General features: G+C 36.3%; 24 protein-coding genes, 2 long non-coding RNA genes and 2 pseudogenes across 34 annotated transcripts; 14 read left to right on the top strand and 14 right to left on the bottom strand.

Annotated features, from left to right (window-relative positions):
• Positions 1-14,515: 14,515 nt before the first annotated feature.
• LOC130748048 (protein EMSY-LIKE 3-like) lies at positions 14,516-20,960 on the bottom strand. 2 transcript variants are annotated; one of them, XR_009022576.1, is made up of 10 exons: positions 20,681-20,960; positions 19,381-19,589; positions 19,178-19,287; positions 18,808-19,057; positions 18,180-18,401; positions 18,020-18,088; positions 15,836-16,078; positions 15,677-15,745; positions 14,994-15,565; positions 14,516-14,888 (listed from the first exon to the last, which is right to left on the bottom strand). XR_009022576.1 is itself a non-coding variant. In XM_057601133.1 (10 exons), exons 1-10 carry the CDS (start codon positions 20,706-20,708, stop codon positions 14,839-14,841), a joined length of 1,314 nt encoding a protein of 437 aa, XP_057457116.1. In that variant the 5' UTR covers positions 20,709-20,960; the 3' UTR covers positions 14,516-14,838. The 2 variants fall into 2 exon arrangements, 1 of the variants encoding a protein (XP_057457116.1); XM_057601133.1 differs by having other exon boundaries at positions 15,502-15,565.
• A 28,437-nt stretch (positions 20,961-49,397) lies between these two features.
• LOC130748291 (uncharacterized) lies at positions 49,398-53,140 on the bottom strand (annotated as a pseudogene).
• A 2,251-nt stretch (positions 53,141-55,391) lies between these two features.
• LOC130748181 (protein EMSY-LIKE 3-like) lies at positions 55,392-60,470 on the bottom strand. The gene is made up of 10 exons (XM_057601345.1): positions 60,175-60,470; positions 58,958-59,166; positions 58,758-58,867; positions 58,383-58,632; positions 58,024-58,236; positions 57,876-57,944; positions 56,304-56,546; positions 56,144-56,212; positions 55,959-56,022; positions 55,392-55,818 (listed from the first exon to the last, which is right to left on the bottom strand). The coding sequence occupies exons 1-10, from the start codon at positions 60,200-60,202 to the stop codon at positions 55,769-55,771; spliced, it is 1,305 nt and encodes a 434-aa protein (XP_057457328.1). The 5' UTR covers positions 60,203-60,470; the 3' UTR covers positions 55,392-55,768.
• A 6,397-nt stretch (positions 60,471-66,867) lies between these two features.
• Positions 66,868-69,567, top strand: LOC130745756 (protein SRG1-like). The gene is made up of 4 exons (XM_057598126.1): positions 66,868-67,203; positions 67,435-67,682; positions 68,179-68,503; positions 69,062-69,567. The coding sequence occupies exons 1-4, from the start codon at positions 66,952-66,954 to the stop codon at positions 69,299-69,301; spliced, it is 1,065 nt and encodes a 354-aa protein (XP_057454109.1). The 5' UTR covers positions 66,868-66,951; the 3' UTR covers positions 69,302-69,567.
• Positions 69,568-70,534: 967 nt separating this feature from the next.
• LOC130745753 (uncharacterized) lies at positions 70,535-75,498 on the bottom strand. Its single transcript, XM_057598123.1, has 9 exons — positions 75,339-75,498; positions 75,137-75,225; positions 73,817-74,306; positions 72,903-73,068; positions 72,616-72,666; positions 72,332-72,514; positions 72,105-72,198; positions 71,183-71,937; positions 70,535-71,086 (listed from the first exon to the last, which is right to left on the bottom strand). Exons 3-9 carry the CDS (start codon positions 74,278-74,280, stop codon positions 70,736-70,738), a joined length of 2,064 nt encoding a protein of 687 aa, XP_057454106.1. The 5' UTR covers positions 74,281-74,306; positions 75,137-75,225; positions 75,339-75,498; the 3' UTR covers positions 70,535-70,735.
• A 2,658-nt stretch (positions 75,499-78,156) lies between these two features.
• LOC130745754 (vicianin hydrolase-like) lies at positions 78,157-98,316 on the top strand. 2 transcript variants are annotated; one of them, XM_057598125.1, is made up of 13 exons: positions 78,157-78,356; positions 78,876-78,945; positions 79,187-79,245; positions 79,330-79,405; positions 79,510-79,581; positions 79,737-79,824; positions 80,612-80,864; positions 81,398-81,513; positions 81,798-82,012; positions 82,105-82,136; positions 97,451-97,553; positions 97,769-97,877; positions 97,979-98,316. In XM_057598125.1, the coding sequence occupies exons 1-13, from the start codon at positions 78,183-78,185 to the stop codon at positions 98,145-98,147; spliced, it is 1,536 nt and encodes a 511-aa protein (XP_057454108.1). In that variant the 5' UTR covers positions 78,157-78,182; the 3' UTR covers positions 98,148-98,316. The 2 variants fall into 2 exon arrangements, with proteins under 2 accessions (XP_057454108.1, XP_057454107.1); XM_057598124.1 differs by having other exon boundaries at positions 79,492-79,581.
• A 6,499-nt stretch (positions 98,317-104,815) lies between these two features.
• On the top strand, positions 104,816-106,584 carry LOC130748980 (uncharacterized). The gene is made up of 3 exons (XR_009022814.1): positions 104,816-105,284; positions 105,427-105,516; positions 105,912-106,584. It is a non-coding gene; the product is annotated as an uncharacterized LOC130748980 (long non-coding RNA).
• An 859-nt stretch (positions 106,585-107,443) lies between these two features.
• On the top strand, positions 107,444-120,862 carry LOC130748979 (vicianin hydrolase-like; annotated as a pseudogene).
• Positions 120,863-134,563: 13,701 nt separating this feature from the next.
• On the top strand, positions 134,564-138,080 carry LOC130748973 (O-fucosyltransferase 20). The gene is made up of 6 exons (XM_057602227.1): positions 134,564-135,509; positions 135,725-135,890; positions 136,066-136,155; positions 136,491-136,774; positions 137,048-137,306; positions 137,490-138,080. Exons 1-6 carry the CDS (start codon positions 134,860-134,862, stop codon positions 137,721-137,723), a joined length of 1,683 nt encoding a protein of 560 aa, XP_057458210.1. The 5' UTR covers positions 134,564-134,859; the 3' UTR covers positions 137,724-138,080.
• A 3,551-nt stretch (positions 138,081-141,631) lies between these two features.
• Positions 141,632-145,276, bottom strand: LOC130748974 (S-adenosyl-L-methionine-dependent uroporphyrinogen III methyltransferase, chloroplastic). Its single transcript, XM_057602228.1, has 5 exons — positions 144,677-145,276; positions 144,355-144,432; positions 144,023-144,092; positions 143,107-143,384; positions 141,632-142,352 (listed from the first exon to the last, which is right to left on the bottom strand). Exons 1-5 carry the CDS (start codon positions 145,202-145,204, stop codon positions 142,209-142,211), a joined length of 1,098 nt encoding a protein of 365 aa, XP_057458211.1. The 5' UTR covers positions 145,205-145,276; the 3' UTR covers positions 141,632-142,208.
• A 2,113-nt stretch (positions 145,277-147,389) lies between these two features.
• Positions 147,390-148,783, top strand: LOC130743665 (putative F-box protein At1g67390). The gene is made up of 3 exons (XM_057595898.1): positions 147,390-147,581; positions 148,032-148,223; positions 148,406-148,783. Exons 1-3 carry the CDS (start codon positions 147,390-147,392, stop codon positions 148,781-148,783), a joined length of 762 nt encoding a protein of 253 aa, XP_057451881.1.
• Positions 148,784-155,170: 6,387 nt separating this feature from the next.
• On the top strand, positions 155,171-156,730 carry LOC130743664 (protein MAIN-LIKE 1-like). The gene is made up of 3 exons (XM_057595897.1): positions 155,171-155,534; positions 155,616-156,376; positions 156,458-156,730. Exons 1-3 carry the CDS (start codon positions 155,171-155,173, stop codon positions 156,728-156,730), a joined length of 1,398 nt encoding a protein of 465 aa, XP_057451880.1.
• Positions 156,731-157,035: 305 nt separating this feature from the next.
• Positions 157,036-157,881, bottom strand: LOC130743207 (uncharacterized). The gene is made up of 4 exons (XM_057595343.1): positions 157,522-157,881; positions 157,336-157,437; positions 157,188-157,253; positions 157,036-157,095 (listed from the first exon to the last, which is right to left on the bottom strand). The coding sequence occupies exons 1-4, from the start codon at positions 157,879-157,881 to the stop codon at positions 157,036-157,038; spliced, it is 588 nt and encodes a 195-aa protein (XP_057451326.1).
• Positions 157,882-159,187: 1,306 nt separating this feature from the next.
• LOC130743663 (protein FAR-RED ELONGATED HYPOCOTYL 3-like) lies at positions 159,188-161,574 on the bottom strand. Its single transcript, XM_057595896.1, has 3 exons — positions 161,515-161,574; positions 160,168-161,345; positions 159,188-160,073 (listed from the first exon to the last, which is right to left on the bottom strand). Exons 1-3 carry the CDS (start codon positions 161,572-161,574, stop codon positions 159,188-159,190), a joined length of 2,124 nt encoding a protein of 707 aa, XP_057451879.1.
• A 3,678-nt stretch (positions 161,575-165,252) lies between these two features.
• Positions 165,253-166,898, top strand: LOC130749248 (thioredoxin-like protein Clot). Its single transcript, XM_057602578.1, has 2 exons — positions 165,253-165,504; positions 166,497-166,898. The coding sequence occupies exons 1-2, from the start codon at positions 165,360-165,362 to the stop codon at positions 166,748-166,750; spliced, it is 399 nt and encodes a 132-aa protein (XP_057458561.1). The 5' UTR covers positions 165,253-165,359; the 3' UTR covers positions 166,751-166,898.
• Positions 166,899-168,223: 1,325 nt separating this feature from the next.
• Positions 168,224-175,094, bottom strand: LOC130749514 (sister chromatid cohesion 1 protein 3-like). The gene is made up of 14 exons (XM_057602877.1): positions 174,796-175,094; positions 173,960-174,221; positions 173,832-173,878; positions 173,686-173,735; positions 173,505-173,572; positions 172,769-173,412; positions 172,565-172,688; positions 172,326-172,462; positions 171,648-172,234; positions 171,091-171,130; positions 170,881-170,929; positions 170,257-170,392; positions 169,682-169,820; positions 168,224-168,564 (listed from the first exon to the last, which is right to left on the bottom strand). The coding sequence occupies exons 1-13, from the start codon at positions 174,917-174,919 to the stop codon at positions 169,722-169,724; spliced, it is 2,367 nt and encodes a 788-aa protein (XP_057458860.1). The 5' UTR covers positions 174,920-175,094; the 3' UTR covers positions 168,224-168,564; positions 169,682-169,721.
• Positions 175,095-176,841: 1,747 nt separating this feature from the next.
• On the bottom strand, positions 176,842-180,155 carry LOC130748881 (30S ribosomal protein 2, chloroplastic). Its single transcript, XM_057602126.1, has 4 exons — positions 179,802-180,155; positions 178,461-178,562; positions 178,055-178,354; positions 176,842-177,353 (listed from the first exon to the last, which is right to left on the bottom strand). Exons 1-4 carry the CDS (start codon positions 180,081-180,083, stop codon positions 177,315-177,317), a joined length of 723 nt encoding a protein of 240 aa, XP_057458109.1. The 5' UTR covers positions 180,084-180,155; the 3' UTR covers positions 176,842-177,314.
• A 2,932-nt stretch (positions 180,156-183,087) lies between these two features.
• Positions 183,088-186,030, top strand: LOC130748620 (FT-interacting protein 3-like). Its single transcript, XM_057601852.1, has one exon. The coding sequence runs from the start codon at positions 183,231-183,233 to the stop codon at positions 185,904-185,906; it is 2,676 nt and encodes an 891-aa protein (XP_057457835.1). The 5' UTR covers positions 183,088-183,230; the 3' UTR covers positions 185,907-186,030.
• Positions 186,031-192,406: 6,376 nt separating this feature from the next.
• LOC130749302 (60S ribosomal protein L6-1-like) lies at positions 192,407-194,607 on the top strand. The gene is made up of 4 exons (XM_057602637.1): positions 192,407-192,755; positions 193,140-193,246; positions 193,941-194,122; positions 194,219-194,607. The coding sequence occupies exons 1-4, from the start codon at positions 192,502-192,504 to the stop codon at positions 194,372-194,374; spliced, it is 699 nt and encodes a 232-aa protein (XP_057458620.1). The 5' UTR covers positions 192,407-192,501; the 3' UTR covers positions 194,375-194,607.
• A 549-nt stretch (positions 194,608-195,156) lies between these two features.
• LOC130749569 (FT-interacting protein 1-like) lies at positions 195,157-198,467 on the bottom strand. The gene has a single exon (XM_057602947.1). It carries the CDS (start codon positions 198,160-198,162, stop codon positions 195,715-195,717), a length of 2,448 nt encoding a protein of 815 aa, XP_057458930.1. The 5' UTR covers positions 198,163-198,467; the 3' UTR covers positions 195,157-195,714.
• Positions 198,468-200,862: 2,395 nt separating this feature from the next.
• LOC130748904 (chaperone protein dnaJ GFA2, mitochondrial-like) lies at positions 200,863-212,845 on the top strand. Its single transcript, XM_057602155.1, has 18 exons — positions 200,863-201,115; positions 201,215-201,305; positions 201,518-201,604; positions 201,788-201,870; positions 202,557-202,640; positions 202,746-202,784; positions 203,548-203,607; positions 204,374-204,424; positions 204,507-204,594; positions 204,717-204,781; positions 204,874-204,948; positions 205,243-205,315; positions 205,951-206,042; positions 206,150-206,221; positions 211,852-211,908; positions 211,994-212,042; positions 212,207-212,273; positions 212,402-212,845. The coding sequence occupies exons 1-18, from the start codon at positions 201,038-201,040 to the stop codon at positions 212,496-212,498; spliced, it is 1,308 nt and encodes a 435-aa protein (XP_057458138.1). The 5' UTR covers positions 200,863-201,037; the 3' UTR covers positions 212,499-212,845.
• Positions 212,846-216,024: 3,179 nt separating this feature from the next.
• On the top strand, positions 216,025-217,391 carry LOC130749262 (glucan endo-1,3-beta-glucosidase-like). Its single transcript, XM_057602590.1, has 2 exons — positions 216,025-216,082; positions 216,451-217,391. The coding sequence occupies exons 1-2, from the start codon at positions 216,028-216,030 to the stop codon at positions 217,389-217,391; spliced, it is 996 nt and encodes a 331-aa protein (XP_057458573.1). The 5' UTR covers positions 216,025-216,027.
• Positions 217,392-221,456: 4,065 nt separating this feature from the next.
• On the bottom strand, positions 221,457-224,877 carry LOC130748489 (uncharacterized). Of its 6 annotated transcripts, none has more exons than XR_009022707.1 (5): positions 224,731-224,877; positions 224,397-224,586; positions 223,978-224,235; positions 222,556-223,864; positions 221,457-221,686 (listed from the first exon to the last, which is right to left on the bottom strand). It is a non-coding gene; the product is annotated as an uncharacterized LOC130748489 (long non-coding RNA). The 6 variants fall into 6 exon arrangements; XR_009022709.1 differs by having other exon boundaries at positions 224,397-224,563; positions 224,731-224,871; XR_009022711.1 differs by having other exon boundaries at positions 222,556-223,536; positions 223,731-223,864; positions 224,397-224,870.
• A 2,206-nt stretch (positions 224,878-227,083) lies between these two features.
• On the bottom strand, positions 227,084-230,494 carry LOC130743662 (putative lipid-transfer protein DIR1). Its single transcript, XM_057595895.1, has 2 exons — positions 230,338-230,494; positions 227,084-227,403 (listed from the first exon to the last, which is right to left on the bottom strand). The coding sequence occupies exons 1-2, from the start codon at positions 230,492-230,494 to the stop codon at positions 227,084-227,086; spliced, it is 477 nt and encodes a 158-aa protein (XP_057451878.1).
• A 1,462-nt stretch (positions 230,495-231,956) lies between these two features.
• Positions 231,957-250,987, top strand: LOC130749667 (clustered mitochondria protein). The gene is made up of 29 exons (XM_057603040.1): positions 231,957-232,117; positions 232,597-232,939; positions 235,011-235,072; positions 235,262-235,451; positions 235,527-235,667; positions 235,779-235,935; positions 236,028-236,221; positions 236,317-236,418; positions 237,887-238,022; positions 238,153-238,281; positions 238,666-239,056; positions 239,791-239,895; positions 240,154-240,272; positions 240,640-240,748; positions 240,832-240,930; positions 242,171-242,305; positions 242,512-242,682; positions 242,813-242,899; positions 243,169-243,303; positions 243,498-243,653; positions 243,944-244,012; positions 245,091-245,249; positions 245,717-245,773; positions 245,852-245,892; positions 246,176-246,295; positions 246,899-247,208; positions 247,282-247,389; positions 249,831-249,902; positions 250,081-250,987. The coding sequence occupies exons 2-29, from the start codon at positions 232,606-232,608 to the stop codon at positions 250,546-250,548; spliced, it is 4,356 nt and encodes a 1,451-aa protein (XP_057459023.1). The 5' UTR covers positions 231,957-232,117; positions 232,597-232,605; the 3' UTR covers positions 250,549-250,987.
• Positions 250,988-259,887: 8,900 nt separating this feature from the next.
• LOC130743661 (uncharacterized) lies at positions 259,888-261,765 on the bottom strand. The gene has a single exon (XM_057595894.1). The coding sequence runs from the start codon at positions 261,763-261,765 to the stop codon at positions 259,888-259,890; it is 1,878 nt and encodes a 625-aa protein (XP_057451877.1).
• Positions 261,766-272,473: 10,708 nt separating this feature from the next.
• Positions 272,474-275,229, bottom strand: LOC130749072 (transcription factor bHLH130-like). Of its 2 annotated transcripts, XM_057602360.1 has the most exons (7): positions 275,070-275,229; positions 274,259-274,820; positions 273,614-273,888; positions 273,354-273,524; positions 273,067-273,132; positions 272,908-272,976; positions 272,474-272,817 (listed from the first exon to the last, which is right to left on the bottom strand). In XM_057602360.1, the coding sequence occupies exons 2-7, from the start codon at positions 274,770-274,772 to the stop codon at positions 272,746-272,748; spliced, it is 1,167 nt and encodes a 388-aa protein (XP_057458343.1). In that variant the 5' UTR covers positions 274,773-274,820; positions 275,070-275,229; the 3' UTR covers positions 272,474-272,745. The 2 variants fall into 2 exon arrangements, with proteins under 2 accessions (XP_057458343.1, XP_057458342.1); XM_057602359.1 differs by having other exon boundaries at positions 274,259-275,228.
• Positions 275,230-280,974: 5,745 nt separating this feature from the next.
• LOC130743660 (AT-hook motif nuclear-localized protein 1-like) lies at positions 280,975-285,591 on the top strand. The gene is made up of 5 exons (XM_057595893.1): positions 280,975-281,158; positions 283,497-283,549; positions 283,646-283,774; positions 284,484-284,648; positions 285,373-285,591. Exons 1-5 carry the CDS (start codon positions 280,975-280,977, stop codon positions 285,589-285,591), a joined length of 750 nt encoding a protein of 249 aa, XP_057451876.1.
• The last annotated feature ends 2,162 nt before the right edge of the window (positions 285,592-287,753 follow it).

The following is a 287,753-nucleotide window of genomic DNA, read 5'->3' as shown; positions in this document are numbered from 1 at the left end:
ATTTGTTAAAGTACGTGAATTTTGATAGGTTTAGTTTGCAATGTAGTGAATGATAACAAGTAAAAAGTTCTTCCTTTATTTCTTTTATGGGGATTGGGGTGTTATTGTGGGTGCCTTTTACTCATGAATTATGATAGAAGGAAAATAATTTTTTGAGGAATAGGGCCACTGTATATGTGTGTGCGTGTGTGTGTGTTTATGTGAATTTGGAAAATTCTGATTTCTTGCTAAAGGGATTTATAAACATGAATTAGTATGCAAGTTTTTCCTTTTGAAGAGATGTTGTTTCTGCCTCTTATTGGGCAGTATAGAGAACAAGCAGAATTATTTGTTCTTATTGAACCATAAAGTTCCTTTTTGTTTTTGATTTCAACCTCATTTGAAAAATTCTTGCTAGTTGTTCATGATGGAGCTGAAGCCAACTTTCATATCTGAAGATAACTTTAACAAGAACATCAATGTTGCTTTCTACAACATTCTACGTTTCAAGCGGTATTTGCATTTCCATTCCATTTGTTTTCTCACTATATTAATTTTGATATATTTAATTTCAATAGGAAATCCAAGCTTTGGAGTTTCAACTGACTATCAATTTGTTGACCATTGAATTTACACATGCAGGTTAAGGGATTTGGCTACATCAGAAATCGGTAGGCTTGTATTGGTGACTGAAGTGATAACAAGGACAAGTGAGGTTCAACTTGAGCTTCTCCAAGGGACTTTCAAGTGCCTGGAATGTGGTGGTGTTATAAAGAATTTCAAACAACAATTCAGGCATTATGAGGTGGTTAAATGATAATTATTATTATTGTTTGTTCAATTCATATCATATATATTTGCATCATGTTATCTTCTTGGTTTATAATTCATTGTCATTATCTAACTGGGAATTTTGATTTCTATTTGACTATTCTGGTTCTGATGTCATGCCACTCACAACAACCTACTATATGTGTAAATGCGACTTGTAACAACATCTAGGGAGCCAAGACTGTCTCTAGGGTGAGCCCACAGTTTTTTGAAAATTTCACTTGGTTTAATGTTTATGTTTTTATATATCTTTGAATTTGAGATTTCTTCACATACTATTAGCTGCATAATGTATTATGGTAAAAAGTATCATGATCTTTGAACCTCAGCTGAGCATTTATGTTTATTGTTTTGGTTTCCTTTGCAACAAAAGCATCAGGATTACAGAAAGTGGATTAACTATTTCCTTTTTATTCTGTGTTGAAATAAATACAAGCTGATTTGATGAAACTCAATTTAAGCATAGTAGTAATCAGACTTCACATCAGACATGGTTTCCATATTTATTAAACACAATATTTTGTTATGATAGTTTTCATTAAAATTGGTTTACCTTTGAATTAAGTACATGATGTCCTTTTTTGTTTGAATAGATGTTGAACAACATGAAAGGCATCTTGTTAAGTAGGTTCAAGTTGTTTTCATATATCATTCTAAGAATATTTTAAATGGCTTTCTAATAACATGGGCTTCATATTTAAGTACGAGGAGCATTTTCTTGTAGCTAGTCTCATGTACAAGACAAAATTTTAGTCTTCTTAAAGTGGAATGTGATCTAGAGAAAATTTAGAATGTTATTCATTTAGAAACATTAATACTTCCCATTTGCAGAATTGTTGATGCCTTTAGCAAGTTCTAGTGGAGCTTAATGACTTATTAGGTTCTGCTTTAATCTCATACAAAAGGAAAATAAAATGTATGAGTTCTATCTCCCTTCCTGGTGCTTGAAAACACCACATTATGGTTTGAAACAAGTTGTTACAGAGTGTGACATTTTGATAAATTTATAGATCACAAGCATATCCTCTCTAATACTGGCATAAATTGTTGCAATTATTTTGCTTGTTCCTCGTATCATTTCCTGCTGCATAGATCATATATTTTAAGCTTTTACTATTTATATGGAATTAATTTCAATAGGGTTTGTTTGATTGCTTTGTTTATGAATGTTTATTTAAGAATTTTAGTTTTTCAACTTATCCAAGAGGGTAGCAAAGCAGGCTAAAGATCATTAATAAGTATTGACAGATGTTTCTGTATTTTCAAATAACTATAACTATTTCAGTTTTCAATTCATATTATGTAAAAAATATCTATTTGCGAGAATCCAAATTCTGTGTTTTGATTTATTGCAAGTTTTGAAATTGGTTATTAGCTCCATAGCTAGTTGTTCAGTTTTGTGATTCAATTTCTTTCCTTGTGTCAATGTAGTTGACTCCTTTATCACTCTAAAGCGTTGGGATCATTTGAAAAATATTGGAAAATGAATTCAGCTGGAGGTATAAAATGGAAGACTCGCTCAAACTTATCACTTGGAGTGCCTCAGTCTTAAAGTAAGCTTGCTTACATGTTGTCTTGTATTTAGGGTAATCTTTTTTTTTCTTTATTTGATATTAAGGTATTCTTAAACTTTTTTGTTTTGACATGAAGTTTTTCCCGTAAAAGAACGATCATGCCCAAAGTGCTTCAGTTATGATTATCTTTCAATGCCCGTAAAATATTTGGAGAGCTCCTCTAGAAAAGACATTTCTCGCTACCCAGGATTGAAGAATAAGAAGTGATCAATTAAAGGAATCCCTGGTCATTAGGTACGTTTAACAATTTCAAGCAACTTTATTTCAACATTGGATAAAAATATATGCTATTCATGACTAAATTGAACCCTGGTCATTTTTTGATCACCGGTCTGGTTTTTACAACCATGATAAATAGCATAGAAAATAGGGTTTATCTAGCATGGACCGTTAAAAATGAGGTCCAAATTTACACACTCCGTTTGATCAGCGATTATTTGCAATATTTTATTTAAATTTTTTTAATCTTAAATTCATTAATTTACATTAAAGATTTAATTAATGAACAATTTTCTAATTTCACCAAATTTACATTTTCCTTTTCTCAATCCCTAAATCTGAAGAGATTCTCCCTGCAAACCCCTACCTTCGAATCTTTAACCCCTTCTTCCAAGCTTTCCTTCTCCCATCATGCTCCTTCAACAGCAACCAAAATCCAAGCATTTCCCTCATCAAGACCCAATCGAACCAAATGCAAACACCACTTCGTGACCTCATTCGCTTGCAATCAAACCAACCCTTCACTTACCTCCTCCTTATAGAGACAAGGATTGAGGGAGGAGGAAGATATCGAGACAAAAATGATGTAGAGGAGCAACGCAGTGGGGAGGCAAAAACAAAGGTAAGGGCTTTTCTAGATCTGTTCGATTTCTATGGTGAGGAGGCAAAAACAATGGGTTGTCTAACATTCTTTAACATTCTGATCTGAACAGATCTGGAATCGAAAAGAAATCAAACCGATTTAGAATCCAAACCCATCAAACAGATCAAACCCTACACCACCGAAATAGAACAAATCTGGAAAAACCCTCCCCTTTGCTTTTGCCTCCTCACTACCTTGCTCGTCATCATTTTTGTCTCCATCTCGTTCTCTTCTCTCAATCCTTGTCTCTAGGGGGTGAATGAGGGGTGGGTTCAATTGCAGGGGAATGAGGTCACAAAGTGAGGTTTGCATCTGGGTTCGATTTGGTCTCGGTGGGGGTAGTGCTTGGATTTTGGTTGCGGGGGAAGGAGCACATTGGGAGGCGGAAAACTTGGAAGAAGGGTTATGGATTCGAGGTAGGGAAGAAGAATAAGGGTTTGCAGTTGGGGATTGAGAAGATGTAAATTAGGTTAATTTAGAATTTGTTCATTAATTAAGCTTTAATGTAAATCAAGGATTGGGATAAAAAAAATAAAAATAAAAATTATAGTTAATCACCACTCAAATAGAGAGGAGGTCCAAATTCGGACCTCTTTTTTACGGGTCCATGTAAGAGAAACTCTTGGAAGAAATCATCTGAATGGTAATTTTTCTCTAAGGTAAGGAAGACTAGAAAGAGTAAAAGAAACTAAACTTTGAATTGTTTGATTTTTTGTGTTGTACATTTGCCTTGAAGTTTTGTAATTATCACCGGTCCGGTTTTAAAACCATGATAAATAGCATAGAAAATAAGGTTTACCTAGCGTGGACCGTTAAAATTGAGGTCCAAATTTACACCCTCTGTTTGATCAGTGATTATCTGTAATATTTTATTTAAATTTTTTTAATCTTAAATTCATTAATTTACATTATAGATTTAATTAATGAACAACTTTCTAATTTCACCTAATTTACATTTTCCTCTTCTCAATCCCTAAATCTGAAGAGATTCTCCCTGCAAACCCATACCTTCGAATCTTTAACCCCTCTTCCAAGCTTTCCTTCTCCCATCATGCTCCTTCAACAGCAACCAAAATACAAGCATTTCCCTCATCGAGACCCAATCGAACCAAATGCAAACACCACTTCGTGACCTCATTCGCCTGCAATCAAACCAACCTTCACTTTCCTCCCTCCTCATAGAGACAAGGATTGAGGGAGGAGGAAGATATCGAGACAAAAATGATGTAGAGGAGCAACGTTGTGGGGAGGCAAAAACAAAGGTAAAGGCTTTTCCAGATTTGTTCGATTTCTATGGTGAGGAGGCTGGGTTGTCTAACATTCTTTAACATTCTGATCTGAACAGATCTGGAATCGAAAAGAAATCAAACCGATTTAGAATCCAAACCCATCAAACAGATCCTACCCCACACCACCGAAATCGAACAAATTTGGAAAAGTCCTCCCCTTTGCTTTTGCCTCCTCACTACCTTGCTTGTAATCATTTTTGTCTCCATTTCGTTTTCTTCTCTCAATCCTTGTCTCTAGGGGGTGAGTGAGGTGTGAGTTAAATTGCAGGGGAATGGGGTCACAAAGTGAGGTTTGCACCTGGGTTCGATTTGGTCTCGGTGGGGGTAGTGCTTGGATTTTGGTTGCGGGGGAAGGAGCACATTGGGAGGTGGAAAACTTGGAAGAAGGGTTATGGATTCGAAGGTAGGGATGAAGAATAAGGGTTTGCAGTGGGAATCTTTTCAGATTTGGGGATTGAGAAGATGTAAATTAGGTTAAATTAGAATTTGTTCATTAATTAAGTCTTAATGTAAATTAATGATTGGGATAAAAAAAAAAATTAGAGTTGATCACCACTCAAATAAAGAGGAGTCCAAATTTGGACATTTTTTTAGGGGTCCATATTAGAGAAACTCTTGGAAGAAATCATCTGAATGGTAATTTTTCGGCTTAATTGCACTTTTCATCCCTTATGTTAGGCCTTTGTGCAATTTCAATCCCCTTTGTTTAAAAGGAGCAATTTTGGTACACAGAAGATTAATTTGTGACAATTGGGTCCTTCTGTCATATTCCAGTTAGTTTCAAATGGATTTTACATAGGTGTCACTCATTAATGACGTGGCCTGACACATTTTACCACTTAGATGCCACTGGACTCCACGTAATTAAAAATAAAATAAGTTTTTTTTACGGTAAAAATAAAATAAGTTAAAATTTTAAAAGTAAAAAAATTATAATTTATTTAACTTCATTGCTAGTCAAATCATTTATCTCTATCTGGAAATAAAATACAGAAGCAACAAAAACTTCAGAAACAATAAGAAGCTAAATAAATTCCAGAAACAAAAATCAACTTTTCTCTTTCCTTCACCCAAATCCAAAACAACAAAAAAGCATAATCCAGAAAGAACAACAAATCTAATATCAATCATGATCTTCATCTTCATCCCCAAAACACCAAAAACCTCTTCCCTTTACCCAGACACCAACCTGATATACCGCTGCCCTTTACTCAGATGGCAACAACCCAAACAAAACAAGCATAGATGTCCAGTAAGGCAAAGAGGAAAAGAAAAAGAAAAAATGCACACGCAGGTGCTTAGGGGAGACCAGAAGAACAAATACAGTTCTACCATTAGGAGAATCATCAAGTTGGAGCCATAAATTACCGCTCCACTCCGCCGTCACACGACCTCCGCAGCCATGTTCGCATCAATCGCTCTGCATCCAGACCCTTTCCCCTCTTCTTGTTATCTTTCTTCGATCTAGCTTTCTCTCAATCTGAAGATGCGCCACCGTTCCAGAGACAACACGGATCTGCCTTTCTCTCGATCTGGAGGCGCATCATCGTTCCAAAGATAACCTCGATCTAAAATTCTCTCAATCTAGATTCCTCTCTTCCTGTGTGAAGATGAAGGGGAGGAAGATGACGATGCTCAAAGGAAAATATCAGTGTGGATTATGGAGAGCATGAGAGGTCATGTCCGGTGTGGCTTGATGTGTTGGGTTGAGGATTCAGGAGAGTTTGGACGGATGGTGGTTGTAGCCTGTAGGCTGCCATGAAGGTTCAGATGTGAGATGTTAAAAATTTGGGATTAGGGTTCAATTGGTTTTAATTTCATTTTTTAATTAAATTGTTTTATTTTTCTTTTTTCTTTTATTTATTTATTTACTGATGTGTCATCCATGGTGGTGTAATTAGTAAAAAAGAATCTAAATAAGAATATTTTGTTTGAAATTTAACGGCAACTGACGGAAGGACCTAATTGCCACAAATTGATCTTTTATGTACCAAAATTGCTCCTTTTAAACAAAGGGGATTCAAATTGCATAAGGACCTAACATCAGGGATGAAAAGTGCAATTAAGCCTAATTTTTCTCTAAGGTAAGGAAGACTAGAAAGAGTAAAAGAAACTAAACTACGATTTGTTTGATTTTTTGTGTGGTACATTTGCCTTGAAGTTATGTAATTAGCATCGGTCCGGTTTTACAACCATGATAAATAGCATAGAAAATAGGGTTTACCTAGCATGGTCGTTAAAATTGAGTTCCAAATTTACACCCTATGTTTGATCAGTGATTATATGTAATATTATATTTTAATTTTTTTAATATTAAATTCATTAATTTACATTAAAGATTTAATTAATGAACAACTTTCTAATTTCACCTAATTTACATTTTCCTCTTCTCAATCTCTAAATCTGAAGAGATTCTCCCTGCAAACCCCTACCTTTGAATCCTTACCTTCGAATCTTTAACCCATTCTTCCAAGCTTTCCTTCTCCCACGGTGCTCCTTCCCCAGCAACCAAAATCCAAGCATTGCCCCCATCTAGACACAATCGAACCAAATGCGAACACCACTTCATGACCTCATTCGCCGCAATCAAACCAACCCTTCACTTACCTCCCCCTCATAGAGACAAGGATTGAGGGAAAAGGAAGATATCGAGACCAAAATGATGTCGAGGAGCAACGTAGTGGGGAGGCAAAAACAAAGGTGAAGGCTTTTCCAGATCTGTTCGATTTCTATGGTGGGGAGGCAAATACAATGAGTTGTCTAACATTCTGATCTAAATAGATCTGGAATCGAAAAGAAATCAAACCGATTTAGAATCCAAACCCATCAAACAGATCCCACACCACCGAAATCAAACAAATCTGGAAAAGCCCTCCCCTTCGCTTTTACATCCTCACTACCTTGCTCTTCACCATTTTTGTCTCCATCTCGTTCTCTTCTTTCAATCCTTGTCTCTAGGGGGTGAGTGAGGGGTGGGTTCAATTGCATGGGAATAGGGTCACAGAGTGAGGTTTGCATCTGGGTTTGATTTGCTCTCGGTGTGGGTAGTGCTTGGATTTTGGTTGCGGGGGAAGGAGCACATTTGGAAGCGGAAAACTTGGAAGAAGGGTTATGGATTCGAAGGTAGGGAAGAAGAATAAGGGTTTGCAGTTGGGGATTGAGAAGATGTAAATTAGGTTAATTTAGAATTTGTTCATTAATTAAGTCTTAATGTAAATTAATGATTGGGATAAAAAAATAAAAATAAAACTTACAGTTGAACACCACTCAAATAGAGAGGAGGTTCAAATTTGGACCTCTTTTTTACGGGTCCATGTTAGAGAAACTCTTGGAAGAAATCATCTGAATGTTAATTTTTCTCTAAGGTAAGGAAGACTAGAAAGAGTAAAAGAAACTAAACTTTGAATTGTTTGATTTTTTGTGTTGTACATTTGCCTTGAAGTTTTGTCATTATCACCGGTCTGGTTTTACAACCATGATAAATTGCACAGAAAATAGGGTTTACCTAGAATGGACCGTTAAAATTGAGGTCCAAATTTACACCCTCTGTTTGATCAGTGATTTTCTGTAATATTTTATTTTAATTTTTTTAATCTTAAATTCATTAATTTACATTAAAGATTTAATTAATGAACAACTTTCTAATTTCACCTAATTTACATTTTCCTCTTCTCAATCCTTAAATCTAAAGAGACTCTCCCTACAAACCCCTACCTTCGAATCCTTACCTTCGAATCTTTAACAACTTCTTCCAAGCTTTCCTTCTCCAACTGTGCTCCTTCCCCAGCTACCAAAATCCAAGCATTGCCCCCATCTAGACCCAATCGAACCAAATGCGAACACCACCTCATGACCTCAATCGCCACAATCAAACCAACCCTTCACTTACCTCCCTCCTCATAGAGACAAGGATTAAGGGAAGAGGAAGATATCGAGACAAAAATGATGTAGAGGAGCAACGTAGTGGGGAGGAAAAAACAAAGGTGAGGGCTTTTCCAGATCTGTTCGATTTCAATGGTGAGGAGCCAAAACAAAGGGTTGTCTAACATTCATTAACATTCTGATCTGAACAGATCAGGAATCGAAAAGAAATCAAACCGATTTAGAATCCAAACCCATCAAACAGATCAAACCCCACACCACTGAAATCGAACAAATCTGGAAAAGCCCTCCCCTTTGCTTTTGCCTCCTCACTACCTTGCTCGTAATCATTTTTATCTCCATCTCGTTGTCTTCTCTCAATCCTTGTCTCTAGGGGGTGAGTGAGGGGTGGGTTCAATTGCAGGGGAATGGGTTCACAAAGTGAGGTTTGCACCTGGGTTCGATTTGGTCTCGATGGGAGTAGTGCTTGGATTTTGGTTGCGGGGGAAAGAGCACATTGGGAGGCGGAAAACTTGGAAGAAGGGTTATGGATTCGAAGGTAGGGAAGAAGAATAAGGGTTTGCAGTGGGAATATTTTCAGATTTGGGGATTGAGAAGATGTAAATTAGGTTAAATTAGAATTTGTTCATTAATTAAGTCTTAATGTAAATTTATGATTTGGATAAAAAAAATAAAAATTACAGTTGATCACCACTCAAATAGAGAGGAGTCCAAATTTGGACCTTTTTTTAGGGGTCCATGTTAGAGAAACTCTTGGAAGAAATCATGTGAATGGTAATTTGTCTCTAAGGTAAGGAAGACTAGAAAGAGTAAAAGAAACTAAACTATGATTTGTTTGATTTTTTGTGTGGTACATTTGCCTTGAAGTTTTGTAATTATCACCGGTCCGGTTTTACAACCATAATAAATAGCATAGAAAATAGGGTTTACCCAGCATGGTCGTTAAAATTGAGTTCCAAATTTACACCCTATGTTTGATCAGTGATTATATGTAATATTATATTTTAATTTTTTTAATATTAAATTCATTAATTTACATTAAAGATTTAATTAATGAACAACTTTCTAATTTCACCTAATTTGCATTTTACTCTTCTCAATCCCTAAATCTGAAGAGATTCTCTCTGCAATCCCCTACCTTCAAATCCTTACCCTCGAATCTTTAACTCATTCTTCCAAGCTTTCCTTCTCCCATCGTGCTCCTTCCCCAGCAACCAAAATCCAAGCATTGCCCTCATCGAGATCCAATTGAAACATGCAAACACCACTTCGTGACCTCATTCGCATGCAATCAAACCAACCCTTCACTTACCTCCCCCCTCATAGAGACAAGGATTGAGGGAAGAGGAAGATATCTAGACAAAAATGATGTGGAGGAGCAACGTAGTGGGGAGGCAAAAACAAAGGTGAGAGATTTTCCAGATCTGTTCGATCTCTATGGTGAGGAGGCAAAATCAATGGGTTGTCAAACATTCTTTAACATTCTGATCTGAATAGATCTGGAATCGAAAAGAAATCAAACTGATTTAGAATCCAAACCCATCAAACAGATCAAACCCCACACCACCGAAATCGAACAAATCTGGAAAAGCCCTCCCCTTTGCTTTTGCCTCCTCACTACCTTGCTCGTAATCATTTTTGTCTCCATCTCGTTCTCTTATCTCAATCCTTGTCTCTAGGGGGTGAGTGAGTGGTGGGTTCAATTGCAGGGGAATGAGGTCACAAAGTGAGATTTGCACCTGGGTTCGATTTGGTCTCGGTGGGGGTAGTGCTTGGATTTTGGTTGCGGGGGAAGGAGCACATTGAGAGGCGGAAAACTTGAAAGAAGGGTTATGGATTCGAAGGTAGGGAAGAAGAATAAGGGTTTGCAATGGGGATTGAGAAGATGTAGATTTGGTTAAATTAGAATTTGTTCATTAATTAAGTCTTAATGTAAATTAATGATTGGGATAAAAAAAATTACAGTTGATCACCACTCAAATAGAGAGGAGTTCCAAATTTGGACCTCTTTTTTAGGGGTCCGTTTTAGAGAAACTCTTGGAAGAAATCATCTGAATGGTAATTTTTCTCTAAGGTAAGGAGGACTAGAAAGAGTAAAAGAAACTAAACTATGAATTGTTTGAATTTTTGTGTAAGTACATTTGCCTTGAAGTTTTGTAATTATCACCGGTCCGGTTTTACAACCATGATAAATAGCATAGAAAATAGGATTTACCTAGAATGGACCGTTAAACTTGAGGTCCAAATTTACACCCTCTATTTGATCAGTGGATTATCTGTTATATTTTTTTATTTTTTTTAATCTTAATGAAGCTAAGAAATAGAACAAAGGTGAGGGAACCACTAACCACTGTACCCCAAAGTACCAATGCGGCAATGCCACTACTACATCCAGGGTTTGAATTTTCAATTGCCTTTTGTGATGGATGTGGTGGAGCTAACCCAGATGTCAGTGATGAAATAGATTGAGAATCAGGAGGACTTACCCTAGGAGGAGGTGCTGCTCTGCTTATAGGTGTAGAAGATGTTAGAAGGAGGTGCTTTGCTTTGGGAAGGTCTAACAAGTATGGATTTGTAGCTTGTTCTTTGTCATAACATGTGCATTATAGGAGTTGAATTCCAGGACATAGTTAACGGACTGAAGAAGTGACGATGAGACGGTGTTGTCCCATGCGATTGTCCCGCCTTGATAGGCGTTTTGACCAGTTTTTGGTAGTTCACATATAGTTGCATTAGGAACTAACTCTTACTGTTATGATTAATCTTTGCTTATATTTGTTATTCACTTGTGAAATATAATGTGCTATGGCTTATTTCTTATCTTTGATTGTTCAAGTTAACTCTTTCCGCTTGTTGTATGATTTTTTGGGCTCTTAAGTCATTAAGCGAGCAAGATGGCATACCAAATAGTTTACGATATTTCTTGCCAAGATTCACCTGACGTGTGGGAGATTGACCATGACATGTGAAAGGCTACATGTCGTGGTTCGTTTGCAATAGTTGTTAAGAATTCTAACAGTCACAAATCTCATGATTACCGCTTTGGAGAAGTGACATTTAGTCTACCACCACTAGAGATACCTTAAAAAGAAGAGCCTGATGTGAAAATGGTGGACACTTTTGAGGAGGAAGATCCGGAAGAGGAGTCTGTGCCGGAGATGGTGGAGATGATGATCGACGAGAAGCTGTTGGCGCTTAAGTAGGAGTAATGCAACTTTTTCCTTGAAGCTATGGCTTCACGACAACATTAGACCTTTCTTTTCATCGTTGCCTAGTAACTGTCTTTTAAATTAGTTTTTGATTAAAGGTTCAAGCACATGTTTACATGACGAATAATTAGTATTATTTTGGATGGCGTTCGGTTATTATTATGATTCTATTGGGTATTTAATTATTAGTTTATAGTTGATATTGATTTGAGTTTTTTTTAAACGATTTTGAAAATGTGGCTTCAGATACCAATGTTGATTTTGTGATGGTGTTTCAAGTTCATTTTGGTTAGAAAAGACTTGGTATTTAAGCACATCCTTTGAGAGAACACCTCTCTTTCTTGGGAACCTCTCGGATACTCTGTTGCATTTGATAGCATGATGTTTCTAAGTGATTTTTGAAATTGGTCCCTTGTTTTTGAAAGGTTCCTAGCTAATGTGACCCCTGATCCAAAGTTTGGGGTGTTACAACCAATAAATCTCCTTTTGCAGTCATAGAAAGTGATTCATCAATCGCGGTTGGATTCTTTAATTCAAAAGCAAATAGATCTTGGACACTAATCAATGATTGAATCAGATTGACTACATGGTTGGCCAACAAAATTGCTTAAGTGTGTACCATATATATCGGGAGGCTAATACTATGCCTGACCATTATGCTAAGAATGGTTGCAGCAGAAAACAACTCATTTGGTCTTGCCCTGACAACTCGGTTTGACAACCTTTTCCTTAGCATTCAACTTCTATTTTCTTTTTTCTGGGCTGCTTTCGGGACTAGTTGTGAGCTTCCTTGTTGTTGTTGGTTTAGTGTGGTTTTATAGCTATGTTATGCAATCTTATTTTGCACTGGCTATTAAATCTTTGTTTTTGGCTTCTCTTATGGGTTTTCACAATCTGCTTCTGCTGTGTATGGTCATCAGTAACACTCTGGACGGCTGTGTGCAACTTGTTACTTTTTTAAGTCTGTTTTCCATTTTTTTTGTATTTGATATTGCTTCTTACTTGGAACCAGTTTTTATTTGGGTCGGAGTCCCTACATCTTACTCCTTATTTATATAGTATAATTTGGTTTTTCCAAAAAAGGAAAAAATTAGTAATGTTAACAAATTTCAGTTTGTAAAAAAAGGAAATTATGAACATTTATAATTTTTTATGTTATGTTATTTATTCAGAATTTAGTTTTTCTTAGTTGGCATGTGGACTGACTCGTTAGCTCACAAGTTTAAGTGGGGAGGACGCGAGTCACTCAAAATATAGGTTCGTTTAAATGCGGATCTACATGTATTGCCTCGTTTATTCGCGGGTTAAGTGATTGAGCCTAAACTGACCAGGCTGGCCCACGTGCATATCCAATCAAAACTAGGTATGCGGGTCATTGCAATCCGCTTAACCCACGGATAAACGGGCTCACATGGGCTCCCTTTGTCCGCCCCACCTAAACCCACTGGCTAACAAATTGGCCTGTGACATGTAAGAAAAAAAATCTGAATAAGTAGCATAAAAAAATATAAATCTGACAATGAGATAATCCCTCCTCATTCGAAGTAATTATTGTTATTCCCTTTGCATTTACCACCGGGGGCGATAGAGAAACGCTTCATTGTTTTACTCTCAGCACTATATTATGAATTGAACCTTCGTTCTCACCAAAATGATAATGTATGTTCATATCGTTTGGTAGTCATAAAAACAAAAGAAGGAAAGGAAAATTGTGTGATAAAATTTGAGATCAATCATTACATGTTATAGTAGGGAGGCAGAGTAAATGAATAGAGGAAGGGGATATAAGTAAGCTTCATACTTAAGTTTTTAGATGTCCCAGAATTAGTTCCGTGTTATTTTTTTTCAAAAATTATCTTCACAGCCTGAGGGCAATGAATTGGATGCACTTGATGATTCTCCTAATGGTAGAACTGGATGCACTTGAAGTTGGAGAGCAGAAAGTTTTGCAAATGTTTGTTAAGAATTGGATGCACTTGAAGTTGCTGAGCAGAAAAAATTGGTCGTCCATATAACTAGAGGCTCAACAAATATGGGATATGCATCAAAAGCTTCTGCAATTGGAAGATATGGAAATCTTTAATTTAGGTAACCATCCTATCAAGATCAATGCATGGAGAAGCCATTTAAGATGGTCCAAACATAGAAAGCCAAAGGTGTAGTATTTATTTTAACCCAAAATAGATAATTATGTTACTACCAATTCACACCTGAAATAGGAAAGAGATGGTCAATCCCTCGCTTACACAGTTGCAGTTCATGCATGTGGAGTTTAAGGCAAGTGCTTTATTCATCTGGTAATATGGGCTTCACAGTGTGTCTTGTCTTGTCCAGGTAGGTGTAATGATTTCAACCATTAATGGTTCGGCTGGATGTGGGGAAGTCTTCACCTGTTGAGCCCAATCTGGTTGTCTTGTGCAGGATCAACACACGAGTAATGATTTCAACGCAGCAGCAGCAGGAGGAGGAGGAGGGCCCGAACCTCAGCACACAAGATCACCCCCATGCTGCCGAGCATAGAAACCACGACCCAAGCTCCGGTTTAATAGGTAGAAATATGATCTTATTATAATAATTTAGTGTAAAATATTATAATTATATTTTTTATGATATAAAATGTATATTGAAACAATAATTTGATGGGTAAAATAGTAATTATGTCTTGCACTCATTTCCATTACCTTTTCTTTCATTCTCCCACCATTTTCTCTCAATCGAAACAACTTGAAAAACACCCCATTTTCCTTTTATAATCTCTTCCCTTATGTTCCTTCCTCTCATTTTCAACTCTGCATCCAAACATAGCATAAATGTAAAAAGATAAGGGATAAAAAATCACACATTTATGCTGGTTAACCCCAAACCACTTAATATTTGCTGTGTTAAAACTTAAAAAAACAAAAATCTGTTGCTACCATTATTCTGATTTCTTAGTAGAAGAGCGCAGAGCGGACCCATAATTTGACACAAAAAAGTACAAGAACTTATACACATAATAGCATCACCTGATCCTAAGTCAATTATTAATCTCAATAAATAACTAATACGAAACTACATAATTTTCATCCTACTTAAATGACTAATGCACATGACCCAAGACTAGAGCTATCATCTGTCAGGGAAATTTTGTTGTGACATAATACAAGTTCAATCTTCTCCATGAGTTAGCAGCCATAATGCCTCCTTTGCCATTGTACAAAGTTGCTGTTCCATCATTCTCGATCCATTGATTGAGCATGTGATAGATGGTGACCAGCCTCATCTGTATAGACAATAAGAACATCAAGAAGTGTACAAAGAAACGAGTAGGGAACATTGAATAGCACAATGGACCAGAAACATCATCTATAAATTTATTAATACTCACATTGTAATTACGGGAAATGTATTTTTATCATTTCATGCTTTGATGACGACATGCTTCTAAAAATAGAGTGATTAGCATCACTAGACACTTAGGCTGTGATTGTTTGAAATTAAATAGCTTAAAAAGGGAAGTGAAAAATATGGAATCGAAACAACTTCACACATGCAACACATAATAATCAGTGGATCAAATCCTTTCATCCCAAAACATTGTACTTCTCTCCTATTTACACTCAAATTTGCAGATTACCAGGCATATGGTGAAATGCTAGCTTTCAGAAGTGAACTTTACAAACCGACCAAACTAATCTAGTGCTGAACAAAATTCCTTATAGACACCGAAATTCCTATAACGTGTAATTCAATTCAAATCGCATATACAAAAATCTAGAACTGAACCGATGCAAATTCCTATACTCAGCACGTAAATAACGTCCACAATATTCTAATATTTTAGACGAAAGAAATGTCAGATAGTACTGCAATCTGGTATGAATATTGAGAAGTACCACTTTCACCATCAGAAAGATCTGCAATTCTTTCAAGTGCATCAATAAGAGACTGCTCATGATCCTGCATTTAATTCATTAATGATTATTTGTACACACCATTTGCTAGAGAATAAAAAAAATCAGTAGCTGGAAGTGTAAGAAATGGCAGACCGCATTCAAAATACACCCTTACCTTCAATACTTTCTTGGCTTTCTCAATTTCAAGTGCATCAGGATGATTTGCACTGAATACCCTTTCCACCTAGCAAGTTCACTGGGAATTTAAATATGTGCCATAAAAAGATCAAACAATCGCAGATCAAAGAGTATTTTGATTGAACTATTCAGTCACCTCTTTGACCAGTGTCTCAGTGTGAAGTATTTGTATATCATCTGGGGCCTTCTTTCCTATTCCATTCTGTGATGGCAAAAAGTTTTTTCTGGATTGGCCCTTCGTGGCTCCTCTACCCCTTCCAGCTCCTGGAACACTATCACGTCCTGTAGACCCATTCATCCCACGACCAGATGCACCAAAACCCCCATGATTATTGATACCGGGATCCTCACCTACCCACTGAAAATCTTCAGGAGAGATCTGCATTTACAAAACAATGTATATAAGGAGCTAGAATAATATAGTGCCAAGAAGTGCTAAGCATATCAAGCAGATGGCAAATCCACATTCTAAATATTATTGAGCATTCAAGATAAATAAGGAGCAATGCTTCAATCCCATGAAAATCAAACAAGCACCAGAATTCAGGGTATATAGGGAAAGTTTTAAAAAGTCAAAATTCTGTTTATCTGAGTATATATTTCTTTTCATATGGTACCAGTAGCTGCAGCCATTAATGCAGACATGATACCACATTATATACTGATTCCTAGATTAGCCCAGTTTGAAATCTCAATTTGGTGCTGAAAATGAAAAGGTTGTACTACGTGCCAAAAGTGATATTAAGTAAACAAAAACTGACAATATTCAACACAAGATCATTAACAATATTTTAGAGCAGTCATTTCCTTACTTGACATTTTAAGTGAAAATATATTTCATCAGTATAGTCAATTTCATTATATTAAATGCCTGCTAGTATCCTTTAAAACAATTTTAGCATTTTAAATCATGCATTTCCATTCTCCCTGTTCCCACAGTGCTCAGTTGAACATTGGTTTAGAACTGAGAAAGAGACAAAGGATCAAAAGCAGTGCATATATGATATTTTAAGGTATATGTGGAGTACCTAAGACTAAGTCCTAAAGATGTTGTGCTTCAAACCAACTAAAAGAAATCTAAGATAAAGAGCTGTTGACAGGATAGTGCTTCATTGGTCCATTTAGTAGATCCCCTCCAAAAACAATTACCATATTAAGCAGCACCTTAGAAGGATATAGCACTGGGACATGCTATTATTTATGTATGGTGACAGGTGTCATACCAGTGTCAGTATAGACATTACTAATTTAGTGCCTAGTTTTTCACGATTATTAAATCAGGACACAGTGCTAAAGCCTAAAAGTTTTTTAGTTTTATCCAACACACCCTAACTCTCATTTTTATTCCCTAGAATCTTAGTATCTCCTTACCTATTAGGTAAGACTAAGAGACTAATCTCCCATGTATGGTTAGGCGCAAATTAAATTGTTAGACATTGAGGTTTAACGATTTTAGGTTAGATACCAATTCATAAATTGGTATTGTTAACATCAGTCCTTAGCCTGATGATTAGAATCCAAAAGTAAAAAGTTTTTATTGGGAAATGAAGCATTGATTGCAATTTTGCACATCCAGTGAAACAAACTTTTCCTTTCCTAATAAAAGCTCTCAACTTTTGTATTCTTATCATCAGCCCTTAGAGCTGATATTGACAAATTGATAATAAATTAATTCAGAGGCTTCAGAATCTTTTTATGATAATAATAAACAATAAAGACCATTTGTTCTTTGTACTAACGCACAGCCAAAGGCATTAAAACCTCTACAGAACTCTAGCCAAAGATGTTAAATAACAAAGCGTTCTCAATCATTTTAGATATATCATATACCCAAAATCTGAAAAAGTAAACCATCACACAAGCATGAATTTATTTAAATTCCTAATAGACTACTTTAGCAATGTTAAAGAACTTTGTTCTAAAAATATGAAATATTCATAATTAAATATTATTTAGTTGATAAAATGAACTTTCTTCTGCAACATTCATGGTAAATCACTTTTAGGGCTCATGAGAAGACTAGAAACCAGATCATAGAAAAAAGACAACAAACTCATTTTAAAGTGACATGGAACATTATCAGAACTCAGCAATTTTTTTTCTTGAGCGGTGGCCCTGGTGGGACCATCGGGGTGAAAGAGGAAAGTCAAAAGAACATGAACTTCTCTTTGTCCTCGTACTGCTTAAATGCCACTTAAGTTTTCTTAAGAAGTCCCTAAGTTTTCTAGAACCATAGCTTTGCAATGATAAATTATTGCTAGGGGATTAATCGTAACAAAGCACACAAGAATTACACCACAGTTATCGGTAGCAGATATACCTCGGACAGATTAACCCATTCCCATGTTTCATTTGCCCTCCCCATGTCATAGACCAGATTGTGTCGACCCTGAAAAGTTAAAAATAAAAGTAAACATGTCAGCTATAAACTAATTGACATTGACAAACTAATTTTCAAATAATTGGGGGGCTGCAAGTACATCAATTGGACTGTAGTCAGAGATAACAGCTTCATAGAAGTTATTGTCATCAGGCCATCTTGTTCGTACTCTCCTACCGATCACTGAATCAAATGATGCAACTCCCTCGGCAAGCTCAGCCATAACAGTACCAGAAGTAACTCTATCTGGCACTTGATTCCTTCCACCTGATCCTAATAAAGGATATTGTTTTTTTGAAGATACACCTGTCAAGACTTGGCCCTACAAATAAAAGCCAAAATAAGAAACTTAATGTTGCTGATGTATGTATTTTTTGTTAGTGACAAATAATTTTTTCAACAGCTCAGATTGGGATAAGACCAAGCTCGGTGTAGATAAATAAAGAGCAATGTAGAGGAATTTAATGTTTAAGGTGGGTATCGAGCGGGTTTTCTCGCTTTTCGATTTCAATGGGGGTAAACACTTTAGGTTTTGGATCGGTGTTAAGCACTTTTTCGTGCTCCTTGGTTGTTTCTCGTGGGTTTTGCTATAGTGGCAGAGTTTTATCAGCTTTTTGCTGTTAGGTTACTGTACCCATGTTGAGAAGGGGTTGTTTCTCAACACTTTCTACTATATATTATATATATCTTTGAGCTTTAAAAAAATAAATATTATAACATTTACTAACAGCTTTTTGCTTCTTTCCCTTAGATCCAGGGACAGATCCACGTTTTGCAACAGAAGATGGCTGGAGGGATGCAGCAGAGGGTTGCGAGTGAAATGGAGGAGAAGGCCCACCAAAAGATTGTGATGGTACAGAGGGTGTTATCTTCGGCTTCTTACGGGATGCAGAGACTGTGGGACTCGGAATTGAATCATGAATAGCCAGTCCAGTACTCAGCACACCAGGCTGATGGCCTCCTGTCTGTCTCCACTCCCTAAAATCAACACGAAATGAAATACTGATAAAAAAAGATAGAATGTGTCTACGGAAAAAGTAAGAGTCTGACTTCTAAACAATTGACCAAAAGAAACCATGTTTTGAGAATTTATCAGACCTTATTCTATGTATGACATCATCAGCATTAACACGGCCCAGAAGTTCCCTGTGTTCTTCATTTGATAATCTTAATTCTTTTCTTAGGTCTGTAAGCAAAGTTTCCTTGTCCTGAAGAAAATGCATGCCACTTAGCAGTCATTTAAACCAGGTGAAACAAATTAAAAAATATTAGATATGTGAAAACAAAATAATAAAATGTACCCAAGTAATGGCATCAGCTTGAGCCTTAAAGGCTCGCAGAACTGAACTGTAAGCTTCCTGCTCAAGTTGGTGAATTTGAGTTTCCATATCAATTTCACCATACATCCTGGGGTATGAAATTGAACCTATAGCAGATCTTCCATTCCCAGCAAGACGTGCCCCTCTGGGAATTCTATTTTGATGTGTTGGTGGAAGGTCATCATCAGTTCCTGCAATCATCGGATCAAGTGAACGGATATGAGAATAGCAGCCAGACAGGACCATAGATCCTAAAATATGCATAACGATATCTTACTAAGGCCATAAGGAATTGTATACTAGCGTAGCATTCAAAAATGGAAACTGAGGACAACATTTCACTAGGTAAGAGATATTGCAGTTAGGGGAAAAAATATTGTCAATGCAACAAATTTTCACCATTGGACAATGCAATCAGTCTGCTACATGTCAGTGTTACACTGAATGGCACAGGGAATCACTTAGACAGTTTTGTGTCTAAAAAAAGGGGCGTAAAAGATATAGACATGAAAGAATCTTGAGTGCGTTAACATTTGATTTAGAAAAACTCAATCCTTGCTAACAGCAGGATAAACACTTCAGCACGTTTCTTCTTTCTGAGTCTGAAAGTTTCAATAAACTACTTCTCAGTCAAACTTTCAACCAGTACAGTCCAACGCCCTAGAAGCATTCAGCACCTTCCTGATTGAGGTGCAGACCTTTCAGTCAGTCTCACACTTCTGACACCTTTGGCGTGCCATTCGTGCTGAGGTGAGGCGTGCCTTTAGTGCCATATCGCCAACTAAAGCAAGAAACCAAGAGGCTTGGCAAAACAGCCTAATAATTTACAACTCTCTTCTTTTATTTCTAATGCATCTTTTGAGCTTCTCGGCGCGTCTCGAAGTTGTTTAAACCCCCTAGTGCCTCAAGGGCACCTTCCACCCCTCTCTGCTACCCAAAGTGTCCATAGGAAGAAAAGCTATTAACTTTGACAAGAAAATAACCAATCACTTAATTCCCTTGAGATATTAACAAAGTAAAACATGTATTGGTATTTTGCTCACTAATCAAACACAGCTAATTCACTCATTCTGCAAGCACAGCATGAAAAAAATTGAATTTTGATGCTAACCCATTTGTTTTGGATGAAAATATCAAAACAGTGGCAAAGAAATTCAAACAAAGCCCTAACCCTAAAATTGAAAAACAGAGAGAATGAACAGAAAAAAGAGAAAGCTTCAAATTATCGTTACAATATGGAAAAAAAAACAGAATTAAGGAAGAAATTTAGAATGAAGCTCACCGCTACTATCGTAGGGTTCGTAATCCATAGCCAGTTTGAATGGGAATGCAGAGTACCCAGATCCAAGAAAATTACGCAGAAAACAAAACCCCTTTTTCCACCGAAATTGAAGAAGTGGCAACAATGGAAGAAGAAGGAGTGTGGTTGATGAAGGAAACGATGAAGGTGGATTGGAATTGGGAAGATCGAAGCTCTGTGTAGAGTAGTGGTGTAGAATCTCAATTTGGTGAGTCGAACTCGGTTGCTGAGTTATTGTGGATGCGACTCGCTCGCGCGTTTTTTAATTCGTTACCTTTTTGTTCACGTTAGTTAAAACTAAAAAAAATTAAAATTATTGCACCTGTTGTGAATAAAGCTTAGCAAGTAAGAGAGAAAGAAGAAGAGAGATATGAGAAATAGTCTGATGGGAATGCTCTGCTAGGTGCAGACTCCCTTGTATTTATATTATTAGGTTTAGAGTGTTGAACAAGTATATATGTGGGCTTGGCCCATGGACTCTTAACTATGATGGGCATCCAAATATTCATAACACTCCCCCTTGGATGACCATCCCTTAAGAATGTGCCTCATTAAAACCTTACTAGGAAAACCCAGTGGGATAAAAACCTAGTCAAGGAAAAAGAGTACATCATTCTATAGTTCGTCTTTGTACATTGCCTCATTAAAAACCTACCATGTAAAACCCAATGGGAAAAAAACACGGGTAAGGAAAAAAAAATGCAATGCATTTTAATTGAGATCTTTGAGCCGACGAACTCTCATATTCCGCACAAGCTTTTCAAATGTTGTAGTTGGAAGAGCCTTCGTAAATAAGTTTTCCAAATTATCTCTTGAACGAACTTGTTGGATGTCTATGTCACCATTCTTTTGTAGATCATGAGTGAAGAAGAGAGCCTCGGTGATATGTGCTTTGTCCTATCTCCCTTGATGTATCATTCCTTTGTTTGAGCAATGCATGCAGTATTATCTTCATATATAGTTGTTGGCGGCATCTTTCTAGAGGACAGGTCACAAGTATCAAGTACGCATTGAATCACAAATCTCAGTCAAACGTATTCTCGTCTTGTCTCATGTAATGTTAATATTCCTGCATGGTTAGCTGAGGTGGCTGTTATAGTTTGTTTCATAGATCTCCATGAAATGGTTGTTCCTCCACATGTAAACAAGTAACCTGTTTGAGATCTCTCATTATGTGGGTTAGACAAATATCCAGCATCTACATAGCCAATTAAGTCAAGCTTGGACATATAGGGAAAAATAAATTCATATCAATTGTGCCTTTAAGATAACGAAAGACTATTTTATGTATAACTAGCAATATACATTAGTGCTCTGATTGATAATTCATGACCAAGTAAAAATTCATCCTCTTCGTACCTGTCTTGCATGAGTATGTTGGAACATAAATACCTCATCCTTTGAATACTCAATTGGTAAGGCTAGACAAAAGTTTTATTCCCAACTCTTTTATCTTCAATTCTCTTTTTAGCAAATCTACAGCTTTTGGGAGCTCTTTTGGAGTCCCAATAAATCATTGTCATAAACATTAATCATGACATAAACAATCTCATATCTCATCATAAATATGCATGAGTTTGTTGGGTCATTTTGCGACCGTCCTTAGGCAAATAATCATGATTGTCTCAATCTAGTAATTTATTCATTGTTGAGAACATGAATTGTGTGCTTTGAGCATCTTACAATCTTCAAGGAGTTTTATAGAGATATCAATCTCAAGTGAGTCATAGCAATAAGTTGTAACTCCAAGTATCCACCACGATTGTCACATGTATCTTAAATATGACAACATTATTACACTTTGCTACAAAGACTCTTTAAGCCTTATTGTCTTTATACCTTTAGGGTATAGACATGAGGTCCAAAGACCCTTAAATTAAGCAAATGAATTGCTTCTTTCTATTTATGGCCAATCACACCCATTCATTTTCGGGTTCAAGATTTTCGCACATATTTCTAATATTGAGCGCTACTTCATCATGTCGACAATTCTTCATATTCTTGGTTCCTTGTTTTAACTTGTAGAGACATAATCATATGAGATTTCTTCAATAAATAATTACAAGTACCTGAACCTCTTTAGGAGGAATAGACATTTTTGTAGTCTCTACACTTTTCAAGATAGTTTGTCTCCTCAACAAGACCATCATCCTTCTCTAGGATATATATTTTTTGAACCAAGTTTTAGGCATGCCTTAGTCTAATAATAAATTTTCCAACTGGGATATTAAGTAAGAGAAAGGTATTTGCAGCATATAAGGAATTTAATAATTCCTTTTAGGTCAGAGAATGCATCTTTTGAACTTCTAGTTCATAGTGCGAGTGTACATATGCATTCTTCACAAATTTTCAGAGCTGCTTAATTTCCTCTCCCCCTAATGCTGAGAAACAACAAGTAAGATATGAAATATCTATCGGTAATGGCTCAAATTGATTACATAATCTCAGCTTTCCTTGTGGTCCCACCTTAGTGCGTTGGGGTGGAGCAATTCAAAATATATAACGCACATATAAAATTCTTAGATGGGAGATATTAGGTTCATGACCATGAACCGATTGCAATGGGGAGGATTCTAATGAATTGTTGGCTTGATGCGTATTAATGCTGCTAATTGCAAAATCACATATCCATAAATAAGGATATTTGTTCTCATATGTAATTGTCTAGCTATAAATAGGAGGCATTTAACTAAACAACTCAGCTAGATCAATTGAATACGAACATGTGCAACTAGATATTCAAAATCAGGTCATTTACCAACTTGATCAAGGTTGGAATTTTCACTCTATCAACATTGAGAGCTGATGGCATATTTAGCCATTTAGTCGATGCATCGATAAATTTATGAAATACTTAAATGACCTATAAAAGAAGTGAATACGTGCACATGTATCGCATCAAATATACTCAAGAGTATGCGGGATTCAAACTCATATATTTTACCAACTATTAATTGGTCATGAGAACAATATATAAGAATTCATTATATTGAAGAATCTTCAGGCTCTTCGATGGGTACTCATATGAATTCATATACTTTCGCATCATCAGACTCGGGATGGTCCAACCGGTTATGCCAATCACATTCAATTTGTTCCATATATAGAAATTTCTCATTCAAAATAATACTTCAATGTTTGAAGTAAAATTTTCTTACGTTTTAAATCCTTTAAGGATTTTGATATTTTCAACCCATAGTTTATCGTTACATCAATAAAATGTAAATAAAGTCTTCAAAGACTTTCAAATTAATAAGGAATATGTATATATGACAGTTGTGTCACAAGATGAACATTGCATCTAATACTTTCCTTTAACTCATATTTAAAGCATGGAAAAGCTTAATGAGTTTGACATCTTCACATGTCTAAATTACTACTGGTCCAAGCAATATCTAACAACAATGTTTATATTGCTCATTATCTTTCTATACTTTGATACCAATTTAGGGGAATATAAATGGAGTAGAAAGCATGAGATCATGCGCCAATGTGAGACTCTAACTCACACTCCAATTCTCAACAGTCTCCCCCTAAGTGTGAGTCGCAACCATATTATTATGCTCCCGCTCAACAAGCTATTAGCAATTGCACTGCAATTCGCTTCATCACCCTGTCAATAGGACAGGTCGCATGAACACTACATTGTGTCAAGAAGACTTTCGATATGGGGAGTCATTATCATGGTCACATTAACCATTGATTCAAATATCACTTCTATGATTGCAACCGCATTTGGGTTGTTTCTTGCAAAAATATAATATTATTGATCTATGGATTTATTCAAGAGTGTCAATGATCAATTTTAAAATATTGCTTTGAAATTTCATAGGCTTCTTCTAGAGAGCCACCACAAAGTCTCATTTCATGAAACATTATCAAATATGTCATTCGATGTCCTTCAGAGACATTAACCTCTCTGGCTAAAGGATCACAACTTTTGTCATGTTTATTGAAATAATATTCACTTTAAGGAATATCTCAATATGGCTACTTCAGTAGCTTACAAGATAACAGATCACTTTCAATATTTTTCAAGATATATTTGAAAGATCGATTATTTGATCATATTTTTTTTAAACCGTTATATCTCAACAAAACTGTGACATATAAAAATAAAAAAAACATTCGTTTTTAACAAATTATTTCAACAACCGTTGAAATACATACCAAGGTTGTAAAAAAAAAAACATATCAAGGTTACTCAAAAAAGTGAGTGTTTTTAATCTATTTAATTTAGAAATAGATAACAAGATTCATCAATAAGTAATCTTTAGAGTGATTAATTCAGGAAAAGAATAGCATAACTCAAAGTTAATCGATTATCATGACTTATAACATCATAAGAGTAAAATTTAAATTGGTAGCACAGTTTCAATTTCAAAAACAATCTAATCTCATCATGATGGAACAATTTGCTTTTTCTTTTTTCGTAACCACTCTCAATCTAAAACATATCTATTTAATTTTAAAAAAATAATAAGATATCACAATTAACAAACAAAGTAGTCAATTTAATAAAGAGATCAATTTAAAAATATGGCTTAAATACTCTTTTAGTCCTTGAAATTGTAAAGAGAATCAAATCTGATCCCTGTAAAATTTTCGCATCAAATTGGGTCCCTAAAATTGTTTTTTTAATCTAATTAAGTCATTTTGCTCAATTTTGACTAGTCAACGGTCCAGTGGAAAGCCTAGTCAGCTAAGGATGGTCACATGGACTTTTTTCACATCAATTTTAGTCCCTTGAAAAATATTTTAATCAATTTTAATCATTGTTCTTCCACCTTCCTCTTCCACCTTCTTCCTCTTCCTCCATAACTCAAATCCTTAAATCTAGAAATTCAAAACCCTAAAAAAACTATATGTTCATCACATTCACCTTGTTCTTCCTTTTGAATTTATGAGATTTGAGTTATGAAGGAAGAGGAAGAAGGTGGAAGAGGAAGAAGATGAAGGTGGAAGAAACAAGGAGTAAAATTGATTAAAATACTTTTCAAGGGACTAAAATTGATGTGAAAAAGTCCACGTGGCCGTCCTTAGCTGACTAGGCTTGCCATTGGACTGTTGACTGGTCAAAATTGAACAAAAGGAGTTAATTAGATTAAAAAAACAATTTTAGGGACCTAATTTGATGCGAAAATTTTACAAGAACCAGATTTGATTCCCTTTACAATTTCAAGGACCAAAAGGTTATTTAAACCTAAAAATATAGTATATTTTATGAATCTTTTCTTGATCTCTTCCCATTATGATATATCTTATGACCTTTCTTTATCTCTTCCACTTCTGGTGGCAAGATTCAATAATATTTCATTCACATCAAGGAAGGAATGAAGAATGATCAAGTCAACTAAATCATAGAGCAATTTCTCTCTCAAACGTATCCAATAAATCGATTGAATCTTTTTGGGATTTAATATTCATATAAATTTCTAGTTCTCCAAGAATTGTTCTTTATGTATTCATGCTATGGTACTTCTGGACTCATAGCTCAAAGAGAATATATCTCAATACAATTCTTATGAATTCGTAGGATACAAATCTTCATGATTCATATTTTAAAAAAATTCGCAATGGTACTTCTGGACTCGTAGGTTATGAATCTTCAGGATTCATAGTGTAAAAAAAAATCAACTACAGTACTTCTGGACACGTAGGCTATGAATCTTCAGGATTCATAGTGTAAAAAAAATCAACTACGGTACTTCTGGACACGTAGGCTATGAATCTTCAGGATTCATAGTGTAAAAAAAATCAACTACGGTACTTCTGGACATGTAGGCTATGAATCTTCATGATTCATTCAAAATAATTCAACTACAATGCTTCTGGATTATAGGCTATGAATCTTAATGATTCTTTCAAAATAATTCAATTACAATGCTTCTGGACTGTAAGGCTATGAATCTTCAGGATTCATGCTTATTACTATGGTACTTCTGGACTCATAGATAAATGATTCGAAGAAGAATGAGAAGAAAGAAGAAGAAAAAAAATTGTAAAATTATAACCTTCCACATGGATGTGGTACTTACTCTGGAATTGTGAATACTTACTCTTTCACTTAGGAATTATGAATTATGGAGAGACTATCGTGCTGATAACGTGTTGTGAATAAAGCGTAGCAAGTAAGAGAGAAAGGAGAAGAGAGATATGAGAAATAGTTTGATGGGAATGCTCTGCTAGGTGCAGACTCCCTTGTATTTATATTATTAGGTTTAGAGTGTCGAACAAGTATACATGTGGGCTTGGCCCATGGACTCTTAACTATGATGGGCATCCAAATATTCATAACAGCACCATGATTTTTTCCTATTTTATTTTTCAAATTTCTACTTTTGGGCGCCACTTTGGAATATTACAATAGAGTGTCTCCATATGAGCACCCAAGAAGGGTAGGTCAGTTGATAATAATACATGATGAGGGTGTGTAAAGAGTTCTCAGGTTCGATCCACACACAATACTCTAGGGATAAGTAGGGTTGGCAACGGTCCCGTGGGTGCGGGTTTGGTCATTCTCACACCCAAACCCGAACTTAACACCCAAATCCAAGCCCAAACTCAAACCCAATATGGGTGCAAAAGTTAAACTCAAACTCAAACCCCTGATTTCGGGTTACCCAAACTCAAACCCATTGAACCCGCAAAAAACTCAAAAATCCGACCCGGAAACAACATGTATATAAGAGAACAACATGAACATAAGCTGATTAAAACTCATCATCTTTCCAATATAAAGGAAGAAATATAGTTCATGAACATAAGCTTATTAACAACATAATGCATGGATTTATAAACATCCCAGTTCTAAATGTCTAATTAAATAAAACACTACTTATAAGTAACTTTAATAATATATATAAGGGCTGGTAATTACATGCATAAGGCTTCGGGTTTGGGTGCGGATTTAATCAATCTCACACCCGAACCCAAATTGGTTTTAAAATTCGGGTGAAACCCAAACCCACACCCAAAAAAATTGGGTTTCGCCCAAAATTTCGGGTTGTGTTCGGGTCGGGCCCCGCGGGTGTGGTTTTCCTCCATCTTTAGAGATAAACAGCCTTAACTGTAACTAAATCTCGAATCTAACGACATCCAAAGGGTGGCCGAGTACCAACTGTCTATAAAAAAAAATTCATATGAGGCCTCTCAATAAACTAATTCAATTTATAAAATTAGTTAATCGAAAGTTATTCACCCAATAATCTCTTAATTAAGTGATGTTATCAATTAGATCCTATTTTTAATTCTTTAAACCCCAGTAATCTCAATCAATGCATTAATAATAAAAACAATCCACTCTTATAAATTAGAGTACTCACTCAGGAGAGTGGTTATTTCATGAAATCACTCTCTTTTACACTATGTCGCATCTAATTTTTTTGAATTTCTTCTCAAATATTAAACTGTGAATAATACGGCGCTGCGGTGGACTCTCCAACTACTTTGAAACTTGGCTTCCAAGACCCGATTGTGGAAACAAATAGCTTGGTGGTGTGCAATGCTTGGAGGGCATTTCGATGTCTTGTGCTTTCGCACTAATTTCGCTCTTGTGTTTTGCTCATGTTTTTCGGGAAGGCAACAAGGTGGCATATTTCCTTGCCAAGTTTACTCTCTCTAGTTATTCGTGTGTTTGGATTAAGGACTTTCCTCCTAGCTTAGCGGGTTTAATCTCGTCGGATGCTCTTTCTCATTATTAATGAATGAGTTCTTTTGCTGTCAAAAAATTAAGATGTGAGCAATACGCCATGCATGCAATTCCCCATTTTGTTCACACTTTTGATTTCTAAATGTTCATTCTCTTGAATACCGATTTTCTAATATTTCTCTCTTGAGTCTTTGAATTTAGTCTTAATTCCATTTTTTATCCTAATCTATCGCGATTGTGTGATTTGAGTTCCCGATTTTCAAAACAAGCGACCTAGGTCCCATCTATATATATATATATATATATATATATATATATATATATATATAAAGCACACTTGAGTTTTAGCATTAAATACTTAAGCAAAACTCAAGTGTTGCATTGTATTAAAAGCATTTCAAAAAAATTATAATAAATATATTAAAAATAAATAAAAAAATTGAAAGAAATTATATTTTCAAAAACTATTCAACTACTTACACTAAAAAACAACATTCATAAACTTAAAAAATTTACTTGAGTTTTATATTTCACAAATATTAAAAATTAAATTCATGAAGAAAATAATATTTATTAACAAATAATTTAGATAAAATATTTTTCAAATCAAAAATCTATTTATATTTAAAGGAGACTTGATTTTACATTAAACCATAAAATTCTCATACTTTTGTATGAAAATACATTAAGAAATAATAAATTTTCTTTGTAATAATATATTAAAAAATAATAAAAACCTGAAAAATTTTGTATTGTCAAAAAATATTCAACTACTTACATTAAATAACAACATTCATCAACTTAAAATTGACTTCCAAAAAAACACTGAAATTATCTTAAGTTTTTCATTTGCCAAATATTAAAAATTAAAATTATTTAATAATAATAATATGGATAAAATATTTAAATTGAATAATGCCCTTAAAAGGTATTCAATATTAACTATAACTTATGTGCAATATGTCCTCGAAGGATAACTCAAGTGGTATAAGAGCTAAATATATAAGGGTTGGGTGGGAAAAAGTGTGAAGGGTCCCGGGTTCGAACCCGGATAAAACTTGGGTGCATTATTGAAAAAAAAAAAGTTAAATATATTTTTTGATCTATGATATAGTAAAAATTATTCGAGTAAGCATAATAGAGAAAAATAATAATGATCGTAGTTGAATAAATATTTGTTGTGAGAGGCTTGACTTATCCCCTTAACATGATCGTAGAGCCTCAAGAGATTAGTCTCATTGCTATCGATTGTGAGAAAATGTTCGCAAACCAAATAAGTTGAAAAAAATCAAATTCACAAGATAATATTTTAGGCTATTTTCTTTTGTCAAAAGGCTATATATGTTATCACTTATTATAATTCAAAAAGTTAAACTTAATTTATTCTTCTTGGTATTGATATGTCACATCAAAAGACTTTCTAGGTAAAAAGTATAAAAAATGATATTAAAACTTATTTCATGGCATTAGACTACTTAACATTTTTTACGTAACTTAAATATTTCAAATTAAATTAATAATTTTTCATATTATTAAATAAATAAAATTTGTAATTGACAAAATTATGTCTATACTAATAATTAAATTTGAGTAATATTAATTATTTATAAAAAAAACTATAACAATATTTATCGAAATGTCTTAACACAATTTTTCTATATTTATAATTAAAAATTATTTTAATTTTTATTTACTTAAACTATAATAAATTTTATATAATGTTAAAAAATATTGTAAGTAAACCCGTGCAACATAAGGGTATAATATCTAGTATTTTAGTAAAGTGGACAATTTTGGTCCTTCATTTGACGTCTAAAAACTAGAGTGTGCTTATGAGACTTCATTAAATGATGTGGATTTCTATGTGTGATTGCCACGTAACACATAATAGATATAATTAATATTAATATTAAAAAATAAAAACTCAAAAACAAAAAATCCAAACACAAGCGCAAGGGATGACTTCGTGAGCATGACAGAGTCTCGTACCTGACAGGTCGCAGATTCAAATCCCCCACTAATTTTTTTGAAGTGAGGTAAATATAAGTCTTTTATAAATGCTATTTGAGCCCAACAACTTTTTCTACCTTGAACTGAGTCACAATCCCCTCACCTTAAATTAATAACCAAACAAAAATTCCGAACACAATCCACCAAACCCTTTTACTTTATCCCTCTTCAAACAAGCCCCCCCTTTTGCTTGATAATGCATTGCTACTCCTTCCTGATCTGCTCGTTGGCTTCTTGACGACATCTGGGTGCTGATCCAGTGATTAATGTTTATGAAATTTTTAGTTTGGTGTCGTATCAATGATTTGGTGTTCTTGCTGCAGGTTGATTCTACTTTGTGTGTTGGACCCTTGCTTTTCCCTGTACCACTGTCACGTAATGGTAGTGATATTGCCTTGTGTTCATTATTTGGTGAGATGGAAAATGTCAAAATTAAGGGTGCTCATTCGACCACTCCTCTTCTCCTTCCAGTTCAAACTTATCTTTTTTTCTGTTGATTCAGTTGGGGTTAGGGTGCTGGTTCATGCTTCAGTTTTATGGGACTGAAAATGTCAAAATTGGGGTGGTGCAGTAAAAGTTTAAGTGTTAATCAAATATTAATGGGTTAGTCCCCGAAAGGATAACTCAAGCTGTAAGAGTTAGAGACATAAGAGTTGGGTGAGATGAAGGGTGAAGAGTCTCGGGTCCGAACCTAGAGGAAGAATTAATTTACTAACATTTCTAACAACTAACATTTGCCTATAAAAAAAATTAATGGGGTTGTCTAAATGACTCATGGTAAAATTTGGGTTAAATAATCCATGATTTAGGTGGATCAATCATATCTTAATAATATATAAAGCTCATCCACCAAAGTGGGCCACATTGTTAATTAATTTCCACATGTTTTCATTTCATTGGTTGTTACTATTGAATTTCCAAATGTCCTAATCTTATTGGTCCACATTAGTTAGTTTTCATTGGTCTAAATTAATGAGTCAATAAACCAATAAATAAATCATTAAATACCACATGTTTATGCAATACGTTTTCAACACCAAATTTGAGCGTGAATCATCATTTTGCATTTATTTTTAATGTTTATAAATAGAAATTTTGACAAAATTAATTGAGCACAATCAATAAATCAACTCAAGAAAATGGCTAAGTGCACTCTTTTTCAATCTGTTGTTTCTCTCCTCTACTTATGCGGGCATCATTTTTTTCAAATGTCAAAATTGAAAGGAACTCAAATATCACAACTGATTCATCAACGTTGATATTTCTTCCCTATTTTTTCCTCCTTGGCCGCCTATTGCTTATTGACTACTTTTTGTACACATTATTATAAGGTAAAAATCTCTCACAAGGACGAACACTTTACCTGAAAAACTTTCATTATGGTAACAATATGTTGTATCGTTATTAGAAAACAACATATATACAAACTATTTTAGTTACAACTATTTATATACATCATCTATATATGTATATAATAACAAATATTTATGTTTAAATGACAAGTAAAATCTTTCATGAGGAGGAACGTTTTACACGAAAATGATTTCATGTTAAAACTAATTTAAAAATATATTTTTATATAATTTAAGTACAATTTTCATGATTTTAATATTTTTTTGGTATCAAACAATTCATTTTAATATTTTAAGAGTATCTATATATAAAGTTTTGAAATGTAACAGTGAAATTATAATATGTTGAAATTAGAAAACGTTAATTTAAATAAATATATAGTTACAATTTTTTGTTTAAACTACACGATAAAAAACATTTTTTTCTTGACACGTCTTAGGTCAAGAAAAGCATAAAAAGAATCGTTCGTCCTAGATAAAAAAAATATATATCCAAAGTTTCCGTTGTGTTTTATAAAAGAAAAAGTTCAGCTATCTGTCTTGACACATCCATCTCATTTGTTGTCCAATCTAATGACAAGGTGAATATGAGATCTAAACATCTCAGAGAAAATATTAGAGCTTACGACAGAGCATTTTCTTTTACATTAATGGTCAGTAAAGTTGAGTCCTCAATCAATGACGGTGGGGGACCTCATCAATTCATTTTGAGTGGACAAAATTTCCAAGAAATTGAATGTTTATTGTTGAAGAATGACAAGTGTCAAAATGTGTGTAGTTGTATATCTATGACACTCTTAACAAGACATTTAACAAAATGCATCATTTTAGATATGAACCATATGCTTACAGTTGTTAATCATTTATTAACTGAAATAATTTTTTTATTTTAGTTTATTTCGGTATGTACATTAATGTCAAATGACATGTTTTAGGCGGTAAGGAAAATCTTTGATTAAGGACATAACTAAGATGATTGATAAAGACAACGGGGTTGCTCATCCATTTAAAAGAGTAAGAGATTACATGACAATTGCTCCAACAATTTAGTCTTAGATTATACAAAGGAAGAAATAAAGATGCAAGACTTTACAATTTCCTAATATGAAGTGATTGCCTTGATTGTTGGGGACTTTAACAATATAGATTGCGAACAAGATGTTGTTGTTAAGGATATTAAAGGTTAATTTAACAAGTTTTAACATGATATATATCCAATTTACTTATTTATGTTTTTTCTATTATACGTGTAAAAATGAAATTAAAGTAATTTATTCATGTATAGAAAAATAACAAACTAAAATATGGTGCAACGCAATAATCATCATAACTAACATATAAGATGTATTAAAAAATATAAATGTTAATTAATTTGGTCACCATATAAAAAAACTACTATCTAAATTACCGTGCAACGCAAGATTCATCATAACTAACGTATAAGATATATTAAAAAAGTATGAATTTTTAATAAATTTATTCATATATAAAAAAAAAAATTACCGTGCAACGCACGGGTCATCACATCAACAAAACCAAATTTTCATCAAGTATATTCATTAATTTTTAATTTTAATTAATTACACTTACAATTTTTTGTAACACATGTTTTTTTCTCTTCATATTTGTAACACATGTTTTCCAATCCCATCAACAAAACCAAATTTTCATTATCACGAAATGATTAACAGCTTTTTGAAATAATAAATTTTACTAAAACTATATTTTAAAAATAGTCTTTCATTAAAAAATATTTCAAATATGAAAAATCAAACACATATTCTGAAAATCACAAAACCGAAAATATATGATACATAAAAAAATCAAATATTCTAAAATATTATATATAATTGGAGTCCTTTTATTTTAATTATTAATATATTAAGTTTTAATAAATAAAATTTGTTATAATTTTGAATAAATTACATTGGAATGAAGGTTACCTACTCTCAATTTTGAATAAAAAATTAAATACATTTGATATTTCTAAAATACTTTTGATTCAAAAAAAAATTAGTAATTTTAAGTTTATATTTAACGTACATTTTTTTTGAAAGTTTAGTTAACATACATTTTTTGAAAACATAGGCATTTTTTTAAGATTCAAACAAACTAGCCCGAGAAGCTTGCCGTCAAGGCTCACCGGTTCAAGTTTGGAAGCAGCCACCTTCCTTCGTTTATGATTCTTTGTTTTTAGATTCTCTTAGTTAGTTTTGTCGTTTTGTTTCTTTTCCTCCTGTAACCAAAAAAAAATTGAAGTCAAAAAAAGAATTATTGTTTCAAATCAGCACCAATATTTTTGAATTTTGAATTTTTCAACGATATTCAAAACAAATAAAAATTTCCTATTTTAGACATCCAAAATTAATGAATAGACTTAATTACAATTTTCAAATTCAAATACAAAATTAAAAATCAAAATTCAATATTTATTTTGAATTTTAATATTTTCAAATGAAATTAATATATATATATATGTGTGTGTTATCAATTTTTGTGCATCATTAATTATTTAATTTTAAATTTTCCGAATTTAAACAAATAAAAAATTATTTCCTAATTTAGACCCAAACCATTATTGATGAAAATAAAAATTCATTTTTCTTTGAATTAAGTCCAAAATTGTGATAAATGCCAAAAATAGAAAATTTTGCTTAAATGCTCACAATTTCTGATTGCTACATAAATGACACATATAAAATGTCAAATAAGATATCGTGTTTTATTCCAATTATTGAATCACTTGATGCAAGTAATATTCTCATTGATTAGACGCTCATAATTGATACCATTTTTTTCCAATTGGTGAAGTAAAAGTCTGATGGGTATATTAACATTCTTTTTTAAATTTAACGAAAATTGTTAGTAACTATACATGTCAATCACGGTTAAATATAAACATAACCATTGATATCGTGTTTATTTAGAGAAAAACATTATCTTTTTCATTCACATTAGTGACTTCAGAGATAACACACTATGAATTCAATATTCGAATCTATCTCCAGAATCAAAAGGTTGGAAGATAGTTATTAGATTACTACGACTATGGACGGTCTCTAACGCAAAGCAGTCTGATCAACCTGACTTCATCGAAATTCTCCTCATGAATGTTAAGGTTTGTTTGAGAAAATTCATATTTATTTTGAAAATCAATATTTTTGTAATTAGATGTGAATTTTAAACCAATATCGAGATTAAAAAAATTATTTACTAAATAGATAAAAAAAATTATTGTGCATCATTGATTTTTTTAATTTGGATTCTTCGAAATTTATACAAATTAAAAAATATTTATATTTTAGACTCAAACCCTAACTAAATTTTTTACCATTTATAATTGAAATTGATAACGGGTATGTTATTTACTACAGTTGTAAGAATATTAATGATGAATTCAATCTCAAAACCTAATGATGTTTGGGATGCATGTTGACTTCTCTTATTAGAAGGCATTCTACACCATAAAAGAAAAATATTTCATGATCCAGGTATGTAGGTTTTCAAGTTATATTATTAAGATTTGAAATGTTGCTATAATAATATGATTATTTCTTGAGATTTAATTTAAATGAAATTCAAAAATTTAGAAAATCACGTTGCGCATGATAATTATGCAAAATGTGTGAACATTATTAGTTATATTCGAAACAATTAAAATACATTAGTTAATCTTCCTTCTTGACTGTTGGACTACGAATCGCACATGCTGATTTGAAAAATTTATGTATCATTGAAATTGAGAAGTCGCTCCAAAGAAATGGTAGGTCATTAAATGATTACCCATCTCTGTCATCTCCAGAATATGATGAAGTCCTGCAATTTGATAACAGATTTATTGTCGATGAACTAAACTATGACAAAGATGCATTAAAGGTACAATATGAAGAGTTGCTTAGTATGCTTACATCAGTGTTTTCAAACTCATGAGACTTCTACTTTTTATATGGTTATGGTAGAACCGAAAAGACTTTTGTTTGGAACACTTTATCTGCGTCACTTAGATCTAGAGGACTATTTATTTTTAATGTTGCTTCCAGCGACATAACATCATTACTCTTGCCAGGAGGCAGAACAATTCATTCTAAATTTGACATTCTATTAGATGTTACATAGACCTCAATATGTAATATAAAACAGAGAAGTCTACGAGCAAAGCTTCTGCTTGAAATAAGCCTTATTATATGGGATGAAGCTCAATGTTGAAAAAGTTTTGTTTCGAAGCTCTTTGACGTTACACTTCGAGATTTAATGAGGTTGAAAAATGAAGACAACGTACATAAACCTTTTGGAGGAAAAATAGTAATACTTGGAGGTGATTTTAGACAAATACTACCCGTAATAACTAGAGGAAGCAAATAGGAAGTTGCGGAAGCTACTGTAAACTCTTCATCATTGTGGAAGCATTTTAAAGTTATGAAATTGTCTAAGAACATGCGTCTAACCGCAACTGAGACGGCTGATGAAGCAAAATAAATCAAGGAGTTTGTAGATTGGATTCTTAAAATTGGAAATGACGATCATCCTGATTCCAGAGCATGAAAGTATGATGTTCAAATCTCGCCAGATCTGTTCATCTCAATTAGTCCCGACCCATTAATGGAATTGATTAAATATACATATTCTGACCTTTCACACAAAATGAAAGACCCGCAATTCTTTCAAGATAGAGCAATATTGGCCGCTAAACTGGAGGCAGTTGAAATGATAAACACTTACATGCTTGACATGGTAGCTGCACCATAACATGAATATCTGAGCTTCGACTCTACCTTGCGATCTGATGAGGATTCTGAAATCCGGGGTGAGTCGGTTACCATAGAATTTTTGAACGACACAAAAAGTTCAGAAATCTCTAACCACAAACTATTATTGAAAGTAGGTACTCCAGTCATGCTTTTGAGAAATATAGAACGAGCAGTAGGTTTACCCAATGAAACCAGGTTAATTGTGGATGAACTTGGTGAACGTGCTATTGGTGCAACTGTTATCACGGGAACAAATGTTAATGACAAAGTACACATTTCAAGAAGGAATCAAGTCCATTCTAATTCCAAATTTTCAATTAAATTCAGAAGATGACAGTTTCCAATTGCAATATGCTTCGCGATGACCATAAACAAAAGCAAGGACAAACACTATCTCAGGTTGGACTCTTCCTTCTGAGGCCCGTCTTCACTAATGATCAGTTATATGTACCTCTCTTTACAATACGCTCAAGAAAGGGTCTTAAACTTTGTATAATGGATGCAAATATGACACCCGCGCGGGGTGGGGACATGGAGTGCCTCTCCACTCCCCATCCCTGCATCCCTTCTTTGTCCCCATCCCCAGTCTCTATCCCCGTGGCGGGGTGAACCCCACCTCCCCACAGGTCCCACGGATCCCCATAGGGATCACCAATATATCATTAAAAAAAATAAAAAATACATAAATTTATACCTGGACCACATATTTTTTTACAACAATAACATTTTTATCTTCATTAAAAATCTGTTGTTCAAACTGAAATTTTGAAGTACCTAATCAGCTACGTTTATGATCCTTTATATTTTTTTATTACCTACTTGACTTTATTATTAGAGGTATTATTGAATTTTTACCTATGCACATGGGGCGGGGAGGGTGATCCCCACCCCCATCCCCAAATTTGTCTATGGGGGGATTTCGTCCCCACCCTCACCCTCACAGGAAAAAAATTCTCCAAGATTGGGTCCCCAAATGGGGCAATCCCACAGGATCCCCACATGCAGGTGGAAATTATCATCCCTAACTGGATGAGTCGGGCAAACAATAGACCGGTACTGTAAATGTAGTGTTTAAGGATGTTTTTTTAAATTGTTTGATATATACAACACAATTTCATTTATTTATTTCATTTTTCTCTTTATATATTATTATACGGTTGACTTATACACGATTGACTTATTTATAATTTAAATTATATATATGAAAACTAATTTCTTTATTAAAAAATCTAACATAAAATTCTGTGCAACGCACGGGTTATTGCACTAGTTTAAGATAAAGTAGTTGAATTTTTTAAATTTAGTTGTTTGATTTGACTTGAAATGAAAACGTTGTACTTTCACATTTTCTTCTTTGTGTAACTTGTTTGTAGCTCATGTGATAACTTCTTTTTCCTCGAGCCACTTATCACTTTAGGGCTGACTTCTACTTCTTCAACAAACCTTATTGTTTCTTCAAATGATTGTAACAATCATTTTTATGGACGGGTCAACTTGTCTATGGACGATGTAAGCTCCATATCATACTTGTTCTCGAAGGACGATAGGATATAGAGACGTTGAGTCCTTTTTTTTCTCTTTTTCTCCGTCTTTTGGACGATATGATATGTTGTCATTGAGTTCCCTAAAAAGTCAAGACATAAGTTCTTTAGCGAGATTTGTGTATTTCATAATACGACAATTATGAACATTGTTATCATTCAAAACATGAGATTATAAATCTATGAATCTAATGTTTGAACTTTACACATGGGATTTCATAGATATCCATGGAACTTCTACAATCCATTTAAACTCCGCTTAATGAATATCCATATGGGTGTGGAGCGGGTATGAGTATGGATTTTCACCCGTGAAGCAAGTGATGGGTATATAATACCCATGTCCACCCATACCCATTGACATTCCTACTTGAGACCATTAAAGTCACTATCTTGAATGTTCTTATGAGTAATTGCATCTTGTTTGTCAATGTCTTCTGCACATGTATTTTTAGTAGCCGAATAAATATCAATTACCTTCTTATTAACAGGCACTGGGTCTTCCTTGAATAACACTTAATTCAAAATTGAATACTAAGTGGACTAAGTAGAAAATGGTTCCACCAGGTATCTATGTTGCTCTCTTTGAGCGTGATAGAAGTGACATTAATTGTTTCGCCATCTTTTGTCACAGAACCATTAATTCAAAGAACCATATATATACACTGTTTCACTACTGCTTGTATTGAATGAAAAGATGTCAAAAACTATCAAATTAGAGAGGGTTCCTCAAAGTTCTTTTTCTACTCCTAATTTGTCTGCTAACGAACCTAGACCCATGATTTCTAAGACCTCACTCCCTCTTAAACCTAGCAGCACAAACCAACATCCTGACAAATATAAGAAGGATCGCCACATCAAGGTAAATGGGAGAGAACCTCGAATTACTCTACCACCATTGTGTGCTGCTCGACTGTTCCAACTCACGCATGAGTTGGGACACAAATCTAACGGTGAGACAATTGAGTGGTTGTTACGCCAAGCTGAGCCATCGATCATAGCCGCCACTGGGGTTGGTATATCACCATCTTCCATGAGCACTTCATTCTCGGCTAATGTTGCATCTACATCAATATCATTTGTTAATGCTAATTCTCATGAACCAGCTTGAATATAGAACTTAATAAAATAAAGTTCAATCTTTGTCAATATTGAGTCTTGTTTTTATAAGTTTTTGCTAACTTTTTGAAAACATTATTAAGTTCAAAAAATGAATATTAATTTTATACAAGGTTATATATTTAATTTTAAATTCTTAAAAATGGGTTCATTTACCGTACACAAGGATTAAGGTTACACAATCCTAATTTTACATGCTATTGTAGGTTCAGCAGGTCATTCATTTATTTTACACTTTTGGCCCATATTTACTTTAAATTCTAGTTAAACCCATATCTATTATAATTTCTATAATGACCTCATAATCATATTTCAACCAGAAATTCATCCCTTCCCCTGAAATTTCCCCAGAAAATCATTCAAATTCCAAAATCATATTTCAACCAGATATTCATCTTTTTCTTATAATAGAAATGTACTACCACCATTAACAAAAAGGAAAATTCTTCCTGCTTTAATTACATTCCTAAAAATAAGCCGTCTTCTCTCTCAAATTAATGGTACCATTTATTGTATGACCATAATGACTGTGAAACAGATAGAACAAAATGAAAAGAAAAAAAAAAGGAAGTGAGAAATTAAACTCCATGTTTCAGACATATGTTAAAGGGACCAGCAACTGTACATTGAGCCTAGATCGAAATACAAACCAACAAGCGCTGCAATTCCCACAACAGTTGCAATAGGAAGTGCCCTCCCACAACCAACCATAGCAGAAACTCAAACCACAACCCAACCCTTTTTCATAAGAAAGTGGAAACTGCCATAGACCTGTCTCACTTTTGAAGCAAAATCAGAAACCAAACCCAACAATCACCAAAAAGAAATCCCCATCATGCTCAAATACATGCAAAGGAACGACAACGTCAGCAAGCAAGGCAAAGGACCAAAACCTCAAACCCACAGAACAACAGATCCGATCGATTAATGCTAGTGGTGCGAGGGAGATGGTGGCGGATGATCCAGGTCCTTGAGGTGCAGGAAATTGGCAAAGCGAAGAGCTTCGAGTGTTCCTCAGCCTCACGCGGTGGTGAGGGAAGTAGCCCGAGAAGCAGAGGGAGGATCCGAGGATCTGAGCGAACTCTTGAGAGAGTGTGGGATCCGGAGATTGGGCTTTTCTTCCACCATGAATGCAAATGCAGAAGGTTTTGGAGAGAGCGAGAGAGTGTGTGTGAGGTAAATAGATTGAGGTGAGAGGTAATGGGATGAAGGTTTGGATAATTTTTTGGATGAAGAGTCCAGATGATGTTTTAGAAAAGGGAGAGTGGAAGAACAGGGTCATAACAAAAATTAGAAACCTTCAGGATCAACTTTGAATTATCTGAAATATTGCTTGAGGTCATACTAGAATTTACAGTAGATATGGGCCAAAAGTGTAAAAAAAAGTGACCTGCTAAAAACCTACACTAGCAGGTAAAATTAGGTTTGTGCAACCTTACACAAGGACATGAACCCCTTAAAAATATTAATAATTATTCTGAAAATAAAATTTGATATTTAACAACATTGCCTCTGTATTTTTTGGTTTTCATCCCATAGGTGAAACATTAATCTTTCAGGAGTAGTGTTAGACACAAAAACAAGAGACCCCTCCCATCAATATTTCTTTTCATACACATAGGTATAGGGATCAATCCAAACTATTTGCTTAAAAGACTCAGGCCCCTTCCAACCAGCACTTTGTTGGTAATATAGTATGGTATACACTTATTTTTGGAAATTAAACCTTGAACAAAAAATAATTTTAAAAAATAGAATACATACATTTATTTTTTCCAGTATTTTTAGTAATTAATTATGATAAAAATGAAATATTAATAATTAGAGACACATTGCTACTATTTCTACCCCAATCCAATTTTTCGCACACATTAGAGGAGAAAGTTTTGGTAGCAATGGGGCCCACATATTTTAATTTTTCTAATTTACTTCATGAACCATATGATCGCACCCTACAAAAAGTTTAGGTCACAAGAAATAGGAAAATGTTAGGGTGGGTAAGTGAGATAGGTTGTGCGCCATGTGGAAGTAATTTCCAACCATTGATATATAATTAAAAATTTAGATGTTGGGACTGGAAATGAATGACTCATTCAATTACATATATAACCTCAACAAATACCTGTTCCACCTTAACCTTTGGTGAACCAAAGGGAAAAAGGGTGAAGACCCCATTCTTTTTCTCATTGTATATGTACAAAACCCTTCCCCCATTCCACCAGTCTCTCATAGTATTCATATTCTCACCTTAATACATTCATCTTCATCAATTTTCTCCTTTATCAATTCAAAACTCATACCCATACTATATTGAGTTTGCAAAAAGGATGATTGAGATATTACTCATCTCTTAGATAGTGTTATTTAGATCTCATGGATCTAAAATACACAACCTAAATATTTTAAAACTTACTTTTATGGCTTATATGAGTTGGGGTATTGTTATAGAATAGTAGAAAATCACATGGTAGATGGTAGATTTCTCATGGGTTTCTCTAAAACCCCATCTCTCATAAATTGGAGATTTTTTCTAATTTCTTTCTTGACCATTATTGATATTTAGATGTGCAGGGAGACACTTCTCTTATTCCTACGGAGGATGTGAAAATGGTTGAGCTTTCTCTCTATAGCTGTGAGTATATATTTTATATAGTAACAACATTTATATTTTAATTCTTTCATGGGAGAAGTGCAAATATTTTATATTCTTTATTTAGATCTTATCTTATATTTATGAATAAAATTTCATAATTTGATTTATATGAACTATTGAGTTATTAAATTTATTTGTAAATATTAAATTGTTAAACCATTCAAATTATGTTAAACCAACCAAATTTAAATTGTTTTTTTTTAGAAAAGAGAAATATTATTAATGAAGAGTAGATATAGATATAAAATCTAACGTCCCGCAAGATAGCTCAAGTGGTAGGAACTAGAGACATATGAGTTGGGTAGGGAGGGTCCCGTGATCGATTCCTGGTGGTTGCAATTTATCTTTCCGATGTAAAAAAGAAAATACAAACGATAAAAGGAGAAACTACCACTATTAAGAAAACCTGCTGCACGAATTGTTAAAACCATATTTTATAATAATTTTTAAATTGTATTAAAAATTTTATACTTGTTCTTATTAAATCCAAACTTTTGACTGTAGAGCATTTTTATATTGTTAACCCATACTTTTAATGATACAATTTGTGCGTCAAAATTTTAGTTTGATGATTACGTAGTTTGTACCTATATAGTGGTTATGTGGAATTCAAGAATGTGAGTTTGATAATTTTCATTGAGATTTGGAACGTTAAAGCATGATTTACTTTTAGTAATTGAGCTTGCTCTAAGATATGTCGTAGATAAATATTATATTTTAAAATTGATGATGACTTTATACTTTGAAATTGATTAGTTGCAACGAAGAGATCATGTGACATATGAGTTGTGTGCTTATAGTAATCAACTATGTTATAGTATAATAAAAATTTCGATTACTCTCCATATCTAGTGTACAATCTTCAAACTTGAAGCGTATGTGTGAGTATGTGTCAAATTTTCAAAATTGTAGAATATTTTTAAGGAAGTATTTGTTTATATATATATATATATAATTTGTAAATTCATGTTTAATATTTTAATGTTTTTAATTTAGCTTCTTCTCCCTCCCACATACTTTATTTATCATGCTTTGCTGAATCTTCGTGAATCACCTTGTTAACTTTTTTTTAGATTCACACTAGTACTTTTTACCCGTGCGATGCACGGGGATATTCATTTTTTGGCTTTGTATTTTTTTTATTAAATTGGTTCTTTTTATTAAATATCGGCTTAATTGCACTTTTGGACCCCAACTTTATCTTTTATGCCAAAATTTTCCCCCAACTAAGAAATTAGCAAAAATTAATCCCCGAAGTTACCCTCCGTTAACACATTTGGTCCCTTTAGCAAAAATTAATCCTGCGAAAATTGGGGGACCAAAAGTGTAGGTCACGATGGTGAGGAAGTTGATTTAATTGCATTTTGATCACTCGGACCGTTAGATTTTGGATGAAAAATACTAAAGGGACCAAATGTGCTAACAGAGGGTAACTTCAGGAATGCTTTTTGTTAATTTCTTAGTTGGGGGACGATTTTCGTAGAAAGGTCAAAGTTGAGGGACTAAAAGTGCAATTAAGCCTTAAATGTTTGTATTTGTTTTTTTGTGTTGTTGTTTTGTTTTTATCTTTTGTGCTGTTGTTTTAAATGGTAGATTAATATTAATTTTGTGTCTATTGATTAGTTTATTTCAGCTAGTTGAAGTAACATTGATGCGCTAGGTTTTTTTTTTTTTGCAATTGACATTATTTTATTGAGAATAAAACTGAGAGCGTATTATTTCACATTTTTTTCAGGTAGTATTGTGACCCGTGGGATGCACGGAGGATATTCATTTTTGTTTTTAGCGTAAAATTTTTTAAATGTGTTATTTTTGTTACTTTTATCTGGAAAAAGTATATGAATTAAATAATAAAACTTATTTTCGTTATAAAAAAACATAATCTGAAATGTTTTTTTTTTTTTACATAAATGTGTTTGAGTTTGTATTGTTTATATTTTTTAAATTTAGTTTTTTATATTCAAATTTAATAGTCTCATGCTACTATTATTTTTAAAATTATTAATTTAAATTGTTTTTAATCAAGATTCTTATAATTCAAAATTTACGAACACTTTATATATCTTATTTATTCTATCTTTAATCGGACCACCAATGTATCTCAAACAGGTTAAAAACTTGTCAAACAACAAAAAAAAATTAATTTTTCATAATTTGTTACATTTATTAATCATTAATTGAAACTTGAAGGATTCACATTCAATATTTTATTGAAGCCCCTTTATTTTGTAACTTATGTCCCTTTATGCAATTTGGTAAAAGAAATATTAATTTGCTATTCTTGTCTTTCTCTTTTGTACCGACGAACAATAGCATTGGGCACAAATTGTACCATACAATCTTAATGCGCATATGGAGCTCACTTTTACAAAATCTGGTGCAATATTGGGTATTCACTAAACTGTAGTATATGGTAGAGGAAAACAATTGCAAAAGGAGATGACTTCAGATTTATGTTATAAGCATAATAATGAAATCTGGTCTAAGTTTAGAAAGCATATGAATTTCGACGTAGCCTTGTAATTAAGAATGTTGGTCTCTTAAATTTGCACCCAGGAATAATTACATAGACAGTTCATGTTATAGGTCTTTGATGGCCCTGTTGGCCTAGCTTACTTGTCTAAATGACTTCTTTGGAATGCAAAATGTCTTTTCTACCTGTGATAAGGTAGCTTCAACATATTTGTAATACAAACTTCAGCACCTTTGTCTTTAAATTTACCTCTTCCTGAACCTTTGTTTTTCCCTATTTTAAGTTTATCTCTTTTTTTCTGGGAAAAAAAACATGGATCTGTTGTTCAAAAGAAAATTATACATAAAAAAGTAGCACTTAGGGAACTATTTCTTTGAAATTTAAATGGACGCAAGACTTGCTTAACTAACCTGAGGAAAGAAAGTTGAACAACCACAATGACCTTAAAAACTGGCCACTAATGCCAGTCATTCCATTTAAAAAAAAAAAAAGACAGCCTTAGAGAGCTGAATCCAAAAGTTAAAGTGACATTTAAAACGTAGGAGCTTAATACAGTAAAGCACAATGATTATCACACCGACAAAGCAATGCTACTAAAATAAGGGTATACCCAACTTGCACAATTTTTCTTCAATTTGAAGCGAAGGAAGTGGGAGAACTACAGAATTCTCCTATAAGTTGCTCCCAGGAGTAGATACCTCAGTATTGCAAACATGGCAAACCTTGTTTATTTTCAACCAATTATTAATGCACTAAGGATGGTAAAGATGTTTGCATGAAAGATCTGTCAAGGACTCACCAGTGTCATAGTCCACCCGATAAATAACACATGATTCATTGCTTCCATGTTGATCTTTCCCAGTTTTGTACTTGACTGAAGGCAAACATGTATTAGTATCAGTTGGATGGCCTCTGCTTTCAGTTTCAACTACTTCCCCCCAATGCTAGTATGAAAAGCCAAAGCAATGTAAACATAATTTTGATAAGAGGCTAACTTTGCCGGTTAACTGTGGCAATAGCAATTTTGCAGAAATTTCAAACCAAATGATGTAACTAAAAGCATATCAAGTTGAGCAAAACCATGTCCATTTAGTTTCAAAAACAATAGAGCAACTCCATAAAGATTTATGCATTAAAAATTAAGGGAGGAAATATAAACAGAAAACCAAGTCCAAATTGAGCAAAACCATATACATTGCCAGCATGAAGTTTGATAGACACAACATCCCCAAATAAACATAAACCTGAAATGCAAAGAAACACATGAGTCCAACAAAAAAAACATAAATCACTAAAACAAAAGCTATGTGAGACTGACAGTTGTATTATTCAGGTTTGTGAAAAGAGGAAGAGCAAGAAGTTATTGATGGTCTTGGAAAGAAAAAGATTGTGGCTGGTGGAGAGACGATAAAGATGAAGTGTTTGGGAAGGTGGAAGGGGATTACGAATTTAGGAAGTTTCCGGGTTATATTGAACTAAAAGGAAAGACTATAGAAACACACAGCTAAGATTGAAAGGTACACAATTAAGATTTGATCCCTGACTAATTACTCCCTCCGTCCTAATTATAAGACACCATTCAAAAAAATTTCTTCTATAAATATTTAAGATAAGATTAAGATGTTGTCCTCAATGTAATGCCATAAAGAGGGTTTATAAACTTTCTATGGCAGGTTCATATAAAAGAGGGTGATGTTAAATTTTAGTACTAATCAATCAGACCTACGAATGAGATAAATGATCTTAGACAACACATACATGGAAGGTAGATAGAGAGATCAATCTTTACCTTTCTTCAATGACTCAAGTACTTCTTTCAAAATCTAAGGAATAATTGGAATCTAATTTAATCAGGGAGGTAGTAGAAAATCAAAAGATAAGCAAGACACAATTCTGTGTGGCTGGACCAAAATAGAAGAAATGCGACAAAAAAGAGAGCAGATTGCTTAAAATACAAAATATTAAAAAAAAAGGTGTATATTTATTCAATACACTTTGTTTTGGTCAATTTTTTTAATCATTATTGTCCACTTTAAAGCCGTATTTAAATTCCTTATTAAACGGTACAAATTCTATAACTGCTATATAGCTTTTGAAGACAATTAAACTTCGTAACTCATGTTTTTTTTACTATCCACATGACATCTTTATATTTATTTAAGACACTTTATTGTGTTTAATTTAGATCATTATTGAAGACAATTTAATTTGGTAACTTATGTTTTTTATCATCCATTTCAATGTCTCACTGATATTCCACACGTTGATCATTAATAGCATTTGAGAAGCTTCCATATACATGTGCAGTATTAGCAGAGGACCCATATAAATCATTGATGTCCCTAAATGAGAGTTGAAAAAACACCAGAAACTCCACATAAAAGAATCAAATGGCCACAAAAAGCAAAACTTCTAAACTATCCCCTCACTAAAAACTGTCCAAACCATTTTTCCTACCTTCATTTCTCTCAATAGGGTATATAGAGATAAAAAATGAATAGTATCATTATATTTAGTAGATAACTTTCATGTGTAATGGCATAGCTGTAAAAAAATAAAAAACCTAACCTTGCCATCTATGTCTCCAGTATAAATTGCATTGTTTAATCAGTTCATTGTAGATAAAACTGAATCCATTTCCTGGCGCTATGATTTGAGCAAGTCCCGTGCAGCTCTCTCTACTTATATTGCAGCTCTAACTTCTTGATTATACTCCTTGCAAATGGCCTGATCAAATTATCATTCAAAATGATTATCTAACATAAGATATGGATCTTAAAATTAAAGAAAAGTATACTGATTTTGCCATTGAAATAACTCCAAAGTATACTGCACTAATTTGCTAAAGAAAACAACACATATCCCTCATATGTAAAAAACCCAACGGCTACGGTCATGACATGCTTTTCTCTTCATGTCAACACATCTATGCGAGCCCTTTCTAAGTTTCTATCCCTTCTATCACCCCTGCAAGCCCCAAAACCTGCAGCATTATCTCTCAGTATCTAGCAAAAATAAAAGGAAGAGAAAGGATTTTCTTACCTTGCCATATTTTTGGGAGAGGAGACACATTCTGTAGCGTCAAGAGCAACAACGGAGTGGCTGGAACGAATAAATAGGAGGGCCGAGACAGATGAAGGAAGCCAAAGCGATACATGGAGTGGAGAGGATGAATGAATCTAGCTAGATTTTGCATTGTTTATTTGTACTCGCTAAGAATAGTAGTTGCAAGTGCAGTGGTAGTTAGCAATAGCAAAGCTCTCACCATTTCTCAAAAGTTAGAAATAGTTAAATGAAAAATAGCATGACTTAATAGTTATATGATTTCAACTTAGAAGAAAAGAAAGAAAAGAGGTTAAAACGAAGCTCTAGAATAAGGTTAAAGGGTTCAATTTAGATATATGGAAGTAGAATAAGAGCACTAACATTTGCATGCAATTTAGTCAAAGAAAAAGGGTACAAAAAGAGGAGAAACACTTGCAGAATTGTAATATGTAAAGCAGCAAGGGCTGCAATTTCAGACACAATAGTAGTGAAGGATAATACACACAGAGGGAAGAACAACAAACACAGTGAGGGAAGAAGGACAAAACATGTACTGCAAATAAAAAAATTTTACTCACTTGATATTTGGTTGGAGATTTCTGAAAATTCCCAGAGAAGCACAAACAGAAGAATGAAGCACCTGATTTGTGAAGAACAAAAGAAAGTGATCCAATACATATGTACTACAAATGCAAACAAAGGAAAATCAAGAGAAGAAAATCATATAAATAACAAAAAATACATGGAATAGCAGACCTTGCACTTTAAACTCAGTACTTCATGCTGACCATTGCTAGCCAAGAATGATGATTTATTGATGAAAGCTTCAACATTCACTGTGTCATCATCCTCAAGGTTAATCGATCTATTTCACTTTCATCATTCAGCTTTAAAAGGTATAATATCAATCAAAACCAAAGAAAGAAGTACATAACATTGTAGGTTACCTTCAAGTTGGTCCTTCTTCCTCTATGGCCAAAGGCAAATCCATGAGCGATTAAATTTTGCAGACACCGATTTCATATCAGCAGAGAGAGGACGGGGTTGTGTTGCAGCCGTTGCTTCAACTTTGTCGCCAGGTGCGCCATCAATATCACATTCAGGACCACAGAAGAGAAAGAAATCATTTTGAGTTTGCATCCTCAAAAGGTAAAAACATAAGAACCAAAATTTAAGAAGATTGTATGAGAGAAAAAAGGAAAGAAACCACACCTATCCAAATTTCTAAGCTTCTCTGAAAAGAAAATGCTCCAAAACCTGGAAATTAGGCATGGATTCAATGCAAAGCCGGAACTGATCTCTCTGATGCAGACAATCTAACGAAAGGGGGAATGTTCAGAGCGAATGAAACGATCACCCATGACCCACCTTAATACTGGAACAAAATGAATGGGGGTTTGAAGAGGTGGTGGAATTGAAACTGAAGCCTTGATTGCAGAACAAAAACGTAAACATCAGATGGGATGATAGAATGGAAACGGAAATCTACTGGAGCGAATGCGATAGGGCAATCCACAAGGACCGTAAAGAATTAAAATCAATGGACGGCTAAGATTGAGTTGCAGTATAATTATTTGGAGATTTACTAAAATAACCATGTCAAAATTGAAGTTCATGTACATTGGCTTATTAAATTACTGATTTGCCCTCAAGGCTGCAGAAACTCTGCTTTTATATATAGTATAGATAGATAGATAGATAGATAGATAGATAGATGTGGCAGAGTAGAGTAGCTGGTTCCTGAGCTTTGCTAAATTACCAAGGAGTTATTGATTCCTTTTGTAGGCCGCCATTGTACGGTGGCTGGTATTTTATTTTTCACCGACTCCTATAGAATAAAACTATAGGGGTTGACTTGTATGACATACTAGACTTAATATGAAAGTTTTTATATAATTGTCCATCTAAGACAATATGTTGGGCATCATGTTTAATTGATATGAATTCTAGTGGGTGGATTTTGCATATATGCTTTTAATTTTTTATTTTGAATATGATGGAAATACGAAGGGGACTCTGTCAAATTTTCAGTAGCTCTTTTTATTTCTAATTATGTATCTTTAGTGTGGTTTTATTCCTTGATTTATCGGGCTAGCAAAGGATTTGGATGATGGTACTCATGTTAGTGTGTGCACCAGTGGCGGACCCAGAAATTTTGGGAAGCCTGGGCACATTTTAAAAGCGCAAATCCACATACTACAATATATAATATATAAATAGTTATAAACCACACATACAAGAAGTCAATACAAGATAAGAAAAAATGAAACATATCAATAGTATGCCAAGTAAAATCACGGGGCAAATGCATTCTCCGAGTCCTCTTTGCGGCAAATGTTCGAAGAATATCAACATCATTAAGTGACTTGAATATCTCCCGCTCGATGTAACATATCATCAAGTCATTGATCACTCATCGTTGATCTTGTTGCGCAATTTAGACTTGATAATCTTCATTGCTGAAAAAGCTCTTTCAACAGATGCTGTCGACACCGGCAATATCAAAGCCAACTCAGTAAGTTTGTAGACCAATGGAAATAATAAATGTTTCTCAGTTTGAACCATCTTCATAGCCAAACTTGCAACATTATCACAAGTAGAAAAGGAAGCATGACTTTTCACTTGAAGTACATAAGTGGCAAGTTGCTCCTTTATTGTTCCACAGTCATCATTAGAAAAGTCAGCATGATAAATATTAGCAAGATGAGCAAGCTTATCAGCATTAAACTTGGAGAAAGAGTATTTGGGATCAAGACATGAGAAGCAATCAAGCACATTATTAGTTCCTTCACTAAAGCGGTGATCCATCTCCACACATATTTTGTCAATAGCAACATAAAAAATCTTTGCACGGTAATGGTGAAGATTAGTGATAGTCCTCCCTTGTTTCCTTGAACGACCCCGAACCGGTATTTCTTCATCCATATTTGGCACCGGAATACATTCATCACCACAAAATTCTTGGACATCACCAAATAAATTATCCCAACCACTATCTCTCAATGTCTTCAACTGAGCTTTGACAATATGAACTAATTCCATGGCAAGCACAATATTAAGATCTTTTTGTTGCAAGATTTTTGAAAGCTCATTTGTGATACCAAACAACTTTAACATAAGCTTCAAAATGAAAACAAATTCAAAGCTCTCCATTTTTAATATCAAACCTGCTGCTTGAGATTGTCCACGTCCATCTTCATCAACTATATTAAGCACCGTTAACACAGAAGACCACATTTGATCCAAACGAATCAAGGTAATATGATGTGAACCCCATCTAGTATCCCCGGGTCTAGCGAGATTTGATGATTGGTGCAAGCCCCTTCCTGTAGATATGTCACCTTTCTCAAGAAGATCCAAAATATGTTGGTGTTGTGACTCCCTCAATTCATCCCTTCTCTTACAAGATGAACTTGTTGTGTTCACAATCAAGGAAATATACTCAAAGAAATCATGAATAGCTGAGCAACTACTAGCAACAGACACAACCACCAATTGCAAACGGTGAGCATAACAATGAACATAGAAAGCATAAGGGTTTTCATTTAGAATCTTTCTTTGTAAACCATTAAATTCACCTCTCATATTTGAAGCTCCATCATATCCTTGCCCTCGTATCCTTGAAATAGATAACTTGAAACGATCAAGAATACTATAAAGAGCATCCTTTAGTGCCTCAGATGTAGTATCTTTGACATGATGTAGAGTAAGAAATCGTTCCACAATTTCCCCTTTGTCGTTCACAAACCTAAAAAATACAACAAGGTTAGTTGGCGACATGGAGAACAATAGGTAATGGAAATTGGAAAATACAACTATTAACCTCAACATCACCGTCATTTGCTCTTTGACGGATATATCACGTGACTCATCAATAAGCACAGAAAAATTTCTATCACCAAGCTCTACCATAATCTTAGTGATAACTTCATGTGCACAACATGTTGCAAGCTCCTTTTGAATGTTACCGGAAGTCATTGTGCAATTTTTTCCACCACGATCATAAGCGTCTCTCACTTGGGCATATTTTGACTTTACCCAATCTACCATCTCTCTAAAATTCCCCTTATTTAGAGAAGATGAGGATTCATCATGGCCACGGAAAGCCATGCCTTGTGCCATGAGATATCTTGAACAATCTAAAGAACAAGTCAAACGGATCTTATACAATTCTTCTGATTCCTTGACTCCTCTAGCCAAACTACTTGTCACACTTTGTCTTTGATTCTTGAAAAGATCATAACGCTCGACACATGAGTTGTGGCTACTACTAAGACTACCAACATGATCTTTCAAGCCTTGACATGCATGCTTCCAATCTTTATATCCGTCTTTGGTGAATGTGTCATAACCAAAGTGCTCGGCTCTACCGGGTTGCTTAAAGAGAAAGCAATAGAAACAATAAGCTGCATCATTGAATTCACTGTATTCTAACCATGAGTACTTACTATACCATGATTTAGAAAATGCTCTTGATGCACTTCCAAATTTAGAAAGAGGAAATTTTGTCAAATTCGGTTGCATTGGACCCTTCAATATATATGCCCTTCTCACATCGTCTTGAATATTTGGAGGATACTCATTAATTTGTTTTCTACGACCTGTATCACACACAATGTCATTTGGATTAAACTCATTGGCAACATTAGGCGGTGGTTCTAATTCAACTTCCGGTTGCACAACATTCACATTCTCAATCCTTGGTTTAGCAACCAAAAACTTCCTCATCTTCCTAAATAAACAACAAAGGAAAGCACAATGAGAAATTAGAATCAAATTAAAAATGCACTAAAAGCCAACACTAATAAACAAACTCAATGAGATCAATAATGCACACATGCTTTTAATAGGGAAGAGGACCACCTCTCTCTACCCACTCACTCAATAAAGAGTAATTAAAAGCACAATTTTCATTAGCCTTCAATGCACATTTCAATTTACATAGTCTAGAAAGCACAATTTAATAGTCTCTTAAATCTCACCATTCAATACATTAGACATGTATGCACAATTTCCATAGTCTAGATATCAGTACATGAGTACAGTTCATCACAATTTACACACACACACGGCCTCATGTATTGTGTACACCTGTTTGAATACAATTTGCAATTCATGCTTTTTATTTGTAAACTGGTTTTTTCAATACATGACAGTGAACTGATTTACACACACACGGCCTCATGGTTTTTATTTGGAAATTGATTCAAACAGGTGTACCACCTGAGCGCCTCACAATTCACACACGGGACACGACCTCACTCCCTGTCCCTGCCTCTCACTTCCCCCCCTCCCCCTCACTCACCCACGCGGCCATTGAAGCTTGATTTTCTTCATTGTAGCTCGATTTTCGCCCACAATCACACACATGACACACCAGCAAAATCCCAATTTTTTACAAGCTGAGAAGTGAAATAGGAGCAAATTAGAGTCAGAGGACACATATTAAGAAATTTTACCTGCTTCTGCTTGGTGGAGGGAGCAATTGAGAACAGAGACGTTACAGAAGTGAACTGGTGAAGCCGTGCGTGAAGCGTTGAAGGAAGAGGTGAAGTCGTGCGTGAGCAAGACAAGTAAAAGACTAGGGTATCAGAATTTTTTTATGAAGTAGTCCCTGAATCTTTCCCTTACCTTTACATTTGCCCTTTTTTTTGTATTTTTTTGGGCCCAAATTATGATCTGAGCCAAAGAAATTTTTTTTTTTTGGCCAGAGCCTGGGCACAAGCCCAGGATGGCCAGGCGGTACATCCGCCTCTAGTGTGCACCGGTCACAAATCTAAAGTGGATCATGACAATAGTCCTTCGACATATAGCAATAGCGATCGAGCCATAAATTGCAGTGTGTGCAATCCATTAAGATAAATGGAACTTTTATGTATGCTCAATGGAAAAGTTTAATCGTCTTTTTTCTTCCAAAAATATGATTACTCAAAAATAAAACAAGAATTAAGGTTGGTTCAGAGTTCAATTGATTCAGAAACGCCCAAAGCCTATAGATAAAACCTCGAGGAAAAAACCAACCACCATCTAAGACCCCGAAAAACTAAGGGAACACCCAAACCCCAACCCTTTTTATCCTTATTAATAGAACAAAATAGCTATGAACGAGTAAAGGATATTAGAGAGAAACAAATAAATAACCAATAATGATATATACACACCTCATTTTTTCAAATACTTCATTTCTACCTCTTTTTATTTCTATCTCTCTCCTCTTATCATCTATCACATCTCATACTTTCTCTCTCATACTTTTTCTTTTCTTCATATCTCTCTTCTCATTCCACCTCTCTTCACATCAAAGAGAGGTGTGAATGGAACATTATTCATAAACAACATTAGATATCATAAAATATATTTTTATTTAAATAAGGGGAGTAATATATAGGTTATACAAGAAAAGAAAAAAGAGGAAAGATGTAATAGTGACTACATAAGGTCTTCACTTGAATCTTCAGATTCTTCCGAGGGAGAAGCAAAACTGTCCATTGAATCTTCGATCGTCGGAGGAGGTTCTCATCAGTTCCTTCATTCCTTAAACCATCAGAGTGTGTCAATCTTCAAAGGGTTTGATGTTGGAGCTATTGACAATCTTCATGAGAAGAAATCCATGGGGACAAGCTTCGAAGGTGGCAACAGAAGCAGAGAGGAGATGAAGGGCTCAAGGAGGGATGTCTCTTTAGAGACAAGGTCGGATGCAGAAAGAATAGACAAGAAAGGAGCATTGATCCAAGAACATCGTAGCAACGAAGTTCAATGAGAAATGAGAAATAAATGACGGCTGGAGGACACACTGAACAGAAGGACATGGGTTGGAGAAGGAAGAAGTATGCAAGGACAAGAAAGAGAACGAGACACGAAAAGGGTGTCAAAGAGGAGGATAAAAAGACTACCTGAAACAGAAGGGTATGAGATGAAGGAAAAATGGAAAGGCATGGAGGATTAAGGGAAGAGAGAGGATAAAGAAGAGACTGTGAGAAAAGATGGTCAAGAAGGGACGGAAGAAAAAACAGACAAGGGGGTCTCGCCCAAAGGCATGGGGATATGGATGTAAGAGGTGAGTGATAACTGGCAGGACAAGGAAGAGGGAAAAAGTATGGATCTAAGTCATAATCAAAGAAGCAACTGAATAGATTATAATTTAGATAATCAAGTTCAATCACTAGATGAGAGGGACATGGACATACATTATACATGGAGTGGTTTGTCCACTAAATTTTGTCAATGACAAGACCACGGATAGAAGCACAGAAGAGATGTTGGCTCTGAACAGAGTTGGAAATGAACTCGAACTCTGAACAAGATCTTGTCATCCCATCTGCAGGTTTGAGGGAGAATGAGAGTTTGGTGAGAAGGGGAAAGAAGAAGGTTTTGCCTGATGAGGGATGGAAGGAAGGGTGGTTTTCAAAAGAAGATATAATTTCACTGGATTAGCATGGGCGAGTAGGTAGAGAAAGCAGAGAGATTAGCTTCGAGAAGAGAAGTTGACAGCTAAGAACAAGAGGATGAGATGATGGACATGGAAGAGTGTGATAAAGAGTAAGTTCCCAAGAATGAGCCAACGTAGAGTAGAGTAAGGAGTTTGCAGAGATCCAAAGATTTGAATGTGTTGGGGAGGAACAAGACAAAGACGATACGATAATAAGAAAGTTCCTCAAGTAGAGAGAAAAAATTCTCACAGGAGCTGAGTAAAGTGGAATCGTGAGAGAGTATCTATGGACGAAGAGTCACAACAAACATTGCACTCTGAGGAGCAAGAGATCTCTTTGAGCTAGAGGGCTCAAGGAGTGGAACCGAAAGGATTTGGGCATGAACATCTTCTTGACTTGAGATGCACTTGAGAATAAGGGAACGAGGAGTAGTTTTAAGACGGATTTTCTAGACAAAAAGCAAAGAGAAAAAAAAAATACTAGAAAGGTTATATTTATAGTAGGAGCCAAATCCTATTGTCATGATAGGATACACAGCACATTGGACACGACAAAAGAAAATGAGAATCTAAAATGGGATGTAGCTGGGAATGGACTGGACAGACACTATAGTTACTTCATCTAGTCTATTAATTGATAGAATCATAGAGATTTTAACAAGATTGGAGACATAATACATAACCAAGATTTTATAGCAAGATCCACATTAAATTTACTGAGCTCAGTCATTGAGTTCCTATGGTTATTATTTTTTCAATGGAAGAGTGGTGTACCCATAATTTGACACAAATACATGATTTTACACACTATCATACGTTTTATACAAGCATCAGCTGATCCTAAGTCAGTTTTTAACCTCAATAAATAATTATTACCTGTCTACATAATTGCCATCCTACTTAAATGACTAATGCACAAGACCCAATCCTAGAGCTATCATCTGCCAAGGAAATTATATTTTATGGCATAATACAAGAGAAGTTCACTCTTCTCTCTGAGGTTGCTACCGCAGCGCCACCTTTGGCCATTGTACAAATTTGGTCTTCCATCAATCTCGATCCATTGATTGAGCATGTGAGAAATGGTGACCAGCCTCATCTGTATAAACAATAAGAACATCAAAAATCAAATTTGGGACCGATCACCATCACCGCATTCTTGGTATTAATGAGCACTACTAGTGACTGGACAAATCTCAGATGGTACAGCAATTTTAAGTGTGAAAATTGAGGAAGTACCACTTTCACCATCAGAAAGATCTGCAAGTTTTGCAATTGCATCCATAAGAGCTTGCTCATGATCCTGCATATAATTCATTATTGATATTGATTATCTGTACAAACACAATTTGCAAGAAAATAAAATAGATCTGTAGCTAGCTAGAAGTAAAAGAAAGACCAGGCTGACATAAATTGTCTCTTACCTTCAACACTTTCTTGGCTTTCTCAATTTCAAGAGCATCAGGATGATTTGCACTGAATACCTTTTCCACCTGTCAATTTTACCAAAAAATTAAATATGTCGCATAGAAAGATCAAACATTCTCAATCAAGGAGTATTCCAATTGAATTATTTTCAGTTACCTCCTTGATTAGTGTCTCTGTGTGAAGTATTTGTATATCATCGGGAGCCTTCTTTCCTATTCCATTCTGTGATGGCAATAAATCTTTTCTGGGTTGCCCCTTTGTGGCTCCTCTACCTCTTCCAGCTCCTGGAACACTGTCACGTCCTATAGATCTATTCATCCCAGGACCAGATGCACCAAAACCCCCACGCTGATTGATTCCAGGATCCACACCTACCCACTGAATATCTTCGGGAGAGATCTGCAGGATAATACTTTATCTAATTAGTTCAAGTAATATAGTACCACTAAGTGCTAAGCATAGCAAAAAGATAGAAAACCCATATATTCTAAATATAATTGAAGATTCGAGACAAATAAGAAGAGTAGTGTTTCCATCTGATGAAAATCAAAATTCAAATAACCACCAAAATTTAAGACTAGTAAAAACTTGGATTATTTGAATACATAATTCTTTTCACATGGTATCAATAACTGCAGTCATCAACTTGCACATACAATGCCAACTCATTCCTACATTAAAATAGCTGAAGAAGAAGAGTAAGCCGGTTTGAAATACCAATTCATTGTTGAAAATATAAGGGTTTAATAATACATGCTAAAAATGAAACCAAGTAAAAAAAAAAACTACGCCCAGCGAGTCCCTAGGAAAACTAAGCACTCATATTGGGACAGTGTCTTTCCACAATTCTTATTGCCTCTCTTGAATGTCTGCTTCTTCCCTCTTTGGACAAAGTTTCAGTAAAAGTACCAATAACAGCAAAGGAAGACCATGGGGAAGAAGCTCTAGTTTGTCTGAAATTATGCTCCACAGCCAGTTATTCTATTTTACTTGATATTGTAACATCTGATGCTCATAGTCTTCCCCTTAATTCGATGTTGGATATGGCAAGTAGTAAATGACACATCCAAGACTGATAGATGCAAAAGAAATGGCTAGGCTTTTCAGTTTTAAAAAAGGTGGATAAGATACCAATAATAATTTTCTTAACAGATTTCATAATCTTTCTATAAGAAAAGAAAAAAGATTTCCAATGTTTCCTTTAGTATCAAGAGGGCCAGAGGCATGAAAACCTCTTTGGAACCCATGTAAAGATATTAAATTGTGAACTGTTCCCATGAAAACCATTACAAAATCATGCGACTAATTTAAAACTCTTGAACAATATTATCGACAATTTTAGCAATGTTAAGTTATTCCTTTCTAAATATATAAAATATTCATTAACGTTAAATCTTATTTTGTTGCCAAAATGAACTTTTAGCTACCATGTACATTGAAAATCACTTTTAGGGCTCATAAGAAAGATCAGAAACCTTTTATTTTAAGTGATATGGAACATTATCACCCTCCATTCTTAATTTTTTTGGTGTGGAGTTGGGGGAGGGAGTGTTGGGAAAGGAAGTAAAAGAAAACATGAACATCTCTTACTTTTCTTATTGCTTCATTACCATAATACCTTTTCAAGTTTCTTAAACCAGTTCCAAATATTTACAATGGTATTATTGCCTACAGATAAACCATACCAAATTACGAAGAATATCACAAAGAAATCAGTATCAGATATACCTCTGACAGATTAACCCATTCCCATGTTTCATTTGCAGTCCCCATGTCATAGACCAGATTGTGTCGACCCTGAAAAGTTACAAGTAAACATGTCATCTACAAACTAATTGACAAAAAAATTTGAAATTACTAGGAGGGGTGCCAGTACATCAATTGGATTGTAGTCCGCAATAACTGCTTCATAGAAGTTATTGTCATCAGGCCATTTTGTTCGTACTTTCCGACCAATCAGTGAATCAACTGATGCTCCCTCAGCACCCATGACAGTACCAGAAGTCACTCTATTAGGTACTTGATTCCTAAGACCGGGTCCTGATGAAGGATGTTGTTTTATTGAAGATACTCCTGGTAATACCTGGCCCTGCAAATAAGAGAACCGAAAAATACAATAATGTTCCTGGTATATTTTTCCTTAGTGGAAAATAATCTTTCCAGAAGCTAAGGGGATAAAACTAAGTCAGTTAAGATAAAGAAGAGCAAGGTAAACGGAGTTTAACGCTTACGTACAGGTTTCTGCTTCTTGCCCTTAGATCCAGGAACAGTTCCACGTTTTGCAACAGAAGAAGATGGCTGGTGAGGTGCAGCCACGGGTTGTGGGTGAAATGGAGAAGGCCCACCAAAAGATTGTGACGGTACAGATTGCGCTATCTTCTGCTTCTTACGGGATGCAGAGACTGTGGGACTCGGAATTGAATCATGAATAGCTTGTCCAGTACTCAACACACCAGGCTGATGGCCACCTGTCTGTCTCCACTCCCTAAAATCAACTCCAAAGGAATTAACAAGATGACAATGTGTATAAGAATAACTTAATGACAATCTCACTTCTAAAGCACAGAGCCACAGACCAACAAGAAACACTGTTTTACAATTTTATCAGACCTTATCCTACGTATGACATCATCAGCGTTAACACGTCCCAGAAGTTCCCTGTGTTCCTCATTCGATAATCTTAATTCTTTCCTTAGTTCTGTAATCAAACTTTCCTTGTCCTGAAGAAAATACAAGTCATTTGGCAGTCATTCAAACCTGATCAAACAAATTAAGAAAATATGATATGGGAAAACAATAACAAAATGTACCCAAGTAATTGCATCATCTTGAGCTTTAAAGGCCCGTAGAACTGAACTGTATGCTTCCTGTTCGAGTTGGTGAATTTGAGTTTCCATATCAATTTCACCGTACATCCTGGGGTATGAAATAGAACCTACAGCAGATCTCCCATTCCCAGCAAGACGGGCCCCTCTGGGAATTCTATTTTGATGTGTTGGTGGAAGATCATCATCAGTTCCTGCAATCATTGCACCAAGTGATGGATAGAATATAAAGTCAGACCGGACCGCAAATCATCCAAATATACATTAAGCAGATTTACTACGTGCATCAGGAGTTCTAATTAGATATCTGTTAGCTAATTTTCAAATAATAAGAGCTTATAGGTAGGTGATAAGCTACTTTCATAAGCTTATCCAAACACTTCATAAGTGCTTATAATATAAGATAAGCTCAAATAAACTCTTCCAAACACAGAACAAAATATACAATACAGCATATAACATATATCTCAACATTCCCCCTCAAACTGATGCATATGGACCAACTTGGAACATATGCATTAGCTCCTTGGACCCCTCAAGGATTTAGTCAAGATATCGAAAAGTTGATCCTTGGAGCATATGCATTAGCTCCTTGGAACATATGCTTTTTGATGATGTCGGAAAGCATGTGTTTCATTCTGTCATGAAAAAACTGGATTGGGGGGGAGAGATACAAAGCTGATCTGGTCATCACCAATTAGCTCCAAACACACCCTAAAAGTAATGGAAAAGTAATGCAAAACAGCCAAAAGTTAACTGCTTTCTTCTTTCTAATGCATTTTCAAGAGGCACACAACTTTGGCTACTTCAATGCCCATAGGAAGAATCAATAGCTAACAGGTAAATTCACACTTTGACAAAAAAGACTTAAACTTTCATCATTGAATCACACAAAACAAAACAGGTCAAGTCATAAAACATGCACATTTGCAGTATACCCAATAATCAAACACACTCTTAAGCCATTCACTCATTCTACAACCATAGCATGAAACACGCTGAATTTGGTGACAATTGAAATTCACACCCTCATCAAATCATAAAAGGAACAAAAACATCGCCAAATAGGAGAAAATTGGCAAAGAAATTGAAAAGGAAAAAAAAAACCTAACCCTAGAATTGAAAGAAACAAAAACGAGAAAGTTTCAAACTTTTGCCACAGATACGAATAAAATTGAGGGGAATTTTAGAATGAAGCTCACCGCTACTATCGTAGGGTTCGTAATCCATAGCCAGTTTGAATGGGAATGCAGAGCCAGATCCAAGAAAGTTACACCCAAAAAAACCCTTTTTCGACCGAAATTGAAGGCGAATGAGGAAGGAGTTGAAGGAATGGAAGAACAAGGAGTGTGGTGGCTGAAGGAGACGACGGTGGATCGCAAGATTGCAGCGCTGTGTGAAGAAGAGTAGTGAGAGAGCGTCAATTTGTCGAGTTGGACTCGGACACTGAGTTATGGCCTATGAGTGCGACTCGTGCTGTTTTTTTCCTCCTTTCGATTCATCACATAGATTCTAATTTTTTTTTCTTTTATTTCTTTGAAAATATTTTTGTGCAATATTTCTTCTTTTTGTGTGATCTTTATTTTTATGCAATTTTTTCCACCTCATTTTTTATACAATTTATTTTTACTCATTTTTATTTCTACCTTTCTCATCTTAGACCATACACAATGGATGGTTGAATTATTTGTTGAAGTGTGTTGAATTTTGTTGAAGGGGTTTAATGGTTGTTGAATTTGGTTGAAAGGGAAGAGAGAGGGGGAAATTGTTGAAGATATTCAACAAAATTAAAGAGCCTGCGGTGTGCCACGTGGAGCGAGGCCGGTGGCCACCGCAGGCGCGTGGACCACACGCGCAGACAAGGCGCGTGAAGGAAAGAGAAAAAAAAATTTGCTCCTGCCACGTGGCTCGTTCTGATTGGTTGCTCCAGATTTCGTTTTTCCTTATCTTTTGAACTCAATTATTTCATCAAAAAAAATATTTTCTGAAAAAAAAAATTATACCAAAATTCATGATTTTTTTTCTCTATAAATAGAGACTTGGTTCGTTTGATTTGGACACAGAATAAAAAAACCAAGTTTTTTCACTCTCTTATTATCTCTCTCACCATCTTATTTATCTATCTATTAGCATTTGTATTGAAATGGATCCCAACAATCACCATTTCAACACCCAAAATTCTTCAAACAACCCATTTTACAACCAAAATACAACAACTATGAAGATCCAAATCAAATTTCTTACCAACGTCCTCAAAATCCAAACTATTATCAAGTCCCACATCAAATCTCCAACCAACGTCCTCAAAATCCAAACTATTATCAAGTCCCACATCAAATCTCCAACCAACGTCCTCGAAATCCAAACTATTATCCAGATCCAAATCAATATTCGTACCAACCTCCTCAAAACATACAAAATTTTAACCAGTCATCAATTGTTCCAAACTCTCATCCATCTTATGGATCTGTGAGATATTCATCTCAAACACCCCAGTCTAGTGGTTATATGCCAGTGGTTCCTGAAAATTTTCTGAGTGTCGATGTACCGGAATTTCCGGAATTTTCAACACAAGTCAATCTTGGTGGCGGGTCAGCTGATAATGAAGTCAATGAAATCACTCCTAAGAGCAAAAAAGCCCATTCACCCGCATGGAACACTGCACAAAATCTAGTGCTAATTAGTGGGTGGATTAATTGTGGAACAAACAGTGTTGTCGGAAGAAACCAGAAAGGAGAAACATTTTGGAGAGATATTGCTGAGTATTGTAATGAGCATTGCTCATTCGATCCTCCGCGCGATTGGGTTGCCTGCCGAAACCGTTGGAATTATATGAACACAAGACTGGGTAAATGGATTGGCGCTTATGATAGCGCTAAGCGTGAGCACCGAAGCGGTTGGTCGGAGGATGATGTTATCGCAAGAGCGCAGGAATTATACGCAAGTGGGAAGATTGGTCAATTTACTTTGATGGAAGAATGGCGCGTTCTCCGTGATCAACCACGTTTTTGTAGTCAGGTAGGAGGAAATAGTGGCTCGAGAAGTAGTGGATCTAAGAGATCACACGACAGTGATGCAAGTGGCTCAAACTCTATAGGATCAATTCCTCGTCCAATGGGTAGGGAGGCAGCTAAAAAAAAGAGTAAAAAGAAAATTAGAGAAGATGCCGACGAGGTGGTGGACAAAGAGTGGGATTCTTACATCCAATACAAGGAGAAAGAGCTTGAACGATTGGACAAGATAGCATCGGTGCAAGCAGAGACTAACGAATTGATTAAAGAGAAGACTAATGCGATGAAAGAGAAGACTAATGCTAAGAAAATTAATATGTATCTAAAGCTAACTTCGGAAGAGCATCTCAATGACCGTAAGAAAGAGTTGTTAGAGCAGTTGTCCAAAGAGCTATTTGGAAATTAATTTCAAGCGAGTCTTTGTCTGTATTCGGTCAAACTTGTCAGTGGTGTGAAGTCTGTAGTGTTTGCTTTAATGTTTGCTTTAATAATTTTCAAGTGGTGACAGCTATGTAATGTTTGCTTTAATGTATGGGTAACTGTGTTTGAATATGTATCACTCAATTCGAATCTTGTCCTTTTCCGATAATTAACTCTGGTTGATAACTTATTTCAAATCCACCAGTGGTGTCAAGTCTGTAGTGTTTGCTTTAATAATTTTCCCGTGGTGTCAAGTCAGTAGGTTTGGCTTTAATAATTCTCGGGTAACTGTGTTTGAATATGTACCACTCAATTCGAATCTTGTCCTTTTCCGATAATTAACTCTGGTTGATAACTTATTTCAGATCCGGCACTCAACCACCATTCAATGTACCTACTTATATGGACTCATAGATCCATTGATGTACCAATATCCCAAGTCTCTTCCAATCTACTTCAAATTTCACAAAAAATGGATCCATTTGATTGTCCTTTTGATCTTGCAGCATACATTCAAAATAGTCAAATTGAAGAAGCTTATGTACTCAACCGATTTAGAGAGCGTCGAAGAAAAATTCGAGAAGATACTGCACCTCGTAGTAGAAAATATCTCGGTAGAGATTATACAGCGGCAAACCAGAGGCTAATTGGCGACTACTTTGCCAATGAGCCTACATATGACGATGCAATGTTTCGTCGTCGGTACCGGATGTAAAAACATCTTTTCCTTCGAATCGTTGATGACCTTTCAAGTAGTGATAACTACTTCACCCAACGCGTTGATGCAGCCAATAAACAAGGTATATCACCCTTAGCAAAATGTACCACAACAATGCGAATGTTAGCATATGGTGTGGCAGCAGATGCGGTCGATGAGTACATCAAAATTGGAGGTACTACAGCATTGGAGTGTTTACGTAGATTCTGTAAAGGAATCATACGATTGTATGAGCAACAGTACCTGAGAGCACCAACCCAAGAAGACCTGCAAAGAATACTACATGCTAATGACATGCGGGGGTTCTCAGGCATGATCGGGAGTATTGACTGCATGCACTGGGAGTGGAAAAATTGTCCTAAAGCATGGGAAGGTCAATTTACTAGAGGGGATAAGGGAACCACAACAGTTATTCTTGAAGCAGTTGCAACTTATGACCTATGGATCTGGCATGCCTTTTTTGGATGTCCTGGAACGTTGAACGACATAAACGTTCTAGATCGGTCACCAGTGTTTGATGACGTGGAACAGGGAAAGGCTCCAGCTGTGAATTTCTTTGTGAATCAACGTCCCTATAATATGGCATACTATCTAGCCGATGGTATCTATCCTTCTTATCCAACTTTCGTCAAAACGATTAGACTTCCTCAAAGTGAACCCGATAAGTTATTTGCAAAAGTTCAGGAGGGATGTCGGAAGGACATCGAACGTGCATTTGGAGTTCTTCAAGCTCGTTTTAAAATTATCCGTGAACCAGCTCGCTTGTGGGACATAGATGACTTGAGTATCATTATGAGGTCATGCATCATATTACATAATATGATTGTCGAGGATGAACGAGATTCATATGCTCAACGTTGGACCGATTTTGAGCAATCTGGGGAAGGTGGATCTAGTACACAGCAACCATACTCGACCGAGGTTTTACCCGTTTTTGCAAATCATGTGCGTGCTAGATCCGAGTTGCGTGATTCAAATGTTCATCATGAACTGCAAGCAGATCTAGTGAAGCACATCTGGGCAAAGTTTGGAATGTCTCAGGATTGAAGATGATTTGTATCGTACTAATTACGTTATGTGTGTGTTGTGTGCTTAGTTTTTCCTTGTCTTGCATTTTAAGATATTGTGTGCTTAGTTTGTTGTCTTGCATTTTATTTTAAGAAAATAAAATAAATTCTTGTATGCTTAGTTTGTTATCTTGCATTTTAAGTTAAGAAAAAAAAATAATAGTCTATATTTAAAAAAAAATTGTTAAGTGTTTATTTTTTTAATTTAATTTAAATCGATAATTGTAATTTTATGTAATTATAAAAACAAAAATATAAAATTAAATAAAAATGTGAAATAAAAAAGTGGTGGGGTAGGGTGAGTGGTGAGTGGTGGGGTAGGGTGTTGAGAGTTAAGTAAAACCATTGGAGTGGGTAATTGTTGAGAGTTTGTTGAATTGGAGAGAGAAGATGATGTGGAGTGTTGGGAAGAGAAAAAGTGGGGTAGGAAAGGGTTAAACAAAACATTTTTTGTTTAACCATTGTATATGGTCTTATCATCTATTACATCTCATACTTTTTCTCTTTTACTTTTACTTGTCTTCCTATCTCTCTCATTATTCCACCCCAAAGAGGGGTGTGAAAGCAACATTATTCTTATTCCAATTTTTCCTATCAAAGACTATGATATCACCAATAAAAATGAGGTAATTGTTATTCTCACCACTCCCACATCTAGTTATATGGCCCTTATATTTGTAAAATCTGAATAAACCTTTAATACAATATTCGCTCGCACTTTCAAAGTGCACACTACCAACGCACTTTAAAGTGTATTAGGGTCACACTTTTAAGTGCGCTAGAAACGCACATATTACTTTATTTATTTTCATGTTTATTTTCTAGAAGAAATATGGGATAGACAATTCTTAGTTAAAGTAACAGGATTATTTTGATCTCAATTCTGCAACTTAAAGTTGCAAAATTCAGCATATGGTAAGGATTTATGCACTTCTTGAATCTCGGATCAGACAGAGTGAACTACGAAGGGTGTGTTTGGATTTCAGTTGAGATCAACTTGAAAGCACTTTCAACCCAACAGAACCTAAGAGTTACTTTCACATTCGCACATTGAAATTCGTGTTTTTCAGTTGAAACTGTCTTGGAACGCGTGTGAACTGAAAAACAAACATACACGAAATTAAAGAGAAAAGTAAAGTAATTTCACGTTTATCGCTTCACCATAAGACCTGTGTCCCGGACCCAAATTCCTTCATTAGCTTATTTTGAATTTGAGTTTTTTTTATTCCACCATAAATCTTCAAATATTCTATCTTGATATACTATTGTTGTCTCATAGTTTTTAAAATTTATCTAATATCAGTTATGTCGAAATCTGCAACTAAACGGAATCTAAACTTTAAAGTGCGTTTTGTTGCAAAAAAAACACAAATATGAAAATGATGACTGTAATAGCGACGGAGAGGACGACGACGATAAACGACGGTAGCAGAAAATGAGAGAGGAGAAGATAGAGATGGAGGTTGAGTTTGGAGATGAGTATGATGATGGGTATGAATATGGGGTATGGAGATGAATTATGAAGATGAGTGGCATTGGTGAAAGAAGAAAGAGGAGAGAGGATGCAAGGATGGGGTGGTGGAGAGTAGTTATATATTTTTTTCATTAAGGACACTTTATTATTTTCACACTTTTAATGGTCACATCATCCAAAAACAGAGTCTGGATCAGTAGATATTGTACTTTCTAGATCGAACATTGCAAAATAAGGCAAGAGGAGATCCTGGTCCAAAACATGAAACACGGTTCTAGAATCATCGCTTAGGAAGAGGAAGGAAAGAATCAGAGCTTCGTGCATGTAGCACACCGACAATTCCACTACGAAGCATAATGCGGTGGCTTTGTGCGTGTAGCATTAGTGATGAAGTCGTAGTGGTGGGTGGTGGCAGTAGAATGGTAGTGGTGGTAGTGGTAATAACGGTGGTGGAAATTGTGGTGAGGGTGGTTGTGGTGGTGGCATTGGTGGTGACGACGTGGAGGTGGCGGCAATGATGGCAACACTGGCAACAACAATGACAATGGCAATGACGGCAGCATTGGTTGTAATGGTGGAGGGTGGTGGTGGTGCTGCTGGTGGTAATGGATTGAATAATTTCAAATAGTTTATACGTCACAATCTTATCAAGCATTATCTATCATTTATATACTGGATTAAATCATTTATTTGTATAAGAGTGGATTGATGGATAAACATATATACACTACAATGTTAGCTCCAAACAATTGATAAACTCATTATATATTGTAGATGCGAGCAGAGTTGGGCATGGTGAGACTCTGTGTGCTTTGGCAGTTTGGATAAAACCGATAGAAGGAGTGCTCAAAATCAATATAGATGCGGGTTGGTCAAGTATAAATGGGCAAGGGCTTGGAAAATAATAAAACACATAATGGTCCTTTAATATTTTATCTTTTTTGGTGTGTCGGATAGAAAAATTACACCCGCAAGAATTTTTTTTTATAGACAAATGTTAGTTGTTAGTAAATTAGTCCTCCTCAAGGTTCGAACCATGGATCCTTCACCCAACTCAACCCAACCCTTATATTCCTAACTCTTAACACTTGAGTTATCTTTCGGGACTAAACTCACAAGAAGTAATCTCGGAACTTTATCTTCCTCAACTCATATGTCTCCTCGCTCATACATTTCTGCTATTATTTAGGGAGCTTTAATACTTTATCTAGTAATGGGTACAAACAAAAGCTATATTATACCAAAAAGCCTTGTTTGACATTGACTGCAAAACCGAAGGGAGTTCAGCAATGGATGCGGTATCTGGGAGCCTGGAATCATCACTTCCAGTTCCAAGTGTTCAAGAGCTGTCACGCCAGTGCCCTGAGAAAGTGCCACCAAGGTACCTAAGAGATGATGATCACATGATCATTACCACTTCCCCTTCTGATCCATCTCCTCGCGTACCTGTCATAGACATGTCCAAGTTGGTCAACACAGAGACACAACAACACGAGCTTCAAAATCTTCACCTTGCATGCAAAAATTGGGGTGTTTTTCAGGTACTTCTACTACTACATACTCAAGCACCAGTTAATTACTATGAAAATCAATGACTAACTTGTTATAAAAATCAATGTCCACCTTGTTATCTACCAAAATCGATGCTTATATAGAAATAGATCGAGATATGTATGTTCTAACATACATGAATGCCTGAAGCTCTACCTCCATGTTGATAAATAAAGAATTGGCTTACTTTTTACTTGATTATCTAATTTTATTTCGTGTAGATGGTAAATCATGGAGTTTCTGATGCATCCCTTAAGAACATGAAGAATCAAGTTCAATCATTTTTTGACCTCCCTTTTGATGAGAAAAATCGATGGGCACAGAGGCCAGGAAGTCTTGAAGGTTATGGTCAAGCATTTGTGACCTCAGAGAACCAAAAGCTGGATTGGAATGACATGATCTTCCTCAAATCTCTTCCTGTTCAGAACAGAAAGTTGGATCTGTGGCCCCAAAACCCTCCTGAGTTCAGGTATATATTAATACTAAATAGCTGAACTGAACAGCATAAAACATTTTTATCAGCTTATGTTTCAGAAACAATTTTACTTGGAATAAAATGAACTTTGTTACAAAAACTATTCCATATATGAATATGATTCCCCAAGCTGCATGTTTTAAATTGTTGTTGCGGTCGGTTGTGATTGTGGCTATGATGCGGAATTATGGACAAATGTCAGTTGATACGGTTGCAATGCCGGTGGGACTGCAATTGTGGCTAGGGACTGCAATTTAAAACCCTCTGGTAGACTATTTGGAGGCCTTAGCAATGGTATCAAAGCATTCTAGTTGTGGTGATACTATTTCTTTTCTATGAAATATTTTACCTGTTTTCTTCCGATGGTTATTCCTTTCACAACAAGTTAATTACCATCTTGTTTTTTTTTATGCAAGAGATTCCATTACAAAATTTCTATCATAGCATTTTCTTATGTTTTTAAGGGTTTCCTTTTGCAATTGGTTATCAGGGAAACATTAGAGAGATATTCTGAAGATATGAGGGAGGCAGCAATTTCAATTGTGAAGTTCATTACTTTGGCTTTGGGGATACAACAGACACAGATATCAGAAAGCTTCCGAGAAGGTCTATATGATGTAAGGATGAATTGCTACCCACCCTGTCCAGAGCCTGAAAGAGTTCTTGGGATTGTGCCCCATGCCGACAATTCCGGGATCACTCTTCTGGCTGATTGTAGTGATTTTCCAGGGTTGCAGTTCCTTAAAGATGGAAAATGGGTTGGTGTCGAACCTATAGAAGGGGCCATTGTTGCAAACATCGGCCATATTATTGAGGTTTGTATTTCTGATCCCCTAGGCTTGAAATTCAACATGAGATAGAGATTGATAACTAACTCGTGGTTAGTTTAAGTGGTACATGCTTGATTCTCTTAAGTAAAGTCTCAGGTTCGAGTCTTGTATATGAAAACAAACCCAGTGGGGAGTGCCAGGGTCGGCACCACGTTAAGTGGGCAATCGTCCCCAAGAAAAAAAAAATCCTTAATAGAAGGATATTTAAATGATGTATTTGACCCCTTAAATTTTACACTACATCATTTAGTAGTCAATACTGATTTTTGAATATATGTTAAATTCTCAACCCCTTTTTTCTGGTTTTGTCTCCGGGGAGAGCTAGTCCGACAAGGATATGATGTTCAAGGCTCACGTAGGATTCCCTCCTGTGGACTATATCTTGTTAGATAAAAAGGAGATAGCGATTGACAAAATCACTTAAATGGATAAAGCAATAGGATTATGGTATTATATTTGAACAAGAATTGCCATTGCATTTTTTGATTTGGAAAATGAGTTTAAATCTTAAAATCATCAGCATGAGTTTGGTTATGCCTTCAGGTGATGAGCAATGGGATATACAAAGCGCCAGAGCACAGAGCTGTTGTGAATAAGTTGAAGGAGAGATTGTCTATAGTGACATTCTGCTATCCATGCCCATTTATTGACATTGGACCTGCTGAAGAGCTAATTGGAGAAGGAAACCTACCTGTATACAAGAAGTTGACACACGAAGGGTACTTCAGCAGCTTTTTCCAAAGGAATCTTGATGAATCGTTCATTGATAGTCTGAAAATATGACAAATGATGTTATTTGTACATCATTTTTACTGTGCTAGTCTTCCATCATCTCCTTTTTTTAATTATCACTAAAAAGTTCCTTCACGCCCTGTTAGTTTTGATATGCAAATAACAAAATGCAAGTATGATTTATCTTATTGTTCAGTCAGGGAAAACCGAACTTGAGTGTAGGACGTTTGTTAGACTGCTGCCATGTGGGCACTAGGGAGAAATGAAGATTATGACTATTCTATCAATGGAGAATGGACCTCATGGGCCCTTACAAATGCGCTTTATCATTGTAGTTGCGAATTATTTCACTAAGTAGATAGAGGCAGAGTCGCTTGCCACCATTACCTCGACTCAAGTGCAAAAGTTTTGTATAACCAGCTTTGAAATCCCACATTTTGTGGTTACTGACATCAAAACTCAATTTTCTGATAAGGGATTCCATGAGCTGCTCAAGGGTCTCCACATCAAGAAGCATTTCTCTTCAATATGAGATGTTGGAAAGTACTGGCTACACGAGCTCCTTCACGTACTATATGCTTACCGCACCAACCCACACTCCTATAGGAGAATCTCCATCAAGTCAGTTTTAGAGTGAAAGCAATCATCCCAATAGAGGTCGGTTTTGTTGTGTTATATAATTGAGATCTCAGTTTCATGGACGTAATAGTCGAAGCGGAGTTTTAAGTCAGAGTTGAAGAGGATTCAATATTCTAGTTCTGAAGGATTCGACACAAAATGGAGATTTCACCACAAAACTGCCAGGGCATTGCCCGAGCATTGGCATTTTTGCATCAAGGGTGCTCAAAACTATTTCGGTCTGTTATGATTTTTATAGCTGAACTTGCAAGCTGTTTTAGACTCTCTAGATATTTATTTTAGGTTAAGGTGCTCACTTGAGATTCTAAAACTGAACTTACCTGTTGACTTAATAAGATGGGCATATAAATTTTTTGGATATGGCAATTATTTGGGGCAACTTGGGTATGACAATTGCTTGAGATTTTTTTCTTAACTGATTACAAGACAAAAATATTTTTTTGACCATGCAAGATAAACTAAAACATATCAAAGTCAAATTAACATTGATGCAAGCATCCACTGCCACTCATTCAGTTTGTAGGATAAAATGTTTAAATTTAGGCAATGAAAACCGAAAAGGCATGGTCTACAGTACAGGTCACTGGAGGTCCACTTAGACCCTAGCCCATTAACACAAATATGAAATTAATAAGATGACAATCATACAAAATGAAAATCAATGCTATAACCCAAAAATAGATTTGGTCCAGAAAAACATTTACTATTTCATAGCATGAACAGGAAACAAATTCAACCACATGAATCTAACATACTAGAACATATTAAGTTTTCACTCATTTTACTTCTCCATGTGGGATACAATAAATGTCTCAGATGCAAGATCCCTTACAGCTTTTCCCATAGCTAAAAGCCTGCCCATCCGGCTGGTTGAGAAGCTGACTTGCTCTCAGAGGCCTTTGGATTACCAAAAAGCTGAGCTTTACTCCCTTCACCAGGTCTTGGCATCTGAGGGCTTCCAGCACGTACAGCACTGAACTTATCTGCGCCAAAACCCCATGAATCAAAGTCAGAAGCTAGTTGAGTAGGTTGCTTGTTCTGGGGACCATTTTTTGTCCTGACAGATTTTGTAGCATTGTCAGCTGAAAGGGACTTTACTGGTCCAGGTTCCTCCGGAAAAGCTTGCCATGACTTTGGTTCTGAACTAGGAGTTTTCAATTCACTTTCTGCAGTCCCACCAATCTTCTGCCTCTGCAGCTGTAATGCAACATATATAATCAGGCATAAAAAACACAACCTAAACAAAATTAGCAGGGTAAAAAAAATGAGACGAAAATTACAAATACTCATTACCTCAGATGGAGATGAGGTAATTCCAGGAGAAGTTTTTAAACCCTCTCTACTCTGTGATGGAGTCCTTGTTGCAAGTGCTTGCTTGAGATCCTGCAATTCTTGCCTTTGGGATCTGCAAATAGCAGAAAGCTTTTCATACTTTGAAGTTATTTCAGCTTTCTCCAAGTTAGCTTCCTTCAGCTGCTCTCTGAGTTTCTCCACCTCAGCCTCTAATGCTTCTTCCCTTTCAGATTTGTTACCAAGCCCAGAGTTGAGCTTAGTGGTATCAAATTCAGCAACAAAAGTATTAAAAGCCTGGTCTTGAAAGTTAGTATTATTCTCCATATTTGACACTCGCCTCTGATTTGCATTATCTTTGTCCTGAAAAAAATTTATTTCGAAGTCCTTGGAAGATTTGGTATCTGGCTTGTGAGGTTTTCCATGTACACTGCTTTTTACAGTATGAGTTTGTGTGGTACCCCCTTTGTTAGTATTAATTTTTTTAGGTACTTGATCATTTTCCAGATGAACTCTATCATGTTTTGATGACATATGCTGGCTAGATGGTTCATCATATATAGGTTTACTCTTTTCCTCAGGAACAAGTGAATCATTTGCATGCTGAGTGGACCAGAAAGCACCAAGCGGCCCACTACTTCCCCCTCCCTTAGAAGCAAGAGATGCCTGAGGTGTAGTTTTGGGTTCTACAACTGAAGGTGGAGGAGGTGGATTCCTTCGAGGCATGGGAGATGATTTGTTTGTGGATATGGATGCACCTGCCAAAATATAGCAACAAAATGAATCTCTCCTTTTGATTATACAACTCCAGTCTTCTTTTAAGAACATTTTGCCTCTAACTTGCATCAAGGGTAAGCATTTCATGAATCAAGTATTCCAAAACCAAGAAAATAGACGTTTTATGCTAGTAAAAAACATGCATTACCTTCGTGATTGTTGGAAGAAGGCAATTCAGGTGGCCTGTCAGGTAATGACTTTTGTAAATTAGTTGGTAGCTGCTCATTAACACGAAACCAGACCTGCCACAATGGAAATGTATACAAAGTCAGTGATTGAGTGCTCTAATCCTAGTACCTAAGAATGCTATTGTTGGATGATCTATGACTAACCTAAATTGATGGAGATGAATGGCCAATCAAGCAAAGCGCTTGCCTGCGTGATATCTGGTCTGTCATCTGGTTTAGCTTGAAGCATGTCTCTGATCAAGTCCGTGACATATGAACTGTATTTAGGTACATCAGGAATGCGGTAGTTTCCATTTAAAACTTGGAGCTTTGATTCCCCATCAAATGCACTTTTGAAGTAGCATATACGAAAAAGGAGACATCCAAGTGCCTGACATATTCAACCCGTAATATGATTCATCCATTAGCAACGAAAGAGTCAGTAGAAATAGTTACAATTAAGGAGATGAGTATTAGGCATTCATGACTTACCCATATGTCCACCTTCTCATTAATTACTTCTTTCAGGAACAGATCCCACATCTGAAAAGCACAAAAAAATGGAATTTCTATCACACATAACTATTATTATCTTTTGTAGGAACAAAATTGGGATTACAAGGTAGTAAGTCATAATAAGTGTTCGAATTTATGGATCACCACAACAGCCCTACCCCAAAGGGAATGAACCTACGTTGCCAATAATTTGGCATAGGCTCCTTCAAACACAACCCTTGGTGCTGATCTTAATTTTATTATAAAAAAAATTCTTAACTTACCTCAGGGGCCCTGTAGGCAGGGGTTGTGTACTTCCTGATATTGTCTTCCTCAATCCCCATTTCTTCTGGCTTCTCAAATCGTTTGTGATTGGTGGAAGTGCTTCCAAAATCACACAACTTCCATAAACCATCTGAACCTAATAAAAGATTCTCTGCTTTCAAGTCTCTAGGAAACGAAGAGAGAAAAATTAATTTAATAATGATTAGGATATCACCTTATACTAGTTAGAACTGTCAAAACTTTTTAATGATATCTAAGAAATAGAACTTAAAATCAGACTTGAAATCGTACAGTTTAAATGAACATTTTTATCGCATATGAATAAATTAAGATCTTAAGAAAAACAGAACATAATCACAGAGAATGTATCTGCACATATATAGATTATTTCACTATCAGCACATAATATGAGGGACATGGCCATGGGCAAGTGAAATGCAAATGGAAGCCGCTAACTATCTAGCACTTGCAGTTACATATGAGAAATAAAATCAGCAAACAATGATGCTGAAGCAGTCACTTATAGGTTGTTCGGGAGGGGGGTTTTGGAGGTAAGGGGAGGGTATGGCTTCTTTTTATTTTCAAATTAAGAGAATTATATAACATTTATGATAATAAATAAATGATTACCATATAATGTTTACACTGCTTTATAATTTCATAACTTTCATTCAAAAATAGTCAACTCAAACTCTTTATTTTAAAATAAAAAGTATGTCCTCCCCTGCTCTTCCTTCCAAAAACCTCCTTCAAAACAACCTCTTAGGGAACATTTGTTTAGGGAAAATCAAATATGAATATGAAGCTCATAGTTGGTAATGATTGGCTTCACAAAACTGTTAAAGATCTTAGAAGAATACAAAGAGAATTCATAAATTTTGACACATGAAATTTTATTGGTTAGTAATATTACCGGTGAGCAATAGGCGGGGACTGGCAGTGCATAGCAAAAACTGCATTACATACATCTCTAAAGATTACAAAAACCTGCTTCTCATCAAAATAACCAGCTCCTCGGCTCTCCAACACATTAACAAGAGACTTCTCACAAAATTCCATTACAAGGAATGCCTCTTTTGTCCTGCCCATATCAAAGATTGTATGTGCAAGAAGTGTGACGACATTAGGATGTCCTACCAGTGACTTAATCACAGATATCTCCTTCTTTACCAATCCAAGTGATTCTTCATCATTGCATATTATGTGCTTCAAAGCATATTGTTTAGACATATGTACAGCATCACGAGCTAAGTATACACAGGAGAACCCTCCTTCAGCAATGGCCTTTTGGACATTTATTTTAAGATTTCCAATATCTATCGAACGGCCTTCTAGACCAGTTGGCTCTTTATGCATGAATGGCTTAAATCTCCACATATTTTCAGGAAAAATAGACTCGGATGCTGCATAGGTAATTAATATATAAGCCATAACTTTCTCATCATAAAAAACACAGATTCTCTAACTAAAGAGCAACATTGTTTTTAACACATTACATCAAATCATTCACACTAAGCATACGATAATGTCTATTCACATCACCCTAGCTGTATCATCTGATTCCATCCTCCATATCAATTGATCTATGTTATCTACTTAAAAACAAGAAAGTAAAAAACACTACAATAACAACCTCACAAAGAAAATCAAAGAAAGAAAAATGAACTCTACCCAGAAAGTCAGAAACCCATTCATTCAAAACAATGGAAACACTCAATTTCCAAGCTCTCATTCATATGTTAAAACTAAATGGTTAATGAGGGTTCCTAGCCATATAGATCATAAAGATCATCACAATACCACTGAATTTACAAAACAACCTCACAAAGAAAATCAAAGAAAGAAAAATGAACATTACCCAGAAACCCATTCATTCATTCATAACAATGGCAATACTCAATTTCCAAGCTCTCATATGTTAAAACTAAGTGGTTTATGAGGGTTCCTACTTCCTAGCCATATAGATCACAGATCATCAGAATACATTACCAAAAGGGGACCATATAGCATTTAAAAATAACAACTGAGCAATCATCAACTTAACAAAGCATTTAAAAACAATCATCATTGATAAACCAAATAAAGATCCATCCAAACCGTAACGCCAGGTCATCATTAAATTTCAATCACCGCCAGTATATCAAAAACCAAAAATAAAACATAAATGGCAAGCAACACTTCATAAAAAGAAAAATAAAAAATAAAAAATAAAAAACAAGAACACGAACCCTACCTAGAAAATTTCCACCTCTATGGCTTTTCAAGATCCTCCAATCCGAAATTCAGCTCAAATCCAATAGAACACGCACTCAATCAGTCGATCTACATCGAAATCATACATCATTCCACGTTAAAGATCGAACAACTAAAATCACATCTCTTCATAATACAAATCTTAAACAACTGAAAAAATTGCAAAAATTCACAAAACTCACGATCGAGCGATCGAGAAATTAGTCGAGAATCGGAATCGAAGCGAATCTAACAGTGCGCCATTGAAGCAAGGGATTGAGCTTGCAACTGCTGCTACTGTTGCTTCAGATTTCGCTTGCCAAGTGAAAAAAGAGAGGAAACGCGTGAAGGGTGGTATATGAATGGAGAGTGGATGAGTCAGATGATCTGGACCGTCCACGTTGGGGGGAATGTGGGCCCCGAGAATTGACAGTGGTGGATGTGGTGATTAGGTGAACTTGATTGCAGAGGATAAAATAAGAGTTCTGGTGAACCTGATTGTGGTTGTCGTTGGAGTGGGCCAGTGGGGTATACCTATTCGGGTATACGTGAACGCGACTTTCTTTCTGCCAGATTGTAAAGGCTGAAAAGCCTAACCTACCTCAAAGTCTTATTTTCTTTAAGGAAAAAATACTGTAAAATATGTTGTATGTTGAGAAACAACTCGTCTCAATATGGGTACAATGATCAAGCCATTAAATCAAGCAGATAAAAACTCAACAACTTCATGAAAAACTCATAAAGACTACATCACAAACAACGAGTGGTTGGTTCAAGAGGTACATGCTTGATTCTTTTTAAACAAGGTTTCGGGTTCGAGTCTTGTGAATGGAAAAAACCTTCGCTGGGAGAGTTAGCCTCATCATGATATAGATGTTCCTTATTCTAATATGATTGGTTCCGAAGGAGGACACCTCTCTAAAAAAAAAGACCACATCACAAACCCAAAAACATAAATGCATGATTTAACGCTAAACAAACAACCCTTAACGTCATCACTAAAACCCCAATACAAGCACCAAACAATGACGGTCATGTTAGTCCTTTGGATGTTCGGTCCTTCGTCCCGAAAAGAAGTTGCAACTTGTTTTCGGGAGCCCAACTGATAAGAACTTCATGGTTAAGTGTGCTTGCCTTGGAACAATATCGTGATGGGTGACCTCCTGTGAAGTTTTCCCGGGAAGCGCGTAAGTGAGGACAGAGCGCTCTGAAAAGACTTGTGTTGTTACCGTGAGGTCAGTCGTCAGATCAGGATGTTACAAATGATATCAGAGCCAACCTCTCCCAGTACGGTGTGGTTCGGGGACGAACCAAGCGGAAGTTGGTGGGCCTGTGACACCTGGGGTCGACGAGGGCGGGGAGTGATCGCCGGTGCAGTGAGGCACGGACAAGGAGCGGCTCCTGGCAGGCTTCTAGGCGGAGGGGCACATGAATAAACCGATCTCACACCCGAACAAGAGGTATTCTGAGACTGTATAGAGATGGACTATACAGTTGAGGAGGGCATAAAAGATTTGATTGGTACTACTCATGACAACAAGTTGCAACTTCTTTTTGGGAGCCCAACTCATAAGAACTCCATGGTTAAGTGTGCTAGCCTTGGAGCAATATCATGATGGGTGACCTCCTGGGAAGTTTTCCCGGGAAGCGCGTAAGTGAGGACAGAGCGCGCTGAAAAGACTTGTGTTGTTACCGTGATGCCAGTCGTCAGATCAGGATGTTACATAGTTGAAAGTAACTAGTCCAAAAACTTTGCTGTCACTAAATTATTAATCATCAAAACTTAGAGGGTGATCAGTTAGGATCCAACATGAATTACTACTATTGATGAGTTTGAAACATGGTGCCTAGTTCGGAGCTTCACAATCAGGCCAAATGTAAAATATAGATTAGACAATTTGTTCTTATTTAATTTTCATCTTTAGGATTAGAGTATCAATTATTTTGTAATTCTTTATAATACATACGTCTACTGTTATGAGTTATGACACATGACTGCTAAGCACTCTAAAAATACATACATCGACTGTTATGACACATAATTATATTGCTAAGCTAAGAGTCACGTGTAAATAAGGTCTCATTCCATTTTTCCTTTTTTTAATCAATATGCAGTTTGTTTCTTCAATTTTCTTCACAAGTTCTTTTTAAGTTTTTGTTCAATTTCATTTATGTCAACATCAACACTATTTGAAGTGTTGAGTCTTTTAAATTGTCACATTTTAGTAATGGTTAATTACAACATTGATCCTTCAAATTGTTACCGGAAAGCTTAGCAGTACAACACGCATATTTTCATTTCTTGTAAAGAAATAATTGGATGTAGTAAATGTATGTACATATGTACATGAGTACATCCATTAAATAAAGTTTTCGTCTTTCTTAAAAAAAATGTAACAAGAAACAAGTGATGGAGGTAGAGAGTGAGAGAGAAAAATGGTGTTCTAGTGTATATGTAGACAATCATTACTTATCACTGTTAGATTATATTATGCGTATTGTATTATTTAGGTCTAAAGGTAGTTAAGTCTCTAACCTTTTGTTTATTGTATATTTATATTCATTCTGTAGCTTTCAATTGGAACCTGAATATTCACAATGTAACCCTAGCCGTTTCACGTTTTCTCTTTCTCCCTCTCCCTTCTTTCTTTGTATTAGTATTGTTAATCATCACAAGAGACCCCATGTATATTATTGATCATAATTACATTAACTTGACAAAAACAAAAGGACAATTAGTTCCCCCTTTTTCCTATGCTGAAGCACACTCTTTTGCTCTGCTTTTCTATGACAAAATTCGCTGTCTTGTTTCATGTACTTATATCTTTATATCTCTTCTATAAACCTTTTTTCCCACTTTTCATTGTTTTTGTGTGTAAGAAACTAAATACCACATAATATCATATTGAACAAACAAATATAAAAAAGATAATGTAATTTTTTTTTTGAAAGTAAAGATAATGTAATTAAAAACATATGAGCAGTACTCAACATTTTTTGTATTTAAATACATAGCATAGCTTGAGCTTTCGACATCAAAAGCAGTCATGAGAGTTCATGATCTTTCCCTCCTCTGTATTTTATCTCTAGTCACCCTTTTGGCTAGTGGCACTGAAAGTGCATCACCAAGCGTGCACCCAAGTCATGACTTTGCCGCAGCATTTAATAGGAGCCTTTTCCCTTCTGATTTTCTATTTGGAATAGGTTCTTCTGCTTACCAGGTTCTCATTATATTCATTATAACCACATAACAATATTGCACTCCATTTGCAATATTGAGAGTTGAGAGAATTGATGATTTGTTATTCAGAAATGTGAAAAATGAATTGGTAGTTTACATCATTCTCAGCTAGCTGTTAGCTTAAATACTAATCTTTTTTTTTAAAGTTAGCCTAATGCTACTGTAACTGACTTTGCAACTAACTCTAACATCCTAACAAACTTTCTAACTGACTATTACAAACTAACTGACTATCTAACAAACTAACTAACTTTGTTATCCTGTAATATGCAACTTCCTTTTGTTTTTTCTTCTTCTTCTTCTTCTATTAAGTTTTTCTTTTTGGGTTAGTACTTAGTAGTAGTACACCATAGCAGATCAGGGTTACTGGCTTAAGATCTAAGGTTTTCACAAACTGCATGTTCAGATTTTTCGTCACTGTATGTATCTTGTGTTTGTATACAAAGTTATAAGCATGAATCATGCACTCCCATTTTTGTTTTTTTGGTTCATTATTCAGGCAGAAGGAGCTGCAAGTATTGATGGGAGGGGACCAAGTATATGGGACACCTTCACTAAACACCATTCCGGTAACTCTCTCTTTATGGCTACATTCCATGATATTTGAAAACTCGTACGAAAACTAAGATGAAGCTAAATTTTTGGTAAACAGAAGCAACTTCCCTTAACTTTGCTACTTTACGTCTACCAAGATTTTTCCTTCGCTGTGATTGTCGAACAAGTTTACAAACATGCACTCATTAATCTTTGAAGTCCTAATTATGGATAAGAGTTCAAATTTCTTTTTCTTTTTCTTGTTGGGACGAGCAGAAAAGATCTGGGATCATAGCAGCGGCAATGTAGGAGCTGACTTTTATCATCGATATAAGGTATAATTAGTTTCACTTTTAGTCAATCAAGTAAAATAGATAGTACTACAGACTAAATTTTGATAATCACTTACTTTTTGGCAGAATGACATAAAGGTAGTGAAAGAAATGGGGCTGGATTCATTCAGATTCTCCATCTCATGGTCCAGAATATTTCCAAGTATGATGAGAATCAATTCCATTCCTCACATTTCCTTTCAAATTCAACTCTACTTTATTTGTATCCAAACTGAAAATCCATGACAGATGCACTTATTGCTGCAGAGGGCAAGGGGAGAGTCAATAAATTGGGGGTTAAATTCTACAACAATCTCATTAATGAGATCCTATCCAATGGTAATTAAATTCCATCACTACTTCAATTTTCCATTCACTCATTCAATGTATGTTTCAACGAAAGTCGATTTTAAGCTGCTTTGACATTTGGTGTCTCTTAATTTGAATTCTACTGTGTCTAGTAAACTTATGTTTTAACTTATTTGATTGTATAGGCTTAACACCTTTTGTGACTCTCTTTCATTGGGATTTGCCACAAGTTCTTGAAGATGAATATGGGGGATTTCTCTCTCCTAAAGTAGTGTAAGTAATTCTCCATCTATCCCTTATTATAATTATAAGTCACTTTTACCTAATTCTTTGGAATTAAGAAAATTAGTTATTTAGAGCATCTCCAATGCTAGTTCTTAATTTTTAGTTTTTAGCACTATTCATGTGGGCCCGTGTTGCCACGTGTGCTTAAGTAACTCTTAAGCAATTTTGCTCCAACCATGAGTTCTTAGTTCTTACTACTATTCATTTGGTCACACCAATCACATTATTTATACTTTTTATTTTCATAAAGTAATATAACAAAACTCATAAAGTAATAAAGTAATTTGGATGAGAGAGAAAAAAACAATTTTTTATGTTAAGAACTCAAAAAGTAAAACTCTTTATATAAGAACTGAGTTCTTATTTTTAAGAACTAAGAACTCAATGTCAGCACCTCCAATGGTTAAGAACTCAGTTATTAGTTCTTAACTCAAAAATAAGAACTAAGAATCTTGCATTGAAGATACTCTAATAAATTTGTAAAAAGTTTTATTAACTTTCCTAGATTACCCATGAATTTCTCTATCCAGTTTGAGAATATTTCAAAATCACACTATCTCTTTCATATTAAATAATTAGAGTAAGTTTGGGAAAAAAATATTTAATGTTTCATTGGTATTAAAGTAACTTATATTATGGACAAAAAACTCTCAAAATGTGACTTATAAATAGGGACGGAGAGCGTAACACTCAATTGCAAAATTACTAAAAACTCATCAATTTCCTAATTTTTTATGTGTTTAATTTGATTTTTAATGTAATGGATAAAATGCAGGGGGGATTTTCATGACTATGCTGACGTTTGCTTTAAGACTTTTGGTGACCGTGTGAAGCATTGGGTGACACTGAATGAACCGTATTCATACACCATCAATGGTTACCATGGTGGCACCTTTGCACCGGGTAGATGTTCTAACTACGTTGGAAATTGCACCTTCGGTGACTCAGCCACCGAGCCTTACATTGTTGCCCACCATTTGATTCTTGCCCATGCTGCAGCAGCCAAGTTGTATAAGAACAAGTATCAGGTTGACTTAATAAACTTTGTTTATTAGCGTTTGTTGAAAGCTGATGCTAAATAGGCAAAAACTAACACCTATTTAGTGTTGATGTCAAGATTAATGCTAACAGATTTGATGTTTATTGTGGTCAACATGTAGTCAATGCTAAAAGTTAGCGTTGGTTTAGCCGACTATAAAATGACACTGCACATTTGATAAGATCATAGACACCAATACTATCTTCATTTCGTTAGTGTCCGTCTATAGACCGACGCTAATGTTAATGAGGAAAATTTCTAAAAGATAAATCAAATAACCATATCACAAAACTGATTAGTTGGCAAAAAGCGGATAAGACTCTTTACAATTGTCTGCATTTGCAGAAACTAACCTTGAAAACCAATATAAAAGTGTGTCTCCTAATTTGCATGACTCAGAGCACAATTTCTATCAACAATAAAAGTGTACTAAAAAAGTAGTACTATGTTAGAGTGTATATATTAGTATTTAATATTTATTATTCCTCTGTTTTTATGATGAAATTTATGGTGGCACCTTAGGCTCATCAAAAAGGAAAAATTGGAATCAGCTTAGTGACTCTCTTCTTTATACCAAAGTCTAATAATGTTGCCGATCGCGAGGCTGCAAGTCGAGCACTGGACTTTTTCCTTGGATGGTATGTATATTTTTTTATAAGCCAAATGAAATATATTGAAGTGAAGTACAAGGGTATTTCAGCCCAATACAAGTATAAAAAGAAGAGAAATGAAAACTAAAAGTAGTAACTTTTACAAAATAGCAACAAAGATCCTCTTACTAGGGTTTAGGATGGTATGTATACAATTTTCAAATAATTAATTAAAGTGAGGAAATTAAAACCATTGGAAATTGAACTTTTTGTTCAAGTTGCTTAATTTGTAGACATTGTGATTGAACAGATTCAATTTATTTTCTTTGCAGGTTTGCTCATCCCATTACATATGGTGACTATCCCAAGAGTATGAGATCTTTGGTGGGTTACAGACTCCCCAAATTCACAAAACAACAGTCCCAAAGTCTCAAAGGTTCTTCTGATTTTCTTGGTGTGAATTATTACACCACATATTTTGCTGAACATATTCCACCTACCAGCATCAACAAGACCTATTACAGGGATATGCAAGCCAAACTCAGTCGTAAGTGTTTATTGTAAAACCAGCTTTCTATTAATTAGTACATTTTAACTAATTAACAATGCAAGAAACTGAATATTTTCTTTTGATGACAGCGTTGAGGAATGGTCTGGCAATTGGCACCCCGGTATGATCTTTTTTTGCCTAAGTATTTAGTACTAGAAATATAATATAAAATTAACTACTTAAAGAAAAATATTTTTAACACACTATGTGATACTTTAAATATTATTATATTTATCATTCTTCAAATAAAACATCTCATGTTAATAATCAATTATCCTAAAATCTTAACTCACTTGGGTTTGAAGCATGAACAATGTATATACCAAAATTCAACATTTTTTTTTTGTTAAAAGAATTGAAATTGTTGAACACTTGGTCTCAAAAGACTCTATGTGAGGACCTAAAAGGTTAAGCTATTAGAGAAATGACACATGATTTTTTTTTCATCAAAAAGATAAACTACACACTCTAGGGTTAATCCCTGAACTTCTCACTTCCCAACTAATATATCTGTTTACACGGATTTTTGGTAAACAAATATCCTCTTAGTTCGACTAAAGGAAATTTAGATTTCAGGGTCCTTTTGAGAAAACGCTTTGCCAAAGTGTTGTGTGTGAATGAATGTGTTTTCGACAACAAAGGGCAACTCGGGTGAAACTAGATTTCATTAAACATGAGTCAATTACAAAATAGTCAAATAAACTAAAATAACATGAAAACTACGTGAACCGCGGATTTCGACAAAACAAACTACACAAAAGAACTAGAGATCAACAAGCTGAAATGCAAGGGAACTAAAGTGTTGGTTCTGCAACATACTCCTCCATCATCACGTTTTGCTCCTTGAGTCTCATTGACGCGGACATTTAGAGCCTTTTGGTGAATTTTTCAGAGTTTGAGTTGGGAACCCTCTTCCTGAATTGGATTCTCCTATTTATAGAGCTTCGTGCCCCGCGTGTCCTTGACGGTTTTCCTCCTCAATGGATAGGTTAGTGGGCCTGGTTTCCCCCCACGATTTGATGCTTGCTCCGGAAGTTCCATGCATGGTGGTGGAGATCGTGTGCTTCAACTGCTTCAACCGTTTCCTGGCCACGTTTTCGGCCATCGTGGGGAGAATTTGACTTTGTCAATGTGGCACGTGTTACATGTGCTTGTGTTTAGTGGTGATTGTTATTGTCGAATTTGGCTGCCCCATTAACTTGGTGCATTTTCCTTTCCCTTTCTTAAGTCCGAATTCTACTACCTTGAGTGTTTTGGGCTGAATGCATTTTTTTCTCTCTTGGGCCAAAATATTGGGCCAACAGATGCCCCCCAAAAATGTTGATTCTCGACTACTAGATCTTGGAGGGATCAAGCATTTTTTGCTCGTGCAATTCGACGGAGCTTGACGGTTGTTCGCGACTTTCCACTTTTCTGACTTCAAGTCCCATCAGAGATCCAGTCGTTTGACTTTTCCTCCAATCAAAAGCCTTGACGTCTGACTTCGTCTGCCGTGTGCCGTCTCTACTTTAGAGTAATCATGGCCCTTTTCTAGCCTTTTCATTAGGGTTTGCGGTTATATAATAAAATAACCGTTGGATTTCAAAAATTTTTATGCAACGTTCTATAATGCAGCTTCATGTCCGACTCTTCGTTTGCCTATAAATACGCCATTGTTGGCCTTCTGCAAGCTTTACCGTTTTTTCAAACACTCAAGCTTTCAAATCCTCAAGCTTTCGAACACTCAAACTTTTGCCTGATTCTGCTTGTGACCACCTTCCATCGTTTGGTTTCTGTTTTCCCGGTGTATTCTCTGAACATTTCTATGGCCTCTGGTTCTGGTTCTGACAATGTCATCCCTTTGGCTGCTGCATGTGAGATGAATGAAGCCAAACGCACTCTCATTCCAGATCCGCCGTATGACGTGGAGAAACGGGCTATCTGGAAATCCCAGGTATTTATTCCTATTTCTGTGAATGGCAATTTACGTGCCATTTTAGGCCCTTTGAAGAAGGCAAAGAAGGGCAGGCCTAACAGTCTCCCTGAGGGCTACGAGCATTTTCACCCCAGCATTCGTGGGGATGAGCTCATTCTTGCATTTCAACCTTCTTACCGCTTCCCTTTTCTGAAAGATCCCAAAAGGACTTTCAGGTCTGCGCCTCCTAACCCATCTGCTGGTGAAGGAGCCTATCTGAGATGGCTTGACAGGGTGGAGGCCAGTAAGTCTAGGCATTGGAAAGTGACTGGAATTTTCGACCTCATTCAGTTGTCGAGGTCGCCGATTACTTATAACCCTGCTATGCTTCTGAGATCTCTTTTTTTTGGGAGCGGTCCACCAATAGCTTTCATGTCCCCTTTGGGATGCTTTCTCCCACTCTTCTCGATGTTGCTGCAATTACTGGCCTCTGGGTGGTGGGTGATGATTACCATTCTTCTGCTGCTCCCACCAATCCTATTGCCATTCCAACAGATAACATTGCTTTCAGTAAGTTTATTAAAGATCACTATGTCGAGAATGGTGAAGTCTCCGATGCTGAGCATGTCGCGTTTCTACTGTATTGGCTTTCTGCTTACGTGTTCTGCACCAAGTCTTTGAGGATTCCGGCTAAACTCCTTCCTTTAGCCAATCTGTTACACGAGGGTCGAATTATCGCCATGGCCAGGCTCGTGCTCAGTAATCTCTACCAAATGATCAATGAAGCAATAGCTGACATTCGAGATCCTAAGGTTGCGTCTTTGAATGCAGCTGGTCCTTTCTGGCTTCTTCAACTTTGGATGAATGCGGTTTTCGAGCCATCTCTTCCAGCCAAGAACCCTCCTCCTACGGTGTCTAACACAAGGATCGATGCTTTCAGGCTTGAGGCTCTCACCCCTCCTTATGATGCTTCCACGTTCGAGTTTGACTTCAAGAAGTATTTTACCCTGTTTTTCGAGCTGAAGCGTTTCCGCTCGAGCTTTGCACCGTACCACAAACCTTCTTATGGCCCTCGGTGGCTAAGGAACTCTTACCCCAATCTTTCTGGCTCAGAGAACCTCTCTCAGCATCAAGTCGAGCTTTGGCAGACTATATTGTCTCCCAGGGTGTTAACCATCAACTTTGCCAGTAATGATTTTACTCTTTGCGGTTACAATCCTCAGCTTGTGTCTCAACAGTTTGGGCTGAGTCAAGACTTGCCCAATACCTTGTTCGACAAATCCCTCATCCTCTATCCTGGTACCATCACCAAACGTAGTGTTTTCGACACTACCATTGGTAACTATAACGAGGAGGAGCTACTTAGTCTTAGTCCTTTCAGTTTCACTCCATCCTTTTACGTCACCCAGGCGTTCAAGGCGTGGTGGTCTGCTTATTGGCATGATATTTCGACGCCAATTGAGGATTGCTTCAAGCGCATAACAAACATTTTTCTTTTGCAGAGGCAGGCCCCAAAGAAAACCAAAGGTATGCATACATCTGAGATCAACGCTTTTCAACAATTCTTCGGTGTAGTATACTTTCCGGGTCCTCGACTTCAGGAAACGGTTGCCAAAGCAGCCCAAGTTCTCAGGCGAATGTGGGAAGCTAAAGCCAAGAAAACTCGATTGAGCCTTCCTTCTGATGAGGATGGTCTTTCTTTTATTATTCGAAAAACCGGCTTTAGGTTCCCACCACTGCCTACTTGTAAGTATGCTTTGGCTTTTCCGGTAGTGCTTCCTAAGTGGGTTGATCATGTAAGTATCAAAAACTTTTACCACGGTGCACTGCCCCCTCAAAGCATCTGGCCCTAAGGTAAATTATTAGCTCTTACCTCGTCTCAATTCGCTTTCTTTTCTTCTTTCTCAATCATTTTCACTTTTGTTCTTCAGAGGGTTGGCATGTCTAAAATGGCTGTACCTCGAGCCACGTGGTTTTCTTCTAAACCCCCACCAGTTGTCCTGTCTAGCTCTCCGAGCAGTTTAGAGTCCTCTAACTCGAGTTTAAACTCTACTGAATCAGATCCCGTGTGGGACAAGCTAACGTTCTATTTTAACTCGAAACCAATTGCTTGGCAGCATCCTGGTTGTGAACCCTATTATACCAAAGAATGTCGAGATAACCTTTCTAATTTTCCTCCGCAGGATATGCAGAACATGCCTTCCCCTGCTCGTGAAGAAAATGTACCACATGATGAGGTGCAGGGTAGTGAAGGTCAAGAACCTCCAATCATTCAGCCTGATCAAGTGATTGGTGTGATGCCCCCTCCTAAGGCTGATGTTCTGGTCTCGACTCATTCTGAACCTTCTTCTCGACAACTTCCAACTTCTCCTCAACAACCTCAACCTTCTCTTCAGCAATCTCAACAAGGTGCCCGGATCGCTTTGTCTTCTCCTCACGCTAAGGGAGGCTCAGCTTCTTCTAAGACGGCTGCCTCTTCCCATACTTCTGGCGAGAGGCTCAGTGCTCTTTTAGTCGAAGACCCTCTTTCCATCTTTTAGAGCTTCTTCGATGGTACTCTAGATCTCGAGTCTCCACCACGCCAAGCTGAAACTATTGAGACTGCTCAGTCTGGTGGAGTAGCCGACGATAGCCAGATTGAAGAAGCTTTTGTAAAGTTAAAAGGGCTGGTTTTCGATGCGGGCTTCATCAGCGGGGTTCGAGCTAACTCTCGACTAGGCCATGAGGTTAAAGAGCTGCTTGCCTTCCTATTGAGCCAACGACTTGACCAAACTCGAGCAGATACTCTCGTCGAGCTTCAGACTCTCCTGGTCGATATCTTGGCCACGCTTGACAAGGCTATTGCGGTGGAGCAACTCATTGAGGCTAAGCAGGCACAAGTGACTTCCAACACCAATGGGCTCCTGCCTTCAAAGGATGAAATTCTGAAGCTGACTGCAAGGAAAGCTCTTATAGCAGATGAGTTGTCAAGCGTCGATGCTCGACTGGATGAGCTTCAAAGGGAGGTGGCAAGGCTATAGAAACAGAAGGCGACGTTGATTGATGAAGGTCCAGCTGTGAATTCCCGGTTGAATACTCTTGCTGCTGAGTGTACAAATGTGATGTTATCGACAACTCAACTTTCTAAAGAGGTTGCAGCGGAGCGGCGCGTAAAGCAAAGCTTGGATTCTAGGATTGCTGCTGCTGGGGTTCAGCTTGAAGCCTTCAAGTCGAGAATTTAGGCTTCATAATTGTTGTTTTATTGTAATGGCCATGGATCTATTGTGGCCTTTGTTGCCAACTTTGTAACAATCATTCCTGTAACTTTGCTGGATTTCTGATTAATGAATGAATTTGTATTGGCAATGCTCAACATGCTTTGTTTCTCGATTTGCATCTTATTGTCGATTTAGTTTTCGTTACATTACTTCCCGCATTGAATTGCTAAGTCTCACCATTTAACTTGGTGCTTAATCTAACCTTTCAACTTCCACGTTTCTTGGAAAACCACGATAATTTATAACGCTTTTATCACGTTCTTGTTCAACGACTCAAGAACTTCCTCCACTTGTGGTAGTGGTTGACGTGGCTTGCCGTGTTTGGCTGACGCTTTGGTAACTGCATGCTTGCATTAATACGTCTGTTTGTTACTTCCCCATTATAAATGGTGCCGTTTTTTACTCGTCTTCCAACAGCAACTCTTTTCTTTCCATTCTCATCGTCTTCCTGCGATTCAAAGACCTTTCATTCTTTACCATGGATAGCAGACTTATCCTTCGTCGTATCAGGGACTTGGCTTTCCAGGAGGACCTTTTCCAGAACCTGTATGACTCCTCTGCTGGCCTTGATGAGCTTCTAGGGCTCATTGATCAACTGCTTCATAGGCCAATCATCGCGCGCGTTAGAATTCCCCTTCAGGAGTTCCAGGGGTTTCTCTTGGAGGTCAAACCTTTGTTTGAAGAGTTCCGGGAGCTTTCAGTAATGGTGTTCTTTCAAGAACACCAAATCGATGAGTGGAGGGAGAAATTCGATTTTCTCCAAGCCTCTTTGGATCAACAAGATCCCGAAGGTCTCGTTCGATTAGCTGTCGAGATATCTACAGCCTCCCTTGAAGACCTGATTGCTCGTCAAAAGAAGGCTCGGCTTGAGGACCAAATGGTGGCGCTGGTGAATCGAATTGCACCCATGCAAGCTAGATATAACGGATACAGAGCTATTTTTCCTTTTTAGGTTTCTAGTTTTATTTGTATTTTGCCATACCTGTAATCTTTCCGATCAATGAATGTGATTTGGCAATTTAACGCTTATGTTTCATTCGATTTTAAGCTCGTGCAACATTGGCTTATATGCTTTTAAATACTTGCCATTTATCGTAACACATTGACGCTGGTTACTCAATTCCTTAATTACATAAGCATTATTGGGTAACGCTTTCTCGACTGTAAATGGCCCTTCCCAATTGGGGGTCCATTTCCCATAAGCTCTATCCTTTTTATCTATTGGGAGAATAACTTTCCACACGTAATCACCTGTAATAAAAGATCGACCTTTAACCTTTTTATTGTATGCTTTAGCTATGCGATCCTTCTGCCTTGTCAAAACGTCCAGTGCCAAGAGCCTCTCTTTGTCGAGGTTGACCATTTCGTCTAGCATCATATTCCAGTAAACTTCACTTGGGATTTCCTCTTGTCTTTGAATTCGACATGATTGCAAATATACTTCTGCGGGCAGCACGGCTTCTTGGCCATAGGCCAGTCGAAAAGGCGTTGTTCCGGTCGCTTCTCTTGGAGAATTCCTGTAAGCCCACAAGACTTGGCTTAAAGACTCATGCCAACTTTTTGGTTTTCGACCCACGTGCTTTTTGATTAAGCTTATTAGAGTTTTATTGGCCGCCTCTACTTGACCGTTTGCCTGAGCGTAGTAAGGGGTCGAGGTTAAGAGTTTAATCCCCCAGGATTCTGCAAAAGCTGCCACTTTGCGTCCCACAAATATTGTGCCTTGGTCCGTTGTAATTGACTCTGGTAATCCAAATCGATACACGATATGGTTTTGTATAAACTCGATTACCGTTTCCTGTGTTACGTTCTGTAGTGGAATGGCTTCGACCCATTTAGTGAAATAATCGACTGCCACAATGATATATTTGTGTTGCCTTGATGAGGCTGGGTGAATTTCGCCAATTAGGTCTATTGCCCATCCCCTAAAAGGCCATGGCTTGATAATAGAGTGCAATTCGCTAGCTGGCACATGCTGGATTCCTGAGTGTTTCTGGCAATCTTGACAACCTTTTGCGTACTCAATGCAATCTTTCATGATAGTTGGCCAATACAAGCCTTGCCTAAATAGAATCCATTTCATTTTGGCCCCTGCTTGGTGAGCACCACATAGGCCATCGTGAGCAGCTGATACTGCTATAAATGCGTCGTCTTCGCTTAAGCATTTCAACAATGTGCCGTCAACGTTCTATTTGAACAACTCGTTGCCTAAAATGGTGTAGCTTAGGGACCTATACTTGACTTTTCTGTCAGTTGACCCTACTGGGTTCTGCAGGTACTCGACAATTGGCTTTCTCCAATCGTTAGGAGTTAGATTATCAATAACCATAATGTCGAGATCTGAAGGACACAGCTTTTCTTTGATCTTAATTAACTCTGTTAACTTTAGCCTATCTATCTTATGCCCAGAAGCAATCTGCGCCAATTCATTGGCTTCTTGGTTCTCTATTCTAGGAACATGACCTATTCCAACTTCGTTGAATTTAGCCAACAAATTGTTTGCTTTTACATAATATTTGGCTAGATGCTCACTAACGCACTTGTATTCTTTGGTGAGTTGCTTCACCACCAGCTCAGAATCTCCTTTTACGACAACGTTCTTTGCCCCCAGAGCTAGCAAGATCTCGAGGCCCGATATCAATGCCTCATACTCGACTTCATTGTTTGAGCAATTGCCCTCGATCCTAAATTTGAACTTAGTGGGGGTGCCTTGCGGGGACATAATGAACATCCCGATTCCAGTTCCATTTTTATGGCTGGAACCGTCGAAATATAATTTCCAAGGTTGTATGCCTACGTAAGTTACGATTTCTTTAGGCACAGTATAATCTGCTAAGAAGTCAGCAACCGCTTGCCCCTTAATTGCTTTTAATGGGGCATAAGTTAATGAATATTCGGTTAGGGCCAAAGCCCATTTACCAATTCGACTATGCAAGATTGGTTTGGATAACATGTGCTTTATTATATCATAATGAGAAAAAACCATTACATCGATTGGCTTTATATAATATTTCAACTTTACACAAGAGAAGTACAGGCATAGACACAATTTCTCGATCATGGTGTATCGAGTTTCTGCGCCATTTAACACCCTACTCAAGTAAAATATGGCTCTTTCGTTGCCATCTTCATCCTCCTGAGCCAGCATACTCCCAATGGTTTCGTCTGTGGCGGAAATATACAACTTCATTGGCCTCCTCTTGGTGGGTGGCACCATTACAGGCGGATTGGACAAGTACCTTTTGAGTTCATCAAACGCCTTTTGGTGCTCTGCTTCCCAGCGGAACACATCTTCCTTTTTTAGTCGAAGAAGCGGGGAAAATGACTTGGTCTTTTCACTAAGGTTGGTAATGAATCTCCTTAGGAAGTTAATCTTCCCCAATAACGATTGTAGCTGCTTCTTGCTGGTTGGTGGACTTGTGTCGAGAATGGTTTTAGCTTTATTTTTGTTGATCTCGATGCCCTTTTTGTGCACCACAAAGCCCAAAAAATCACCTGCAATAACACCAAAGGCACATTTAAGGGGGTTCATCTTTAAGCCATATTTCCTCATCCTCTCAAAGGATTTCCTTAGATGGGATAAATGGTCATCCCTTGATGGGGACTTTACCACAATATCATCAATGTAAACCTGCATGAAAGTTTCAATAAAATCGTGAAAAATGGTATTCATTACCCTTTGGTAGGTCGCGCCAGCGTTTGTCAATCCAAATGGCATGACCACCCACTCGTATGTCCCTAAGGCACCAGGACATCGAAAAGCTGTTTTCGACACATCTTCTTCTGCTATGAAGATTTGGTTGTATCCTGAATAACCATCCAACAAGCTTAAGTATTCGTGACCAGCAGCGGAATCCACCATCATCTCGGCAATAGGCATGTGATACTCATCTTTTGGAGTGGCGGCATTGAGATCACGAAAGTCGATACAAACCCTCATCTTTCCATTCTTCTTGATCACTGGGACCACGTTGGCTAACCAATCCACATATCGAGCTGTTCTGATAAATTTGCACTTGAGGAGTCTTTCGATTTCTTCCTTGATTTTCACCAACACATCTGGATGGAACCTCCTGGGTAATTGCTTGACTGGTTTCATGACTTCTTTAATGGGTAACTTCAATTCCACCAATTCTCGACTAAGGCCGGGCAATTGCTTGACTGGTTTCCTGTCTTCAATTCCACCAATTTTCACCAACACATCTGGATGGAACCTCCTGGGTAATTGCTTGACTGGTTTCCTGTCTTCTTTAATGGGTAACTTCAATTCCACCAATCCTCTAATGGGATCCAATGTCACTGAATATTCCGAGTAAGGATTGAAATATTGATTAGCCACTGTGTCTAGAGGAGCAATTGTGGCTAAACTCTTCTCGAAATTCTTTTTGCCGACATAACCTGTCTCTGCTAAGTAGTAGCTTTGATCTGCTTGCACATTCTCGACGACCTCATCTGATTTCCAAATGGAGATACGTTGGTGCAAAGTTGAAGGCACTGCTCCCACACCATGAATCCATTCTCTTCCCAGCAGCAAATTGTAGTTGGCCTTTGAAGGGACCACTATGAACAATGTGGAACGGGCTACTGTTCCTATGGTTATGTTCAACATAATTGCTCCTAAGGAAGAACCTGTTTTCCCTTCATAATTGGAAAGTACCATGTCGTGAGGGATTAGGCCTGCTTCAGTTTTGCCCAGCTTCTTGAGCATAAACTTAGGCATTAAATTGATTGTGGCCCCTCTGTCGACCAGGACTTTATTGACTCATTTTTCGTCGACTTTGGCCCAAACGAATAGCGGCTTCAAGTGGCTTTTCATCTGCTCCGTTGGCCTCTGGAAAATAGCTCTTTCGTCTTCGACGGATCCTTTTTGCATCACGTAGTAGCACAAGGGGTTATCATCTGGCTCTTATTCGTCGTAGTAGTCTTCTTCACTTTCGGTGACCTCTGAGATTCTGTCGAATTCAGCGGGTAAGATAGACACTATGCAGATGATGTTAAGGTCTTCCCCATCGCTGTCATCGAAATCCTCGAGCATGTCTTCATCCTCATCTTCGACAACATCCTTCCCTTTCTCCTTAGCTAGATTTGGCGGCACAGTTGTTCCTTATTTGATGGCATGATCCAGTTGATTAATAATCGACGCCACACTAGGTTCGTTGCGAGGGTTGTCTTCTGGCTTTATGTCCCATAGTGAACGGAACTTGCCACCTCTTTCTCTTTCAGCCTTTCTTTTCCTCAGGAAACGTCTAAACTGAGTTCTGGTCATTTGTTCAGGAGCGTAGTAGTTCCCATAACCATAGGAGTAGCTTCGCGACACGCGGGAATTGTTGATGTAAGAAGATCCTTGGCCCAGGTCGATTTTCTGCCATTTCTGGTGTTGTTTTGGCCTTGGAGGTGCTGGTCTGAACCATTGGTTTTTTGGCAACCCAGCATCAGGAACGTAAGTTTTGTCTTTATTCCTCGACTTCTGGCCTTTATGGCCATCGAGCTCCTGGCCTCTCTCAACCCACTCCTCATGGGGGTATTTCAACCTTCTAGACACAGGCATTTTGTCTTGATAATGCCTTTTCATTTCTGAATCTTGGTAGGCTTTTGCTGCAGACTTGTCGAACACAGCGCTGCATCGAGGGCACAACATGACCTCTTTCTCGCCATCTTTGCTCCGGGATAGAAACTCGACGAGAGTTTCTCCAGCCTTAGGGTAAACCTCTTCTAAGCTCACCTCTTTCTCGACCTCTGGCTCCTCGACGGCCATGTTTTCTTCTCTTGCTTCTCCAAGTGTCAAGCCCAGACCTAGCTTTTCAGAAATATCGACCATGCCAATGTAGAAAGGCTCTACATAGTTGGCCTCAGCTATCTGCAATGGATCAGAGTCGATCTTCATTTGACCTTTGGCTTTTTCATCATACTTGAGTCTTCCTGAATCCAATGCCCCCTGCACAAGATCCCTGAAACGAACACATTGTGAGGTCCAATGACCAAAAAAGTTATGATATTTACAATACTTCTTCCCCTTCCTTTGTTCAGGAGAAGGAAGCTTTTGGTCTTTAGGGACCACAAGTAAACCATTAGTCACAAGTATATCATAAATTGCATCACATTTGGTCACATCAAAAGTATAAGTCTTCACAGCAGGAACCGTGTTTTTGGGGTTTTCCTCCCCAAGTTTGTTTTCACGTGGTTTTAACGCTTTACAAACATAAGGATCACCTTGCTGGAGTTCAGCCAGATTGACATCATTTATGTCAACATCCGTAGGGATTTCTCGATAGACACAAGGACTTTGACACACTGGATCAGCGTCTATTTACGCTACTTTTTCCTTCTTTGGCCACTTAGTAGTTTTGGCCTTTTCTTCAGATTTCTCGGCCCTAAGAAACTCGATGTGCCTCACTCTGTCTGCGAGTAGAGACATATCTCGAATATACTGAGTATCGATTTTCTTTCTGATAGAATATTCTAGACCTCCAGCGGCTAAGACAACTAGCTCATGTTCAGGGACATGAGTGAAACATCGAGATTTAAGCATCCTAAACCTGTTTAAGTAGTCATCAATGGATTCTGCTGGCTTTCTTTTGACACTAGCTAAATCCTTCAAACTCACTTTGCACTCTCCCCTAAAGAACTGCTCATGGAAAATTCTTTCCAACTGGGCCCATGTATGGACTGACCTAGGAGCGAGGGTGGTGAACCAGGTAAAAGCATTCTTAGTTAAGGAACTCGGGAAGTACTTCATTTTTAAATTTTCATTGATGGCTAAGTCCCCTGCTTCGATTTGGTACCTGGCTATGTGCTCTACAGTAGACTCTCCTGAATCCCCAGAGAACTTAGTGAATTTGGGGACCTTCCAGCCTCGAGGAAGCTCTGATTCGAGAACTTCCTCTGTAAAAGCTGACACGAAATGGGGTCTATTCGCGAAACCCACGTTGAAGCCATGTTGGTTCAACAACTGTTCCACTACAGCAGCAACATTTTGTTGCCCCCCAGCGTTCTGGTGTCGAATTCTTTCTAGCACACCATCAGCGTGTTCTTCCCTGTTTACCATGTACACATTTTGCAACGGTGGTTGCATTGCCTCGTTTCCCCCAAACAAAGGGTTTGCCCCCATGTTTTGGTGTTGTGGCGCTTGATAGCGCACAGGAGCGGGTACATGGTTAGGCACTGGAATCTGGTTAACCCCTGGTGCTGGTTGGATTTCGACTGGTGCCCCCAGGGCTGTCACCAAACGATCCATCTGACGTGCCAAATGCTGATTATTGGCATTATTATTTTGGAGCACGGGGTTAATTATCTCACCTATCTGACGAGACAACATGTTAACCATTTCATGGTTACTATAGTCGACTTGCTGCCTAATGGCTTGAAGTGAACCAGTGTTCATACCTGTGGACAAATAAATCTGTGAACTAGACCCAGGGATAGTGCCAGGAGGGCTAACTTGACTCCCTAAGTTCAACATTGTTCCATTTGCCCCAAAGGGGGGTATGCTAAAAGGAGGGACATTCTCGGGGAATGTCGAATATGTGCCCTGTATGCCTTGCATTATAGACATGGGCATACCATAAGGCATATCTCCTCTCGTAATAGTTGGAACAATTTGTGTCTGCACTGATGTAGATACAGACATTTCTGCCATTGCAGAGACTGCCACATTCTGGGTTGGCATAGTGATGCCAGGTCCCATCCCAGTAGACACTTCTTCATTGTTATTACCACTACTCCCCCCGGGGCTACCCTGATTGCCCACGTTAGACCCTTGGGGGGAAGTTCTTCCTCGATTGCTTGCCATACTTATAGTCTTACCACTTCTCAGGTGCATATAAATCACAATCAAGGCAAGTAGCAAATACCAAATAGCATGCAATAAACTAAACACACAAAACGCTTCTATAAAACTTAGTTTTCACAAAAACGGTCCCACCGGGCGTACCAATTTGTTTACACGGATTTTTGGTAAACAAATATCCTCTTAGTTCGACTAAAGGAAGTTTAGATTTCAGGGTCCTTTTGAGAAAACGCTTTGCCAAAGTGTTGTGTGTGAATGAATGTGTTTTCGACAACAAAGGGCAACTCGGGTGAAACTAGATTTCATTAAACATGAGTCAATTACAAAATAGTCAAATAAACTAAAATAACATGAAAACTACGCGAACCGCAGATTTCGACAAAATAAACTACACAAAAGAACTGGAGATCAACAAGCTGAAATGCAAGGGAACTAAAGTGTTGGTTCTGCAACATACTCCTCCATCATCACGTTTTGCTCCTTGAGTCTCATTGACGCGGACATTTAGAGCCTTTTGGTGAATTTTTCAGAGTTTGAGTTGGGAACCCTCTTCCTGAATTGGATTCTCCTATTTATAGAGCTTCGTGCCCCGCGTGTCCTTGACGGTTTTCCTCCTCAATGGATAGGTTAGTGGGCCTGGTTTCCCCCCACGATTTGATGCTTGCTCCGGAAGTTCCATGCATGGTGGTGGAGATCGTGTGCTTCAACTGCTTCAACCGTTTCCTGGCCACGTTTTCGACCATCGTGGGGAGAATTTGACTTGGTCAATGTGGCACGTGTTACATGTGCTTGTGTTTAGTGGTGATTGTTATTGTCGAATTTGGCTGCCCCATTAACTTGGTGCATTTTCCTTTCCCTTTCTTAAGTCCGAATTCTACTACCTTGAGTGTTTTGGGCTGAATGCGTTTTTTTCTCTCTTGGGCCAAAATATTGGGCCAACAATATCTATCAACTCTTATCACTTGAGTTATCATTTGGGGACAAATAAATGACACATGAATGATTATATTTTTAACAATATCAATTTTTAATTAAAATTTGTGCAAAACTTATTAGAAATTAGGAGGCCTATACTCAACCACAAAAGCTAGCTCAAGAGTTGAGGTTTGCACAACCCTTATAAACACTTGATTGGCCTTATCTCTAGCCAATGTGGGACTTCTAGCACACCCCCTCACGTCCAGGATTGAACAGACTGGAACGTGGAAACAACAACGGGTGGCCCAAATATGGGAGGTCTCCACACAACAAATGGATCTAGGATAGGCTCTGATACCATATTAGAAATTAGGAGGCCTATACTCAACCACAAAAGCTAGCTCAAGAGTTGAGGTTTGCACAACCCTTTCTTTGATGGTATCAGAGCCCTAACCAGGGCTCTGCCATCACCAGCTTCCGCAACCATGGTCCGTCAAGGTCAAGCTAACAACAACAATGGCAATCCACAACAGCATGTGGTCTTGGAGCCAGCGCAAAATCCGATTTCACCGTACTACATCCATTCCGGTGAAAATCCCTCTGCAACAATGGTAACACCGCCTCTCAGTGGCAAGAATTACAACGCTTGGGCGAGGTCGATGAAGCGAGCCCTAGTAGCGAAGAACAAGTTCAAGTTCATCAATGGCGAAATTCCAGTCGCAGTACCTGGCGATGCAAACTATGAAGCGTGGGAACGTTGCAACAGCCTAATCCACTCTTGGATTCTCAATTCGGTAACATCCTCAATTTCTAATAGCATAGTTTTTGTGGAAAATGCATGTGATGCTTGGAAAGATTTGCGTGATAGATTCTCTCAAGGAGATTTGGTTCGAATTGCTGAGTTACAAAATGAGATAAGCACTTTGAAGCAGAACACTCTTTCAGTGAATGATTATTACACTGAAATCAAAACTCTTTGGGAAGAGTTGGAGAATTATAGGCCTGTTCCACAGTGCAGGTGTGCAGTGCCTTGTAGGTGTGAGGCCATAGAACAAGTCAAATTGTTCCGAGAACAAGATAATGCTATAAGATTTCTTCTAGGTCAACATCTTTCGCTCTTCAGCTTGAGGGAGGGTGTAAAAGATCAAGGACTTGAACTGGAATAAAGTAGAAACTACAAGGACTGTTCTGTAATAATTAGTTAGTTAGTTTCTAGTTTGTTAGTCAGTTATCTTAGCTGGCATACAGCTGGCAAGTTTGTTAGAGTCTAATCATAGTTTGTTAGACACTAAGCATAGTATAAATAAGAAACTCAGTGTATTATGATGATTGATTGAATACAATTGAACAATCCAGTTTTATCATCATCTTCTTCTTCTTCTCTAAAGCTCTCTGAAGCTCTAAGGAGTTTTCAATTCTTTGAAAACTTATTACACTTTAAACATATAAAGAATGTGTTAAGAAATAAAATATTGGTTATTGATGAATAATGAAATTTTTTGTGCTGTAAATAGCTATTAGAATCCGAATCTGGTGTTGCCTGTATACTGAAATTATTGAAGAAAAAATGTATGGTTGTGCAGACAGCTTTGAACTGGCTATTCGTATATCCAAAGGGAATTCATCAGCTTTTGAGGCACATAAAGGACAATTATAAGAATCCTCCATTGTACATCACTGAAAATGGCAAGTACCGTCCTTTCTATTTTGTTTTATTACTGTTTTTTTGTTAATAAAATACAGGCGCCAAACAACCACTGCAGAGATTCCCAATATTAATTATTATGTAGTGAGGAGCACTATATTCCTTGTTTGTTTTTTCCATGATCGATAGATTGATGTTATAAGTGATCTGAAGAATTTTTCAAATAATATATATGTTTTATCCTTTGTATCTTTAGGCATTGCTGAAGTAAGGAATGATTCAATACCAATCAATGAAGCCCGAAAGGACAGTATCAGGATTAGATACCATGACAGCCATCTCAAATCCCTTCTGGAAGCAATTAAGTATGTTGAGTTAATCAATTTCTTTCAAGTTTAGTTGAGAAATTAATCAATTTCTAACATGAATTTTTAAATGCGGTCTTTGTTTTTCTTTTACTATACAGAGATGGTGTTAACTTGAAGGGCTACTATGCATGGTCATTTTCTGATAGCTATGAATGGGATGCTGGTTATACAGTTCGATTTGGCCTCATATATGTGGATTACAAGAACAATTTGAGAAGATACCCCAAGTACTCTGCTTTTTGGCTGAAAAAGTTCCTTCTCAAGTGACTCAGTTTTATTGTTAATTAAGTATCCTTTGATGTCAAATAAAGTCATTAGTGGCTAATGGCATGTTGATCGAAGTGACTAAACTCAGGTATTCTGGTGTTGTAATATGACCTCTTGTCAAGTGTCCCAATTTATCGTACTATTAATAAAAGATGATGTTGTGTGTTAATTTACTAATTATATTTTATTTAAGTGGTTTAAAAGAAGTTCAAAAAAAAAGTGGTTTAAAAGGTTGAGACATTGGACGGAAAAGACAGCTAAAGGTTTTTGAATGGATTGAAACATCCTCACGGATTAAAAAAAAGGATAATTATTTGTCCACACCTTATCTTTGAGGTGGAAAGAGGTGGAAGATGAGAGAGATAGGAAAAAAGAAAAAGTAAGAGAGAAAAAGTATAAGATATGATAGATAATAAGAGGAGAGAGATAGAAATAAAAATAGGTGAAAATGAAGTGTATAACATATGAGGTGTGTATATATCATTACTCTAAAAAAAATGGTTATTTGTGATTGAAAAATGAGTTTGTTATTTCAAACATCTGTCTAGTATATTAGTATAGGATTTTTTATTTGTTCATATTTAGTGAGACAATAACAGAGACTAAGCTATGTCAATCGTGAGTTAGAGCTATTAGAGCCTAGCCGTCGTGTTTTGGTATTCCAGTGAGTATGTCAATTACAAGAGATTCATCTCCTTTTATAAGAATAAAAATGCAAACTTAATTCAAAATCTCTCTAAGGTTTAGGTTCAAGTCATTTTGGGCCAAAAGCATAATAAATAGTCAACATGGCATGAGGAATACATAAATAACGTGAGACTCTCCATATATGAAAGGCATTGGCTACATGATGAAGTAGATATGACTAATTGATCACCGTATGTAAGATGACTCGCTATATAGGTACTCGCTCGCCATGTAGTGGGGTCGCTCGCCTGGTACAAGAGGCGACAAAGAGTGGTCAGGTCAATCCCGTCTAGTCCACAAGTTCAAAAGACATTGAGCCTGTAGCATGACGACGTAGTGTGTCTTCAAACTAGATCGCCTCGTCCTCAGGATCAGCTTGTGGTCTTTCAATTCACAAAATACCGAGTCAGGTGCATGAAGGCAGAGTGTGTCTTCGCTCCACGAGCCTCAAGGGACTCAATTTTAATTTGAAATTATCCATTATATTGAGTTATTGGCTAATGACATGCTGATTGAAGTGACTGAACTCACTATAAATAAAATATATCATTGTATTGTCAATATTGTTGTTAGCCAAGTGTCCTAATCGCGCAGCTTCTTATTTTACTTTTGGTTCGTTCCATAATTTATTAACCATCAATCAATTGCACACTAAACAAAGCACGAGATTCAGGTTCCACAATAATGGATTCATAATCCATTACCTATCTTCTTCCTTGCTGCTCTTCCTTTGCAATCTCGTCTCTCTTCCTCAGCAACCTTCCTTCATCGCTCTTCTCCAATCCCGTCGCTTGAACTGCTATGATTTTCCTTGACGTTCATTGTGGCTCGTCGCTCTTCATTTTCTCTTCGATGTACACGACACTCCTATTTAATTCTGCATGTTCTAATTGTGTTTGAGGATTTAGTTGTATATTGAGATTTTACTTGGATTTAATTTGGTTTGAGTTTATGTTAATTAGTGGGTTGGTGTTGAGCTGCGATGGAAAAATTGAATCCATAATATATAGAAATAGGAATTGTTCAAGGTCCCACTATTCCAAGTGGCATTTCAATAGCTATTCTTCCCCCCTAATCCACGTGGCAGATCTTCAACATTTCTTCTTTCAATCTCTCATTCACTTAAACTACGTCGTTTCTACTCTCAACTACTTTCCCTTTCTATGCGTTACTCACTCTGTATTCTCTCTCCCTAAACCCTCACACCGTTCAACTCCTTTCTTCCCTCACCGATGCCGTTCCTGCGTTCCGCGATCGACCTCCTCTCAGGCTGCGCCGCGACCTCACCGACGCCATTCCGCTGTTTCTTCCCTACTCGAAGCCGTTTTCCATCTTTCTCAGGCAAGGTAACATCAACAACCTAATCTATTGTGTATTCCGTTTGGTTTATTGTCCTTCAAAGGAGTTGATGACTTGATTTTTCACCTTTTTCATTCCTTTACTTTGCTGAGTTTGGTTGGTTAGTTTGGGTTTTGTAAGGGTTCCGTTTCAAGGGCAGAGAGGAAAAGATGAAATAATAAGGTATTATACAGCTGGAAAATGTTTGTTTTTTCTCTACATTGTCCTCTTTAAGAGGATAGGGACCCTGGGAGTAGAGAGAGATTAGATTTCAAGTTTAGAACAAAAAATTCATCAAATGGATTTCCAAGCAAGTAATTTAGTGGACATGTTTCCATTATATGATTTGATGATTTGTGACTGAATATTTCCTTTCTTGCTGGTACTGATAAATTGTATGTGAGAGGTTTTAACCAAACACTTCAACTTGTGCAGGTACTGATAAATTGTAGAAATAACAACAAGCTTTTTCACCGTGGTTTGATTTCTTCTCTCTTCTCTCACTGCTTCGATGCTTTTTTTTCTCTCTCTATGAGCACTCTAAACCCCCTTTTGTTATATTTTGATTTTTCAGATGCTTGCTTCAATTTTAGTCTTCACACCAATGCACGGCTGGATTCAAGTGTCACTTTTTTGGACAATTTACAGCATGAACTATCAATAATGATGTTAGTGGCAAGGTAGTTATTTAACCTTTCAATTTAGAATTTTTCATAGCTTTGGATCCTTTGATTTTTCCACATCTGAATGTTTATAGGTTAGTTTTAGTTTGGATTTGCTGAAAAAATTTCTGTCTATGGATCCTTGGATTTTTCCACATTTGAATGTTTATAGGTCTGTTTTCCAATACACAATTTGGTCGAATAATGGAAGGATATGTGGAAAAATTTCTGTCTCTGGATCCATCTTGGTTTTCTTATTCTGCATATCAACTTGGTTTTCCTTATTATATGGACTTTTCTCATCCAGCATATCAAATTGGTTCTTATAATGTTGAAGATGAATGTGATTATTGAAGGTTTAATCAATGATTCTTCTTTACTGAGTGGTGTGGTACAAATTTTTACCCTTTAGAGAATAGATTTAAATTGGCATTAGTCCCATACATATCAATTGCTGATTTTTATGAGTCTTCTAGGAAACTTGCAATTTTAAGTAGTTTTGCTGTTTGACTTATGTCTATACTCAATGACCTGATCACTGTACGGAGAAGAAATTTTCTCCATTTTTGTATTCACCAAAGTCCTTGAATACAACTAATCAAGGTTTTTTCTTCTTAACTCCTATCAACGTAGGGTAAGACATAAAAATGAGTATATATTTGTCCATATCTATCAAGCTGCTTTGTATTATCAAAATATAATTGCTATCTTTCTATCTTGGTTTGTACTTCTGTCCAAATCAGTTAAATGATGGACTGTTACTTACTTACTTATCTTATTTATTTGTGTGTTGATCAAATACAGATTGATTTAGCAATGCTTAATGGATAGATTTTGTGCCAGGTATAATTAATTTGTTTATAACTGTTTTCTTCTCTTTTTTTTTTTGGGTCCTTTGGACTGTTTTCTTTTGTAACATGAGGGCCAGAATACATATATAACTTTGCTTTGAATTTTCTGTAGCCATATGCATTTCTTTGCTCTGTCAGTGACATGAAAGCCAGCAACACAGGGAGACAAAGGGGGCAAAATGTTATTGCTGGTCCTGAGGTGAGATATTTCGAATTATAGCACATGATTTCTATGTTTCTGATTTTTTCCTTATGATTCTACACAAAATCACTGTAAATTTTGTTATAACCACTTCCCTATCAAAATTTGAATTTCAAAACTCCTTCAAATTAGGAATTTCAAACCTTGCCTATTTTAACCACTTCCCTGCTCCATCTCAGCCTCAGGAATCTTATTTGATAAACTATCTGAGTTAATTGTCACTTATTATTTTGATAAAATTACGTTTGACTAAATCACTAATAATTTAAATTTCCCTCTAATTCCTACGAAAATCAAACCTTGCCTATTTTAAGTGAGAAATTTAAATTTAAATTTCGAGATATTAGTATCAATTAGTAAATTACAGTAACTAATTGTTCAGAAAAATAAGTCCGGAATTTCAAACCTTGCCTATTTTAACCACTTCCCTGCTCCATCTCAAGAATCTTATTTGATAAACTATCTGAGTTAATTGTCATTTATTATTTTGATAAAATTACGTTTGACTAAATCACTAATAATTTAAATTTCCCTCTAATTCCTACGAAAATCAAACCTTGCCTATTTTAATCAAACATTTGACTACTGTACTTGATACAATAAAATTTCTTGCACTCTATACAGGTTTGATTTCATCTTCTCCTTCTTATGATTGCTGGAAATTTGGTCCACGTGGTTCTCTCCTGCATTGCAATGACGTATTTAATTTACATTACAGGTGGGGCATTTAGCATGAGCATGATGAAAAACAATGGACTTGGATGGCTGCAGCTTAAATTGATTGGTAACAACAAAGATCTTCATGTGCCTACTCTTCTGTCATACTACATGTTGTGAGTTCTTTATCTTTTACATGGGTTCTAATTATTAGAACATTCTAATTTCATTGTTACTTTCTTACCACCCGTGCATTTAGTGATAATTACGCAGCAAGCCATCTTATTGTTATCTAGCATTATAATTGTTCAGATCAGAGCATAGCCTAAATAGAATTCATAAATTAAATCATGATTCCAAATAGGTGATGATAGACTTCAAGCTCGCTCTAGCAATACCATAGTGGACTTATTTAAATGCATTTAGTGATTATTGAGATTAAAAGGGTCTTTTTACAAGACATTTGTGGTTCTATTTTCTTAGCAGAAAAATAAAACAAAAGAATGATTAAGTTATGGGATATTCACAACTCTTCAGCAATTTAATGTTTATAGAATATCCTTTATCATTGATTAAGTTCTGGGATATTCATAGCTCTTCAGCAATTGGCATATAAGATATGGCATTGCAAGCAAAAATCATACTCTTAAAATATTAATTGCCTATTTTGTTTCATCTTCATGTCATAGTGGTGTCAACTTAGTGAAGTCAACTTAGTGAAGAATGAACTTTGCAAGTGCATGGCTGAGGATATCCAAGATTAATAATACACATGGAAACATGATATTTCTCATTTATCAGTCCAAGAACAAGAGTTTTAATTGGGGGGACAAAATTAACCATGTAGTCATAAATTAAAAACACAAATGATCACCTCAAGTTTGGCAAAACCATTAAACAACGAGAAGAACTAAACAAATAACACTGCATATATTATTTTAAATTAAGTGTAATGTGAGTTATATATTGAAAAGAAATGCAAGAGGAATTCATAATGTCCTAATTAGAACAGCCATCTTCCATCATCAGATGCGTTCTAGACAGAAGAAATGCTTATTTAAAAACTTCAATCAGATCCATTCCAATAACTTAACCAGTTTAATATGCATTTTCTGGTTTTTTAACTTACCTCAAGTATTCAGTAACCTCATCCTAGGTGAACTGATAGGTTTATGATATGTATTGTTAATTGAGCATCTTGGATCATTGTTTGTACTTCATACTCAACCTGGAATATGATCTTTTTGTAAATATAGATAAAGTCACAATGAAGTTTTGTTGTCCCGAGCTGTGGTTGAGCTTGGTTGCCCCGACTCTATGACACGGGCAGGTCATCATGTTATTTTGTGATGAAATTGATGGTTCTGAAATTTTCAGGGAGAAGAAGTTGCCTGCCGTAGCTATTGACGCTAAATTATTAATCTTATACTACATAATAAAGACACAACATGGAAACTCTCTCTTACACAATCATTCTCTTATATATTTTTTCTTTATTTTCAGGGATTTCCAATCTATTATAGAGCTTTGTAGCAAGGATGAACCGGCCACTGTCGAGTGATCATGTCAAACAATGTGAAATTCACAATGATGATACTTTTGAAACATGTAGCAGAATGACCATTTTTCTTTTAATTCATTATCAGACTATGAAAGCAAACATGGTTTTTTTTCTTGCTTATAAATGTGCATTGGTTTCAATATGATGACATATTTGGAATTAAACTTTGGAACGTGACAATGTGCTTAAATGGACCTATTATGGTGTCTTCTAATTTCAAGATCTTTAGATAATCCACGTGTCACATTTTGTAGTATGTTTACAAAACAAGTCTTTCAAAGAGGATACTCATGTTTTAATGTACAAGAAATAGTCCATTAACCTTAACTTTTAATTTTAAAGACAAAATGTCTGATTAATACTAAAAGCTTAGATGTTGATAAGTGTATAATAACGTTTCCACTATTTCAGTTAAACTTGCATTGTTTTTTTTTTTTTTAAATAGTCATTGTTATCTACACTTAACTCCATTTACTTTATAATTTTTAAACCATATAAAAATAATACTAATATATATCAAATTTCACCCGTGAATGCACGGGTATAAAACTAGTTTAAAGAGAAATGAAAAAAAAACTTCACGTAAGCTTCATTAAACACGTGACAATTACACGTAGGACTGATGGAGCCATGTGGTAAGGTCACTAGACCACTACCTTCAAAAGGACCAAAACTAGTGGTTTGCTTCGAAGAAGATGAACCATTTTCAAACCTAGCTTATCATATATGGACCAAATTTTATATAACCCTTAAATATTTTCGGTAACTATTTTGAAGCAATTGTTCCGCGCCTTCCCTTCCACTCTCCTGAAATGTGACCTCTCATTGTCTCAAATTCTTTTTTCCCCTAATGGAAATGTACCTTAGTTTGGCTAAACCCTCATGAAAAAGCTTTATGACCTCATTTGGCTAAACTCTTAATTAGTTCCAGCATCACACTATAGAAACAAAGAAAAACGGAGCCGAGAGAGGTGAGAGCGGTGATTCTCTGTGGTGGAGAAGCGCCTCAAGTAAGCCACCAATGGGGCAAAGAACCACCAACACCGGCGCGGCGCGGAAATTGTAAGGTTTGATTCTACTTGGTTGATCAATGAATGGAGCATGTGAGCGTCAAATGGAGCTCTTGTGACTTGATTATTGTGCTGGAGTGCCCCCGCGCCGCAATTGGCAATCGAACAGGTTTGATTCTACTGATGCATTTGCCAATCTGTTACATGATGTTATTTTCTGAAATTCTGACTACACTTTGCTAAGATTATCTGACTTTAGATTCTGGTGTTTTGATGTTTTACCTCACTGTTGCATTTTGATATTCAATTAGGATATATGTAAGAGCTGTATGTCAATTAGAGCTCATTAGGAATGGAAAAGAGAGGAAGCTATAGAGTTTGCACCAAAGGGAGAGGGAAATGTAAGTTTCAGCTTCCAGAATTTGTTTTATCTCCACTTTTCCATGTAATATAATTTTTAGTACAAGTATTTTTGGTATTATTCCCACTTTTGTTTGCACTGTATGATTATTACTTTGATTTGCTATTGTATGGAAAGTGGAAACAATGAAACATGTAAGGTAGCTTCTTGGCATTTTTTTTGATTGGCAAATGTTAGTTGTTAGTAATGTTTGTAAATTAGTCCTCCTTAGGGTTCGAACCCTGGACCCTTCACCCTTCATCCCTCCCAACCCTTATATCCCTAGCTCTTACCACTTAAGCTATCCTTCGGGGACAGGTAGCTTCTTGGCATGAAAACTCTTATATATGAATTAGTTATTAGAATTTCGTTCTAAAACATGACCCAAAATTCCAGTAAAGCATTTTAGAAGATTTGGAGAAGACTGACACTTCTTTCCTTTGAAGATGTCTCCAACTGTCCTGTTGGAGAGGTTATTGACATATCACAGTGTTTAAAGATGCCAAAGTGAAGTGAATGCTGCCATACTTACAAGTTAGCATCATGACAAAGGTCTGTATTATTGCAACTTTTTGTTTACTTAAAGGTGCATTTGGAAATCTATGTTTTCCAAAATTACGGTTGAAAGAAGCAACATCCCTTAGCTTTTGTGTAGTCCACCGTGATTTTGGTGATACTGTGGTTTTCTACTGTGTATTCGAACACAATATATTATTACTCATATGGCAAATTCAGACTCCAGACGCACTGTGTTGGGAGCTTCTTAAAAGGACCCTATTACTAGTTATGTTCATTTCACAGGTTTTCTGTCTAACACCTTCAAGCAAGTACTAAGCCCCACTTTCTTTTATGATTTGATTTGATTCCATTCCATTATTAAATTTCAGCATGTATAGTGTGTTGTTATCCGAGCAGGTTTACTGGTCCCTTGGTCTCAAGGAACTTTGAGTTTCATTTCTTAAAGCTCCAAAGTGCATTTTAGATTAAGCATTGAGACAGAATATTTAATGGCCAGATGATAGATATAAAAAATATTAGACAAGAGAATAACTAATTTTTTGCTTCTGATCTCCAGCTGATGACTCCTTGCATCTGGTCTAAGTCCGAAGGTAATTTGGTTTGTTTAAAAATTTCAGGTAGGGTTAATTGTTTGCTAGTGGTTGTATCTTTAATGAAGCAGTTGATTTCATCATCTTAAATTTCTATGCAGTACGGTTGTTACTGAGTTTCCTTTAGATGGTGCTAAGAGAGCTCTTGAGGCATTGTGCATCCCAGTCATATCTCCTTTACAGGTTAGTGCCGGTCTTCTAGCTTTTTTAGTTAATACTTTTTATTTTTTTGATTTTGCATTCTAAATTTTGTTCCATGAGAAAGCTTAAATCAAGGTCCAGAAATATTAAACAAAAAACCTTCGTGTCATTTCTATTGTCATGCTGAACAACAATCATAATACCGTAAAATACTAATCACTCTATGTAGAAGCTTTGCAGCACATGTTCATGTGCATGACATTCTCGCAACTGTGATTGGGAAAATAGGAACTCCAACTTGTTAAAACCCTCCCTATATATATTGGTAACCTCTTTTACATTGTTAGTCTAGTGAGTCACATATGCTTAATTGCACTTTTGGTCTCTAATATAATTGATGCGAGTGTGATTTTGCAGTTTGGACTCCCAATAATTTTTTGAGCAAAATTAGTCCCTCGACTTCTATATAAAGGAAAAAAAAGAAATATAACAACATAGGCAGCATTTTATTTATTAAACCTGAAATAAGATCATAAATGGAAATTCCTAATTTCACAACTTAGTCTGATCAAAAGAGAAGAGTACAAGACAGACAATTAGAGATCACAAAAATCTTTAAAACCATTTCTGGCTCTATTGGCTCCCTATATATCACTAATTTTTCTCAATTACCTTTTGTTTCCATGTTTCCTTCTCCACAAAATAACTAGCCCTTACGAGCTTCCTTTGCCTTATTATTAGGATCAATTGCCACATGTCTTGCTCTTGGCAAAATTCTGTTATGTTTCTTGCACCCCCCTACACACATTTTTCCCGCTTCCATTACGTTGGTATGCAGGAAGCTTTATCCAAACATAATATCACATTGAATAAAACAGATCTAAAGGAATTAACATGCAAAAACTCCAATTCTCCATACTTAAAAACATTGCACCACTGGATCTTTCGATATCAAATGCAGTCATGAGATCTCAAGGATTTTTTCTCCTCTGTATTTTATCTCTGGTTACCCTTGTTGCTGGTGGCACTAAAAGTGTATCTCTAAGTGTCGTGCAACGAGGTGGCAACGCTGCTGCATTTAATAGGAGCCTTTTCCCCTCTGATTTTGTATTTGGAATAGGTTCTTCAGCTTACCAGGTTCTTGTTCATCACCACATAACAATAATGATTTCCATTTGCAACTTCCTTTGCTTCTTTTTTATTGGCTTAAGAATTAAGATATCTTAAGTTAATCACAAACTGTTTAAATTTGTGGTCACTGTCTGTGTTTTTTAATACAAAGTTATAAGCATAAACCATGCACCTCCCATTCCTGTTGTTTGGTTAATTATTCAGGCAAAAGGAGCTGCAAGTATAGATGGGAGAGGACCAAGTATATGGGACACTTACACTAAACAGCACCCGGGTAACTCTTTATGTCTCTCAGTACTTTTTATGACACAATCTTTGCAGTCCTAACTATTAACAAGAGTTTAATCTTTGTGTTTTTTCCCCTATTCCTCATTGGAATGAACAGGAAAGATTTGGGATCATAGCAACGGTGATGTAGCAGCTGATTTTTATCATCAATATAAGGTACACTACTTAGTTTCTGTTATACTATAACACAATATATATATATATATATATATATGTATATATATATGAGAATGGTAGGAATAAATTATGACTGTTAGATCTAATAGTGAATGGTCAAGATCAAAACATTAAGTCATGCGACTTCTTTTGACATTTTTAAGTGGTCATGTAACCATTAATTATCTTTTAATCATGACCATTCATGTTTAGATCAAGCAGTCATGATTTTTTCCTACCATTTTCGTATAAAAATATGTTTCTCATAAGATACATCCCCTATTATATAGTCATACATATGTATGCACTAATTTTGATAAATATACTGCGTATACTATTTTGGCAGAGTGACATAAAGCTGGTAAAAGAAATGGGGCTGGATTCATTCAGATTCTCCATCTCATGGTCCAGAATATTCCCAAGTATTATAATCCATTCTAGTATTGATTGACATTCCCTTTCAAATTCAATTCTACATAATTTGTGCCCAAAGAGAAAAATCCCAGACATTTTACATAATGTGTTAACAGTGTTAAATGGTTTTTAACCATGCCATTATGCACCTGCAGAGGGCAAGGGGGCAGTCAATAACTTGGGGGTTAAATTCTACAACGATCTCATTAATGAGGTCCTATCAAATGGTAATTAACATCTGTTACTGGTTTGATTTTCTTTTCACTCATTCTCCAACTTTGTCTTGTTAACTTATATTTTGGCATATTTGGTGGCAGGCTTAATACCTTTTGTGACTATCTTTCATTGGGATCTCCCACAAGCTCTTGAAGATGAATATGGGGGATTTCTCAGTCCTAAAGTAGTGTAAGTAATAACACTGAATTGCAAATTGTTAATTATGCATCAATTTCCCAATAACTCCCTTTCCTAATTAAGTAGCATATAACTAAGTGTTTTTATTTTTATTAAATTATTGGAAAAGATAGGGCAGATTTTCATGGCTATGCTGACTTTTGCTTCAAGACTTTTGGCGACCGGGTGAAGCATTGGGTCACACTGAATGAACCATTTTCGTACGCTATCAATGGTTACCATGGTGGCACCTTTGCACCTGGTAGATGTTCTATGTATGTTGGAAATTGCACCGCCGGTGACTCCGCCACCGAGCCTGCATTGTTGGTCACAATTTGATTCTTGCCCATGCCGACACATCCAAGTTGTATAAGAACATGTATCAGGTTGGTTTAATAAACATTTGGTACATCTATCTATATACATCACCAAAACAGAGGGGGGAAATATATAATATGTTTGTTTCTATTTTTTTTTTTGTTTTCAGTGAATTGTATCCTTATTTTTAATTTTTTGGGGTTGAGTAGGCTTAACCCGAATTTTAAGGTGGTTGTATAGTCTATTCTAAATCCGTTTATTGAGCCACTTGTAGATATCAAGTCCTCCAAACTTCACACTCCACATATCCAACTCTAAGTGTTAGGGAATGTGATCCCACATTGAGTAGAGATATAAAGCTCAATATAGGAGCGATCCTCCTTTTGTGTACAGTTAGACGTAATCTGAATTTTAAGAAGTTGCAAATTTCATCAACAATAAAAGTGTATTAAAAACTAAAAAGTACACTTGTTAGGACTTAGAAGAGTGTATTCCTAGGGTGGTATTATAGTCTATTCTAAATCCTTTTATTGAGCCGCTTACTTGCAGATGTCAAGTCCAGCAAATTTCAAACTCTAGATATCCAACCCTAAGGTGGGAGGGAGTGTGATCCCACATCGAGTAGAGATATGACTAGATAAAGCTCTATGTAGGGTAAAGCGATCCTCCTTCTGTGGTAGAGTTAGACGTAATCCGAATTTTAATACAAATTTCATGACAATAGAATTGTATTGAAAAATACACGTTAGAAGAGAGTATTCTTACATCATTCTCTATTTTGTCATACACTTGATGAAATTTATGGTTGGTACCTAGGGTCGTCAAAAAGGAAAAATTGGAATCACCTTAGTGACTCAATACTTGGAACCAAAATCAAACAATGTTCACGATCGGGAGGCTGCAAGTCGAGGTCTAGATTTTTTCTTTGGATGGTATGTGTTTAGATGATGACAAAAAGCCAGGAATTAGAGCATTGAACTCTAATCTACATGCTTATCTAAGAAGCTTTATTATGTAGACATTTGTGATTGAACAAATTCAGTTTTGCAGGTTTGCTCATCCCATCACTTATAGTGACTATCCCCAGAGTATGAGATCTTCCGTGCGTGACAGACTCCCCAAATTCACAAAAGAGCAGTCTCAAAATCTCAAAGGTTCTTATGATTTTATTGGTGTGAATTATTACACCTCATATTATGCTGAAAGTGCTGCACCTACCAGCATCAACAAGACATATTACACAGATATGCAAGCCCATCTCAGTCGTAAGTATTATAGAAAACTCTTGTAAAATCAGCCATGATCAATGTTTTTCTATTACATTTTTACAATGAACTTATGACAATACATGCTAATAATTTTCTCTTGATCACAGCGTTCAGGAATTTTAAACCTATTGGCCCACCGGTATGATCTTTTCTCTCTGTGTATTCTGTATACTTCTCCTTCATTTTTTGTTTTGTTTCCAGTCTAGTTTTTTTTCCCACGCCATGTTAGTTTTTTATGACCAGGTTGTCTTGTCCTCATTAGGATCCTTTCATATCATATGACAATGTCAAGTGAAACATTGTGTGTATAGCTCTTCATAAACAGCCAAAGAGTCATCGATTTAATACATATTAGAAGGGAGATAGACACAATGTCAACATGAGGGAACATGTGAAGTGAAAGTTTCCATATGTGAGAGGATCCTTGTCCGGTGTTCGCAACCCCTTTTTTGAGAGAGAAAAGACTGATCTCGTTTAGGAATTTGGATTAATCTCTCACAAGTCACAACAAATGACTTTTTCGGAGTTTGAACTTATATCCTCATTCTTACAGGATCTAACTTGTCTAACTTATATCCCCATTCTTACATGATCTAAAATTAAATTCAGAAATAATTATAGTAAACTTATATTAAGCTATCATCTCAGTTGAAAAACTTTAAAAGAAACCTATGGAGAACTAAATCAAATTATTAAATATTCAAACTTTATAAAAAAAAATTATTTGTAATTGTCTTATTATAAAGATGTCATATCAATCAATGAAATTGAATACAAGACCACTTTCTCTCATATCTTTGAATTCTGGTTGATTAGTTGTGTAAAATCTCTTTACACTATCTGTCTATGCAAATTTTTTTCATAAAATATAAACAAACCCATTGAACAACTAGTATAATATCTAGTACAGTGTAAAGCAATGTTCTGGAACAAAATAAAAAGGAAGCAATGTTAGTTCATTAAAACATGCAACAAGTGGAAATCCTTGTTGCCTTTCTAGTAAAACTCATGAAGCAAAATTTTACCATTGTGCAGACTTCTTTGAACTGGCTCTACATATATCCGGAGGGAATTCATCGACTCCTGAAACACATAAAGGATGGATACATGAATCCACAAATATATATTACAGAAAATGGTAAATACCTTTTTATTTTATTTTATTAGTTAGTTAATAGAGAGGCAGTTATTTTTCAATAATCCTTGCATGAAATTTCCAATATTAATTAACTAAGTAGGCAGAAATTGATTTTAATTCTCTATAGTTCTTGTTTGTCGTTCCATGATAAATTGATGTCATCAGCGATCTGAAGCATTTTTCACCGTGGTTTGCTTTAAGGGATATTTTTTTGATAAGGAAATTTTGTATTATCACTTCAAAGTTCAAACTGGTGTTTGAGCTTATAAATAGGCTCTCAGTGTGTTAACTAGACTTATATTATTTATTTTTATTTTTTGGTCAATATATATATATATATATATATAATTTTTATTATAATACATTCAGTTTTGTTAACACTAGTTACTAGGGCTGAGCATTTTATTTTTTGGAAAGAAAAATGACATCATTGATCACACAACTTGAGATCAAAAGTTCTCAATAGTGAAAACTGATAGAATATGATTTAGTCTTCAATTATATTAATTGTATTTCTGTAATTAAGTTAGACATAATAGGAAATAGTTTGACTTTTGTACATTCAGTTTTGTATTTATACCCTATTACTATCAATGAGAATGACACCCATTCAAATCATACAACTCTCTTACATGGTATCACGACCTATCTGATCCATACTGCTTCCGCTTCTCTTCTTCCCTGCCGGCCTCCCTCTTCCTTCCTTGGGTCATACCGCTGCCGGCCAAGCACACCCGTGCTTCCTTTTCTTTTTAAACCGCTCCACGCCGCGCCGTGCCGTGCCGCGCCGTTACTGTGCGCTGCCTCTACGCTGCTTTCCATCTCCCACGCTCGTTCTCCTCAACCAGCGTGTGCCACCACAGCAGCCTTGCACCACCGTCTGTGCTCGCCTCTGTTTTGGACCAGCCGCTCATCTTCTCTTTACACAGGTGCGTCTCTGCCTTCCAGCCCGCCCCAGCGCTGTCGCCTCCTCCTCTGGCCACCGCCCACATCGCCAGGAGCCGCTCAACCAAGCCAGACCCGTTTCTCCCTCATTCGGGTCTTCCCTCCTGCCAAGTTTTCAAACCCGTCACAGACCAGTCACGCGGGATACATCTTCACGGTCCAGCAAGCACTCATTGGTTCACCCAGACCGGTTATTTCCTTCCGGTTCACTCGGTTTTTCCTCTTCTTTAATTGTTTTTTCAAGTTTTGCAGCCATGTCTTCCACTGGATCGGATCCTGCGACTCCCCCGGCTTCCGTGGCTGCTGCCCCAACTCCCCCCTCAGGCAAACCGGAGTTCCATCCTGCTCTTGCTGTCACTAATATAAAAAATAGCATCCCTTTTATCCTGGAGTTAGAAAAGGACCATTATGCTATGTGGGTTGAATTGTTTTTGAATTGTTTGCGACCCATGCTAGGGCCACCCGGGTTATTCACCACATCATTCCCCAACCTGGGAAGGACCGTCCTGCCTTGACTGATTCGACTCATGAACAGTGGCAAACTCTTGACTCTACTGTCCTCAGTGGATCTACTCCACCATTTCCTTTGATCTCCTTGCTACAATCATGGAGAAGGGCTCCATTGCTATGGAAACATGGAACCGCTTGGCTTCTATTTTTGAGGATAATCAGAACTCCCGTGCTGTCGCTCTTGAGCAGGATTTCTCCTCTACTCGCATGGATGATTTTTCGAATGTTTCTGCCTATTGTCAGCGCCTGAAACACCTATCTGATCAGTTGAGGAATGTTGGTGCTCCTGTCACCAATCATCGCTTGGTTCTCCAGTTGGTTTCTGGTTTGACTGAGCCCTTTCGCGGTGTTGCCACACTGATTCGTCAGAGCAACCCTTTGCCCACATTCTCTCATGCTCGCTCCATGCTCACTCTTGAGGAGGCTGGTCTGGCGAAAATGCAGAGCCCTGCCACTCACACTGCTATGCATACTTCATCCCCGAGGGACTCTGATGACTCCTCCCAGCCGCGCTCCAACCGTTTTGGGCCTAGTCGCTCGAAAAATCGTTCTGGATCTGGTCGCAATCGCGGCAATCAGGGTCGCTCTAGTGGACGTGATCAGCGTGGGGGATCCCGGTCCAATGGCTCATCTGGCTCCTCTGTTGCAGCTCTCACCCCACCATGGCAGCCACCTCAGTTTCCATCTTGGAATCCATGGAGTTGGGCTCCTCCTCCTTGGGCTATGCCGCCATGTCCTTATCCCACCTCTCAGTGGACTCGCCCCACCGGTCCTGCGCGCCAGCCTGGCATCCTCGGTGCTCGTCCTCAAGCGTACACTGCTAGTGCTTCCCCAGCACCCACTGACATTGCGGCTGCCATGCACACCATGACTCTCACTCCTCCCGACAGCACTTGGTACATGGATACTGGCGCATCGTCTCACTCAGCGGCATCACAAGGTAATCTCTCGTCTTATTCTAATTTGAGTCATTTAAATCAGAAACTGATTGTTGGTAGTGGTCAGGGTATTCCAATTGAGGGCTCCGGTCACACAACCATACCCACCTCAAACCACCACAAATCTCTTCACCTTACCCATGTCTTGCACACACCTAATATTATTAAAAATTTAATTTCTGGGCGACAACTCACTACTGACAATAACGTTTCTGTTTCCTTTGATCCTTTTGGCTTCTCGGTCGCTGATTTCAAGACGGGGATCCCTCTTCTGAGATGTCATAGTGTCGGCGATCTTTATCCTGTCACCAGTCCCACTCATTTTGCTGGTCTTGCTTCCGGTGTCTGGCACGATCGTCTTGGTCATCCTAGTGCTTCTGCTTTACAGTCTCTTCATAGAAATAAGTTCATTGCATGTGAACATTTGACTTCTAAAACTATTTGTGAGTCTTGTGTTTTTGGCAAATATGTTAAGTTGCCTTTTGTTTCATCCACAAATGCTACTTTGATGCCTTTTGATATTTTACATAGTGATCTTTGGACATCACCTGTCTTAAGTTCCTTTGGCCATCGTTATTATGTTTTATTTCTGGATGATTACTCTGATTTTCTGTGGACGTTTCCCTTAGGTAACAAATCTCAAGTTTTCGAAATGTTCACCTCTCTCACTAATCAAATTCAAACACAGTTTTCGCAAAAAGTTAAATGTTTTCAATGTGATAATGGGCGTGAATATGATAATGCGTTGTTCCATCGCTATTGTGCTGCTAATGGTCTTATTTTCCGTTTCTCTTGCCCTCACACTTCTTCTCAAAATGGCAAAGCGGAACGCAAAATACGCACTATTAACAACATGATTCGCACTCTTCTCGCGCATTCATCTGTTCCTCCCTCCTTTTGGCATCATGCACTTCAAATGGCCACTTATCTCCTTAATATCCTTCCCCGGAAAGCGTTGTCAAATCAATCTCCCACTCAACTTCTGTATCATCGTGATCCTACCTACACACACCTTCGCGTCTTCGGTTGTCTTTGTTATCCCTTGCATCCATCCGCTAGTATTAACAAACTTCAATCGCGCTCGACTCCGTGTGTCTTCTTAGGGTATCCCCTTAATCACAGAGGTTATAAGTGTTTTGATTTGTCGCATAGAAAAGTTATTATCTCTCGGCATGTCCTTTTTGATGAAACACAGTTTCCCTTCAAACGCATGCCTCCCTTATCCACCTTGGCCTATGACTGCTTCACTGATGATCCACATCCCTCCATTATTCATCAATGGACCACTCCATCTCCTACCCCTGACCCCCAGGCCATACCACCAACCAATCTGCATCCTCCTTTGATTGGTTCTTCGACCTCTACAACCTCCCACTCTCTATCTCCGCCTTCGGATCATCCCGATACCTCTCAGCCACCACCACCGGTCCAACCCGCTCCTCCTACTAGGACCATGGCCACACGTAGCATGACAGGCATTTACAAACCTCGAAAGCTCTTCAATCTTTCAGTTTCCATTGATGATCCGACCATCTCCCCCTTGCCCAAAAACCCTAAGCTTGCCTTATTCGACCCTAATTGGAAATCCGCAATGCAGTATGAATTTAATGCTCTAATTAGCAATAATACGTGGGATTTGGTTCCCCGGCCTTGTGATGTTAATATTATTCGCTGCATGTGGATTTTTAGGCATAAAAAGAAATCTAATGGTTGTTTTGAGCGTTACAAAGCTCGTCTTGTAGGTGATGGCAGGTCTCAAATTGCCGGGGTAGATCGTGATGAGACGTTCAGTCCTGTGGTGAAACCAGCAACTATTCGCACAGTTCTCACCATTGCGCTCTCCAAATCTTGGCCCATTCATCATTTGGATGTTCAGAATGCATTCCTCCATGGTGATTTGCACGAGACTGTCTACATGCACCAGCCGTTGGGTTTCCGTGATCCTATTCATCCTGATCATGTTTGTCGACTGAGGAAATCTCTATATGGTCTGAAGCGGGCGCCTCGTGCTTGGTACCAGCGCTTTGCAGACTATGTCTCTACCATTGGGTTCCAGCATAGTGCTTCAGATCACTCACTTTTCATCTACCGGCGTGGCTCTGACATGGCATACATCCTCATTTATGTTGATGACATCATTCTCACCACCTCATCCGATGACCTTCGCAAATCCATCATGGCACTCCTTGCCTCTGAATTTGCAATGAAGGATCTTGGCCCTTTGAGCTATTTTCTCGGGATAGTCGTGACCAGACATGCAGGTGGCTTATTCCTCAGTCAGAACACCTATGCTCGTGATATTATTGCACGTGCCGGCATGACTTCGTGCAACCCTTCTGCTACTCCGGTTGACACCAAGCAGAAGCTCAGTACATCCTCCGGCACTCCATATGAGGATCCTACTATGTACCGTAGTCTTGCAGGTGCTCTCCAATATCTCACTTTCACTCGCCCTAACATTTCTTATGCTGTTCAGCAGGTTTGTCTTCACATGCATGCTCCTTCCACTGAGCATATGCTGGCGCTAAAGCGCATTTTGCGCTATGTACAGGGTACCTTGCATTTTGGCTTGCACCTATATCCGACCCCTATTGCGAAACTTATTTCGTATATTGATGCTGATTGGGGTGGATGTCCTGACACCAGACGCTCCACATCTGGTTATTGTGTCTTTCTTGGTGACAACCTCATTTCCTGGTCTTCCAAGCGCCAGCCTACTCTCTCTCGTTCCAGTGCCGAGGCTGAGTATCGAGGTGTTGCTAATATTGTCTCTGAATCTTGTTGGCTCCGCAATCTACTGTTGGAGCTTCACTTTCCTCTCCCTCAGGCTACTTTGGTGTACTGTGATAATGTTAGTACTATTTATCTATCTGGAAATCCTGTGCAACATCAGCGTACCAAACATATTGAGATGGATATCCACTTTGTTCGGGAAAAGGTAGCACGCGGCCAGGCTCGAGTTCTTCATGTCCCTTCCCGCCATCAAATAGCTGATATCTTCACCAAAGGCCTCCCTTGGGTTCTTTTTGATGATTTTCGGACCAGTCTCAACGTCCGTGAACCTCCCGCTTCGACTGCGGGGGTGTGATAGAATATGATTTAGTCTTCAATTATATTAATTGTATTCCTGTAATTAAGTTAGACATAATAGGAAATAGTTTGACTTTTGTACATTCAGTTTTGTATTTATACCCTATTACTATCAATGAGAATGGCACCCATTCAAATCATACAACTCTCTTACAAAAACAACAACACATCACTGAATAACCAAGAGAGTCTTCAGCACCACTGCTTCTTAGTGCTGAACAATGAGGACTACTCCACAATTCATGTATCGCCTTACCAAACAAGATTCCCTTCTTGGCCACTTTTGTTAGGAAGACTCTCAACTCATCATGTAGGAGACTTACCCAAACTTGTATTGTCCTTCCATATCAACGGATCATGCCGCTTGGTCATCACATTGCCAATGAGTTTTTAAAGTACACTCACCCCCCTCAAGTTTTGTTAGAATAACACTCCACCCCATTCTTATCTAAAATCTACACCCCACCCCATTTTATATAGAGGCAAATTTAGTGACGAAAAATATTCTTCATAAATAATTAGTTATTATTTAAATTGTTAATCAATAATTTCAAAAAATATTTTCAATATAATCCAATAAATATAAAAATGAAAACATCACAGTCCTCCTCATTCTCTCAATCGCGTTCTTCCTCCGTAAATTCACAATGCAAATTCTGCAATAGCACACATGACTGGTTGACAAACCATATCTCAAACATAGTGAAACATGCTTGTGTTTTCATATTTGGTAATAATTCAATTTTAATCAAAATAATCTATTTATACCTCCAATTTTTAAAATTGGGTTGTAGACCCAAAAAGCAACACAAATGGGTGAAGAAAATAGAGAAATAAAATTAAGAAATATGAAGTGGATCGGAGGTTATTAGAACCCAACGATGCGGTGGAGCACCGTTTTTAACAAAATCCAACAACATCTTAAACCAACAAAGCGTTCGCTCACAACTTAAAGGGGTGAAGTTCACAACAAGTAGTTGAACAAGTGACTTTGGGGATGTGCGATTCACGTTCTGGGGTTCAGGTCGCAACAAAACTTTGAGGCATGGTGGTGCCATGGGGTTTCACATTCTGGGATGGTTGTCGTCGTGTTAAAGGGAGCAAAGGTTTGGTGGTGACCGTTTGTGGTGAGAAATATGATTTGGAGATAGATGAGACGTGGACTTAACAGACAGAGTGGATGGTTTTTTTAAATTTAATTCAGTAAAATTATTTTCATAAATTGATGTATGATAGTGTATATGCATTTAATTTATTTAAATTTTAACTAATTCGTAATTATTTTTTATTAGTGACGAATTTGTTTTCGTCACTAAATTTTGCCTTTATAAAAAATGGGGTGGAGTGTAGATTTTAAAAAACAATGGGGTGAAGTGTCATTCTTGCAAACCTTGAGGGGGGTGAGTGTATTTTACTCTTTTTTTTTTCTGACACAAAAGGATCTGCTTTGCTGTCCAACAATCGGTTCTCTTCAGCTTACAAGCAATTCACCAGGTCGGGTTCCCAAGAAAGAGAGGTCAGCCACACACACTACTTAAATACCAAGTCTTTTCTAGCCTGAACTATATTCCCCGAGACTTCAAAACCCTCTTAATGTTCATTCTCCTCCTCAAGGTATCTCCAATCACTATCATCTGTTCAAGCTCTCCCTGAAACCAATTGGCTACCAATCCAAGTCTCACTTGGATTGAGGTAACCATCCATATCGGCGAGAAGATGACGTTAATTTCTTTGTTGACCAAGCAGGCATTACACTTCATTTGCTTTCCAATTCTTCCCATAGAGATTTTCCCGTCTTCTTGTCTATCACCTCATGCACCACATTATCTTCTAGGGACAACATTATTGTATTGTGTGCTTTTGTTTCTACATTGTCAAGCCTAGCGACATCCCAATCTGTTGGCATACCTTCGGCAGTAATGGCTGATTGACAACCCTAGCTAGTAACCATATATGCAATGCCTCCACCTTAACCTTCCAAAGGTTAAAGTCATTTGCCCCGTCAAATTTATCTAGTACTTTGGAGAAGCCATCAAGATGTCTACGAGATATCAAAACAAAATGGCTATGATACCGCTTGTTGGGACCGTGACTTGATGAGGAACATAAAGGAGTCACAGATTAACGTGGTTAAGCCAATTTACCTACATCCACGAAGGAGAATCTATGTTTATTCATTTATCAACAAATGACGAAAATCTCACTCTCTATCTGACCTCACCCACACTCAGAGCTTTCTCTAACACAAGCTCTCTTAGCCTCACCACACTCTAGTACCCTCAGGCACCCTCCGATGCTCTCTCTCAGGCACCCTCTGGTGCACTTAACTTGCACTCAAAAGCCTTCACCCAAAGCTTGCCTTTTATACAACTTCATGATGGCAAGGGAACTAGAGAGTAGCTAGAGTTTGGCCACCAACTCTTGACTATTGTGGTTTGGAGTTTGGACGGTGGCCACCATTGTTGAACACCTTGGTTGGGAGGCATACTTTCCAACAAGAATTTGAGGAAGAGGAAGGAGGAGAAGACGCTTGATCAAAATTGGTGAGTTATTTTGAAGGTTGCATAACAGATGAAAAAGTGCATGTAGACACTCTTTCATCTATGATTACCACGTCGGCTGGTGATTAGAAAAAAAAGTCGCGTCAACAACATTATGACATTATTAGACTTATTTTGAATATTTTTTTAAGACAATAAATGATAAAAAATTTGCAGGTACTAATTTAGATTTCATTCTATTTTACAAGGACTAAGAACATATTTAAATATTTAAGTTATTATAATTACATTATACATTTTAAATAATTCCTAATTTATTAAGATCTAAATAAATTTTATTTTGCAGCTCACGCACTGTAGGTACTAGGTATGCATTTAGTTAATTTAGTTTTCTATATTTTTTCCAGGCATGGCTAGTAAAAGGAAGGACTTGATACCAGTCAATGTAGCCTGCAATGATAAAATCAGGATTTCGTACCATGAGAAACATCTCAAATTCCTTCTTGAAGCAATCAAGTAAAGGGTTAAACAATTTCATTTGAGTTTAATTAGCAAAGTATTTAAGAAAAAGAATGCACATCTAAGTTCATAATATGAATTGTTTAATTATGGTCTTTTTTCTTATACAATACAGAGATGGTGTTAACCTGAAGGGCTACTATGCATGGTCATTTTCTGACAGCTATGAATGGGATGCTGGCTACACAGTTCGATTCGGCTTCGTTTACATAGATTACAAGAACAATTTGACAAGATATCCCAAGTATTCTTATTCTTGGCTGAAAAAATTCCTTCTCAAGTGACCTAAATTTGGTGTCACTTTTCTTTGTTCATTGTGGAAAATGTTTCACTCACACCTCTTGGGAGGTGACTATCGATGTAATCAAGTATCTGTTGATATCAAATTAGTGTAAATAATGTATATATGATGTATGCCGAAATGGCTAAATTCAATGTAAATAGAAATATAAGTCTTATTGTAATTGTTAGACCAACCAGTTTATCCAACAAATCGTTCCTACTATATATACTATTGTATCTGTTATCATAATTTAAATTTGAGTTGTATAGGTTGTTATAGATAGTTGAGATATTTTTAGGAGATATTCATCATGATATGGTTTGTTAAAATATAGTTTGTAAAGCTTTATATTTATATTTTTATGAAATATTAGGATAAGTTAAGAATTTATTGTTAATATTTTTTTACAGCAAAAGATATATATTCCTTCCGTTCCATAAAGTTTGTTGTTTTGGACCTTCTTTAAATATTCCAAAATGTTTGTTGTTTTAGAAAGCCAATGCAGGTTTTTGCTAATTTTTTCCACCTATACCCTCATTTAGTACATTTTCTCTCACTTATCATCTTTCATATTAACCAACCACAACTCTTCTTTATTAATTACATTCTTCTCTATCTAAGTATAATTTAATAGTTGCACAACATACTGGTAAAATTAAATAAGGACAATCTAGTCAAATTACACTATCAATAATTATTTTCTTACTCTTTGTGCTACAACCTTAAACTACAAATTTTCTAGAACGGAGAGAGTAATTGAATAGGTAAATTCATGAGAACAACCCTCTCACAAATAGTACAAATCAATAAAACTCCACCAACAAAACTCACCTAGGGAACATACCTCATTAAAACCTTCATATGATAAACTCAGTGGGAGTACAACATCCCTAAGAGCATCTCCAATGCTAGTTCTTATTTCTTAGTTCTTAGCACTATTCATGTAGGTCCGTACTGTCACATGTGCTTAAGCAACTCTTTGCAGATTTTGCTTCAGCCATGAGTTATTAGTTATTACTCCCTCCGTTCCTAATTATAAGACCTACTTTTAAATTTTCCATGTTCCTAAATACAAGACCTTTAACAAAAATATATCAAAAAGTATTCTACTCTTTCATATATACCCCTCTCATTAATTGTGTGTTTTCAATTCCAAAGTTTTAATTACCACCTACCATTAATTAGTGAGAGAAAATGACAAAGGGTAAATATGGAGGAATGTATGCATTTTTAAAAAACCAATACACTAATTAGACACATTTAATGTTTTCTTAATAAGCGCAATTTTTTGTATTAGGTCTTATAATTAGGAACGGAGGGAGTAGTTCTTAGCACTATTCATCCGGTCCCACAATACCATTATATTAATATTTTTTATTTTCCTATAATTTTGATTTAAATTTAAATGCTAATTCAATACTTAAATTAAATGAATGAGAGAGAAAAATTTAAATTTTTATGCTAATAACTCAAAACGTAAAACTTCTTATATAAGAGCATCTCCAATGCTAGTTCTTAATTCTTAGTTCTTAACACTATTTATGTGGGCCCGTACTGCCACATGTGCTTAAGCAACTCTTAAGCAATTTTGCTCCAATCATGAGTTCTTAGCACTATTCATTTGGTCTAATCATCCACATTATTTATACTTTTTATTTTCATAAAGTAATAAAACAAAACTTATAAAGTAATAAAGTAATTTGGATGAGAGAGAAAAAATAATTTTTTATGCTATGAACTCAAAAAGTAAAACTCCTTATATAAGAACCTAGTTCTTATTTTTAAGAACTAAAAGCTCAACGTCATCCCCTACAATGGTTAAGAACTCAGTTCTTAGTTCTTAACTCAAAAATAAGAACTAAGAACCTTGCATTGGAGATGCTTTAAGAAGTGCTTTGAGTCACTCAAGGCAAAATAAGTAGCCAATACAATAAAACATGACACCCCATATCTAACCACAATAAGTCAACTATAAAACAACCCTAAATGCAACACCGAAACAACCAAAACGAAAAAAAAAACAACTCAAACTACAAAGAGCTAAAGCCTCAAGATGACCCGTTCTTATTGGGATGTGTACGCTTAAGATGCTGCACATACCCCTCAATGGCCTCCTCATCGGAACCTTCCCAAACAAGTCCCAACTCCTTACCAATTTTTGATGGAGATAATCATTTTCATCCTTTGAACTTTAGTTTTTTTTTCTCATCTTTCATCTTCATGTTTAGAAAAACCAACAATTGTTATTAATCTTCTTACGTACATGTGAAAATGGATGTTGAATCAAATTTCTTACAAGTTGGATGAAGTATTTGGATCTTTTGAACTGTCATTTTCATCCTTTGAACTTTGAGCTGTCAAAATGAAGTATTTGGATCTTTTGGAAGTTATAGTATGAAGTCTTTCCATTGCCGATCAATCCCACCATGACCCAAATTAAGAATCATAAGGAGAAAAATCCCAAAAAGAAAAGGAAAACTCTTGTCATTTTGCTGATGTTTCAACAACTATCTTCACTAGGATCATGACTCTCAAATCAATAAAAGCAATTCGAGATTATCCGAATGAGGTATGCTTGTGATGAAAGAATACGAAGTATGCAAGAGCTTAGTTTAATGAGTGAGTTTGAGTTGCAGAGGATGAAAGAGTTTGAGACAATCAAAGAATACTCAAGCAAATGATCGGGAATTGCCAACAAGATAAGCCTTTTAGGAATCACTTTTGCTGATTCCAAAACTGTAGAGAAAGTTCTAGTTACAGTGCAAGAGAGGTATAAAGCATCTATATCCTCATTGGAGAACACAAAAAATTTGACTAAAATTACTTCGGCAGAAGCTCGTTCAGGCTCAATGATAACGAAGGTTGATGAGAGAAGATCACGCTATTGAAGGTGTTTTTCCAAGCAAGCAACATAACGCTGGATCCAAAAGATAAAATAACCAACCAACAAGCGGTGAGTATTTTTCAAACTACCACTACAACCATAACTACCAACCTCCATGCTGCCATCATCACTGCCATCACTACCACCGCCACCATCTCCACTAACACCACTATCCACCAAATATATGATTGTACCAATTTAAATGATATGATAAGCTATACAATGTATGACTAAACGTTGTAGTATTATCAGATCTAATACTATAAGGTTAACACTATACAACATAAACCGACTCTTACGTAGGATATTATTGAAGCAGGAGATAACAAGCTAACCGATTAAAAGAATCAAACCTTGAAATATGTGAGATATTATTGAAACAAGAGAATACAAGCTAACAGATCACAACAAGTGGGACGCGAACTAAAAGAATAAGTACTTACTCAACGCCTAATGAGCAAAATTCTCCCAGCAATATTAAAGGTAGGGCTCTAAAGCAAAGATAGAATTAGCCCTATATGTGTGCTTTTTTGGGGCCTTCTTTAGGCATAACCATCAATAAAGCTCAAATCTACCGGATGTGATAACCTTAGGTTTTTTCTAGGATATGTTACATTGGTTTCCTAGGTTAGTTTGCTGATATTTATCAATCTACAGAATTGAAATCAATCTTCAGAAATTACACTTACAGTAATTTACAATGCTTATAAACTTTTCCCAGTGAATTAATTCCTCTTTACAATTAAATCCCGTCACGAGGAAAACAACATATATATATAGATTGCCTGTGTGAGTGAACATCATCCTTATAGGATTCAATAAATGCACATGGTAGAGAGACAATCCTCACATGTTAGAAACGTGGGCCTTCATTTCAGTGCTTCCTATATTCAAAGCAGTCACACATTGCATTTCTATGATGCATCCAATCACATTCTTTTCCTTATCATCTTTGCTAAGCTAATTGTCCACATCATTTCCACCCTTATCAGTAGGTCATAGCCTCAAATGGGCCACCCTTTGTAAACCCCACTTTGTATGGTTTGTTTGTTTTGTTAAAAGCAAGGACTATTCTATATCACATGGGTGACTTGGTAACTTATATACTTCGAGACGTTCGAGTGGGCTTTTCTTGCATCAAAAAGTGCTAAACTAGTGACCCATTTGGGTTTTTTTCTTAAGTTATCCATATAATACCGGCAACTCAATGATTAGTATTTACTCAAGATTACAACCTCAATTTTGACAATAAAAAATCACAACCTCAATTGTATGATATCACAAGTGTTCTTGAATTGAACACCCAAGGTAGGGGTAGTCCCCAAAGTAGAGAGAATCCTCAGAATATGTGTTGTCTAATGGCTTTGTTAAATGAACAAATGAAGAAAAGTCCTTTACAATGAATCCCCGACTCCTATTTATAGAAGTTTCGCGTGCTTTTGCATATCTTACTAATGGGCCTGTTGGGCCGCGCTATCCTAGGCCCGACTCCCTTACATAAGCTCTTTGCCTACGGCGAAGAACCTAAATGAATAAAATCCCGCTCTTCTAGAGCATGTCCCCTGGCGAGCGCCTCATGGGTATTGTGGGGCTCGCCCAGTCCACAAACTTGCAAATGATAAGTTATCTATCACACACGGCTAAGTTTTAACTTCTTTATATAATAACAAAAGTTATTTTTTTTTTGCCTTAATACATAGCAAAATCATGTTGAATGGGAAATATTTATATTTTGATGATGTAAGTTGTTTAAATGAAAATTTTAATTAAATTTTTTTTAACATAAGTAGAGACAATCTCGTTTGAATCAGAATGCCTCCACATTTTGATATAACTCCTGTAATCAAGTTATTTTTTCTATAAACAAAACCTATGACATAGAATCAACTTACCAATGAGACTAATACGGCAGATCATCCTCACATTGCTGAATATCATTGGATTCCTCTGATTCAATCCCTAGTCAAATGGCATTATTTAATGAAACATTACTTCCTAGGGAATCTCAAAGATGCAAAATCCTTGCAAGAAGATTATAATGATCAAGATCTGAACGGACTTATGACTTATCCATTCACATGGCTGACACACTTAGCTTGCTTCAAATTAGTGTAGATCTCTATGGAAAACGCTCCTGGTCCACCTATTTGAACACATACGATGTTCCATGCATAATACTCGTTGGTGGGGGTTCATAATGTTTCTAGATAACATTGAACATACATTATTTTCTTCAAATACACTCCAAGTTAAATTTATGACACAACGGTAATCAGTTGCATATATTCAAAACCGATATTATGTTATCTTGGAGAAGAGTAAATTGCCTACACTTTACACTATCCAATAACCCCATTGCTATAATCATTATGGTTCACCCACCCTTGATTATGCAATACTCCATTCCTAATAATACAAAATTAAGAACATGAGTTGTTAATAATGGCCTAATATATCTTTCCTTCCTAAGCAAACATGATCACGTAATTATTTTCAAACCTACGACGCATGATTGCTATTAATAATATGTATTTTGTTCATGAATATAATTGCTTTTTTTTTAAGTATTATTAAGGTATTTCTACTGCTGACAATCATAAAACTAATTTTATTAGGTAAATTATGTGGTACCCATAAAATATTTTGGATATGATACCCGCGTTGAGTAATTTAATAGATGATTATTATTATATTTTTGTAGGTAAATTTTATATTTTCGCATTTCATTTTACTATTCAATTAATTTCATCTCATCAAATTTATTTTTTAATGAAAAATGGTTTACTTATAGAGATGAACGATGATGGTTTAGATGCGCGCAATATGACCATGATTGACGGATGAACAAAGCCTAAAAAAACACAACCTACAAATCTCATGTCTCTAAAAATGAAACGTTGCATTACTACGATAAAATAACATCAAAATTATAACTTGTACATGCTTCTTTATTATTGAATTATCTCATTTTGGGCACCATACCTTGATTTGAGTTAAGGTACCATAACAAACATCATTTTATTAAGCTTCGAAGATGCATTAAGTTGATAAGTTTCTCACAAATCATAACAAATTATTCTTAATATATACTGTCATGAAGGACTATTAACTAAATGTTTAAAAAGTTCAATTATCTAATAACACCATATATATTTCCCTTTCGGTTGTATATATACAGACTATATAGACTATATAGTTCCCAATGAGTTGCTTTTATGATTTTGACTAGCTAACGACTTGTTTATTTAATCTATATACCTAGTATTTTAGGTATGCCAAAAAATAAAAGCCTTACCAACTAATGAAATATAGTTATTGAGATGTACACTTCCAACTTCAAAATGAAGATAACTATAATAATAATTAACTATATAGCTCTCTTCTCTGGCATTCGATAATTATTATGCAAGTTTCCAGCATATTCCTAAAGTCAGGTCCACTATGAATTTAATTTCTTCTTATATAAGCAAAAAGAAACATTTTTTTGGTATGCCTCTATTCAGCAAAAGTATAGATTAACCTTGAATCTCAATGGGGGAACCAATTAATTATCAAATGCCCGAGCTGTTTATCCACTTGGGCTTTGAGGATGAAGAGTTTTTCGCTGGAGCGCAAGTCAACATTTACTTTTAAGCCACTACGATTAGATAAATGCTAAAGAAATTGGTAAATTGTATAAGGGTCTTACATTCAATTGAAACCCCATTTTTTTTATCACGATAAAAACAAACAGCACTTACTTATGAACATGAAGATGTGTGCTTATAAAAAAAAAAATTGAACATGAAGATGTGACCCATATTTAATAGATTAAATTTTTTGAGAATATTGGTTGTTTGATATTAATATTAAAGTCTTTCATCAAGTCTCTTAGTTGCAAATGAGCGGTGCAGGTAGTATATAATGTCGGTATTGCAATGTTCGCTTAAGACTAGCCAATAGGCTACTGCACATCCCGCTCTCGTGAGTGCCGAGATTGCAGAGCACGGTGGGATGTTAAGACCCAATTATAAATTAAGTATGATACTTGAAAGTATGAGATTTTATGTATGATTTATAAGGCATTGGGCTTTGCAACTACAACCGCTAGCTTTTGTGGTGTGGTTCATCCAAGGTCCTTTTGGTCATTGACGAATTTTTAATCGGTTACGGTGGCAGTTTCTCCCAAACAAATATTTTCATAAATTTTAATCTTGTGACCTCACCCTTATGAGGATCTAGCTTGCCTACTACTACTACTAAACCAACACTTGTTGGTTCTGTTATAGGTTTATCTAATATTTTGTGGGCCGCAATCAATTGTAATTTAGTTTGTGAAAAAACAGTTTAATTCATAATTATGATAAGGGTCACTAAGATTACTACAGGTTTGGCTTGGTGTCCTCTATAATCAATGAATCAAAAAACCAACTCCTTCATAGCTTGCTCTATTGAGAGTTATGAAAGGGAGTGTGAGAAAATATAAAGAAAGATTTAGTCAATAAATATTACAGGTATTCTTAATCAAAGACAACAATCCTACTTCCCCAAAAACATGTCTTCAACAAATAAGTGTTGGGTGTTCTACGTACTTTCATAAAATTGCTTTATGAAATTTTCCGCTTACATATTCACCCCAGGTTCTAATCAAATAACTATTGTTCCAAAAACATAAATTCTTTTGTTATAGACAAATATTAATTGTTAGCAATGTTAGTAAATTATTTTATCTTTAGGATTTGAACCCTGAACTATTCATTCCACCCAACCTTTGTGTCCCGTAATTTTTACCAATTGAGCTTATTTCTAAAAATACATTAACCTCGGTCGCTAGACAGTTGTGCATTTTAGCGCCAGTTTGATTTTTCATTTTTAATATTTAGAATCGCATTATTTGAGTGTTAAATGCCATACTGCAGGGTAACTTATAACTCACGCGATTCTGTTTCGTATACGATTCGCAATTATTTTCCAAACATCCACATAAACTAATATGAGTAGTCCTCTCACTTTCGTTTGAGTATCATTGAATTGTTAAAGTTAAGTAGTTAGAGGCGATAACCAAACCAACCAAAAATCGCATAATCAAATACCTAATTTGCTATAATAATCTCTACCGCTTGAGGTCGAAATCCATTTAGTCAATCGGTGTAGTTAAGAAGTGACAATCAATTTTTTATTTCTTAAATCTTTTTTCATACATTTTGTTGATTTTAGTATATATTTAATTTGATTATTTAGAAAATTTACTAACTCCATGAAAGAAACTTGTTTGATATAATGACATCACGTGGTAGTTTAAATCTGTCAACTTTATAATTATGTTGCATACCAACGGGACAAGGGTTCTCGTAGAATAGCTCAAGTGGTAGGAGCTGGGGGACATAAGGGTTGGGTAGAAGAAGGTTCAGAGATCGATTTAATTTATCTTTCCGATGTAAAAAAAAAGGAAATAAGGGGAAGGAAAAACAAATGTGCACGGACTTGTTTTTCTTTTATTTAATAGGTAGGAGAAATATTGATTAACATTCGTTAGTATTAAAGTTAACAAATAATATAATGGATGAAAATTGTTTTTAAGGGTATTTAAGTAAATTGGAAAAGAGGATGACATGAGAATCAAGGGATGACACCAAAAATAATACCCTTAAAATAACGTATACAAATAATTTCAACATGTATGAATGAATATGAAAGAAAGAAGAAAACGAAACTATATGCAGGTCAGGCACCAAAAATATAGGCAGAGTCACATGTCAGGATCCATTTTAGCTCTCCCTCAAAGTCATAATGTATTAGAATTAGAATCTTTCCATGTTTAGATTTTATATGATCTTGTTAAAATTTTATATCTATTTCTTATTTTTATGAAGAAAAATATGAATATAAATTTAACACGATAGATGAACTATATATTTCCGCTCAAACTTCAAAGTTGTGATTTAAAATGTGAACTTTGGTGCATATATATATATATATGAGGCATGACATGCAGGTCTGATCTAGGCCATTTTTCATATCATGAGTTGACATTTTTAAAAGTTTAGTACATTTTAAATGATCTGTTAAATAGACTTTAAAAAGGGTTTTGACCCAATTTATTCAGTGGAGATAAATTAGACGTACGAAACCTGAATTTGAAGTAGATTAGCCCATAGCTCCTATCATGAAATGACACGGTATTAATTCTCTAAGCTTCTACAAATCGTATTTATTACTCCCTCCGTCCCTAATTATAAGCTAAAGTTGTAAAAATCACACTTATTAAGAAAGCCTTAATTGATGCATTGATTTTCAAAAAAAATGTACAACTTTCTATGTTTACCCCTATTTATGATAACACTTTTTCATCATTGTACTACTAATGGTGGTGCTCCACTACCAATAAATGCAAGGGTGAATATGGAAAGAAATATTAACTTTTGCAAGGTTAGCTTATATTTAGTGACACAAAAAAAGTCTCAATGTTAGCTTATAATTAGGGACGGAGGGAGTAATTAGTATGAGTACAACTGTACAAGCATGTATAATATGCCTACTAAATTAAAGCTTTACCTTCTAGAATTAGGAGAGGAGGAGGTATATGCATCTATCTTAAGCCTCAACATTCCGTGATTCTTCCTTTGCGTTCCCTTTCATAATTCAATTTGTTTCAAGAATTCAAGTTCAACTACATTACTTTCTGCCCTTCACATAATAAATCATTTTTAGAGTAAATCACACTAACCCCTCAAAGATGTGTCAAAATGACACTTTATCTCATTTTTATTTAAAATATACACTCTACTCCACTCCTTTTAAATTTTGTGAGATGAAATATCAGAATCCGTCATCTCCTTCATCTTCATCTCCCAAACATCTTCATCTTCTCCATCTTCATCCTCATCAACATTCCATTTTCCCATTATCTTCATGTAAATCAAAATTAAACTTTCTCCTCAAAAAAAGTTGTTACACAATAAATCAAAACTCCTCCAACTCAAAACAAAATCATCCCATAGAACCCCAACCAAACTTTCTCCTCCTCTATTCCTCACTCAATCACCCCACCAATATTTCCTCTCCAAAAATCATCATTTTTCAAATCCTATTTGAACTTAGTCCCTTCAACCCCCAAACCTGAGCACCATCCTCCCTAAAACACAGTTTCAGAGAGAGAAAGAAAGATAGATAAATAGAGAGAAATGTGGATGAACTTAAAAGAGGGAAACACGGCAGGTATGTTGGTTCGAACTTGGTCGTGGACCAGTGGTCTAAGGATAAAAAAACGCGACGGTGGTTTGGTTTTGACCCAAATCTTTATTAGAACCAGACTTCTCATTCTCACCAGTGACGGATGCAAGTTGACAAGCATGAGGGCAAGTGCCCACACTTGAATATGAAAAAATGCATTAGAAAAAAATTTGAGTAGTAAAAGTATGTGGTTTTTGATGATTTCTTTGATAAAAATTGCCCTCACTTATGTCTCATATTGCTAAATGCCTTCACTTGTGTCCCACATTGCTAAATATCCTCACTTGAGTAGTAAAAGTATGTGGTTTTTAGTGGCCCCTTTGGTAAAAAACGTCTTCACTTCTGTCTCCTTTGGTAAAAAATGTCATCACTTCAAATAATATATGTTAATTTTTTAATATGAATTTATATGTATATATTGCCCTCACTACATAAAATTTCTGGATCCGTCACTGATTCTCACATCTGATTGTATGAGATCTTTGCCCTCCCCATCTTAAATTTGCCTTTTCTTTTAGGACCAATGAACTCGGCAAAAGAAAATTTACCTTATTTTAAGAGTATATATCTCTCATTTAGATGAGCCGGATTGCATGTCCCATTTGTATACCTATTTACGCCAAAATTTCCTCAGATGTGGGAGGCTGATAGGCTGCAATTAATTGGCTTTTGGGTTGTACAGTTCCTTTGAGAAGGTGTGAGACCACCACCTATCAGAACCGACGAGTGTTCCACAGAGTTGCATCCCTAGAGACTGAGCGTAATTGTATGTAGTGTACTTGCTTACTTGTTAGAGTAAGGAGGATTATGTTGTCTTTTTTTCTTCTATTATGGAATTTAGACAGCAATACCAAAATTGCAAATGACAGTAAACATGGAGGACCATAATTGTGATTTATGAAGTTTTCGTTAAGCCTAGAGCAGAGGCGGACCTACATGGTGATGAGGGGGTTCACTTGAACCCCATGGAAAAAAAATAGAGCACACTTACCCCACTATATAAATTTTACCCTTTTATATAAATTCTTTTTTGAACCCCCTGAAAATTTTAAATTGTACTAATAGTTTAAATTTTGCACATATTTGCACCAAACTCAAACTCACTTATCCCACTTTCTCACACACATGTGTGTCTCAGTGTCTTTATTGCAGGAAGTGTGTTTGTAAGTACTGGGTAGTCACAACGTCAAACCCATAGCATTACAACAAAGCATCATTATTCTCTGCTTTTAATAAGGCAAATGTGTTGGAATTTGCAAGTTTTTATCAAAATGAATTCACTCCATTTAATTTAGTGGTGCTTGGTGTCTGGTGATGCACTAGATTCCTACATCATCGGTATGCGTAGGAATGATGAATTTACCTCTTTGAAAGGACTCCAACAGCTTTCGGAGTAGTTGGTTGAAAAAGGAAAACATGTTGTTTATCCACAAGTTTATCTTCTTTTGAAATTTGCGCTGATTTTGCTTGTTGCTATGAATATTGTGAAGAATAAGCTGCGTAACCGAATGAGAAATACATGGATGAACGATTGTTTAGTTACTTACATTGAGAGTTATGTATTAAATACCATTGACTTCGAGCTTATTATTCAACGATTTCAGAATATGAAATCACGTAAAGGACAATTATGACTTGTATAATTTATTAGTATAAACATATTAAAGTTGTTTTTAATTATATTTTTATTGATGTGTTCGTTTGAAAATTTTGAACCCCCTGACCTCGGGTCCTGGATCCGCCACTGGCCTAGAGTTACCAAACCATAACTATAATTTAGTGTCATAACTTGTAGCATGAGTGATTTTTATTATTTTATAGCATTTACAATAAGAATGATATTTACAAAGAAGGAAGCGTCCCAAATATTTGATATAGTAGAAGTAAATTATAGACATGCTAAAGGTACCCGTGATGATTTAAATTAATTGACTATAGTAATAGATAGATTATGATAGATGGTCATACAAATATAAACGAGCACATATTTAGATTACTTTCAATTTATATCTCATAGATACATCTTCATACAAGGAAATGAAAAAGTAATAGATGCCAGATTAGGATTGAAAAATTGATTACCATCAAATAACAGCCAAATTTGTATAGAAAACCAACTTTTGTAGTTATTTATTTATGAGTGGTTAACTAAAGGGAGGAATTAAGGATCCTTCGTGAACAAACATACCACGCCTACCCCATCCATCAAAAGTTGAGATGGATGATGTCATGAAGAATGCCAAATGCCAACGCCTAAAAGGGTTTTGATTTTTGTATATGCATATTTTTTTCCACAATCATTTTCTCTTTTCAATTATTTTTCTTTTTACATCATCATAGTTTTCATTTTTTCTTTTTAATCTTAGTATATCACTTGTAATTTAGAGGTTTGTCCAACCAATTGGAGTACACCTATTCATAGTGTGTTTAGATACACACTTCAATTTAAAAAAAAATATCTTTTTTCCTCCTCATAAACTAATTATAATATTTTTTCTATAAACATTTCCTCGGTATTTATAAAAGAGTTCAATTACTATGTACTGACAGTGTAAACAAATTTTACATAATTATTCAACTATAATTTATCAATTTGTCACACGACAATTAAATTTAAATTTAAAATAATTAAAATAGAAAAATAGAAAAATGTTATGTGATATGTAGAACTATTTACATCATCAATGCATATAAATCTAACACCTTTAAGAACCTATTAGTTTTCTAATACATATTTAGTAGAGTTTAATTTCTATGCACCGTCGGTGTAAATTTTTTTTACACCGTCAACCAATCAGATTTCAAAGATATGAGAAAATCTCTCTTTTTATTCAATTTTATCAATTGACATGACACATCCTTGAAATCTTATTGGTTGACGGTGTAAAAAAACTTTACACCGTTGATGCATCATCCTTTTTCTCTATTTAGTTTATGTTTGAAAATTCATTTATATTAAATTCTAAAGGTCAAATTAATTCTAGAAAAAAACTATTCTCATTCTCAGTGAGTGATTAATTTTAAAAAGTTCATCAAAACAAGATATATCATTAAGTGGGTAAAATTAATTATGAGTTTATTCTAGTTTAAAGTATATGTCTCGTGATTGTTCAGTAGTGGATACAACTCAATAAAACAAAAACAAAAAACACATGTTTTAGGTTCAACTTTTACATTCTCATATTCTCATAAGTCGATAGTTCAAACTCCCTTATGTCTAATATATAAAATCTTAGTTGGTTGGAGAGATTTATCCATACTTCTACCATAAGTAAGTATATGGTCTTCCCAACATATCATCGATGTTTTAGAGCATCTTCTATGCTAGTTCTTAGTTCTTAGTTTTTAACATTATTCATGTGGTCTCGTACTGCTACATGTGCTTAAGCAACTCTTTGCAGATTTTACTCTAACCATGAATTCTTAGTTCTTAGTTCTTAACACTATTCATCCGGTCCTACAATACCATTATATTAATATTCTTTATTTTCATATAATTTTGATTTAAAGTTAAATGCTAATTCAATACTTAAATTAAATGCATGAGATAAACAAATTAATTTTTTATGCTAAGAACTCAAAAAGTAAAACTTTTTATGTAAGAACCTAGTTCTTATTTTTAAGAACTGAGATCTCCACGTCATCCCCTCCAGTGGTTAAGAACTCAGTTCTTAACTCAAAAATAAAAATTAAAAACCTTACGTTGAGATGCTCTTATGTGATAGTTTGAATGTGTTTTCTCTTTTCTAATAAACACATGCTATTATCCCCTAAAGTTATCCTACTATAAAAGAACACATCTCACTTTTAAATTAAGAGTGTTCACAAGAACCAAAAACCAGCCTAAACAAACTTCAAACCTCAGTTTCCATCTTTTTCTTTTACACATTCCCGCGACCCTCTTCTCTCTGTTCTCTATACCACCACTCTAGCTTCCTCTCTCCTCTCCACAATAAACAACAAACAAACAAACACAGAACAACAACAACAACAACAAGAACTAGTCTTACAATGAAAAAAGAAGGATCCTCTCCCTTCTGAACTTCTTCTGAAGAACAAGAGTTTCACTCTCTCTGTCTCTCTGTGTCACATTTTGCAGCTCATCAATGGCAAAGTCTAAGAACAATGCCAAGAAGCTATGCTACATATCAGTTCCATCTCAGATCATCAACTCCATTTCACCATCTTCCTTACAATCTCTGCTTGAATCCCCCAAGAAATCCTCAAGAACCACCTGGTTCTTCATCTTCACAGCCACCATCTTCAGGAGCCCAAGACTCTGGTTTTCCACTCTCTTTCTCGTTGGTTTCTTTGGCATGTTCAAGTTTGGCTACAACCCCAACACCCCATTTCCTCCATACCCATGTGCCACAACAACCCAACAGCAAATCTCAATCTCAAATGGCCATTTGAAGCCAGAGCTTGGTGCTTTCTTGCAGAATGAGAGAAGGGGTAGCTGGGAACTGCCTCTGGTTCAGCTCGGTGCACAGGGTTTGGAAGAAGATGTTGAGAAGAGTGGGTTTTGGAAGCAACCAGATGGGTTGGGGTACAAACCCTGCTTGGGTTTCAGCAGAGATTATGGAATAGCAAGTCAAGGGATTCTCAAGGATAGGAGAAAGTACCTTGTGGTGGTGGTTTCTGGTGGGATGAATCAGCAGAGGAATCAGATTGTTGATGCTGTTGTCATTGCTAGGATTCTTGGTGCTGCTCTGGTTGTTCCTATTTTGCAAGTCAACGTCATCTGGGGTGATGAAAGGTACATTTCATTTTTGCCCACAATCTATATGATGATTAGTTTTTTTAGCAAATAATACAATCTATGATCAATATTGATTAATACCCATAAATTTGATTTTTCACCTTATACTTGCACAATCAATTTGTTGATGTTAATCTGAAGAGAGTTTGGTGTGATTTTGATGGTGTTTTTTTTTCTCCTTATTTGTAATGTTTTCATTACTTTGGTTGCAGTGAATTTGCTGATATATTTGATCTGGAGCACTTCAGAACAGTTCTTGCTAATGATGTGAGAGTGGTTTCAGCACTGCCATCAACACATCTAATGACAAGGCCAGTGGAGGGAAGCCCTCCCCTTCATGTCACTCCCAGTTGGATCCGAGGAAGATATCTTAGAAGAGTAAGAACTAAGAAGAGCTATTTGGTTTTGTTTCGTTTTGTTCCCGTGACACCAAAATTTAATTTTCCCTACCAATTTATTGCTGTGTATAGCTTTATCTTTTTTGGATAAAAAAGTAGTGTGTGGTTGTTGAACAAGACCATTTTCCAACTATAATCCTGATTGTACTATGCAGCTCAACAAAGAAGGTGTTTTGCTTTTACGTGGCTTAGATTCAAGGCTGGCAAAGGATCTTCCTTCTGATCTTCAGAAGCTTCGATGCAAGGTATTGCGAAACCTTTAATTCTTCCTCTGCTTCTTACCTATGGGGAAGGGGGCAAAAAAAAGGAAATATCTAAAACTCAGCCTTTAGAAACTTATTTAGAGTGCAATCGGTTTTTCGACCCCCAAATCAATTATGGTATAGTAAAATCAATTCTGGATGAAAATATTGATGCTTGCACGTCATTTTAGAGAATGTATCCAAACAAAAATGATTTCACTTTCAACTCACTTTTACTATAATCAATTTTACCACAATCAATTGTGACAAAAGCTGATACAAACACACTTACATGACAATAGATTGCAGATTCTGAAAGTTCCCATGTTATCTTTCAGGTTGCTTTTAATGCATTAAGGTTTGCCCAGCCAGTTCAGGAGCTTGGTAACAAGATTGCAGAGAGAATGAAAAGCAAGGGACCTTACCTCGCTCTTCATCTGCGAATGGAAAAAGATGTGTGGGTGAGGACTGGTTGCCTCCCTGGTCTGAGTCCTGAGTTTGATGAGATTGTAAACAATGAGAGGATACAAAAGCCAAAACTCTTGACTGCTAGATCAAACATGACTTACCATGAAAGGAAGATGGCTGGTCTTTGTCCCTTGACTGCTATAGAGGTTACCAGGTAAAATGTTTGTATAGGAGAATGTAGTATAGGGGAAATTATATCTCTACTGAGATTATGAAATGTATCTCATATATATAATATCCAATAAGATCATAGCTGCACCAATATCCCAGTAAGATGTCACAAAATCTCATCATGTATGCACCAGTATCTCAGTAATGTCAAAAAAATTCATCAATATCTCATTAGTTTGAATAGGTTTTTTATTGGTTTTAAAAAAATCTGAAGCGTAACTTGATGTCCTGATAGATGTTTTGGGTTCATTTATAGGCTCCTGAAAGCTCTAGGAGCTCCACAAAATTCAAGAATTTATTGGGCTGGAGGGAAACCATTGGGTGGAAAAGAAGCCTTGCTTCCATTGATCCAAGAGTTCCCTCATTTTTACAACAAGGAAGATCTTGCCTTGCCAGGAGAACTAGAACCATTTGCAAAGAAAGCTTCTCTAATGGCAGCCATAGATTTCATTGTGTCTGAGAAGAGTGATGTTTTCATGCCATCTCATGGGGGAAATATGGGCCATGCAATTCAGGTATATGCTTGTTAAGTAAGTTGTTGGTGATTCTTGTTAGAAATACAATATTAAACCCTTCGTGTATCTTCACTGAACCGCTTAAACTTTTGGGATAGTTACCTGAATGCAAGAAATACTCTGATGCACTTGAATCTTTATGTGACGATTTCTAATTTATGAAACTTATTAATGTCGTTTCAGGGTCACCGGGCATTTGCGGGGCACAAGAAGTATATAACTCCAAACAAAAGACACATGCTCCCATATTTTCTCAATTCTTCCCTCTCTGAAAAAGATTTCAACAGGATTATGAAGGAATTGCACCAGGACTCATTGGGGCAACCAGAACACAGAACTAGCAAGGCTGGAAGGGATGTTACCAAGTATCCTGTCCCTGAGTGCATGTGCAATAATGAGCCATATGCACAACTCTGATTCCCAAATTAACACCAAAGCTTCAAGCATGAAGAAGGTTACATGGCAACTGAACAAGGAACTGGGTGCTATTTTGGCAGAGAATGTGGGTTTTGAGGCCAACAATGGGAGTTCAGTTGAGAGCACCATTTACATATGTTTGTGGAAATGTTGATTTCCACCATCAGTCAAATGATAGATTCAAAATAATACATAACTGCAGATCATTTTTTGATTTTTTATACAGAGAGATTGTATAGGATACATGTTTTTTTCCTTTCTTTTTCTGTGTAATACTTTTTACCACATTATGAAGACTTGTGGATACTTGTACAGAATATCATTTTTAGAATCAGAGTTATTTGATCTTGAAGAAAACCTTATGCTACTACCCTTCCTACCATTTAATTCAGCAATAGGAGTGTAAGTGCATAGTTAGATATATGGTAGAAAACCACAGTGATGCCAAAATCACCGTCTATAGCCACAAACTAAGAAAAGTTGTTTCTATCCACCGTGATTTGGAGTTTGGACTCATTGTGGTCTTTCACTGTGTATCCAAACATGCAAACATGCAGTTATGAAGAAACAGAATATGCATGATTGGGTAGGTATTCAAAGTTATCAGGAAAGAAGAACAATACAAGTATTCTGATGGTAGCTTCCATAAAGCTAAGACGTTTCCTTTCATTAGAATCAGGTATAGGAAGTTTACCTTTGAGCACTCCAACTGCCAAAGCATAACATTGTATTATTGTAAGTTTGGCATCATATATTTGTTGTCACATTATTCTGGTTGAGGTTTAATGTTCATTTCAAGACATACTGACATACTCAGAACATAATTAAAACATTGTCTAACCTCTTATATGAAACTCATCCAATTACATCAAACATTGACTGGATCTCACTTGTCAGAAGCTGGCTAGTAGCCTTTCATACAGGGACAGAATTAGGTACATTAAAAAGGGGCAGTTGCTTTCAAAAGAAAAAATTTCTCAATAGTATGCATTTTTTGTATTTTCCCTCAATTTTATAGTTTCAGACAATTGATCATTGTTGATAATGCTAATTATGTTTTAATTTTTGCTCTCTTATCTATGGAAGCTTTGTTTTGATTTGTCTGACTTGTGACTTGATCGTGGAATCAGGCTAATCGTCCTGGGCCGGCTTTAATAGCTATGGGCAATGTAGTCGGAACTCGGTCAGAACACTATTTATTAGAATGGCAACACATTTTATTTATGGGGCTGGAGGATTGGGATACTATGTGCAACTATGTTCCTATGAACCAGGATATATATGAGAATGGTCTCAGATGCTGATGGCTATTAAACAACTGAAAGAAACACTTGGACCTACTGGATTTGTCATTTTTCTCGTCAACATTGTCTACCAGCATCAATTGTAACTGGAAAGTTTGAAAGCCATGGACCTGCCAGGTATAAATGGGACCTTCCTTAATGGTTCTGAATGATCTCTTTTTACAGTGTCTACAACAAACAGAGGAAGACCACTATTCACTTATTCACCAATCAGAATACATAAGAATACAATGGTAGTATCAAGTTCAAAATCATCTATCATTGATTGTAAATGGTCATGTCCTCCACGCTGGCACCTTTACTCAAAGCCCTGACAAAAGAGTCTCAGATTCCTTGATTAGAACCAACTGGTCCCCATGATAGAAGCTATCAGTACTGAGCTTGTAGCCTAGTGCATGTCTTCCTGTGGAAATGAGCATCGAACTAGTGTGTGACATGGTGTCATGGGGGCCCAAATTGATCAGAAATCTTCAACTGCCGTTCAAACATGTAAACAAAAATACTATTAACACTCTCTCTTAAAAAAATTCCAACTCTCTAACTTCTTTTAACTGTGATCCACTGAACATGTGAGTCCCACTACTAATTTAGTATAACGCACATCAAATTTAACCCCTACAATGGATAATGCTGAAAAGGAAGTGTTAGAGTGAGTGTTGGTAGTACTCCTCAACATGTAAATAGCTATTATCTAGATTTGGCACTTGCTAGAGTTATGATGGCACCCCATTTTCCACACTTATAAATAAAAGAAATTATAATTAGTAACTCTGAAATCAAAAATATCTCAAAGAGTAATTTTGAACTCTAGAAATGAAAAATAGGTCTTAGAAAAAATGTGAAAAGCGAAGAAGAAAGAGAAGAAAAAGACACAAGTTGGCAGCTCAACGGATTAAGATCATCTCAATTCACATGTAACATGACATTGTCAATTAAATCGTTGTATCTATCTTTCTTTTCATAAATATTCAATGAGTTCCAACCTATTTAATATGTGTGAAGAGTGAAAGATATACACAAAATTGCATGAGAAAAGATGAAAAAATTTATGCATGAGAAGATCTTGATCCACGACTCAACCAACCTCACCCCACTTAACGCGGGTTAAAAGTGGGTTGACCCACTTTTCATCCCTAGCTAAAATGGCCTCCGTTGGTAATGCGGGGGTAAAGCTCCACTATTGATGGGGACGAACACTTTGTTTGTAAGAATAAAAAGGCAAGGTCGTCCTGAGATGGCATGCCAAACTTAGACTGCTATGTCACCCCCATCCTTAGGTTGGGGGGCAAGAGACTCATCCATATGTTGGGAATGGAATCATTGATTGCTATGGAATGGCTCAAGGGCTAAGGGTGATAGAAATAGGGCTTACCATGAAGCCGACATGGAGCTCACTTTCAGGGCGTATGGGAAGGGTAGAGAGAAGTTGGAGAAATGGGCGACCGAGTTGAAGGGCCAATGTAGAGGGCTAAACGATGAGTTAGTACCGTTAAGGATAGAGAAAACATCCCTTTATACCCAGTTAGAAGAAATGAAGACCCATGTGAACATTGAGAAGGATGAGATGCTCATGGAGCTGGTCCCGACGAAGATAAAGAGGGACGAAGCAGTGGTAGACTCGAATGTGGACACCCTATGGATTAAAGAGTTTATTGTTCAGCTCACTGCGGTGAATAGAAATGAAAAAAACATAAGGTTTTCTCATTGAAAGAGGCTTAACTTATGGTGAAGAATAAATTGAATAAGACTCAGGCTGATGCTTCATCATGAGGGTGGAAATATAATGAAGACTTTAAGTCTTTAACCTTCGCAGTCTGCTGAAAAGCTAGATAAAGAATTCGTGATAGCTTTCAAACAAGTGAAGGAGATTCTCCCGAGGTTGGATCTTGGCGAGTTGAGAATTTCTAATATAGTAAAGGAGGTCGGCTTGTGGAATATTATGACTAGGATGGGCCAGCAAATGATGTCGTTGTTGAGCTATAGATTTAAAGGGTTGTGTTCTCTCCCACCCGGCCAACGTAAGGGACATACCCTTCTACCTACAAACTCATTAAGGGTTGCATACCATCTTACCCGGTTGGCAACAATCATGGGGACCACATACGTCAATAAAGAGAAAATAAATTCTATTTTTGATTTCCCAAGGTATCCCCACAGCCGATAACCATGAGACTAATCCTTCGAGGCTAACGTGAAGCAGAGATTCATAGGACAAAGCAAACAAATACGTACAAAGCATGGATGTGAATAAACCCGTTACCAGTGGGCTCTCATGCTCAAAAGAAGAAGAAAAAACAGCAGCACAACTAAACAACGAAACAGTTGGGCTGTCGCATGAAAGCCCAATTAATAGAATAAAAGGGGCCTAACAGAAAGGAGAAGATAACACTTTTAGATTGCATAGTGTCATATTAACAGTGATGAAAATTCCTCCTCCACTTAGCCTATTATTGTGTCATGTAGATTCTCCATGCATTATGCTATCAATGAATTTTAAATTCACAACCCAACACAATATATAATTCAAAGAATAACAGACAAGGCTATTTTCCTTTCTGGTGGACTTCATTTTTTTTTGTACGCCTACCAGGTGGTTCAAGAAAATGAAAAGGACTAAAAAAACCATTAGATATCTGATTCAGGTTTCTGAACTACATAACTACTCTGTCTCTGACAGTATAACACTAACTCACGTGTAAACGAGAACTGAGAAGTTTATATTATGAAGGCTATTTGCTAAAGTGACAAGAGCACAGAACATGAATGGCCTTAAGAACAGCATAGACAAAGTGAACAAATGCAATCACATCTTGACATTTCTCTCCATGCTTCTCCATTAAAGGATGATGCTAAATAGCTTATGGCAAAACTTTTCACCCAGTGACCATGGGATAAATAATCCAATCCAGTTATCTGTGTCCTCAGAAACCTGCTTGTTATTTTGTTTCTGTAAAGAATGAGTAACATCTGTGCATTACCTTGTTTTATTCCCCATCAGGAGCATGCCGAATCAAAACTTGCAGTAGAACTTGTTTGGAACGCCTCTGGCCGTGCTCAACCACTTCAATAGACACCCGTTATTAAGGGCATGAGTTATCCATTTCCACAAACATCAAATTACCTTGCTCCCTTTTATATGCAGAGGTAATCCATCATCTTAAGAAGCTGCATAATAACTCTACTATGCTTGCATTAAACATGATTCTTTTGTAGAAATTGGCCAGAATGGTGATAATTCGACAACTTTTCCTATTATAATCAGAGTTGGTGACACAAGTGCAGCAGATGCAATTTTCTCAGGAAGGTCCTTTAGTTCTGCAAACACCTGCATTTAAGATAATGTGTACAGTTAATTATTGGACCTAGCATCCTCAAATGATGTTATTTATAAAATCTTATTTATTGATCAGTTTCTAATGTCAAGTTGTCAACTACCATTCGGAAGCACAAAATATATGTTTCATATTCTGTCAAGCATCATGAAAAACTTTTGTTTTGGGGGGCAGGGATAGGTGATTTAAAGAAAATGAAATATGTTCTCTGTCTGCATAATTTAGTTTTGGTTGTTGAGGTGGTGAGGGTGAGTGCCAGGTTTGAACCCACAACATGTTAGAAGCATTGGATAGCCCAAGCCACTTGTGCTGCAGGGTTTGGCTGTCTGCATAATTTAGTGAATGAACTTCTAACAGTATAAGAAAACTGGGACAAATTATTCAGTGATAGCTGATTTTCACATTTTCTAACCCACTTATTAGTAAGTAGTAACTGTAGGATTGTTTTGTATTCAATGGATAGCTCATTTCATAGACGATGTCATTTATTTCATTAAATAAATGTAAAATTGAAGATCAGTAGCTCATAACTAGTCTAATTTTTAGGATAGCATTGTTTATTTGCAAATTAAATAGTTACTTTTTAGGGTTCAAATAAAAATGGTCATTTCCACAATAAACAAAGCCTCCTTAACTTTTAATGTCAAATGTCAATTTGAATGTGTGTGATTATGGATAAGAGACAAATTATTAGGAACTAGGAAGAGAACAATTATGTTGTGGAAAGGAAGATATGATCCAGCTTACTGTGCGTTGGTGAAGTGTGGTGCCTCGCTCAATGGCTGCGGCTGGGGTCTGAGGGCATAAACCATGATGCATTAATTTCTCTGCAAGTGCAGGGAAGGTTGACAAGCCCATATAAACCACCAAAGTAGAATCAGGATCAGCAGCATTTTCTGATACAAACAGAGGATCAGATCCTCCTTTCCTTGAATGACCCGTAAGGAATCTAACACTATTTGCAATGCCACGGTGAGTTAATGGAATCCCCAACTCTGCTGCTATTCCAGATGCTGCAGTTATACCTGCAAGCAAAGAGAATTGGTCAATTACAATAGTATCACCACCATTTCATCTTTTTTTTTTTTCCAGAAACCATTACATACAAAGATGTCTCTCGTAATCAACTAAATCTAAAACAACCAAAAACAGAATGCATGTGTGACCACAAAAAGAGTCCTGTTTTATACTTCCATTTGGTATTCATTTACAATAACTATAGTATCTGCTTTATGAATGATATTATTTTCAAAGATCCAAGTCCATTTTAGTGTACAAGCACCTGCTTCTATTGTTCATAATGTGACAAAATAGACCACTTTTTTTTCTCTCTCTCCCAAAAGCAATGCAGTACATGGTGCTTAGGACCAATATCTGTGCCAATTTAACAATGAAAATCTTTACTTTGCAATGGATTAACCACAGACTTGTGATAAATGGCTTCTAAAGAGACGATTATACAAATTGAAAATGCATAGGAAAACTGATATACTAACTTTAAGACATGCCTGTGATTACCATTTTTCTTTTTTCCTTTTTGTCTCTATTAACTACACACACACAAAGCAAAGCAAGAAGCATTGGTGCCAATTGACATTAATGAGGATCCAAGTTCATTATTATCAGTTTCAGCATGATAAGGATAAAGACATCAGCAGCATACCTGGAATAACTTTCACTTGGATACCTTTCTGTTGCAAAAAATCCATTTCCTCCCCACCCCTCCCAAAGACCTACAAATACCCAACAATAAGCATTACAAGACATATACTTATATTCATCATAGAAGCCATGACAAGCTATTTGGCTCATCTAAGGGTGTATTTGTATTTCTGTCATCGCACATTCCAAGGCAGATTGAATCTGCTTTGGCCAATCCATATCTCTCGTGTCATTGGAGTGGATGTGTTTCCGGTCAACTTGAACGTAAATACAAATACGCACTAAATTGCTTCAACAATATTCAACATTAGACAATCCCAAATGAAAACTCACCAATGGGTCACCCCCTTTAAGCCTCACAACAGTTGCCCCAGCTTCTGCAAAACTCAGAAGAAGCTCATGTATTTCCTCCTGCCACAAGTTAACCAATCCAAAAACAAAATGTCAAAAAGAGAAATCCCTTTCATCACCAGCATCAAGTGATCAAAATCAAAACAACTCTATGCCAACAAAATAAAGGTCACATAATCAAATCCCTATCAAAAGGGTTCAGTGTCAACATGTAAACACAAAATTTTGACTTAACCAACAACCCATAAGAAATTCCAAACAAAACCCACATGGAAAAAGCTAGAAAAATAGCAAGCATCTTTACCTGGGTTCTGCTATGGTACCCAGCAGTTTTCCCCACATAGAGAAGCTTAGCATTGGGACTAACCAAATCCAACACATCATTAGACACCAACCTATCATACAACAACAGATCAGCACTCTCCATCACCCTCACAGCCTTCAGAGTCAAAAGCTCAGGATCTCCAGGCCCTGTTCCAACCAAGAACACATCTCCAGGCTCACAATTCCCTCCACTGCAATTCCCTTCACTCTCCCTCTTCTCCCTCAGCACCTGAAGCAGCTTCTTCAGCTCCGGAAGCTGCAAAGCTATGTCATCCTCTCTGAAAGCTCCAGAATCAGAAGGAAGAGGGCATGACATCGTTTCCCTCTGGGGATTCTGGTACACCCATTGGTCCCTTTGGTAGCGCTCTGTGGAGTGCTTTTCTGTGAAGGGTGAAGCGGAGAAAGTGCAGTTGAGAGAGGAAATGCGGTGGTGGCGGTGCAGATAGTGGCGGTTTGTGATAAAGGGTGTGTGTAGAGAGGGGAAAGATGCAAGCTTGTGAAGAGCCATGAGAGGGTAGAGAGTGGCAAAGACAGAGAGGAAGAACAGCAATGAAGTGATTAATATAAGAGAGACAAAGGAAGTGTTTGAATTGGACTTTGGGGAGATTGAGGAGACACTAGTGTTAGTGTTGGATTTGCCTTTGGGCTTTGGGGAAGGACGTAAGTGCTTATGCTTATGCTTTCCCTTTTAACTTGCTTTTCTACTTTTGACTTTTGTTGTGTTGTTCTTACTTTGTAGTTTGTACTCCATATAGAGTGTTCTTGAGAAGGGTTGAGAGTTGAGACAATTATGCTTGTGTTTCATTCGACCTACAATATTGATCGGATTGGTTTTTAAACTCAAGTTCGCTAATGGACCTGAAGAAATCTAATGAGGTGCAATTTAATGGACTCGTGCCATGATGGGCTTTTGTACCCTAGTAGTATATTTTTTTTTTGGAAATTACAGCTTTGAGGTACTTTTTCTTTTATTTACCAATCTAGTATAAATCGCCACTGTCAGTGGCGATTCTATTTATTTTTTTAAAGAATCGCCAATAGCATTGGCGTTTTCATTTTTTTTTCGTTTTTTATATAAATTGCCAACCATGTTGGCATTTTCTTATTTTTTATTTTTGTTTTTTCTGACAATCACCAATTATGTTGGCTTTTTTACCTTTTTGTTTTTTTTAAATCACCCACATTTTTTTAATTTTTTTAAATTAGTAATTAAAATGGTATTTAATCAATTGATATTCACACACAATTTTGTGTCATTACTCACTTTTGCAGCACTTTAATCATAAATATTTGAACTGATATTTAAAGATAAACATATGCATTACATAGTTTAGTTGGAGATGAAGAGTATTGCCCATCTTACTCAGGTCCCAATTGCATGCCAAATCCTCAGCTTAGTGCGAGAACTTGCCGGTAGACCAAATAATTTATTATCAAAGTGCTGCAAAAGTGAGTAATAACATAAAATTGTGTGTGAGCATCAATTGATTAAATATTATTTCAATTACTAATTTAAAAAAAATTAAAAAAATGTGTGGGCGATTTAAAAAAAATAAAAAAAGGTAATAAACGCCAACTATGTTGGCGATTGTCAGAAAAAACAAAAATAAAAAAATAAAAAATAAGAAAACGCCAACATGGTTGGCGATTTATATAAAAAACGAAAGAAAAAATGAAAACGCCAATACTGTTGGCGATTCTTTAAAAAAATAAATAGAATCGCCACTGACAATGGCGATTTATACTAGATTGGTAAATAAATAAAAAAGTACCCCAAAGCTGTAATTTCTAAAAAAAACTATACTACTAGGGTACAAAAGCCGCCATGATAAGTACGTGAATTAGATTAGGTTTGTGCACCCCTTAACAAATACGAATTCCATTAGTTTGGGCAAGGAATAAAGTGGTTCTTTTATGGGACTACCCGTTGTCACAAGGTCTATTTGGTAACTTCTTCTCTTCACTTCCATGGCCTCACCGGTGGTCCTTTTTCATTTCTTCTTCTTCTTCCTCATGAACATCACCACCAGGATTAAGACCATCACCATCACCACCACCACCATGGATAAAGAGCAATGGAATCTAGAATAGCAGGCCCTTCCCCATTTTCGGAATCTACATCCCTTATACTCATGGTTTAATTACAGTTTTGATCTCCTTAGTATCATGATTGGGTGATATTAGTCCCCATATTATATTTTGGCAATTTTGATCTTCCTAGTATTTTAATTAAGGAGATTTAGTCCAACCATGAACTTATCTTCTAATTTTTAACCGTTGATGGTGATGTGCCAATTTTTTTGGAAACGTGGACCATAAAAAACACCCACAATGAGCAACAAAAAGCTTATGCTTGAAAAGTTTGGGTTTTGAAATCGTTTTCTTTAAGACACAATTCAAACTCCCTTTCTTGTGTCACTTCTATTTTTATCATTGATTACCTGTGAGAGTGTTGTTCATACATACTTATAATGAAGGTTGTGTTGGTGAAGAATACATTTATTAGTGACCACTGCAAAGGATTGAGAGCACTTAAATCTTATCAACTCTATCCTATACAACAAGAGATGAATTGTTCTTAGGATGCACTTGTATACAACTCTGAAGTTTGTATGAACAACACCTTAAATGTAAAATTCGTATATCAAAATGCCTGGAAAGGCTTGGAAAAAGAATACTTGTACTTCCTGGAGATGCATGGGAAAGAATACTTAGTTTATACCAGGAGAGACATGTATAAGAATACTCGTTATGCATGGAGAGGCATGTGCAAGAATACTTGTTTATGCCTGGAGAGGCATGTACAAAAATACTCGTTTATGCCTAAAGAGGCATGGGACAAAGAATATGTTTATGCTTGGAGAGACATGAGAAAAAGAAAACTTGTAAGAAAAAATCCTTTATACATGATAGTAGAAATCTTGGGGATTGCTAAGCATTGGATGTAGCACCCCCTATATTGGGTGAACCAGGATAAATGACTTGTGTGTATTGTATGCTGCCTAGTACTTTAAATTATTGTCTACACAACACGTCTTTGTACGAAATGCTCAATTGAAGATGTCATTACAACATCTAGAAGAATCTAGTCAATCGCAATCAAACTGCATATACAAAATTCAACCCCCTTGTTGTGTTTCTGTGATTTTCCTCAATTATAAATGCTTTACTAATTCAATATACAATAATTTTAAATACTAAGATAATCATTAATTAGATTAAATATAATATATATCATTCTATAAGAAATGTATTATATTTCTCAATGTGCACAATCAATAAAACTTTTAAATCCACTAATTATTTCATGTGAAGCTAATGGTCTTTGCATACAGAGTGTTATGGAAGGAGTAGATTTCATCAGTGGTCTTCCTGATCCTCTTCGAGTTACTATCATTTCTCTTCTGCCGATCACCGAATGTGTGAGGACAAGTGTCCTTTCTCAGCAATGGAAAACAATGTGGAAGCCGCCTTCCCATCTCAGCCTCGATCAGAGAGAAATGGAGTTCGACTACTCAATATATTTGGTGAAAGAAGTTGAATTTTAGTATAGGATAGATGAGTCTGTAAATCATCCACATTTGAACCGCAGAAGTGTTTTTTTCTTAGATGAGGTGCAAGATATAAAATAAAATAATTAGTGCACCTTCACTTCATAATATAAGCTGTGGTTGCAATTGCTGAAGCGACCAAGTTTGGTTCTTTACAGGAAGTTATGCAAGAGGAAGAAGCTGTGGTTGCAATTGCTGAAGCGACCAAGTTTATCAACTCAGTCGTGGATGCTCATTTTGCTGGCTTGAAAAGTTGTAGGATTCACCATTTTCCAGAGATATGTGTGAGTAGGAATGTAGAGGGGTGGATGAGGAAGCTTTTGGAGAAAGGGGTGAGAAAGATTTCAATGGAGATGGAACTTGGTCGTGTGGATTATCTCCAGAAATTATTTCCTTTAAAGAGTTTTATTCCATGGTCTATTTATTTAGATTTTGATGCTTTCTCAAATTTTGAGGAACTTGAGTTGAAGAACTATAATCTTATGACTTCACCTTCAGACAATCCTCCCAAGTTTTTTGAAAACCATGACCCTTAGTAATGTAAGGGTGCTACCCAGGGACGGATGCAGGTTAAGGGTGATGGGGGCAAATGACCCCACCTGAATTCCAAAAAATAGGCTAATAGTATGATAGAATATTAGGATACTAGTGTAATATTGCCCCCAGACTACATAAAATGCCCCCCCACTATCATTTCCACTAGGTAATACACTCTTTTGTTTTCTTTAATTTCCATTTGATAGTATATCCGATCCATTGTATCACTCATTCTTATTTCCATTTGATAGTATTCTTCTCTAACAATACAACACCGTGTCCATCACTTCAGCCCTCTTCCCTTTTTCTCATTCAATATTAACCCCTTCTTATTCCTTCTAAAATTTGTCTCAGTTTCTAAATGCATGCATACCAGATATTTGATAATACCAATTAATTGGTTAGGCATTTTCCCTCGAATTACATGTCCAGATCAAATGTTTTACTGTACTTTTAAGTTCCTAATTCTTGCTTTTTTTGGGCACGGAGTTCCTAACCTTGTTAATGACTATAAGTTATTAAAATAAGTTCAAAAAGAGATAAACATTCATTTAGACCAAGTGAGAGATAAGAAGAGACAAGGGAGAAATGTGATAAGAAAATAAGAGAAGTAGGAAAAAAAATTGAGTAGAAATGAAATGGAACAGAAAGTTATTTGTGAATAAATCAAAACACAACATAGAAAACAACTAAAAATTGAACAAGTTACAAATATGTTATATATATATGTGTGTATATATTGCCCCCACAATATAAAACTCCTGAATCCGTCACTGGTGCTACCAAATGATTTTCAAAACATTGTTGCTCACTGTTCATCTCTTGAAAACATAACCCTTAACAGGTGTCATATTGAGGAGGTTATGATCCAGAGTCAAAGTCTCAAGTTTTTTAAAATTTGTAACATGGTTTTGTCAAAGATTATGGTTTATGCAGCCAACATTGAGGTCATTGAGATCAATACTATTTCTTGCAATGCTAAAACACTGGATTTTAAGACCCCGAAGCTCCAAGTTCTCCGTTCTTACTGTGATTTGTGGGAGGGAGAGATTTATTTTTCTCATATTAGAAAAAAGCTTTTGAGAACAAAGGATATTCTAGAAGTTTGCAGTGGCAATCTGGTGAGTGTCTTCTCTTTTCTATACTCTTTGATGGATCCACTTGATATTTTAGTGATACAAATGTGTTACATGTGTACTATTACTTTGGTATTAATTTGGTTCTAGTACATGTTTTTAAATTGCAATTGCTCCAGGGTTAATATGATCCCATTAGACCCTATACATGCTACCATTATTTAGTTGAGATGATGTTGATGTAATTATCAATTTAAAACCTTAAGTTACACTAATTTATTTTGAAACTTTATATAAACCTTAAACCTCTATGTCATTGTGAAGTTTTGAGAAAATCACATTTTGATTCAGACCACACGATAGAGCGAGAAAGCACGAATAAACCACATAGAAAACTTTGGTCACGCAGTTCAGAAATTGTGCCTACCTCTGCAGCTATAGAGTATCTATAGGTCCCTTTATTGATTTTCAATAACCAATTGTGTTTACAATAGCAGTTTCTCTTAACTGCCCAATAGTTGTGTACCCTTGCAGACCGTCAAATTGCGATGCATTTCGCACACACCTGGTGTACACTAACACACTTTTAGGGTTAGGATCCTTATCTATTTATAGGACACTACTAACTCTAGTATTACAAGATAAGATAATATAAACTCATAAGATTTATATCTTATCTAAACTCATAAGATAAGATAGAGTTTTATATAAACCCATAAGATAAAATAGAGTTCCTCTAAACACATATCATAGTCTCCTAAATCATAGTCTCCTTTAATCAAATTAATATAACTGATAAGATAATGAGTCAATCCTAACAATCTCCACCTTGGCGAATTCTTGAACCCTCGTGAAGATCAACTACTCAGCTTCTCAATCCTAATTTCCAGGATTGTGTTCCCCACCTTCTTAACACTGCGAAACATGCAACAAATCCAAGCAATGCTTGAATTTGTCACTGATGACTGGCTTGGTCAACATGTCAGTTGCATTCTCAGAAGTTTGAACCTTCTCAAGTCGTATTTGCTCAGATGCAAGCAACTCCCTGATCTTGTGAAACCTCACATCAATCGTTCTGACATGATACACCTGATTGTTTGCCAAGAAATGACACTCTAACAATCACAATGCAGCCTAACTCGACATTTCTCAACACCTTGTCCTATGTCTGTCAGATCCATCGGTTTCTCCTCTCAATGACTTTTGAAATCCTCGTGGCCTCTATCCACAGCGGAGGATATCCAACCTTGCAATGTCGTTTGCTCCACTGTGAGAAACAGAACACCACCTTACCACACTGTCAAGGGATACTTTTGGCACACCAGCCTCGGTCCCGCGTACCTGACTCTGATACCAATTGTTGAGAAAACTACATTTTTACGATAGAGCGAGAAAGCACGAATAAATCACATAAAAACTTTGGTCACGCAGTTCGGCAAATTGTGCCTACCTCTACGGCAATAGAGTAGCTAGCTCCCTTTATTGATTCTCAATAATCAATTGTGTTTACAATAACAATTTCTCTCAAATGCCCAATTGTTGTGTACCGGGCACACCTTCGAATTGCGGCGCACTTGCACACCACCCAATTGCGGTGCACTCCGCACACACTTGGTGCACACTAGCACACTTTTAGGGTTAGAAACCTTATATATTTATAGAACATTACTAACTCTAGTATTACAAGATAAGATAATTTAAACCCATGAGATAAAATAGAATCTTATCTAAACCCAAGGTAAGATAAAGTCTCTCTAAACTCATATTACAATCTCCTTAAATCAAATTCAAATAACCGATAAGATAATGAGTCAATCCCAACAATCAGTGTCCCCTGTCTCCCCGAACATGAAGAAATCTTTTCCACATAAAAAAATTTAAACGAAACTTGTCATAATTTTTAGCATAATGAATTTAGATGTTTAGTACCTGTTAATTAGATTGATGAGTGGTTGTAATTGAAACTTCCTAGAACAGTCCTTGAATCTATGCTGTTTGTTCCTTTTATATCTCTGTTTTCTTATTATTGCAGATCTCTCAAGGTTCAAAAATTGGTGTATTTGACAATCTAGTCACTATCAGCATCGACTTAGATTTGAGCATTATAAAAAATCACATGGCTCTCTCCTGAGCCCTGGATTTGGCACCCCAGGGCTTAGAAATGCCACCCCACTTAAAAGTGGGGAAATACTATTATGTCCCTCCGTGTTTTAGTTCGGACTAACCATTTCCGAAGTATTTCGGATTGATCAATTCCGATATGCTTCGGATAATAAAGTTCCGAAGGATGTTATTATTAAATCAAAACACGGGCTCATTTCCCATTTCATTCCGAAACCATTCTTGAACTTCCATTTCCGAAGCCCTCTATCAGAGCTTTCCCTTCATCATCTTCTTCGTCAACTGGAACTGGGATTCCGCAATAGAGGTAATCTTCGTTCATCTTCATCATCATCAGAGCTCTCCCTTCATTCATCATCATCTTGTTGTTAGGGTTACGGATTCGATTCGTTGGGTGCGGTTTGGTATTAGGGTATTAGGGTTTATTGTGGAGAATCCTATACTATTTCATGTTTGATATGAAAAACGATTGAAATTCATGTACGGGCACCATGTTTTCACACCCCAGAACGAATTGAAATTCACATCCCTTTCACTGTTTGTTATCTACCCTGAGTTTTGAGTTCTGGAAGCTGCATTTTCTCACCTGTCATCTACCATGTTTGCATTTATTTTTCTTAACATTGATCCATTAGTTTTTTTTGATAGGCAAGCAGTTGAAACTGTGAAATTCCCCTCTGAACTTAAGAACTTGAGCAAAAAGATTGATTGAGCACAAAGGGAGAACTTGACTGATCTTGTTTCAGGTACACTTACTTTCAATCTCATGAATAATTGAGACAGAACCATTACTCTTTTCTAGCATAACTTTTGATTTGCATGAAATGGTAGCTGTGGAACAATAAATATAGGAAGTTGTTGCTATAGGTTGCTACTATATAGGTTGCTGCTATATAAATAACCATTACTAGGTTGCTGCTAGTTTTTGCTGCTATATAGGTTGCTGCTATATAGGTTGCTGCTATATAAATAACCATTACTCTTTTCAGGTTACATAGGTTGCTGCTATATTGATGATTGTTGTTATCTTTATGGTTTACTTTGGATTTTTTTGTACTGTAACTTGTTAGCAAGTTGTAAGCTAGGTTGGATATATATTTTTGAAATATGAGATATTTTAGAAAGAAAGTTTGTTGAAAGCCTAATTACAGGGCTGAAACTCCAGTTTTTCATTGCCCTCCAGTTTCCCCATCAACATTACATGTATATCAAATAGCAAAAAAGCAGTATCAAGGGATAGCAGTGCGGAGTTGAAAATGTGTTGTTGCAATTCTTTTGACTGTTGTTCAGAGGATGGTGATACAAGACACAGAATAAAATTCATTGTTGGTGGTGTTTTTACCTTTGTTTGAAATTGTCTCTGTAAAATTTAATACTAAAGAATGAGATCATGAAACGTAGATATTTCAAATGATAATGGAGTGGCATAGTAAGAAAAGAGTTATGCTATGGTAAACTGTTGGGATATGCAAGGAGTGAAGACTGAGTGAAAAATAGAGAGGGTGTTCAAAAGATATTTAATCAAGAAATTGATAGCCAATAGACTAAGAAACCAGTAAGAAATATTGTGGGAGGATGGGGAAAATGCAGGATGTCTATCCTACCATTGGAAAATACTGTATGAAGAAGTTAACCATTGGAAATGATTCACCCCACTATCTGATTTCATTATGCTCCCTAAAAGCCTTTTCTCCAACCACTTAGATACACAATATGTATCTCTGTCAAGGAATTTCCTTTGTATCCTCATTCTGAGATGAGGAAATTGCTCTCCAGATAGTAGATCCACAATGAAACCAAGAACCTTCACATTTACTGATTCAGAGAAGCAAGTATCTAGAGAATCAACTAGAACCAAACAGTCATCAAGATACAACTGAGAAATCTTACTAAGCTAGGTTGGATATATATTTTTGAAATATGAGATATTTTAGAAAGAAAGTTTGTTGAAATTGGAGAAATTGAAGGGCCACAGCAGGTGGTGCAAGTGTGTAACTCTTATCAGAAACCTCTGCAGGCTACTACTCCTATAGGATGTGACTTAGATTAACAATTCCATGCAAAATTTTAGGGATTTCCATGACATATTGCTTGTTAATATTATAGCATGAACAAGAAGCACAATTGAAAATTTCCATCAGAGCATGTTTCAAGACAATATGAATGTGTTTTTGAACAATTATGATCTCTTGTGCCATTCGAGTGGATGTATTTTTAGTCAATTTAAACACAAATGATGTAACCAGATTTATATAGTATGCTTGCATTGTATCAGCTTATCAACTCCAAATGATGTAACCAGATTTATATAGTATGCTTGCATTGTTCCACTTCTGTTTGTTTCTTTTACTATTGATCATGTTTAAAGAAAATTTGATCTAAACACCCTCAACATACTTGATAATCTGTCTTGGTACATATCTCTTGCTGATTGCATGAATATTCAGTTATAAAGCTCATCAATTGGTACTTTTACAATTATCTGATGAGTATTATTTTTTAATAGATGGCTAAGAGGAAGAGCCAAGGGCGCAGGAAATCACATGTTGCTGGGAGCTCCCATGATGCCACGGAGGATGTTGCGGATCGCCACACAGCCCCGGAGGATGTTGAGGATCGCCGCAGACGGCTGCATGCTTCTTATCGTAGAGTCAAAGGCAGATTTGGTGAGGACCAGGATGTTGGTGCGACATCATATGAGGAGCGTCGAGACCCTTGTGAGATGACTCCTGAGCCTTCTCGTCAGCCGACTCCCGAGCCTGCTCCGCCTTCTCCGCCTTCTCGTCAGACGACTCCCGAGCCTTCTCCGCTTTCTCGTCAGACGACTCCCGAGCCTTCTCCGCCTTCTCGTCAGATGACTCCTCAGAGTTCGACAGAGAGTGAGCATGAGGTTGATGTGGAGCATGAGGCTGATGTAGAGCTTCAGGTTGATGTGGAGCCTGAGGTTGGTGTGGAGCTTGAGGGTGATGCTGGAGCACGACGGGATGAGGTGCCAGTCCAGACAGAGGCACTGTTTCCAGGGGGCCTGATGATCTGTCACTTTTGGTCTGTTACCCACATCACGTTGCGCCGTGTCTGTGGCATCATATTATAGGCACCGACCCGCGTTACCCCGATAGAGGTGTGTTGAAGTTTGCCAGCGCTGGGATGAAGCTGGCAAAGCTGACATGTGAGGGCGAGGGAGACGATATGAGCGCTGTTCGTCAGCGTGTGGAGGGGACCGGACTCTATCCGCTCTTCAGTTGCACCTATCCGGAGATAGACACACCCCTTCTATCTGCCCTCGTCGAGAGATGGCATGAGGATACCAGCAGCTTCCACATGCCATTCGGGGAGATGACCATCACCCTGGATGACGTGTCATCTATACTTCATTTGCCGATGGGTGATAGGTTTTATACTCCCGGACAGGCCAGCAGAGAACAGGCAGCGGAGACCTGTGTTCTGCTCTTAGGAGGGGTAGCCACAGACTACATCATGGAGTTTAAGGCGGTGAAGACCATTGGCTTGCGGTTCAGGTTCTTGCAGACTCTTTACACTAGGGCTCTTACTGGTTAGTTATACTGTATATTTAATTTATTTGCAACTATTATATGTGAATTAAATGATTAATGGTTTCTTTGTTGTACTTTAGAGCATCGGCATGACCATGCAGCACAGATGTGGCTACTTCACCTCCTCGGCTCGACCTTGTTTGCGAACAAGAGTGGAGGACACTACACTTCTGTCCATTGGATCGGCATGCTGCAGCACCTTGATCGGGTGTCAGAGTATGCATGGGGCGCCATTGCACTAGCTACACTGTATGATGCACTTGGTCATGCCTCACGGAGGAAGACCAAGCAGATGAGCGGTTGTTCTTCCCTCCTGGTAGCTTGGGTGTTTGAGCACTTCCCACCCACCATTATTCAGCGGATTGAGGTCTCCGAGTACACGGAGGACCAGCCCAGAGCGTGCAGGTGGATGGAGTCACGGGCTGGGCATGCAGGACTGATGGAGAGGCGAGTTCTCTTCGATGAGATGATGACAAAGGACGTCATATGGACATCGTATGAGGAGCGTAGGAGTCACAGCGAGCTGGACGTCCGAGCTTTATACTCAGGCTACATCCGGACTCCCATCCGGGCGGCCGTGCGACCTCATCTTCCTGAGCGTGTGATGCGGCAGTTTGGGTACGTGCAGCCTATCCCGCGACACCCATCTGTTGTGATGGGCATGAGTTCTGTTGCGGAGGTCGTTGATGCAGCATACCTGGATTATGAGCCACACTTGATTCCAGAGGGGGTCCCTAGTATAGTGGATGGAGCGGCAGTAGATGATTACCTGGACTGGTACACCGGTGTATCTCACCGGTTCATCATCCCGGATGAGAGTAGGGCCGATCTCAGTGTTGTGGTAAGTGTGAACTTAATTTTCTTTATGCATTTGTGGTTTTGTGTATGCGGTTTACTAACATGTATATTGATTTATTTTCAGGCTTCTTTGCGTCGGGCCGTTGATTTGCTAGAGCAGGGACTTGAGGTCGACGATGGTCCCCCTAGAGATACACGCTCCCGCACTTTATTAGAGAAGTGCCTCACTGTCATCAGAGACTTGAGCAGGACCCAGGGCGTCGCTTTCGTTGGTGTACGAGGAGGCAGAGGTCGAGGCAGAGGACGAGGCGGAGGTGGAGGTGGAGATAGAGGAGGTGGCAGAGGCGGAGGCAGAGGTCGTAGGGGTAGGGTGGGTCGTAGGGGCAGGGGACAGTGACATTATTATTATGTGTACTTTTATCGCACTATTAGTTTATACACGCTTTATTATCGGTCTGTACTTTTATCGCATTATTGGTTTGGATTTCACATTATCACGCTTTACTTGATTTGATTACATTTTTATCTCTTTTTAAATCAAGTAAAATAACAAACAAAATCCAATGGGAATTAAAATAACACACATAATCCAATTGAAGCAAAATAACGTACATAATTCAAGGGACACAACATAGCCTACATAATCCAGGTCAAGGATTTTTTAAAGTTGCAAATAATTCAGAATTAGCCAAATAACATTAATCAATCTTCTGTAATGTCGGTGAATGTTTCTGATGGAGGTCCACAGTCACTGGAGAATACCTGTGAAAATTCACATAAATGAAAATTGAGATGTGTAAAAATCCACAGTCACTTTTATTTTAATTATATATGTGTAAAAAAGATTTTCATACCTTAACTATGTTGGGCAATGTTATGTTCAGGTAACAATTAGATTTTCTAGGAGAAAATACAGCTACCTAAAAGCAAAAAAGGAAGAAATAATGTTCAACTTGTCTAAAGAAGTAGAAAAAATAGTCAAGTCGGTTAGAAATAATAAACCTTCTGGATAAGCATAACAGATCCAACATTTATGTCCTTCGCGAATTCGCTTTCAGTGAAAACCTTGTGATGGACACTAGCACCGACGGTGCCCGTAGGATCCTGAAACTCAAACTCATATGGCAAATCAGAGGACATTTAAATACCATGACATTGATGAAAAAGAACGCGGAAGAGAGGAAATACCTTCAGGGTAACTGACACATCGCCGAATCCGTTTGGCGTGCATGATTTGATAACTGCGACGATGAGATCGACCCTTTCTAGATGGTGAGTGATGGAACCCAGAGGAGTTGCAGATCCGCCTAATTGCAGGGCTGAAAGCCAAGCATTGGAGTGAAAATCGGGATCAGTGTCGTGACCGTCTTCGACGACGCGCCTAACAAATTGTTGGGTTGGAATGAGGTGTCCGTCGGTGGTGGAGCTGCGTTGAATCATGGCGGCCTGGACAACACCAGCAGGGCCGGGAATGAGAGGACGAGAACTTGCAGAAGAGTTTCCTCGGAGTTTGCAAGGGCGGATGAAGGTGGGCAAATCTTGTTCCATTTTGATTTTGAAGGTTTCGTTGAAAGAATGAAAGGAGAGGATGAATACTAGAAAGCTTAAATCAAGCAAATTTATAGATGAAGGAGTAATGGGATTGGTTGTTGTTGGTGGTTGATAGTAATTAGGTTGGCTGTGGTTGGTTGAGAGTAATGAGGTTGGTTGTGGTTGGTTGTGGATAGTAATGAGGTTGGTTGTGGTTGGTTAATGTTCGGATCCCCATAGTCCGAAGTAGTTTGGAAAGTAAATGTCCATCGTGACAACTTATGGAAGCATGAGAAGAATTGCAACATTTCGGATCCTATAATTCCGAAATGTCTCGGAAACCTTAATGTCGAAGATGGTTTAAACTTGGGGGTGCCAAATTTAAGCATATGGCATGGAAATGGAAAGGAGACTTCCGAAACATTTCGGACTCCGTAGTTCCGAACTATTTCGGACTAGAGCCTTCCGAATGGTGAAAACAAATGGGGTGGCAAGTTACCTGACTCGAATAATACGGACATTAGCTTTCCGAAGTACTTCGGAAACCAAAGTTCCGAAATATGCTTAACCAGCTAAAATGACAGTACCATAAACAATGAAGGCAGAATCCACAAATTCTCATAACCAGCTACATTGCAGGGCAGAAACAGATAAAATGCACATGAGAAACAGTTTAATACTACATCATAATACTTTGAACTTCTAATTAGTGGTACATATGTCATAGATACAAATTAACAAACATCAATCCTAGTCTCAATCTTCTCCAAGGTCTATAAAGACATTCTCTTGAGGACCACTCGTAGCATCAATCCAAGCATTCAATTCTGCCGTAAATGTAGCCAAACGCGCCGCATACGGGATGAGCCATTGGTCGGTGGGTTCTTTGGCCAAAAACGGCCATTGGGGAGCGAGTTTTGGCATAGGATGTCTCGGCTTTAGCTTGAGCTACATTTGAGAGTATAACAATAAAGTTAGAACAGAACAAAGTGGCTGAGTACAAAGTATACTAATTTAACGTGACAAGCGAGTGTAAGGTACTTAACAAAAGATATACCTGAACAAAGTGGTTGGTGACGTGACCAACTGCTATAACGGGATGTACTTCCGGTGGGGCGCCTCCTCTCAATGGCAGATAAGTGTAACAACCGTCTAGTGAAATGGAGATGAAGACAACTTGAAACCTCGTAGCAATGAGGTATCCCATCTCCGGTAGAGACATCCACTTGTCTTCAGTTGCAATTGTACCAATCGGAAGGATGAGACGATTTTGTAGGGACTGAACCCTCTCGTAACCAAATATGTTGCTATAGTAAGCGGTATTCTATGAGAGTTCTACAAGCAACTCTTCCCTAATCAAAGGCCAACCGTCTTGACCTATGTCGGGTCTGAACAATGCAGCAATTGATCTATAACCACAATTACCATCTGGAATAACATCTATGACTTTTTCTATATATTGATGGAAGAAAGATGGCAAATCATCCAAGTATATGCTGGTGGAGGACTGGTTTCTCTTCTTAGACTTCTTGTTCCGAGGACAAGAGACTTTGTTAGGTGTTGGCTTGAGGCTATTGTTAACATGTTCCCAATAACAAGGATCACGCTGTAAGGATGGTTTTTGTTGACTAGGTGGTTTACTCTCCATAGCCTTGGACGAGCGCTTGGGCTTTATCTTCACTTGAGGAGGACACAGTGAACTACTAGAAGGACAATAGAGCTCCTTTACCTTCCTCCTTAGCATACTTTGGCCCGCAACATCCAAAGTGTTGAAATAAGCGGTCAAGCCATCAATCTCTGACTTGAGGTCTCTTTGGTTTGAGGCTTGACTCCCAATGGGTACATGGTCCCAACCAAGTATCTTCCAGAAAGTATGGATTGCCTCATACAGAATTCTATCATAACTATGAAGTGCACACGCACAAGGAAGCCCATGGGTAACTTGGAACGCGCATCCACAACCATCGCGCATCACTCTGTTCTGTTCATCTTCCATGAGTTGCATGGCCTTTCTGGACACAAATCCCCTGATATTTGTATACATGGGCGACTTGAAACGATGTTCTACTAGGTTGATACTGCGCTCAAATGATGCCTTGATTTCATTGTGTCGTACAGTGGTCAACCTATCCACTGCATCCCACGAGGCGCACAAGTCACCTCTGTCGTCTTTCAGCATCCTCTTCAAGGTTGAGTGTGCACTTTCAGCCCTGCATACAAAAGATCATACTCTATCAATTTCTGGTAATAAAGCAAGACTATGAAATGAAAAAAATATCACAAGCAATAAAGTGTGCATTGTACCTGTTACTCGTTGTTGTTCCAAAATGCAACACAGAATTGGTCCACGCACTCACAAATTTCTCCTTGTGCTTTAACCATGTAGTAGAAATGTAGGATATGAAATCTGGGAAGTCCTTACACATGACACACATTTCCTTCCATTCCTCATCAAATTGTTCCACTGTTTCAGCATATATCAGGCATTTCCAGTTCTCCATCACTGAAAGGGCAAAATCATCTGTGCCAATCAACACTTTGCACTTTGCCTCCACATTCTTGTTTATGTGGAACCGGCATAATAAATTGGTACAGTTGGGAAGACATTGCTTAACAGCACTCAGTAAAGCCAAATCTCTGTCAGTCACAATCACTTGAGGTAATCTGGCATCATCGGCAATAAGAGACTTCATGCACTCCAAGGCCCAAACATAGTCAATTGTGTGCTCCCTAACTATGTAGCAAAATGCTGTGGAGAAAGTCAACCCCGTAGAAGTGAGACCAACCATTTCAAGCAAGGGGATCTGATATCTGTTTGTCTTGTACGTGCAATCCATGATGACCACATGAGGGAATGTGTTGAAGAGTCTGACCGCATCAGGATGAGCCCAAAAGAGATCCCTAATCTCACTTGAATCAGCTTGTTGCCTTTCAAAGTGAACATACTTGGCTTCTACCAACTTCTTCATCAAATGTTGCATTTCTGTCAATGGTCCTCTCTCCTCTTTTTTAAACCTTTTGTTGCAACTGTAAACTTGAGTGATTGTAGTCAAGTTACCTGGATTGTTTTCCTTCAATGCCGCTAGTATTTGTCTCGGTGGAGTCCAAGTACTAGTCATGGTGCCCACAAGCCCCTTTTCTTCCTCTGTTAGTCGACCAACGTAGGGGTGGCCAACTAGTGATTTAGCTGGTTCATGGTTGTGTTTACCATCCATCACTTTCAGCCGCCACATTCTATCACCCTTCGCAGGTCGTCCTTTGAGATTAAACTTACAATCAGTCTTTTGTGATGCGGTCTTTTTGTACTTGAATGTATTCGGGTCCTTGTATGGCCTGTAAATACCATGCTTCGCACACTTAATAGTAACAAATACCTTTCCTCCACTTATAGCATAGTCAGACCTTGCGATCACCAGCACATAACCATTCGCCTTTCCAACATTCTTAGCCCATTGTTCAAGCTCATCACGAGTATCAAATATCTGTTCAATGATAACATATTGCTTTAGAAATAAAACATCCTACCAACCATCACTAATTATTCAATGATCATCACATCATTTTCCAAATACATAGTAGTATGTTCCAACAATAATTATTCAATGAATACCTGATCAGTTGTAAATAAATGTGTGGCGTCCACGCTTATACGAGGGGGCACCCACGGAATGATATTGCTAGGCTCAACATTCCCAGAACCGCATGCGGCATCGCATGCGGCATCAACCAGTAATTCTTCTTCATATAGGTACGGTTCAGTCATTCAGCCTGCATGTAACAAACTGCAACTGGTTAACAATTTCGGATATTTTGATTCCGAAACAATTCGGATAAAGACAATCCGAACTAGTTCGGATACAGACAATCCGTATTAAGCTCGACAGCATCAGAATACAAGCAAACAATGGTGGTGCAAAACGAACTTCCAACAAACAACAATGAAATGTAACTACAATGATAAGTAAAGCAGGATATGAAGGGGGAGAGAAATAAAACTTACCAGAAGGAACTTGGTAGCAAGGTGGAACTTGGAAGGAGATGGTGGTTGAGGGTGGAGCAAGTGGAACTTGGAAGGAGATGGTTGTGAGGGGATGAAAACAAACGTGGAGGAAGAAGAGGAAGAGTGGTGGTGGTGGAGTTTTTTGAATCTGATTGTAATGGGGGGGGTGATGGGGTTGGTGGTGGAGGAGTAATGGTGATGGAGTTGGTGGTGGAGGAGTAATGGTGCTCAAAAGGTGGCAGTGTGCGACAGGTTTTCGGACTCATAGAATCCGAACTAGTTCGGATAGTAAGGTTCCGAATTATGTATGTCATTTAAGTGTCAGATTCAACAAGGTATTATTCGGAACTTTGGATTCCGAAGTGTTACGGATACCTTGTGTCCGAAAGGGTAGTTCTGGCATTTTTTAAAAAATCTGGGGTGGCATTTCTAAGCCCTGGGGTGCCAAATCCAGGGCTCCTCTCTCCTTAGCTCTTAAATCATGTCATCGGTTGGAGAATCTTGAAATTTATAGTCAGGTGCGCTCATGATTACTTCAGTCATATTCTTGTTTAATTTTGCTTTATAGGTAAGTTCATTCCTTCACATAGTTTCCTCTCTTGTATAGGTTGATCATGGTTGTGGTGGTGTGTGTAAAAAAAATGAAGATGATAAATACTTAATAGAGCACTATCAGGGTATTTATCCCAATCTAAAGAACCTTGATATAAAGGGGTTTAGGGATACATACTTTGAAGTGAAATTTGTAAAATATATAGTACAAAATGTAGAGACAATGGAGGCGATTACAATTTGGTTAGGTTATGGTGACCATTGGGGAGAAAAATCAATTTTACTTAAAGTATCTTCTCCGAAGGCCTCTACAAAATTATCTATCACTCTCAAATCAGGGATGGAGTACATGAAAAATTTGGTAGCTTTCAGATGTGGATCTCAGCTCTAAGACACTAGAAACAGTTGTTGAATGAGAAAAATGTGTTTTCATTGCAATTTCTATGTTTTGAACTTCTCATTTTTATGAATCCATTATGGATTATTTGGCTAAGTAATAGTGTAATAGGGGAGATTCGGTTTGGGCTTATCCTTTAACTATGTAATTCTCTTTTTTATTTTATTTGTCTGCTTGAGAACGGTGTTCTCATGACCTTCAGGTTTTGAAAAAAAAGAATTGAACTCTACAGTATGTTTGTGGTGTTATATGTAGTCATATTCATATACATTTTTCCTACTATATTCATACATATTACTTATAAATATATAAAGATTTTGTGTTTGTTTGATTTTCAGTTTGAAAGTGCTATTACCCAATGGAAGTCTACAGCTTTTTTCAAGTTTGAGACATTGGAATATGGTCTCAAATTTCAATGCTTTAAACGGATTTCCAAACTGAAAACCAAACACAACCTCTAATGTTGTCATTCCTAAACATGACTTGTTAATGTTACATATATAATGGATACAAATATCCAGTGCTTTGAACTTTGGCTCCATTTAGCACCAAGAAAAAGGGGGGGTGCAATGCGGATATGACAACGTTAAGTAGCCAAAAATGTGGAACTTTATATACTCAACCAATAGGAGAAAAGAAAATAATGAATGTTTTACTCAAAGAGCGTTCTTGATTGATTCTGGATTAAGTCTAAGGTGGGAGGTTTTACCTATTCTTTGTTTAAATGGTCATCTCAACCTCTCTTGTGCTTGCAATCACTGTAGTCTCCTGGAAGTGTTGTGCTTCTCATGGTGGGGGTATCTTTGTTTGAATGTTTTTACTTTGCTCCCTGCTTGGCTTTTGTTGGTGCTATTGGCTGTCTGGTTCCGTTTGTTGGTTGTTTGTTGCTGCTCGTGAGGCTGGTACGTACTGTGGGATTGGGAAATATCTGTTGTTAGTTTGAGTGTGGTAAGCTCTAATTGTCAGGTAGCACCAAACTCGCAAGACAATATGTAGGGTCATTAGCCTCACGGGGAATATAGTGAAGTCCCAAATACGCGCAAGAAGAAGATGAATGTCTATAAAAATATTGGCGCAAGCATGAAATCTAAACCTCCCATATATAAGAATCCCCACAATATCTAAGTAACATCATTGTTTCCATGAAAATTATTGTAATTGCTGGTGTTGAAAGCAAAACAAAAGTTTATTACGGAAGAAAAATGTATCTCCGATTAAGGCAAAATAATAAAAGTTTTTCCTCATTAGTTTTCAATTTTTACCCACTCTTGACGAATGCAAGTTAGAGAGTATGAGGCAGCGGCCCCCAGTTGATTTTGAAAAAAAAAATCAGTTACAATATACAAGTATTCATATTATACTTGTTTTTTTGTGCCTCATAAAAATAGCCTTCACAATGTTTTTATGTTCTTACTCCTTACTACTTCTTATTTATAAATATGTGTATGTATATTACCCCTACAAAATAAAGTGGGTTGATGTAGTGTATATATCTCACCTTCGTCCTTAAATAAGTAATTGAAGATTTGACTCTCAACTTTTGTAAATGGTAAAAAACTCTTTGATCAGCTCATTATTGCTTATTACACTGACCGTGAAGCAATGGATTAGTCTCATCGGCTCATTATTTCTATTCAAAACACACCACTTGGAAATTGAACATTAGAGTAGATACTTATTGAGTTTAACTATCTATCGGTTGTGTTATATCTTGTTATTATTAGGGCTTCATATGATTTATAGCCAAGACACTAACTTTGATTCGCTAGTGCAAGGGAATTCACGCACGGTTCTTGAAGCAGTGTGAGTAGCGAAAAACAATTAAATGTCATATGAATGGTTAATATTAATAAAATAATTAAATGGTTACATGATCACTTAAAAATGTCATGTGACTTTTTAAAAAGTCTCATAACTTTGTGTTTTAATCTAGAATATTCATATTTAGATTTAGGAGCCTTAGATTTATTCTCATTTTTCAAAAAATACATCCCAGATTAAAATATTAGTTGTTATATGTGATACATACACAATCCACATGGTTATTTACAACATCAAAATCAAAATATTAAAAAAAATAAATTACTTCCTTTTAGAAGGTTTTGTGTTCGATTCTCACTACTAATATAAAGGTTGTGTTAGTGACCTATGGTCTCAGAAGCATGCATGTTTTTTTTTTACGTTAGAAAGATAAACTACAACCCTCCAACGTTGAATTTTGGATTTTACTCTCTCAAACTCATATATCAACCAACTCTGACCACTCGAGCTCTTATTCGAAGACATACTTTCACCTCATTGTCATGACGAGAGACGAACGCACTTAAACTTTATTTCACCCAAAAAAGAATCAAAATAAAAAATTAAAATCATAGAGAAAGAGAATATAAAAAAAACGTGTAGAGAGAAATTAACATGAATCGATCCAGGATATGGTCATGATTCATTCATCATTACCTGACCAGAAACGTATCATATTCTTTCCTTTATAATAGAATCTGCCATTGTCAAGTTTTTCTGTGCGGACAGAAAAGAGTTGAAAACAAAATGCCGTTGAAGCTTTTTGACGCGACAGTTTCCACCTTCGATGGAGTCTTCGACAAGTTCCGATCAGAAGCTTCCCAAAACAAAGCCAATCTCATCCTCTTCTTGGCTGACAAAGACCCTGCTACTTCTCTTAGCTGGTGCCCTGGTAACCCTTTTTCTCCAATTCATATTGATATTACTACTTGATTTGTATGAATTTCTTTTGAGAGAAATCTGGAAATTTTGAAAAAAATATATTGAAATTGTATCTGATTTTAATCATCATTGGCAATACCAGTGAGAATTCTTTGATTTATTTTATTTTATAGGTAAATGTTAGTAAATTGGTCTCAGGTTCGGAACTTTGGACCCTTCACCGTTTTCCTCACCTTATATCGCCTAGTTGTTACCACTTGAACTAATCATCGGGGACGAGAATTCTTTGATTACTTTATGTGTGTGTGTGGAATTGGGAAGAAGAGCTTCATACAAATTGATTGGTGCTCTATGTTTCTGGTTTTTTGGTATATAAATGCATCTTTGAATGAATGCTTTATTGAGTATCAGTTAGAGGAACAGGGTATCTCTTATGTTTATCAGAATTGTTACAAATATAGCGTGTGTTTGGAAAATACGAGTGGATAAGGATCCGCAAGACCGCAACATCAAATTGAAGCAACAAATAGTTGATTTTGGAAAGATGGATCCACGTCTAGTAGTGCTAGAATTCAAACCAAACATACCCAGAATCATTTATATATCTTCGTCTAACGCCTTAGTGTGTGTGTTGATTCCCGTTAGAAGTCAGCGTGAATTTTCTGATCCATGTTGAACTCAACGTGTTTGCATTGATGCATTGAGATATGTGAAATCACAATTGTTAAAGCCAAAACAAAAGCTAGCTCATGATATGGTATCAGTCATTGTCTTTATGAGCAAGTGGTCTCAAATTTGCTATTGCTCTTATTATTTCAGTAAAATGTTTAATTTGAACACATTGTCTATGTTAGAGCTTGAGCTATGTGTACATGAGACGAAGCTTGCACAATTGCTAATATGAAATCATTCATGTTCATCACCCATCTTGCCAAGAATCTGAGATTATCACTAGTTTTCTCCTTAATTTTTTGTTTTGATATTTACCTTTTCCTTTTGAAGATTGTGTAAGAGCGGAGCCTGTGATCTACAAGAAGCTGGAGGCTTCACCTGATGACATAGCACTTATAAGAGCCTATGTTGGAGATAGACCAACATGGAGGAACCCCCATCATCCATGGAGGGTGGATCCTAAGTTCAAGCTCACCGGGGTGCCAACTTTGATCCGTTGGGAGAATGATGAGGTCAAAGGTCGCCTTGAGGACTATGAAGCTCACCTTGAAAACAAAATTGAAGCACTTGTAGCTGACAAATGATTTCCCTATGCGTCTTATATAGACGGCTGGTATAACCTGTAGTTTAAACAGTTTATGGTGTACTCTTTTCAGTAATCCATCCCTCTCATACTGGGTTTGCAACTTTGCTGGTAAAGCATATAATAAATGTTGAATGTTTGAGTACAAATGATGTGACCAAGGAAGTCTAAAAGCAGACATCAGTTGGCTCTCTCATAGTGTTATACTTCTTTTATATGTACTTTTCACTTCTTCTTTTTTCTAAGTATGTTAGCCAGCGATGACTTTAAATTCATTAACAAACTCGCGAAGATGGGAGTTGCTAATATGTTCTTTTTAAAAAATAAGTGGGAGGGAATATATCAGTTATCACTATCAGTGTAGTTATTCTGACAGTTTGAACATCATAAATGTGATGGCTAATCCTTGGTGATATTCAGCTTGCTGTGTGTTAAACCTTAGTTAGCTTGAAAGTGAAATTATCACAATCAACAAGTTCACCAGGTGCCCATGCGATGTTGCTTGTGTCCCAAGATAATGCCCCAAACTGAAATTTTGGTCGAAATTTGATCCTTCATATTGCATAATAGAGAGCAAGAATGACATATGAGAAGCTTTTAAATCAAGCAAGTTGCTGCTTTTTTTACTGTGCATCCAGTCCCTCCTTCAGAATCATGATCTAGTTAAACTGTCTAGTTAAGCTGTCATCTGCAAGAAATTCAGTTGAAAGTTTTTCTAAAGATGATTTGTTCTTGTAATATTGTATGTCTATGTTTGTTTTGACAACGGTGCTCATACAAACATGATTTTTAATGTATAAATGAAGAAGCTCGAATTTGTCATGTTGAATTCACCGTAGATCGGATAAGCAAAATTGTGCCACGTTGAGATCAACATGAATTCAGGTCGAGTTCAGCAAAAATCCAAACACGATTTCATATTATAAACAATAAGCACTTTTTGTGGGAGGAAGTGATTGAATCACATTTTGAATATGGTATTGTCCATTCCCCCTAACTCCTCCATATATGCTCTCCTTTCCCATTTCATTTGAATATCCTGCATTTTTTAAGAATGCCAAATAGTTCCTTGCAAGGAATTCCCGAGGTTCCCCTTGATTTTTGAAGATGTGATCAACACTGGGAGCTGAGTTAGAAGACATTAAAAAAAACTTCTCTTGGTTTTGAGTTGCATGATGTTTCTTTTGAAACTTCTCTTGGCTGAGCACGCGAAAGTGTTCAAATTAAATAAACCCGTTCAAAATTGCCTATAATATTGTTCAAAATAACAATGCAATAAGGAAAAAACAAATCAGCCGTGGACACATCCAGTGAATTGGACAGATTTATTATGTCAATAATTCTTTCATATACACCAAATCCACTCATAGCAAGAAAGATGTGAATAAAAGAGATAGGAATGAAGGATGTAAGAGTTATGTAATAGAAAAAGAAAGAAATAAGGAGAGAATGAAAATTAGGTGGAAAAGAGAATGTGTCAAAATTAGATGGAAGCCTCAAAGCTATATAAACAAGTCCAAAAAAATATTTAAAAAAACTACTACTCCCTTCACATGTTTATTGGTACTAAATCAGACCAAACTACAATAAGTAAAAAATAAATTTAGTACAACATTTTGTACTTTTATTTTTCCAAAAACGAAATTTACTAATAAATATTAAATAAAAACCATCATTACAGTTTTTTATATAAATTAAGCAGGTTGCTGATAACAAAACAAGGAGTGATAAAAGCTCTGCCTCCATGTTGGACAAAATTTGCCTTGTGTCTACTATACACACCCAACTGCATTCCGTCCTCGCCGCGAAACCCAACTGCAAGCCAATAAGTAAAATTTTATTAGAGATAACTAGTGTTTTCACATGCAGATCAGCACACAAGAACATTTCAAATAGATGGGGGGAAAAGACATTTTCTGCAGAGAACTTCGCTTCATATCCTTTCATTTTACTCCCTCCCCCAGATTTCTAGGGGATGATCCTCTGTCCCCATTTGGTGTGTCCTTCCTTATCTCACTAATCAAATTTTATCAGTAGGGACGAGTATGACAATTATAACCTTTCATGGGTTGTTTTTAAATTACATGTTACAAATTGATTGGTGAGACAAATGGGATGGAGGATTTCAGTCCTTCCTCGAGATATCAAAATTGAAAAGCGAAGGCACCAGCATATATGGCAGAAAACTATCAGGAATATTGTGCAGAGTGATTACTTAAGAAGCATAGATTTCAACAAAAAGCTATAATCTTAAGATAAATGCTTTTTGGAGGGAGTAGGGCGAGCATCCTCAAGTACATGATGGTATAAAAACAGTGAAATTAAGAGCCATTTTTCCGCAAAACTTTCTGCTTGTTGTCTTGACATTCAGAAGTTAGTCTTACATTCACAAAACAATCCCATAAGTATTAAAAAGAACTGCAAATACAGCTTTTTCACCTAAATTGCACATAATCATCAAGATGCAATGAGTTAGTCAGATAATAGGTATGTTTTATAAAACACGCTAATAGGAGAGACTGAGTTCTATGCATAAATTGTAGAAGAAACAGCAAAAAACGTTGCTTGTAAACAATAGAAAGCAGAGTATTGGAAATTGGAAAAGGTTATTTACTCTGTTGTTAAATTTTCAGTAAAATACCACCTTTTCCATTGCTAGTTTAACAAAAATTACAAAACCAGCAATTTCAGTATTTTATAATTTTCAAGGCAAGAGTAAAATTGAGGTAAACTGAGGAGGGGGAAGTGGTAAGATTGTAAACTAGGAGTAAAGTTGCTCTGAAATAAATCTTCACAAGGAGGTAAACTGTAACATAAAATATATCTTTTTAATTATATCAGTACAATTTTATCACGAATAACGACACTACTTTATAGTTTATACTATTAGCATAAAAAAGGCATAAAAATCTTGTAGAGTTTAGAACCTTACCTATATACACTGAAGGATTACAAATGAATTCATGAAGATATCAAAGTTTAGCGTTTGAAAGTGAAGGCATCAACTTCAAGCTGATATCATCATAAGGCTCTTTTTGATGTACGTCAATAAGTCCATGAGTCTTCAAAACCTACAATGCAAAACATAGAACATCCACATCAATCATAAAATGTAAATTTCCATGTCGTAAATGTTAAAACGGAAATGGTGGGTGGGGAAGCACTATAACTGTTTGCAAGGATGCATATTTTCCAAGAAAGCTTAATTTCTAGGACTTTTGAGTTAAGGAATACAAATATCCCTTAATTATGGATTTATGATCAACTTAACTATGCATTTTTCCTGGCAAATATTTGAAGAACTAAATATGTCAGAGCAGAATTCAAAGCTATAAAAATGTCTATAGAATAATTCAAACTCGTGAAAAAGCAAATCACTCTATGGCCTTCACTACCATATTAACGTTATAGAAAGATTAAAATCATACACCCACAAACAACAAATATTCTAATTCTTCAGACATAATTGAGGTTCATTTCCACAGGCAGACGTGTTTCAAAACTCACCAATACTTCATAGAACATTCGAGCAGAAATCTTTCTAGATTTCCCTTCCAAGATTTTGTTCAAGCTGAGGTCTACAGCAGGGTCTTCCAAAATTGGGGAAATTGGAGAATGTGCTTTCAAATATTGAGCTGTAGCCCTGGATTAAATAAATGAAGAATATTGGCAATATCAGACACCAGAGAAGTAATATGAAGTGTGCAGTACCAAATTAACATGTGTTCAAAACTTCTGGGAAAATTACATGAAAAAAGTGCATTAGTTAAAGTATGGTTTCACTTGTTACGATTTCTGTTTGGATACCTCACCATGTCAATCCACTACTCTAAATTGTCATTTTTAAACACCCAGAAACAGACTATTAAAACCACAGAGAAATCAATTGTTCTCTGAAAAGGAAAAATAAAATACAGAATAGATGTATAAACTATAACCTATCATTATAACATGCATAAAAAACGTTATAATAATGAAAAGTTCTGGAAAATTTTGAAATACTATGTGTCAGTTCTCAATCTATGTAAAAGAATTTCAACAGCCTGAACTACAGTAATGTTATTTACGTGACATGAATACCTAGAAAAATGAACAAAGATACCCTATAGTAGTATAGATAAGAGTAAGTACCTTGTCCTCACAGATAATGTGCCAGTAGTTCTACTTGTACCTTGTGAACCTGCCATTCAAATAATACAATCTATAATGTTAATGATGCGACAATAATAACAGAAACTGGCCATCTAATATCATCTCAGCATCACATATCACATAATACAAGTAAAATCATGGCACGTCACAAAAAAATCAAATTGAAGAAGACATGGAAATAGAACATACTGGCTGGCGTATTGTTATCCATTTCCAGAAAAGAAAGCTCCTACAGATACAAGTTTGACAAGATGTTAGATTTAATGCTTCAATTCAACCATTTTAAGAGCATCAAATAAAGAGGATAAGATTACAAGCAGAAACCTAGGCAGAAAAGAGGCAACTGTGTGCGTATAAATATTGTTAATATAGACAAGCCAAAGGTAAAAACAAGGAAAATTGTATGCAAGGTAAGCAGGGTTGCATGCTACATTACCACCACTGATTTGAAATATATGGCCAGAAGAGAACTTCCACACAAGAATATTCATTAAAATGTGCATGAAGCACTCAAAAACTTAGGACTAAAGCATTTTATTGTTGGAAAGATTCAATAACATGCCCCATATATACACCATAATCTATCTTAAGGTCAAAAGATACAAATTTAAATATATCCTACTTTCACATCCTTATACTAAAAAAGATAACTAGAGTAAACTCATTGTACAGAAATAAATGGAATATGGGTAATTACTATTTATGTAGACTTATATGAAAGCATTTAAGATGAAACCTAAGCTTACTTCTGATTCAGCAGAACTGATCAACCGATGAGTATCTGAAAGACTAAAGTTCTGAAACGTATCATCCAGACGAGGCATGGGTGTTTCCATTTCTGATCCATGAGCACCAAGTGAAGTTCCTACGTCTGGGGTCTGTACTGTCTCAGATGCATTATTTGTTCTCAAAGGAGAAACTGAAACAGACCTTAATCTATGAGCCGAAACAGGAGTCATGTTATCTCTTCCAACGGGGCTCCTATGATCACCTTCAATATTAAGTTCAATGTCCACATTGTGAGCTGGGATAGTGGGAGAGGGAGTAGCAGCAACACTACGAAGTTGTTCAATTTCCAAATCAAGTGCATTGACAGGAGGTGTAGCAGCTCTCGGCTCTTCCGGGATTTGGTTAGTTGCAGGGTGTTCAATTTCCATATCAGATGCAGTGACGGGAGGAGTAGCAGCTCTTGGCTCTTCAGGTATTTGGTTAGTTGGGGGAGTTCTGGTAACCCCACACCCATTATCCGCATTATCTTCCTCAGAGATGATCAAATGAGGTCTTGAACGTATATAATCCGTTTGGGATATGTCTAAAAGATCCTGACATAACCCTGAACATGGAGTTACAAGTTTTCAGATGACAAATTCATGAAAACAACACTTTACCATAATCAAAATAACAGGTAAAAAAGACCATCCTACCAGTTATTAAGGGCTGGTCAAACATGTTTTCCTTTCTTTGGCTGTTGTTTAGTTTCCAAGCACCCAAAGAAGAGCCAGGAAGATCCCTTCTTTTCCGTATTATATTACGAGGATTATTAAGCGCATCCCTCATGAATCTACAAAGACATCCTCATATGAATAACAACCATGGAAAGAACAGAAACTCTTTAAGTCATAGGAGAAGGAAGCAGCTCAAAAAAAAAATCTTAAAGCATTACTTATTTGATAACACTATCGGTTCATCGAAGAGTTGTTTTCTCTTCCTTCCTCTCTGTTGCTGCTGCTGCGGCTGCTGCTGTATTGGTGGGCTCGAACGAAGCACCAGATTGGGAGAATTATGCTCTGAAACAGAGTAAGGAAAAAAGTTAGGTTTTGTAATTCAAGGATCCATTTGTAAGTGAAAGGGACAGATGCAGACAGACCTACAAAAACATGTGCATCTTGGGTGCCCCCTTGAGAAGTAGCCGGAGTTGATGGTCCAAAGTGTAGCGGAGGTGGTCCAGATATCCCTTCAGGACCCAAATCATCAATCATTTCAGGAATAGGATCCCTTTCATTCATAGTTTGGTCAAGATCTTTGTTTGGTTCAGTATCATTATCCCCAAGATCTTGATATACTGGAGGGTTTTCTATATTATAGTCATTGTTGGCATCACGAAGGACTTCAATTGGCATTGCTTGGGTTGCTTGTGTAGGACTGTTACCACTAGGACTAACAGGGAAGGTTTGGGTTATTTGTATAGGATCATCGCTGGCATCACGAAGGACTTCAACTGGCATGGCTTGGGTTGCTTGTGTAGGACTGTTACCACTAGGACTACCAGGGAAGGTTTGGGTTGTTTGTGTAGGATCATTGCTGGCATCACGAAGGACTTCAATTGGCATAGCTTGGGTTGCTTGTGTAGGACTGTTACCACTATGACTAACAGGGAAGGTAGCCTCAGGGTCCTGAAAGTTCTGAGGGCCGTCACCACCTGGATGCTGGATAGCTGGTGATGTTATTTGCACAGTTGGACTACGATCTTGAACACCCGCAACATTCATTGATGGAGATTGGGGGACAGTGCTGTAGCCAAAAAACAACATATTATTCCACTGGTTCACGAGAACACAAATAAAAGAAAATGCAACACAGCTTCAAAAGCAACAGAAGCTTACTCCTCCTCCATTGGTCTTTCACCAGAATCTGGCAGCACTTCAGTGCGTGAAGAATCCATTACCATATCCTAAATAAAAAGTAAAAAATAATTGATGAAACAAATTTGCAACTCCAAAATCACATTTTTCAAAACAATGACAGGAATTACATGCAAGTAACAGGAAGGAAGCAGGGCCAGACCTCATCAAAAGATATAGCCACATAATGATCCATTATAACAGGATTCCGATCTGTACAATAAGAAGTGTAAAAAGATCGTTAACTTCCATGTGTTGACAAAACTTAAATAATACAGATAACTAATAGAAATCATCCACTTAAATAACCTTCTAGAGTGATGTCTTCTTGACTCCGGCGGTGCACATCCTCAACCCTGAGACAGAATTCCAATCATCCACACGGCGTGTACAGATTTCATTACAATTAAAAAGAACATAAGGTGAAGTAATGTTACCAATTATGATCTATGTCATCACCCAAGTTGAGTGCATCAAGGTTGAAATTTTCCGGCAGAGTGATAGATTGAACCGGTGCCTGCCTTGCATCCTCCGGTAAAGTAAGCTGTATAGCGGCAAATGCTTTGCTCAAACCGGTCAAAACAACATTGCAGTCATGAAAAAGATAATCAACTTTCTTCGAATATATCCGAACAACACCCAAGAGAAGATGGCCTGACATTCTCAGCGCAATCGGAACCCCCGGATCCATGATATGTTCTAAAAGAGACATTCAGCAAGGAAGAAAACAAATTAACAATCAACAACAACAACATTGCTACCAAGTTGAAAATGAAAATTCTCCAAATGTAAAGTTGAAGGGTGCAGGGAAAACATAAGTTTTTTTATAGACAAATGTTTGTTGTTAGTAACGTTAGTAAATTAGTCCTTCCTCAGAGTTTGAACCCTTCACCCTTCATCCCACCCGGAAAACATCAAGTAACCGACGAAACAAAAACAACAACATTTAACAAACACATATTCAGGAATTTCCAGAGTTGAATTTCTCTAATAAACACCAACAAGGTTGTGGCATCTATCCACCAACACCAGTACACCACCCCAGAAGAACAAAAGCACTCAAAGTTGAAACTTTTTCATAAAATGGATAAAAGATTACTTTTTTAACCGAAAATTAAAGACCCATTTGAATGAAAAACAGTTTCCATCAATCAAAAACATGAATTTGCAAGAAAATGGCAACCAGTGAAGAAACCCCCAAATGGGAATTTGAGAAAAAATAAAAACAAAAGTTTGAAATTGAAAAGGAAAAAGGGGGTTGAAGGAGACTTACGAACAGTGGAGGGAATGTCAGTGGCAGTGTAATGAGACTTTTTGAGCCTGTGTTGGAGATGAGCGGCGATCCACACTGTAGAGAGTGGCCCTTTTCGCGCCAAAAATGTCTGTGAGTAAAACATTCTCTTCTTCTTCTGGTTCTGATTGAGAGTGAGAGTGAGAGAAGAAGAAGAAGAAGAAGAGAAAGATAAATTAGGGTTTGTGATTTGGGGGATTTGAAAAAGGAAGGTGTATAAATGTGAAATATTTGGCGCGGGAAACTATGAGTTGAAGAGTGAAGTGGCGCTTAACGTGCGAAACGGTGTGGTGTGGTGTGGTGCGGTGAATGTGGATATATATACTGTTTCGTTTCACTGTCTGGAATCGTTTCACTTTGTTTTGTTGTTTGTTGTGAGTTACAAGGAGGGACATTGATTGCTCTCAATTTTACAAAATCTGCCATCGGATTTTAGATAAATATGTTTGATTTCTGTTTTAATTCACTATATTTGAAAACAGTATTTCGGAAATAATTTTTAAAATATGATTTTTTGTTTGAGATCATCATATCTTATCTCATCATATCTCATCTCATCCTATTCTACCTTATACTATTTTCGAAACTAAAAGGTGGCAACTCGACAGGTGTCGCCACCTTATTAAATAATTTCATATCTTCGAAAATAATTAATGTATTAATATTGTATTTAATAGTTATTAATGATATTAGAATAATTAACAAAAGTCATTTGTGATTTTTTCAAAAATAACTACTGCATTAATTAAATATTTAATAATTTCTAATGACATTGGAATAATTAATAATAGTCAATTATGACTTTTCTACTAAGATGTTTTTAAAAAAATACTAAAATATATGCTGACAAAGTCTTTTTTTTAATCATTATGGTTATTTTTCATATAACAAAATAAAAATAAAAAATGAATGTAATATCTTACGTTCAAAATAATATCAAATATATCAACAAGGTGTAGTACAACTGGTAGATAGTTGGGCTCCTTAACCATCTAGTCCAAGGTTCGATTCCTGGGCGGTGCGTATGGAGAAACATTTGTTGGGAGAGGCCTACCCACTTAACGTGATCTCAGAGTCTCGAAGAATTAGTCTCATAGCTGTCAGTTGTGGGGATACCTTGGGAAACCAAAACAAAATAAAATAATTATCAAATATGTCATAAAAAATTTTAAATTATTGATTTGAAAATTAACTCAAAAATTTTGTATTTTATGTTTTCGTATATACATGTCAGATTAAAATAATTTTGGTATATTAATTCAAAGCATAACAAATTAGTTGTACCAAAAAAAAAAAGCATAACAAATTAGAAAAAAAAAGGAATTAGAATGTAACTAGGACTAGAAAATTAAACTTAAATAGGTGATATATGTATTTAAAAAAATAAAAATGAGAGAAAAATTATGAAAATGTCTGATGTATGCGGACAAAGTACTCTTATTCCATTCGTGCATGACATGAGATCAATACTAGTATCGTAGTTAAAAAAAATACTAGTACCATGGAAAAACAAGAAAATAAATCTAATCTTTAAAAAAAATTGTTTGAATTGGATGTTTTACAATATTATAGAAACTATAATTTAAAAATTAAATACAGAAACAGATTAAAAACAGGAACAGAAAACGTTCATAGATGTCCTGAGATTTTTGTTTTAAATACTAAAAATAAAAATTGTTTTTAAATAAGTTTTTAAAGAACAGCTTACGACAAACAAATATTTAAATAGATTTTTTTACCTAGTTTAATAGTTTTGCTAAAACAAATTCACATTATTAAAAATAACCTGAGAAATTGTATGACATAAATAATTAAATGATTTGATTACTTATATAAAGAGATTTTTTGATATATTGAAACTGGGAATCATTCAATGTTACCAAAATATGAAAATTTATTGAGATTGTTATGAACATTGGTACTTTTAGCATTTTGTTTATGTTGCTCTTCTTAAAATTCTACATCCGTCATCAAGTCTCAGTCAGGAAATACTTTTCCACCCTTAGTGATAATATATGTAAGAACATGTTCATTCCAAATTTGCTAAGTTGATGTTATACTCTAATAAAGATGTACAATAATCTGTCGAAATTCGTGGAGGAATCATGCTCTATGCAATGACAAACTATAGCACAAGAACTCCAACATATCAACGTGCATGTTCGTAGGAGATTAGGATTTCACATTCAAACATTAAAAGGGAATTGAATACATGCAACAAGACTTGCCAAATTGAGGAAGAGAAAAAAAAGAGCAACATAATCATGAAGTGGTGAGGGTTCAAAATCCTGGACTAGAAGAGGTACACTGCCTGCAACAGAAGCATTAAGCTCTATGATACTCTCATACATTTTCTTAGAACTTAATCATCTGAGAATGAGTAGGTTTGCTGTACAACAAACAAGGCAATTTGTATGTGATTTCAACTTTCACACAAAATTATACTCTGCTCCTGCTAGAGGACACCTGGTCAAACATGCTCTGCAACATTGCTAATTTCTCTACGCCTTATTCACACGAATTTTTTGTCCTTCCAATGGCTGCAATTGACATGTAATCAGACAAATACCAAATCACTGTCAGCATAGTATCTAGAAGCAAATTAATCAATCATTAAAGCTCCCATTATTTTCAATTTACAAAATTCAGTTCCAATAAACAACCAGATCTAAGCATCATAGAATTAAGTCATGTTCACAAATTAGGAGATTACCGATAAGAAACTTGTACAACGACAGAAGTCAAGATAAATACTTACAATCTGAGGAAAATTGGGGCAACCAAAGCAAGCATGAGCAAGAAGAGTGAGAGAGATGAGACCAGCATATGTTTATGAGGAAACTAGATAATGGAAAATAAGCAGGCTATTGTGGCTTTGCCAATGTCTTTAATTACTTATAAGATCATATTAAAAAGTAATACAGTTCATTGACAGAGTTCCTTGGGATAGATAATGTAAGGACATAAAGAACAAATTCAATTGCGTTTTGTACACTGCATGTTACTCTAGCAAGTATATATAAAAAAGTACCGTCATTATCTATAAACAAGGTTTGAATTTCTTATTTATTTGTCTATCTTAAATATCATTGGTCCACCCTCCACCTATGACTAGGGTGATTTAACCCAAACTTCGTTTAGCGTCATTTAGGCAACCCCGTTATATAATACTACCATGTATTTGAAGTATATTGGGATGTCTCAACTTGCAAATAAACAAAAAGAGAAGTAAACAGCTTACAGCATTGTTGAAGGATGAGATTGCAGCTTCTACATCCTCATCTGATGAAAAAGTAACAAAACCAAAGCCACTGGACTTTGAGGTCCCAGGAACCCGTGAAACCTTGGCACTAAGCACTTTTCCCTTCTCAGAGAAAAAGTTTTTGAGCATATCACTTGTAACTGTCTTAGCCAGATTTCCCACATATACCTTGTAGGGACTGTCAACATATTTGGATTCCTCAGCCTGGACTAGAGGAAAATCTACTGTCGTTAAAGGTTTTTCAGTTACATTTACTTTAATCTCACGTCCTCCAATTTGCTGTCATAAAAACATGAAGTTCATTAGTTCTTTAAGAAACCTAAATTGCTGAATGAACAATGGCAATCTTTAAATAGATTTTTGTAAATTATGCAATGAAACTTACTGTGCCGTTAAGTTTCTCAATTGCTGCATTTGCATCCTCAACAGTTTTCACAGTAACAAATGCAAAGCGACGGCTCCTTCCAGAGTATTTATCATACATGACCTGTGAATCATATGCAGAGAAAAGTGAATAAGTTGATCAGTCCTAATATGTGACAACAGACAAATTGTTCCCAAACCCATATATAACGAAAAGACCTACAGATGAAGTTGTTAAACTATTTTACAAGGATATAAAGTATGCTCCCTCCCCCAAAACCACATACCATTCAGTTTATTTTCAATTCCTCAGGTTCTTGCAAGACCTTTATTTGGTTCATGTTGTCAATAGAATTATATGATCACTCAATTGAGCCGTTTAGCATCATAAAGAGGTAAAACTGATTGAAGTTTCAGATTTCAATATTTTATTATAAGTCAGTCACATGTACTACTTACTACACCTCTTTATCTTTCAAGCTATTTTTGAAAATTTCAGAAGGTCCTGAGTCATGAGTACATATATTAATGCTCATGTCATCCAAATTCTGCTATCGTCGTATTAACTTGGCAATTACCAAGTAGGAAAAAGGAAAACAAGACATGTTGTGCAATTTTGGTTCCACTTAGATCTCTATCATATGCATCTTTTCCTAAAAGGGATAATCAACAATAAGAGCAATACTAGCAATACACTCTTTCTAACACGTTCTTTTATTGATTGAAACTCATATAAGTACACTAAATTATATGTATCCCACTCTCAATCCGATGGATCCCTTGTTGAGTCCACATGAATTTCAACCAATTAGAGAAAATATGTCGGAAAGGGTTTTCGAGAGTGCATTGCTAGCATTTCTCCACACAGTAAACTTAAAACAGCCAAGCTTCCTCTACTTTCCACCAAAGCAAGGTTGTCCACAAAAGCAACAGCATAATACACACACCATAAGCTCCAAATAAGCTGGCTATAAGCTACAACCAATAGCTTATTAAAAAAATCTATAAAGAGCTTATTTGAAGCTTATAAGCTATTTTGATAAGCTCCTCCAAACATGTACATAAGTGCTTATTTTACTAAATAAGACCAAATAAGCTGTTCATAAGCTCTTCCAAACGGGACCTAAATGAAGATTCAACTTGAAACACCCCATTTGAACGTTCAATTAAATAAGCAAACACACCAACTTCCTCCACTAAAAAGTACCCATTACCACAATTGGATAAAAAATCAGAACTTTGACAATAATTAGTGCATAACTTTCTTTGCAAAAAAGAATTTCAATAAAGAAAACACACCATCCATGAAATCTCACAAAAAAAAAAACACCCCATTGAAAATCAACAAATGGGTAATGTATACCTCTGCTTTCTCAACAGCAGCATGTTCTTGAACAATGTTTGCAAGCTCATCGTTGGTGAGAGTGCGAGGAATGTTGCCAACGTAGAGTCTCCGGTCAGCCTCAGATTGGGTGGCCGCAGCTTGCTCCGCCACCGCAAAGGGTCTTCGTAAACGGAGTGGGCGTGCGAGAGAAGGCGCCAACCTGAGATGACGGGGTTGCAGGTTGCTGGTTGTGGAAGAAGATGGAGTTGTGAGGGAGAGAAGATTGGGTGGTGTGAGCAGATAAGAGTGCAAAGCAGCCATTGTTGAGGGAGACAAAGAGAGAGAGAGTGAAGAAGCAAAGGCAAATGGAAATGGATGATTTTGCTGTTGGAAGCATCAGAGCTTTATCTTGTTGGTTTTTTCTTTCTTGATTATAGCTTTGGTCCTATAGTTTCAGAAATGTGTGAGTTTAGTCCTTATAATCTTTTGGTTCCAATGGCTAATCAAAGTAGATTTTCTAAATAATATGATTTCATTAAAAGATAATGATTTTTTGAAAATTTAAAAAAAATCTTAAAAAATTTCTAAACAATGATTTTTAATTGTTTAGAAAAATAGGTTATTTTTAGAGATTCTTAGAAAAACACATAAGCTAATTTTTTTGGTGACACTAACTAAATTGTTTTTTTTTTAACTCTAAATTGTAAATATCCATTTTTACCTCTTTCGAAAAAAAAATTACATAATTATTAAATTAAAATAAGAATGTTTAAAAGCTTAAAAAATAAGTAAACGCATAATTTTTTGTATGTATTTAAATATTAGTAAGAATATTAGCATGTAGAGTTTTAAGAAAGTTTAAAAATACATCTTCGTCTTTTTTTTTTCAATTGTAATGTGTTTTTTAACTAACCATGGTATTGTGTTGAGTTAAATAGAAAATTATGTGAGAATCTTTAATAGTTATCTCTGTTAAATAAAGTGGTGTAGTGTGTATATTTTCAATAAGAATAAGGCTAAGTATTTTTTGGCAAATTTAGAGGGTGGTAAATTTATTTTACTCTTAATAGATATGTCAGATTAGCAGATGTTAAAATGATAAAGGTGTTTGGTTGTTCCGAAGAAGAAGAAAAAAATTATAAAAGGTGTTTGGATGTTGAAAGTGTCTTTCTATGAGATTGAGACCATCTTTCCTTTACCAAAGCAGATACAACTCACAGTCATGTTGTTCTACCACAAAGTCAGGATGGTTCCTCATTTTTTCTTGATTTTCCTATGGAAGATTCATCCTTCATCAACACAACAAGAGAGTTCCAATTTGAGGAGATCACAGGGACAGAGAAAAGCTGCTCCAGCTCATCTTAGTGATTACCAGTTACCACTATTGATTCTACAGTTTGATATCCAACTTCTAACTTTCTTTCTTATGACAGATTATCAGCATCACAGAATCATTTTACTTTAGCTATTACCAACATGGTGGAACCAAAGAACTACAAGGAAGCCATACAACATAAATGTTGGCAGGAGGCCATAGATGCTGAGTTAGCAGCTTTGAAAATAGACTAACACCTGGAAAATTACATTTCTTCCTCCTGGCAAGAAAACTATAGGATGCAATTGGGTTTTCAAAATTGAAGTTTCATACTGATGGTTCAGTTGAGCGATGCAAAGCTCGTTTAGTGGCAAAGGTGTATACTCAGATAGAAGGAATAGACTACCTAGAGCCCTTCAGTCCTGTAGTGAAGATGAACATAATCAAGAAGCCATAAGGGTCTTGAGATATATAAAGGAGCACCAGCACTGAGATTATTTTTTCCATCTCAGGGAAGCAATCTGTAGTATCCAGGTCATTTGCCCAGGCTAGTTGTGAAGCTCAGTGGCTGCTCTATCTTCTACATGATTTGAACATTCTACATGACAAGCCTGTGATTATCTATGTTGATAATCAATCTGCTCTTCACATAGCTAGTAATCCTGTCTTCCATGAGAGGATAAAACATATAGAAATGGATTGTCACCTGGTGAGGGATACCATTCAAGCTAATGTTCTTCATCTCATGCCAATCTCAAGCAAAGAACAAATCGCAGACATTTACACCAGACCACTTGCAAAGGGACCCTTCTCATACCTTCATGCCAAATGGGAATGCCTGATATCCATTCCAGTTTGAGGGAGGGTGTTGAAGACTAGTTTAGTAGATTTGCTTTTAGTCAATTACTTAGCTTAATCGTTGAATAAGTCTAGTAGTTAGTGACTGTTGTTCAATAAATCAGCTTTAACTGATTTCTGTTATTCAGTTTTGGCTTGAGCTCACATGTTAGACCCTTGTATAAATACTTCATATCTGTATCAATTACAAAATAATAAAAACTGTGAAAAGTGATTTCAGTTATCTTCTCTCTCGACTCTTCTTCTTTTCTACGGAGAGCACTGTTTCTTTTGGATTATGCTCATGTTCCTGAAACTGTGTTTTCCCTTCCGGAGAAACCATATTGTTCTTTCCAAGGTCATTTGGACGATGTTTTGGATTTGTCTTGTTCTAAATCTCAGGTAAAATTTCTCTGCCACTTCATTCATATAATATATGAAGTTGAGGTTTTCATTGGTTTTCATTTTCAATTGTAGCTACTTCTCTCATCATCAATGGATAAAACAGTATGATTATGGACTTTGAATGAAGAACACTTTCTTAATGTACCTAAGTAATAACATTTTCACCACACTACCTTTCCATTTTTTCCCACTTGCTGATATATATATATATATATATATATATATATATATATATATATATATATATTTTTTGAAAAGCACTTGCTGATATTTAATTTGAAGCAATGGAGTTGAGGCATTTCTAATTTGTATTTTGAAGAATGAGATTCTTTCCTTTGCCATCATTCATGTGCGTATATTAGTATTTCTGTATTATTTGGATAAGGAGTTATTCATGTGACTCCATATCAACTATATAAGATATGAAATACATGTTTTTAACATGTAATAACAGTATCTTTAAAAAAAAACATGTAATATCAGTATTGAACTGTTTGGCATTTATTTGACAACTATACATGCTGATTGTGAACATCTTAACTGCTGCTTGGTCCCCCTCATGAATAGGTTTGATCTTATTTCGCTTCTCCCATGATGGAATGTTTTTGAATTGTTCCTTGATTCTAGGTGATCTTCATAACCGCTTCATCAGTTAATGGCAGCATTATCATTTACGAAAAAAACAATAATTTGATCAAGAATATATCAGAATTTAATTAGTTATTAAACTTGTAATATGCTGTTACAGATTACAGACACTGCATTGAGTGCATTTTTTTTCAAAAAAGGGAAGAAAGTTAGAAGCAGTTAACACTCTTCTTCAGAAACTGTCTACTGATTTTATCTTCCCTCACCAAAAACTGAATACTTCTGCTCCTCCATACACATTTCAAACGTTCACCACAGCAAGTATGTTTGAACTTGATCATTTTCAAGATTCACCATTTTCTCTTCTTCATTATTTGTATTCCCACTTGTCATTTTTGTGGCATGTTTGTGTTCATTGCTGTGTGCTTTTTTTCCAATGTTGCAGAGAAGCAATGGCAAAAGAAAACCAAAACCAAAACCAAAACCAGAACCAGAACCAGAACCAGAACCAGAACCAGAACCAGAACCAGAAAAAGCAACAACAACAACGAAAAGAGGATTTTTCTCTGAAGGAGACAACTCCTAACATCAGTGCTGGAAGGGTGATCAGTGGTGACAGGCTTCCCACAGCATTTGATCTTGTTGAGAAAATGCAGTTTCTGTTTGCAAGGGTTATGAGGGGAAAAGACTTACCAGAAACTGGTGATTCTGAAACTTGTGATCCTTATGTGGAAGTGAAAGTTGGAACCTTTGTGGGGAAAACAAGGTCCTTTGAGAACACAAAGAACCCAGAATGGAACCAGGTATTTGCTTTTTCCAAGGACAGGATTCAGGAGCAGGTTTTGGAGATTATAGTGAAGGACAACAAGGGTGATGCTGAGCCTGATCATCAGTTTCTCGGCCGCATAGATTTCACCATTTCTGATGTTCCTATGAGGGTTCCTCCTGACAGCCCTTTAGCACCACAATGGTACAAGCTTGAGGATCAAAAGGGGGTGAAGCTTGTTACTGGAGAGTTGATGGTGTCTGTTTGGATGGGAACTCAAGCAGATGAGGGTTTCCCTGATGCTTGGCATTCAGATGCTGCAGCTGGTGGTGAAATTGAAAACATTGCTTACACGCGTTCGAAGGTGTACCTTTCTCCTAGGCTTTGGTATCTCAGGGTTAATGTGATTCAGGCTCAGGATTTGATACTGAAAGGCAAGGGTGGCAACAACAACAACAACAACAACAACAATAACAACAACAACAACAACAACAACAATAACAGCAACAACAACAATAACAACTCAGAAATTTTCATCCAAGGTATTCTGGGGAACTTGGCTCTGAGAAGCAAGCCCATTAAAATGAACACAAACACAAACAACCCCTTATGGAATGAGGATTTGATGTTTGTTGCAGCAGAGCCCTTTGATGAACCTTTACTTATAAGCATTGAGAAGGGTCAGGGAAACTCCAACAAGCATGAAATGTTGGGATGTTGTTTGATTCCTTTGAAGAATGTGGAGAAAAGAACAGATACAACTCCACCACCTAGTGTGTGGTACAATATTGAGAAGCCCAAGGAGGAAAATGAGGAAGCTAAAGAGGAGGATAAATTTAAACTTGCTGGTAGAATCAATTTGAGAATCTCTTTGGATGGAGGCTACCATGTTCTTGATGAGGCCACACACTATGCCAGTGATCTCAGGCCATCATCTAAGCAATTGAGCACACCTAGCATTGGTGTGCTGGAATTGGGAATCCTTAACGCGGTGGGCCTCTCTCCAAATAAGAAGGACAATCGTACCGACGCATATTGTGTTGCTAAGTATGGTCCCAAATGGGTGAGGACAAGGACTATTGTTAATAGTCTTTCTCCAAAGTGGAATGAGCAGTACACTTGGGAGGTTTATGATCCTTGCACTGTCATCACAGTTGTTGTGTTTGATAATGGCCACTTACAACATGGAGGGAATAAAGCTGAAGGAAACTTACAACAACAAGGAGGGAAAAATGCTCAAGAACCAATGGATAAGAGAATTGGAAAGGTAAGGATTAGGCTCTCCACACTTGAAAGTGGTAGGATCTACACTCACTCTTACCCTCTCATAAACGTGCACAACCAAGGAGTGAGGAAAGTGGGGGAAATTCAATTGGCTGTGAGATTTTCTTGTCCATCTTTGCTGAATGTTTTGCAAACCTATGCTCAACCTTTGCTCCCAAAAATGCACTACATTTCCCCATTGTCTATTTATCAGCTTGAAAGTTTGAGGAACCAAGCTGCTGCGGTCACCATAATGAGGTTCAGGAGGGCTGAGCCACCACTCAGCAAAGAGGTTGTGGAGTACATGCTAGATGTGAGGGCAAATGTGTGGAGCATGAGAAGAGGAAGAGCTCAATTTTACAGGATTGCAAGCCTTCTAAGTGGCTTAGTCTATGTTGGTAAATTTTTTGATGAGATATGTGGTTGGAATAACAAATTTAAAACAATCACTAGTTACTTGATCTTCCTCATTGTCATTTTCTACCCGGGATTAGTCTTGCCATTTACGTTTTGTATCCTTCTGTTGCTTGGGATTTGGCGCTATAGAACAAGGCCAAGACATCCTTCTCACATGGACATGAGATTGTCTCAGGCTGACACAGTTACTAATGAGGAATTAGAAGAGGAGTTTGACCCTTTTCCTTCTAAATTCAATGGTGATAATCTGAGGAAGAGGTATGATCGGTTGCGTGGCATTCTAGGGAGGGTGCTGGAAGTGATGGGGGACTTGGCAACTCAAGGAGAGAGGTTTCAGTCCCTTCTCAGCTGGAGGGATCCAAGGGCAACTTCTCTGTTTGTGATTTTCTGTTTGGTTTCTGCCATTGTGACTTATTTCATTCCTTTTCGTGTTCTGATCTCCATCGCGGTCTCTTACTTGTTGAGGCCTCCGAGGCTCCGGTTTGGTAAGCTTCCTGCAGTTCCTCAACACTTCCTCAGGAGGATGCCTGCTAAGTCAGATGGCATGATATGAGTTGGTTTGTCTTTGCTTATTGAATTTCCTTTGGAAAATCTGTTTGGTTTCTTCTACATTTTGTTTCACTGCAGATTATATTTATCTTGTGATTTACTTTGAATTTTTCAGCAATGACATTGTATTTTCCTATTCACTTGATTATATACTGGTTACTTTCAGTTGCTTCACAGTTCTATTCTTTTACAAAACCTACTTTTTTATATAGAAGTATCCAAACATGAATTACATCATTTTAATTCATGTTTTCCATAGGCAATTTTGGTAGAAATGATTCTGTTCTGTACAGAGTCAGTATGCTTATATTGTTGATCCAAAACACACTTAATAGGATACTAATTTACCACCTTGTTTTTAGTTCCATTGAGATCAGCCAGTGTTGTATTAGTTTAAACAAGTTGAGATGACTATTGGAATCGATTTTGGGACCTAACTGTTACAGGATAGGTTCTATTGTTTAGTAGACAGACAATATGCACTGTAATCATGACTGTGTAAACCAGATTTATTGTTTTCCTGTTTGGTGTGGTTTTCACATGCGTCCTTTACCTGCTTTCCAAAATGATTACTGGTAGATTGCATCATTACACAACTGGATTATAATTGAGACTCTGGATAGAACTGGGAAACTATGATACATGACCACCATTTAAAAAAATTCACTGAGGATAAAGCTTTTCGAGTGATGCATGATCTTAAATTGGCCTATAAAGCTTGTGCTAAGTAGCTTTCTGAGAATTTTGGTCTTAAAACAGAATAATTGCAATGAAGTCAACAAAAGAAAACAACAGGAAATGAAAGATGTGAGAACTGAAGTCTTCATATCTATCACAAGAAATTGCTGGGTACAGAAGGCATCTTGCTGCGAAACTTCGGATGGCACAAGTAATACAAACCAGTTACCAGAGCCACCACTCTTGGTGGTGTACACTACAAAGATGCTGGTAGCTCTGGTGTCTCTCCAACTCACTACAGATTGGAATCTCTCTCCCTGTGTAGCAATGGCCCCAACAACCGTTTGAACTTGTTTTAACTAAAGATTAATTAAATTGACTTTGTGTTTTCCTATGGATTTATCTAGAAATGACAGTGTTTTCCTATTCACTTGATTTATCTACGGATTAATTAAATTGAGTACTTTCAAGAGTGTTTATCTAGTTCATGTATTTTCAGAAGTCAAATGTAGCAATCACGAGGTGTGGCGTGATGGTTGTTCTCCTTGTCATATCGAAGTTTACGATTAACAAGATCATTTTTTCAAACCATTAAAACCACAGCTATATTAGTCCGTTATGAATTATTCGGGTCATCGATTTCAAGCAAATTCAGGGGAATCTAGCCAATTCTTTTGCACAGTATATTCAATTAGTGTATATATTCTTAATTGTGACACTAATGTGTATATATTAGGGATTATCATTGATGAAAAGGGGAGGAAGTTTTCACTAAAACATGGTCACATAGAACATACTCAGTGACTGATATGAAGGGAGGGACAGAATTACATTAGGCATCCCCCTTCCAAGGAAAATAGGTTGAGGAGGTTGTTTTCATATCCCCAATTTTTCTTATCATTTTGATAGGAAGAAATTTCATACCCAAGCAAGAACTAAAAATTTCAAGAGTGTTTTGCATGTATTATTTGCTTTACTTGTAAAACGGTTGCTCTCTTATAATGTAGTTCAGATATTGGGATGTGTTCATGAAACCAAAGAAGGAGGGGAGGAAAATGTTGCTATTTCTTAGAACTGGTTTACATTGTGAGAAAGTTTATACTGTTAACTAGTCATGATGGATAAGAAGTTATGTCTTATTACTCTCTTGAGTGGTTTTGATAACCTTCTGTATATTTTCAGCACAAATTCCTAACAAGAGCAGAATGTCTGATTATTTGACAAGTAGTGAATGAGTGAGAAAGAGAACTCCTATGTTCCGTCTGAATTTGATTTCTAATTTGATTGTCTTGTTTATCTAGTTCATGTATTTTCATAAGTGGAATGTAGCAATTAGAAGGTGTGGTGTGGCTTAATGTTTGTTCACCTGGTCCGGTTGATTATGGATACAAAGGTCTCACAAAAGAAAACAAAATGAAAAATAAAGGAGTTTACAATTACCAACATCAATAATACTACTCCCTCCGTTCCTATATAACTGATATTTTAAGGTTGTGGCACAAATATTAAGAAGTAGCAATTAATATTCTTATTTTACTAAAATTACTATCTAACTTCCTATTATACCCTTTATCTCTCTTATCAATTCTAACTTTTCAATTTTCCTACCAACAATAAATGAAGGACACAATTGATAAAGTAGCATTAATGCTCTCTTGAAATTGTAAAAGTATCAGTTAAATAGGAACAAAAAAAGAACCAAATTAGTATCAGTTATTTAGGAACGGAGGGAGTATTAAAAGAGCAAAGGTTCAAAGAACCAAATGCTGATGTGTCGCAACCACAAGCATTCTGCTCTCTCATGCAATCTTAGACTTGGTGGAATTCCACATGGCATTCTACAAGCTCTTCTCTCCTTTTTACTGTACACATGACATTTCCTTCTTTTTTCTGTTTTTTTATCAAGCTCCACACATGATTCTCTCTCCCACTATCTTCCTTCATTATTAAGAACTCATTCTCTCTCCCAAAGAGTGCATCTTCCAATTCCTTTTTTAAATGCTTCACACATACCACAGAAGCATGCAAGCCTTCATAATTATATTTTCACCATTCCAATTAATCTCTTCCATCAATGGCCACCATTATCATATTTCTGACCAATCATATACCCTGCACCAAATCCTTATTCAAATCTCCCCAAGATGACACATTGGGAACCAAATCTGCATCTCCAAAAGTTTTCAAATTTCAAATTTACTATCTATATTTATTGTTTTATTGTTCTCATTCTCACTACCAACTCAAATTTCCCAGTCTTGCTTCACAGGTCTCATCTCCTTCGCGCTCTCCTTCCTCACCTAGGTCTCTCTACCACTCTGAGGAACTCAAGTCCTCCTTCTTCAACTTCTTCTGCTCCCAAGTCCCAACCCGAGCCAGAACTTGCGATCCGTCCCCTTCGGCTTCCTCTCTGACTGGCGTTTCAAATGCAGTGGAGTACTTACTCTCCAAGGTCGGCGATCTCATGATCTAGGCTCTTCGCAAGTAATCCCCTCTTCCCTCCCCTCCCCCCTTTATTTTCCAGAGTTTTCTTCATTTGATTCCTTTTCATCTCTCTATCTCTCTATATAACCCATAGTTTGCTGAGTTTGCTACAACTTTGTGTTCGGATAGATGTCATATCGGACGGACATTTGGGTCATTTTGGGAACAATTGGTTCTTTCTAGGTGTTTTTTTTAAGGCTGGAGAAACCTTTCCCCATTTTCTTCTTATTCATTTTGTATTTATTGGTCTTTCTTCTTTACTTTTTGTTCAATTTACCCTTTCATTCCCAGAATAATTTAAAATTAAAAAACCTAACAGATGATCTTACTTTGATTACCTATAATTTACTGAGTATTAGATTTCATTTTATTTATTCATTCTGCACTGAATTATGAAGAAGCATGAGTTACTTTTCAGCTGATTGATTTTTTGAGCTTTTGTTCTGTCTCTCATATTAGTGTTTATGGGTGTTGAATCTTTAAATATTTCTATGAAGCATGACACAAGTTGGAAACACTTCAGCAACAACTGTTATAGGTAATAAAAGTAGAAAATTTCCTCAATCCATAGATGCACTTGGTTTCAACTGTTATGTGTCTTCTTTAAACAGTGCAACTTATTTTGAATGCTAATTGCGTTGTTTTTGTTGCTTAATTTTTACTATAATGCCTTTTTTTAGAATGTGTATCTTCTGGGCTTCTGGCCACTTTTATAAAAATTTTGGCATTTGTAGGCCATTGTATGTTAGTTAGATAGTAATTAATATTAAATTGTTAGCATGGGGGAATTATATATAAAAAAGGATAGAAGTATTTATTGAGGGATTACTTGGAGATTGTCTAAGTTCCACCTGTAGCTCGGGCTAATGTAAAAAGTTAAAACAACAACCATTTTAGAACAGAGAGAGTATGTATTACTAATTTTTTTGCTTATAAAAAAAAATGTATAACTAATTTTTCTTAATTTTTTAAATAATTATAGAATTAAATATGTATAGATATTTATAATGTACGATAATTTAATGATGAAATTAGGAATCATTAATATTCAAAATATTTGTTCATGTATAAATTACTGGGACTAACATTTTACATGTAAATAATTTTATTTTATATTTAAGTCAAAGATTTTATTTAATATAATTCAGTTCCGTTCACTTTTCAAGCTAATTTTAGAAATTAATATATATAAAAATATGATAATTTGATAATGAAAAAATATCGTCCATAGATTAGAAAATGTTAATTTGTTGATATTTATTTATGTTTAAATTATATGGTTACAAACTGCACGAGAAGAAATGAACATGAAAATAATATTATGTGTAAATATGATGATTTTGGCCAATTAAATTCTTTATTTCGAAACCTTTATATTTGTTAAATGGTTGTATGAGTTTAAATTACTATAGTTGAGTGACTCAATTTATGTTTTTGAATTATCTATATTCTTATGATGATTGTACTTTCATTCTTAGCATCTCAAATTTTTATATCAATATATAGTATTGATTAATGTTCAAAGAGTTTAATTTCTATGCACTGATGGTGTAAAGTTTTTTTACAACGTTAACCAATCAGATTTCAAGAATGTGAGAAAATCTCTTTTTATTTCATTTCGTTAATTGACGTGTCACATCCTTAAAATCTGATTGGTTGACGGTGTAAAAAAAACTTTACACTGTCGGTGCATCAACCTGTTTCTCATGTTCAAATACAATAGTAAAATTTGCCGTGCAACAGCACGGGTAGAAAATTCTAGTCAATTTTTCAAACCATTAGTAGTCCGTTGTGAATTATTCGATTCTCTTGCATAGTACATTCAATTAGTGGTTTGACTTTTAACGGGTCATTTCACCAATTCCCTTGATCGATTTTTGTAACTCACTATATTCTTAATTGTGACTTAATCTGTATATTATAGGGATTGTCATTGATGAAAAGGAGAGGAAGTTTTTCACTAAAACATTTAAGGTCACATAGGCATCTAATCAGTAAACTAATATGAAGGGAGGGACAGAATTACATTAGGCATCCCCTTCCAAGGAAAATAGGTTAAGGAGGTTGTTTTCATATCCTTAAATTTTTTTATCATTTTGATAGGAAGAAATTTCATACCTAAGCAAGAACTAAAAATGAACTGCATAAGTTAAAATCAAAACAAAGAGAGCAATGTGCAACTTTTTAGATAATATTTCATAAAAGAAACCTTACGGAAGACAACCCGGACATGTGGCTTCATCCGGAACTAGCCACAACCGATCACAAAACGGCCAAAACCGATGAAAAATGGTGATAAAAAACAGGTTAAACTGGTTTTTTTTGAAATGGAATAGCAAATATATTAATCAACGGAAGACATAGAAGCCATTACATCATAATTCACGAAACGTAAAGCGTCACTCAGTACCTCTTCCAACCACACCATATCCGTAAAATTGGAAGCGATAGTTAAACTGGTTTTTTTAATTAACCCTTTATTATTTATTTTTATCACAAAATATATAAAAGATGAACAATATATTATTATTTTTAAAACTTAATTAGTCTAAATTTATTAATATCTTGTGTAAATATATTACAATGTACAGTTCTCAGCTATTTTTTTTTCATATACATGGTTCAATGATCGAACCCCTCTGCACAAAATATTTAAGGAGCTCAATTATCTCATTATGCATACATCGCATATGGCACACACTCATACATATCCAAGGATCACGACCACTATACGGTACGCTTGTCAAGGAATATTATCCTACATGACATTGTTTGATAGTCGACATCATTCTATAAATAACATATAGCACTACTCATCAGGTACACACAATATGCCATAACGTTACCCTACCAAAATTCTGACTTGGGCATCAGGATGCCTTTGCTGGTACTCCTCGAGCGCTCCAACTTGACGATAGAGGACCTCGAACATCAACAAAGGATGATAGATGACCTTCAACATGATGATGACAAAGAACCCCCGACGTGACGACGAAGGATCCCCAACATGATGATAACGGACCTTCTACGTGATAACGTACAAAACACCTAACTCTCCAGCAGAACTGAGCTAAGACAACGGTTATCCTTCTGGCCAGTTCCACCTGTTGAACAAGTCTAAACACCACCTTATTTTAGCGTGTGGTCGTCAATAATTTAACTTCTACAAACAAGAAATGCAATATTTTTATTGAGTTACATAAAACTATTCTGATTTAGAATAGCCCGTTTGGATATGAATAAAAAAGCACCTATTGGAGCTTCTCTACTAAAAAAACACTAAATAAGTTTCAATAAGTGCTTTTTGGCTTGCATCCAAACAAATGCTAAGTTAACTTTGGCAAATTCAATAGTTACTCACAAAGCCCAGCACTCATATATTATACGCGCGTTTTCACCTTCAAATTAGGGTTTTGCAGCGAGCACACAGGGCAACAATGGCGCCGAGAAAAACCCCAAGGGTGACAAGGAACCCTGATTTGATCAGGGGAATCGGCAAGTACTCAAGGTCCCAGATGTACCACAAGAAAGGCATCTGGGCCATCAAGGCCAAAAACGGCGGCGTTTTCCCCCATCACGATGCTACCCCCAAGCCCCAAACCCTAGCTTCGAAGCCCCCCAAGTTCTACCCCGCTGATGATGTCAAGAAGCCTCTCCTCAACAAGCATAAGCCCAAACCCACAAAACTCAGGTATCACATTCGTCATTTCCATCACTCCATTTTTTTTGGTTTGCTAGAAGTTTTATTTGGATTAGTATTTTTCTAGTAAATTAGGATCAATGTTTATGATTTTTTGTTTTTTGAGCTTAAATTTTGATACAAGTTATGTTCTTGTATATGTTAATTGACAAAATGAACTTTTGTAGTGTTAGAAATTGTTAGAAATTGTGAGAAATGCACACTCCAGTGAATTTTTTTTCTCACTTCTAGCTTGGGATGTGTGGAATGAGGTGTGCATTGGAACTGGGATGAGAAATGTGGATTTTTTTATGTACTGTGAAATTAGTGTGTTTTGTTTTGGTTCTGGGGGCTTTTGAAAAGTGAATCTTATACTGGGTTTGCTTTTGTCATCAGGGCTAGCATTTTGCCGGGGACGGTGCTGATTCTGCTTGCTGGGAGATTTAAGGGGAAAAGGGTTGTTTTCCTGAAGCAGCTTCCATCTGGGTTGCTTCTTGTCACAGGTATGTGATGAGATTGAGATTTATTGGTTTCTGTTCATTTGGTCAATGCATGATGGGTATTGGTGGCAAGGGTTCATTTTTTTTGGGATCATAATTTATGTCAATCAATGTTATTTCTATATCATGTGTTCTCGATTGGTTGGTTTCTGTTTATGTGTTCAATGAATGTTTGCCTGATGGGCCTTGTTGGTGGACAAGGGTTCATTTTTTGTGGGATCAGAATTCATTTGAATCAATGTTATTTCTATTTCATGTATTCTCGATTTACTTGTGAGAAATAGTTGATGCTAATACTGCATCTTATGTTCGCCTGCTGTTTTAGCATACTAAGTTCTTGTTTGTTCTAAACTTCAATTTTTAGGACATAATTGCCTACCCTCTGGGAAAAAAACACTGGCATTGTGATTATGATTTGTAAGCTATGCTGATCTCAAAAAAAAGCTAATTCAAATGAACTTAATGTCATCTCGTAAAATATTATTTTCCTTTGTGCAAATGATAGCGGTTAAGTTATTGAATGAGTTTCTGGGTGTTTTTTCATTTTAGACTTTGATACCTCTTGATGTAGATAATTTGTTACTAATTTCAAATTTTTACTAATCTGTATTTCCCCTCAAGCATTTGCGCTGCTATCTGATATGTACACCATTTATTTTTGGTCTCTCTTCTCATGTTGATCTCTTTGCCATTTAAGGTCCATTTAAGATCAATGGAGTTCCTTTGAGAAGGGTGAATCAATCTTATGTCATTGGTACGTCCACCAAAGTGGATATTTCCGGTGTTAATGTTGATAAATTCAATGACGAGTACTTTGTTAAGGAAGCCCAGAAAAAGAAACAGAAGGGAGAAGGCGAGTTCTTCGAGGCAGAGAAGGAGGTTGGTTTTTCTGTTTTAATTTGGTGTTATTATTTTTTCTTGTTATTTTCAATTGCTTCTGTGATGCTGAGCTCTATTATTTTCTTCCTAACGTAGGAGAAAAATGAGCTTCCACAAGAAAAGAGAGATGCCCAAAGTACAGTGGACTCTGCAATATTGAAAGCCATTGAGAGTGTTCCGGACCTGAAGTCTTACCTGGGTGCTAGGTTTTCTTTAAAGTCAGGAATGAAGCCACATGAGCTAGTCTTCTAGAGTGCTGAATTTATTTTTGCTTATTTAGTTTTTGTTCAGGTTGTTTCTAATAGTTGTATTGTTCTGCCTTTCTTGGTAATTAAGTCTTAGCAACGTTTTCATCTTCCAATTTTGATCTTAACAGTTATATTCCTTTACCTTAATTTTGCTCCCTCCAAACAAAAAGAAAAGATGCCATTTGTATTTTGTTGGGATACTAATATGGTGATATATTATCCGATTATTGATTGTTATATTATTTGGCAGTCGAAGTATTTGTTCTAGGTTTAAATTTCTACTTGAACTTTTCTGCCAGTGCTAAGTTGTTGTATACCCCTTTTTCTTATGTAGTTGTATATCTTAATATAATAGGATACTGATTGAGCTGGAAAAGTACCACCTTATTTTATTTGAGTTCAGCCAGTGTTGTATTTGTTTATACAAGTTGATCAATTTTTTTTTGAAAAGTCTAAAAGTTGATCATAGTAGTCGAAATCGGGATTATAGCCTTAATGTAAGAATTAGCTGATTTACTCCCGCTCTCTCTACATATAAATTGCGTATAAGATAGCTTAAATAACAAAAAAAGCAATTTAAATGACTGTAAACACTTCAATGAAACTTTGAAAACAATAAACTTGCATCAAAACAGAGTTTCTAATCTAGCAAATCAGATAACAGAGGAGTAGAAACAGAGAATGGGGCAGGGCTGAAACAAAAGGTAGAACCTGGGGTTGGAACGGATCTCAATCGCTTGCTCCCACAAAATCGCAATTTTGCTGCAACTAAGCGAGTTGGGTTGCGATTTTGCTCTGATTTATGTGAATCACGAACTTGGGTGCGATCAAAACATGCGGAGTCCTGAATCGCATAATCCCACAATTTAAATTGCGATTTTGATTACCATGGTTGCGATGACTAAGGGAATCGTTTTTGGGACCTAACTGTTACAGGCTAGGTTGTATTGTTTAGTAGAGAGACCATATGCATTGTTATCATGGACTCTGTAAACCAGATGTATTGATTTCCTTTTTGGTGTGGTTTTCACATGTGTCCTTTACCTGTATTACAAAATGATAACTGGTGGATTGCATCATTACACAACTTGTTTGTAATTGAGACTCTTGATAAATTTACAGAACTGGCAAACTATGATATACATAACCTCCATTTGAAATTTTGAATACTTTTCACTGAGGATAAAGCTTTTGGGTTATAAATATACATGATCTTAACCTGGCCTATAGAGCTTGTGCTAAGTAGCACTCGGAGAGTTTTGATCTTAAAACAGTACAATTGCAACAACAGAAGAAAAACAACAGGAAATGAATAAAGTTAGAACTGAAGTCTTAACCTATGTATCACAACATGCTATCTGTTCGAGCTGGGAGCCTCTTGAAGAAATTGCTTGGTACAGAAGGCATCTTGCTGCGAAACTTCGGATGCCGCAAATAATACAAACCAGATACCAGAGCCACCACCCTTGGCGGTGTTGCATAGAAGACCACTGCAGAACAAAAGCTGAACACTACAAAGATGCTGGTTGCTCTTGTATCTCTCCAGCTTACTAGAGATTGGAATCTCTCTCCCTGTGTAGCAATGTCCCCAACAACTGTTTGAATCCTACCTGCAACACTTCTAAGCCTGTCATACCTCATTCGAACCACATCATGCGACCTCGAAGTCGGGAATGTGTCAAACTCTTCATCAAGTTCATCCGGGTGAACTCCTTCTGCCCAAGAGAGTTTAGTATCCATGTGAGGCGGGTGTCTTGGGCGGAACCTGTAGTTCCACAGGCCAATGAAGAACATGTAGAGAAACAAAGTTGGAAGAACCAGTTCAGGGTACCAAATCAGTATCAGAAAAAAAACATGAACCAGAACTGTTGTGATGGGGTTCTTCCAATGGCAAACTTGGTTGAACCACTGCCCCATATTAATCAAGCCGGAAAATAGTGACATGACGCGGAAGAAGTTAGCTTTGCTTCTTCTCATGCTCCACATATGGGAATCAACATCCAGCATGTACTCCACTACCTCTTTTCTCAAGGGAGGTTCAGCTCTGCCAAGCCTCACAGCTACAATGTTCATAGCTTGGAACCTTAAATTGTCTACTTGGTTAACTGTGAAAGGACGCAAGTAATGCATCTTTGGTAGCAATGGTTGGCCATATATGTAAAACATGTTAGCTAGTGAGAGGTTAGTGAACCTCACTGCTAATTGAAGCACACCCATCTTCTTAACTCCATGTGGGTGCAAAACAAGAAGAGGGTAAGAATTGGTGTAAATCCTATTAGCTTCCAGTGTTGATAACCTTATCCTTACCTTTCCAATCCTTGAATCATGGACTGCACTACCACCAGTAGCTTTTGCTTTTTCCACTGCACCTAAATGGCAATTGTCAAACACCCCCAATGTTATCACAGTGCAAGGATCATAAACCTCCCATGTGTATTGCTCATTCCATTTGGGACTAAAAGTGTCAAGAATTGTTCTGGTTCTGACCCACTTCTGGCCATATTTTGCAACACAATATGCATCCGTGCTGCCGCGGTTATCATCCTTCATCTTCATTGGAAGAAGCCCTTGTGCTCCTAAAATACCTACTTCAAGCATTCCAATAGGTTGCTTCCATAGTTGTCTCGCCGTTGGTCTCTGGTCACTTGCATACAAAGTGGACTCATCTAGGACATGGTACCCACCTTCAAGGCAAACTCTAAGGTGAACCCTGCTTGAGAATTTCTGCTCATTCCTCCTATCGGGTTCCAGCACTCCAAAACCAAATTTCTCAAGATTGAACCAGCGAGAATGGACCGGCCTGTGGTCTAGATGCTTCTCAAAGAGGGTCAATGGCAAGATTATCTTCCCAAGTACCTCATCTTTTGAAGGGTGAACGCGATCCTCCACGGTAATTGTCAACTGCTCCTCAAATGGTTCAGCCGCAACAAAGACCAAATCTTCGTTCCAAAGTGGTGTGGTTGTCCTAGCTGAACATATCTTTGTCCTCAGCACTTGGTTGCCCAATTGAGCTTTGACTAACACATCTGGTTGGCGATTTCGATCATTTGGTATCACATCTTGTGCTTCAATGACATTGACTCTTAGATACCAAAGTTTTGGTGAAACATAAACCTTTGATCTGATGTTGAAAACACCCTCCCCATAAACTGTGGCAGCATCAGAATGCCAAGCTTCTGGGAAAGCTTCATCAGCTTGAGTTCCCATCCAGACTGCAAGCATGATATCACCCCTCACCTTCTCTTCTCCTCGCCGGTCCTCGAGCCGGTACCACTGAGGAGCCAGGGGGCTATCCGGCGGAACTCTGGTTGGAACCTCATTGAGGTCGAAAGCCACCCTTCCAATGTAATCATCTCTCCCCAACGTTTCTTTATCCTTCACAATGACTTCCAAAACAGAAGATTGAATTTGGTCCTTGGAGAAAGCATAGACCTGGTTCCACTCCGGGTTCAATTTCTTCTCGATGTGCTTTGTTCTTCCTTTGTAGTTCCCCAGCTTCACCTCCACGTAAGGATCACAGCTCGAGGTGAGAGTACCGGGAGGGAGACCTTTGGCTTTCACCACACGAACATACAGATAAAACATCTGCTCAACAAGGTCGTATGTGCTTGTTGATCTTTCTCCGCCACTCGCCCACCCTCTTCCACCATTAGGCCACCGCTCCCCGAGCTGCGGGGTGGTGTCCTTCACATTGTATTCTTCATCATGGCTGCTAGGATGGGCTTGGACTTGAGGGTTTATTGATTGCATTGTGATTGGAGTACCTCTTTGTCTTCTCTTAATTGAAATCATTGTTGAGTGGAAAAACTTGGTGTTTGTTCTACTCCCACAAATGAACTTATTGATCCTTCACCATTTGGGGATAAGATCATGAGCATCTATGACCTCTACTAAGAGCTTCATATCCTTTTGTTGCTACTGTTTCTGTCACAGGAAGCTAAAGCTTAAGTGGCTATCAGCAAGTAACCCAATATTCGAATCTGAAGCAACGGAATTCTACTTAAGAATGCAAAAGATAGAAGAACACATAGTATTGATGTCTCACCTTCTCACACACTAGCACCCCTTACTACTACTTACTTGGTTTTAAGAAAGGAATCGTTTAATGGAGAAGCTGCATTAGCTTTAGTAATATGTTCCTTATTATAACAACTAAGTTTGAAGTATAGCTTAGTACTTTTTATAAGAACTAGTTTAGTACTCTTATCTAGTTCAAATTCTCTTTTTTGTTTACATAAGGAAGATTTAGTTCAAATTCTCTTTATCCTCTTAAACGCTTTAATTTAATATACTATTTTTTATTTAGATTAATCATGCCAATAATTACAAAAATCAAGGGCCTAAATCTCTTTTTTTTTTCAATATATCTCAACAACTGAGATTATTCCCTTGAGACTAAGAGATCATATTAAGTAGGTAAGTCTCTTCGAACAAATTCTTCTTCATATAGATCACTTAGAGATCGAACTTTGAACTAAATGTTTAAAGAGCTCTGATATCTACCAACTATGCTAGATCTTGTTGGTAATATTTATTGCATGGGATCCAAGTTGTTTCAACGTAGTGCATTAATTTTTTTTAGCAAAATTGTCTTATTTAATTATTCAATGCTAAATGCATCATAATAATTGCACTCTCTCTTCCTTTCTATTGTCTAATTAAGTGAGTTGAGGGCAATTTTGAAAAGTTAATATAAAATTTAAGAATAAATTTAATGTTAGCATCTTGATTTTTTTATTCATATAAAAAAAAATAACATGGTAGTAAACATTATGATGGAGTTATCGTTTGCTTTTTGTCAGGTTTGTGTTCATGTTTTTTTTTTTGACAGGCAAGGTTTGTGTTCATGCGATATAGTTACTTAATAAAGGGGTTATTTTCCTAAAGGGACTATCGTAAAAAGGATCAGTTCTTTCTTCTCTATGGAGCAATGCCAAAGTGAGGAAAAAGTGAGTTAACCGAGCGTGAGAGGCAGATTTTTTTTTTTTTTTTTTTTGTTCAAAGGAGAGGCAGATTTGAAGCTGCAACAAAAGCATAGGCAAACTTAGCTTGATGGATTTTGTACCATACCCAAAGATGCTTTTCTTGTTCTTTGTTTTTCTTCTCCTTTTATGAATGTATACTGTAATTAACTAATTATCATCGATCTTTAGATTGCTAAATTTTTTTAATACTGTCTTTTTTTCAAAACTTTGTCAAATTAAAGTTATTCACATGGTGTGCTTTGGTGTCAATTATTTAGCTGGTCATCATTCATGCAACCTACAAAACAGGGCAACATGTAGTAGGATAAGCAAAGAACAAATTATGGCTGTGCAGTGATATATTTTAAATAAAGTTTGTTCTGTCTAGGACTCTAGGACACATACATGTTGATCCTTTTTGAAGCTATTACCTCCTGTGGATTAATATTTGCCAAGAGATCAGAAAATTTTTCTTTTTAAAGTTTCATTAAAAAAAAAGTATTAGATTGAGCTCAATTTTCAGAAAATGGGGAAATGGCATTAAAAATGAAAAATATAGTTCTTTGAGAATAGGCTAATGCAGACTCTTGGAGATGGAGATTGTGGTTTATGCTAGGCTCGCTACAAGTAAGCTCTATTGATTTGATGGATTTTAAGTTAGAACGTTTGGGTTAAATAGGTTTTGCGTCCCGTGAAATAGGTAAGATTAGTGGTATTTTTGATTCTGTACGTGGATGACATACTTCTTATGGAAATTCACTTCCAACCCTTTACTTTGTAATAACTTCGTAAGGAAAATATTTTTCCATGAAGGCCTTAGGCAAATCAACCTATGTACCAGGTACTACGATCTATAGTGATATATCAAAGAGGTTGTTTGGTCTCAATTAAAGTACATACATCGATAAAGGGTTGTAATGTTTCAACATAGAAGATTCCAAGAAAGGATCTTCGCCTATATCACATGACATAAATCTTTTGAAGACTCATTCTCTGTCCAATAAGGAAGAGAGAGAGAGACTGCATGAGCAAGATTCCAAATGCCTCATCAATTGGAACTATCATGTATGTCATGTTATGTACTTAACCAAATAACTCATGTGCATTAAGTATGACAGACAAATACCAGTCAAATCCTAAAGAAAGTCACTGAGTAGTGATCAAGAATATCCTTAAGTACTTAAAAATGACTAAATGATATTCTTTCTTAGTATATGAAGGTAAATGCGAGACTAGTGTGACATGTTACACTAAAATTGTTCGTTGAACATAATAGTTGAAATTAACGACTAAATTTCAGAGAGAAATTTTTTCAGTCCAAAAATTCACCACAAATTTACAAACGGACTACTTTATCAAAAATGTCAAACCGTCGCTAAATTTATCTCTATTAGCCGATAAATATAACCTTTGCTATTTTTTTTCCTGATGAATACAAATAACCTTTAGTTTAGTATAGATAGATATATAGATATATAAATTAAAAGATTATATTTGATAAATAAATTAGATTAGATATGCTTTTGAAAAAAACTTGATATTGTCTCCCTCTCTCTCACATATGAAAATTAGGGTTTTTCAGAGGGGTTTAGATTTGAGAGCCATTGCTTGCACCAAACGAAAACCCCTCAATTTCTCATTCAAAACCATCTATCTCCATTGACGCGCACTTTCACAGCGTACAGTGTAGAGCTAGCTCCCAGATGGTTCGCTCCAATGGCGTCCGCCTCCTCCGATCTCTTCCCGCCGCTAAACTCCTCCGAGACGCCGCCGCCAAATCAGTACGCAAACTCGGCTTTTTCTACGTTTTCTCTGTGAACTGCGATCAAACAATGTGAAAAAATTGTTTTTTTAATTAATTTTTTGGTTGTGAATCTCAGGTTTATAATGGAGTCTTCCAAAGGGGCTATAGGGTATTCAATTCAGGACCCTGCAAACCTTCCGGCATTGTTGAAAGTTTTTCTTCAAAGGGTACGTGACAAGTTCACTTTTTTATTGTTTTGAGTTTGGGATTTTGTGAGTTGGTAGTGCAATCTGTTGAATTAGATTGATGGTTTTTAGTCCAATTCTTGTTTCCTTGGGATGTTGTTGAATTGAGATTTTTCTGTGTTTTTAAGTATGATTTAAGGTTATACTTCTGTAGTATTGTTTTTTTAATCAGTTCGTGTCACATCGAATTGCAGTCGGAAACAATGTTAATTTGAAGAGGAGGATGCTATTTGGAGCAGCTAATACATATTGGGCAGGATGTAGATCCATTCATAGCACAGGTACAAATTATTCAATTATGTTGGGTTAAATATGTTTTTCGTCCCCGAGAATTTGGTTTTCGTCCCTGTATTAAAATTTCTTGGCTTTTCATCCTGTAACTTGCTAGTGTGTATCATACAGGTGTATTTGTTTATTGTCCCTTGCATGTCAATGACTTTTATTTCTCCTTTACTCCTTTTCAGCATCACTGGCAAGAGACTATTATGATGTTCTTGGTGTGAGTAAGAATGCAAGTTCTTCTGAACTAAAGGCAGCATACTATGGGGTACGTTTAACTTAACCAGTATCATTATACATTGGCTTCTATGCCAAAAGTATGTTGTTATTTTATTTTTGGTGAACATCTTGACTTATTTTCTGCAAAAGTTTGCAATTTATTATATCTTTTCTTGTTAAAAGGGGTCACATAGCCAAAAAATTTTAGAATTTCTATTCTTTTCCACGCGTTAAGAAAAATGTTCATTTTTCTTTTTGGTTTTAGTTTATGGATACTTGGGTCAGCTCTTGTGATCATATCCCATGCTATCAATGGGAGTGAAGTCCGCCTATCCACCAACATAAATTTTCCATGTGTTTGCTTAAAAATAATAGTTTGAATTGGACGAGGAAGAGTTTGTTTTGTATGACATTGCTCTTACATTTTGTTTAATATGCCATCACTTATTAACATTGATAACATGGAAATGTTTTTAACTATTTGTGTTTAATTTCTGCACTGGCTACCATTTGTTTGATTCTTTTTGATGGAATATATGCCCTCTTGTATTATTTTCATGTCTGCACATGTTTTATGCCTAATGATTGTGAACATATTTCTGTTCCTCTCATTTTTTATTCTTTCTTTCTTGACATGAATTATTCAAACATGTCCAGCATGCATGAGTTGTTTGAACGAAATCATTCTGTCATTTTTCTATTTCTACTGTCTCAAATTTTTTCCATGCTCTTTAGCTTGCAAAGAAGCTCCATCCAGACACAAACAAAGATGACCCTGAGGCTGAAAAGAAGTTTCAAGAAGTTTCAATTGCATATGAGGTGTACCCTTGTTCTTTTTACTACATAGAGGTCAACTTTAGATCATTGTATGATCAGTGAACTTACAGTTGTTACCTTTTAACTTTTTGGTTAATTGCACTGTAGGTTTTGAAGGATGAGGTAAAGCGTCAAGAGTATGATCAGGTCTCACATCTCTCCAGACATTTCTTTTGGATCCTCTGTTCAATATTATGCTGTTACTGTATTCGGATAATTTGTTGGATAGATAATTGATTTTATGTACAAGAGACTTTAAATAGTTGATTGGTAATAAAAATGCAACAAGGAAATAGTAGGATGATACAGACCAACCCAAACACAAGGTGAAATAGAAGAAATAGAGATTTAGAAGAAATAGAGATTATAAGTAAGGTAAATATCTGTATATTATAAGAGAAATGTGATTGCAGTAGGGAAATCTACTGTTTTAGAGGTGAAGCTCCTATAGAGAACTAGTGCTCTCCATTCTTCCTAATAGCCATATTCTTTCATACCCTACTCTCATGCTAACCAGTTCCTATATGGACTCACACGCCTCACACACCCAAAACCCCGTAACTAACTTCTCCCCTTGCATATTCTCTCACTGACAGCTCATTATTCATTGTTAACTCCCACTTTTCTGCTTCTCCTGGTGTAAACACGCCATACTCTGGGCCTATACGATCCGGGCACAGCTTGTTCGTCTCCATGGGCCCATGACTCATTTTGTGTCCTATCATAGAAACCAAGCAGATGACTTCTGTTTTGTGGAGATAAGAGAACTGAACATAAAATTTAGAGATATTGAGAAAAATAGAGGGAACTGGTTGGGGAAGAATGGCAAACTTGTTTTTGAGTTTATTAGGCTTATATCTTATTTATGTTCAACCTTTTCCATTTGATTTAGTTTAACATGCATATGTAGGTTGGCCATGATGCTTACATAAACCCACAAGCCGGTGGTTTTGAAGGCAATCCATTTGAGGTGAGCAGAGATTCCGTATTCATGTAATGATTAAAGGGGTTTCTTCCTTTTTGTTGTTGTAAGTCATGTCTGTCAGTGGATCCTTCATAACGGGGTATCATGACATCGTTTAATCTATGTAGCCAAAAGGCTCTGGTTGTTGTTGGTGGTGTCTGTTAGTAGATCTCTAATTATTTTTTCAATAGGCCAGACCCCATTATAGTGGATATTTTATTAGTATTTGTGATTCATAGTCATAGCAATAATAAATATTCATCTTTATATAATGTTTTATTTTTTTTGACAACAAAAAATATATATTGATACATAAATAGAAACATGAGAACACACCTCTCATGCTAATGCTCCACAAAAAACCACCTAAAATCATGGGAAAAGAGAATTTGGGAGTGAGCCTCATTAAAACCTTACTAGGAAAAACACATCTTTATATAATGTTTTAATGTTAAATTTATGCTTTACAGACACTAATCAAGCTGCTGCATGCATTAATTATCTGTTCAATCTAAACAATATTTTACGTTTTTATTCTGTTATACAAATGTGCATTCTTTAGCAGTCATACAAGCAGACAAGCACCTTAATTTGCATTTTATGTTTGATTAGTGATCTGTTCTTCTTTTAATTTGACTACAAACTTTAGAAATAATTTGCTTTTTATTTAAATACATGTCTCTGGAACTTGCTTAAGTTATATGTTTCATGTTCAGAGACAAAAATGATATAGATTTTTTAATTCTCTGATGATTCCCTCAATGTCAATCAGGATTTTGTCAAAGGCATGTTCAATCAGAAATTTGGTGGAGATGATGTCAAGGTTCTTTCTTTCGTTATATTTGGATGTTTTTAAGTGTGCTCTGGACATTTTCTACGGAAATACATTTTAATATATTTTTCAGACTTCCATCGAACTATCATTTATGGAAGCTGTCCAAGGATGTGCCAAAACTCTTACATATCAAACAGATGTGCGGTGTAACACTTGTGGTATGGTCATTGCTTAACTTTTATATGCTGAGCTGTTAGCTGTCACTACAATATTCAGTTTAATTTGTCTGGCCTGTGGATCTGGAAGGTCACAAATTCTTTCTCTTGCTCAACTATTCCAGGTGGCAGTGGGGTACCTCCGGGTACAAGACCTGAAACTTGTAAGCGCTGTAAAGGGTCAGGAGTGGTCAGTATTGTTATCAAGTTACAGTTTAATCTTTGATGGTTTTACAAGTTACTATTGTTTTTGTTAAATTGATGGCTTTGTTATTTGTCCAGATGTTTGTACAAGCCGGCATATTTAGGGTGGACCAAACATGTGGCACATGTAAGGGAACTGGCAAAATTGTAAAGGTATGGTGAAAACATTCAATTGTTTTTAGATCAAATTGTCTTTTTTTAGTTTATTAGTCAAGGGTTCAGATATGATGGACTTAGCTGCGGTTCATGTAACTTGTGTATTGTTGATCTTATTTCTTTTTACGTGGCAGTAATCTATTTTTGGAGGTTTTCCTCCCACTTCACCATTCATTTATATAAATACATCATTCAAATGACTATCTCTAGGTTCATCATATGAAGCATATAGCTATGCTGGTCTCTCATACCAATCATTAGTAATTTTTGTTCTTTTGTTGTTGGGATCAGAATTTCTGCAAGTCATGCAATGGTGCAAAGGTTATCAAAGGAACAAAGTCAGTCAAGTTGGATATTATGGCTGGTAACCATTATTTTTGAATTTTTGGGATGCATTATTATCATTTGAATCATCAATCATGTTTATATCTCTTACTAAGAGAAAATATCAACTGAAAAAGCGATTTCTATGTGGGCTTTCCTTTCTATTGTGTCAACCACTTCTCTCAGTCTTACTATCTACTGAAGTTGATAATAGTTTATTACTAATTAGGTACTTCTCATCCACTTGTGTGTGTCAATCTGCCCCATTTTATTTTAATTATATATATATATATATATATATATATATATATATTCCTGATTGTCAATTTATTTATGTGAACGAGAAAGAAGGATTAGAATAGAGATATATTGATTCCACTAGCTATAAGATCCTGCTTTTCAGAATGAAATTTGTATGAAAAAGAACTAGACCAAACACAATTATTTTGCCATTATATATTTTTATTTTACTAGTAATATGACAACAAAGCAAAGAGCGACAGTTAGCATTTTATTTTGCATATTTTATTTGGTAGTTTGGAACACTGATTTTTGAATAATTTGGAGTCCTGTTGAACCTATTTTTCTGTCAGTAAATTTCATTCTATCACTTTTTGTCACAGACAACAATGATTTTGAGTTTTTGAGTGATTTACATTTTTATTAAAATTGCAGGTATGGATAGCAACGAGACCATAAAGGTTTGCAGAAGTGGTGGTGCAGATCCTGATGGAGGTCACCCTGGTGATCTGTATGTTACTATCATGGTAAAAGCATTAATCTCTTCATAGATCGGACTTTGGAGGTTGTCTCCCATTTTCTTCCATATCTTCTCATAAGCCCATCATTTTCTTGTCCTTTTTCCTTCCTGCAGGTCAGGGAAGATCCTGTCTTCCGTAGAGAAGGATCTGATATCCATGTAGATGCTCCTTTAAGTATCACTCAGGTAATTTCCTTTATTTAGAAAATCTTGAGCTATGACCGATTGAGTTTTTCGTGGTTTTGATTAACTTATGTGAGTTATGTCTGCATCTTATTATTTGTGCTAGTTTATAATTCTGGGGGAAGCAAATTGGTTGCATTCCTAGATGGAAGTAATTCTGTGACCTTGTTGGACATTTGTTTTTCATCAGTTTGTTGTATTTGGATTCATGTGCAATGCTCCACGTGATCTAGCTGTGGATGGAGTTGAGTCATCTATCATTGGATTTGGGGGCTGTAGGGGATAATCTTATTGTAGCCTAGTCAGGCTCTCTCCAGTAATTTTCATATATTCGTTGTACTTGCAGCGTTAGTACTACACAACACTTGTCCTAAAATGGTGTCTATTTACATCTTTTGCAAAGATTCCTCAGGCTAGGGAATGGATATTTATCATTCTTAGCTTGCTAGTAAGGTCCTAAAAACTCAGTTCATAACTCCTTAGTTTATACATCTGCCAGCTGGTACCCTAAGGCCAAAAGGAACATATGTTTTTATCAAACCACAGACTAACTTCTCAATGTTGGTCTATCTCAATGCTTTTTGTCGTGTCAGTTGAACTGGATTATGAGTAATGATGATGGCTGATTTTTTGTCACAGCTAGTTCATAGGAATAGGATCTTCATACTTTATGTTCAAGCCATCCAATACCATTTTTTCCACTTTAGGAAGAGGGTAGGATTACCTTTACTCTTTTATATGCTAAGAATGCCATAGTCTTTGTAAACCTCCGAAACTGAGCATGTGGTGAGTGGTGACTGCTTCTCAGCCGATAGGATGCTGTTAGAACCCAGCCAAGAAGAAGATAGAAACTATGATATTGTGGAATATGAACCCTAATTCCCAAATAGGAATTAGAGAGAATGTACAAAGTTGCAGAGCATTCGAGAGGCTCTGCTCTCTCCCAAGTCCCAATTTCCTAAATGATCTCAAAAGATGTCTAAACTGTCATAGCAATCCCTTATTTATAGGCTATAAACCCACTAACACTAAGCCCACTAACAATAAGCCCACTCTAATTCTAGGTCTCTATCATCACTTCCCCCCTAAACATCCACCTTGTCCTCAAGGTGGGAAAAAAGAGAACAAAAGGACCAACAATTGTAACCAGTTGGGCCAGGCCCAATACAACACAAACCAAAAATAAAAATCAAAACAGAATGCTTTTCTCTCCTCTTGGGCTCATTCCTTCTGTAGCATTATGGGCTTTGGCCTTGTGGTCAAACTTTGACCCAATTCTGAAAAATCTAGCTGAGCCAGCCTTGCTCTGCTTCGTATGAACGCATGTGCGTGTGAAGACAACTGAAAAATCACACCCAAACAGCGATGACAGAAACTAGCGTCCACCGCCGTAACTGCAAAGTCCGGTGGCTTCGCCGGCGGCCTCAAGGCAGTTTCCGGTTGGCAAACCATCGAGCTTCCATCCTCTGTTGCGTACAAACCCATGTATGGATGAGCACTACGTGAACCCAAACACAACCAGATGACGTCGGAATCTGCTTCCGCCGCCGTAACCGCAATATCTGGTGGTTTCGCCGGTGGTCGATTGGCGTCCGATTTGCGATAATCGCTAAGGAAGAAGCGTGAACCACTGCCAACATGACCTGGCGATTCAGTCTCCGGCGGACTGGCGAACTCTGATGAGCAAGGAGTTGAGTAGAGAGGTTTATGTTCGATGATTTTGGGAAAAACGTCGTTCTCCACACGCTCTGCTTGCGAGACTGACAAGCCACCGGCCGCAAGAATCGAAACCTTCGTTGGCTTCGGTGACTCCTCCGCCACTGCTCCAATGTGCTCTGCCGCTGCGAACTCCGATTTTACCGTCATTACAGCCTCCTCTTCTCTCTGCACCGATCCCGCTGTAGGTTGCTCCTTCTCGGAATTCTCAGAATTCTACTCAATCTCTGATGGCGCTAACAACACTGAATTCGCCTCTGTTTTGGCTTCAATCAAATCTGGTTCTGGCAGGTACAGATCTGCTTCTGGTTCGAATTCTCTCAACAATGCCATCACAAAATCTCACCACCTTGCCCTCTGATTTTGTCTTTTACAGGAATACCACCAGTTGTAAGCATCTCGCCTCAAAGACCTCTTCGCCTCTGAGAATTTCTTCTCTTCTGATATTCCCCTGGCCTCACAATACTGCTCCACACTGATGAGCCACCCCCAAGCCTCTCTTCCATCGAATCTGGGGAACATCTGGCCACCACAGCACCTAGATCGGTGCTCTGATACCATTGTTAGAACGCAGCCAAGAAGAAGATAGAAACTATGATATTGTGGAATATGAACCCTAATTCCCAAATAGGAATTAGAGAGAATGTACAAAGTTGCAGAGCATTCGAGAGGCTCTGCTCTCTCCCAAGTCCCAATTTCCTAAATGATCTCAAAAGATGTCTAAACTCTCATAGCAATCCCTTATTTATAGGCTATAAGCCCACTAACACTAAGCCCACTCTAATTCTAGGTCTCTATCAGATGCCTTCTTTAACATGGAAACTTTGTTTTCCCACTTTTTCAGTAATATCCAGGGGACCTCAAATACACTTCTTCTCTAAATTTCCATGAAGATAGGCACTTGTAACATTGAATTAGTCAATTTCCACCCAAAGTGAGCAGTGAGACTGAGAGTATAATTTGCATCATGTTCATCTTTGCTATCGGAGTAAAATTCTCATTGTCAATACCATACACCTTTCTAAACCCTTGTGACTCTAATATAATATTGCTTCATTCTGATCTTGAGTACCATCTGACCAATACTTGACCAGCATATATCCATTTGCTCTTGAACCAGTTTGTATCCTTTAATGCCTCTCGGTCTGATGTTGGGATCTTTGTAGGGTTTAGAGAGGACATAAAGCTATGGTTCTGCGAGCAAAGATTTTCCAGACAAATTGGGAATTGGGAATTTGGGATGTTGAATACAATACCTTTTTCTTTTCCTCAAGGCAATGGGCAACTCATCTGATCTTGGGTTACAACTTACAATTATGTCAAGGCGTATCCAAGTATCAGATGCAAGGGTTGGAAAAGACAAACTAACACAAAACATAGAAAACTCTAAAAAATGGGTTTACCTTGTTCAGTAGTGTAACGCCCCGATTTCTCGAGTGTCACACAGTAACCAATTAATCCAATTTTCGCAAAGAATTTTCGTCGTTCAATTACTAATCTTGATTTAATGACAAAAATTCAATTATTGCGAAACTTAATCTTTACGAAATAAACATTGCGGAATAATTAAGACATACACTTCTGGAAAAAAAAAACTCCTTAATAAAAGATAACCGTAATATCAAAGTACAATAAAACGAAACCTTGGGCGAAAGCCCTACAACAAATAAATCCTGAAAGCAAGAAAATAAGTAATAGTCCGATACGGTCTCTCAGTCCCACAGAAAGTAAAGTCCTAGTCCAGATCCCGCTCCGGAACATCAGCTTCCGCTTCACGCGCCCTCTTCTTGGACCGTTCCAGCTTGATCACACCCTTCCGAGGACCCACCCTGAAGCACTTGGGACGCCCAGGAACGCGCTGCGCACGGACTTCCGGCTTGGCCTCTGGTGGTGGAGACTCCACTGCCTCCTCCTCGTGCAATCGTGACTCCACAGTCGTGTCCTCCGAAGGGTCTTCTGTCGAGTCCTCCGAAGGGTCTTCTTCTTCCTCGTCCCCATGAAACCTAGCTGGAGGATGCAGAAACATAACTGACCCATCCCTGAGGATCTGACTCTCTATGACCGTCCCCGTTCTCTTCCTTCCCAAGAGCACCGCACCGCCGACATAGATCCTCCGAACTCCGGAATTGTCGGTCTCCCAGAGCCGGTCTTCCTCTGGCCTATCCAAAACGATCATCCTGGGAAAACCAATGTTGTAGCTGACGCTCTTAGTCGAAAGGCTATGCATGTATCCTCGTTGATGGTCAAGGAGTTAGAACTGCTGGAGGCGTTCCGAGACATGCATAGCCTTGGTTCTAACTCCTTGACCATCAACGAGGATACATGCATAGCCTTTCGACTAAGAGCGTCAGCTACAACATTGGTTTTCCCCGGATGATCGTTCTGGATAGGCCAGAGGAAGACCGGCTCTGGGAGACCGACAATTCCGGAGTTCGGAGGATCTATGTCGGCGGTGCGGTGCTCTTGGGAAGGAACAGAACAGGGACGGTCATAGAGAGTCAGATCCTCAGGGATGGGTCAGTTATGTTTCCACATCCTCCAGCTAGGTTTCATGGGGACGAGGAAGAAGAAGACCCTTCGGAGGACACGACAGTGGAGTCACGATTGCACGAGGAGGAGGAGGCAGTGGAGTCTCCACCACCAGAGGCCAAGCCGGAAGTCCGTGCGCAGCGCGTTCCTGGGCGTCCCAAGTGCTTCAGGGTGGGTCCTCGGAAGAGTGTGATCAAGCTGGAACGGTCCAAGAAGCGGAAGCTGATGTTCCGGAGCGGGATCTGGACTAGGACTGAGAGACTGTATCGGACTATTACTTATTTTCTTGCTTTCAGGATTTATTTGTTGTAGGGCTTTCGCCCAAGGGTTCGTTTTATTGTACTTTGATATTACGGTTATCTTTTATTAAGGAGTTTTTTTTTTCCAGAAGTGTATGTCTTAATTATTCCGCAATGTTTATTTCGTAAAGATTAAGTTTCGCAATAATTGAATTTTTGTCATTAAATCAAGATTAATAATTGAACAACGAAAATTCTTTGCGAAAATTGGATTAATTGGTTACTGTGTGACACTCGAGAAATCGGGGCGTTACAAGTAGCATGTTGAAGCCTGGACTCCGGACTATTGGGCGGATGCTAGGTGGTGGTACTGTGTGCTGGCTGTTGGGTTGATGTTACTGGGTGTTGTGCAAGCCACTCTATGTGCGCATAATACTCGGTGAGAGAAAGACCTTTAAGCAAGAGTTCCATCGAAGAAGTGAAGAGTCATCTGATTGTGGATCAGTAAAGCAAATCGGAACTCAATAGTCTTATCAAAGTGAACCGATGGCGTAACATGTTTTTTCCCCCAAAAATGTGTTTGATACTTGTTCAGCAACACATATAGATGAGGTCTCTAAGTTTATCGGTGTTTGAAAATTGATATTAGTGGCTTAAAAATTGAATTGATTAAAAGCACTACATGCAACTCAATTGAAAAAATATTTAAAGATGATGTTATTTCTAATTATTAAACATTACAAACATAAAATCATTTAAATGTTAAAAAGACTTTCAAGTCCTACCTATAAATCACAAAAAACATATTGTGCGAGTATATAGGGTTACCCGCAAAATTTTGTGGGGGGCCCTACCTGATATAGGTAATTTTTATTGGTACTATTTGATCTTTGTCTAATTGAAATTCCTAGGCTATGGCCTGTGGAACTAGATACAATTTGGGGGGACTGGGGTCTAAGTGTCTAACAATCATCAGTGTGGCTGGTTCTGTCTGATTTAATGTTTGTTTTTTCTTTCGGTTGTGGTAGTTTTGATTGTTGCTGAAAGCTTCATTGTCGTGCATGTTTGGAGTAGTTGTTTAAGTTGCATTATAGAAGTATTATATTCTACTTAACATAATCTAAATAATGAATATTCTATTTTTTTCAGGCAATGTTGGGCGGAACCATTCAGGTCCCAACTCTTACTGGAGATGTTGTTCTTAAGGTTCGTATTGCTATTGCAATTTAATCATTTCCAGCATTTGGTTTTAGTTATTGATGAAGTTTGAATGGCGGGTCTTGTTTGGCAGGTTCGTCCTGGCACTCAACCTGGTCAGAAGGTGGTTCTGAAAAAGAAAGGTAAGCTAATTGATATCATTTATGTACATTATTATGAGAGATAATAAGAAAGCTTGTTGTGTGAAAAATATATTTGAAATTCCATGAAGCTGTTGCATGGATTTTTAGTAGTTAAGTTTAAGCTGATCTTTTTGCCATTATTAACTTGTTTGTTCTCTTAATAGGGATCAAGACAAAAAGATCTAACACATTTGGTGATCAATTCGTTCATTTTAACGTCCGCGTCCCAATGTAAGTGTGTTACAATCTCATATTATTCAATGTGGATGTTTACCCTAGGCTTATGCTTTTTAGGTAAAAATACATCTTTATGGTGGATGTTTGCGATATAAATGCCCATTTGTTGTAATGTTGTGCAGAAACTTGACAGAGAGACAGCGTGAATTGATGGAAGAGTTTTCAAAGGAAGAGCATGGTGAAATTGATAATCAGAGAGCTGCTTCTGCTTCTGGGTGAAAACTTTTGCAGAATTTGCAGTAGTCTCTAGAGAAGTTTTGTAGGAGTATTTATGGAATGGTGTTAGTTTTGGTCCACTCCACTTTGGTTGTATGTAATATTTGGCGCCATAAGTGACAATCACAACTTAAATTATAAGCTTAGAAGGCAATTCCCTCAGGCACCTATGGACCACAGCATTCTTGGCTGTGCTGTATATATTTTTCTTTATAAAGGGTTCAAGTCACAAATTGTCATTCTTTTTCCTACTATCTTATAAAGAGGAACCTTTTCGTTTCTGAGGCATGACAAACTTTCTGCATTGATTATCACCATAAATTTTGATTAATTATTCATTTTTCTGGTGACCTGTGCTATGATTATCTTGTTCTAGTGATGATGAAATTTTTTATGATTTCACGAGAGGTTGATAGCGGCAATTTTATATTGAATTTTTGAATTTTACTTCATTTTTTTTTCTGCTAAAAGCTAAAGCTTACAATTCATTATGTCAATTTTCTCCTAAAGTGAAGAGGTATGTTACCACCAAATGTGTAGATTAACTGATATATAGTTATTTTAGCTTAAGTAGATGTCTTAGCTCAAGTTCCTGTGAATGAACTGCTTTAAATAATGTGTAAGGAGGGGTTTATTGCTTATAGAAGTCATTTCCGGTTCTAACATGACTCACTCAGTAGAGAATCGTGTGGTCTAAACCTAAAAAAGTGAAGAGGTTTGGCAGAAGATCATAGAGAACAACAACAATGATATATACACACCTCATTTTTTAAACATTTCATTTCCATCTATTTTTGTTTCTATCTCTTTTCTCTTATCATTTATCACATCTCATATTTTCTCTCTCTTACTTTTTCTTTTCTTCATATCTCTCTCTTCATTCCACCTCTTCCACCTCAAAAAGAGGTGTGTAAGTAACATTATTGATGCTCGAGATGTTGAATCCGAACAAGACACGTAAGAACTAAGAACTATGACTGCATTTGAGTCTCACCACCTTCAACTGATCAGGAAACAAACCAAGAAGAAATTGATGTCGTCATGTTTCAGTTTCAGGTAACACTTCAGACAGAGATCTCAAATAAGACATTGGAGGTCGAAAATATGTGGAGCAAATCAAAGTAGTTAAACTAAACCATTCAGTGCCTGTTTGGTTTATATTTTAAATGCTTTCACCCAACGGAGGTCCAAAGCCTCTTTTACGTTTGGGGCATTGAAAGTGCTTTCACCCAACGGAGGCCCAAAACCTTTTTTATTTTATTTTTTAATTTAATTTCTTTCGCAATTTCAAGCCAGGAATGATTATTATGAGCGGCAAAACTCTCCATACCAACTTTGTCATGTGTCTGGCAAAGCTCATCTCAAGGGAAAGTTCTCTCATATGTTATCATGTGAAGTTATTATGTCTATCTCCCTCTTCATATGTATTAAATATGTGAGACCCTTTAAATATTGATGAAAAAAGATACAATATTGATATGTCACATGAGAGGACTAAATCCAATTTTTTTTAGTGAATGAGAAAATAATTCAAGTGCAATTTGTAGTTAATATTAATATTTAGCAGTTAATAAATAAAATTAAAAATATTATTAAAATTATTAATTTTGAACATGTACTTTTGTGGATTAGAGATGAAGAAGATGAGGGACTAGAATTGAGAGACTACTAATGTTTTTTTAGTTACATGTGGAAGAGAAACTAGTGATTGAAATTAATTATTAAAAATTAGAAATTTTTAATAGAGATTAGGGATTTACTAGTTGTTTTCTGTTCTTTTGCTTATTTTCTTCCTGTACTTTTTTTTGAAAGACCTAATTTTTTTTTTTTGAAATTTAATACATTTTTTCAGTTTCAAGATAAAATTACTTTTCCTTTCAAAAAAAAAAAGGATAAAATTACTTCATATTTGAATTAAAAAAATTCAGAAAAACTTCCCGGGTCAATTACACTAGTCATTAAGGAATATATGACAGATGATACATATAAATAAGGGAAAACTAAGGCCCGTTTGGTGCGATGTATAGTATAAGGCCTGATAGTATAAGACCTGATAGTATTAGGCCTGATAGTATAAGCCCTGATAACTTTCTTATACTATCCAGCGTTTGGCCATACTCTGTATAATTTACCATATCGTTTAAATTAATGCAATTTTATGTTTAATGAAGTATTGAATAATGATATATAATAAAAATCAAATATGGAGATGATTTTAACGGTAGTGGCGGTGGTGATGGAAGTGGTGGTAGGTTGGTGGTGGTGGTGGCAATGGTGGTAGGTTGGTGTTGGTGGTGGTGGTGGTGACAGTGGAGATAGGTTGTCGGTGGTGATGGCAGCGATGGTGGTTGTAGTGGTGGCGATGATAGGGTGGTGGTGGTGGTGGTAAGGCGGTGGAGGGTCGAGGCAATGGTGGTGGCCGGTGGTGGCGATAGGGTGGTGGTTGTGGTGTCGGTGGTGGCAATAGAGTGGTGACGACGATTATGGTGGTGGTGGCGATATGGTGATTGTGGTGTCGGTGGTGGCGGTAGGGCGGTGGTGGTGGTGGCGGTGGCGGCAACACCGGTGGTGGCGGAGGTGGCGGTGGTGGTGATCAGGTGGTGGCAGCGATGGTGGTTGTGGTGTTGGCGACGATAGGGTGGTGGTGGTGGTTGTAAGGCGGTGGCGGCGACGGTGGAGGGTGGAGGCAATGGTGGTGGTGGTGGCGATAGGGTGGTGGTTATGGTGTCGGTGGTGGCAATAGAGTGGTGGCGGCGATTATGGTGGTGGTGGCGATAGGGTTGTGGTGGCGGCGATTATGGTGATGGTGACGGTAGGGCGGTGGTGGTGGTGGTGGCGGCAACACCAGTGGTGACGGTAGGGCGGCGGCGGCGATGATCGGGTGGTGGCGGCAACACTGGTGGTGGTGGTGGTGCCAATGGTGGTGTAAGTTGGCAGCAATGGAGGGTGGTGGTGAATGGTGATGGTGACTTATACGTCACAACCTTATCATGCCTTATCCATCACTCACATGATGGATTAAATAATACGTCTTTTTAACGTATAAGAGGACTTTGATGGATAAGCTTATACAATACAATGTCATCACCAAACAATGGATAAACTCATAATGTATTGTATAAGCTTATACTATCATGCCTAATACAGCGTGTCAAACGAGCCCTAAAGCATCTCAAACGTGATTTAGTTTTAACAACTTTTATGACTTTTTTGGATACATTAATTACTTTTAATCAATATATATATTGCAGAGTGATTCAAGTTTTAATTAAAAGAATGATATATGTATAAAATTAATGTCTATAGTTCTATATCTTTTGTGATTTTCCTTTGTTATTGATAATTAGAATCCTACTTTCACGCTTTCTAGACATATATCAGGATTTTTCCCTCATTACTCACATCACTGATGCATATATAAGCACAAACAACTCACTTAAGCAAACACACAAAAACGTAACTTGAATTCCTTAGGCCATCGTTGAATTCTGTGTGTTTTTCACCCAAAAAGTTCTTCTAAAGCAACACTGCAATGTCTACCATATCACTGCTTCTTGGAATACTGTCCATTGGACTAGAATTTACAGGTTCATTCTCTCTCGCTATCTAGCTAGCACCTCTTATTCAATTTCATCTCTAAATGCGTAAGTCGGTATAAATTATGTCAAAAGTTAGTCAAGTTAATCCATGTGAGAAATCAAAAAGTGACCTACATTTGGCAAAATATATAAATGATATTTCCTTTAAAAAAAAAACATAGTTATCTACTTTTCAACTTTCAAGAGTCACTCTTATTTTTATTAATTGTTGTTGTTAATCTAGGTGCAATGGGCTAAGAGATCCGTAGATTATTATTTACTCACAATCAAATTAAATTCAAAAATGTCAATTTATCATTAAAACAAATTGTGAAATAAAAAATTTACTTATATAAATTTGGTTCAATATTATGTAGTTGTACAATCCGTCGGAGTTTGCTATGGCCTGAATGGTGCCACTCTGCCATCAAAGCAAGAAGTTGTGGACTTATACAAAGCAAACAACATTGGTGGAATGCGTATTTACTCCCCAGATCAAGAAGCCCTTGAAGCCCTCCGAGATTCCGGCATAGATTTGATCCTTGGTGTGGCGGGGGAAACACTTTCATCTCTAGCAGATCCTAATGCTGCCTCACAATGGGTCAACAATTTCGTGACACCGTACTCACAAAATGTCAAAATCAAGTACATTGCCGTGGGGAATGAAGTTCACCCTAGTGACAATGATGCTCAATTCATCCACCCCGTGATGCAGAACATTCAGAGCGCAATTTCACAAGCCAACTTACATGACCAAATCAAGGTTACGACAGTAATGGACTCAAGTTTGATAACTAATTCCTACCCCCCAAGTGCAGGCATTTTCACTGAAGAATCAAAGCCATACATACAACCAATTATCAACTTCCTAGTGCAAAATGGGTCACCACTTCTTGCCAACGTGTACCCTTATTTTGCTTATGCCAATGATCAACAAAACATTCCTCTTGCCTATGCACTTTTCACTCAAAATGGAAAAAATGACATTGGGTACGGAAATATGTTTGATGCTATGGTTGATTCTATCTATTCTGCTTTAGAGAAATTAGATGCACCCAATTTGGCGGTGGTTGTGGCAGAGAGTGGGTGGCCATCAGAAGGTGGAGCTGGGGCTACAATGGAGAATGCAGCCACATATTATGCTAATTTGATTGGTCATGTCAAGAGTGGGGGAGGAACACCAAAGAGGCCCGGTGTAGCTATCGAAACTTACTTGTTTGCTATGTTTGATGAAAACAAGAAACCTGGTGCAGAAACTGAGCGTCATTTTGGTCTCTTCCATCCTGACAAATCATCTAAATATGTACTCAGTTTTTGATCACTAAGATTGAGATTAACTATCCCTAAATAATTGTAGTTCTTTCATCTCTTAGGGTGTTAGATTAGTTATTTTAATTTTTTGGTGGGTGGGGGTATTTGCTAGTTAGATACTATCCATGTCTAATTGAGAATGTTTATTTCTCAATTCTTATTTCTTATTTCCATATCAAATAAAGCTTTTTATTTTCTTTCGAAATAAATTTGTATTTCTTTTTTTTTTTGGTAACAAAAGGAAATAAACAACAGGCAACTAAGCAACTACATCCTGACAAAGCAGGGGAACTACAGTTGAGGGTGGGATTTTCCTTTCTTTCCAATCCCAATTCTCCGTGACTGCAATCTTCGCCAACGCATCTGCAACCATGTTCCTCTCCCGGGGCACCTGAACACTCCACTGTCGAGCCAGCAACGCTCGTCCCGCAAGGATCTCATCACGGTGCCAGTAGCTATCCACATTCTCACTACTCATCAGAACCGAATGCACCTGAAGACAGTCCACAAAGCTCCCATGTGTGTGTCAAACCACGATTCACTGCCAGCAATTCAGCTTTGAAAGCATCCCCGTGGCCAAACGCAGCAGCAAATCCTGAAATCTGTATTTCTAAATGGTGTCTCATTATTTGTCCTAACCAATTAAATAGAGAAATCTCAATCAAACAAATTATGGATATGGCAATTATAATCTTATGTTATTCGTTTTAAATGATATATTTCAATTTAATTTGAGACAGAAAATAGACACTAAACAAAACTAAAGTACCTCCATCGGTGTCTTAGATGTGGTTATTTATTAATTTACATTAATAAGTATGCCAAAGGTGTAAGAGTTTCATTCTCATTTCATAATGTTTCATTTTTAATTAATGTAGTTTATTGATGATGTGAAAAAAAATATTATTTTCTGATTTCATGTTTGTGTTACATTTGACAGGATATTTTATTTTAATGTATTCTTGATTGCATATAATTCTTAATTGTTAAGTGGATTTTTCAAATATTAGTTGATCGCATTTTAAATTTGAGTTTAATTTTGATGCACCGACGGTGTAAAGTTTTTTTACACCGTCAACCAATCAGATTTCAAGGATGTGAGAAAATCTCTCTTTTCATAAAATCTCTCTTTTCATTTAATTTCTTTAATTGACATGTCACATCCTTGAAATCTGATTGGTTGACGGTGTAAAAAAACTTTACACCGTCGGTGCATCAAACTTTTTCTCTTTAAATTTTAGTATCTGATTCATTGATTCATTAATTTTCTTTAATATTTTTTTAAACTAAAACAGAATTTATTCTTCATAAAATTTGGGAACAAGACTCTCCCAAGTGAGCCACATTGTTCACTCATTATGAGATAGCACCAACCCAACCAAGCACTACTCAAATCACAAATGCCAAAATAGCCCCCAACACAATCTACTACTCGTGCAACCATTTGATCAGCAAGATGCACCCAGCCACAAAACCAAACAATACATTAAAAAAAAAAAACCAAACACCCTGCATAAAGCTGTCATACACACACACCTTCAAGGCATCAGAAGACATCACTGCAATCCCCACCACTACCAATGCCTTCCAAAAAAGAAATAAATCCAGAGCAAACATGTGTTACCAGATGGAAACCTCAGATCAGTAACATATCAGAACTTATCAGTAAAGGAGGAAATGAGTTAATTTATTAACAGCACCACGCCACCACATATCAGTATACACATCAGCCGCAAGTCCATAATGCCTCAGACATGTCCCTCCCCTTCTTTAATATTACTAGGATTTTACCCGTGCATCCCTGCTCATTTTATGTATTTAAATGGTTAGTTCTTAGATACATCTTTAACTATGATATGAATTATTAAAAATGCTGGAGCACCACTTGAATATCGATCAATAAACGATTATCAAGTATTAAATATGACTTAATATATTCCCTTACGTGCATTCTTCAAAAGCATTTATAAAATATTTCTCCGATGTATAAAAAAATGAGCATTTATCAAAATAAAACCCGAATGAGTTCGCAGCATCTTCATTAACAGAATATATTTAGCACATAAAATTTCATGTGATAGATTTATACAAAAGATGAGTAATTGTTAAAGAAATTCTGGAAATAAATGTAGAACATTGCAACAGCTATATTTTAAACGATACATATATATTAGGTCCAGTCGCTCAAATAAATCAAACTTAACAACAAAAAAATTGAAATTTAACAAATAACAAAAGAAGATATTCAAGTACGGACATTATGGCGGCGCACTTCAACCCGGTAGGTATCCTTTTGTTCCATCTTAAAAAATAGCAACTGATTCCTAGCGCGTAATCGTTTCTCATTGGCAAATTCGTACCAGTCAAGCCCAAACACGCAAGAATTCAGCCTATCATCTGCCCATTTTATTGTCCATTCAACTAAGTTCCCATCCGACAATATGACGTTAAAAGAGGGTGGTTTGTGTTCAAGGTGATCAATCACAGCACTGGCAGGGATAGGTTGGAAAATCAAACAAAACATCACTTCCTGCCAATCCACTGTCATATATAACCCATTTGATTAAATGCTGGGCTAATTTTTGCAACCAAAAGACCCGCAATTCCAAAGGATGAAGAAGTTTACTTTGTACAACAAAATTTATATAGTTAATTGGCAGCACTTTGACAGATTGACCTCCATGATATTTTTGTTTCTTTTATTTTATGGTCAACTATGTATTATATTTTCAAACTCGACAATATATAAACTATTAGGATAATAGCCCGTATCCGTGCGGGACGAGCAATTCTATGTTTTATGATTTTTAATTTTATAATTTTACAAAATGAACTAATTAAGGCCCCGTTTAGAAAAACAGTTTAATTAAGCACTTATGATTATAAGCAACAATAAGTGCTTATGACATAAGCGCTTATTCATAAGTTATTTTTAAAAATTTAGACCTCGTTTAAAAGAGCTTATTTGATATTATAAGCGCTTGTGTAAGTGTTTGAGAGATTTATGCAACCTACCATAAGCTGTTTTGAGCTTATTTTCATAAGCTACTCAGGATAGATTATGAAAAATAGCTTATGCTTATTTGTAACTTATTTCAATTTATTTGAGATTATGGTTGGAAATTTTTATATTTACAAATTTAATAAAAAATTCATAGAAGAATCACATTATTTACTCCATATAATTATATATTTATTTTTCATATAAAATATGCACTATCACTTGAAATTTTTTACACATACTCTGATGTTTTTTTTTGTGCCTAATGATCAGGAATTGTGATTATTTGTTTCTAATAAATAATTTTCATTTTATGGAAGAGTCCTTAATATCTTTTTTTCCTAAGTTATTCATACATTCAATAGGTATGAGACTAATTTCCCAAGACTTAGATCATATTAAATAATAAGTTTCTCATAACAAATTCTTCTATATACACAGTAACAGATATCAAACTCTGATATAAAGACTTAAAGAAACCAACTATCTACCAACTATGCTGGACTTTGTTGGGAGTTAGTCCGTAATAATTTTTAACATTTACAACTTTTAAATATATACAAATACATTCATTAGCTCATGAAAAGAAGATTGAACAAAGACCCTGAACCATTTTTTATCTGGTACTTTAAAATGGTATGTTGCACAAAAAATGTTCTCAAAATTATCCACTATTGTGGAAAATTAAAAACACTTATTTTCTATCTCAAACAGTTTCAAAAGGCAGATCTTAAGCAGCAAAGTCTTGAATATAAATGAGCTTCAAATTCTAAAGAGAATATGTAGGTGCATTTACTGACAGTGGCACTTCAAACTTAAGATGTTACCATATTCATAAATCACAAACTTGTTTCCTAACATTCAACTACCGATTGCATGTAGAAGTCTAGAGAGTAGTGTGGTTATAAAACCTCAGGTCAGAATGGAGACCAAATATTCAATGAAATTTCTACAGCCCATAAATTACAAAATCAAACTCCTCAATGTCAACCCATTCTGAAAAGCATCATATTTCATTAGCATTCGAAGCAGAATAAGAGAATAATATTCTTTGGTACTTGGATTCCAGAGTGAAACATAACACAAAGATTAATACCATAATTTTCCATTTATAATAACCCCAAATTAATACATGGATCCAAACTTTTCAAGTTCCTTACAGGGGAGATTGTGTGCTGAAAGTAAAATCAAGAATTCAAATTTGATCATCACTAATCAACTTTCTCTACTTTACTTTGTTCTTCTAGTAAACTACAAACTGAACGGTGAAGCATGATTATCTTTTAAAAATGAATAAACACCTGAAAAATGAAGCAAAGGTGGAGAAGATAAATCAAACCAAATCAAGCAACAAATGAAACAGGTTTTATGACCTTGCTCTATGACAACATCCAAAAAAAATTATATCCACATTCCATTCCACATCATTATTGCATCTTTCTCCTAAAACTTGTTAACAAAGAAGGAAACTTCTATAATCAAATATGTTCATATAAGTGAAGATAGATGCTACAATTAAAAGGGAAGCTAGTTATATCATAACACAGTCATAGCTGAAGGAAATGAGAAAAGACCCTGATCACATCGAAGGCCTTTGTTACGATAGTCAAAGTCAATTGATTTTAGCACAAGCATAACTCTTGAAAACAAACTTTTCCAAAAAAATAAAACCAAACATCAGGGGGTAAAAAAACAATTTTCTATAGACACACACACACACGCTTGTATATATTTGAAATCAAGCATTGCCAAAAAATACCAGCTGATGAGATTTTGAAAATAGAAGTTTAAGCATTCATCAACCTTCCCACTGCGATTTGTTTTTGGGAAAACACTATACACCATTAGTGTAAACAACATCATTAGTGTTCATGGGAATCTATGCAAGCGTAAAACCAAATAATAATATCATTCAATGACTTCTTCAGGTTTTGAACTCTACATAATTGTATTAAGGGGCGTCTACCTGCTGAGAAATATGACAAAGAGTAAGACATTCAAATATAAAAGATATGTATTATCTTGAAGAAAGCATTCAACATACAGATAATGAACACAATGAAACAAATTTAGTTGAGAGTAGTGATTCAAAAAATTATCAAGCGAACTAACTTCAATACAATCATGTCTAACAATGGTGCACATGTGGTTTCCCATCAACTATAATTACCTTGAATGGAGACCTTGGTGGTTCTTCACCCTGCAATGCCCTTGCAAACAAAAGAAATAGAAAAACCAATAAACAACATTTTCTAGTGCTTGATTAAAGGCTGCTAGAGGTTAAAATTCACAAGTTACAAAAAGTAAGCACCTTTTGGAGAAGAGCATTCTTTGTTATGCTTTTACTTCGTTACTCAATAATAAGAAATAGGTATAGGTGTTAATTAGATAAGATACTAAGATTTTATGACCATATTAAATTACCTGACAAGAGTTTATAAATCAATATAGATCAAATCAAAATAAGGGAAATATAAGGAAAAGTAGCATCACAAAGATGACATTAAAGCAAAAATAAGTCAGCAACTATTAAATAGAACCAATAATTATAATGAGAAACACAATTATAATAGAACTCAATAAAGACCTATTTTTGAAAGAGAGCAGCAATGGCTTATTGAGAAAAGATACAACTCTAAATATAACTTCATGTGAAAAAAGTGGGCACAAGAAATAAGAAAGCAATCAATCAATATCCAAAGTCATAGAACATATCACAATGAGGAAAGAGTTAGCCACTTGATCCTTCCAACTGGCCTAAATCAAAAGCAAAGATTAAGCCTTCTAACTAATCAATATCTAACAAATAGTCACTTGAATGAAAGTACTTGAATCCGACCAATTTAGCCTTCCAAAATTGCAAGTTGATTCCAATTTATTAGTGCATTTCTTATAAAGGTAGTACTTGATTGACAATGATTTAAATGAGCACAGTCAAAGACTTGAACAAAACAAATTAAACAATTAGTGTTGTTGAAGTAGATAAACTACAAAGGAGCAAAGGAGTTACAGAGCAGATAGTACCCAGACAGAAAAGAAAAACCTCACATTCTCGACTATTGAATCACTGAACTCCATGATTAGTATCATGTGGAAAAAGTCATGCTTACCGAAAGGCAGATAAGCCAAGACAAAAACTGCAGTACCTACACTGCACACATTAAACCAAGAAACATAGAAAATTTTAAAATATACTTAATAAATGGTGAACTTGCTATGTTTAACAACTCTGGAGAAAAAAACAATGACCACAATCACAAATTTTAACAAATTATGCACAGATGTTGAGTATAAGAAAAGAGAGCGCAAAAGTAAATAAATATTCTATGTTTTAGACTTATTCACCACTCCTCAACATGAGAAGCCTTCAAAGGGGATAAAATTCAAAAGCCTCCAAGGGGATCAAGTTGTATGAAGGAATTCTCCATTTAGCGTGACAGGGAAGGGGTCCAGAGCTCGTTTCTATGGCTCTTCCACCTCTGAGGCAAAAATGAACACTTCGTAAGCAATGTAGGATGTGAGTGTGAATGAGAATAACCAACACCAGTATTTGTAGACAATCAAAGGTTAAGAAACACATTGAAGCCCTTACCTTTGCAATTTGAATTTCAAATTCAGCTCCGATCATACCTCGGCATCAATTAGAACTATATGCAGAGCATAGGGGCTCAAGGGATCGATCACAGGACATGCTTCCCACATCCGGATAACCCTAGTCCTAATTTTCAAAAAATTCTTCTCAGGGCAAAGGCTCTTGACTGGAGTCACACCACCACCCATGACTCAGACCCAAAATTCGAATAAGTGGATCAAATTAGAGAAAAATATGGTTCAGAAGCAGGACAGAAAACTGGAACACAATGTGGGAATTTCAGGAGAAGAGAAACATTCTCAGCATTCATTCGAGTCCCAATTCAAATTCAAATTGAAAATAAAAAAGAGAAATTTAACACATCAAATCAGAACAACTGTAAAGAAAATAGGGGATGCATTAGGGTATAGGAAAAATACCTGTAAAGTGATGTTCATAGGGACGAGCAGAGTAGAGGAAAGCACATAGCTCAGGGAAGGGTAGCTGCAGAACGCCGTCGAAAACGGAAAAGCAGTAGAGGAAGATTGCAGAGTCTACACGGTAGAAGCAGGAGAGGGAGAAAGGGAAAAGATGGATTTCTGCTAACCTATGGAAACAAAACCTATCATTCTACCAAAGAAGCCCAAATCAGAAATAGGCCCAACTATCTAACAACTGCAACAAAATACGATGACGGTGCCTAGTTTCCAACAAATGGCTTTCTCGTTCGATCACCCTTATGAGAATATAGTTTGCCTACAACTAAATCAATACCTTGTTGGTGTGACAGAGTGAATTGGTGAGCGATCCCACTATCTGGCAAGCCATCTCGCATATGGAGCCATCAGTTATGAACTTTTCATCTTGTGGCTGACTTCTTTCATATGTGGGCAATCTCGCAATACTTATGTATTCCTCATGCCATGTTGGTGATTTATGTATTCTTGATGCCATGTGGGCGGTTTATTGTGTTGTGGACCCAAATTTATAACTTGGGCCTAAACCTTACAAAGATTTAGAATTAGGCTTGCACTCTTATCCCTATAAAAGGGAGATGAGCTCTTCTAAATTGCATGTTCACTTGAATACCAAACACGACAACTAGGTCTTAGAAATTCTTACTTTTACTAGGGATTTCAACTTAGTCTCTCTCACTTTCTCACTAGATGTCATGTAAACAAGTACCTATCTAAAAATGAAGAAGTTTCATCCATTTTTGCCTTAATTTGTCATGTAATTTGCAATTTAGTCCTTTACATTTCAAATAATGACTTTGAAAGAGTTTCGTAGCCTTTTACTTTAATTTGTCATGTTTTTATAATAATAAGTTTTATAGTTAGCAATTTAGGCTATGTTTGGCACGTTTAGTGTGTGTTTGGCTCGGCGTTAGTAGAATTGGATCTGGCCAGAATTGGATCTGATATGAATTGGATCTGGTAAACGTGAGTTTGAGTGACGTGATTTATGTTTGGATACATTTATCAGGAATTGGATCTGATAGACTTGAATTGGATCTGTAAAAGGGAAAGGGTACAATTGGATCAACATTGATGCTAAAGCAACAAATTGTTGTGTTAGGGGGCCAGAATTGGATCACCATTTAACATCCAAACATCAATGGAGATGGAAAAATCACGTTTGAGGTCTTTAAACGTGGATCAGGCCTGATCCAACGTGCATCCAAACACACCCTTAGCTGATAAGCTAGCTGATAGCTGAAAAGCTAGCTGAAAGCTGAGAAGCTAGCTGAAAGCTGATAACTGATAGCTGAAAAGCTACGTAATTTAAACAAAAGTATTTGGTAAAGCTAGTTGTTGAACAAGGTGAAATTGTAAAATGACATAAAAAGACATACTTGTATAATTTTTTTTATAATTTAACATTACTTTATTTTCACATTAATACCTATATGATATTAATATTAAAATTATTATAAATATTTTAATTTCACTCAAATTATTTATCATCTTAAAAATATAATATTAATTTTTACTTATTTAATTTTCTATATTTTTATTAAATTAAATAGAATAAAACAAATAATTTGTAATTTGTAATATAAAATTATTTATTTTATTCTGAAGTAGTAATTATTTCTGTGCGGGAACGATGTACATATGAGACAAGTGTGATAACTGATAAATAAATAAGTTTTTTTCTTGGTACATCGGAAAATGAGTAGGTAAATAAGTTTAGTAAAAACATATAAGGCTAAAGGTGAAATTTTGATAAAATAATAAGGATAAAAATGAGAATATATTTAATAAGCTATAAGCTATAAGCTATAAGCTTTAAGCTTTAAGCTACCTGAAATAGCTTATAGCTTAAAGCTTTAAGCTACTGAAATAAGCTCATTCACCAAACATTTTTATAGAGCTTTTAAGCTAGTCAAATAAGCTTTAAACTAGTCAAATAAGCTATAAGCTAGCTGAAAATGCCAAATAGCCTTAATCTTTTACATTTCAAATAATGGACTGAAGGATCCACACCTTCCCATTTTCAATATACCTCACATGCAAGTAGAATTGGAATGAGCTTTCTACCAAATAACCTTTCCAATATTCTATTACATCAGCAATCAACTATTTGAAACTAGAACAATCCAAAAATCTAAACAAACAAAATACATAATCCCATCTCATGTAACATTATTAGGTAAGCACTGCATAAACTATTCTTAAAATAAAATTAAATAACACTTATTTATAATAGGATTCCATCTTCGTGCTCCAACTTCACTTGATCATATAATATCACCTGCATAAAGAGATAGAGAAGATTAATCCTTACTTCACTATTAAATGGTCATGAAAAGGCCTTTGATATTTTGGAATAAATTTTATATATTCATATAAAATAAAATCCCACAATAAATCACTTCGTATGAAAATTCCACCTACTTTTTATGTCTATATCTCCTACAATAATTGTTCACAATTTTTCTTAATTAGGACCCTACTACCTATACTACTTTATCACCATGAATGTAAAAAATTCATTATGACAAAGTTATGCAAAATTTAGGAGCTCTTGATTGTGATTCTGTTGGATTTGGAAATTGGAAGCATGGGCACAAACAGGGTCTAAAGATGTAATGTGAGAAAGCAGTGGATCAAAGCTGCTAAGATTAAAACAAATCAAAGTAAAAGAGAGACAAATAATTAATCAGGGAGAAAGAGGAAGAGCACATGCATGGATCAAAGCTTGTGGTGCACTTCTCAGGGAGCAGTGAGGCCATGTTACGATCAACGCCAGAAATCGGAGGGCCATTGACAAGAACACACAAACATGGCTGCCCTAGAGACTTAAGGGCATTGCAGCAAGCTTCATTTGGTGGAATGGGGCTAAAAGGTGCAACTGCTGCCCTGCAAGGAATGAGCTGCACAAGTGCAGAGAAGAATGTGCTTGAGCAAGAACCACTGCTTTCAACTTGTATTGCTACCAAAGCTGACAACAACAACAAAAGCCACAATAGTGATAGAGCCCTGTGACTGAAAAACTTCATCTTAATTTGAATTGTTGTGTGTTTCCACTTTGTATATGAAAACTTGTTTAATTTGCCACTGTTGTGAGAATCACCAAGGTTTTGTATTTATACATAGATAGTACTGATGTCATGCATTTCCATTTCCAAGGGTCCTTCTAATTAGCCATGCTTATTGTGTTATCATGCAATTCGGTTGATCTTCATGTTAGAGGTCATCATCAATGCGATTGGTGTTGATTGGCTACAGTTAGAAGATTCGAATGACATGACTTCTCCCATTTTTAAAGTTTTTTATTTTTCACAAAACCAAAACATGAAGAAAAAAAAAACTATTTGCTGTTTTAATTCACTTTTCATGTATGCTAGTTTTATGCCTTTTGCTGTTCCACAATGCTTTCTCCAAAACGAAAGTGAAAGAAGCTCCCACGTACGTGCACCTACTCTTCATTCCTCCCATTGGTGGGAGCCTCCTCATCACTTTTTAAAAGGAGAAACTATATCTAGCGTTTGGTAGACAAATGAGAAGAGAATGAAACATGACATACGAGACAAAAAATTCTTGAAACGGAACACTTTGGTTTGTTGGGTCTGGATGCGTGCAGGCCTGAAGGAGAGTGGACTAGTGACGCTAGAGTAGAAGCTTTACCCAGAAACTCCCCCTAAGTCCAACTGGATTTGTCTTGTTGGACTTGCTCTGTCTGGGCTTGTAGTCAAACGGGAACCCGCAGAGGCAGTCAATTTTTTTAGGCTTATGCTCCTTTTGTGAACCTGAGTCTCATGGGCTCATGATTTTTTTCCTCTTTTTTTAGTTGATATATTTTTTTCCCTTTTTTTTTTGAATCATGGCTGTTTGACAAGTGGTCTCTAATACCACTGTTGAGTCTAAACGCATGTGGACTTGGATCAGGGAGAGTGGACTTGTGACGCTGGAGTAGAAGCTTTACCAAAAACCTTAAGGCTATTGGGATTGCAACTCTCCAACTTATATTCTATTTATTTTGTCTCCAACTTAGCAATGTGAGACTTCCTTTGTATATTTTCAACATGGTTTCGTGGAAAATGGTGGAACACAAGGGAACAAAACATATCACCCACCTAAAAAGTTTATATGGTAAAAAATGTCCCTAATCTATATTTGAAATATTTTATAGCCAAATATTTAAAATCAATTCGTAAAGTGAAAAACAGTTATATTTTTTGACAAACTTAAATAAATTTCTGCTTTTTAAAAAAATCACTTAAAATAAAATCATTTATTTTCATAAAGGTAAAACCACTTTTTTTAAGGAATGACAAAAGAGCAATTTTGAGTGCGTTTGTTTCAACTAATTTTAGAAAACCCACTTTTTTATTTATTTAAAAAACATTGTTATATTTGTTTCAACTTTGCAAAAAATCATTATTTTAAAAAAATCTAAAAGTAGATTATTTGGAAAAATAACTTTAGATTGCGTTTGTTTCGGATTTAGAAAAATCACTTTGTCATTTTTATATTAATTTCAACTTTTCAAAAATCATTAATTAATTATAAAAAAGTTGAAAGCAGATTATTTCAAATTTGAAAGCATCTTTATATAAATTACATAAGCTCCTCCCTTGTTTGCTTCTAACTTCACATTTTAAAAAATGATTATAAGATTAGAGAAACCACTTCCATCTGCAAAGACATTCCAAAATAAAATCATGCCTATTAGAAAGCACATGTGCATTGCATTAAAAGTGAAAAAAGTGTGTATAACTAAAAGTAATTAGAAGGCTTAATTGCAACTTTGGTCCCTGACATTTATAAAAGCCGCGATTTTGGTCCCTCACCTAATTTAATTACAAAAATCGTCCCTCACCTAACACTTCGTGAACAACGTTGGTCCAACCGTCAATTTTTTAACGGAAGAAGCTTACGTGGCGTCTGAAAGCTTATGTGGAAGTGCCACTGGCGTCAGAATTGATTTTTCCTCTCCTCTCGGCTGTTTTTTTATCTCATAGTGAAGCTTTGCTGTTGGGAGGCCTAGTTGTTGGAACGCTGGGATTGAGGTTGTGTGCTATTCCTCTGAGTTTTTTGGTTGTTTTTTCCTCTGAGATGTAGAGGCATGTGCCTCCCTCTCTCCAGTGGCACTTTCACCTAAGTTTTCAAACACCACATAAGCTTCTTCCGTTAAAAAATTGACGGTCGGACCAACTTTGTTCACAGAGTGTTAGGTGAGGGACGATTTTTGTAATTAAATTAGGTGAGTGACCAAAATCGTGGCTTTTCTAAATGTCAGGGACCAAAGTTGCAATTAAGCCTAATTAGAAATATGGTAAATAGTTAGAAAAATACCCAATTTCAACTTTAAACAAAATGAATTGGTAGAAAAATGAAAAAAAAGGGGGATTGTGCTAGATTGAGTTGCTATGACATATGTTCAATGAAAATTCAATCAAGACATCGATTGTGAATCAACCCTCAAAAATAGGGCAAGACCTAAAATTTCTAAACCTATCCATTTCATTTAAAAAGGAAAAAAATGTTCGACTTAAATTAAGAGTGAGTTTGTTTCCTCAATTTTTTCTCAAAAAACACTTTTCTTAATTAAAAAAACGTTTATAAAATTTTTAAGGTGTTTTTTTTTAAAAGCATAGATTAAATTATTTATAAAAACTATTTTGATGATAACAAAAACAATTTTACTTATGCTTTTTTAATAAAAAACTCCGAAATAAATATTTTAGACAGCTAAAATTCAGGTTTTCTTAATGTGAAATAATGACACTCTAAAGAAGGACACACAATCTTTCTAACTTAACATGATAAACTTTAAAAATGCAACAACCAGCAAGACAAAAGAGAAAGTGAAAGAAGAAAAAATTTCATGCAAACCCAAACAAACCAATGGAACATATAGAAAAAAACTTACTAATGGAAGCCAGAATTTGCACATTCCCATAACCACGATGGTGTTCCCTTCTTCGCTTAACAACATCATCTCCTCCATAATGTTGAACATTGAATACCAGCGTCGGCACCGTCACAAGAAACAATTGACTCTCGTTAAACCCATGCTTTAGAGGCATCCCCCTTTTCACCACAGGTCTCGAACATGCTGCCTCATACACTTCTCCAACGACAGATTCCAATGGAGCCTTGACTATGGCACTATGTGCAGTGGCGGACCTACTTGATGACAGGTGGGAGCCATGGCTCCCTCAGAATTACTATATATATTTAAATTACAAGAGAATAGACAAGTATGGATGTTGTCCCAGTGGTCAGATTTAGCTTTCTCATCCATTTGGTTCTGTGTTCAAATCCAACCTCCAACACTTCGGCGTGATATTCTATATTTAGTATTTTTTTTGCTCCTCCAAAGATTTAGGCCAAGTTCCGCCACTGACTATGTGGTGTGTGATGTTGTTGTCAACAGTGGTGGTGTGCACCGTCACTTTCTCTTTATTGGGTTCTAGTTCGTTATGGGTGGATAGGTCCTCCATGAATGAGATACCCCTTTGGGATTTAAAGGTGATATGTGAAACAAAGATAATAGCTTGGTTTGTGGGTGCAGAAGGAAAAGTTGGGTGGCGATGGTTATGAAGGTTGAGGTGTTTGAGTTATCATACAGTATTGTGCCAGAGGTGCCAGAGAAAACCACGTCTATTTAATAAATTTGGATTTGCTGCCTTCTTTTCAGAAAAGATGAATGTAACTCATTCTTCCCTTGTTGACATTGGAACACAAATTTTATTGTCTTTATTTAATATAAATTGAAATTTTATAATAATTTCATAGCCGACAGCCATGAGACCAATGGTCTCGAGGCTTTGTGATCACATGAAAAAATCAATTGTGAATTGATTTATTGTATTACCGTTTTACTCTCAAGACTACCAAAACTCTTGTTTATTATTATATATAAAGATTACGATAAGATATTTTTTGTTACAAGAGGAAATCTAAAAAACACAAGCTCTAACTACTAATAATGTCACTATAAAAGTGCTCTATAACAGCCATCGGTGTGAACCGCCACAGCCTTCACGAGGAGACCTCTCTCGATGCCTGCTTCGCCATGAAATCTGCCGCCTTGTTTTGTTCGCGAGGTACCCATTATATGGAGACATTTCAATCCCAACTGAGCTTGGCCTTCACCTTTCCTATCACCTTCCTTTCCCATAATGTTTCAGCAGTGGCACCCATCTGGAGAGCTTTAACTAGACGTAAACAGTCAGACTGACATATAACATTTCGATGTCCTTGATCCCATGCCTGCTGCAAGCCCAGGTCTACAGCGGATTACAATACGATACGATAAGATAAGATTACGATTAAGATATATAGATAAATATATATTTAAATTTTTTAAAACACTCAATAAAAAAATAAAAAACTCATAATAGGGAAAATTATACCGAAATACTCACCTTTTGAATTTATTTTTTGAATCTCCTAGAATTGTTCTAGCCTAGGGAATACGTAAGAATAAAAAATAAAGGCCCAAGCCCATAAGAAATATGGGTTGAGTGTTTGTACGTTGTATTCCTCCGAAGCCGCCTCTCTCAGCCTCAGCCACTTCTTTCTATCATCTGTCTCTTACATACACAGCTCAAAAGCCTTCTAAAACCCTGCTCCGTGCGTCTATCTATGCCTTTTCCTCAATAATCCGCACTTCACCTTCAATTGTTTCAAGCCCTATCTCGCTGGTAATAATAATAGAGCTAGCTTCTATTCTGTTATTTTTCTTCTTTCATAGAATGCCTAACTTGATCGTTTTACTTTGTGGGTTTCCGTGGAATTAACTGAATTTTGTTGTTGTTGTTGTTGCTATCGTTACTATTTTCCAATTTATATTTCTGCTTTCTCTCACGTCATTTTTATGGGAATTATACCTAAAGTTCGAGATCTTTCAATTATTTTTTTATGGCTTAACTATGATCATTTTGTTTTGTTTGGAACTTAAATCTTCACTTAATTTCAATTCAATGTTTGATGGATGCTGGTTTTTGTTGCGCACGTCACTAATTTCGGTTTGCATACTTCTGAGTTAGGTTAATGCTGATCTTGATGTTTAGGGTGTGAATGTTTGCATGTTTTTAACATTTAAAACATAGCCCTTCCTGTTTGTGTTTCGTGTGAATATTTGTTTCTTGTGATATTGAGATGTTTGTGTTTGGATTTTTAGCGCGAAAAAATGGCTGGAAAATCGAATAAGGGGAGGAACAAAAAAGGATCGCATAATGCAACCAGTTCTTCAGAACCGTCTGTTCAATCTGGTGTTACTGCGAAGGATAATGTGGAAAGCACTTCGGAATCTGCGAAAACGGATGCCGTTGAAATTGCAACCGCTCCTGATTCAACTAGTGTTGTTCCAGAGGTGAAGGAGCGCGAAACAACAAATGAAGGGAGCGCTTTGGAATCTGCGAAAACGGATGCCGGTGAAATTGGAGCCACTCCTGATTCGACTAGTGTCAATCCAGAGGTGACGGAGCATGAAACAACAAATGAAGGGAGCCAACTGAAGCAAGGTGAATTTAGTTTTGATTTGTTTTACATTAAATACCTCTTACACGTTAGCGGTGGCATATTTGTATTAAGGCAGTTTTGAAATCAGCTAGTTTTGATTTGTTTTACATTAAATACATCTTACACGTTAGCGATTTTCCGCGATCGCGATTTGACAACACTTGTGTAACACATCCTAATATCTTATAGATGCCAAAAAGTGCCCACCTACATCTTATACATCTTGAGGCATGTAATGCTAGCCGCCAAAAAGTGCCCACCTTACTACTCAATCGTAACGTAATAAATCATTATGATATTTAATTCATAAATCGGAGGTGCCGAGTCTAAAAGACCAACAAGTTTTCAAATTCTGATCATGCAAGCTTTCAAGTGGTTTTTTTTTCCTGTTATTGATGGGGAGCTAAAGGTCTGCTTTGCTTGGCCTGAATCGGAAATGCGCTTCCGAGGTGCCAAGATGGCTGAGCTAACTTTGTGCCTCTCCTTAGAGTCATAGGCATGTGATTCCTTTTGTTGTGTATAGATCTTCAGTTTAGTCCTTTTCATATATTTAATCTTGTGAAATTTGTCCTACGAAAAGGATGAAGTCCTACTTTACGTGTGTATTTGAAATAGATACAACCTACTTTAAGTGTATCTATGAGAATGGGTTTGAATTGTCGTCCACAAGGGCAATTGCGGCTGTAATATTGCAGCTTTTGAGGTCTTGGCGACAGCATTGTGACTGTGTGGCCGTATCATCCTGCAATTGTTTGCAATTTTGTAATCGGAAGTACAGTCCTTATCACAATTCTAGTGTTCATTGAAAAACCCTAAAATTGAACGCTGATGCCGAAGGTAGATTGACTGCTTCTGATTCTTTTAGTTTTGTTGCTTTCGAAATGCATTACTATTTCATAGTTTGCTGTAGAAACTGCTCATTGGAGAAAACTGTCCAAGAATTAATTACGTTAATGCATCTCATTCAAAAGTTACTGAACTTGTCTTTTTGTAATTAAAACTTATTTCAATGTTTTTACTTTGACAGCGGCTAATAAATTATGCTATATGCACCCGAATAAAGATTAATTACGCCTGTGAATAATATTCCCAACCATGTAATGATTATTCCAAGTTCATAATTCAAAGCCAATTATTTAAAAATTAAGTCTCGTTGAAATTATAAATCTCAGCATTTTTAAACACATTCTGGGCCATTTTTTAAAATTTGCTTAGTCTTTTGTTGCAAAAGGAAGTACAACTAGTTACTATAATCTTTTATGATAAAATTATTCTTACCAACTTCAAATCATGGTTGGCAAAAGTGGCATAACAGAACAGAGAGGCCTAGAGCTGCTCGTGAATATCTATATTGGAACATTTAAATAGCGGGCTATAGTAGGGTGAAATAGTGACCGTAATATTGCCTGTGTTCGGTAGGGAGCCCAACTTCTTAATGTAATCTCACCCAAGCCCAATTTCAACCCAACAGGCTGAACAACAGCACATTATTTAGGAGCTCTAAGATCTTTTGGCACCCAAAACTAATTTAGGGATCAGAATTGCTTTGGGCACATCATCGTGCACAATAGCTTTCTGTGTCCCCGAGTTTCTTGTTTTATTTTTTTCTCTGCATATTCTTTTTCCGGGGTCATTGTTAGCTGTTTTTGTTTCTAACAACTACTTCTAGATGTTTTCAATTTTTGTTGCTATGCTCATAATTTTGTTAATCTTTTTTTATGATCAGTATTTCCTCTACTTTTTGGTTCTTTTGTATCACTCCCCTGTTATTTAATTTCCTTCGCATGGTTTAAAATTTAACATTACTGGGATTATCCGTTATGCAGTCTTTTTGACAAATTTTCTTCCAATGATTTTATGAGCCAAGTCAAGCTTTGCCATACCTATTTGATCCTTTGATTTTCCAATCATTAAGTGATTGTCAAATTTTTCTCACGTTTATAATTTGTACTGCTGAATGATATTTTATAATTTATGTAGTCCAATTAAGGTTAACTTGTCTTCATTTTATTTCTTTATTGTTGGTAATGGATATAGGAACTTCATAGCTAATATCCTTCCCAACTGGTGCAGGTGATCTTCAACTTTACCCTGTTTCTGTTAAAACTCAAACTGGGGAGAAGCTTGAGCTACAGGTGAGTTAACTTCATGAAGCTTTTGATTGTTATTTGGCATTGTGTGAACTGAGGAATCAAGAGGTTTTTAGATGATATTGGCAGAGATTTTGCATTTAAAACTATTTATCGTATCAAGTTAACATCTTTGGCATATTGTGTGGTATATCTCATGGAAAGCGTTTTCTAAGCTGTTTAGTTGATTCACAGTTGAATCCAGGAGACTCTGTCATGGATATAAGACAGTTTCTTCTTGATGCTCCAGAGACATGCTTTATTACATGCTATGATTTACTACTGCATACAAAGGATGCATCCACTCATCACCTGGAAGATTATAATGAAATTTCCGAGGTAGCTGATATTACAACTGGTGGTTGCTCCTTGGAAATGGTTCCTGGTATGAACTTTAGCTCTTGCAGTAGTAAGATGTGTAGCCATTGGTGGATTATAATATGATGAATTGTCTTTGCAGCATTTTATGATGATAGATCTATAAGGGCTCATGTCCACCGCACAAGAGAGTTGCTTTCTCTTTCTAACCTCCATTCTTCACTATCAACATCACTTGCCCTCCAGAATGAGATCGCACAAAATAAAGCTGCAAATTCTGGAGGTATGTGATATCCTCTCTCCCTTGATTGAATTTTACTGAAATAATGTGTTGATCTGTACTTTGTTTCTGAAATATTTAGTAACTAGTCTGCTTCTGCATTTAAAATATCAGAAACCTTAAAACCTGAAGCTCCTGAGCTTGATGGGCTTGGTTATATGGAGGACATTTCTGGTTCATTGGGTAATTTATTATCATCCCCATTGAAGGATATTAAATGTTTGGACAGCATGGTGTTTTCATCCTTCAATCCTCCTCCGAACTATAGAAGGTAACTTGAGAAATATCCTCTTCAGGTAGCATCATTCTATGGCTTCATTTATCATTTAATTATAATTGACAAGGCTGTTCTGTGGTTTGCAGGCTTGTTGGAGATTTGATTTATTTGGATGTGATAACTCTTGAGAGTAATAAGTTTTCTATTACGGGAAGTACAAAAATGTTTTATGTCAACTCAAGCTCAGCAAACACTCTTGACCCAAGGCCAAGTAAAGCTACTTTTGAAGCTACAACTCTTGTTGCTCTCTTACAGAAAATCAGCCCAAAGTTCAAAAAAGGTAATAAAGTGTAATTAAGTATTCTTTTAAAGACTTATGTTTCTCAACATTTTGCTTTGACATCTAAAACTTGGCCTGTTTCATCCCATTTGAAGCTTTCCGCGAAATATTGGAGGGTAGAGCTGCTGCCCATCCTTTTGAAAATGTGCAGTCATTGTTGCCACCTAATTCGTGGCTTGGCTTTTACCCTGTTCCAGGTGAGTTCAACCTCTGGCATTTTGTTTCATCAGTATTTCTTTGGGTAAATTATACGCCCGTGTTGATAATAGCTTAAATTGCACTTCCCTTCCTCCTGATTTCAAAATTTACTCTCCTTTCCCTGAAGATAAATATTTATTACAGTTTAGTCCATTTTAACGTAAATAAATCTTTAAAGGTAAGTGAGCAGCAGCACTGAATGCGCCTTTCAGAAAGTTTTCCTTCTCTACAACTTTCGGTGTCATTGGCAACTAATTTTTAACATATTGATGATTGTGAAAGATAAAATGATGTTTTGAACAACAATTTTACGGGCTTTGGAATTTCGCCCAAAATCTTTATTTCATCTTCTAGTGACCCATATTTGAATCATAGATAGAGAAAAAATGTTATATTAAGTTTGTTTACATTTGAATGGAGGACTGAAGTGTAACAAATATTCACCATTTTGGAGAGAGGAATATTATTTTTCAGATTATAGGGGAGGGAAGCGTAATTTAGGCTTCTCCCAAGGGGGAGTTTAATTTACTCCTGTTTCTTTTCAATTCTTTATGTTATAGTAATTTCTGCTCCTGGATTTGGAAGATAGTGCTGCTTTTCCTTTATTTATAGGTCATAAGTATTTCCTTATTTGTTAACTGTGAGCAAACTGTCAATTGAAAATCTTTCTTTTGGCACATCTAATGTTTGATCTAGTTGGCTAGGTATGTAGTTTTCAGTTCAGGCATTCTTGTCATCATTTACTTTAATTGAGGCAAGCAAGTTCTTCTGCCAGTTGGGGAAAATGATGCTATTACGGATATTTGCTTGATGAATAAATTTTTAGAACTTTTTGTTAGTGAGTCAAAACATAATAATGGATGTAATCAATTTTTGAAGATTTTATCTTTTGCCACTAGCTTTTGTGAAGGGTTTTTACGCTGTAACTCATAGATGTGAGAAAAGTGTTGATGAAGGATGATTGAGAAAATCCAGTTGCTTTGTGGTAGTGACGTAGTGTGATATTATTAATGCTAACAAGAACATAAGCTGAATGTTGTAGAGGTGAGAACATCACATAATGAGGGGACATACAAATGAGATATGATTAGAGGGATGAATGTATTAAAGAAAGTGTTGCGATGTATTGACTTAAAGGTGGTAGAGTGGTGCCTAAAATGGTTTGATTATATATAAGAAAACCTCTAGATGTTCCGAGTGAAGAGTTGATCAAATGATGGATAGTTCAACAGTTATAGAAAATTTCTAAGATGACTATTAGATAGGACCTAGATCTAAAGCGCATCTTCCAATTTCATTGTTTATACATGTAGCCAACTGCATTTGGTGGGAAAAAGGCTTTGGATTGTTATTGTTGTTCCATAACTTCTGTCTTGAAATTATATGGAGACCTTGTAATCAGGTTCATTATATGTGAACCTCAAGATGGTTTGATGTATTCTATAATGCGGTTTCATGTGTTGGCAGACCACAGACGCGATGCAGCCAGAGCTGAAAATTCCTTGACTCTTCTGTATGGCAGTGAGCCAATTGGCATGCAAAGAGATTGGAATGAGGAATTACAATCTTGTCGAGAATTTTCTCATATAACTCCACAGGAGAGGTACCCTTAATTTTCTCTCATTCATTAATAAATGGGTTTTGAAGTGTGCTTGTTCTTTAGTTTTTAGGTTGGTAATGGCTTAATTCTATTCTTTGTCTATGCTTCTTGGGTGATTTTTTCACTACTGCAGGATTTTGCGGGATAGGGCACTTTATAAAGTGACATCAGACTTCGTTGATGCAGCCATTAATGGTGCTGTTGGAGTGATAAGTGGGTGTATTCCTCCAATAAACCCAACCGATCCAGAATGCTTTCACATGTTAGTGGTCCTTCACTGTTATAAAGCTTAAGCGATTTGTTAAAGATGTTCTTGAATCTTTATATTCTCAAAAACCTTAAATAGTTTTTTCCTGTGTGTTTATATTTTACTGTTTCAAGAGGTTGAATATTATGCTCTAGAGGAAGTTGCATGTTATCTTTTTTTTTCTTCTGGCTGGGGAGGGATGAATTGAAGATTCACATTCCTTGTGAAGAATCTTCATGACTTGACAGTCCCAAGAATGATATATGTCTTGTTTAGATTGTTGTTTTCAACTTGTCATGGCTCAAATGCCTTTATCTGTGGTATTTCCCCTTGCTCTACTCAAGTGTCCCTTGTACTTGGAATGCTTTTTTTTGCTGATCAGCTTAATTTTGGTTGTAGGTATGTGCACAACAATATATTCTTTAGTTTTGCTATTGATGCTGACCTTGAGAAGCTGTCCAAAAAACATCCGGATAGTAATTCACAAACACGGAGTGCTGGCACTTTGCAAAGTTCTTCTGATAAAGCTTCTCATATTGTACTTCATGGAGACAGTCAGGTTCCCAATGGGGGGAAAAATGATACTTCAAGTACAGAAGATCTTAATGGCACAGAAGTCACTGATGATGTTTCTCCTGAAGGTCAGCTGGCTGAGAATGAGCAAGCCACATATGCTTCGGCGAACAATGATTTGAAGGGCACCAAGGCTTACCAGGAAGCTGATGTCCCTGGACTTTACAATCTTGCTATGGCTATAATTGACTACAGGGGTCACAGAGTTGTAGCTCAGGTGAGTAAAAAAGCTCATATCCACCTGTTCGTAACTTCTTCTTTTCTCGTGAAAGGGGGGTTACTGGTTAATTATGGGATTTAAGACCAGTGCATGCTTGTTTAAGAAGCACAAAAGTAGCTCGTTTTTACCTATTCTATAACCTTTTTGGAACTTCTGTTCTGAAAATATTTTGAAATACAACTTACTCGATTTGAGCATGTCCAAACAGCTTGAAAATGGTGAAAATAAAAATTTGGGACATGCTGAAATGCGTCAAAGTGGTAGTAAAACATGGCAAGATATTTGAATTTCTTTTTTTTTAGCTTATAGGATGTAATTCATACTATTTTTCTTCATTTTTTATAAAGTTATTATTGTTCAAATGTTATTAAGGGCAGATGGCAGTACTTGTTAGAGATATTTGTCTGTTTTCACCTAAGATAATATCAATTCATTATTTCATATTTTCACATCAGTGTAAAAGAATTTCATGATTCGTTTTTTGAAGCGCCCTTATTGATACTGGTGAGGCACAAATGTTTTTGGTGTACCAATCTGTTATTACTTATTACTAATTCATAATTATATGTTGATCATGAAGCCAATAGAAGTTCTACATTGAATAGATTCACCTGTGTTATGTGCTGGATTTTATTCTTAATATTTAGTTCATTGTTTTTTTATTTGAAACCTCATAAATATTTGTTCTAAATTTAAACTGTTCTGATTTCAAATTATATATTTTGCTCCAGAGTGTTTTACCAGGCATTCTTCAAGGGGACAAGTCAGACTCTCTCTTGTATGGCTCTGTTGACAATGGGAAAAAAATTTGCTGGAATGAAGATTTTCATTCTAAGGTGAGGAAGGATGCAGAAGTTTAATGTAATGTTTTTTTTCAAGGATGTCAGATTTGAGTTTTAAGCTTTTATGGTATTTGCGTGTGTTACCATCAGACTTATTGTAGGTGACAGTAAATTGTATGAAAATTTGTTGTTGAGGGAAAATAAGTGTTTTTAATTGCTTTTGATGAAAACTGTAACTATGTATTCTCTTATCCTGTTTCTCTATGGGATGGATTTTTCTTTTGTTTTGATTCTAAGCTTTTCTTACCTTAGGTATCTGAGGCTGCCAAACGCCTCCATTTGAAGGAACATTTAGTCCTTGATGGATCTGGAAATGTTTTCAAATTAGCTGCACCAGTGGAGTGCAAGGGCATTGTTGGTGGCGATGACAGGTAGTGATTGAGTTTGTTTGTATTTTTATATAGTATGTGCTTTATTAGTGACCTCGTCAGTCCTCTCCGCATATTTGCTACTTGCTAGTGCATCATAAAAAAAGCGTCATTTCCAAGTGCCCTGATGTCATTTCCAACTGCATTGAAGATTTTAAATCCAACATTGCTGATATATTTGTTTATTTTTAACTCCATTCGTTATTTGTTGTTGGATATATTTTCTTGAACACTTTTAAATTTAAGTTAGCTAAAGATGTTATCTGTTCTGATGTTCATGCTTAGTTTATTACATCTTGCATTTTTGTACGTATAGTCTATTGTGCTACTGCTGTGCACTGATGCTCTACTTTTTTCATAACCTAATCAGGCATTATCTTCTTGATTTGTTGAGGGCAACTCCTCGGGATGCCAACTATAGTGGACCTGGTTCTCGATTTTGTATCTTGAGACAAGAATTAATTACTGCCTTTTGTCAGGTATATACACTATCTGATGTTGACAGTATTTGGGATCTGCTTTGTATGTTCAATTTTACTCAGCTGGCTCTATGTAAAAATAGGTCCAAGCAGCTGAGACAACCAAATCTGAGGAGACGAGTACTCAAGGTGCAGATAATTTGGCTACTGATTCTCAAAATGGCATTGACGCTGACAAGCCGGTAAGTGTTATAGGAGTAACACATGGTTGTACATGACCCATAAGCTGAAGCTGATGGGTTAAAGTACGTGAATGATCTTTTATATCATATGTTAACACCTGCGCCTCAAGTAAGCCTTTTGGGCTTGAAACGTATACAAAGCACAAACCATATATTATGTGCTGAAATTTAACTTTCATTACTATTATTATAATTGTTGTTGTTATAAAGAATGGGAGACAACAAGGATTAAACTCTAGACCATTAATCATAAAGAGGCTATGTTATATCATGAACAAACTATCCCAAAAGTGTAATCTATTTTGTGAAAATATGAGTTATTTTTATATTACTTCTAACAAGTTTGACGTAAAAAGTAATATGCTTTTATGAATCTGCTAAGTATTATGACTTGTGCTCATTGTCTCTGGTGCACTGTGGAAAGAAACAACATGTTTCAATTTCATCTTGTATCACATTCACGCAATTACATAGGCATTTATTGGAATGACATTGTATGGCGGTCACCCCTTTCTCTTTCTAGATGTGTTGGACCAAATGGATATTGAAGATATGTAGTAGCTTTAGTGTTCAGTCGCCCAATGGAATGTATTTATAACATGAAGCATTATTACTCGAGTGGAAAGCCAGGAGCTTTAGTGTTCAGTCGCCCAAGAATTCTTGTTTGCTATATATGTGTTAGTGTGTGAAGTGGCTATTTTCAGTGTAATTCCACTCCCGTTAACTATAAACAAAAATGATTGGGGTTTTTTGCTGGATTAATTGTCTGGTTTGTCTGAAAATGCCATGGCAGAAAATGGGAGTGGGAAAACAAGAGAAATTGGACATAGAGAGATCAGAGAGTGATCTCAGAAGTGAATTTCAACATAATGATATGAATGGGAGTAAATTTTAACAAATTAGCTCTATTTATAGAGTGCAAGGCTTGCCCTGTATTAGTTTACAACTGATACTACAACCTAACTAATTTGTTTATTAACAGAAACCTAACCCATTGCTTTGGCATATTTAATGCGTGGAAATTTGTTAGGCACCTTACATGATTAGGCATAAGTAATGTACAATGAGATAAATGCAGTCACTCATTCATGGTTGAACAACCAAGTTCATTGCTTGTAGAATATTGTTTTATGCATTTGATTGGTTATAAGTTTAAGGTGTATGGGAGATATCCTCTTCCGATTAAGTTCCAATACTCACTGTATAGACTATGGCTTTGTGCTTCAATTGCTTTCTACAGGATTTAACAGTAGAAGAAAAAGCGGAGGATGCGAAAGGACATGCTTCTGCATCTACTGAAACCTCTGGTTGCAAAGACGAAATTACTTTCAATCCTAATGTTTTCACTGGATTCAAACTTGCTGGGAGTCCAGAGGTATTTTAATCTTCTTTTTCCTATCTACTTCTAACTAAATATGTTTCTTTTCTGTCTTCATCCATGTAAGTATGTAACGTTGTGTTTGCCCACACATATCTTGATGGTGTGTATAAGTATGCATCTACTTTGTTGGTGAAAACTTCCTGGTGCCTCATAGTATTTTACGATGTTCTTATATGGCTGTATTCGATCATATTTACCAGGAAATTGCAGCTGATGAAGCAAATGTGAGAAAAGTTAGTCAATATCTTACTGACGTCGTACTTCCGAAGTTTGTACAAGACCTATGCACCCTTGAAGTTTCACCTATGGATGGCCAAACATTAACAGAAGCACTTCATGCTCATGGCATTAATGTTCGCTATATTGGCAAAGTAAGCACTGTATATTTTGATTGATACTGTAATATTTCTTTTGGGAGCTGGTCATGTGAACCATGTGCCATTTTTTTTGTGTGGTTTGCATGACATTTCTTGTCTTCTGATATGCCATATTTCTGTGAAGGTGGCTGGAGGGACTAAACATCTGCCTCATTTGTGGGATCTTTGTAATAATGAAATTGTTGTTAGATCGGCGAAGCATGTAATCAAGGTGATAAATCTACCTTAAGCATTTCAGTTATTTCTGTTTTAACCCATATTTGGTTATTTAGAATTTGAAATTTTTTGTTTATCTGAAACATGAGCAGCTGAGCATGATAAACTTGATATACTTTGATTGATGTTGACATGATGAATCACAGAGTATAAGCTATATTCTGAAAATAATTTCTGCATGCAAATAGAAGTGATATTTAAGATTGTGCTCCTGATGTATAGTGCTTTTCGCCCCCCACTCCTAAATTCATGTGCCGTTTGCAGGACTTGTTGAGAGACACAGAGGATCATGATCTTGCACCAGCAATTTCTCATTTCTTGAACTGCCTATTTGGAAGTTGTCAAGCCCCTGGTGGAAAAATAAATGCTAATAGCACACAGTCCAGAACTCCTAAAAAGGTATGTCCAGTACTGTTCACTTTCAATATAACTGCTGGTTATATGTCCGAATTCACTACTTTTTATGTGCCATGATCCATTAAATTATCTCAGGATCCTTAGGTTGTGGAAACCAAGTTTTGTTTTCCTATCAAATTTTATAAGCTTTCATGTGTCGATTAATTAGTTTTTAATCCTGCATCTTTAATTCTCAGGAACAAGAAGGGAATCAGTCTTCTGGAAAGCATTCCAAAGGGCAAACACAATGGAAAGGAAGGGCATCTTTAAGAAAAACTCAACCTTCATATGTGAATATGAGCTCTGATACTGTTTGGTCAGACATTCAAGAATTTGCAATGCTCAAATATGAGGTATTGGCTATTGCCTAACCTGAATATATGTTATTAACCACTGCAGCAATCAATTTAAAATACATCTGAAAGTTTGTATATATTGTTATTTGAGTGTTTTTAGTTGAACGAGAGGTTTGGTGATGCCGTTGCCATTGTGGTGTTTGCTCCCTTGATCTATATTATTTGTTATGTTCTAATATATGTTATCTAAACATTTCAATTTCTTTTGTGTACCATTAAATTGGATGTTTATGCTCTTTGTTTTTGTTTCTTTGTTTTGTCTTGAACTTTTAATTACTTCGTTGCAGTTTGAGTTGCCAGAGGATGCAAGGTCACGGGTTAGGAAAATTTCTGTTATACGTAATCTCTGTCTGAAGGTACATTTACAGTTTAGTCAGTTCATTGGCAGTGTAAATATTTTATACTGATTTTTCATGGTCTTGCTTTTATAATCTTTCAATAGGTCCAATGACATGAAGCTTTCATTTTTATTTTCAGAAAGTACTTTTTTTTTGCTCTCAATTTATGCTGATTCAGTCATGTTTTCTGACCTTGTATTTCTTGATATGTTAAAAAAACGTGAGTTGGTTTACTGTTGAGATCCCACATCAATTAGAGATATGGTCAAAATAGAGCTTATAAATGCTTGGGCAATCGTCACCCCAAGAGCTAGCTTTGGGGATAGAGTTAGACCAAGTCTAAATTCAAGATGGTATCAAATTCTGTCTTCTATCTGATATTAGACTTCCCACTGCTATATGAAAATTAACCCATCCGCCAGATGTCCAGTTCGAGGTGTGAAGTAGGTGTATTGATATTCCACATCACCTAGAGATATGGCCAAAGTAGATTATAAAGGTTTCGGCAATCCTTACCCCAAGAGCTAGCTTTAGGGGTATAGTTATGCATAGCCCAAATTTAAGATTTACAAATTACAACTATCCTTGCCCAATACGTAAGTTATTAAATTACGTATTTCTGTATGAATAATGTTCTCTTCACACCTCCCTTTGAGGGGGAGAGAGGTGGAAGGAGGAGAGAGATAGAAAGAAAAGAAAAAGTAAGAGAGAGAAAGTATGAGATGTGATAGATGATAAGATGAGAGAGATAGAAATAAAAATAGGTGGAAGTGAGGTGTATTAAAAATGAGGTGTGAACATATCATTATTGTTTCTGTATATCACTGTAAAGGGACGCTGGATTACTAATCTCTTACAACCAATTTTATGTCATGAAAATAGCATTGATTTTCCTAAATTGACAACACTTGAAGTAATTTATTCTTTTCGCCTTTGCTTATGTGTTCGGCAATGCTTGCTTGCACTTGAAGTCAGAGCCCCCCCATCCCTAAAATTACTGCTACAAGTTGTGAATAATTGAATTCTGATGTCGAATAGGGCTTTTTACCAATTTGCCATTAAATATTTGTGAATGGGTTTCACCGTTCTTTTTCAGGCCGGTATAACCATTGCAGCTCGTAGATATGATCTTAGTTCTGCAGCACCCTTCCAAACATCAGATGTTTTGGATCTTCGACCAGTAGTCAAGCATTCAGTACCTGCATGTTCAGAAGCCAAGGAACTTGTTGAAACGGGAAAACTTCAATTGGCTGAGGTATTTACCTTGCTTTATATTGTATTTGACTACTAAGTTATATAATGAATACATTTTAAGCATAAGGAAACTGGTTGTGAGTGGTTTGTGTAGTTTGTGGCTTGTCATAAGTACAAACCTCTGCTCCAATTGTAACAAGAAAAAAGGAATGAATACATTTTTGTAAGGTTTGGAAGCTATATAGTTATTGTTATCTGTAGCATCTTTTTGGATTCCTAACTGTGATTTAATTTTCTTTTGTGAAGTTGTATTAAGAGGTTAACAAAAATCTAAATACTTCAAACTACTGGTTTATCTTCTTGAGTTTGCCCCCTAGCAAATTGAAGTGTTATGCTTCCTAAGATGGCACTCTTAAATGTGTTCAATCCTGTAATGTGAATTTGTAAATTATGGACATTTGGCTTGTGGTTCTTGTGATTTTGGTTTTCCCCACAATGTGTTGATGTTTAGTTTTCTGTTTGATGCAGGGCATGCTCAGTGAAGCCTACACTTTATTTTCAGAGGCATTCTCCATTTTACAACAGGCATGAAATTCAGTTTTATTTTATCTCTCTTGGATAAGTTTCCTGTGCACATAATAATCATTGTTTAATAAACTGCAGGTTACTGGTCCTATGCATCGGGAGGTTGCTAATTGCTGTCGGTATGTAATATCTATTTCCATCATGTTGGCATGATGCTTAAAATTCTCCAAGTTCAATCTTCTTATCATGAATTCTGCTTGCCATGCTGCTTTAGACCTGGAATGATGGATGTGTCATAACTCTCATATCATATATGATTTCAGTTGCCATGCCTTGTAAAATTGAAGATTTATAGCCCACTTTTGTGTCCTTTGTTATAAATTCCAGCTTATCATTTTTTTAATTGATGTTATCTTGTGTTGTTGTTTGTTTAATCTTAATTAAAATATTATTGAATTTCAGGTATCTTGCCATGGTTTTGTATCATGCTGGAGATATGGCTGGGGCTATCATGCAACAACATAAGGAACTAATTATCAACGAACGTTGTCTTGGTCTAGATCATCCTGATACCGCTCACAGGCACTCCCCATTTTACTAATCTTCAGTTCATCTCCATGATATTTTGGTGTTATATGTTCCACAAATTTCCAATATGCATGCATACAGTTGTATTTATGCCAAGCCAAATTAGGATGTTACACTGGTCAACAAAATAAAATTTGGGAAACCAAGTTACAGAAAATTGGAGGTCTATGTATGTGGTGTTGAAAATTTAACTTGACTGCGAACTGGACTGTTCTCACCTATAAAACTGAAGTTCAAAAGCCAGTGCCAACCGTTCAAACTGGTCACTGTTTAGCTGGCTGAGATTGGCTGAGATTTTTTCTTTTTGGAATATTTTTTAACCTATTTTTATTGTTTTTTTTTTGCTTAGTTTCTTTTTCCTGTCCCTGATATTGTTTGGCGTTTTTATCATTTTATGGTTCGGGTCATGTTATTCTATGATGTTGGCTTATTGTATTTGTCATGTTAATGTAGCAATTTGATCATGTTAGAAATATATCAGTTTTTGTCAATGGTTTGCATATATACTTAATGCATATATTAATTTTTAAAGATGTCATATACAATATGGTCTATAATCTATAGAACTTTTTGTGATCTGTGATATTGTTGCTGCAGCTATGGAAATATGGCTCTGTTCTACCATGGACTTAACCAGACGGAACTTGCCCTTCGCCATATGTCCCGGGCTTTGATCTTATTAAGTTTGTCATCAGGGCCAGATCATCCTGATGTAGCAGCTACTTTTATAAATGTTGCGATGATGTATCAGGATATAGGAAAGATGGATACAGCTCTTCGTTATCTGCAAGAAGCTTTAAAGAAGAACGAAAGGCTTCTTGGCGAGGAACATATTCAAACTGCTGTCTGTTATCATGCTCTTGCCATTGCATTTAATTGTATGGGTGCTTTCAAGCTCTCTCACCAGGTACGCATATTGATTAAATTGGTATTAGTAGTAACATTGGATGGTTGACTGATTTTGACATTCGGTTTGACAGCATGAGAAAAAAACATATGATATACTTGTAAAACAACTTGGTGAGGATGATTCAAGGACACGGGACTCGCAGAACTGGATGAACACATTTAAGATGCGTGAACTACAGGTATCTGTACTGGACTGAATCAATTTACTTGCAGTTTGCCTACAAATGTGTTTCTCAAGAAAACACTACGAAAGAGAATATTACAGTAATTAGTAGAATTAGGCAATAATATCGTGGAAAGTCACAACGCAAACACTAGAGGGAGGAGGATTTGAGATGTAGAGTAAGTTAGTGTGTGTGTGTGTGTGTGAGAGAGAGAGAGAGAGAGAGAGAGAGAGAGAGAGAGAGAGAGAGAGAGAGAGAGAGAGTGAGAGAGAGAGAGAGAGATTAACACATTTAAGATGCTTGAACTACAGGTATTTGTACTTGACTGAATCAATTTACTTGCAGTTTTTACCTACAAATGTGTTTCTCAAGAAAGACAGAAAATGACAGACTATTACATTTACAGTAATTAGGGGAATTAAGCAATAGTATCCCTGAAAATCGTGGGGCAAACACTAGAGCGAGGAGGAAGAGAGATGAATTCAGAGTGAGTGCGTGTGTGTGGTAGAGAGAGATTATAGGAAAAGGCAATAAAAAAATTTAGACCATTGGTGGTAGATGTAACGCCCCGATTTCTCGAGTGTCTCACAGTAAACCAACCGTCACCATTTTCGTAAAGAATTTTTGCCGTTCAATTATTAATCTTCAATTAATGACAAAAACTCAATTATTGCGAAACTCTTGAAACTTTACGAACGAATTTGCGGAATAAATAAATCATGCATTTCTGATTAAAAATAACCTTTAATTAAACGAGGAAAAATAATCCCAAAACATAATTCCAAATCCGAGGGCTAAGCCCTATACCAAATACATCAGTGCTCAAAACGGAAATAAATAAGGTTCCAATAATAGAGGAAAATAAAAGTAAAATCCGATGTAGCTCTCATAGGACACTCCCACATGTGAAAATCTCGACTCTACTCCTCATCATCGCTAGAAATGTATATGATCTCCGAAGTCTCGGTAACTCGACTCTTCCATGGATAAGCTGGTTCCCCCTCAGATCCCGAGAGCCATCCACACTGCCTCTTCTTAGGCGGACGTTCTTCACTCGCATCTGGAATAGGCTCCAATGCGGGCATATCTCCATAGTCATCAATTGGGCTAGCTTCCTTTGGCTCCGGTGGTGAAGACTCCACTGCATTCTTCTCCTCTATCAACGGTGACTCAGCTGTAGTATCTTCCGAAGGATCTTCTTCCTCCTCGTCCTCCCAGGACTCGAGCGGCTTCTCCACGGTAGTCTGATCAAATCTAGCAGGAGGGTAAGGCATTGGTATTCCACGGAAAGTTTGTTTTCCCGTGTCTGAGCTGTTGATGTTGCATCTGGATCACCTGGACGGGACGCCGACCAGCGTGTACCGGCATGAGCATAACACCTGTTTGACTTAAACTTTTGTTGTTTTAGTGCGACTGCAATGAGACAGTCTTTGGGTTGTTTTATGATCAACCACAAAGACTTGGACGGTTGCATGCTCTATCAACCGTTCATCATCGAGGATGGGGCGATCACAATGCCTTACCCTCCTGCTAGATTTGATCAGACTACCGTGGAGAAGCCGCTCGAGTCCTGGGAGGACAAGGAGGAAGAAGATCCTTCGGAAAACACTACAACTGAGTCACCGTTGATTGAGGAGAAGAATACAGTGGAGTCTTCACCACCGGAGCCAAAGGAAGCTAGCCTAGTTGATGACTATGGAGATATGCCCGCATTGGAGCCTGTTCCAGATGCGAGTGAAGAACGTCCGCCTAAGAAGAGGCAGTGTGGATGGCTCTCGGGATCTGTGAGGGGGAACCAGCTTATTTATGGAAGAGTCGAGTTACCGAGACTTCGGAGATCATATACATTTCTAGCGATGATGAGGAGTAGAGTCGAAATTTTCACATGTGGGAGTGTCCTATGAGAGCTACATCGGATTTTACTTTTATTTTTCTCTATTATTGGAACCTTATTTATTTCCGTTTTGAGCACTGATGTATTTGGTATAGGGCATAGCCCTCGGATTTGGGATTATTTTTCCTCGTTTAATTAAATGTTATTTTTAATCAGAAATGCATGATTTATTTATTCCGCAAATTCGTTCGTAAAGTTTCAAGAGTTTCGCAATAATTGAGTTTTTGTCATTAATTGAAGATTAATAATTGAACGGCGAAAATTCTTTACGAAAATGGTGACGGTTGGTTTACTGTGTGACACTTGAGAAATCGGGGCGGTACAGTAGATGGAAGGATGCACAATTATTCTAGGGGGAGAGAGGAGTTGGCTAACACTTGGTTGGTTGAAAGTTTTTTTCATGGCAAACATGTCATTTTGTGGGTGAAATATAATATTAGTAGGCAGGTTTTCTGGATACTAAAGCTTTTTGCTTCTGTAGATATTCATGTTCTTTGTTTTTTGTATTTTTAAATTTTTGGGAACTGTAAATGACTTTGAAATTCACAACTTGTTTTGGCAGATGAATGCTCAAAAGCAAAAGGGTCAAGCTCTGAATGCAGCTTCGGCTCAGAAGGCTATTGATATCTTGAAGGTACTTTTCATTTCATTCCTTCAATTTTAGCATGCAATAATATTATCAGCCATCTATAGCTAATATTGAGCAGACTCCTTGCCACTCCTGAAGGATATCTGATGCTCCATTTCTTTCATTTTTGTCATTTATCTTGTGGTGTGTACTTCTTACTGAAATGCATTTTATATAATGGCAGGCACATCCTGATTTGATACATGCATTCCAAGCTGCTTCAGCAAACGGTGGACCAAGTTCAGGTGCTTCTGCTAACAAATCTCTCAATGCTGCAATAATGGGTGAGGCTCTCCACAGAGGAAGGGGAATTGATGAAAGGGCGGCACGTGCTGCTGCTGAAGTCAGGAAGAAGGCTGCAGCTAGGGGTCTGTTGGTACGTCCACACGGTGTGCCGGTACAGGCCATGCCGCCCCTGACCCAACTTCTGAATATCATAAATTCCGGTGCGACTCCAGATGCTGCTGTTGCGGAAAATGGGAACGTAGACAGAGCAAAGAAGGAAGAAAATGGCATTCCTTCAAGTGATCCAACTGATGCCAAAAGCGGCCAATCAGTGCCGGTTCAAGAACAGGCTCCAGTTGGACTGGGAAAGGGGTTTTCATCATTGGATGGTAAGAAACCAAAGTCAAAACCAAAGGCTGGGGCTTGAAATTTTGAACATGTAAGTTATGTGTAGAGTTGGCAATGGTAGATTCATTTGAGATCAGATATTTTTCTTGAGATGGTCAGATTCACCTGCTCAGGTTTGGAAGAGTGTTGAGTAGTGGTTGGAATTAATTTTGGGTTTACTTGCCCTTTCTCAGTAGGTTTTGGTAGACTCAGACCATCCAAGTGAATGCTAAAGATTAGTGTGGTAAAAGTTCAATTTTTGTCTTCTGGCTAATCACTGATAAATCTTTCAGTGAACTATATATTTGGGGGGTATTGGGTTATATAACCTCCATTTTGATATGAGCCCGTGTATCGTTAACTTATTTAACTGCCAGTTGAATTGAGGCAAATTCATTTCATAATAAGAATTGTAGAATAATTTGCTGCAACGTTCTTATGAAGGATATTATTGATAAAATGATATGTAGTCTTGATCTTATAGAGGTTGGCATAGGATGAACTCTTAGTATTTGGTCTAGATTCATAATGCGATTATATGTGTGTGCCTACATAGTAGTCTTTGCGAATGTACCAATGGTTTATCAAAATTTGTAAAATATACTTGTGATGGCACCTGATTATGATGCCATCTTTTTAATATATAATTACAAATGATCTTGTTCGGATTATGTGTATACTTATTCAACCGATTTACTACATGAGCAGTATAAGGTATTGAACAATTTATCCAGTATATAAAACTACCAACTATATGAGCTTATCGTTATACCACTCTCATTGTTCTTCCTCAAGTGTTGACTAGCATCATAGGGAGTGCTGATATGACTAGCATCATATTCTAAGCTCATTATTTAATTTGGTTAACTTGATTTTTAAAATGAAGTTAACTTGACCTATATTCTTCATATCAAATTGCGTGATAGAAATCATCTAGTTTCACTTACTATGTAGGTTCCCAATATAAGCATGTAAATAACACTAATAACAAATAAAGCACCTTTTTTATTAGATTACTTCCTAAGTGTAAAAAAAGAGAGTAAGTTGGAATAGAATCTAACTCTTTCTTGTTGAAGTTGTGTCTCATTTTTTTCATGTGCAGTAAATATGTGAGGCCTTTTGAATATTTATGAAGAGACATTACAATGTTTAACCTCTTTAAGTGAAACTTTAGTTATACACTCTTTTTCTCTTATTTTAAAAGCATATTCTTCGTTAGTGTTATCAAATACCTCATTATTATTATTATTATTATTATTATTATTATTATTATTATTATTATTTAAAAAAACCTCATTATTCCCTTTAATAAAAAAATTGTAAAAAAAAACTCGACCAATCATCAACTCGGTTAGGTATTAGATCAATGAGTCATTGGTTGATAAGAAAATATCTACAACATATGGTATAAACTACACGAATTATATTTTCAATTTAAAATCATTGTCACTACATTAATATTAAATTAATAATCAACAAGTACCGTAGAGAAAATAGTTATATCATGATTTATAAATTTTTTTTATTTTTAAAAGACTCAAATCAAATTCATTTTATCTTTTATTTTTTTAAAATTATTTTCTTCGAAGTCATACTCTAAAAAAAATTGAATAAAAAACCTTGCAATAATTTCTTTTGGTCAATGAATCTTATAATGAGCCATGATCGATTGTAAGTGGAAATAAAACTAATTTTTTTTTGGTCAATTGTTCAACGAAATAAAACTAATAAAATAGATATATAAACTGTTATGTGGTCTAAGCCCATTAATTTTGTGGGTGCCCACTAGGGTGGGCAGGTAGCACTTTGGTCCATCGATGGACCACTGTTCTTTACCATAGATATAATAATATTTTAAATCTGTGGTCAAGATGAAGAACCTTGAACCTGGCACTCCGGTCAAGAAGGCATTACTTTTATAATTTTGAAAAACTGCTAAAGCACCCTTGAACTGTACCTTTGTATCAGTATAAGCATGATGTCATATTAAGTGACTTGAGTAGGCCCTACCCTTCCCTTCTTCCATACCTCCCCTGCTGACATTGATTCCTGTCCCCTTTCCCCTTTCCCTTCTCCATTTCGTTTATTGAAAAAAATCTGTGAGTCTCCACTGATTCTTTCTCCGCATTGCAGTAACAGAACTTCTAAGAAATTGGACATTGTTCATCCTTATCACCTTCTTCGTAAGCATTAGAGACTGAGTTCCAATCTAAGAGCCACTAAATACTCTACTTCTACGTGTGTCTTCATCTCTTTGCACTTTCTAATTTTTTGATTAATAAACATTTTACTGTTCAATGGAGTAATGATATATACACACCTCATTTTTAAAACACTTCATTTCCACCTCTTTTTGTTTCTATCTCTCTCCTCTTACCATCTATCACATCTCATACTTTCTCTCCCTTACTTTTTCTTTTCTTCCTATCTCTCTCATCATTCCACCTCACACACCTCAAAAGAGAGGTGTGTGAGTAACATTATTCGGCAAATGGAGAAAGAGATGTGGACAAGGAACAATCGGTTTGGTGTTATAGTGGCGGCGCGGCACGACGATGACAGTCACGACAACCAGTGCGTTTGAGGCGGACAAAGCGGTGAGGCACGGTGCTGCAGCGATGTGGTGAGTGTCCCGTGAGCAGCTAGACGCGGTGGTGCATGTGGCTAGATCGGCGGCGCGGTGTGGTGAGGCAAGGTGGCCTTGAGCTCTGTGATGGCTGTGAGAGATCGTGATTGACTTTCCCGTACAAAAGACAACGGCCGAGATTGTCTACAGGTTATAGAGATTCGCCAGGTTACAGACCAGATTCTTCCCAGATGCGCCACAATGGAGAGCGAACAGTGGAGAGTACTCGGAAGTGAGGACTCGGTTTACGGTAATTGTTCTTGGGTCTTATTCCCTCAGTATTGGGTGTATTGGGTTTGGTTTTGCATCTGGGGGAATTATTATTTTGGGAAACTACAAAGCCCTTATTTGCAAATACATGAAAGAGTACACCTAAACCCACAAACTTGGAAGAGCAGGTCAGAATGGCTGGTCCATCGGTGGACCAGTTTGTTACTTCCCCACCCTAGTGGGCACCATTGTGTCCTGTATTGAACCTTGTTTGTGTACCATCATGGTCGTGCAAAATAGCAATGCTCATAAAATTAATGCTGAAACATACGACCCATTACTGGCACGACTTTGCACGTCCAATGATTTTCTGTTTTGAATTCATTTTTTCTATTTTATTATATTTTTTTCAAAAATTATGAACGATTATTGTATAAACGGAGGTGTGCTTGGTCGTGTGCCATCATGGTCGTGTAAAATAGCAATGTTCATGAATAAATTGCTAAAACACATAACCCATTACTGGCACGACTCTGCACGATCGATGATTTTCTGTTTTAAATTCATTGTTTCTATTTTATTATATTTTTTAAAAATTATGAACGGTTAATGTATAAACAGAGGTGTGCTTGGTCGTGTGCCATCATGGTCGTACAAAATATAAATGTTCATAAACAGTAATGCTGAAACACATGACCCATTACTGGCACGACTCTGCACGACCAATGATTTTTTTTTGTTTTGAATTCATTGTTTCTATTTTATTATATTTTTCAAAAATTATGAACAGTTACTGTATAAACCAAGGTGTGCTTGGTCGTGTGCCATCATGGTCATGCAAAATAGCAATGCTCTAGAATAAATCTTTCAACAAATGGACAAGTCAAATCAAAATCTCTGTGTGATTTGACCATAATAGCATCTCCAACCCCTTCTCTTATATTAGTTTTTTAAACATTATTTCATATTATTCTTGTGAGTTCGTAATGTCAGATAAGATTTAAGGAGCTCATAAGGAACTCAAGCAGATTTTGCTCCAACCATGGGTTTTTATTTTACTATTACTCGGGTTCCACCATACCACATATATTTATAATATTTTTTGCACCTAATTTAAATTTAATATTTAATATTAAATAATATTCCAACAAAAAATTAATTTAATTAATATTTATAACAATATAATTTAAAGAGATCATTCATTGTGTTTTGGAATATTAAAAAATTTATGTTCGGTTCATATTGTTTATGGAAATCATTTTTACTCATCTTGTTGTGTTCTGCTTGTGTTTTGTTGCTTCCCTCTGAAATCGGTTGAGATGCAAGTGAGAGAAATTAATAATATTTAAGCTAAGGAACCATAAAGTAGAGTTCATTGAACAAGAAAATTTAATTTAATTTTAAGGAACCAATTGGACAGGTCAGCAAGCTCCAATGCTGCTGAAAATAAGGAACCGTTCCTTAGCAAACTTCTAGTAAGTGAAATTGAATTAAACTTTTAATACATTTAAGTACATTATGTGCACTAATAAGATGTTGCATTGCAGTGTAGATGTGTGGAGGAGGAACTATGGAACAATAAATCCACATATCTAAAAGCTTGGAATTGAAGTGTTGAGCTTGACTTGTAGTTCATTAGGATGTGAGCGTAACTGGAGTATTTTTAGCATGTAAGTGAAATTAGAGAATCATGATTTGAATTTATGTTTTATCGTGGAAAATGAAACTAAATAACTTACATCATTCCTTTTAAATTGCATAAATTCATTCAAAGAATAAGACTATGCTTGAGCATCCAAAGCTACAAGCTCATGCCCATCACTTTGATTGTTCTGATGTGACTGATGCAATTCTACTAGATGATATTGATGACAGCAATGACTGGCTGGTGTAACAAATTGCATATGGTGAGGATGTTGAAGCTAAAGATGAAGATGATTTGGTATTTGAGGATGATCCCACCTTGAATGAGAGAAATTTTGGTAATGTAGCTGATGTTAGTGAGCCACTTGTATACAATTGGATGCAAACATGATGAAGGGAAGGGAAACACCAAAGGCTTTCTTTCACACCATATTTCAAAGGGTGTTTTCCCTTTAAGGCATTGATAGACAACATATTTAACAAGTATATTGAGCTATTTTCAATCTTAGTCCAAAAGGTTTTTGAAAGTCCTTTTCTCATAAATCAAACACCTGAACATCTCCATAACTATCATATTTGTCCTCTCACTCACTCCATTTTGTTCAGGAGTATATAGAATAGTTAATGATGTTGAATTCCAGCTTGTTCACAAAATTTTTCAAACTCCCTTGCTATGTACTTAGTTTTGTTATTATATGAGCTTTTGAATTTGTCATCCTGCCTCATTTCCAACCATAGGTCAGAACTTTTTGAAAATAGTAAACATCTCTTAATTTTGCGTTAAAAAGAATACCCAATACAACATGAAAAATCATCTACAAATTATAAAAATACTTGTTTCCATTTAAAGATGGTTGCTCATTAGTCCACATAAATCATTGTGTATAAGCTGACATATTTTAATGGCTCTCCAACTTGCTTCAATAGGGAATGGCAATTTAGATTTCTTACCAAACTAACAACTATCAGACAAATTACCGTTATCTTCAACAACTGGTAAGTTTTCAACTAAAGAATTTGAACGCGTGTTCTTCAAAATAGACAACATATAATGGTCAAGCCTTCTATGCTACAAAGAAGAATCATCTACATCACTCGGAAAAGCTTGCGTTGTAGTATGTTGCCGCTCCAAAGGACACCCTTTTTCTCTCATTTTGACAGACATTAGTTCAACACCAATATGATCTAATATTATGCATTTCATGTCTTCAAAGTGTAATGGATAATATTTTTCCAGAATTTATCTCACACTCAACACTCTTGGATTTAATTGAAGAACTAATAAAACATCATAAATGTAGTTTTTACCTGAAGGAGTACAAAAAACAACAACTTCTTATACTTTGACATCAAAGCTTTCACCATTACCAATGATGACTTGATAAGTGGGACTGATCAAGTTCCCTGAAAATGTAGGCATCATACGTCATATGATTTGGACATCCACTGCTACTGAGCTAAACTCATTTTATGTTGATTTCTAACTAGTAAGAAGAAACAAACGACTTCTCCTCAATGTTTTCATGTATCTCAACAACTAACATACAAATAAAGAGAGGACATGAGAAACTTCTTCATAGACTGTTACAGTTTTTTCATTGATAACTTACAAAGATTAATACATGAATTAATAGACCATACGAAGGGTCTTAAAAACAAAATGTTTGCAAGAACAAAAATTAGAATTTACCAGTACATAGAGTCACTAAGTCATTAGTACCTAACTACTAAGGACTCTTCCTTCCATGAAAACTTTTTTATCGTTAAATCTTATTTGATGCATTGTTGGATTCTTCGGTAGAGAGGCTGAGTTGCTTCAATTAGCTACCACATCCAAAAAAATTGAGCTCTTACATAAGTTTTAACTTTGCAACCCACAACTCATAGTTTTTCCTAAAAAAAGATAGTAGGTGCATGAAAATGACTATTGTTGGAAGCCATATTAGTTTATGAGTATTGTTTTTTGGGTTTGTACGAGTTGTTCACTATGGATTCCACACACACAAAAAACCCTAAATATTGATGAAGCTCTTGATACTTTGTTAAGAAAATAAGGCAGACAAAGGGAAAACATAAAAAATACATGCAACTAACTTAAAAACAAACAAAGGATATGACAAAATTCTTCATAGACTGTCACCTTTTCATTGATAGCACACAAACATTTATACATGAACGAATATACCATATGAATGGTCTCAAAAACCAAAAGTTTGTAACAACAAAAATTAGCATTTATCAATACATAGAGCCACTAAGTCATTAGTGCCTAACTACTAAGAACTCTTACTTCCTTGAAATTTTTTTCATTGAGAAATTTTAATTGATAATTGTTAGGTTCTTCGGTAGAGGGGTTGAATTGCTTTCATCTGCTACCACTTCCCAACAAATTTGGTGCTCTTAAATAGGTTTTATCTCCGCAGCCCACAACTCTGTTTTATCTAAAATACATTAGAGGTGCAACAAAGGGACTAGTGTTGGAAGCCATATTAGTTGATGAGTATTACTTTTCGATTTTGTATCGGTTGTTTACTATGATTTTCACAGACTAATTGACCCTAAAAGATCAATAAAGCTCTTGATAGACTGTTGTAAGTTTTTCATTGATTGCTTACAGACATTTATGCATGAACTAATAGACCATACATAGAGTCTTACAAAAATTAGAATTTACCAATACATAGAGTCACTAAGTCATTATTACCTAACTACTGAGAACTCTTCCGTTCATGAAAATATTTTCATCATGAACTCTTATTTGATGCATTGCTGGGTTCTTCGGTAGAGAGGCTGAATTGCTTCCATTAGCTACCACTTCCACAAAAATTTGTGCTCTTAAATGAGTTTTAACCCACAACTCATAGTTTTCCCTAAAAGACATTGGAGTTGCATGAAATTGACTATTGTTGGAAGCCATATTAATTGATGAGTATTGCCTCTTGGGTCTGTATGGGTTGTTCACTATGAATTCCACACAAAGCGGACCCTAAAATATCAATGAAACTCTTAATACCATGTTAATAGGGGACACAAGGCAAAACATAGAACATACATGCAACTACCTTACAAACAAAGAAAGGATATGAAAAACTTCTTTATAGACTGTTCCAATTTTTCATTGTTTGCATACAAACATATATACATTAACTAATTGACCATATGAAGGATTTCAAAACCAAAAATTTGTAACAACAAAAATGGGCATTTACTAATACATAGAGTCACTAAGTCATTAGTACCTAACTACTAAGGACTCTTCCTTCCTTGACAAATTTTTCATTGTGAAATTTTAATTGATAATTGTTAGGATCTTCGATACAGCTGGTGAATTGCTTTCATCTGCTACTACTTCCCAAAAATTTGGTGCTCTTAAATAGATTTTACCTTCACATCTTCAACTCATCGTTTTATCTAAAAAAACATCATAGGTGTAGGAAAATTACTAATGTTGGAAGTCATATTAGTTTATGAGTATCACTTGTCGAGTTTGTATGGGTTGTTCACTATGGTTTTCACACACTAACAGACTCTCAAAGATCAATGAAGCTCTTGATAACATGTTAAGAATATAGTGGAGATATAGGAAAAATATAGAACACACATGCAAACAAAAGATATGACAAATTTCTTCATAGTGAGTTGCAATTTTGCATTGATAGCTTACAAACATTTATACTTGAACTAATAGACCATATTGAAATTCGTATTCACCTAGGACAGATGTGATACACAATGTTGCAACAACGTGTAGCACAACAAAACACAATCAGAGTATCAAAAATAAACAAACAGTTAAAACACAAGGAGTTGTTAACCCAGTTCGGTGAACATCACCTACGTCTGGAGGATACCAATCCAGGAGTCAATTCACTATCAAATAATAGTTCTCAGGTCACATAAAAGTCCCTCCTATACCTAAGTACTCCCCCTTAGTATAGAGCCTCTTATATGTTCACCACTATTACACAAGTGAATCAAGCTTAGCCCTTCTCCTCTAAGCTATGAGAAAACTTTCTCTAACTCCTAACAATCACTGCCACAGTGATCAAGACATGTTTATCAAAAACAGTTTGATGAGATTACAACTCAACTAAACAAATTCAACTCAGTACTTTGATGAACTAAAGCACTAAGTTGGTACAACACTCACAAGAGGACTCAAATAATAAACCCTAAGATCAGTATATCACGCTCAGAATCCCTATTTTGCTAGGGTTTATAAACTCCTTTATATAGACGTTCACGTGAGGCTTGGATCTTCAATGGGCCGAACGTCATAGAGTCCACAACAGCACTTCTGGAAAGAATCTTCAAGGAATCAACTCTTACCAGAATAAAATAACAGAACCAAGTAAGTTTAAATTCAAACTTTGAGATATACTTGGTTCACACGATATTAATCTTGTTACTTCAGCCAAGATTAAAACAAACACGCCTTCAGAAGATAAAACGCACAGCATAGGATAAAAAACTTCTGAATCACCATACAGTTAGCAACCTCACAACAAGCTTGACTTTAACGACTGAACAAGCAACAAATGTAATTCCACCATGTTGCTCCAGATGTTGGAACATATGGTTGCACATCATGGTTTGAGCAAAATGCAGCCAATCAAAAGAACTACAATCTCCCCCTTTGGCAAATTTTTGCTAAAACATGATTAGAAAGCCAAACAATGCAAAAACAACCATACTCATCCATTAACACAAAACCGCACACAGCATATGATGAACTGAACACACTACTGAGTCGGAATACCAATACCATACTTAGTCTGAATAACAAAAACACTCAACACCATTCTCCCCCTTATTAGCAGAATTTGTCAAAGGGTGCAGAGAGTCAGCAGAAGCCAACAAAATATTACAACCAGATTGAATGAAGAAGGAACAAATACACTAAGCACTAGCAGAAGTGTCATCATCAGAAGTACCAGCAGCATCTTGAACATCAGCAGCATTGTCTTCAAGAGGCCTCTTGCCTTTAGTCAACTGCAGAATGAGAGTGTCCACATTCTTCTTCCTCAATGTACAACTAGTAATTGTGTCCTGAAGCATCTTAGACACCGCAATAAGCGCAGCAATAGGAGTCTCAGGAGTCTTCTGAGAGGAAGTACCCTCCCCCTGAGTCATCTCAGCCAAATCAGCAACATCAGAAACATGGGCACCAGCTAGCAGCCTGGAATCAATAGTGAGAAGACTAGCTTTCTTGCTAGGAACCTCATCATCAAGGAGAATTTGAGGATGTTGACTTAAAATAATCCCACAAATTAAACAAGGAAAACCAATAGGAAGCCTGACAGCAAAAGTTTCAGCATGCTTCATAGTTTGAGCAAAGACATATTCACCAAAATCAAACTGAGTTTGAGTTCCAACCAGATAAATTAATTTGGCCAAACCTGAAGAAACATCTGAGCTATGTGTAGTAGGAGCCCAATTTGCAGCACCAATGCGATTCAAGATAGCATATTTCACACTCAAATAAGTAGAAGACAACAATCCTTTAGCAGGCCATACCATATTCTGACCAGCCGTGAGTTCTTCAGTGATAGCACTCAATGACAGCTCTTTATTTCCTGTGGCAACAGTGCTCCTTCCCAAATACTGGTTAATGATCTCAGGTGAAAAATGGACACACTTACCACGCACAAAAACTTTCCTGAACTCAGGATGCCCAGAAACAGTGCAATTTGTAGTCACATTCACAATAAATTCTCTCACCAACTTGTCATAGCAGCCACCTATCTCAGTAACAGTTTTCAATAACCCAGCAGCCTCAAGAAGTTTCATGATTTCTTGACAATGCAGAATCTCACCAGTCAATTCCCTCTCTTGAGCAATCCTGCGCTGATAAACATACTTCCACTTACCAACACTCTCTTCAGAGTGAAAAGAAATATTATCCAAAGGAGCAGCAGGCACATTTTCTGGAATTCGTTTCCCAATCTTACGCTTCTGAGCAGCAGGACCAGTATCTGACTTATCCAACTCCTCAATTGGAGTCTCATCAACAACAGGAGCAGCATGGTCTTTGTGAACCTTTCTCTTGACATTCTGGACAACAGGAGTATCATCATCAAGAATAATGACCTTCTTGCGCTTCTTGTTTTCACTCAAACCCAAACCTAACTTCTTGCCAGAGGAACGCGTAGAGTACTTACGAACAACAGTCATCTTTTTCCTCTTTGAAGCAACAGAAGCAGAAGCACCAAGGGTGTTGAGCAACACCTCATTAGATTCTGAGTTCTCAATGACATTCTGAACATCCTCGACATGCATATCTTTATCAACAGAGGGAGTAGAGATGGGAACCATTACCTCTTCCTCAAGATGATCAGAATCCTTGTTGCAATCAGTATCAACACCGTGGCTTGATTGGTTGTTGCTTGGTGATGGAACAATTGGATCTACATTTGCATGTAAAACTTCCTTGAGAGGCGTGTCCAACACTTCAGTGATACGAAAATCAGCAACATCATCACCTGTACTTGAGTTGATTTCAGCCTCGAAATTTACTTGCTGGGTTGCCTCAGAGCTTCTCGTTACCATCTTCTTCTTTGCTTTGGACGCATCTGACTTGGATCGAGCCTTTTTCCCTTTCATCTTACTCGGATCAGACGATGGTTGAGGAATACCTTGAGCAATTGCGATTTCAGAGGTATGAGGAGAGGATTTTGAAACCTTTGAAGATTTTGGGGTTTTGGATTTCAAACCCAATACCTTTACCCCGTAAGCATTCATCTCAGGAGTGAGTTTCTTGCTAGAATCTTGACTCATGGTGAAGAGGACACAAAGAAAGAAACACGGGTCTTCAAGAAAAGGATGGACGGTTTTGGAGTGAGTTTCAGAGATTTGAAGTTGCACAGTGGAAGTTGCAGGAGAGATTATCAAGAAACAATGGAAATTCCTGATTAAGCGTGTCTCAGAAGTAATGACAAAATAGCCGTTGACACACAAAAATCCCTTTAATTGCTATAGTTCCTCAAATAAACAGATACCCAATAACTGCCTCAATTTTTCAAACTGTGTGGCATCCAGAGCTTTGGTAAAAATATCTGCTAACTGCTTCTCAGTTGAGACATGTTCCAGAGTAACAGTGCCATCTTCAACTAACTCCCTGATGAAATGATGACGAATGTCAATATGTTTTGTTCTGCTGTGCTGAATTGGATTTTTAGATATGTTGATAGCACTTAGATTGTCACAAAACAATGTCATAACATTTTGTTGCACATTATACTCCTTTAACATTTGTTTCATCCACAACAACTGAGTGCAACTGCTTCCAGCAGCTATATATTCCGCTTCTGCCGTAGAGAGAGAGACACAATTTTGCTTTTTACTAAACCAAGAGATTAGATTGTTTCCAAGAAAGAAACATCCACCTGAAGTGCTCTTCCTGTCATCAGCACTTCCAGCCCAATCCGCATCACAGTAACCTGTTAGCACTGAATTAGTGTTGTGAGAGTACAGAATGCCATAATCACTTGTACCACTGATATACTTAATGATCCTTTTCACTTGAATGAGATGACTAGTCTTTGGTTCTGCTTGATACCTAGCACAAACTCCAACTGCAAAAGTAATATCTGGTCTGCTGGCAGTGAGATACAAAAGACTTCCAATCATGCTTCTATATAAACTAGGATCCACATCAGTACCTTTCCCATCCTTTGTAAGCTTGATATGAGTTGCAGCAGGTGTTCTTTTATGGCCAGCATTCTCAAGACCAAACTTCTTAACAATTCCCTTGGCATACTTACTTTGTGTGATGAATAAGGTATCTTCCATCTGTTTTACCTGAAGTCCCAGAAAGTAAGTTAATTCGCCTACAAGACTCATTTCAAACTCAGATTTCATTTGTTCAACAAATTGTTCCACCATATGGTTCGACATGCCACCAAACACGATGTCATCAACATAAATTTGAGCTACCATGAGTTCACTGCCATTTTTCTTAACAAACAAGGTTTTGTCAATGCCACCTTTGTCATAACCATTGTTGATCAGAAACTCTGTTAATCTTTCATACCAGGCTCTAGGTGCTTGCTTTAAGCCATACAGAGCCTTTTTCAATCTGTACACATGATCTGGAAAACTTGGATCTACAAACCCTTTAGGTTGTTCCACATAGACTTCTTCATCCAGGTAACCATTCAAGAATGCACTCTTGACGTCCATCTGATATAGTCTGAATTTTAGCAAACATGCTACTCCTAACAACAATCTGATAGATTCAAGACGAGCAACAGGAGCAAATGTTTCATCAAAGTCTACCCCTTCTATTTGAGAGTATCCCTGAGCAACTAGACGAGATTTGTTCCTTGTCACATTACCACTTTCATCAGACTTGTTCCTGAATATCCACTTAGTTCCCACAACATTTGCATCATCAGGTCTTGGAACCAATTCCCACACTTCATTTCTCTTGAACTGTCCCAGTTCCTCTTGCATGGATTGAATCCAGAACTCATCAGTCAGAGCTTCTTTGACATTCTTTGGTTCTATTTTTGATATGAAGCATGCATTAGAAACTAGATCCCTTGACCTTGTAATAACCCCATCATTCAGATCACCAATGATATTTTCTTTTGGATGTATCTTCTGAATTCTAATAGAGGGTTCTTTGGTAGCTAAAGGCAGTTGAGAGACAGTGTCTTCTTGTTCATTTTGGAATTGAATTGCTGGCTCATCTGGTTCCCCATCAGTACACTCATACGGTAGATCATCTTCATCATGTGCTTGTTCCGTTCTCTCATTGGATGTATCATCAACAACAACATTAATGGATTCCATCATGACTCTCGTGCGGATATTATAAACTCTGTAAGCTCTGCTGTTTCCAGAATACCCCAGAAATATCCCAACTTCACTTTTAGGATCCAGTTTTCTCCTATGTTCTCTGTCAGTCAGAATGTAGCACTTGCTCCCAAAAACATGGAAATACTTCACTGTAGGTTTCTTTCCTTTCCATAGTTCATACTGAGTGACTGTGTCTCCTTGACGAATAGTGACACGATTGTGAATGTAGCAGGCAGTGTTGATGGCTTCAGCCCAAAAATGATATGGTAGATTTTTTGCATGCAACATAGCTCTAGCAGATTCTTGCAATGTCCTGTTCTTCCTTTCAATCACTCCATTTTGCTGAGGAGTGATAGGAGCAGAGAATTCATGTTTGATTCCTTCAGATGAGCAGAACTCAGAGAATTGACCATTTTCAAATTCTTTTCCATGATCACTTCGTATTTTGACAATCCCACTCCCTTTTTCCCTTTGCACTTGGAGACATAGTTCTTTGAACACTTCAAAGGTGTCTGACTTCTCCTTCAGAAATTCTACCCAAGTGAACCTGGAAAAATCATCTACACAGACAAAAACGTACCTTTTTCCTCCCAGACTTTCCACTTGCATTGGCCCCATCAGATCCATGTGCAGTAGTTCAAGCACTTTTGACGTAGTCAGATGTTGTAACTTCTGGTGAGACATTTTGACCTGCTTCCCAATCTGACATTCACCACAAACCTTTCCTTCTTGGATGTTCAACTTTGGTATCCCTCTAACTACTTCCTCAGCAACAATCCTTTTCATACTCTTAAGATTCAGATGACCTAACTTTTGGTGCCAGATTCTAACTTCATCTTCTTTAGACATCAAACATCGAGCAGACAAAGATGTTGTTTCAGAGGTCCACATGTAGCAGTTGTCCTTTGATCTAGCTCCTCTCATCAGCACATCCTTGTTCTTATTTTTGACAACACACCCAGACTGTTTGAACACCACCTTCAAGCCTTGGTCACAAAGTTGACTTATGCTGATCAAGTTTGCAGTTAACCCTTCAACTAGCAAGACATCATCAAGGTTTGGAGATCCTGTGTCAGACAATTTTCCAATTCCTCTGATCTTTCCTTTGGCTCCATCCCCAAAAGTAACAAAGCTCTTAGCATGTGGTTTCACTTTCTCAAGATAACTTTTTACTCCTGTCATGTGTCTGGAACACCCACTATCAAAGTACCAGTCTTCTTTTGATGATGCGCGCAGAGAGGTGTGAGCAATGAGAGCAGTAAAATTAACCTTAGGCTTCCACTTTCTTTTGTCTGGACTTTTCTTTTCATCTTCCGTGATACACCTTGAAGCATAGAATATCCATACAGCTTGAAGCAATATGGTCTAATGTGACCAAATCTGCCACAGTAATGACATCTCCAAGTTGAATTTTGATAGTTCCTGACTTGAGCATACGAATGTGTAACCGATTGCTGGGGCCTGTGGTTCCACATTTTAACATTTGATTGCCTTCCAATCTGCACATGTTCCTTGGTCATGTTCTGACTTGCCTTGTTAACAGCACGATAATCAAATCCTATCCCAGTCTTATCACCTGCACTTTTTCCCACATCAAGAATTTCATCCAGAATATCAGTGCTTTTGCTCATCATGCGAATGGACTTGGTCATTCCTTCCATTTTTGAGTTCAATAAGGCAACTTCTTCAGTTAGCTTCTTCTTCTCAGCTTGAAGGTCAAGGACTTGCTTCTTTTGTTGCTGACCATAGATACATGCTTCTTTCCACTTAGTGTAGAGAAGTTTATAGGCTTCAGCAAGTTCCTCATCGGAGATTTCCTTGTCACTGTCTCCATCATCTGAATCACATCTAACCATGAATGATGTTACTTTGTTTGCTGTTACATCTTCACCTTCAGTATCAGATTCATCATCAGACCAAGTGGTGACCATTCCTTTCTTCTGTTTCTTTAAGTATGTGGCACATTCAGCCCTGATGTGGCCAAAACCCTCACATTCATGACATTGAACTCCTCGGCCATTTCCTGCCTTGTCTTCATCTTTCATTTTTCTTTGAAATTGCTGATTCTTGAAGTTGTCAGGTCGTTTGTCTTGCACATTTGGCCTTGATCGTTTATCCAGCCTCTTCAAAACCTTGTTGAATTTTCTTCCCAGAAAAGCAATGGCTTCAGATATGCTTTCATTAGTTTCATTGTCAGACATATCATCATCTAAATCTGTGCTTGAGACAAGAGCAATGCTTTTATTTCTTTTCTCAGGTCTATCATTCTGAGTCATTTCAAAAGTCATCAAAGATCCAATAAGCTCATCCACCTTGATACTGCTTATGTCTTGAGCTTCTTCAATAGCAGTTACTTTCATGTCGAACTTCTTGGGAAGAGATCTGAGAATCTTTCTCACAAGCTTCTCGTCTGACATTTGTTCCCCTAAAGCGAATGAGGAGTTTGCCATATCACGCAGTCTCATATGAAAATCAGAAATGGTCTCATCTTCCTTCATCTTTAAGTTCTCAAACTGAGTTGTTAGAATTTGAAGCCTCGACATTCTAACTCTGGAAGTCCCCTCATGAGCAGTCTTGAGAATCTCCCAAGCATCCTTTGCCACAGTGCAAGTGTTGATCAATCGGAACATATTTTTATCCACTCCATTGAATATAGCATTCAGCGCTTTAGAGTTGCCCAACGCTTCCTCATCCTCTTCTTTATTCCATTCATCCTCAGGTTTCAACTCACCAACAGATGACCCTTCCTTGGGTATATTGACCGGATGTTTCCAACCTTTGACAATAGCCTTCCAGGTCTTGCTGTCAATTGATTTAAGAAACGCAATCATACGCGCCTTCCAGTAGTCGTAGTTGGTGCCATCCAGAATAGGTGGTCTATTCACAGAACCACCTTCCTTTGAGTTGTCCATTGGAACCGAATTAGTCTTCCCTGGAGCTCACCCAACCAGAACAGGGTGCCTGCTCTGATGCCAATTGAAATTCGTATTCACCTAGGACAGATGTGATACACAATGTTGCAACAACGTGTAGCACAACAAAACACAATCAGAGTATCAAAAATAAACAAACAGTTAAAACACAAGGAGTTGTTAACCCAGTTCGGTGAACATCACCTACGTCTGGAGGATACCAATCCAGGAGTCAATTCACTATCAAATAATAGTTCTCAGGTCACATAAAAGTCCCTCCTATACCTAAGTACTCCCCCTTAGTATAGAGCCTCTTATATGTTCACCACTATTACACAAGTGAATCAAGCTTAGCCCTTCTCCTCTAAGCTATGAGAAAACTTTCTCTAACTCCTAACAATCACTGCCACAGTGATCAAGACATGTTTATCAAAAACAGTTTGATGAGATTACAACTCAACTAAACAAATTCAACTCAGTACTTTGATGAACTAAAGCACTAAGTTGGTACAACACTCACAAGAGGACTCAAATAATAAACCCTAAGATCAGTATATCACGCTCAGAATCCCTGTTTTTCTAGGGTTTATAAACTCCTTTATATAGACGTTTACGTGAGGCTTGGATCTTCAATGGGCCGAACGTCATAGAGTCCACAACAGCACTTCTGGAAAGAATCTTCAAGGAATCAACTCTTACCAGAATAAAATAACAGAACCAAGTAAGTTTAAATTCAAACTTTGAGATATACTTGGTTCACACGATATTAATCTTGTTACTTCAGCCAAGATTAAAACAAACACGCCTTCAGAAGATAAAACGCACAGCATAGGATAAAAAACTTCTGAATCACCATACAGTTAGCAACCTCACAACAAGCTTGACTTTAACGACTGAACAAGCAACATATGTAATTCCACCATGTTGCTCCAGATGTTGGAACATATGGTTGCACATCATGGTTTGAGCAAAATGCAGCCAATCAAAAGAACTACACATATGAAGGATCTTAATAACTAAAAGTTTGTAACAACAAAAATTAGCATTTACCAAGACATATAGCCAATAAGTCATTAGTACCTAACTACTAAAGACTTTTCCTTCTTTGGAAAATTTTCCATTATGAAATCATATTTAATTCATTGTCGGGTTCTTCGGTAGAGGGGCTGAATTGCTTCTAACAATTAAGGACTCTTCCTTCCTTTACATATTTTTCATTGTGAACTCTTATTTGATGCATTGTTGGGTTTTTCGGTAGAGGGGTTGAATTACTTCCATATGTTACCGCTTCCCAATTTTTTGTGCTCTTAAATAAGTTTTATCTTTGAAATCCACAACTCATAGTTTTCTCTATAAAACATTGGAGGGTGGTGCAGGAAATTTACTATTGTTGGAAGTCATATTAGTTGATGAGTATTGTTTTTTGGGTTTGTATGCGCTGCTCACTATGGGTTCCACACACTAACATACTTTAAAATATCAATGAAGCTCTTGATACCATGTTAAGAAAATTAGGAAGACAAAGCAAAAACACAAAAAATACATGCAATTAACTTTCAAACAAATAAAGGATATGACAAACTTCGTCACAATGTGTTGCAATTTTTTATTGATAGTTTACAAACATTTACAACTGAACTAATAGACTATATGAAGGATCTCAATAACCAAAAGTTTGTAACAAAAAAAATTACCATTTACAAATACATAGAGTCACCAAGTCATTACTATCTAACTACTAATGACTATTCCTTTCTTGACAACTTTTTCATTGTGAAATCCTAATTGATATATTATTTGGTTCTTCGGTAGGGGGCTGAATTGCTTTCATCTGCTACCACTTCCCAAAAATTTGGTGCTCTTAAATAAGTTTTATCTTCGCAGCTCACAACTCATAATTTTAACTAAAAAACATTTGAGGTATAGCAAAAGAACTACTGTTGGAAGTCATATTAGTTAATGAATATTACTTTTCGAGTTTGTATGAGCTGTTCACTATGGTTTTCACACACTAACAGACCCTAAAATATCAATGAATACCATGTTACGAAAATAGTGGAGACAAAGATAAAACACAAAAATTACATGCAACTAACTTTCAAACAAAGAGAGGATATGAGAAACTTCTTCATAGTGTTGGGCAATTTTTTCATTGATAGCTTACAAACATTTGTACATGAACTAATAGACCATATGAATAGTCTCAATAACCAAAAGTTTGTAACAACAAAAATTAGCATTTACCAATAGCCACTAAGTCATTAGTACTTAACTACTAAGAACTTTTCTTTCCTTGACAATTTTTTTGGTGTGAAATCTTAATTGTTACATTGTTTGGTTCTTCGGTAGAAGGGATGTATTGCTTTCATCTGCCACCACTTTCAAAAAAATTGGTGCTCTTAAATAGGTTTTATCTTTGCAGCCCACAACTCATAGTTTTTTTGAAAAAATATTCGAGGTGCAAGAAATCGATGATTCCACCTGATACCATGACATTAATTTCAGTTTTTCAACATCGTTTCGGCTTGCAGCGAGATTTGGACCACTAATATGATTAAGTGTAGGAGACTTGGAGGTGGAATAATCGATTTCCATAGGCAAGAGAGGAAGATCTCTCTCGACCATATTTAGTGCATAACATTTGTCTTTTATCTTCACCTTGAACATATTGCTAACTTTTGCATCTTTTATAAACACATGTTATATTCAAATATGACTTTGAAACCTTTTTCTACAAGTTGTGCAACACTGAGTAAATTTGATCAATATCAGGTACATATAAAATATCTGAGATATATTTCAAACTTGTCAAGTTTCTACTAGCAACTGTTCATTTTTCCTTGAGTAGAAAGAAATCACCATTCCCAATTTTTACTTTGGAAATTATGGATTTGCGAAGCTCTTTGAATAACTTCTTGTCATTGGTCATGCGGTTTGTACAACTACTATCTATCAACCATGAATTGCTTTGAGATGTTGTTTGTAGCAAAAGCACATTGTGGCAAAAAATAGTCCATCGTCTTCTTGTTCCTCCACGGTCACCTTAGCCTCCTTTGGTTCAAAATTTCAAACTCGTTCTATATGTCCCATATTGCCATACTTTATACACTTAATGTCTGGTCTCTAAAAAAATCGTGTTTGATGATGGTTAGTCGTTTTGAAATGAGAACAAGAAGGAAAAATCTCACTTTGCTAGTTTTGGCCACTTCTTGGATTTTGTGCTTTCATACGATACATACCTGGTACCACCACCTCCTTTCGTCTCATCGTTCTTCTGTGTTCATATGCTTGTAAAACATTAATTAACTCTCCCAAGGTGATGGTTGACAAGTTTTTGACTCCTCTAATGGTGACATCTTTCATTCACTTTTTCAAGTAAAGTGACAAGAATTTTCTGCACCATTCTTTCTTCAGAAAAGTTTTTACCAAGAAGTCACACTTTATTTGCTATGCTTAACAATCTGTAAGCGTAGCCCGTGATGGTTTCGTTCTCCTTCATGTTCTGCATCTCGAATTCTCTGCCTAAGTTAAGCACTTGCATGCCTTTAGTTCTTTGAGAACCTTGATATTCAGCTTTGAGATAATCCCAAATATCTTTGGTAGATATAAAATTCATAATTCTCATAAGATATTTTTGACACCGCGAAAAAGAGATAATTTTTTACCTTTGACTTTTTGTCTTCTTTTGTATGTGATTCTTCATTTGAGTCAGCGTAGGATTTTCAGGTAGTTCATGAGCATATTAGTCTTCTTCTACTGCTTCCTAAAGTTTCAGCTTTGAGATAATCCCAAATATTTCCTTCATTCTTGTTGTCCATAACTCATACTCCTCGCCATGGTGGTTGACCCACCATGTAAAATATGATGCATCTCCTTCCATTATGTTTTCTTTTGAATCACAAATCCCATAAGAATAAGAGCTCTAATACCAGTGTGTTGGTTTTTTAGGATATGAATGTAGACGGAATTTGTTATTTGAAAGAAATAGTTTTATTGATCATTGTGTGCTCTATATTCAAACACATAACAGAAAGATAACAAATCTACTCATAAAGTGATAAAAGATAAACAAAAAGGGCTTAATTCCAGTTTGGGCCCCTGATGTTTCACAAATGTACGGTCTGCACCTCCTGTGTTTAAAACGCGCAGTCAAGGTCCCCCATCTATCTAAAATGTGATGACGATGCCTTTCCGTTAACTTCCGCTAGGTTTCCTCTGTTGACCAAACAGAAATGCAGACGTGTCACTTATTTAATTGGTGACGGAAATAATCCGTCACAAAACACTTCAACCAACACCTCACGCTCTCACTCTCTCACCCGTTCACTCACATCTCTCTCTCCCACTCTCGTGTGTTTCTCTCTTCCTCACACATCATCTTCATTTTTCTTTACCATTTCCTCTGCAACCCAACACACAATGGATGCACCCTTCTCCTCTATTCATCACCCTCATCATACTACTTCTCCTCCCTTCCTTGGGTGAACTACCACCTCCACGCACGCAACAACCACCGTTGGCCACAACCATGAAGCTCTGCCGCTGAAAATGGTCCAATGACCACCACCAGAGCCGCGACCACCACCTGTCAATCACGTGCTCCTCCCCCTATCCCAGCGAACACCGGCGCTCCAACACCACCACCTGATTCGAAGAAAATCGACACAAAACAGAGGAGATGAAACCCTAGCCGCTGCCACTTTCTCGTCCCGATTCCGGCGTCGTCCGACCTCCAATGGAAAAATCAACACCACGATTAGACTCCCCTTGAAGCCAGCTTCAAAAACCCCTCAACCAATTTGATGATCGGTCGCCGTCACTCTGGCGACCGCCGCCGGCGTCTTCTCCGACGAGCATCGTTCTGAAAATCAAGGGTAGGTTCTCGAAGCTTTCGACCTCCTCTTCCCAAATCCAAAGTCAGATCATTGTTTAGAGGTGATTCTCTTTGTCAATTTTGAATTCCCCTTTCAAAACCCTAAATTTCTCCTCTTGCCCACCTCCAAATTTCATACTCTGAGTTTTGTGCTTGTAATGAAGAAGATGGTGTTGTGAGGGAGAGGAGAAAAACACGAGAGTGAGAGGGAGATATGTGAGTGAACGAGTGAGAGAGTGAGAGCGTGAGGTGTTGGCTGAAGGGTTTTGTGACGGATTATTTTCGTCACAAATTATTAGGCTATATTTTATGAATTAAATAAGTGACACGTCAGCATTTCCGTTTGGTCAACTGACAGAGATGGACGGAAGGACTTCAATTGACCGTTTTAGATAGATGAAGGACCTTAACCGCACGTTTTAAACATAAGGGGTGCAGACCGCACATTTGTGAAACATCAGGGGCCCAAACTGAAATTAAGCCAAAAAAAAATTGATAATGATAAAAGATAAAATTTGATCCTTAAAATCAATGGATAAATGTAATCTAGATTTTACAAATAACTAATATTATCTTAACATTACCGGACATATTCTCAACATACTTGAATCCTAACGGTGTTGAAGATGTTTTAGTTTGATATATTCAAGAATGGGCGACAAGGGGGTGGGGGTTTCGTTTTCGTTTTTGCGCACAATAGCTTAATCAACATGTACTGCTGACTCATTCACTTAGCTTATATAGTGTGGCACCAAATGGTTTGGGGTGTCTAGTGTTCACGTATCATAATTGTTTTTTATTTTATCAATTACATTACTAGTTTTATTTTTATTAGCATTGGAAGGGTGGTCACTTGGCTAGACAGAGAATTGAGTATTGTATCGCAGTTTCTGTCAGCTTGTAATGCAATAAAACCTCTATTATATAAATTGAAGAGCTACAAATATTGGTGCTAGTACATAATGATCTTTAAATCAAGCTAAAAAGGAAAAGAAAATCCAGGGAAAATTGAAATAAAAAAGTGAAATAAAATGATCACCAATACCTAAGTTCATACTAGACATTTAATAATCATTGTTTTCTATAATTACAATAGCCAACTTGTCTACACATTAAGTAGTTTTTTTTCCTTTAAAAAGAAATCCTCCTTCCTGTCTACATGGATATAAGTTATGTACAACATCTAGAGTATTGCTTCTCATTCCTTGTACATTTGCACTTTTCTCTACAATCTGTGAGTGTCTGCAGGTGGAAGAAATTGAGTTAGAGAATGCAGACTTTGGTGGCGTTTAACTTTAATGTGTTAATGGTAAGGCTTATACTCTCTTATACCTTAACTTGTTCTTGCAGGTCTTTAATGTACTCAACTGCCGAATCCAACATATCTGCTGTGCTTGTTTGCTGCCAAGAGGTAAAGCATCAAGTTACCAAAATGCATATGAAGTTTCAATTCAATCAACATGTGATATGCAAGTGAGAGACTTATAATACCTTGTCTGATTTTGGAAAAAGGCCTTCCAGTTTCTTGATTTTTTCACTAATCCGTGTTCTTCTTACCTAAAATTTGCAAATCCCATAACATACATGAAATTCTTAGTGTATATTTGGATTTCTGTTAAACTCAACTCCAATCCACATTTGAGTCAACATGTTAAAATCTCGCTTTTCTGTTGATGCGTTGGGATGTGTTTTTCCGTTTGTGCCCTTAAGTCGCATAATGTAATTAATATGGTGGATTGGCTACAGATTTATAATTGTTAGAGGAGGTAGAATCTTACCCTTTCTGCAATGCTTCTTGGGTGAGTGGCAAAGCCTCTTTTGGCTCGAATTTTACAAGGAACAGATCCTTGAATTTGGAGAAACTTCTTTATGGATGCTATCTTAGCAGAAGGACTAAGAACACTCAAATGGTGAGTCAAACCAAGATTTTGATAGCAAAAATCTTCTTCCTGATGATGACAACAACTTTCAGTGATCAAAAGTGGAAAAAAGTTCGATTCTTTGAAATGAAAGGATGATCATAAAACTCCTTGTATACCTGAGATTCTAAACCATTTGAAGTAGAAAATACGATTTCATCCTCACATTCTGTTTTCTGGGAATGGAATGCAGAATTGTCCCAGATTTCACTGGTGAAGCTGGGCATATAAGATTTAGAGCTGCTATTGTAATTTTCCAGGTTACTTTGGTCACAATTTATTTCTAAGCTTTCATTTCTGTTTTCAGCTATTTGTGGCATCCTTGTCAAGCAAGAGGATGGTAGCCTAGATGAGAAATTTTCAGTACCATTCAACCCACTAGTTGCTGCAAAACCTGCAGTTAAAATAAGTACTCATAAAAAAGAAAATGAAGGGTTTGATTTTAATCAACCCTGACTCCCTAAGTAACTTGCAAGGTCTAGTTTATGCTGGATGTTTCCATAATTCAACAGATATGACCTTGCTGTTCATTTATCAGGTTCTGGTTCTGAAATTGATTTCATAAAAGAAAAGGATTTCAATTTAGAATCCTTTGCCTTACCAAAACCGGTAAATAACAAATCCTGCCCGGTTTCGTACTTTCTAACGGTGAACCAAAGTGGCACTTAAGCCATACATTTATCATTTACAAATATAAGATAATATTAACAATCACAAGGAAACAATACTATAATAGATAGGAAGTAATAGAAAATGAGGCATACCATTTGCATTGGAGAAAAATCCAGCAGGGGAGCTCTTTTGCCTAATGAGATTGGAGCAATTGCTGACACCCATTTTAGATTGAGTTGATTTCTCTGAAACCATGGAGTTCACTAAACCCAAAGAGCTATAAAACCCATTGGAAGAACCATTTTCAAACCCTTGAATTTGCTCTGAATTGTAAAGTAATTGAGATCCTCCATAAGAGTAATCATTCTCTTGAGCCGACTCCCTAATTTCCTGCTTCACAGGCTTGTCCCCAAACTCTTGCATAGGTTCTGAATTGCTCCATCTGTGGTTGGATGAAACCAATTTGGACAATATGGTCTCCATTTCTGAACTTGAGGATGGAAGATGATAACCCTGATGATGATCCTCACTTGTGAAAGCTTCCTCATTCACACAGCCAAAATTGTTGTTGTTGCCAATAAGGCTTGCTAAAAATGAGCTTGGAGCAGAACGGTACCTCAATAGACCAGAATTGTGTTGTTGTGGATGCCCAATACTTGAATCCATTTCTGAATGTGTTTGTATTTACGTTCAAATTGGATAAAAACACGTTCACTTCAATACCAATACCGTGAAAGACATGAACTAGTTAAAATCACATTCAAACTAAGGACAGAAATATGTAAACACACATTGAATTGCTATGTAAAAGTTAAATCAAACACACAACAACTCAAAATCTTTCTTGAATTCTGTGCCTACTGCAATTAGAGTAGCTTTTGGGAATTAAAAAGTCAGAAAATCAACATGGGCAATAAAGAACATACATGCATGCTACTTTCAAAAAAAAAAAAAAAAACATACATGCATGCAAGTTGCAACTCAAATTTTGGCTCATTCAAATCCAAAATTGAAGTTCTTCAGCTCACTGTATTTGACTCATAACTCAAATGTGTACACAAAAAAGATCAGATACAAGTGGGAAGAGAAGAGAAGACTAAAGAGTTCTGGTGTCTTGTCTTGAAGTTGTGATATTTATGCAACTTGTTGTGCAGCAATGACCCTTATATTTCCACAATATAACGATTATGCCTTGGTGATTTAAGTGGTCCATGTTAACCTTTATTTTTTCATTCTCTCAACCGTTGACCACTGAAATCTTGAACAAGAAATAATAAATATCTGGATGTAGGGATCATCTTTGGCTGTGCGCATTGAATAGAAAAAGTGGACTATTAGTATTATGTACAACTTTTTATTTTTTATGTGATTATTATATTGGTGGACTTTGTGATTTAATCAAAATTAGAAGTAGAAAACAATGACATAATACTAAATTAGAGAAGTATATTGAAGTTTTGGCTTACCATAAACTAAGGAAAACCTGGTTCACAAAAGTATAGTGTTGTTACTATTTATTATAGGGGTATGTAGTTGTTTGTTTATGCTTCGTCGGAATACTAGGTTTGCCTACTTCATTTGAAAAATATATATATTCACATCTATTTTTACTTTTATTCAACCTATTCGTATTTGAAATATCCTTCTTTTTTTTTTTTTTTATACATCGGAAAATTATCCTTCTTTTTTGTTTATAAAACTACAATAATTAATAAAAATTATAGAAACAATAGAATAAGCATATTGAAGTGGCTATAGACAGCTCCCTTTTTAATTTAGAAGGAACAACAACTTTTTTGAGGGGTCAAAGAAGGAACAATAACATGAATGAGATAAGTGATGCTTTGCTTATGGACCAAGCGACTTTTGTCTATGCATTCAGGGGTGATTGTGCTATACGGAAATTGTACCGATGGTGTTCTTTGGTTGCAGCAAAGGACACAATCTTTTACTTTTCTTAATGTTTAGGTTCACGCATTATCCCCTAATTAACTAAACGATTCTATTATTTTTTTCAGAAACATCATTTTCTTGATTACCACTGAAAGGTACGTTTTGCAAGTTTTGATTTTGCTTTATATATCATATTATTATACGGATTCAGGATGAATCACAGAGGCAATATTCGGAATTTATTTAAAGAAAAATCATTGAACTTAAAGTAAAAAATTAGGATGAAAGGTGACTAGTATTTATTTATTTAGTTATGATGAACTTAAGGTCATTGATTTACAACAAAGTAAGCTAATGATTCTTTTCCTCTTGTAACCGAAAAAAGGGTAAGCTAATGATTTGTGAAAGCCCAAATTCAGTTAGCACCATATATAATTTTCGCATAAATGAAATAGCCAAATAGGGATGGGATATCAAGACAAATAAGTGAAATTGAATAATTGAGTTTCAGTCAAGGGGTTCTTTGGACCAAAAACAAAGTCAAAGAGTTTTTTATTGACAAAAACAAAGTCATAGAGTTGTTTTGACAAATAAAAAAGTCAAATAGTTATTTAGCTTCCAGTTGTATTACCCTTTAGACGATCTTATCAACAAAAGATTAATGATTATTGTACTTAACAAGATTTTATATTGGCTCATACCCTAGTTGGAAAAATCTACAATTCTACATGTCGATAATAAGTGGTATATGTATTAATTAAAAAATTGAAGAATTGAAGAATTCATTAGTTATTTAATCTTAAAAGATATAATTATATTTGAGTATAGGATATTTTTGGTATTTTTGATTATAGGATATGCTAACGAGTAGTTCAAAAAAATTAATTGTGAAATTCAAAATGAAAAATATTTATAAAAGTACAAACCTAAATGCATTAATATTTTTGCATTCGTAAGTTCTATATGAATATTCTGAAAATACTCATTATTATTCATCTTGATTAAATTATGTTTACTTTTTAAGCTTTTTTCAATAAATATTTTAGTCAACAACTTTTTACACAATCAGCGCATAATTAGTCATCGAAAAAATGAGTGTATAATATTTAAAAAAATAAATTAGTTTGTTCACGAATGATAGTTCAAGTGATAAAGAGCTATATAGGGAACATATAGGTTGAGAAGGGGGGAGGTCTAGAAATCAATCCTCAAAGAATGTAATTTATTTTTGTGATGTAAAAAAAACAAATAAATTAGTTCCACTCAAAGGTAAGACTATTAATTAAATAAAAAATCCGTCAGTTTTGAATAGGTTTAGAAAAAATCATTTTATTTGATATATTATAAATTAAATAATATTATTTTTCAAGAAAAATAATTTTTCTCCCTCAATTTTGAGTAAGGGTATAGTGTGTGGATTTTTGGTGGTCTGGCAGTGTTTTTATCCAAATTAATTACTATGTACTGATAATGTAAATTTTTTTTATACATGCAATTATCCAAACAGAACATACTAATTTATCATGTTATAATTAAATTTAAATATGAAAATATTTAAAATGAAAAATAAAATAATATGATTGGATGCATGTATAAACCTATTAATATTATTAGTGCATATAAATTAAATCTAATTTTTTTATAGAATTGTTACTGCACGCTTTTCTCGTGTTGCATGGCTCTTTCCAGACCAGAACTTGACATCTTATAAATATTTTTTGAAACAATGACATTATAAATAATTAAATATACTACTCATCTTATAGGCTAAGGTGCAAAAATATAAGGTAGTTGTTATTCCAATCCCCTGATATCTAGTTTTACCTTCGTTAAACATGTAAGGTTTTCTTAATAAACGTAATTTTTACAATTTTTACTCATAATTAGAGACGGAGGGAGTACCATATATATTACCTCACGTAAATTACATTATGAGTTTTGAAAACCCGGAATATATTGTAACTTATTGTTTTGAGATTATAACCCAAAACATAACTTATTATATCATTTGCTCCTAGGATCTAAAATTTAGAACGTATTTCCATGTTTAACGTTTCGGGATTTATTATTCCTGCAATACTAACATTTCACGCCCCTTAAGAAAGTGGTTGGTAGTATTAAATTTGTTCAAATTTATCTTAATTTTCCAAATCTACCCCAACTTATTATTTTTAATTTTTATTTATCATTAATGAGTTGCATAGTGGAAAGAAAGAGAAACTTCTATTAAATGAGGATATTGTTGCAAAAAAATAATTAATGCATCTTAAAATTTGAATTGGTTCTTATAAAAAGGACCAAGTTACACCCTTAATTTGATTCTTACGGAGGAAGTACTTGTTTCGGAGTCTTGAAATCCGGGAATGTAAAGTTTGTGTAATGTATTCCGGATTTTTTTAACTCTACAACCCTACACGAAGCTTAAAAATGCAGGAAGTGTTTTTAACATTAATAGTGTCAGAGTTGTATTCCAGATTTTAAAATCGGGTATGCTCAAAACAATTTGCATTTCAGAATTTAAAACCAGATAATAACAAAACACTGGCAGAATTAAAAACATTGGAGGCTCAAATGGTTGCGCGTCATCCACTCCATTATTGATGGAAATTCGATTTTCATTGAAGCATGGATTCTTATTTGACATTGGGACTGGATGTCACTAAGGCATGATTGGGCTATCTAGGTCCAGTTTGTGCCACTAATAGACTGACTGACTGACTGAGGAATAAGAATTGGGAAGTGATAAGAATATTGAATCAAGCATGGGAAAATATTAGATCTTTAAATGAGAAACAAATTTTGTTAATGTTAGGACGAAAAGACTTATTGAAAAAAAAAAGACTTGTTCCTTCAAATTCCACACAAAGGGAATGAAAAATAATAGAAAATCATATGGAATCATCTTAAAGCACCCACAATGGTAGTTTTTTATTTAAATTGTTTGACACTAATTTTGTAAGTCTAAATTGTCACATGAGATTTAAGCAATCAACAAGAAATTTACCCAAATTGCCAGTAAAGAAAAACCAAAAAGAAAACTAGATTAAGATGGGCTGTTTATTTTTCCTTTTTACAACATTCAATTAAATGGTATGTTTTGATTTTTGTAGGGCTTGCCCAACCAATGAAGAGAATGTATTTTGGGATTTGGTTATATGACCCATGTCTTTATTGAAGACTCATAAAATGGAGGTTAAAAATTTTACTCCAACAAATCAATTTAAGACAACATTTCATTTTCCTTACCAATTTATTTATCTCTTCCTGTTTAATGAAAAATGGATATTTATATTAACTATTTAGCATATGTTAAACCATTGATAACATATTAGTTACCAATTGTGCACACGTACATACCTATATTTTGGAATGTGTTTTAGATTAAAGTTTTCTCTAACCTTGAATTGAAATTACTTGAAAATTAAATTTAGCTTATGTGTGATTGTTAAATAATTTCCACTTCTTATCAATATGATAATTAAAGTCGTTCATGACAGCATAGGAGTAAAATAAATTAACCCCTCTGTATCTTTCCTAGACATATGGGCATTGCATAAATATATAAATATGATAAGCCAACTCATTTTAATTTAGTATTTAAAAAGTCAGTTAGTTTATATGCAGACTCTCTGCACACATTCGAATATACGCCACAACCATACATGGTGATGAGATAATCACACGAAAACCCAATTCACTATGGCTTCTTTATAGTAACCTACTATTTGGAATGTCACTTTTGGATAGTTACACGGAAACTCAGTATACTACAGCCTCTCTGTAGTAACCTGCCGTGAACATGCCACTTCTTCAGGTCAACTTTATGGTCGAACCTACACAGTTGATGATACCTATTCGGTTTTGAAGTATCGGTGGTCGCCTCAGTCTGGCAAAGATAACCCACCTGGTTTCAAATACCTCGTGATCCCTTCTCATCATCATGCATATGCCATGCAAATCATACCTCATCTCATATCTCATGCAAGTCATAGTCAAGCATTCAACATCATCATATCAATGTCATGGCACACATGACATAGCATATAGCATAAATCATAGCATAGAAAGCATCTCATAGCATAGCTTATATCTCATAATCAACAACCAAACAACACAACAATATCATATCATATGTTGCAAAATCTCAACAATAACATTATAGTCATCATGCAATAAACAAGCATAAAAGCAACACATGATTCAAGCAAACAAATCTCGCAATCACACGGATAGACTTTCTAGAACCGAAGTGTCATCACGACACTCCAATCAAGCATGTAGCATAGCATAATTTTAAACAAGACACATAGCATACATCACAAGTACATGAATCTAAAACCGAAGTGTCCTCACCTTGGCTACTTTCTTTCTCAAGCTCACGTCCTAGTCCTTTATGAACTTTGCTAATCAAACCTTGACATAAAAGTAACTAAGTTACTAAGTAATATTGTAAGGAAACACTAGAGAAAGGAATTACACGTATGGAAAATATCCCTTCAACTCTTGCTAATTAGATTTAACTCCCTTAAAACTCCTAAATTTAATAAAGGTCCCCAACTTCTTGATAGTAACAAAACAACCATTATATTTCTTAATAATCACACAAAGATCCCTACTTTTCCAAAACGCTCCGAAAACTAATAATTTCATCCTTGATGAAAATTCATCAATAAATGTTATAGTTGATTTTAACCTTTATAGAAACACACACATAAATGACTTGTATTTATGATATTTTTCTATTGCTGACGTAACGTGGCGACGTCAGAACTGAAGACAAATACATCCACATTCATGAATGTAGTTGAATTAAACAGACTTGTTTTTCTCTCGAACCTTCTCTACAGTACTATATAATACTTCAAACACCTCAATCTTCGTACCACAACCACCCCACTTTTTCTTATACACCCACAAGCCAAGATTCTTACTTTTCTTCACATATCACCCAAAAATCCCAATCTCAATCTCATCCATGGAGGACTTCAACCAAATTGATATGATGTCTCATATCGCGAACTCCAGCAAGAACGAACTCAAACCAAACAAGGAGGAAGTGATGGCACATACTGCCACTGGTGACAGCGACATCGCACCACATGTTGCCCAAGTCGAGGTTGCACTGAAACTCGTGGCTGGAGAAGCGTCTGAGGCGTCAGGTTCGGGACATGTGGTGAAAAGGGGGAGGGGAGGCCTCGAAAGCACAAAGTAAACGAGAGCCAGCTGACTCTAGTGACGGCGCAACCACCGGTATTCGCCATTCAACCTTATGGCGGAGGTGAAAGTGTTAAGCGAAGCGGGGGACGCCCTCGGGGTTCTACAAAGCCACAAATTCCGGCTTCCATTAGTAAGATTCTTTCTATTTGTTCTATTGGTTTGTTTTCATTTGCATTAAATTTTTCTTCTTCTTTCTTTCTTTCTTTTTTCTTGGTGGTTACTGCATTTTTAAGTTTGTCATGTTTACTTAGAAATATCTTGTGTCCTTTTTTATAGTATTTCTTTTTTCAAATTACAAAATTTTATTTTAGTTGTCTAAAATAATTATTTTGGAGGATTTGTTTTTAAAAGAAGGAACAGATATATGTATTGTTATACTAATTAAAGTTATTTCTTTTATTTTCTCTTTCATCTATCATAACAGTGTTTTGGAGCTAATCATATTATTTTTTGAAAATAATTTGATTTTCTCTTTTTTTATAAAGAATTAATTTTTTTAAGTAGCACAAACAAACCCCTTAAAAGTTTTTAAAATGAATTTTTTTTATTAAAAAAATTGGGAAAAAGAGAAACATACTATTAATCTCAATTTGACATTTTTTCCTTTTTATACAAAATGATTATGTTTAGATGTTTTCGGTCTTGCCTAAACTATTGAGGGAATATATTTTTGGGTTTGATCCACAAGCGAGGTGTTGATTGAATTTTTATTGAATATTTATAACAACAACCTACCATTCTGTTTTTCTCATTTTTTTTACCAATTCATTTTGTTTGTAGTTGAAATTGGGTATTTTTATAACTATTTTTCATATGACTAACTCCTTTTAACTTATTCATTACAAATTATAGACACTTTTTTTTTTTTACTTTTATGCAATGCCTTTGTGATTTCAAATAAATGAGATTTTCTTTTCAAATGCCCAGTAGATGAATGTTGAAAATGTTACGTAATTTTAGATCCATAAATTCTTATCAATTAATAAGATACTTAAAACCAAACACAACATAAAAGTGATAAAAACAAAAGTGTTTATCTTTACTTGTTTATCCTAAAAAGTCGTGTCATGGTTAAGCTTGTGATCAGTTTTAGTTTTGAAGTAAAAAATAATAAGTTAGAAATAATCAATTACAAAATAAAAAATAATAAGCTTGTGATTTAATATAGTTTTAAAATAAAATAAATATAATAATATCACAACATTACATGACACTCACTACTTAAAATATTTTAAAATAAAGTTAAATTGAATAAAAATTAAAGAGTAAACACTAAATCGAATATCACAATGTGAAGTTACAATATACATAAGAGAGCTTAATCAATGTGAATTCTATACATTTTGAAAATAGAAAATAGTTTTATATTTTTATTGAGAGTAATAATAAAAATATTACTAATTGATTTAATTTGTTGACTTTTTTTTGGAAAGCAGAATATATATTAATGAGGAAAATGTGAAAGATATACCATCCACCCCAAAATTTGTTGACTTTATTCAATCCTATATAGTTAATTACATTCCTCATTATTTAATAACATTAAATCAAGTTTAAAAAATTAATAAAAAATCGCATCACATGTTGTGATATATTAAATGAGGTTTTATATTAAATTAATGTGAAGTAAATTTTGTTAAATAGTTATTAATTTAAAAAACATATATCAATAAAAATGATTAATACTGTTCTTAATTACTATACTCAATAATCATGTTTTCTCAATCAACACTTTAAATTTTTATAACTCATAAAATACTCATATTTAGATACTTGTTTATCATTTTATATTTACAGTAATGCTTTGAAAGAACAAATAGATAGAATAATATGCATTGACAATGTAAATATTTTTTACTTTGTCAACAAAAATCAAATTTTAAAGATATGTCAATAAATTAAAAAAAAATCTTCATTATTTCAAATACAAACTTAGTGAAAATTGTGGGACTCTCAAGACTTCATATTGTTAAATGACTAGGGTAGGATTTTTAGATGTTTTTTCTTCATGCTTTGAAGCACTATTTTTTTTACTCATCCTTTAGCTCTTTGGTTGGTTTTTGGTGTATTTAGGTTTCTCTTGTAAATCTTGGTAGGTTGTTGGGTTTTCCTTATGTTTGGGTTTACCTTTTGTTGGGGCTGCTTCTCAATGGTTGGTGGTTATCTTTTTGTTGTAATAATCACCCTCCTTCCTTGTCCCCTTTTAGCTTTGTTCACAAAGCTTGTGCTTAATACATATTCCTGCTTTCTAAAAAACAAATTGCATGGGGTTTGTTGCAGTGTCAGCTGGTCGAGGTTTCACATCTCATGTGGTGGATGTGAACACTGGGGAGGTAATACGAAACTCATAAGAAAAAATTTCAAATTTAAACTTTTACTTTGTTTTGCTGTTATTTCCATGTGGAGTTATAATTTTTTATGATTTTCAGGATGTGATGAGCAAGATAGCACCATTTTATCAGGCAGGTCCTCTGTCAGTTAGTCTACTTTTTGCTCATGGTCATGTTTCAAGTGTTGCCTTTCTCCAACCTGATTCTAATAACCTGTTGAGATATGAGGTAAAATACAATTGTGGAAACAATCTTGTGTGTAATAATATTAACTTAAATTCTTCACTACCGCATGATATCTCAAATTCAATTAATGTTAGAGAATTAGAATGGTAAAGAAAAATCTGAGGAGTGAAAAACATATTATATAGTATGCACTAAAAAAATAGTACCCTTGGTTGTATAGATCAAAATGTAGTGAATATACTCCCACTACTAGAGGTGTCAAAATAGGCTAAGCCCGAAGGGTTGACCTTAGTAACCTGAGTTAAAGTGTGGGATGTGCTAGTAAAGTTCAAGAATGATATATTTTTCATAATCATTTTGCATATTTATGTGGTGGAGAAATGATTGTTTTATTCAAAAACAAATGGTATGCTGCCCTATTTAACCCTTAAAAGGTAGGTTGGGCTCGTTTAAAGTTAGCTCAACCAAATTTAACCCAAAAATGCGTTGGACCACTACAAACTCGCCTAAATGGGCCGGAACAACACAAGCCACTACATCATTTCATGGACACAAAACCATAACCTTTTTATACAATGGCGCTATCCATTTATTCTTCGAATTGGCTTCCTTTTATTTTCTTGTCATTTTCTTTAATTAATGTTCAACTCTGAAGGAACCTAAATTTTGCATGTCATGTATAGACCTGCTAAAAAATTTGTATGTATTTGTATTGAAATTTTATTTTTATATTTCATTTTGCTGCATACAGGGCCACTTTCAAATTATATCATTAACTGGATCATGCGTCTATTCTACTGAAGTTGGTGGTCCTCTTACAAAAACCTTCAAGTTCATGATTTCATTGTGTAAACCCGATGGAGAGATTTTTGGAGGGAACATTACAAGCTCCTTGATAGCGGCTGGCCTTGTTCGCGTAAGATTTTTTTGACATTCATATAAGATTGAAGCGAATCTAGTTTATATGTGTTAACTTTTTTACTCAATATCTATCCTTTGATTTCACTGAAGGAATTAAAGTTTTTGAGTCTTGAAGCACCACTTAGTTTCAAAACATATTTGATAGATGAATCAATCAATTAGTAAAAAATTAAATATAAGAATAGTTAATAAATACATGAACTTTTGTATAACCTTTATACTTTGCTTTGGAATTTGTTGTACTCTGATGATTGGTAGCCTTGGAGGAACATTCCAATGACTAACTTTTGAAGACCTTTAAGTATATATTTAAAATTTCTCTTGTAGTTGATTTAAAATCTAAAATTAATAATGGGAAAATATGTCGTGAGTTGGGTGTAAAAGTGAATTATGACTAATCCAAGCATATCATTAGTATCACATTGTTTATGTATGCATACAAACAATGAGACATCCCATATGACTCATATCATAGGTAGCCACTTACTTTCATCATAACCTAACAACAATTTTTATACTCTAAAAGAGTATAATCAAATGTTTATTTGCATTAAGTTACTTTTTCTCAAACATAGAATGATAATTAATTCCTTGCATGTATAGTGAACATAAAAATTAAATTTAGTTTGAAGTACTATATTTTACTTATTATTCACCGCTATGTTGCATCATTGAATGACCATTTTTAAACTTAACTTTGGACTCTCTTTTTTCATCAGCTTATCTTGGGCACTTTCAAGCAAAAAATAAGCAATCGTATCAAGAGAAGGCAGTCATCTGGATCATCTACTGCTTCAAACATCCCAGATTCTGCAAGAGGGGATCTGCATAAAGTTCCTAGGATGACAAAAGGGGAGATCATTTGTCCTACACCAATATCAGTAGTGTGGCAAAAAACATCAACCGATGGCATAACTGATACTCTACCTCTTTCTTAGACAAGAGATGAAGTGCCATAAAATGACATTCATGGATATAATAACATGTATTATGAATCTGTTTGCGGTGTTGTCCTTGAATGTGAACTCGTACAGCCTGATGGAGAACAAAAGTGACCATTTGCAGATGTTGATGGTGTTAGTGCTCCTTAGATGTCGAAATCTTTATTGTCCCTTTCATGCGTTCAATTTTGGAGAAAAAATTTATTTTTTCTTTCTTAAGTTTACAGTGACATTTTTCTATTGCAAGTCTTTAAAAGGATAATGTTTTTATATGAGTTTATAAGGTTGTCGTGAATAATTATTTTCTTTAAGAAAAATATTTTATGTTTTATTAGTGATCGTAAGATTGTTATATTAAAATTTGGGTTCAAATTTCAACAAGGGAAGAATTAGTTACATTCATTTTTTCTGAAAACGAATTCAACAAAGTAAAAATTAATACAAAGAGTAAAGAATAGTTTCGGGAAAAAAAAGAGATTAAATAGACTTGTTTTTCTCTCGAACCTTCTCTACAGTACTATATGATACTTCAAACACCTCAATCTTCATAACCAATGCCATCCCACTTTTCTTCTGCACTCACAAGCCAAGATTCTTACTTTTCTTCACATATCACCCTAAAATCCCAATCTCAATCTCATCCATGGAGGACTTTAACCAAATGGTTATGATGTCTCATGTCCAAACTCCACCAAGAAGGAACTCGAACAAACAAGGAGGAAGTGGCGGAACATACCGCCACCAGTGACAACGCCATTGCACCACATAGTGTCATAGTCAAGGTTGACTTGAAACTCATGGCTGGAGAAGTGTCTGAGACAACAAGTTTGGAACATGTGGTGAAAAATGTAACAACCTCTAAACCCCCTTTTTAAAAAACCCTCCACTGCATCCAGGACCACTAGTGGAACGCTAAGCAGGGGGGAGGGGAAAGGGGTCAAGCTGCGTAAATATTATTGCATAAATCAGAGTAAAATGCATAACACAGAGGGCATGAGGTAAGGTCCACCACTAGCAGGAATAGAGGTCGACAATGTCAAGCGCGAAGAGGCGCAAGCAGCCTCAAAGTCATCCCGCACCAACTCACAGACCGGGGGTTGAGCAATGGTTCTCTAGCAAGAAGGGGGGACCTTTTTAGGATGCCCGCGCCGACGGGGATGCTGAACTAGCTCCTCAACAGACGTTCTATCCTCGAGCACTGACCAGCGTCTTCCCCCACCCCCCCCACCCCAACAGAAGAAGCCGAGGGAAGAGGAGACATTGGCAAAGCCAGCTAACCCACCTGAAGCGGAGAAGCTTCATCTGCAGCAGACCAATGGGTGACCAATCCAAAAGATTTGGTGTTCTCCAAGAGCCCATACCCACACCTCAAAACCGTAGGACACAGATTCAAGAGAGGGATGGTCCTCGGAACAACCGAATTCCTTATGCCCAAAGTCACCGACAGAAGAGAGGGGGCAGCAAAAAAGTTATAGGAAAGATCAGAGGAGAAGTTCCGGTTCCACCTCCCAATCGAGGGACCGTGGAGAAGGAAAGAAAGGTCATTCTCCCACAACCCCCGCAAGCCTAAAAAAGATGCAACATAGTGAACACCATCCTGCAATACCTCCGCACCCACCGCCTCAGCAGCAGCTAAACCATCTTTGGACCACTGCTCCTTCCGAGCCGAACCCAGGACCAAACAACCATCGACGTCGCCATCTCTCCCTTCTATTTCTCTCGCTTCAACAGCCAAACCGAAACCCAAACCTGAAATCTCTGGAAAAAGGAACATATCTGAAAGTCTCAAAACCTCTTCAAACGAACACCCAACACCATATAACTATGTTGGTTGTGTGGCTAGGTCTAAGTGGGATGAGTGACTTAGAGCTAAAAAGCCTCAACTAAATAATGTGTTATATAAAAATTATAGCAATGCCACAGGAGCATATGACTCTACTTCAGGTTCATAAATTTTACTCAATTTATTTGTTCCTATTCAACATGTATATTGTGTATCTTTAAATTAACACATTTTATTTTTTATGGACTTGGATTTTTTAGCACTTTCCCAAAAATGTCTTTTACTACAATATTTCAACTATATTGTAATAATTGTCCGGATTTATTAGCACTTTCCCAAAAATGTCTTCTACTACAATATTTCAACTATATTGTAA

The sequence above is a fragment of the Lotus japonicus genome, chromosome 3, assembly GCF_012489685.1.
Source record: "Lotus japonicus ecotype B-129 chromosome 3, LjGifu_v1.2".
In the NCBI taxonomy this organism is placed as follows: Eukaryota; Viridiplantae; Streptophyta; class Magnoliopsida; order Fabales; family Fabaceae; genus Lotus; species Lotus japonicus.
Note: the sequence above shows the minus strand (reverse complement) of the source record. Positions and strands in the feature narration are given on the sequence as shown.

Coding starts and splice junctions, on each gene's coding strand:
- LOC130748881 (XM_057602126.1), bottom strand. CDS start 180,083: ATGGCTGCTTTGCACTCTTATCTGCTCACACCACCCAATCTTCTCTCC. Junction 178,563..179,801: donor CTGCTGTTGAGAAAGCAGAG/GTATACATTACC, acceptor TATGATTCACAG/GTCATGTATGATAAATACTC. Junction 178,355..178,460: donor TTGAGAAACTTAACGGCACA/GTAAGTTTCATT, acceptor TTTTTATGACAG/CAAATTGGAGGACGTGAGAT.
- LOC130748974 (XM_057602228.1), bottom strand. CDS start 145,204: ATGGCTCTTCACAAGCTTGCATCTTTCCCCTCTCTACACACACCCTTT. Junction 144,433..144,676: donor GGTACCATAGCAGAACCCAG/GTAAAGATGCTT, acceptor AACTTGTGGCAG/GAGGAAATACATGAGCTTCT. Junction 143,385..144,022: donor CCAAGTGAAAGTTATTCCAG/GTATGCTGCTGA, acceptor CTTTGCTTGCAG/GTATAACTGCAGCATCTGGA.
- LOC130749072 (XM_057602360.1), bottom strand. CDS start 274,772: ATGGATTCAAGTATTGGGCATCCACAACAACACAATTCTGGTCTATTG. Junction 273,133..273,353: donor CAAGAAGCATTGCAGAAAGG/GTAAGATTCTAC, acceptor TGCAAATTTTAG/GTAAGAAGAACACGGATTAG. Junction 272,818..272,907: donor ACCTGCAAGAACAAGTTAAG/GTATAAGAGAGT, acceptor TTCCACCTGCAG/ACACTCACAGATTGTAGAGA.
- LOC130743660 (XM_057595893.1), top strand. CDS start 280,975: ATGGAGGACTTCAACCAAATTGATATGATGTCTCATATCGCGAACTCC. Junction 281,159..283,496: donor AGAAGCGTCTGAGGCGTCAG/GTTCGGGACATG, acceptor GGTTTGTTGCAG/TGTCAGCTGGTCGAGGTTTC. Junction 283,775..284,483: donor ATAACCTGTTGAGATATGAG/GTAAAATACAAT, acceptor TGCTGCATACAG/GGCCACTTTCAAATTATATC.
- LOC130745754 (XM_057598124.1), top strand. CDS start 78,183: ATGAGAGTTCATGATCTTTCCCTCCTCTGTATTTTATCTCTAGTCACC. Junction 78,357..78,875: donor TAGGTTCTTCTGCTTACCAG/GTTCTCATTATA, acceptor TTCATTATTCAG/GCAGAAGGAGCTGCAAGTAT. Junction 97,554..97,768: donor ATTGTACATCACTGAAAATG/GCAAGTACCGTC, acceptor TTGTATCTTTAG/GCATTGCTGAAGTAAGGAAT.
- LOC130743663 (XM_057595896.1), bottom strand. CDS start 161,574: ATGCCGCATGCGGTTCTGGGAATGTTGAGCCTAGCAATATCATTCCGT. Junction 161,346..161,514: donor CATTCCGTGGGTGCCCCCTC/GTATAAGCGTGG, acceptor ATCATTGAACAG/ATATTTGATACTCGTGATGA. Junction 160,074..160,167: donor GGAACAACAACGAGTAACAG/GTACAATGCACA, acceptor TTTTGTATGCAG/GGCTGAAAGTGCACACTCAA.
- LOC130748181 (XM_057601345.1), bottom strand. CDS start 60,202: ATGGATTACGAACCCTACGATAGTAGCG. Junction 57,945..58,023: donor CGGACTACAATCCAATTGAT/GTACTGGCACCC, acceptor GTAACTTTTCAG/GGTCGACACAATCTGGTCTA. Junction 56,213..56,303: donor CAGAGACACTAATCAAGGAG/GTAACTGAAAAT, acceptor TAAAATTGACAG/GTGGAAAAGGTATTCAGTGC.
- LOC130749667 (XM_057603040.1), top strand. CDS start 232,606: ATGGCTGGAAAATCGAATAAGGGGAGGAACAAAAAAGGATCGCATAAT. Junction 236,419..237,886: donor TGGCTTTTACCCTGTTCCAG/GTGAGTTCAACC, acceptor ATGTGTTGGCAG/ACCACAGACGCGATGCAGCC. Junction 243,304..243,497: donor AGTCCAGAACTCCTAAAAAG/GTATGTCCAGTA, acceptor TTTAATTCTCAG/GAACAAGAAGGGAATCAGTC.
- LOC130743665 (XM_057595898.1), top strand. CDS start 147,390: ATGCATGGGAAAGAATACTTAGTTTATACCAGGAGAGACATGTATAAG. Junction 147,582..148,031: donor ACATGAGAAAAAGAAAACTT/GTAAGAAAAAAT, acceptor CTTTGCATACAG/AGTGTTATGGAAGGAGTAGA. Junction 148,224..148,405: donor TCGACTACTCAATATATTTG/GTGAAAGAAGTT, acceptor GGTTCTTTACAG/GAAGTTATGCAAGAGGAAGA.
- LOC130745756 (XM_057598126.1), top strand. CDS start 66,952: ATGGATGCGGTATCTGGGAGCCTGGAATCATCACTTCCAGTTCCAAGT. Junction 67,683..68,178: donor CAAAACCCTCCTGAGTTCAG/GTATATATTAAT, acceptor ATTGGTTATCAG/GGAAACATTAGAGAGATATT. Junction 68,504..69,061: donor ACATCGGCCATATTATTGAG/GTTTGTATTTCT, acceptor TTATGCCTTCAG/GTGATGAGCAATGGGATATA.
- LOC130749569 (XM_057602947.1), bottom strand. CDS start 198,162: ATGATTTCAATTAAGAGAAGACAAAGAGGTACTCCAATCACAATGCAA.
- LOC130748904 (XM_057602155.1), top strand. CDS start 201,038: ATGGTTCGCTCCAATGGCGTCCGCCTCCTCCGATCTCTTCCCGCCGCT. Junction 202,641..202,745: donor AAGTTTCAATTGCATATGAG/GTGTACCCTTGT, acceptor ATTGCACTGTAG/GTTTTGAAGGATGAGGTAAA. Junction 203,608..204,373: donor TTGAAGGCAATCCATTTGAG/GTGAGCAGAGAT, acceptor AATGTCAATCAG/GATTTTGTCAAAGGCATGTT.
- LOC130743664 (XM_057595897.1), top strand. CDS start 155,171: ATGAGCGCTGTTCGTCAGCGTGTGGAGGGGACCGGACTCTATCCGCTC. Junction 155,535..155,615: donor TTACACTAGGGCTCTTACTG/GTTAGTTATACT, acceptor GTTGTACTTTAG/AGCATCGGCATGACCATGCA. Junction 156,377..156,457: donor GGGCCGATCTCAGTGTTGTG/GTAAGTGTGAAC, acceptor ATTTATTTTCAG/GCTTCTTTGCGTCGGGCCGT.
- LOC130743661 (XM_057595894.1), bottom strand. CDS start 261,765: ATGAGTCAAGATTCTAGCAAGAAACTCACTCCTGAGATGAATGCTTAC.
- LOC130743662 (XM_057595895.1), bottom strand. CDS start 230,494: ATGCCTCTAAAGCATGGGTTTAACGAGAGTCAATTGTTTCTTGTGACG. Junction 227,404..230,337: donor GCAAATTCTGGCTTCCATTA/GTAAGTTTTTTT, acceptor TGTTGTTGTCAG/CTTTGGTAGCAATACAAGTT.
- LOC130743207 (XM_057595343.1), bottom strand. CDS start 157,881: ATGGAACAAGATTTGCCCACCTTCATCCGCCCTTGCAAACTCCGAGGA. Junction 157,438..157,521: donor ATGTGTCAGTTACCCTGAAG/GTATTTCCTCTC, acceptor TTTGAGTTTCAG/GATCCTACGGGCACCGTCGG. Junction 157,096..157,187: donor CATTGCCCAACATAGTTAAG/GTATGAAAATCT, acceptor GAATTTTCACAG/GTATTCTCCAGTGACTGTGG.
- LOC130748620 (XM_057601852.1), top strand. CDS start 183,231: ATGTTTGAACTTGATCATTTTCAAGATTCACCATTTTCTCTTCTTCAT.
- LOC130749248 (XM_057602578.1), top strand. CDS start 165,360: ATGCCGTTGAAGCTTTTTGACGCGACAGTTTCCACCTTCGATGGAGTC. Junction 165,505..166,496: donor TTCTCTTAGCTGGTGCCCTG/GTAACCCTTTTT, acceptor TTCCTTTTGAAG/ATTGTGTAAGAGCGGAGCCT.
- LOC130748973 (XM_057602227.1), top strand. CDS start 134,860: ATGGCAAAGTCTAAGAACAATGCCAAGAAGCTATGCTACATATCAGTT. Junction 136,156..136,490: donor TTCAGAAGCTTCGATGCAAG/GTATTGCGAAAC, acceptor GTTATCTTTCAG/GTTGCTTTTAATGCATTAAG. Junction 137,307..137,489: donor ATATGGGCCATGCAATTCAG/GTATATGCTTGT, acceptor ATGTCGTTTCAG/GGTCACCGGGCATTTGCGGG.
- LOC130745753 (XM_057598123.1), bottom strand. CDS start 74,280: ATGTGGAGATTTAAGCCATTCATGCATAAAGAGCCAACTGGTCTAGAA. Junction 72,199..72,331: donor ACAGACCAGATATCACGCAG/GCAAGCGCTTTG, acceptor CCATTGTGGCAG/GTCTGGTTTCGTGTTAATGA. Junction 71,938..72,104: donor TTCTTCCAACAATCACGAAG/GTAATGCATGTT, acceptor ATATTTTGGCAG/GTGCATCCATATCCACAAAC.
- LOC130749302 (XM_057602637.1), top strand. CDS start 192,502: ATGGCGCCGAGAAAAACCCCAAGGGTGACAAGGAACCCTGATTTGATC. Junction 193,247..193,940: donor TGGGTTGCTTCTTGTCACAG/GTATGTGATGAG, acceptor TTGCCATTTAAG/GTCCATTTAAGATCAATGGA. Junction 194,123..194,218: donor TCTTCGAGGCAGAGAAGGAG/GTTGGTTTTTCT, acceptor TTCCTAACGTAG/GAGAAAAATGAGCTTCCACA.
- LOC130748048 (XM_057601133.1), bottom strand. CDS start 20,708: ATGGATTACGAACCCTACGATAGTAGCG. Junction 19,288..19,380: donor AAGCTGATGCCATTACTTGG/GTACATTTTATT, acceptor CATTTTCTTCAG/GACAAGGAAACTTTGCTTAC. Junction 15,566..15,676: donor AAGCCAAGAAAGTATTGAAG/GTAAGGGTGTAT, acceptor AATTAAATGCAG/GATCATGAGCAGTCTCTTAT.
- LOC130749262 (XM_057602590.1), top strand. CDS start 216,028: ATGTCTACCATATCACTGCTTCTTGGAATACTGTCCATTGGACTAGAA. Junction 216,083..216,450: donor CATTGGACTAGAATTTACAG/GTTCATTCTCTC, acceptor AATATTATGTAG/TTGTACAATCCGTCGGAGTT.
- LOC130749514 (XM_057602877.1), bottom strand. CDS start 174,919: ATGTTTTACTCACAGACATTTTTGGCGCGAAAAGGGCCACTCTCTACA. Junction 173,573..173,685: donor TGGCTATATCTTTTGATGAG/GTCTGGCCCTGC, acceptor CTTTTTATTTAG/GATATGGTAATGGATTCTTC. Junction 171,131..171,647: donor TCAGTTCTGCTGAATCAGAA/GTAAGCTTAGGT, acceptor TTGTATCTGTAG/GAGCTTTCTTTTCTGGAAAT.